General features: G+C 42.4%; 2 protein-coding genes and 2 non-coding genes across 5 annotated transcripts; 1 reads left to right on the forward strand and 3 right to left on the reverse strand.

The window, feature by feature from the left end:
- Positions 1 to 23,704: 23,704 nt before the first annotated feature.
- Positions 23,705 to 23,842, reverse strand: LOC119924984. The gene has a single exon (XR_005449657.1). It is a non-coding gene; the product is annotated as a small nucleolar RNA SNORA7 (small nucleolar RNA).
- A 16,022-nt stretch (positions 23,843 to 39,864) lies between these two features.
- IPCEF1 (interaction protein for cytohesin exchange factors 1) lies at positions 39,865 to 180,154 on the forward strand. 2 transcript variants are annotated; one of them, XM_038769087.1, is made up of 11 exons: positions 39,865 to 39,929; positions 100,244 to 100,296; positions 110,577 to 110,613; positions 111,273 to 111,442; positions 136,757 to 136,830; positions 138,859 to 138,930; positions 145,780 to 145,838; positions 147,027 to 147,115; positions 151,019 to 151,382; positions 169,028 to 169,218; positions 177,419 to 180,154. In XM_038769087.1, the coding sequence occupies exons 2-11, from the start codon at positions 100,273 to 100,275 to the stop codon at positions 177,584 to 177,586; spliced, it is 1,248 nt and encodes a 415-aa protein (XP_038625015.1). In that variant the 5' UTR covers positions 39,865 to 39,929; positions 100,244 to 100,272; the 3' UTR covers positions 177,587 to 180,154. The 2 variants fall into 2 exon arrangements, with proteins under 2 accessions (XP_038625015.1, XP_038625018.1); XM_038769090.1 differs by lacking the exons at positions 39,865 to 39,929; positions 100,244 to 100,296 and adding an exon at positions 109,690 to 109,730.
- Positions 180,155 to 219,571: 39,417 nt separating this feature from the next.
- On the reverse strand, positions 219,572 to 275,717 carry OPRM1 (opioid receptor mu 1). The gene is made up of 4 exons (XM_038768412.1): positions 275,443 to 275,717; positions 232,105 to 232,457; positions 230,029 to 230,549; positions 219,572 to 219,820 (listed from the first exon to the last, which is right to left on the reverse strand). Exons 1-4 carry the CDS (start codon positions 275,715 to 275,717, stop codon positions 219,719 to 219,721), a joined length of 1,251 nt encoding a protein of 416 aa, XP_038624340.1. The 3' UTR covers positions 219,572 to 219,718.
- Positions 275,718 to 283,514: 7,797 nt separating this feature from the next.
- On the reverse strand, positions 283,515 to 283,655 carry LOC119924190. Its single transcript, XR_005449067.1, has one exon. It is a non-coding gene; the product is annotated as a small nucleolar RNA SNORA7 (small nucleolar RNA).
- Positions 283,656 to 288,358: the final 4,703 nt, after the last annotated feature.

Below are 288,358 nucleotides of genomic sequence, written 5' to 3' on the forward strand. Positions count from 1 at the left end.
CCCATCTCCAAAATCTTTGACTTGCAGCTTGCTCACTCCGTATTAAAACTACTCACCATAGGCTTTAGTAAAGTCCCTAAAAAATAATTGTGATATTTCTTCAACACTTACCATGGTTCAAACCCTGAACTAAGCACTAGAGGAGATACAGTGTATGCAGAATGGACACAGTGCCATCCCACACAGGGCTCACAATCTACAAATGGGAAGGAGAGGAGTATTCAATCCCCATTTGCAGGTAAGGAAAAACGGACACCCGGAGAAGATAAAAGGCTTACCTGAGGTAACAAGCAGGTAAGTGGCAGAGCCGGGATTAGAACCCCGGTCTTCTGACCCCCAGGCCCATGGTCTCTCCACTAGGCCACGCTGTTTCTCTAACGGCTTAATCTCCTGCTACAACACTGATGCAACCCTCCTCTAAATCCTAATAGTACGCAGTTCTCCACTTCCAGTTCACAACTCACATCGTGCTCTATGCACTAAGCAGCCTGACTTAGTGCATAGAGCACGAACCTGGAAGTCAGAAGAACCTGGGTTCTAATCCCAGCTCCTCCACTCTTCTGCTGTGTGATCTTGGGCATGTCACTTAACTTCTCTGGGCCTCAGTTAGCTCATCTATAAAACAGGGATTAAGCCTGTGAGCCCATGTGGGACAGGGGCTGTGTCCAACCTGATTAACTTGTATCTACCCCAGCACTTAGAACCGTGCTTGGGATAGTAAGCGATCGACAAGTACCATAGTTATTATTATTGGGCACGATAATCTAATGGAGGATGGAATAACTCTTCTGTGCAGCATGCAGCGCTATTTTCGGTCAGGTCAAGACTGGGCTACAGGTATCGAGATGGCAGCTCCGTTCATTCATTCAATCGTATTTATTAAGCGCTTACTGTGTGCAGAGCACTGCACTAAGCTCTTGGGAAGTACAAGTTGGCAACATATTGAGACAGTCCCTACCCAACAACGGGCACACAGTCTAGAAGGGGAAGACAGACAACAAAACAAAACACATGGGCAGGTGTCAAGTCATCAGAACAAATAAAGCTAGATGCACATCATTAACAAAATAAATAGAATAGTAAATATGTACAAGTAAAATAGAGTAATAAATCTGTACAAACATATATACAGGTGCCGTGGGGGGTGGGGGGGGGGTGGGGGGGAGGTAGGGCAGGGGGTATGGGGAGGAGGAGAGGAAAAGGGGGGCTCAGTCTGGGAAGGCCTCTTGGAGGAGGTGAGCTCTCAGGGCTTTGAATGGAGGAAGAGATCTAGTTTGGCGGATGTGTGGAGGGAGGGCATTCCAGGCCAGGGGAAGGACATGGGCCGGGGGTCGACGGACAGGCGAGAACGAGGCACAGTGAGGAGGTTAGTGGCAGAGGAGCAGAGGGTACGGGCTGGGTTGTAGGAGAGAAGGGAGGTGAGGTAGGAGGGGGCGAGGTGATGGAGAGCCTTGAAGCTGAGACTGAGGAGTTTTTGCTTGATGCGTAGGTTGACTGGCAGCCACTGGAGATTTTTGAAGAGGGGAGTAACATGCCCAGAGCATTTCTGCACAAAGATGATCCAGGCAGCAGCATGAAGTATAGATTGAAGTGGGGAGAGACAGAAGGATGGGAGATCAGAGAGGAGGCTGATGCAGTAATCCAATCGGGATAGGATGAGAGATTGAACCAGCAAGGTAGTGGTTTGGATGGAGAGGAAAGGGCGGATCTTGGCGATGTTGGGGAGGTGAGACCGGCAGGTTTTGGTGACGGACTGGATGTGAGGGGTGAACAAGAGAGCAGAGTTGATGATGACACCAAGGTTGTGGGCTTGTGAGATGGGAATTGAGCCCAATATGCTCTCCCACACAGTGTAAAAAAGATGCTAGCTATAAGGAGCTCTGTGATGATTGTCCTCCTGACACTGATCATCATCAATGGTATTTACTGAGCACTTATTGTGTGTAGAGCACTGTACTAAGCAGTTTGGAAAGTACAATAGAACAGAATTGGTAGACACATTTGTGGCCCATACCAAGCTTATTATCGGAATGATCCTAATGTTTGGGTAGCTACCATCTAATATCCCTATTTTCCCCTTGACATCCCTATCTTTCTCTGTCATCCAAGAACTTATTCACACCCCGCTTGACTTTACTAACTGCTGTGTGAAGAAGTGTTACCTTTGGTTTGATCCTACTACCCTCAAGCTTCAGTGGGTATTTCCTCTTCCAGAAGCATGAAATTTGGTGAAGAACAACTCTGTGCTTCTCCTGTGAATTGCCTTTGTGATTTGATCAACATCAATCATGTCCCCTCTTCAGCTTGCAGCTTTCCAGGCTGAAGTCTTTATCTTTTCCATCTATCCACATACACAGAGAAATGTCTCCATCCCCCGATCACCCTGGGAGCCCTACTCCAGTTCTAGTGCCCTTTCTGTGGCTCGTATTTCAATCAATCAGTCAGTGGTATTTATTGAGTGCTTACTATGTGCAGGACACCGTACTATGCTCCTGGAAGAGTATAACAGAATAAGCAGAATCGTTCCCTGCACATAACGAGCTTATGGATTTGATGAATGAGGCACAAAAAATATGAATGGGGGCCTCTTTAATCCTGGGCAATTCTGTGCTTTCAGGAGGAATTTCCTTCTTCCTCTTATCATTGCTCCTTGTCTCTGTTTTTTCTTAATGACATTTTTATGTGCTTATTACATGTGAAGCACAATACTAAGCACTGTGGTAGATATAAGCAAATCAGGTTGGACACAATCCCTGTCCCCCAGGAGCTCACAGTTGTAATCCCCAATTTACAGGTGAGGTAACTGAAGCACAGAGAATTTAAGTGACTTGCCCAAGGTCACAAAGTAGACAAATCGTGGAGCTGGGATTAGAACAAGGTCCTTCTGACTCCCAGGCCCATGCTCTATCCAGAAGGCAATACTGCTCTATCCTGCCAACTTGAGTGCTTCATCTTTCCTTATTATTGTGATATTTGTAGCGTATTTACTATGTGCTAAGCACAGTACAAAAGTGCTGGAATAGGTACAAGTTAATCAGGTCAGACACAAACTACGTGTTTGGATCTGTACCCTTTAAACACTTGATATTCACTCCACCCTCAACCTCACTGTACTTGTGAACATTGCTGTAATTTATTTTAATGTCTGTCTCCCACACTAGACTGTACACTCCTTGTGGGCAGGGAATGGGTCTACCACCTTGACTAAGCACTAATACAGTGCTCTTCACACAGTAAGCACTCTAAATACCATTGATTGACATATTGATTAATTGATGGGGCTCAATTATTAGTATTAGTAGGAGGGAAGACAGGTATTGAATCCCCATTTTACCAATGAGAAAACTGAGGTATAGAGAAGTTAAGTGCCTTGGCTAAAGTCATACCACAGCCAAGTAGCAGAGCTGGGTTTAGATTCTGTGTCCTCTGACTTCTCTTCTTCCCACCTCTTTTTTCTTCTGGCCTTTTATAAGCTGGTCAACTGTCTACAGGAGGTCAGGGACATTGGGTCTTCAAGAAATGCAAATGAATATGAAAGGGTCAATGTCAGTGGTTGGTCTCAGAGGCTGTCCTGAACCCAGTAACCTGCAATCAACTACCAGCCTTGATTACCAGCTGAATCCTTGTATGCTGTTTCCAAGGCCCCCTTTTAAGTTAAACCTGAGGCTTTATTGATCACTTATTCGTATTTGAGCACTTACTCTGAGCAACGCATGATACTAAGTACTTGAGAGCACACAACAGAGCTGACACAATCCTTGCTCTCAAGGAGCTTATAGTTTCGTGGGGAAGACAGACACTAAAATAAATCACAGAGGGAAGCAAATTACATGTTACTGGCAGGAAAAGATATGTACCCAAATGCTTAGGTGGGAAACAGGAGGAGAGGTTAATCGACTTAGACCTTCTGGAGCATATGTATTTCAGAACGGTCTTGAAGATGGGACTGTGGACTACAATGGGCTGCTGTATATGCACGGGGAGGGGGTCTGGGCCAGTGGGGATCTAATGGGATACCTTACAATGACCTCTTCCTCTGGGGGGAAGGGCAGCAGATGGTGGGAATTGCACCCAGAACCATCTTGGTCTCCTGGGAGAAGTGGGTCAGAACTGGTCCTGGAATCACGGGTCATCCCAGGCCCTTTGGAGCACCTTCGCTGCCTCTCCCCACTCCCCCACCCTTCAAATATGGGACAGGTTCAGCTGGGCCAGATCCTCCATCATGTTGTCTGGGAGCCTCCTGAAGTCATCCCAAAACCTGGACATGTTGGGGTCACAGGATTCCCCTAGACAGTCCTGCATTTTGTGGGGCCCAGTCTGTCCAGCAGCCTGGTCGTTAGGTCTGCCTTGTGACAGAGAACGTTCTGCTTGTTCACTGAATCAGGGAGGGGTTCTGAAGTGCCCTCCAAGAAAAGCATTCTCAAAATCAGCCCTCTACAAAGATGACTTCCTGACTAAGCTGTCATTTTTTTTTTTAATGGTGCTTTTTAAGGCCTTACTATGTGCCAAGAACTGTACTAAGTTGTGGTGTAGATACAAGGACACAGTCCCTGTCACACGTGGCTCACAATATAAGAGGGAGAAGGTTTAATTTCCATTGTGTAGATGAGGTAACTGAGGCACAGAGAAGTGAAGTGATACCCAAATCACATAGCAGACAAGTGGTCGAGCTGGGATTAGAAGCCAGGTTCTCTGAATCCAGGTCATCATCATCAATCGTATTTATTAAGTGCTTACTGTGTGCAGAGCACTGTACTAAGTGGTTGGGAAGTACAAGTTGGCAACGTATAGAGACAGTGATACAGTCCCTACCCAACAGTGGGCTCACAGTCTAAAAGGGGGAGACAGAGAACAAAACCAAACATACTAATAAAATAAATAGAATAGATATGTACAAGTAAAATAAATAGAGTAACAAATATGTACAAACATATATACATATATACAGGTGCTGTGGGGAAGGGAAGGAGGTAAGATGGGTGGAGAGGGATAAGGGGGAGAGGAAGGAAGGGGCTCAGTCTGGGAAGGCCTCCTGGAGTAGGTGAGCTTTCAGTAGGGCCTTGAAGGGAGGAAGAGAGCTAGGTTGGTGGATGGGCAGAGGGAGGGCATTCCAGGCCCGGGGGATTACGTGGGCCAGGGGTCGATGGCGGGACAGGCGAGAACGAGGTACGGTGAGGAGATTAGCGGCAGAGGAGCGGAGGGTGCGAGGTGGGCTGTAGAAGGAGAGAAAGGAGGTGAGGTAGGAGGGGGCGAGGTGATGGAGAGCCTTGAAGCCCAGGGTGAGGAGTTTCTGCCTGATGCGCAGATTGATTGGTAGCCACTAGGGATTTTTGAGGAGCGGAGTAACATGCCCAGAGCGTTTCTGGACAAAGACAGTCCGGGCACCAGCATGAAGTATGGACTGAAGTGGGGAGAGACACAAGGATGGGAGATCAGAGAGAAGGCTGATTCAGTAGTCCAGACGGGATAGGATGAGAGCTTGAACGAGAAGAGTAGTGGTGTGGATGGAGAGGAAAGGGCGGATCTTGGTCTGTGCTCTTTCCCTGCCACTTCCTATTTCTGGCCTCTTTGTGTCATCTCTGAATTTGGATCTGTACCTTTTAAGCACTTAATATTCACCCCACCCACTCTCCCAAAGCCCTAATATACAGTCAGACTGTAGACTGTAAGTTCTCTATATACACTCAGACTGTAGATTGTAAGCTCCTCATTCAGGGGACAGGTCTACGAATTCTGTTGTATTCTCCCAAGTGTTTGGTAGAGTATTCTGCACAGACACAGCACTCAATGAAACCCATTGATTGATTAATGGGTGGAGGTAATACCCAGCTGATCATCCTGCAGAGAATTGGTTCAACCTTTCTAAACTGACCCAATGCCTGGGAACATTGGAGTAGGTTATGTAACCCAGGAGCAGGGCTACTTAAGTCTGGGAGAGTCAGCTGAAATGATAGCCTGTGTTTCCTTCTCTCTGTTTTAGTAGGCCCTCAGAGCCCAGCTTTCTTAGCTATTCATGGTTGATTATCTTAAAAGCTCACTTCTATTCATGTATGTTTGCTTCCAGGATATGCAGCTAGAGACACACAATATCCTGAGCTTCAAATCTGGTCTGTAATGTTGATCAACCGCCTTTTTGAATGGGAAATTTATGGCAAGTTTTCTCATAAAGGGAATCCTTAACTGTGCCAACATCTTCATTATTAGTGTCATATAAAATGAGATTGTTACAGTTTGTCTGTGACAACCTGAGTACCTCTCCAAGTATATTTAATTCTGTTTTAGAATTCTTAGTAGACCTGTGTAAGTGAGGAGTCTATGTGGCCCTTTATATACACAGTGTATTTTTATTAATGTCTGTCTCCTCCTCCTCTAGATTGTGAGTTTGTTGTGGGCAGGGACCTGTCCGCTAACTCTGTTGTATTGTGCTCTCCCAAGTACTTAATCCAGTGGCTATCTCACAGCCCAGAGATTCTTCTGGGAGGAGGAAGAGGAGATGTCATCTCCCTGCCTAAACTGTAAGTCCTTCTAGACTGTAAACTCATTATGGGCAGAGAACATGTCTGCTACTTCTGCTGTATTGTACTCTCCCAAGCACTTAGTACAGTGTTCTGAACATAGTAAGCACTAAACAAATAGTAGTAATAATAATTGTGATATTTGTTAAGGCACTGTTCTAAGCTCTGGGGTGGATACAAGCAAATTAGGTTGGACACAGGCCCTGTACCACATGGGGCTCAAAATCTTAATCCTCATTTTACAGATGAGGAAACTGAAGCAGGGAGCAGTGAAGTGACTTGTCCAAGGTCACACAGCAGATGAGTGGTAGAGTGGGGATTAGAACCTAGATCCTTCAGACTCCCAGGCCATGTTCTATCCACTAGGCTATGTGACTTCTCTGATTGATTGAAAGTAACAGTGCATAGTGTTTCCCAAGGCAATGGGCTAGTGATACATTAATCATAAGTCAAGGGAGGAACAGAGGAGAAAGACCTAGGCTGGAAAGACTCAGCTTATAGGGGCCATTGACTTTTGTGACTTTAATATAAAATTGGGTTCTTACACCCACACCTGAGCCAGTCACATTTTCCACCTGCTCCTCTTAGGCAGATGCTCTCACGTGATTTAAATAAGAAGCATGTGGTTGGATGATGATTTGTCTGGGCATCCTTTCAGTGAAATTTGTTAAGCACTTATGACGTGCCATGCATTGTTCTAAGTGCTCTGGTGGATATAAGTAAATTAGTTTGTACAGAGTCCCTATCCCATATGGGGCTCCTGGTCTTAATCCCCATTTTATAGATGCTATAACTGAGGCCCAGAGGAGTGAAGTGACTTGTTCAAGGTCACACAGCTGACAAGTGGGATGGGGAAGACCTAGGTATGTTTGAAGGCAGAGGGGAAGAAGCCATTGGAGAGTGAGCAGTTGAATATGGAAGTTGAGGGGAGGAAGGATGGGGTGAGAGTTTTTGTGAGAGGGAATGGGGTCTGAAGCACAGGTGGAGGGGGGGCACTCGAGAGGAGGGAGATTTCTTCTGAAGATGCTGCTGGGAAGGATGGGAAAGTAGAGGAGAGGGTTGAGAGCAGGGGGATGTAGAAGGGGGAGGGGTGATTTTGGGGAGCTCAGACCTGATGGTGTTAATTTTTCCTAATGAAGTAGGTGGCCAGATCTTTGGGGGTGAGGGATGGAGGAGGGAGAGGAAAAGGGGGCCTGAAGAGGGAGTTAAATGTCCGGAACAGCTGATGGGGGGTGATTGGCATGGATGTCAATAGGGGAAGAAAAATAGTTTTGCCTGGCAGAGGAGAGGGCAGAGTTAAGGCAGGAAAGGATAAATTTAAAGTGAACAAGGTTGGCTTGGTGTTTAAACTTTCACCAACAACTCGAGCATAACAGCCAAAGAGGCAGACAGTGGCAGTGATCCGAAGCTGTGGGTTAGTGGTGCAAGAGCGGCAAAGGGAAAGGGGAGCGAGCAAGCTGAGTTGAGTAGAGAGGGTGGAGTTGTGAGCAGTAGACTGGTCATCAAGAGTGGGTAGAGAGGATGGGGAGGCAAGGTGGGGTGTGATGTGCTGAGAGAGATGGATGGGTTTGAGAGAGTGGAGATCTCTGTGGGGGAGTAATATAGACTTATGGGGGGAGGAGTGTGAGGAGGCAGGTGAGAGGATTACGATCAGAGAGAGGGATTTCAGAGTTGGTGACGGAGATAGTGCAGCAGTAAGAGATGATGAGATCTAGGGTGTGATCAAGTTGGTGAGTGGGTGAGGTTGGGTGAAGCAGGTGGTTGGCAGAGTCAAGGAGTGATAGAAGGCAGGCGGCAGAGGAGTCACTGGGGACATCCTTGTGGATGTTGAAGTCTCTGAGGATCAGAGTGGGCATGGAAAAAGACAGAAGGAAGGTGAGAAAGGAGTCCAAATGGTTAAAGAAGTTGGAGGTGGGACCAGAGGTGTGGTAGATGATAGCTACAAGAATCTGGAGGGGGTAGAAGAAGCAAATAATAAGGGCTTCAAAGGAGGGAAAGGAAAGGGAAGGCAGAGGACGGATAGTGTGAAAGTGGCATTGGGGTGATAGAAGGAAGCTGACAGCTCCTCCTTTTCCAGTGAGTCGGGGGAAGTGGGAGAAGAAGAGCCCTCCGCTGGATAGAGCAGCAGAAGAGACCATGTCATCTGGGGCAAGCCAGGTCTCGGTGAGGGAAAAGAGGTGAGAGCGGGAAAGGAACAGGTCATGGATGAAAGGGAGCTTACCTATAATGGAGCGGGGGTTCCATAGGCCACACTTTGTAGTAGCTGTGGAGAGAGGGGGAAGAGTGTGGGGGATGGGAGGGTTTGGATGGGAATGAATTGGCGGGGACCTGGGCAGGGAGAGGGGGATGAGGGGTGTCGATGAGACAGGAGAACTGGGATGGGACAGAGAAGGGGATAGAAAAGGGTGGGGTTTGGTGAGGAACTGTGCGAGGGGAGGGGATGAGGGTTGGCGCTGGTACAGAGGGATTCTAGGGAGGGGGTGTGGGGGCAGAGCAAAGAGAGGGAAAGCTGGGTGGGAGAGGGGAAGGGCAAGGTGAGGACTGGGAAGGGCAGATGGGAGCAGGGGAATTGATAGGTCACGATGAGGTCGGTGAGGTAAATGACAGCATCGAGAGCAGTTAACAATTAGCATGCAATAGAAACAATAAGTGGGTGATACCCAGAATAGAAGGTTGAATTGTCCATGGGTCAATCAAATCAAAAAGGCTAATGGCAAGGAGAGTCCAGGGGCTCTTGGCTGAATTGTCTCTGAGGCAGTAGAGGGAGTCCTGTGGATGGCAGTTCTGGACATGGGTGAAACTGTTATATGAGACATGGGAGAGGAAACTCATGGGGAGAGGAGAGAACAACCAAATTAAATGGGTGGGCTTAGTAGGTAGGAATGCACCTAAAACTTGCAACAGTTGTAGAAGATGAGGAGGCGTCCATGGGCAAAGTGCAGGACCAGCCTGGGCACTGGGTCCTTACAGTCTTCTCTCTTGTTGGGGCCCTTGGCTCTGGCAAACTCATAGGCCAGGGCAGTGCCAAAGAGCCAAAAATAGAAATGGAGCTACTTCTAGCCGTCCTCCCCCCCGACACCCCATGCTCCAGGGGCCTCACAATCTCTGCCTGCCTCCGCCACTGGCACCTAGATTCCCGGAGCCTCGCCACCCTCCGGGGAATGGGTTCTTGACTGGGAAGGCCACCTGGAGGAGGTAAGATCTGAGTAGGGCTTTGAACAGGGGAAAAGAGCTAGTTTGTCGGATGTGAGGAGGAAGGGCATTCCAGGCCAGAGGTATGAAGTGGGGAAAAGATAATCCAGGCAGGCAGTTCTTGATGATGTTGTGAAAGTGAGACCGCCAGCGTTTGGTGACAGATTGTATGCATGGGATGAATGAGAGAGCAGGTTCAAGGATGACACCAGGGTTGCGGGCTTGTGAGACGGAAAGGGTGGTAGTGCTGTCCGCAGTGACAGGAATGTCAGGGAGAGGAGAGGATTTGGGAGGAAAGATAAGGAGCTGAGTCTTGGACAGGTTGAGTTTTAGGCAGCGGGCGTACATCCAGGTGGAGATGCCCTGAAGGCAGGAGGAGATACAAGCCTGGAGGGAGGGAGATAGAACAGAGGAGGAGATGTAGATTTGGGTGTCATCTGCGTAGAGATGATAGTTGAAGCGGGGGGAGCAAATGAGTTCACCAAGGGAGTGAGTGTAGATGGAGAACAGAAGGGGACTGAGAACTGACCCTTGAGGAACCCCTACAGTTAGGGGACTTTAAGGGGGAGGAGGAGCCTGCGAAGGAGAGTGAGAATGAATGGCCAGAGAGATGAGGAGAACCAGGAGAGGACTGAGTCCGTGAAGCCAAGATTGGGTAACGTATTTGTTGAGGAGAAGGGGATGGTCAACAGTGTCAAAGGCAGCTGAGAGGTTGAGGAGGATTAGGATGGAGTAGGAGCCATTGGATTTGGCAAGAAGAAGGACATTGGTGACCTTCAAGAGGACAGTTTGGGTGGAGGGGGGGGATGGAAGCCAGATTGGAGGGGGTCCAGGACAGACTTGAGGAATTCAAGGCAGGGAGTGTAGATTACTTGCTCTAGGAATTGGGAAAGGAAGGGTCGGAGGGAGGTAGGGCAATAATCATAAGGGTCAGTTGGGTCGAGGGATTTTTTTTTGGGTGGGGGTGACGTGGGCTTTTTTGAGGCAGAGGGGAAGAAGCCATTGGACATAGAGGGCATTAGAGAGGGAACGCTTTGGGAGAGGAGTAAACTACCAAATTACATTGGTGAGCTTAGTAGGTGTGAATGCACCTACAATTTACAAAAATTGTAAAAGACCAGGAACCCCCCGTAGGCAAAGTGCAGGACCAGCCTGGGCACTGAGTCCTTCCAGTCTCCTCTCTTGTTGGGGCCCTTGGCTCTGGAGTACTCATTGGTCCGGAGAGTGCCAAAGAGCCAAAAGTAGAAGCAGAACTACTTCTTGCTGTCCTCCAACCCTGACACCCCTGCTCCCGGGGCCTCACCATCTCTGCCCACCTCTGCTACCAGCCCCTTGGGTCCCGGGGCCTTGCCACCCTCCGGGGACTGGGGCTTGACTGGGCAGGTGTCCTAGAGGAGGTGAGGTCTGAGTAGGGCTTTGAAGAGGGGAAGAGAGCTAGTTTGACGGATGTGAGGAGGGAGGGCATTCCAGGCCAGAGGTAGGGCGTGGGCCAAAGAATAATCCAGGCAGCATAGTGAAGTATAGACTGAAGTGGGGAGAGACAGGAGGATGGGAGATCAGAAAGGAGGCTGATGCAGTAACCCAATCTGCATAGGATGAGAGATTGCACCAACAAGGAGGCAGTTTTGATGGAGAAGAAAAGGCGGTTCCTGACTGTATTGTGAAGGTTATACCGGCGGATTTTGGTGACGGATTTGATATGTGGGGTGAATGAGAAAGGGGGGTCAAAGATGACACCAGGTTTGCGGGCTTGATACGGGAAGGATGGTAGTGCTGTACACAGTGACAGAGAGGACAGGGTTTGTGAGAGAAGACAAGGAGCTGAGTCTTGGACATATTGAGTTTTAGGTGGTGGGCAGATATCCAGTTGGGGATGACCTGAAGGCAGGTGGAAATATGAGCCTGGAGGGAGAGAGAACAGGGGAGGAGATGTAGATTTGGGGTCACCTGCTGAGAGATGCTAGATAAAGCCGTGGGAGTGAATGAGTTTCCTAAGGGGGTGATTATAGATGGAGAACAGAAGGGGTTAGAGAACTGACCCCTGAGGAGTCCCTACAGTTAAGGGATTTTAAGGGGGAGGAGGAGCCCCCAAAGGAGAGTGAGAATGAACGGACAGAGAGATGAGGAGAAGCAGGAGAGGATGGAGTCCGTGAAGCCAAGGTTGGGTAACGTGTTGAGAAGAAGGGGATGTTCGACAGTGTCAAAGGCAGCTGAGAGGTCGAGGAGGATTAGGGTGGAGCAGGAGCCATTGGATTTGGCAAGAAGGAGGTCATTGGTGACCTTTGAGAGGGCCGTTTGGGTGGAGCGGAGGGGACGGAAGCCAGATTGGAGGGGGTCCAGGAGGGAGTTGGAGTTGAGGAATTTGAGGCAGCGAGTGCACATGACATGCTCTAGGAGTTTGTAAAGGAGGGGTTGGAGGGAGATAGGGCAATAACCATAAGGGTCAGTTGGGTGGAGGGATTTTTTTTGGGTGGGGGAGACGTGGGCTTTTTTGAGGCAGGGGGAAGAAGCCGTTGGACATGGGGGCATCGGAGAGGGAATGCTTTGGAAGAGGAGTAAACTACCAAGTTACATTGATGAGCTGAGTAGGTGCCAATGCATCTACAACTTACAACAATTATAAAAGACCAGGAAGCCCCCGTGGGCAAAGTGTTGGACCAGCCTGGGCACTGGGTCCTTTGAGTCTCCTCTCTTGTTGGGGCCCATTGCTCTGGAGTACTCATTGGCCCAGAGAGTGCCAGAGCCAAAAATAGAAATGGAGCTACTTCTTGCCATTCTCCACCCCTGACACCCCTTGCTCCCAGGGCCTCGTCATCTCTGCCTGCCTCCGCCACTGGCACCTAGCCTCCTGGGGCCTTGCCACCCTCCGGGGACTGGGTTCTTGACTGGGAAGGCCACCTGGAGGAGGTGAGCTCTGAGTAGGGCTTTGAAGAAGGGAAGAGAGCTAGTTTGTCGGATGTGAAGAGGGAGGGCATTCCAGGCCAGAGGAGGACATGGGCCAATGAATAATCCAAGCAAGTGGTCTTAATAATGTTGTGAAGGTGAGACCAGCAGGTTTTGGTGACGGATTGGATGTGTGGGGTGAATGAGAGAGCTGGGTCAAGGATGACACCAAGTTTGCGGGCTTGTGAGATGGGAAGGATGGTAATGCCCTCTGCACTGATAGGAAAGTCAGGGAGAGGACAGGGTTTGGGAGGGAAGATAAGGAGCTGAGTCTTGGACACGTTGAGTTTTAAGTGTAGTGAGGACATCCAAGTGGAGATTTCCTGAAGGCAGGAGGAGATAAGAGCCTGGAGGGAGGGAGGGAGAGAGAACGTGGGAGGAAATGTAGACTTGGGTCTCATCTCCGTAGAGATGATAGTTGAAGCCATGGGAGCGAATGAGTTTGCCATGGGAGTGACTATAGATGGAGAATAAAAGGGGACCAAGAACTGACACCTGAGGAGCCCCTACAGTTAGGGGATGGGAAGGGGAAGGAGGATCCCACGAAGGAGAGTGAGCTCGGAGTAGGGCTTTTAACATGGGAAGAGAGCTAGTTTTCATTCATTCATTCAATCGTATTTATTGAGCGCTTACTGTGTGCAGGGCACTGTACTAAGTGCTTGGGAAGTACAAGTTGGCAACATATAGAGACGGTCCCTACCCAACAGCGGGCTTACAGTCCAGAGGGCAGGGACAGACAAGAAAACAAATTAACAAAATAAAATAAATAGAACAGTAAATATGTACAAGTAAAATAGAGTAATAAATATGTACAAACATATATACACGTGCTGTGGGGAGGGGAAGGAGGTAAGGTGGGGGGAGGGGGAGAGGAAAGAGGGCGCTCAGTCCGGGAAGGCCTCCTGGAGGAGGTGAGCTCTCAGTAGGGCTTTGAAGGGAGGAAGAGAGCTAGCTTGGTGGATGTGCTGAGGGAGTGCATTCCAGGCCAGGGGGAGGACGTGGGCCGGGAGTCGACGGTGGGACAGGCGAGAACGAGGCACAGTGAGGAGGTTAGCGGCAGAGGAGTGTAGGGTGCGGGCTGGGCTGTAGAAGGAGAGAAGGGAGGTGAGGTAGGAGGGGGCAAGGTGATGGAGAGCCTGAAGCCGAGAGTGAGGGGTTTTTGCCTGATGCGTAGGTTGATTGGTAGCCACTGGAGATTTTTGAGGAGGGGAGTGACATGCCCAGAGTGTTTCTGCACAAAGATGATCCGGGCAGCAGTGTGAAGTATAGATTGAAGTGGGGAGAGACAGGAGGATGGGAGATCTAAGAGGAGGCTGATGCAGTAATCCAGTCGGGATAGGATGAGAGATTGAACGAGCAGGGTAGCTGTTTGGAGAGGAAAGGGCGGATCTTGGCGATGTTGCAGAGGTAAGACCAGCAGGTTTTGGTGATGAATTGGATGTGAGGGATGAACGAGAGCAGAGTCGAGGATGACACCAAGGTTGCAGGCTTGTGAGATGGGAAGGATGGTAGTGTTGTCAACAGTGATGGGAAAGTCAGGGAGAGGGCAGGGTTTGGGAGGGAAGATAAGCAGTTCAGTCTTGGACATATTGAGTTTTAGATGGCGGGCAGACATCCAGATGGAGATGTCTTGAATGCATAAGGAGACACGAGCCTAAAGGGAGGGAGAGAGAGCAGGGGCAGACATGTAGATTTGGGTGTCATCAGCATAGAGATGATAGTTGAAGTCGTGGGTGCGAATGAGTTCAACAAGGAAGTGAGTGTAGATAGAGAACAGAAGGGGACCAAGAACTGAACCTTGAGGAACCCCTACAGTAAGGGGATGGGAGGGGGAGGAGGAGCCCGCAAAAGAGACTGAGAATGAACGGTCGGAGAGATGAGGGGAACCAGGAGAGGACAGAGTCTGTGAAGCCAAGGTTGGATAGCGTGTTGAGGAGAAGGGGGTGGTCCACAGTGTCGAAGGCAGTTGAGAGGTCGAGGAGGATTAGGATAGAGTAGGAGCCATTGGATTTGGCAAGCAGGAGGTCATTGGTGACCTTTGAGAGAGCAGTTTCCGTGGAATGTAGGGGACGGAAGCCAGATTGGAGGGGGTCGAGGAGAGAGTTGGTGTTGAGGAATTCAAGGCAGTGCATGTAGATGACTCGTTCAAGGAGTTTGGAAAGAAATGGTAGGAGGGAGATAGGGTGATAACTAGAATTTGAGGGGGTCAAGAGAGGGTTTTTTTTAGGATGGGAGAGACGTGGGCATGTTTGAAGGCAGAGGGGAAGGAACCAGTGCAGAGTGAGCGGTTGAAGATGGAAGTTAAGGAGGGGAGGAAGGATGGAGCAAGGGATTTCATAAGATGAGAGGGAATGGGGTCAGAAGCACAGGTGGCCGGAGTAGCACTTGAGAGGAGGGAAGAGATCTCATCTGAGGATACTGCTGGGAAGGATGGGAGAGTAGCGGAGAGGGTTGAGAGCCGGGGGTGGGGGGGTGGGGGTTGGAGAAGGGGGAGGAGTGACTTTGGGAAGCTCAGACCTGATGGATTTAATTTTATTAATGAAGTAGGAGGCCAGATCGTTGGGGTTGAGGGAAGGAGGAGGGGGAGGAACAGGGGGCCTGAGAAGGGAGTTAAATGTACAGAAGAGCTGATGGGGATGATGGGCATGGGTGTCAATAAGGGGGGAAAAATAGTTTTGTCTGGCAGAGGAGAGGGCAGAGTTAAGGCAGGAAAGGATAAACTTGAAGTGAACGAGGTTGGCATGATGTTTAGACTTTTGCCAGCAGCGTTCAGCGGCTCGAGCATAAGAACAAAGGAGGCAGACAGTGGCAGTGATCCAGGGCTGTGGGTTAGTGGTATGAGAGCGGTGAAGGGTAAGGGGATCGAGGGAGTCGAGCTGAGTAGAGGGTAGAGTTGAGAGCAGTAATCTGATCACCAAGATTGGGTAGAGAGGAAAGGGAGGCGAGGTGGGGTGTGAGGCGCTTAGAAAGATGGATGGGGTCGAGAGAGTGAAGGTCTCTGTGAGGTAGTAATATAGATTTACAGGGGAGAAGGTTATGATCAGAGAGAGGGATTTCAGAGTTGGTGAGGGTGGAGATAGTGCAGTGGTAGGAGATGATGAGGTCGAGAGTGTGACCAAGTTGGTGAGTGGGTGAGGTGGGGTGGAGCAAGAGGTTGGCAGTGTCAAGAAGAGATAGAAGGCAGGCGACAGAGGAGTCACCAGGTATCCATGTGGATTTTGAAGTCTCCGAGGATCAGAGTGGGCATAGAAAAGGACAGAAGGAAGGTGAGGAAGGAGTCAAAATCGTTAAAGAAGTTGGAGGTGGGGCCAGGGGGGTGGTAGATGATGGCTACAAGAATCTGGAGGGGGTGGTAGAGGCAAATAATGTGGGCTTCAAAGGAAGGAAAGGGAAGGGGGAGGAGGGATAGTGCGAAAGAGACATTGCGGGGCAAGGAGGAAACTGACACCTCCTCCTTTTCTAGTGAGTCTGGGGGAGTGGGAGAAGAAGAGGCCATGTCGTACGGAGACAGCCATGTTTCAGTTAGGGCGAGGAGGAGTAGAGAGCTGGAAAGGAATAGGTCCAGGATGAAAGGGAGCTTACCTATAACGGAGTGGGGGTTCCAGAGGCCATACTTGGCAGCAGCTGGGGAGGGAGGGGGAAGGGTGCAAGGGGTGGGGATGGTTTGGATTGGGATGAGTTGGTGGGGGCCTAGGCGGGGAGAGTGGGAAGAGGGGTGGTGATGAGAAAGGAGAACTGGGATGGGAGGAAGGAGTTGAGGGTTGGCGCTGATACAGAGGGATCCTGGGTGGGGGAAGGGGGGGTGGGGGGGGGAAGGGGGGGGTGGGGGGGGGGAAGGGGGGGTGGGGGGGGAAGGGGGGGGAAAAAGCTGGGCAGGAGAAGGGAAGGGGAAGGTGAGGAATGGGAATGGCAGTTGGGAGCAAGGGAATTGATAGTTCATAGTGAGGTCAGCAAGGTAAATGACAGCACAGAGGGAGGTTAACAATTGAAATGCAGAAGCAGTAACACAGTAGGAATGATAAGTAAGTGATGGCATCACAGAGGGTAGTTAACAATTAACATGCTATGGCAATAATAAAATAGGCAGGTGATGATGTCACAGAGAGCAGATAACTACTATGTGATGGCAAAAAATAAGCAGATGACATTGCAGACAGCAGTTAACGTGATGGCAGTAAAAGAAGCAGGTGATGACATCATCGAGAGACTTTAGCAATTAACTTTCGATGGGAATAATAAAATAAGATGACATCACAGAGAGCAGTTAACAATTAACATGCAGAAGCAACCATGAATTGTCCATAGGTCAGTCAAATCAGGTCAAAGAGGTTAATGGCAAGCAGAATCCAGGGGCTCTTGGCAAGCTTGCCTCGGAGGTGGAGGAGGATGGAACCCTATGGATGGCAGCTCTGGAGTAGGGTGGAATTGTTAAGGGGGGGTCAGAGATTGGGGATGCCTAGGGAGAGGAGTGAACAGCCAAATAGCATGGGAGGGCTGATTAGGTGTGAATGAGGTTGTGGTTAAAGTAACTTGGTGATAACAAGGGCATTTTTCCCGGGGGGGGGGGGGGGGGCGGGGGGGGGGCAGAATCAGTCAGGTCCGGACCGGGAAGGGGGGAGTGGGGGGCTCCTCAAAGATGGTCAATTAACTGGTGGGGGGGGGGGATGGAAGCAGGGGGACACAATGACTCACGGACGAGCAAGGGGATACAATGACCCGTGAACAAGCAGGGGGACACAATGTCCCACGATCTAGCAGCGGGACACAATGTCTGGAATGCCCTCCCTCTGCCCATCGGCCAAGCTAGCTCTCTTCCTCCCTTCAAGGCCCTACTGAGAGCTCACCTCCTCCAGGAGGCCTTCCCAGACTGAGCCCCTTCCTTCCTCTCCCCCTCGCCTCCCTCTCCATCCCCCATCTTACCTCCTTCCCTTCCCCACACCACCTGTATATATGTATATATGTTTGTACATATTTATTACTCTATTTTACTTGTACATATCTATTCTATTTATTTTATTTTGTTAGTATGTTTGGTTTTGTTCTCTGTCTCCCCCTTTTAGACTGTGAGCCCACTGTTGGGTAGGGATTGTCTCCGTGTGTTGCCAACTTGTACTTCCCAAGCGCTTAGTACAGTGCTCTGCACACAGTAAGCGCTCAATAAATACGGTTGATGATGATGAAGATGATGTCCCGCGATCCTAGTTGGCTACTTGGACAGAGTGGAAGTGGCTTCGAGGGGTGAGTGTAGGGATGATGTGGCGGGGGGGGGGGGAGCCCAAGGGCCTCGGTGTGGTCGGGCGGGGATGCAGATGCCCGGGTTGGGGGCCGCCAGGAGCCCGGCCGCGGGGCATAAGCGCCCGATAGCAGGCTGCTCGGGGGCGGACGGACGGGCGAACGGACGGAGGGTGGGGGAGCCCCTGCCCTCGAGGCGGCATCGGAGGAGAGGATCCTTCCGCGAGCAGCGGGGCCACGCAATGTGATGGCGGGGAGGCCTCTCGGGAACGGAGTCACGGGCTTCTATGGACGCGCTCTGCGGAGAGGATCACCGGGAGCAGTGGGGCCACGCGGTGTGCTTCATTCAGTCGTATTTATTGAGCGCTTACTGTGTGCAGAGCACTGTACTAAGAGCTTGGGAAGTACAAGTTGGCAACATTCATTCATTCAGTCGTATTTATTGAGTGCCTACTGTGTGCAGAGCGCTGTACTAAGCGCTTGGGAAGTACAAGTTGGCAACATATAGAGACGGTCCCTACCCAACAGCGGGCTCACAGTCTAGAAGGGGGAGACAGAAAACAAAGCATATTAACAAAATAAAATAAATAGAATAAATATGTACAAGTAAAATAAATAAATGGAGTACTAAATATGTACAAACATATATACATATATGGTATTGAGCGTTTCCTGTGTGCAGGGCACTGTACTAAACGCTCGGGAGGGTACAGCACGACAGAGTTGGTAGATACGTTCCCTGCCCACAACGGGTTTACGGGATGCCACCAAGTGGGGGTGAGGGGGCATGGAGAAAGTCAGCTGAAGCTCACCAGCACTGAGGTAATGCTCACATTAACGCAGCTTCGCTGAGCAGGACATGTGAGGAGAACGAATGATAGATTAGAAACTTCTCGAAGACAGGTATCCTGTCAGCTAATTCTACAATAATAATAATAATAACATTTATTAAGCATTACTATGTGTCAATATGTTACTATGTGTACTACGTGTTGCTCTGAATCAGAAACGACTCAGCGGCACTTAATGCGTGTCAAACACTCTTCTAAGGTATATACAAGTTGATCAGGTTGGACACAGTCCCTGTTCCACACGGAACTTATGATCTAAGTAGGAAGGAGGAAAGGTATTGAATTCATATTTTAAGGATGAAGAAACAGAGGCACGGAGAAAGTCAAGTGACTTGTCCAAGGTCACAAAGGGAACAATTTGCAGAACCGGGACTTTCTTTCCCAAGCACTTTTAGCGCAGGACTCTCCATAGAGGAAGTGCCTCAGAAATACTGCGGATGAATTGGTTGATGGTGGGATGCCCAGGGCTGATGTCAAACACTTGGCTGCCTGAGGTCGGGAAAAAATTGCTCTTCTCTCCCTAGGTGGCCAATACTGTACACACGATCAGGTGATGTGGCGGGACAGTGATGTCACACAGGATGTCTCTGCTAGTCTGTGTGAAAAGCACCTTGGCCTAGTGGATAGAGCACGGGCATCTGAAGGATGTGGGTTCTAATCCTGGCTCTGCCACGTGTCTGTTGTGCGACCTTGGGTAAATCACTTAACTTCTCTGGGCTCAGTTCCCTCATCTGTAAAATGGGGATTAAGACTGAGCCCCATGTAGGACACTCATTCATTTAGTCATTGAACACTTGCCGTGTGTGCAAAACACTTTACTAAGTGCTTGAGAGAGTACACTATAACAATAAACATAGTGTCCACCCTGATCAACTAGTATCTACCCCAGTGCATAGTACAGTGCATGGCACATAATAAGCTCTTAACCAATACCATAAAAAACACACAAAAAACCTCCATTCTATTGAACTCTCCCAATGCTTAGTTCAGTGCTCTGCACACAGGAAGCACTCAGTAAATATAATTAATCGATTGACTACCCACCCTGCTTCAACTCCTCATTGATTGACATCATCAGCAGGGAGCCTCGGGACAGCCCAAGCAACTGCAACACGGTGAATGGAAAAAGGGCACACGCAAGCAGGAAGAGCAGAATAAATATTGGTATAATGGCTAGAGAAAAGCCTGGGAGTCAGAAGGTCATGGGTTCTAATCCTGGATCTGCCACTTATCGGCTGTGTGACCTAGGGCAAGTCATTTCACTTCTCTGTGCCTGTTACCTCATCTGTAAAATGGGGATTGAGACTGAGAGTCCCTTGTGGGACAGGGACCTTGTCCAAACTGATTAGCTTGAATCCACCCCTGCGCTTAGTACAGTGCCTGGTATTCATTCATTCATTCATTCATTCAATCGTATTTATTGAGCACTTACTGTGTGCAGAGCACTGTACTAAGCACTTGGGAAGTACAAGTTTGCAACCTATAGAGACGGTCCCTACCCAACAGCGGGCTCACAGTCTAGAAGGGGGAGACAGACAACAAAACAAAACATATAAACCAAGTAAAATAAATAGAATAAATATGTACAAGTAAAATAAATAAATAAGTACAAACATATATACATATATACAGGTGCTGTGGGGAAGGGAAGGAGGTAAGGCAGAGGGGATGGGGAGGGGGAGTATGGGGAAAGGAAGGAGGGGGCTCAGTCTGGGAAGGCCTCCTGGAGGAGGTGAGCTCTCAGTAGGGTTTTGAAGGGAGGAAGAGAGCTAGCTTGACAGATGTGCGGAGGGAGGGCATTCCAGGCTAGGGGGAGGACATGGGCCGGGGGTCAACATCGGGACAGGCGAGAATGAGGCACAGTGAGGAGATTAGTGGGAGAGGAGCGGATGGTGCGGGCTGGGCTTTAGAAGGAGAGAAGGGAGGTGTATGTATATATGTTTGTACATATTTATTACTCTATTTTACTTGTACATATCTATTCTATTTATTTTATTTTGTTAATATGTTTGGTTTTGTTCTCTGTCTCCCCCTTCTAGACTGTGAGCCCACTGTTGGGTAGGGACTGTCTCTATATGTTGCCAACTTGTACTTCCCAAGCGCTTAGTACAGTGCTCTGCACACAGTAAGCGCTCAATAAATACGATTGATTGATTAGGAGGGGGCGAGGTGATGGAGAAACTTGAATCCGAGGGTGAGGAGTTTTTGTCTGATGCGTAGGTTGATTGGTAGCCACTGGAGATTTTTGAGGAGGGGAGTAACATGCCCAGAGCATTTTTGCACAAAGACGATCTGGGCAGCGGCGTGAAGTATGGATTGAAGTGGGGAGAGACAGGAGGATGGGAGATCGGAGAGGAGGCTGATGCAGTAATGCAGTGATGGTGGGCGGGCCTCTCGGGAACGGAGTCCCAGACTTCTATGGTGGCTGTTTGGACAATGTAAGGAGAGAGGGCATTCCAGGACAGAGGTAAGACTAGGGCCAAATGATAATTTGGGCAGCAGAGTGAAGAATTAAGTGAAGCAGGGAGAGACAGGAGGATGGGAGATCAAGGAGGCTGATGCAGTAATCCAGTCGGGATAGGATGAGAGATTGTACCGACAAGGTAGCGGTTTCGTTGGAGAGGTGAAGGTGGTTCTTGATGATGTGAATGTGAGACCGGCAAGTTTTGGTGATGGATTGGATGTGTGGGGTGAAGGAGTGAGCGGGGTCAAGGATGACACCAAGATTGCGGGCTTGTGAGACAGGAGGGATGGTAGTGCCTTCCACATTGAGGGGGAAAGTCAGAGAGAGGACAGGTTTGAGAGGGAAGATAAGGATCTGAGTCTTGGATGTGTTGTGTTTTAGGTGGCAGGCAGACAACCAGGTGGAGATGTCCTGTAGCCTGGAGGATATACGAGCCTGGAGGGAGAGAGAACAGGGGAAAAGATAGATTTGGGAGTCATCTGCTTAGATCAATCAATCATATTTATTGAGCGCTTACTGTGTGCAGAGCACTGTACTAAGCGCTTGGGAAGTACAAGTCAGCAACATATAGAGGCAGTCCCTACCCAACAGTGGGCTCACAGTCTAGAAGGGAGAGACAGAGAATAAAACCAAACATACTAACAAAATAAAATAAATAGAATAGATATGTGCAAGTAAGATAAATAGAGTAATAAATATGTACAAACATACATACACATATGCAGGTGCTCTGGGGAAGGGAAGGAGGTAAGGTGGGGGGGGATGGAGAGGGGGACGGGGAGAGGAAGGAAGGGGCTCAGTCTGGGAAGGCCTCCTGGAGTGCTTTGGGCCCCGTGGGACACTCAGCTAAGAGCATCGAGGGGGCTCCAAGAGGGCAGGGGCGGGGACAGGCGGTGGCTCGCCTCGTGGCGGACCGCCAGCTCGATATTAGAGATACTAGTCGAAGCCGTGGGAGCAAATGAGTTCCCCAAGGGAGTGAGTATAGATGGAGAACAGAAGGGGACCGATAACTGACCCCTGAGGAACCCCTACAGTTAGGGGATTTTAAGGGGGAGGAGGAGACCCTGAAGGAGAGTGAGAATGAAAGGCCAGAGAGATGAGGAGAACCAGCAGAGGACAGTCTGTGAAGCCAAGGTTGGGTAATGTGTCGAGGAGAAGGGGATGGTCGACAGTGTCAAAGGCAGCTGAGAGGTCGAGGAGGATTAAGATGGAGTAGGAGCCATTGGATTTGACAAGAAGGAGGTCATTGGTGACCTTTGAGAGGGCAGTTTGGGTGGAGTTGAGGGGATGGAACCCAGATTGGAGGGGGTCCAGGAGAGAGTTGAGGAATTCAAGGCAGGGAGTGTAGGTGACTTGCTCTAGGAGTTGGGAAAGGAAGGGTCGGAAGGAGATAGGGCAATAACCATAAGGGTCATTTGGGTCGAGGGATTTTTTTGGGTGGGGGAGACATGGGCTTTTGTGAGGCGGAGGGGAAGTAGCCACTGGACATAGGGGGCATCAGAGAGGGAACGCTTTGGGAGAGGAGTAATCTACCAAATTACATTGGTGAGCTGAGTAGGTGCAAATGCACCTACAACTTACAGCAATTATAAAAGACCAGGAAGCCCCCGTGGCAAAGTGCAGGAGCAGCCTGGGCACTGGGTCCTTCCAGTCTCCTCTCTTGTTGGGGCCCTTGGCTCTGGAGTACTCATTGACCCAGAGAGTGCTAAAGAGCCAAAAATAGAAATGGAGCTACTTCTACCCATCCTCCCAGGAGGTGGGGCAGGGGGCGATGGGGAGAAGGAGAGGGAAAAGGGGGCTCAGTTTCAGAAGGCCTCCTGGAGGAGGTAAGTTCTCAGTAGGGCTTTGAAGGGAAGAAGAGAACTAGTTTGCGGATGTGCGGAGGGAGGACATTTCAGGACGTGGGCCGGGGGTCGACAGTGGGATAGGCAAGAATGAGGCAGTCTTAATCCCCATTTTACAGATGAGATAACTGAGGCACAGAGAAGCTAAGTGACTTGTCCAAAGAACATATAGGAGGAGACCGTGGTGGCAGCCCTGAAGCCAATGCTAAGGAGCTTCTGTATGTGGTCACAAGGAAGAGGAACTGGGAAATGGGAATTCAGGAAAGTGGTGTAGAATTGAAACTAATGTTAATATTCTTGTGGCATCAAAGGATTTATCTAAGTTTGTGGATGGTATTTAATTCAAGCTCTTTACCACAATCTTTAAAGCACACAATTACCATGCCCCCTCCTACCTTACCTCCCTGCACACTTGGCTCCTCTATTGCCACAGTGCTCTTGTCTTGTCTTATGCTGTCGAGTCGTCATGACCCATAGTGATGCCATACACATTTCTCTTATAGAAAGCCCCACTTCCTCCTGCAATCATTCTGGTAATATATCCATAGAGTTTCCTTGGTCAAACTACAGAAGTGGTTTGCCATTACCTGCTTCCACACAGTAAACTTGAGAGTCTCTGCTCACCTCTCCCATGTCACTGCTGCCCAGCATAGATGAGTTTTGACTTGTAGCAGATTGCCTTCTACTTGCTAGCTACTGGCTAACCTAGGAATGGAAGGGGCATGCCTCTGCTTGACTCTCCCTCCTATAGCTGAGACTGGTAGAGTACTGGAAACTCTCCAGATGCAACCCTGAGAGGGGCCACACTGCTCACTGTAACTCGATCTCATCTATCTCGCCCCCAACTACTTGCCCATGCTCTGCCTCTGACTTGGAACAAACTCCCTCTTCATATCCAATAGATGATCACTCTTCCTGCCTTCAAAGCCTTAATGAGAGCATACCTCCTCAAAGAGGCCTTCCCCAACTAACTCTCATTTCCTCTCTACTGACTACCTTCTGTGTTCCTTTGCACTTGGATTTGCACCTTTTATTCACCCCTCCCTCTGCTCCACAGCACTTATGTATTTATGTACATATCCAAAATTTATTCATTTATATTAATGTCCGTCTCCCCCTCTAGACTGTATGCTCACTGTGGACAGGGAACACGTCTACTAACTCTGTTATATAGTACTCTTCCAAGCACTTAGTTCAGTGTGCTGTGCAAAATAGGAGCTTGACATGAGTTACAGCATTTAGTTCATTGCAAACTGAGAACTGGCTGTAGTCCGCTAGAGTATCCAAATCCTGCCTTTCCTTTCTCCTCAGGATTTCTAGGAGCTGGAAGACACATGGCAACAACATCATACTTTCTGGGCTCTCCAGGGAAGGAACATTCATTCATTCATTCATTTATCGAGTGCTTACTGTGTGCAATAAACCGCACTAAGTACTTGGGAGAGTACAATGCAACAATAAACAGACACATTCGCTGCCCACAACGAGCTTACAGTCTAGAGGGGTAGTGTGGACAACCTCAGGGACTACTAATGAGTTTTAAGAAGCTATTGAGGGTTACTTGCATAATATATTTGGGGTTTAACATACCTATCAATACAACTGTGGCATTTTTGGGATAAAGAACTTCATAGAGTCAAATGTGCAAATTTATAGCACTTATAAACATGTCGAACTGGAATCGTGTATTTTTGTGTGCAATAACAAGTTTTTTTTCTTTAGCTGAACTTAGAAAAGAGTCAGATAAATTCATCTGGCAGTTTGGATACTCCCTTTCCAGGGACTTGCAATGTGAAATTATAACTAACTCAGGCCTTTTGTTTCCATAACACTTATGTTAAGAATTGATTTTGTTGTGCATTTTTAATGGAATTTTTTAAGTGCTTATTGTGTGTCTGGCATTGTACTAAGCATCAGCGTAGATATAAGATAATCAAGCACTTACTACAGAGCTTTGCATGCTGTAAGTGCTCAATAAATAAGATTGAATGAATGAATGGACACAGTCTCTGTCCCATATATGGCTCACAGTCTTAATCCCCATTTTACTGATGAGGTAACTGAGGCACAGAGAAGTTGTGACTTGCCCAAGGTCTCACAGCAGACAAATGGTGAAGCTTGGATTAGAACCCAGGTCTGTTAACTCCCAGGCCCATGCTCTTTCCACTAGACCACACTGCTTCTCATGTACATGTTAGACTTTTGCGTGGCTGCATTTTCCAAGGATTGTATTAGTGCAAGCAAACACCCACATCAGAACAGACACCAGGCTTTATCTGAAAGCTGCCTTTAAAAACAGGAAACTGGGATATGGGTTACTTCTTTCAGTAAGAGGATATGAAATATGTCTTCCTACAAATTTCCCACCACAAAGATCTGAAGCTTGGGATCATGGTTTTCTTTAGATCTCCAACATCCTCCTTAATCCTCTTTACTCCTGTACAATTTAATTTTGCTTTTAGCTTGTTTTAGAAATGCATCTAGAAGGGTAGAGATGAAGAGACTTGAGGTGGTTTTTCAAGCTTGTACCCAATCCCAACAGCCTTATGAGCAAGTTGCAATTCAATTTCCACTTTTGATTCTGTCATTATTTCTTGTAACTAGTTTTCCATGCCATTTGGCGTTTTTGTACCTTTATTAATATGTGAGCTAAAAAAATTAGCCTGACAAATTTGCTGCTCGGAGCACCGTGACTGCAGACACAGACCAGATAGCTCAAAGTATTTCCATGTGGACTGGATGTTTAAAGTGCTGCTGTCTTGCAATCTTCTGCCAGTTTAACTAAAAGTCAACAGACATCAGGCCCTGCCTGTAATGCCAGATGTTGCAAGGGTATCATTTTTTTAGGAATACTTCGGGTTAATTGAGTTTCTGTTATCTCACCACAAAATTATCCTTCTTCTCCCACTAAACTGACCATCTCCAGCAGAGAAGACTCATTTGTGGACTATCTAAACACAAGAAGAAGAAGCTCCGTGGTTTTTCTGGTCGAGAGGTTGGAGCTTACGACAGTGAGAGATCATTCCCAGGTAAATGAGGACTCCTAACCCACATTCCATATTTTACACAGGCAGAGATGGAAAGAATGAAAAAGCAAAGAGAATGAAGGTTGGGTCTGATGGATGTTGTTCAGAGGAGCCTGCATACTTATTCTGAAAATAGATGGTAGAAATTCAGGGAAAGAATAGAGGTTAAGCAGTGCTCTGAGGCCAAGTTTGTCCCTTATCCTTTTAGTAAAGCTTGCTAGCTTTTCTCGGTATTTGAGAAGTGGATCAGTGGCAAAAGTATTCCAGGCTAGGCCAGTGAGTGTGAAAGCAGTCAGTGTTGGAGGGGGGCTTTTGTCAGAATCTACCTCACCCTTCTCTGGAATTTGCTGTCTGAAAATTTGTTTCTAATACCTAACAATAACAATTGTGCTATTTAACAAACATTTATTGTCTGCCATGTGCCATACTAAGTGCTAAAGTAGGTCCAATAGAAGCTGATCAGACACTGTCTCTGTCTCACATGATGCTCACTTCTTCAGTGAAGTAAAATTTTGAGTAGTTAGTTGCAAATGGCAACTTAGGTTGGCAGATTTGTGTTAACTCAGTTTTTTGAGCATTTGAATACTTCAGATCAGCAGTCTTTTACTTTCAAATTTAATAGCTTTAATTACCTTTCTTTGAACTGAGGGCATACACATCCTGACCTTTGGGTAGATGTGCTTTCTTTTGCACCAAAGTTTCAAGCAATGAAATGGAAGGATGAGGCCAGTAGACTAGAGTTTGAAATGGGCTAGGAAGACTTTGGAGAGTGGAGGAGGAAGGAAGATTCAGAGGCCTTTGACTTTTATTCTGTTGTTTCTTTTACTTTGAGGTAGAAGAACGAGTTCAGAAAGAGAATGAACTGTGATTGTTAAATTCAGCAGGAAGGGAAAATAGGGCAAGAGAATGAGAGCTTAGTCTAGGAAGTCTTTCTAGAGGTGATATGGCTTCAGTAGGGATTTGAAGTAAGTGCTGGGCTAGATGGGAGAAGGGAAATGAGTGAAATGGTATGAAGAAGGGAGGTATAGGCCTAGCTTTAAAATTGGCCATTCAAGCTCTGGGGACAGAGGAGAGCCTAGTAAGTTAATAAAAATAATCATAATTATGGTATTAGTTAAGTGCTTACTATGTGCTAGGCACTGTTCTAAGTGCTGGGGTGGATACAAGCAAATCAGTCCCTTTCCTACCTGGGCTCCACAGTCTCAATCTCCATTTTACAGATGAGGCACAAAGAAGTGAAATGACTTGTCCAAGGTCACACAGCAGACAAGTGGTAGAGCCTGGGATTAGAACCCAAAACCTTCTGACTCCCAGGCCTGTGCTCTATTCACTACACGATGCTGCTTCTCTATTATCACAATGTGGGCAGGGAATGTATGTTAAATTGTTTTATCCTACTCTCCCAAGTGCTTAGTAGAGTGCTCTGCTCTGCATACAGTAAGCACTCAATCAATTCAATTGATTGAAGTAGCTCTGTCTCCTTCTTGGCAAATAAAAAGGCTTTTGCTTTCATGCAGGAAACTGAACACAGGCTGGCATGTTCCTCATGAATCCTGGAAATGAATACAATTTTTAATGCCTAGAAAATGAATGGAATGGGATAGGCAGCCTCACTCTCCCTGAATAAATGATGCCTTGGGTACTGGAACAGAAGCAGGGCTTAATGGTAATGCAGAGTAATGAAATTAAGGAAGTAAAATGACACTTCCTCTTCTTTAGAAAGCACTCCATTCTCTGGTTAGTTTGACAGCTCACCCATTTGGGATTGAATCCCCCGTGGAGCTGCTGTGCAAATAGAACATAAAGACTGCTCCTGCCTTATAGCGACTTGGATTTCCCCAACTCAGGGATTCAGTGACATCTTTTGGATTTCTTCTATTTTCATTCTACGTAAGTAACATTACTCCCTGTTTTTTGTGTAGGGAGCAGTTGTTTGTCCTGTGATGGCTCTGAGCAGTTGACATCATGGGCATGCTCTTATGTTATGTCCTTGAATGTTTTATAAAATGAGACTCTTCATAAACCAGATCCCAGCTCTGATATTATGACTTAATTGAGTACAAGAAAGACATTTCTAGTACTGGAGATATCCTTCTGTGAGGCTGTGGCCAGTCAGTGCTTTGAGCCCACTGTTGGGTAGGGACCATCTCTATATGTTGCCAACTTGTACCTCCCAAGCGCTTAGTACAGTGCTCTGCACACAGTAAGCGCTCAATAAATACAATGGAATGAATGAAAGGGTGGTGCTGTGTATCCAAAGTGTCTTTTCCATTTTTTTAAATGGATTGGTATAGAGAGATGCTTGAACCATTGACTATGGATCTGATTCACAGAAGCACAGTATTGCATTTGTGTATTCTGTAAAGTTCATTTGGGACAAAAGTGACATGGATCTTCCTTGTTTGAATAAGTGCGTGTTTGTGGTGTTCCCTAGGACAGCTGGTGGAGTTTTAATCATAATAATAGTGATACTTGTTCAGCGCTTACTCTGTGCCAAGCACTGAAGTAAGTTATGTTTTGGGGTAGATACAAGATAATCAGGTCATATACAGATAAAGCCCGATGTGGGTCGTACAGTCTAAGTTGGAGGGAGACTGGATATTTCCTCAGTCATTCCCAATCCCTCCAAAAGGAAATTTTGCAGGTGTTAAAAAGAGGCAGAGGCATGGTAAAAGCAAACTACTTATTCGGAGGCAGGCACCTCTTGGGTTACACTGACCTGCTGCTGCACTTTTAGAGTCATAGCTACTAATAACTTATTAATTTTACAAAGAATTTATCGAACACATTTTTATTAAGTAAAACAAAAGTAAAAAGTAAAACAAAAGGAAATTGATAGGTTTAATTTTCTGGTGTTTTCTTCCATTCTAAGGGCATGAGGGTACCCAGGTATCTGCCGTCTCCCCTCAGGGCACAGTTGTACTGGTCATCGGTGGATGGGTATGGGGGAGGGAGGGGTTAGGGTGTGGGCTTGCAGGGGGGTGAGGGGGAGTGGGAAGGGGTCAGGGCAGCTGAAATTTGGTCCAGTCATGCTTACTGCCTAACACACCATGGTGGTGACTGCTGTCACTCTTTCAACAGTAATAATCAATAATCTGCATCTTGATTTAGTTACCTGACCTAACCAGCAGTTTAAGTACGGATGGGTTCTGTTAAAAAATCAACTTGCAGATCTTTAATTAGGTCTATGCAGAGGCTTCTTGGCAGTGTTTTGGCCTTAAATTTTCATTTGAGCTGTTAGAACAAATTAATTAATTTCTAATAATTGCATTTCATCCACCACTTTATACAGATGAGCACACCTTTTATCTTTCTCCCTCTTGGCCTTTCTTTTTGACTATAAGCTCATTGTGGGCAGGGAATGTCACTGTTTATTGTTATATTGTACTTTACCAAATGCTTAGTACAGTGCTCTGCACACACTAAACACTTAATAAATATGATTGAATCAATGAATGAATTTTTCTCTCCCCTCAGGGATGTCTCCTTGTCTCTGTCCATATCACACAGTTTTTCAATTGAGGACTCAGTGGTATTTATTGACCACTTACTGTATAAAGAGAGCATTGTACTCAGTTTGCAATAAAATAGTGTTGGTAGACACAATCCCTGCTCTCAAGGGCCTTGCAGGGGGAGGCAGGCATGTAAATGAGTTACAGGTGAGAGAAGCAACTGAGATTAAGGATATTTTACAATAAATGTGATGAGGGTTGGTGGGAATGTATAAGAGTTTACTGAGTGGGATATGGCACGATACATGGATATTTCACACCCTCCCTCTCTTTACTCTAGAGAAGCTACACATTCCACTCTAAGAATAATAAAAATTATGGTACTTGTTAAGCACTTACTATGTGCCAAGCATTGTTCTAAGTGCTGGGGTAGATACAAGTTTAGCAGGTTGAGCGCAATTCCTGTTCCACATGGGTCTGACACTCCTAATCCCCATTTTACAGATGAGGTAGCTGAAGCCCAGGGAAGTTAAGTAACTTGCCCAACGTCACACAGCAGACATGTGGCGGATCAGAATTAGGACTCATGTCCTTCTGATGCCCCAAACCATGCTATATCCACTAAACCACACTGCTTCATCTATCTAATAGACTATCCATAAGGTAAATGCCTCATAATGTGCTTAGTACAGTGCTCTGCAAACAGTAAGTGCTCAATAAATACGATTGAATGAATGAATAAAGAATGGAAATAGGAAGTACTTTTCTGTGGTCATTTGCTGTGGCAATAAGAGATATGAGGTTGCTTCATGCCTCTGTTGCTTCTGACTTTCCTTTTGACTCCTATCTCCTGTTTGGGTAATCCACTTCTGTTTTTCAGTATAAATTGAAGGAGACAGTACTTGGTAGAATTTTATGAGGCTAGAGGGGTGAAAGGAAACTTTGATTTTGCTTTTGGGTGCTCTGCTCCTTGTTACAAAAGAAAAGTCTTCTGTAGGGTAAAGCTATGATCAGGACTAGCACAATTTAAGTGTGGTAGTTCATGTCTCATCCAAAGCTTGACTATATAACCTGGTGGAGCTGTGAGTCCTGTATTTCAATAGGTTAGAGCATGCTCAATTTCATGCACACAGCATTATGGAATGTGTAGAATGGACACTCCAGAATGACGAGGGATTTTAATATCTCACTTTCTCCCCCTTCCCAAGTTTGTCAATTCCTGATAGGGAAGGGGAAGGCATGCAAATGAGGAATGAGGTTTCAATACCCCATTTTCAACAAAAACAAGATAGTCTGTTCATGCATTCACCAACCTACCCAGCCCCACCCCTGGACTCCTCCTGGCATGGTTAACAGTAGCAGAGGAGAAGAAACACCAGGAGAACAGATAGTTGTTGGGGTAAGGGATGAAGGGGATGTTCTATAAACCACCGAATTCTCTCAATCTCTGGGGTTTATTTTGGAAAATGGGCATATGCCCTGAATCCAAAGATTCAGGTTTCTAGGATCTGTAATAGACCTGCTTTTTTGTACAAGCGGGGAGTGAGGGACATGGAGGAGGGTATGAAGGATGAAGCCTTGGGATGACATTAGCGGGTAGTTAACTGGTGAAGAAAGATGGGTGAGGACAGGGTTGTCTGGAGGCCTGGGCAGGATCTGTTGACATTAGTAGTTTAAGGAAGTGACAGTGACAAATTTGGCCAGTTGCTGGCCCTTCCGAAGTTAAGGAGTGGGAGTAATAATATCTTCTTCAGTAGATGGGCTGATAAGCCCTTTCAGCAGCTGGAAGTGTTTTGAGTGATCTATTAATGGCATGATTCAAATGTGCTCTTCTGAGTTAGAGGTCAGACATTTGATTGCCAATCCTGAAGATCTTCTGTCTTCCACAGTGGTGATGAGATAGTTTTGTAACAGTTCTGTTGAGCCCCTCTAGACTGTGAGTTCATTGTGGTCAGGAAGCATGTCTACCAACTCTGTTATATTGTGCTCTCCCAAGCACCTAGTACAGTGTTCTCCACGATAAGTGCTCATCTTTAGACTGTAAGCTCAACTCTAGACTGTAGGCTCACAGTGGGCAGTGAATGTGTCTGTTTATTGTTGTATTCTCCCAAGCACTTAGTAGAGTGTTCTGTACACAGTAAGTGCTCAATAAATGATTGAATGGATAAATATGATTGAAGGCCTGATAGTGCACATAGTGAGAAGCCTGGGCCAGACCTTTGCCCCATTAAAAAGATGTTATCTCCTCTCTGTAATCAATTGTTTATATAAAGCACAGGCCTGGGAGTCAGAAGGACATAGATTCTGATCCTGACTCCATCACTCATCTGCTGTGTGACTTGGACAGGTCACTTCACTTCTCTGTGCCTCAGTTACCTCATCTGTAAAAGGGGGATTAAGAGTGTGAGCCCCATGTGGGACAGGGACTGTGTTCATCCTGATTAACTTGTATCTATCCCAGCCCTTAGAACAGGGCTTGGAACATAGTAAGCTCTTAAGAACTACCACGATTATTATTATCATTATTATTATGTGAGTGGTTTAGTGTATTTTAACAGTGGTGTGATGGATTCAATCCATTCTGCTGTCCGTCTCCTTCCCTTTAGTGAGTGTGTACTAGAATATGCCTCAAAACCAGCAAAAGTACCAAAGGCTATTTGTGGAACAGCTCTTCGGTCAGCCCAGAATGTAGTTGGCAGCCTAGATGACAGCAGCAGTGTCATCTGGGCATGTCACTCCCCTCCTCAAAAATCTTCAGTGGTTGCCTATCAACCTTCAAATGAAGCAAAAACTCCTCTCTCAGCTTCAAAGCTCTCCATCACCTTGCCCCCTCCTACTCACCTCCCTTCTCTTCTTCTACAGTCCATACCACACACTCCAATCCTCTGCCGCTAACCTCCTCAAGGTGCCTCGTTCTGTCCTGTCCTGCCATAGACCTCTGGACCACATCCTACCTCTGGCCTGGAATGCCCTCCCTTCTCACATCCGCCAAACTAGCTCTCTTCCCCTCTTCAAAGCCCTACTGAGAGATCACCTCCTCCAGGAGGCCTTCTCTGACTGAGCCCCCCTTTTCCTCTGCTTCTCCTTCCATCCCCATCACCCCTACCCACTCCTTCTGCTCTACCCCCTTCCCCTCCCCACAGCACTTGTGTATATTTGTACATATTTATTACTCTATTTTATTAAGGATGTGTGCATATCTATAATTCTATTTATCTATTTTGGTGGTATTGGCACCTGTCTATTTGTTTTGTTGTCTGTCTCCCCCTTCTAGACTGTGAGCCCATTGTTGGGTAGGGATTGTCTCTGTTGCTAAATCATACTTTCCAAGCACTTAGTACAGTGCTGTGCACACAGTGAGCGCTCAATAAATATGATTGAATGGAGGCTCTTTTGGATGCTGCATATTGCGGTGCGACATGGAATGGGGATTGAGTTTTTATTTAAAAAATGGAATAAAAAGGTTTTCCTAAAAAATATAATAAATATTTGATGTGGGTCTGGCAAGGTGATTCATAGAAAGTGGATTATAACATTTTTAAAGGCACTGGGTTAAGACCATTTTTTTTAAGGAAACAAAAAGCTAGTGACATAGGTTTGGAAGTGTAATAAAATAGTTCCACCATCACCCTTTTAATCTTTCCTTACACTGCATTCGCTGACCAACCCACTAAGAGAATCATTTATGTATACAAGAAGCCTGTATGTCTAGATGTCTAGAGAAGCAGCATGGCCTAGTGGATAGAATGTGGGCCTGGGAGTCAAAAGGACCTGGGTTCTAATCTTTGCCCCACCACTTGTCTTCTGTGTGACCTTGGGCAAGTCACTTCACATTTCTGTGCTTCAGTTATCTCATCTGCAAAAGGGGGATTGAGTGTGAGCCCCATGTTTGAAAGGGACTGTGTCCAACCCAATTATCCCGTATCTACCCCAGTGCTTAGTTCAGTGCATGGCACATAGTAAGCGCTTAATAAATGCCACAGTTATTATTATTATTATTATCATTATTATTATGCATTCATAATAAGAGGATGGATGTTATAGGCAATCCATTTGTGGCATCCTGATAAAAAAAAATTGGGGAAATAAACAAGTTGGATTTTTTTCCAATGGTATATGTTATCACTTACTATGTTCCAGGAAATGTACTAAATGCAAGAGTAGATACAAGATATCTAGATAGCCCACACAGACTTACAGTCTTAACCCCCACTTTATAGGTGAGGTAACTGAGGCACAAAGTCACACAGCAGATAACTGACGGAGCCAGTATTTAAAATCCAGGTCCTAACTTCCAGGCCAGTTCTCTTCCCACTAGGCCATGCTGCTTCCTTAGAGGAACTTCTAGGAAACAGAACCAGCATGATTCATTTCAATGACTTTAAGCTATGGCATCAGCCGTGAATGGGGGAGAATCCCTTCTTCATCGGATGGAAATGAAGAGCAGTTTTCAACAATGGAACCCATTTTAGCAAATGAAAATCAGCTTATTGTGAACTCTATTAAAAGCTAAACTTTCATGACCTTGTTCAATCATTATGGAACTGTGGTCAGTTGCCAAATCTGGACCCTAAACTTCATGACCTGGGGAAAGTTTAAATGCTGTATTCTAAACTGGAAATGAGGTGCCAAGATAATACATGTATCTAGCAGCAGATGAACTTAGATTTGCCTTAAATGAAGAAGAAACTCCTTTATGGATCCTCCAAAATCTATTCCTGTATTTCATTCAATCATTCAATTGTATTTATTGAACGTTTACTGCTTGTAGGACAATGTACTAAGCACTTGGGAGAGTACAATATACCAATAAACACATTTGCTGCAACACATTGCCCTATTTTTTAATGATTTTTGAAATTTTAAAATGGGTAGGGTTATTGTCTGTCTTATGCTGTCCAGTCATCTCTGACCCATAGTGACACCACGGACACATCTCGCCTAGCACGCCCCACCTCCACCTGCAATGGTTCTGGTTTAGGAATATTTTACAATATTTATCATCTTTTCCCAAAATTTTTTTTAAAAAGCCCACAATTTCTAATTCTCATTATTTTAAATATCCTCCAGAAAAGTGACATTCCTTAAAAGGAAACATCAACGGTAAGGATTTTAACTTTTTCTCATCAATTGCATTTATTGAGCACTTACTGTGTGCAGAACACTGTACTAAGCATTTGGGAGAGTACAGTTATAACAATATAATACAATGTAACATAAGTACAATATAAACAATATATATATATTCCCTGCCAACAGTGAACTTACAGTCTAGAGGTCTGGATACTGTTTAAAAATCTCAGTAGGTTTAACTCAGTCTCAGTCTGTCTCAGTCTCCTTTGCGGATTACTCCTCCCCCTCCCATCCCCTTACTGTAGGGGTTTCTCAAGGGTCAGTTCTTGGTCCCCTTCTGTTCTCTATCAACACTCACTCCCTTGGTGAACTCATTCACTCCCACGGCTTCAACTATCATCTCTATGCTGATGACACCCAAATCTACATCTCTGCCCCTGCTCTCTCTCCCTCCCTTCAGGCTCGGGTCTCCTCCTGCCTTCAGGGACATTTCCATCTGGATGTCTGCCCGCTATCTAAAACTCAGTATGTCCAAGACTGAACTCCTTATCTTCCCTCCCAAACCCTGCCCTCTCCCTGACTTTCCCATCACTGTTGATGGCACTACCATCTTTCCCGTCTCACAAGCCCACAACCTTGGTGTCATCCTCGACTCTGCTCTCTCGTTCACCCCTCACATCCAATCCATCACCAAAACCTGCCGGTTTCACCTCCGCGACATCGCCAAGATCTGCCCTTTCCTCTCCATCCAAACGGCTACCCTGCTGGTTCAATCTCTTATCCTATCCCGACTGGATTACTACATCTCAGCCTCCTCTCTAATCTGTCATCCTCCTGTCTTTTCCCACTTCAGTCTATACTTCATGCCACTACCTGGATCATCTTTGTGCAGAAACGCTCTGGGCATGTTACTCCCCTCCTCAAAAATCTCCAGTGGCTACCAGTCAACCTACGCATCAGGCAAAAGCTCCTCACTCTCGGCTTCAAGGCTCTCCATCACCTCACCGCCTCCTACCTCACCTCCCTTCTCCCCTTCTACAGTCCAGCCCACACCCTCCGCTCCTCTGCCGCTAATCTCCTCACTGTGCCTCGTTCTCACCTGTCCCGTCGTCGACCCCCGGCCCATGTCCTCCCCCTGTCCTGGAATGCCCTTCCTCTGCACATCCCCCAAGCTAGCTCTCTTCCTCCCTTCAAAGCCCTACTGAGAACTCACCTCCTCCAGGAGGCCTTCCCGGACTGAGCCCCCTTTTTTCTCTCCTCCTCCCCATCCCCCCCCACCCTACCTCCTTCCCGTCACCACAGCACCTGTATATATGTTTGTACAGATTTATTACTCTATTTATTTTACTTGTACATATTTACTATGCTATTTGTTTTGTTAATAACGTGCATCTAGCTTTATTTTTATTTTTCCTGATGACCTGACACCTTTCCACATGTTTTGTTTTGTTGTCTGTCTCCCCCTTCTAGACTGTGAGCCTGTTGTTGGGTAGGGACCATTTCTATATGTTGCCAACTTGTACTTCCCAAGCGCTTAGTACAGTGCTCTGCACACAGTAAGCACTCAATAAATACGATTGAATGAATGAATGAACTAGTGTGTTTTAAGATTTGAATTTCTGTTCCCCAAGATGTCCTTTTCCTTAGAATTTGTGCCTGTGTGAGGCAGAGCAGGAAGATTCCTGAAAGACCATTGGTGCGGGTGGAGGATACTATGTCTCCCAAAGCCTAAAAAGGGATGGGTCTTTTCAGGGCAAACATACCCTTTGGAGGTATGTAGCAACAAGATATTTGTACAGTACTCATGAAATGGAAAAATGCATAGCCTAAGTCAAATCGGCAAATGGTGTTGGGAAAACAATGAGAGCTGGGCTCTAGGGACCGGCCGCGGGCCCTGTGCCTGGGAGATGCGGAGTCTGCGGGGGTGGGATCCAGCGGGCTGGACACTCTGGGGACAGGACTGGGGAGGGGATGGGACTGATGTGGTGGGACCAGAGTGCTGGACACTGCTGGGACTTATGTATACGTATATTCTATTTATATTGATGCCTGCTTACTTTTTTTTTATGTCTGTCTCCCCCTTCTAGGCTGTAAGTCCGTTGTGGGTGGGGACTGTCTCTCTCTTTATTGCTGTATTGTACTTTCCAAGTGATTAGTACAGTGCTCTGCATACAGTGAGTGCTCAGTAAGTACTATTCAATTGAATGAAATATGCAAAGGCCATGGTAGATTTTATACACCCACCACACCCACCTTCCTGCCGTCCCCACCCCCCAAAAATATAATTTTAATTGCTTTGCCCCTTCTTGCCTTTCATTTATTTGTATGTATGTATAAACCCACAGTTCTATTTGTTAACTTACAGCTTAAAAAAACTGGGTTGACTGACTTGAAAGAGATAGACTGGATCTAAAATGCATTAAGCTGAAAAATGAATTTTTTTGTAGATCTTGAGAAAAGATGGCATAAATATTCTAAAATATTCATAAAATATTGCTTATGAGCTGCTGATGTTCAAAGCCATCTAATTGACTATCACTATGGTTCTAATTCTGGCTGTACCACTTATCTCATGTTTGACCTTGGGCAAATTATGTGACTTCTCTGTGCCTTAATTTCCTCATATCTAAAATGGTTATTAGTCACTTAACTTCTCTGTGGCTCAGTTTTCTCTCCTGAAAAGGGGGATTAAGACTGTGAGCCCTACGTGGGACAGGAGCTGTGTCCAAATCTATTATCTTGTATCTACCCCAGCACGTAGTACAGTGCCTGGAGTGTAGTGAGCGCTTAACAAATACCATAAGAAAATAACTCTTCTCCCTTCCCCTTAGACTGTGAGCTCCATGTGGGACAGGACCTAATTATCTCTTATCTACCCCAGTGCTTAATATGGTGCTTGGACTATAGTTAGTTTTTAACAAATACCATAATAATGATTATTAATAAGTACAGGAAATTTAGGAAACAAATTGTACTTTAAAAAGGCTTAAATTATATTAAAAGAAAGAAAGTGTGAGTGCTTTGCCCTGAATGGTGAAAAATCAAAGCATTCTATTGTTTGAATTAAAGTTACAGGTCAGGATTATACTTATTTCACCCCTGAGAAAACTGAGATGATTGAAAGAGATTGAGCATCTTGATTGCAAAAGATTTCTATCAGTAACTCAACTTAAAAATCACATGCTTGGTCTTGAAGTCCAGGTTAACTGGGCAAGTTATTAATTAGTAAATCTGAAAAGTTTTTAGATAACATCATTAAAGTGGGATGGGAGAGGCAGATTTTGAGGCAGTCTGTTACATTACACTCTCCTCAGTGCTCAGTATGGTGTTGTGCACACAGTCAGAACTCTCTCAGGATCACAGTTGGAGAATTTCCAGGACTCTACCAGTCTCGGCTACAGGAGGGAGAATCAAGCAGCAGCATACACATTCCATTCCTAGCTTGGGCAGTGGCTAGAGAGTGGTGAGGCAACTGTAAATCAGAACTCACCTGTGCTGGGCAGCAGTGGCATGGGAGAGAGTCGAGGGCACAGACTCAAGTTTACTGCACAGAAGAAGGCAATGGAAAACTCTCTGGATCCACTACGAGAATGATTGCAGATGGAGGTGGGGTGTTCTGGGAGGGATATGTCCATGGAGTATCTATGGGTTGGAGACAACTCGACAGCATAAGACAAGACACAGTCAGAGCTCAATAAATACCACTGATTGATTGAAATCATGGCTGAACACAGGGGAATAGGCTAGAACAGAGGTTGTCACAAGGTTCAAGAGCCTTCTGTAGTAATATCATTAACAAGGCCTTACTATGTGCTTAGTACATTGTACTAAGCCCTATGAAAGAAATAAATAGATGAGGTATAGACACCTCCTGGACCCTAAGGGGTTTGCAATCTAAGAATGAGGGGCATGGGGTGAGGAGGATTCGTGATTTCAAAGCTTTGCCAACACCTTTCTGGCCAACATAGGGACAAATAATATGAAACTTGTTTGTGATTCAATACCTGCTCTTCCTCCTAGTTAGACTGTGAGCCCCATGTAGGACAGGAACTGTTTCCAACCTCATAAACCTGTATCTACCCCAGTGCTTAGAACAGTGGTTGACACATAGTAAGCACCTAGCAGATATCACAACCCACCCCTCAAAACAAACAAACAAACAAAAAACCTCTTTTTTAAGACTAGAAAGCGGAGATTCTAAACAAGGGCACAGACTGCAGTTCTGGGACACCACAGAGGGTAGATACGTGGAGAGCTTCATTTCCTCTTCTCCCCCTCCCTTCTGCTTTGCCTTTGCACCTTTATTCACCCCCTCCCTCAGCCCCACAGCACTTAGGTACATATCCATAATTTATTTATTTATATTATTGTCTGTCTTTCCTTCTAGACTGTAAGTTCACTGTGGGCAAGGAACATGTTTATCAACTCTGTTATACTGACCTCTCCCAAATGATTAATAAAGTGCTCTGCACATAGTAAGCACTCAACAAATAAGATTGATTGACTGATTTTGGGGAGAGTAGGGGTGTTAGAGTGTGGGGAATGGGAGAAGAGAGTTTGTGTAAGAGGATATGTTAATTTGGAGAGGTACGTAGGGTGAAACCTGTACACCGTAAGAGTACAATTTCTAAAAAAAGTTGGAAGCTCTTTCTCAAAACTATTTCCAGCCCTATGATTCTAACTCTCTTCTAAGTATGCTTTAAATTAACATCAGATCTTCGTCCTTTCTGTTAAAGTTAGTCCTGGAGAATAAGTGATGGAACCTGGATTGACCTGTCTCATCTTTATTATCAATAATAATAATAACGGCATAAAGTGTTTACTGTGTGCCAGACACTGTACAAATTAAGGGGTAGATACAAGATAATTGGGTCAGACACAGTCCCTGTTCTCCAGGGGACTCACAATCTAAACAGGAGGAGAACAGGTATTGAATAATGGATACCTCTTTTCTCTTTCTGACTTCCTCTTTTTGTTTATAGTTCAATGTCTTATGCCTCCCTTCCTTCTTTCTGGAATGCCAGAATGTCTAGCACCATCCCTGGTTGGCTGTCACTCTATAAGACAGTGTTTTCTGTGGTTGGATATTAACTCACAGAACTAACCTAGATCATCTTTGGCGAAGGAAATGGGAGAGGCTAGAGAGAGAGGTTGTTCCATTTGGTTGAAGTCTAGGTATTACAGTGTAGATTTTTCACTTAAAAACCAAGCTCCTCAAATGGAACACCAAGTACTTACTCTTTTGAAGTGAGAAATCAGTGCAGGAGAAAGACTGGATCTAGAATAAGGAGACCAGGAAATCAAACCTCCATATAGAAGCTGAATGATTCCACAGTGGTGAGTCGTTGCCCCAAATACTTTCATATCCACTTGGAGAGGGGCATTCTGGGAGTAGGAACTGCCACTCCATCTAGCATGGATTCAGTGTGACTGGCTCTAACCAAGAATCTGTATCACCTGAGATTAACTGGGCCTTGTGGAGAGGTTAGATTTAAGGGACTACAAGAGATTTTGGGAGATCATCTCAACCACTACCCTCCCCTTGGCAGAGAAATGTTTTTCCTGCCCTCTTGGCTAAGTTCTAAATCTCTGGAACTTCTGTGTCCATCAATAAGCCAGGTTAGGAATTGGTAGGAGGCTTGTCACTGTTTCAGATGCAGTGCCTAGGGAAGCAGCATGGTCTAGTGGATAGAGCATGGACCTGGGAGTCAGAAAGAGCTGGGTTCTAATCCCACCTCTACCACTTTTCTGTTATATGACCTTGGGTAAGTCACTTCACTTCTCTGGACCTCAGTTACCTCATCTATAAAATGGGGATTAAGAGTGAGAGCCACCTGTGGGACAGGGACTTTATCCAACCCAATTTGCTTGTATCTACCCCAGCACTTAGAATAGTGCTTTCACATAGTAAGTGTTCAACAAATACCATCATTAAACTGCACATCAGCTTCAGAATCTTGTTCAGCTTTATGCAACTGTGTTCTTTCATTACCTCATTAAATTTTATTTGAGTGATTACTGTGTGCAGAGCATTGTACTAAATGCTTGAGAGAGTATAATACAATAATAGACACATTCCCTGCCCACAGCAGCCTTACAGTCTAGAGGCAGGGAGACAGACATCAATACAAATAAATAAATTACATATATGCACATAAATGCTTTGGGGCTGGGGTGGAGGGAGAACAAAGGGAGTGTGTCAGGGAGAAGCAGAAGGGAGTAGAAGAAGAGGAAAATGTGTGTGTGGCTTAATCTGGGAAGACCTCTTGGAAGAGATTTGTCTTCAATAAGACTTTGAAGGGAAGGAGAGTAATTGTCAGATTTGTGGAAGGAGGGCATTCTAGCCCAGAGGCAGGATGTGAGCTAGGGGTCGGCAGTGAAATCAGTGAGATCAAGACAGAGTGAGAAGGTTAGCATTAGAGGAGCAAAGCATGTGGGCTGGGCTGCAGTAGAAGGGTAGTGAGGTGAGGTAGGAGGGGGCAAGGTGGTGGAGTGCTTTAAAGCCAATGATGAGTTTTTGTTTGATGTGGAGGTGGATGGGCAACCACTGGAGTTTTTTTGAGGAGTGGGTGACGTTCTGAATATTTTTGTAAAAAAATGGTCTGAGCAGCAGAGTGAAGTATGGACTGGAGTGGGGAGAGAGAGGAGGCTGGGAGGTCAGCAAGGAGTCTGATGTAGTAATCCAGGCAAGATTGGATGAGTGATTATATTAACATGGTAGCAATATGGATGGAGAGGAAAGGGCAGATTTTAGCAATGTTGTAAAGTTAGGACTGGCAAGATTTTGTGATAGATTGAATATGTGGGCTGAGTGAGAGAGAGAAGTCAAGGATAATGCCAAGGTTACAGGCTTGTGAGACTGGGAGGATGGTAGTGCTGTCTACAGTGATGGGAAAGTCAGTGGGAAGGCAGGGTTTGGGTGGGAAGATAAGGAGTTCTGCTTTGGATATGTTAAGCTTGAGGTGACAGGGGACATTCATTCATTTATTCATTCAATTGTATTGAGCACTTACTGTGTGCAGAACAGTGTACTAAGCACTTGGAAAGTACGAGTTGGCAACATATAGAGAAGGTCCCTACCCAACAGCGGGCTCACAGTCTAGAATGGGGAGACAGACAACAAAACAGAACATATTAACAAAATAAAATAAATAGAATAAATATGTACAAGTAAAATAAATAGAGTAATAAATATGTACAAACATATATTCATATATACAGGTGCTGTGGGGAAGGGAAGGAGTAAGGTGGGGGGATGGGGAGGAGGAGGGGGGAGAGGAAAGAGGGGCCTCAGTCTGGGAAGGCCTCCTGGAGGAAGTGAGCTCTCAGTAGGGCTTTGAAGGGAGGAAGAGAGCTAGCTAGGTGGATGTGTGGAGGGAGGGCATTCCAGGCCAGGGGGAGGATGTGGGCCAGGGAGTCGATGGTGGGACAGGCGAGAACGAGGCACAGTGAGGAGGTTAGAGGCAGAGGAGCAGAGGGTGTGGGCTGGGCTGTAGAAGGAAAGAAGGGAGGTGAGGCAGGAGGGGGCGAAGTGATGTAGAGCCTTGAAGCTATGAGTGAGGAGTTTTTGCCTGATGCTTAGGTTATTGGTAGCCACTGGAGATTTTTGAGGAGGGGAGTAACATGCTCAGAGCGTTTCTGCACAAAGACGATCCGGGCAGCAGCGTGAAGTATAGATTGAAGTGGGAGAGACAGGAGGATGGGAGATCGGAGAGGAGGCTGATGCAGTAATCCAGTCGGGATAGGATGAGAGATTGAACGAGCAGGGTAGCAGTTTGGATGGAGAGGAAAGGGCGGATCTTGGCGGTGTTGCAGAGGTGAGACCAGCAGGTTTTGGTGACGGATTGGATGTGAGGGGTGAACGAGAGAGTGGAGTCGAGGATGACACCAAGGTTGTGGGCTTGTGAGACGGGAAGGATGGTAGTGCCGTCAACGGTGATGGGAAAGTCAGGGATAGGGCAGGGTTTGGGAGGGAAGATAAGGAGTTCAGTCTTGGACATATTGAGTTTTAGATGGTGGGCAGACATCTTGATGGAGATGTCCAAGTAGAGATGTCTTGAAGGGAAGGGGAAATGTGAGGTTGCAGAGAGGAAGAGAGATCAGGGCTGGAGATGTAGATTTGGGTATCATCCACATAAAAGTGGTAGTTGAAGCCATGGGAGCGAATGAGTTCTCCAAGAGAGTGGGTGTAGATGGACAATGGATGAGAACCCAGAAGTGAACCTTGAGAGACCTCCACAGTTAGGAGGTGGGAGGCAGAGGAGGAGCCCATGAAGGAGACTGAGAATGAATGGCCAGGGATAAGAGGAGAACTAGGAGAGGACAGTCAGTGAAGCCAAGGTTGGATAATGTTTCCAAGAGAAGGGGGTGGTCCACAGTGTTCGAGGCAGCTGAGAGGTTGAGGAGGATTAGGATGGAGTAGAGGCCATTGGATTTGGCAAACAGGAGATCATTGGTGACCTTTAAGAGGGCAGTTTGGGTGGAGTGGAGGGGATGGAAGCCCAATTGGAGGGGGTCCAGGAGAGAGTTGGAGTTGAAGGATTAGAGGCAGTGAGTGTAGACAACCTGCTCTAGGAGTTTGGAAGGGAAGGATGGGAGGGAGATGGGGCGATAATGGGAAGAAGTCGCGGGATCAAGCTAGGGTCCTCCTAGGCAGATAGAGGATTGAAGCTGGAAGCCAATGGAATTGAGCTTTACACTTGATTAGTCCCCTTATCTGTAATTTATTTTAATATCTATCTCCCTCACCAAATTATAAGCTTCTTGAGGGCAAGGAGTAGATCTATTTACTCTATCGTACTCTTCCAATTGCCTTTTATAGTGCTATGCATGGAATAAGTACACGAGAAATACCACAGATTGCCTTGCTTATGAGCAGTTCACAGGAAGTGAATGCCATACACCTGCTGGAAAACAATAAATTAAATTCATTATAGCACTTGGCTATGGTCATTATGGGCAGGGAATGTGCCTGCTAATTATGTTGTATTGTATTCTTCCCAAGTGCTCTGTACATAGTAAGCACTCAATATCTTCTAGACTGTGAGCCCGTTGTTGGGTAGGGACCGTCTCTATATGTTTCTGACTTGTACTTCCCAAGTGCTTAGTACAGTGCTCTGCACACAGTAAGTGCTCAATAAATATGATTGAATGAATGAATTGGTTGATTGAGGAAGATAAAAAAAGTACATAGCTTTATGGTACTCTCTGCACACTGTAAGCACTCAATAAATGTGATTGATGTTAAAGAAGGCCTCAGCTCCTCCTTCCACTCTTTGGACATGGATTACTTCTCATTTAGCTCTAAAAAAATCTAAAAGACTGAGGGACCTGGATTACCGAGAAATTAATTCTCTTTTCCCATAATTCCTCAAACATGCAAATTTTGCCCTCCACTTTGCAGTGCCACAACTAACAGTAATGACAGGTTTGACTTACTGGATGTTTAGACAACATATGTCAGCTTATTCCTTTTCATTAAAAATAATAATAATAATAATTAATGTGATATTTATATTGTGCTCTTCCTGGTGCTTAAAACAGTATTCCATTTCCTCCATCAGAGTGCAAGCTTCCTAAGGGCATAGATCACATCAAATAAAACTATTTTTATATGCTTTCCAAGTATTCTCTACAGGGTGCTCAATGAATACTATTGACACTGCAAATTGATATGACAAAAACATTTTAATATCTTTCATATTATTTTGATAACCCTAAAGATTTCTGACTCTTTTCTTCCTTTTCCTTTCTCTCCAATTCACTCACTGAAAGCTCACTAATTTCTTTCCAGCCCTCATCATTCTCACCTCCTCCAGAAATATCTCATACTTGAATGTCGCCTGACCTGAAGCTTCGATGACCTATGTTCACTCACTGTTCTATCATAAGTTCTTTTAATTCATTTGTTCATTCAATCATGTTTATTGAGCACTTACTGTGTGCAGACCACTGTACTAAGCACTTGAGAGAGTACAGTATAACAATAAACAGACACATTCTATCTTGGCTCACTAACTTCCATTTGAGGTACATTTTTATATAGTGAGAGCTGGTATGTTGCAGATGTCTTTAGGTAGCCTTGGTTTGCTGTTTTCCTGTCTGTTTTATTTATGTGTCTTAGGTTGTATTATTATTATTATTACAGTTTCATTCATTCAATAGTATTTACTTAGCACTTACTGTGTGCAGAGCACTGTACTAAGCACTTAAGTGCTTACTGTCTTCCAAGCAGTGTTCTAAGAGCTGGGGTAGATGCATGCTTTTCAGATTAGACATAGTCCCTGCCCCACATGGGGCTCATAGTAGAAATAAGAAGGGGAATAGGTATTGAGTCTTCATTTTACCATTGAGGAAACTGAGGCTCAGAGAAGTTGAACTATTTGCCCAAGGTCACACAGCAAGCAACTGGCTGAGCTGGGGTTAGAATTAGAATCCAGGTCCTCTAACTCTGGGTCCGTGCTCTGCTCTTTCCACTAAGCAACTCTGCTACAAGATAGGGACTTGGTTGAAATGATTAGTCTTGTCTTATGTTGTCGAGTCATCTCTAACCCATAGCAGCATCATGGACAAATCTCTCCCAGAACACCCCATTTCCATCTGCAGCCATTCTGGCAGTGTATCCATAGAGTTTTCTTGGTAAAAATGTGGAAGTGGTTTACCACTGCCTTCTTCTGTGCAGTAAACTTGAATCTCCACCCTCATCTCTCTCCCATCTTGCTGCTTCCCAGCACAGGTGAGATTTGACTTGTAGCAGTTTGCCTGCCAAGCTAGGAATAGAATGGGTATGCCTCTGCTCAACTCTCCCTCCCATAGTTGAGACTGATAGAGTACTGGAAACTTTCCAGTTGCGACCTTGAGAGGGTAACAGTATTCCACAAAGAGTACTAAATAAATACATTTGTTTGGGGGTGTGTGTGTGTGTGTGTGGTGGGGGTGCTGTTAAGCCAACTCCCTAGTGGTAGTAATAATAGTAAAATGATAATAGTATTTGTTAAGTGCTTACTCTTTGCCACTCTCCTACACTCTCCAAAGCATAGGGGTAGATACAAAATAATGGCTTTAGATCATCTAGAAAGTAACCTTTCCTCTCCATCCAAACTGCTGTCACACTGGACCAAGCACTTTCATATCCTGACTTGACAGTTGCATTGGGCTTCTTTCTGACCTCCCTGCCTCCAGCCTTTGCCCTCTCCAGTCGTTACTTCACTCTGCCATCCAGATCATTTTTCTAAAAAAAATCACTCTGTGCACATCTGCCCACTCCTCAAAAACCTCCAGTGGTTGCCCATCCAACTCCTCATCAAGCTGAAACTTGTCAACATTGATTGAATTTATGGCACTCAATCAGCTCTCTCCTTAACTATCCTTGCTTTTCTACTACTAAAACCTAGCCCACACACTTCACTCCTATCACAACAACCTGTGCTTCGATCACATCTCCCTCATAGCTTATTGTGGGCATGGAATATTTCTGTTTATTCTTATATTGTACTCTCCCAAGCACTTAATACAGTGCTTTGCACACAGTAAATGGTCCATAAATGTGATTGAATGACTGAATGACCCCTTGCTCACACCCTCCTTCATACCCAGCACTCTCTGACCCATTTTATCTGGCAGAACACCTCTCTCCCCGTTTAAAACCTTACTAAAATGACATCTCCTTCAGGAATCCTACCTGTAATTTTAGTGCCTTTCACCCCTGACTAGACTATAGGCTCCTTGAGGTCAGGTATCATGTCCACCAACTTTTTTTATTGAACTCCCCCATTCCCTTTGTATTCTGCATTCAAGAAGCACTCAATAAATATCACTGATTGATTGATTGATTGATGAACTCCAACATCCTTTAAAATACAGGATCCAGGGCCCTTGTTGCTTCTTGACCTGTACTAACCATGGCCCTAATTCAGTAGATAAATTATTTTTATTGTTTATCCTCTGCGATTATTTGTAATTTAGTTTCTGCTCTCGTTTATTGGCACCTCCACAGCAAGCGATTACCACCTCTCCCTGCAATAGAATATATATATATATATATATATATATATATATATATATATATATATATTTTTTTTTTTTTTTTTCTGAAGAGGAACTTGATCTGTTGTACTTGTGGTTGGCAAGTCTCGGTGAATTGGAAATTTAAAGGCCCCTGATGGGAAATGGCACTTAATTTGCATAAGAGATGTGGGAATTCAGGCAAAACATTTCAGTTCCCAGCTTCAGATTGCCAGGGGAGGAAAGTCAGGGAAATCTCTCAAGGCTCTCAAAGCTCCGTTTCTTTAAAAAAAAAGATAAAGAAAGAAAAGAAAGAAAGGGGTGTTTGGAACTCCTTTAGTGTTTTTTTTTTTTAATTAAAGCCAGAATTGAGAGAAACATAATTTTTTCCTTTATCAGGTTTATGGGAAGAATCAGACTCATCCCTATTTTCTTTCATAGGGAAGTTGTTAGGACTATGTAAACTCTGGAGGATGATCACATTTGTCAGGTGCTTCAGTGCATGAAACTACGTAAGGTTTCGGTCTGGGTTCCACCTCAGGAATGTACTGCGATGGCATTCTTCCTACATCAGTATCCCCCTTAGCTCTCCACTGTGTTCTCAGCATCGCAAATCGTGGCTGGGTAGCTGCTGACAGGAGGAGCTCAAGAGGTACCTTTGATTCCATCTTAACAAAAGAGAGCAATAGACACCAAGTTATTTTTTGTCTTTTATGTGCTTGCAGGGAAGAAGGGGGTAATAATGGTTTATGAGAGAACTCTAATTTGTGAAAGTCCCGGGAAGGTAGCTGAGGAAACACCAGTCTGAAGTACTATATAATATCTGGGGAAGCAGCATGGCTAAGTGGAAAGAGCATGGGCTTTGGAGTCAAGGGTCATGAGTTCAAATCCCAGCTCCACCAATTGTCATCTGTGTGACTTTGGGCAAGTCACTTAACTTCTCTGTGCCTCAGTTACCTCATCTGTAAAATGGGGATTAATTTAAGACTGTGAGCCCCCCGTGGGACAACCTGATTTCCTTGTAACCTCCCCAGTGCTTAGAACTGTGCTTTGCACATAGTAAGTGCTTAATAAATGCCAGTATTATTATTATTATTATTATCTCATTTAGTTCAATATAGTTTCATGAAATTCAATACTTCTCTGCTACTAATAAGAATACTATATAGCAGACAGGAGAAAAACTTGTGTATCCTGTTGATGGAAATATTTTGAGCCAAGGTTAAAGTCTCTAGATGAGATTTTATGTTCTTCCTCTCTCTCAGGAGTTGTAGTAGTAGTAATACTACCAGTATTATTTATTAAGTGGCCAATGTATGCAAATAACTGCACTGAGTGTTAGGGAAAAAGTACTAGGATGTGATATAGACACAGTCTCTGTCTGCCTGTCTCTCTCATTCTCTCTTTCTATCTTCCTCTTTCAAAGTCAGAGTTTTGATTCTGCTATGTCACTGATTTACTCTGTAGAACCCAGGTAGTTTTCTCTATTCGTGAAAAGTAGGCTTCCTTCATAAACATTCCTCTGCCTTTTCTCTTATTTCTACTGAGAAGAGACTCTTTTCACTCCCTGTCACAAAGGTACAAAAGGTTAAATATTGTTCAGCAGGTTTTTGAAATTATGCTCATGAGTATCAGTCTCATAAGAGCTGTGAGAGGGATTTTCAGTTTGAAGAAAACCGTGTCTTATTCACAGAGGTAAATATAAGGCGGTTATAGTGAAGATCTGAGACTTGTTCTGACGTGCTCAGATTATAATCTTTCCCTCTTACCAAAGAACTATTCTGTTCATCACGTGCTGCTTCACCCCTTGGTGGCATGAGAGTTTTCACAGAACAAGGCTGTTATTGTTTTTGGTAATCAAGTGAGTGTCAGTCTACGTAAAAATAATCTTCTTATTTTCCTTCCATACTGGGCTGAAAAAGTTGGCGAGAATTACCTGAGAAGCTGGTTCTGATGAGTTCCTGATGTGTGAAAAGGGTGCTTTTAGTTGCTTATGAAAATACAATGTTCTTTTAGTGCTTAAAAAGTTGCACTTCAAGTAATCTGATTGAATAAAATTGGCATTTGTTTGAGACAAAATAACAGTGGCATTTATTAAGAGCTCATGCATTAAGCAAGCTGTTACATGCTCGGGTAGTTACAGAATAAATAAATTGGACAAAATTCCTGTCTCACCAGGGGTTAACTAGCTAATCAATCAATCAATTGATAGCATTTATTGAACACTTACTATGTACAGACCATTGTACTAAGCACTGTGGAGAATACAATATAGTAGAGTTGGTAGACATGATCCCTGCCTTCAAGGAGTTTACAATCTAGAAGATGAGCAAGAGAGAGTTGGTATCTTATCCCCATTTTACAGATGAGGAAACTGAGGCCTAGAAGATTGTCCAAGGTCACAGAGCAGGCCAATGGCAGAGCTGGAACTAAAAGCTGTGCTTTTGTTACCCAGGCCCATGCTCTTTCCACTACACCAGGCTGCTTTCATAGCCTAGAAATATGTAATCATTTCTGTCACCATAATACTAGTAATGCTTTTAGGCCTTGAGAAATGCCTTATTTCTCCCTCTATTCTATGAAGTAGGTCTGGCTGTTACCTTCATTTTACACAGTGTGAAGTGAAATGCAGACTGGCCCTAAGTCACCAGGTCAGTCACTATTAAGACCTTAGACCATCATCATCATCTTGCACTCATCTGTGTCTGAAACCAGAAAGAACATTGTTTTTTATTTAATGGTGATGATGATGATTATGATTCTTGTTATTGTTGCTACACTTGCTAAGCACATACTAGACTTCAAGCACTGTTCTAAGCACTGGGGTAGATACAAGTTTTTCAGGTTGGGCACAGTTTCTGTCCCATATGGAGCTCACTGTCAAAGTAAGAGGGAATAGGATTTCATCCCCATTTTAAAGATGAGGTAACTGAGGCATAAAGGTTAAGTGACTTGCCGAAGATCACACAGCAGACATGTGGTGGAACTGGGATTTAGAATCCAGGGCCTCTGACTCCCAGGCCCATGCTCTTTCCATTAGACAGTACTGTTTTAAGTAAAATGATTTTCTGTTCACTTTTCCCAACTCTCAGTGTTATTTTAATGGTACAAAGAGAAACTGGTGAAAGGAATGTGCCAATGTTACTCTAGTTTCTTTGCTTCTGAGGTCTCTAAGTTATCTTAAGGATCTGAGAAGGAGGCATAAGAGGTCAAATGTTTCTTTCATTTGTTCTTAGAATGCCCATCAAAAGGATTCTCTGTAAATGTAAAATCTGGTGGTTTTGGCCCGAGAAAATTATCTAGCTACCTAATTCTCTTCTTCTGGGTCATCATCGAGAAGAGATGAAAACTTAAGACCCTCCTGTGGGTGGCTCAAGTGGACACTGTGGCCAAGGTACCAAAATGTCAGTGTGTAACCCTAAATTAGCTAGAAATTGTGATGAAAGTCATTCTGGGAGAGATAGTGGGATGCTACTTACACTCAAAAGATAAATCATTAGAAATCTAAAGTCAGTGAAGCAGCATGGTCTAGTGGAAAGAGCCTGGACCTGGGAGTCAGAGGACCTAGGTTCTAATCGCAGCTCCACCACTTGTCTACTAAGTAACCTTGAGCAAGTCACTTCACTTCTCTGTACCTCAATTTCCTCATCTGTAGAATGGAGATTAAGACTGTGAGCTCCAAGTGAGGCATGGATTATGTCCAACCTGATGAGCTTGTCTCTACCCCAGCACTTTGTACAGTGTCTGACACAGTATGTGTTTTTAAAAAATAATATAATTGAGCAAAGACAGGAAAGATTTTTTCTTAGTTTGGGCAGACAAAAGTCCCTAAAACAGAACTCACTCTGAAGGAATTTAAACAGTCTATCCAGGTTTTGATTCAGATTATTTTTGCAGCAACTTTCAAAGAATGCACTTTTTTACTATAATAGTAATTAAAAAATGGTATTGGTTCAGTGTTTCTGTTATGTTGTACTCTCTCACAAACTTAGTATAGAGCTCTTCACACAGTAAACACTCAGCAAATACCATCGATTGATTGCTTTGGCAAGCCCTGAGTAGATACAATATAAGCAGATCAGACATGGTTCCTTGTCCCGCATCGGGCTCACAGTTTAAGGGGAAGGGAGAACTCCATTTTACAGAGGAGGAAACTGAGGCACAAATAATTTCACTGACATACCTCAGATTACACAGTGGGCAAGTAGTAGAGAAGAATTAGAACCTAGGTTCTCAGATTCCCAGTCCTGTGCTATATCCATTAGGCTCCACTGCTTATCTGGTGGTTTCTCCTCTAGAGTGATCAAAGTCCTTAGTGTGACCAAAGTGTGATCAAAGCCTTTGCAGATTTGTAACAAATCACACTGGCCCAGTAGCAGAGTATAAAGGTTCATCAAAACCTGGTGAAACAAAACTCTGGCTGAGTGGATTTATATTGGGTAAAGATCGTGTGAGCCAAACCACACTCTCTCAAGCATCAGGGCCATTTCTGCCAGATGATAGTCCATTGTCAGGAGAGGTATTGATGCTGGCAGATTTTCGGACAGGATCTACTCTGTGAGCACTAGATTTCGCTGAAAGACTGTGAGGCTATTAAACCCATAATGAGAATGAGATTGATGTTTTTGTCCAAAGCTGTGGCCCATTCCAAGAAAGGGAAAAATATGAATAGTTGTAAGTGCTTACTATGTGTCAAGCATTGGTGTAGATAAAAAATCTGCAACAGGTCAGATACAGTGTCTGTCCCGCATCTCTCTCCCTCCCTCCAGGCCTATATCTCCTCCTGCCTTCAGAACATCTCCATCTGGATGTCTGCCTGCAATCTGAAACTCAATATGTCCAAGACTGAGCTCCTTATCTTCCCTTCCGAACCCTGTCATCTCCCTGACTTTCCCATCACTGTAGATGGTACTACCATCCTTCCCATCTCACAAGCCTGCAACCTTGGTGTCATCCTCGACTCCACTCTCTCATTCACCCCACACATCCAATCTGTCACCAAAACCTGCCGGTCTCACCTCCATGACATCGCCAAGATCTACCCTTTCCTCTCCATCCAAACCGCTACCTTACTGGTTCAATCTCTAATCCTATCCCGACTGGATTACTGCATCAGCCTCCTCTCTGACCTCCCATCCTCCTGTCTCTCCCTGCTTCAGTCTAAACTTCACTCTGCTGCCCGGATTATCTTTGTACAGAAACGCTCTGAGTATGTCACTCCCCTTCTCAAAAATCTCCAGTGGTTGCCTGTCAACCTATGAATCAAGCAAAAACTCCTCAGTCTTGGCTTCAAGGCTCTCCATCACCTCACCCCCTCCTACCTCACCTCCCTTCTCTCCTTCTACAGCCCAGCCCTCACCCTCCGCTCCTCTGCCACTAACCTCCTCACTTTGCCTCGTTCTCACCTGTCCTGCCATTGGTCCCTGGCCCATGTCCTTCCCCTGGCCTGGAATGCCCTCCCTCCCCACATCCGCCAAGCTAGCTCTCCTCCTCCCTTGAAAGCCCTACTGAGAGCTCACCTCCTCCAGGAGACCTTCCCAGACTGAACCCCCTTTTTCCTCTCCTCCTCCCCATCCCCCCTCTTCCCTACCTCCTTTCCCTCCCCACAGCCCTTGTATATATTTGTACAGATTTATTACTCTATTTATTTTACTTGTACATATTTACTACTCTATTTATTTTGTTAATTCATTCATTCAATCGTATTTATTGAGCACTTACTGTGTGCAGAGCACTGTACTAAGCACTTGGGACGTACAAGTTGGCAACGATGTGCATATAGCTACAATATTATTTATTCTGACAGTTTTGACACCTGTCTACATGTTTTGTTTTGTTGTCTGTCTCCCCCTTCTAGACTGTGAGCCTGTTGTTGGGTAGGGATCATCTCTATATGTTGCCAACTTGTACTTCCCAAGCGCTTAGTACAATGCTCTGCACACAGTAAGTGCTCAATAAATACGATTGAATGAATGAACGAATGGAACTCATGGTCTAAGTATAGCAGAGAACAGGTAATAAATCCCCATTTTACAGATGAGGAAACAGAGGCACCGACAAGTTAAGTGACTTGCCCAAGACCACTAAGCAGGCACAGGGCAGAGCCAGGATTAGACTCCATGTCTCTTGACTCCCAGGCCCATACTCTTTCCACTAAGCCACATTCACCCTAAAGGAGCTCCTCCTATCAAGAGAAATTGGTATATTTAAGGTATGTCAATTAAATTAATTGGGTTCTATAGATGAATGCTAAAAATACATTTTTGAAAAAGACAGTTGGGTGCATTTGAATGCCCAAAGGAAAGATCCATTAACAGCAGAGACAGGAGGTAGCAGCCTAAACTTTGTTCAATGAGATCCCTATGGGGTATCATTTTGATGTGGGGATTTATAAGGTTGTCTGGGTGTTAACAGTCTACAGAATTAGGAGGGAGCACAAAGACTCAGAATCTGATGCCTTGATCAGAGGGATTCAGATTCCCCATGTTTTTCAGTAAAAATTGATGCCTACGATATCCCCTGGCTCCATTGTACTTCCTTTTCCTGTTTTCAACCATTCCCAACTGTCCCCTTTATTGGACTCATGAGTGTTCTTTTGAGTCATGAGTGATCCAGAGTTCTACCATCTATTAGCCCTGGGCAAGGAGCAGACTTCAAGACTAGGTGAATAGAGCACGGTTCCTGGCTCCCCTTACACAGCTTTGGGCAGCAGCAGCTGGTATTCAATTAATTTGTCAATCAATCAATCAGTGCTGTCTATTGAGCACTTACTGTGTGCAAACAATCCATCGTATTTATTTTACTTAGTGCAGAGTACTTTCGGAGAGTACAATGTAACAGAGATGGTAGACATGCTCCCTGCCCGCAATGAGTTTACAGTCTTGAGGGGGAGACAGATGATAATATAGATGAATAAATTAAGGATATGTACATAAGTGTTGTGGGGCTGTGGGAGGGGTGAATAAAAGGAGCACAACAGGAAGTTGCAGAAGGGAATGAGAGAAGAGAAAATGAGGGCCTACTTGGGGAAGGCCTCTTGGAGATGTGCCTTCAAAAAAGCTTTGAAGGTGGGGAGAGTGATCATCTGTCAGCTGTGGATATGGTATTTGTTAGGCACTTACTAGATGCCAGGCACTGTACTAAGCACTAGGGTAGATACAAGTTAATCAAGTTGGACACAGTCCCTGTTCCACATGGGGCCAACAGAATTAATCCCCATTTTACGGGTGAGGTAACTGCAGCACAGAAAAGTAAAATGACTTGCCCAAGGTCACACAGCATACAAGTGGCAGAGCCAAGATTAGAATCCTTGTCCTCTGACTCCCAGTTCTGTGACACTAGCCACTAGACCTGGCTGCTTCTCAATGTGAAAAGGGAGGGTGTTACAGGCCAGAGGCAGAACAATCAAACAATCAATCATATATAGTGTACGTTTAGTATGTGTGAAATACTGTGCTTTCCCCTGGGGAGAGTTGGTAGAAACATTCCCTGCCCACAGCAAGCTCACACTCTAAAGAGGGAGGCAGGTGTTAATATAAATAAATTACAAATGTGTATATAAATGCTGTGGTTCTGAGAGAGGGGTAAATGAAATGTTCAAATCCAAGTGCAAGGGAGTCTCAGAAGGGAGTTGGAGAAGAGGAAATGAGGACCTAATCAGAGAAGGCCTTTTAGAGGAGATGTGCATTCAATAAAGCTTTGAAGTTGGAGAGAGTGATTGTCTGTTGGAAAGGAAGAGGGAGGGCTTTCAAGGAGGGCAGGATGTGGGAGAGAGGTCTGCAGCAAGATAGACAAGACTGATGTACAGTGAGTATGTTTGCATCAGAGGAGTGAAGTGTGTGGGCTGGTTTGTAGTAGGAAATCAGGGAGATAAGGTGGGGGAGCAAAGTGATTGAGTGCATTAAAGCTGATGGTAAGGAGTTTCTGTTTGTGGAGGCAGATGGGCAACCACTGGAGGTTCTTGATGAGTGGGGAAACATGTACTGAACATTTTTGTAGAAGAATGATCTGGGCAGCAGTGAGAAATATGGATTGGAATGGGGAGAGAAAGGAAGCAGGGAGAGGAGGCTGATGCAGTAATCAAGGTGGGTTAGGATAAGTGCTTGGAATAATGTGGTAGCAATTTAGATGGAGAGGAAGGGATGGATTTTGGCAGTATTGTGAAGGACTTGGTGACAGATTGACTGTGAGTTGAATGAGAGAGATGAGTCAAAGATAATGTCAAGTTTACATGCTTGGAGGATGGTTAGAGAAGCAGCGTGGCTCAGTGGAAAAAGCATGGGCTTGGGAGTCAGAGGTCATGGGTTCAAATCCCGGCTCCGCCACTGTCTGCTGTGTGACCTTGGGCAAGCCGCTTAACTTCTCTGTGCCTCAGTTACCTCATCTGTAAAATGGGGATTAAGACTATGAGCCCCACATGGGACAACCTGATTACCGTGTATCCTCCCCAGCACTTAGAACAGTGCTTTGCACATAGTAAGCACTTAACAAATGCCATTATTATTATTATTATTATTGTGCTGTCTACATTCATTCATTCAATCGTATTTACTGAGATCTTACTGTGTGCAGAGCACTGTACTAAGTGCTTGGGAAGTACAAATCAGCAACATATAGAGACGGTCCCTACCCAACAGCGGGCTCACAGTCTAGAAGGGGGAGACAGACAACAAAATGAAACAAGTAGACAGGTGTCAATATCATCAGAATAAATAGAATTATAGCTATATACACACCATTAATAAAATAGAGTAATAAATATGTACAAATATACACAAGTGTTGGGAGGGGAAGGGGGCAGGGCAGAGGGAGGGAGTGGAGGCGATGGGGAGGGAAGGAGGAGGAGAGGAAAAGGGGCTCAATCTGGGAATGCCTCCTGGAGGAGGTCTAGTGATGGGAAAGTCAGGGGGTGGACAGAGTTTGGGTGGGAAAATAAGGAGTTCTGTTTTTGAACATGTTAAGTTTGAGGTAGAAGTAGAGATGTCCTGAAGGCAGGAGGAAATGTGGAAGAGCAAAGTGCAGAGGAGGAGAGGGATCAGGACTGGAGATGTAGATTTGGGAATCATCTGCATAGAGATGGTCATTGAAGCCACACAAAGCACATACTAAGTGAGTAGGAGAGTACAATATAGGCAGGGCACCATGTCACTCTATATACTCTAATGCCACTTTTTTTTCTGTCTCCTGTTTCCCAGAAGTTCCTCCAGAGGTGGTCTCTGCCTCCTCTTAAAATTCACCTCAGGTTCTACTTTTTCACACTTCCTAGAATCACTTGCTCCTTTTCTCCTCATATTCCCTGCTGCTATTTGGACTGGAAACTCCTCAAGGGCAGGGATAGTGTCTCCCCACCTGTACTTCAGACCCCGTTCCCTCTCATCTTATGAAATTTCTTGCCCCTTCCCTCAACTTCCATCTTCAACCACTCACTCTCCACTGGTTCCTTCCCCTCTGCCTTCAAACATGCCCGCGTCTCCCCATCCTAAAAAAACCCTCTCTTGACCCCACCTCCCCTTCTAGTTATTGCCCTATCTCCCTCCTACCATTCCTTTCCAAAGTTCTAGAATGAGTCATCTAGACCCGCTGCCTCGAATTCTTCAATGCCAACTCTCTCCTTGACCCCCTCCAATCTGGCTTCCATCCCCTACACTCCACCAAAACTTCCCTCTCAAAGGTCACCAATGACCTCCTTGCTAAATCCAACGGCTCCTACTCTATCCTAATCCTCCTCGACCTCTCAGTTGCCTTCGACACTGTGGACCACCCCCTTCTCCTCAACATGCTATCCAACCTTGGCTTCACAGACTCCATCCTCTCCTGGTTCCCCTCTTATCTCTCCGGCCATTCATTCTCAGTCTCCTTTGCAGGCTCCTCCTCCCCATCCCATCCCCTTATTGTAGGGGTTCCTCAAGGGTCAGTTCTTGGTCCCCTTCTGTTCTCTACACTCACTCCCTTGTGAACTCATTTGCTCCCATGGCTTCAACTATCATCTCTACACTGATGACACCCAAATCTACATCTCTACCCCTGCTCTCTCTCCCACCCTTCAGGCTCGTGTCTCCTCCTGCCTTCAGAACATCTCCATCTGGATGTCTGCCCACCATCTAAAACTCAATATGTCCAATACTGAACTCCCTATCTTCCCTCCCAAACCCTGCCCTCTCCCTGACTTTCCTGTCACTGTAGATGGCACTACCATCCTTCCTGTCTCACAAGCCTGCAACCTTGGTGTCATCCTTGACTCTGCTCTCTCATTCACCCCTCACATCCAGTCCATCACCAAAACCTGCCGGTCTCACCTCCCCAACATCGCCAAGATCTGCCCTTTACTCTCCATCCAAACCACTACTTTGCTGGTTCAATTGCTCATCCTATCCCAACTGGATTACTACATCAGCCTTCCCTCTGATCTCCCATCCTCCTGTCTCTCCCCACTTCAGTCTATACTTCATGTTGCTGCCCGGATCATTTTTGTGCAGAAATGCTATGGGCATGTTACTCCCTTCCTCAAAAATCTCCAGTGGCTGCCAGTCAACCTATGCATCAAACAAAAACTCCTCACTCTTGGCTTCAAGGCTCTCCATTACCTTGCCCCCTCCTACCTCGCCTCCCTTCTCTCCTTCTACAGCCCAGTCTGCACCCCCCACTCTTCTGCTGCTAACCTTCTCACTATACCTTGTTCTCCCCTGTCCCACCATCGACCCCCAGCCCACGTCCTCCCCCTAGCCTGGAATGCCCTCCCTCCACACATCCACCAAGCTAGCTCTCTTCCTCCCTTCAAAGCCCTACTGAAAGCTCACCTCCTCCGAGATGCCTTCCCAGACTGAGCCCTCTTTTTCCTCTCCTCCTCCCCATCCCCCCACCCTACCTCCTTCCCCTCCCCACAGCACTTGTATATATGTTTGTACAGATCTATTACTCTATTTATTTTACTTGTACATATTTACTATTCTATTTATTTTGTTAATGATGTGCATCTAGCTTTATTTCTGTTTGTTCTGATGACTTGACACCTGTCTACATGTTTTGTTGTCTGTCTCCCCCTTCTAAACTGTGAGCCCGTTTTTGGGTAGGGACCGTCTCTATATGTTGCCAACTTGTACTTCCCAAGCTTTTAGTACAGTGCTCTGCACACAGTAAGCGCTCAATAAATATGATTGAATGAATGAATATTGTCCTCTACAGTGCTTAGTTCAGTGCTCTGTACACAGTATGCTCTCAGTAAATACCATTGGTTGGTTCATTTGTTCAACCTCTCACTCTGGTCTGGCTGCACCCTCTACCTTCGCATACACCCCAGTTTTCTACCACATTAAAATAAATTTTTGTGACCCCACGGTACCTCCCAGGTAATGCCTCATCTCCCTACTCCCAAACTTAGGCAAAGTCTTAGATCCTCTCCATCAACTTTCTTTCTGACCCACAGAAATCAGTCTTTTAGCCCTTTCACTCCACTGAGATGGTTTTCTCCCAGCTTACCAATGACCTCCTTATTGCCAAGTCCCAAGGGTTTCAGTACATCTGATCCTTCTCATACACTTTTGACACTGAGTACCACTCCCTACTCCTTGAAGTACTATCAGACTTGATGCTCTTCTTATCTCTCTTGAGAAGCAGCATGGCTTAGTGGATAAAGTATGGGCCTGGGAGTCAGAAGTTCATGGGTTCTAATTCTGACTCCGCCACATGTCTGCTGTGTGACCATGAGCAAGTTACTTCACTTATCTCTGCCTCAGTTACCTCATCTGTAAAATGGGGATGGAGACTGTGAGCTCCATGTGGGACAGGGACTGTCCAATCCAATTTGCTTGTATCCAGCCCAGCATTTAGTACAGTGCTTGGCCTATAGTAAGTGCTTCACAAATACCACAATTTTTTTTTTCCTCTTTACTCACCTGGTTACTCAGTGTAACTCTGTGCCTTACCAACTCCTTGCCTCAGGGAATATACCTCATAGGGACAAAAGGAGCTTGAGGTTTCTGGCAAAAAGCCAAAAAAAAATCTCAGTCATTGTGGAATAAAATGGTGTGGTAAGTGTGACTTGGTGTGAGACCCAGCTCTAAAGAGGAATCAATGAAATGTGTGCTAAGTGTTCTCTCCCAGTGGCCTGAAAGAATTAATGTTGTGATTTGGAAACTAGGGAAATGAGAACCAATATCTCCAAATTACTTCGGAAGAAACTGAAATGACTTTCCTCAAAGTTTGCAGAGAATCTCTGTGAGACACCTGGAATGAAATCTTGGAACTGCAACTGAGGACATAGGTTTTGTTGCTCCATTTTCAAAGCTTGTTGTGGGCTGGGAATTTGTCATTATTGTTAAATTGTACCCTCCCAAGTGCTTAGTATAGTATACTGCATACCGTAAGCACTCAATAAGCACTTGAATGAATGAATAAGTGCTTCTCATCTCAGTCAGTGGTAATTATCAAGTGTCTGCTGTGTGCAGAACCACCACACCTGATTTGGCAAGGATGGAGAATGTTGGAGTGGAAAAGCAAACTGGCAAGGAAAACTCAACAACTAGACTGCTTCATGAAGAGCCAAAATTAGTTTGGTTCAATCTTTTTCAACCAGTGGTATTTACTGAGCATTTACTGTGTACAGAGCACTGTACTACGAGCTTGGGAGAGTGCAGTGTAACAGAGACATGATTCCTGCCCACTAGTAGCTTACAGTCTAGAGCGGGAGACAGATATTAACATAAATAAATCATTTATGAAAATATATATAACTGATGTGGGTCTGAGGTGGGCGTGAACAAAGGTTGCAAATGCAAATGAAAAATGAAAGTACTTTAATATAGAAATTCCATTTGTTTTTGAAATGTTGCGAAGTGATGTGACACTTTGGTTGTAGGGGAAAGCGAAGTGGCCATTTTGTGGTGGGTGCCATTATCCACAGTGACTCCAAGGTTTCAGGTTCCCACATAGCCTCTGAACCTTGCGGATCCAGCCTAATTCCTCTCCTTTCTTTTTCCCTCTAATAAATTGGCAAAATACCCACCTTGCCCATTACATCAAGGTGCCCCTGAGAGTTTTAGTACAACTATTTCAAGGAACTCTTTAACTATTAACAATAATAATGATAATAATCAGCACCCTGGTACTTAAGTACTTTCTATGTACCAGGCACTGTACTAAGATACAAGCAAATTGGGTTGGATACAGTCCCTGTCCCACATAGGGCTCATAGTCTCAATCCCCATTTTACAGATGAGGTAACAAGCACAGAGAAGTGAAGCGGCTTGTCCATGGTCACACAGCAGGAAAAATGGCAGAGTCTGGATTAGAACCTTCTGACTTCCAGGCCCATGCTCTATCATTCTCCTTTTAGACTGTGAGCCCGCTGTTGCGTAGGGACTGTCTCTATATGTTGCCAACTTGTACTTCCCAAGTGCTTAGTACAGTGCTCTGCACACAGTAAGCGCTCAGTAAATACAATTGATTGATTGATTGATTCTCCTGGCCAGGATTTATTTTTTCCCTCTCCTAGGTCACCTATGCTCTTGGGACTTAAGCACTTTGATAATCACCCTATCCCCACAGCACTTATGTACATATAATAGTAATAATAATAATAATAATAATGGCATTTGTTAAGCGCTTACTATGTGCCAAGCACTGTTTATCCTTACATACTGTCTCTTGACCTACCTGTAATTCATTTTAACATCTGTCTCCACCACTGGACTGTAAACTCCTTGAGGGCAGGGACCGTGTCTACCAACGCTGTTTTGTTGAACTCTTCCAAGCATGTGGTACCTTGCTCTGCATCCAATAAGCGCTCAATAAATACCAATGATTGATGGATTGATCTCATTCTTTCCATTGGACCAATTACAAGACTGTCAAGGGCTGATTATTGGTCCTGAAATAATGAGAATTAATAGGACATGTTTCCATGGGTCAAAAGGACACAGTTCTACAGGGCAGCCAAAATAAAATTTACCCTCTGACATCACAGGTCTTATTTTTTTTTTTTAAAAAAGGGGGATTAATTGACAATTTAAAAAGAAATGCCAACTTAGATTACCAAGGTGATTAGAAAAATATGTGAGTTGAAGTTTGATACGTTGTGTTCTGTTAAGTTGGTTAACAAAAGGTAATTCGGGTCAAGTTTCCCGCAGGTCTAAAGTCCTTAATCCTGCTGCTTGTGAATACCACTCTAGTCTAAAATGGGATTCATACCCTTACCCAGAATGTTGAAAAGTGTAGGATGACTATTTGTGAGGTGCTTTGAGATCATAAAATAAAATGCTCCAAAATGCTATTGTTGGCGAGCATTCTTTAGTAAAAATATAAACCAAGGATTTTTCTTAATTTGAGGAGAATGTTGTCCATAGCGCTATCTCCTCCTCCTCAGACATAATTACAGAGATCTCTGAAGAAACATACCAGGAGTTGGGAGTTTTATTTGGAAGCTCTTTTATTTTAAAATAACATTTTTCTGATGTCCTCTGTTTAGTCATGCATTTTTCCAACACTGTTAAAATAAGGCCATGTACAAGAAACAGCCCATGTTCACTGGAAAAGGATGATTGATATAGTAAGAGTAGATCCTGAAGAAAGAGAACTGAGGCGAAGAGGAAAAGGGCATGAGAAGAGGCAATCCTATCTTTTGTTTTTCTAACTAGAAAGCAGCTCTGGAATGAGTGCAGAAACATGTTGTGTATAAATGTATTTGAAAATGTTTAGTAGGCAAATATCTTCACCATGTTGTCATGATGGGAAACACATGCAGGTCTCTTAAATCCTGTGAAATATGCTGAACACTTGCTCATGCACTCTGTGTATATGTAAATATTTAACTGGAATAATGGCCTTAGGAGAATTAGTCCAGAGCAGTCAAGGAGATGGGAAGCCACAAATTATAGGTCTGAAGTTTAACATGCATGGCTTGCATGTCCAGATAAATACAACCAAATGTAAAGACTCAGAAAGTCTATAAATAGCAGCAGATTAGAGAGGAAAGATTAGAAAGGATTTTATTATGCATTTCTCTCTAATGGAGTCGAAACCCTTGGTATGCAACCAGAACATTGAAAACCATGTTGAAAAATCTTAGCCAGTTTTGTGTTTGAGATTTGATGCATTGGTGCTAGCAGAATTATCAACAGCAATGGTTTGTTAGAGTACTGCGTGGGTAGTTGCATAACTACAAGGGAATACATGAATATATATTTTATATTTATTTGTACATATAGTTCAGAGATAATATTGGTCAGGGGGGTGGCTTGGGGAGCCCTTAATTCCATACCTACTCTGGGGAGATATTGAATTTAGGGTGATCAGTTATTTTAGGCCCAGTTCAGTGACATTCAGTAGGAAGCAGTATGGGCTAGTGCAAAGTGCCAAATTGTACTTTCCACGCACTTAGTACAATGCTCTGCACACAGTAAGCAGTCAATATGATTGAATGAATGAATGAAAAAGCATGGGCCTGGGAGTCAGAAGGGCCTGGGTTCTAATCCCGGCTCTGCTGCTTGTCTGCTGTGTATCCTTGAGAGAGTCACTTCATTTCTCTGTGCCTCAATTCCCTTCTCTGTAATATGGGAATTAAGATTGTGAGCCTGGCACATAGTAAGTGCTTAATAAATACCCTAAAAATCACACACACACACACACACACACACACACACACACACACACACGCGCGCGCGCACGCGCGCAGAAAAACACACACACAGAGGGGTCAGAGGACTTGGGTTCTAACTTTCCTCTGCCACTTGTCTTCTTGTGTGACCTTAGGCAAGTCACTTATTTTATCTGGGCCTCAGTTACCTCATCTGTAAAATCGGGATTAAAAGTGTGAGCCCCACATGGGATAACCTGTTTACCCTGAATCTACCCCAGTGCTTAGAACAGTGCTTGGCACATAGTAAGCGCTTAACAAATACCATAATTATTATTATTACTTCTCTGTGCCTCAGTTCCCTAATCTGTAAAATGGGGATTAAATCCTACTCCCTTCTATCTAAACTGTGAGTCCTGTGTAGGACAGGGACTTTGCCCTTTGTGATAATCTTGCATCTACAGTGCTACGTACAGTGCTTGGCACATGGTAAGCACTTAACAAGTACCATAATAATAATAATAATAATAATAATAGTAATAATAATAATAATAATACAGCAGTGTAGTCCCAAATGCAACCTGAAGAGGTGAAAACTTCCCTGGATTCTAACACTTCTCAACTCCAACTACTAGTCACAGGCATCCACCACCACTTCTAGATTCATCTCCACTATTTGAAGCAATATTGACACCTTTCTCTCCTTCCTTCTATCCTTCTATCTTAATCCTCAGGGTCTTCAATATCCAAGTGGATGTTGCCTGGGACAACCCACTACCTAATTCTTCTCCCTGCTCCACTCCACAGACCTCCCGGTCTATATGACCTTGCCTACACACTGCATCTCATCATTTCTACCCTCACCGACTAGGAAATACCACTCTCTAACCACAGCCCCCTTAACCTGCCATTTTACCCACACTCATCTCACCCATACATAGCATAACTGTTCTCTTTCCCCCGCAGACCCTACCAAACTTTAGACCCCTTGAATTTATCCCAAGCCATCAGACCACAACTTGTTTCCTTACCTATCCTCCCATCTCTTGATATAAAAATTCATAACCCATTTCCACTGAACTCAATTCCTTCACCCCCAATCCCTCCTTAATTTGGCCCTCCAGCCCTGGAAACTCTCTAGAGTGTGCGTCATGTGATCCAGAACTTATGCTGCAGAGTGCCATTACAGGAAATACATGCTCCAAACCGATTTCTATCACTTTTCATAGGCTCTTGCTTGCTGTAATGGTGCTCCCTAATAATAATGATAATAGTAATAGTAACAATAATAATAATAATTATAGTATTTTTTAAGTGCTTACTAGGCACCTGGCATGGTACTAAGCAATGGGGTGGATACCAGCAAACTGGGTTGGGCACAGTCCCTGTCCTACATGGGGCTCACAGTCTCGATCCCCATTTTACAGATGAGGGAACTGAGGCACAAAAAATGAAGCAACTTGCTCAAGGTCACACAGCAGAAAACTGGTGGAGCAGGGATTAGAAACCATGACCTTCTGACTCCCAGACCTGTGCTGTATCCACTATGCCATGCTGCTGCTGCTCTCTAGACTGTAAGCTCATTGTGGGCAGGGAATGTTTCAGTTTATTGTGGTACTATACTGTCCCAAGAGCTTAGTACAGTGCTCTGCACACAATAAGCAGTCAATAAATACAATTGACTGACTGCTCACCCACTTTATTTCTCAATCATTGGTATTTATTCAGCACTTAATGTGTGCAGAGCACTGTACTAAGTGCTTAGGAGAGTATAATGCAACAGAGCTTGTAGCCATGTTCCCTGCCCACAAACAGCTTACAATCTATATTTCCCCTCTTTCATTAACTCCCATGCCCGATGCCCCCATCAAATATTCCAGACTAGCAACTTCCTTCCGAATCAGTCAACAAATGTTATTTACTGAGTGCTTACTGAATACAGGGCACTGTACTAAACACTTGGGAGAGTATAATACAACAGAGCTGGTAGGCAAGTTCCCTGTCCACAGGGAATTTGCAGTCTAGAAGGGGAGACTGGACGGCCTCTAGGAGGAGATGTGATTTTAATAAGGCATTGAAGGTGGGGAGGGTGATAGTCTGTGGGAAATGATGAGGGACATAGTTTAAGGCCAGAGGCAGGACTTGGGTGAAGTCTGAAGCCTTTGGAATCCCTTGCTCTCTCCTTTCTTGCTTCTGATGATCTCACAAACTACTTTTTGGACAAAATTAAAACCATTCCATGTGAATTCCCCAAAGCTCCACTTCACCAACCAAACTCCTTCCTGCTCCTCCAACCACTCTCTCATTTTTCCCACGTGTTCCTCAAGAAGAGAGCTCCTCCCTGCTTTCAAAATATTTCCCCTCTATTCGGGCTTTTTACCCCCTCTCCTGTCACCTTTTAAATACAGTTTCTGCCACCTCTTTTTCCTTCCTGACCACCATCCTCAACTGATCATTCCCTGTTGGCTTCTTTCCCATTGCTTTCAGAAATGCTTACACCTCCATCACACTAAAAATGCTTTCTCTCGATCTCACTGCATGCTTCAGCTGTCACTTCATTTAGAGAAGCAGTATGGCATAGTGAGAGTCAGAAAGTCAAGGGTTCTAATCCTACTTCAGCCACCTGTCTGCTCTGTGACCTTGGGGAAGTCACTTCACTTCTCTTTGCCTCAATTAACTCGTCTGTAAAATGAGGACTGAGACTGTGAGCCCCACGTGGGACAGGGACTGTACCCATCCTATTTTGCTTCTATCCACTCCAGTACTTACTGCAGCTCCTTGCATATAATAAGCCCTTAACAAATACCATAATTATTATTATTATTCCCCATTCCTATTACCCTCCAAATTCCTGAAACCAACTGCACACCCCTTCACTCCACCAAGACTGCACTCTCCAAGATCACCAGCGACCTGCTCCTCACCAAATTTAGTGATCTCCAATTCATCCCCACCCTCCTTGACCTCTCAGCCAACTTTGACACTATGGGACATCCCCTTCTTCCGGTGGTGTAATCCAATCTTGGTTTCACAGACACAATTCTCTCCTGGCTTTCCTCCAACCTCTCTTAGCCATTCTTTCTCTGTCTCTTTCACGGGTCCCTCTTCAACCTGAAACCCCAGAACTGTGGGTGTTTCTCAAGACTTAGTACTAGGTCCCCTTTTCTGCTTAATCTACATTCACTACTTTGGGCAGCTTGTAAGCTTTCACAGCTTCAACTACTACAACTTCTATGTAAATTACTCCCAATTCTACCTCACTAGTTCTGACCTGTCCCCTTCTCTGCAAGCTCACATTTCATGCTGCCTCTGGGACATCTCTGTCTTTTTAAAAAATGGTATCTATTAAGCTCTTACTATGCACCAGACACTGTACTAAGCACTGAGGTAGAAACAAAGTAATCAGGTTGGACACAATCCATGTTCCACATGGGTCTCACAGTCTTAATCACCATTTTACAGATGAGGTAACTGAGGGGCAGAAAAATTGTGAGTTGCTCAAGGTTGCCAACCAGTTGTCAACCAGCAGACAGGTTGGCAGAGCTGGGATTAGAATCTATCCTTTTGACTTGAAGACTCATGCTCTATTCACTAGGTATAGGCTTCTCTGTTTGGATGACCCACTGACAACTCAAGCTCAATATCTCCCAAACTGAATTCCTCACCTTCCTTTCAAAATCTTCCCTTTCACCTGTCTCCCCCATCACAGAAGACAACATCACCATCTTCCCTGTCTCTCAAGCCCATAACCTTGGCATTATCTTTGACGACTCCCTCTCAATTCCCACAGTGTCTGAAGCCAATTCATTCATTCATTCAATTGTATTTATTGAGCACTTACTGTGTGCAGAGCACTGTACTAAGCACTTGGGAAGTACAAGTCGGCAAATGGGCTTACGGTCTAGAAGGGGGAGATAGACAACAGGTGTCAAAATTGTTGGAACAAATAGAATTAAAGCTATATGCACATCATTAATAAAATAAATAGAATAGTAAATATGTACAAGTAAAATATATAGAGTAATAAATCTGTACAAATATGTACAAGTGCTGTGGGGAGGGGAAGCAGGTAGGGTGGGGGGATGGGGAGGAAGAGAGGAAAAAGGGGGCTCAGTCTGGGAAGGCCTCCTGGAGGAGGTGAGCTCTCAGGAGGACTTTCAAGCGAGGAAGAGAGTTAGCTTGGCAGATGTGTGGAGGGAGGGCATTCCAGGCCAGGGGAAGGACGTGGGACAGGGATTGACAGCGGGACAGGCTAGAACGAAGCACAGTGAGGAGGTTAGTGGCAGAGGAGCGGAGGGTGCAGGCTGGGCTGTAGAAGGAGAGAAGGAAGGTGAGGTAGGAGGGTTTGAGGTGATGGAGAGCCTTGAAGCCGAGAGTGAGGAGTTTTTGCTTGATTTGTAGGTTGACTGGCAGCCACTGGAGATTATTGAGGAGGGGAGTAACATGCCCAGAGTGTTTCTGTACAAAGATAATCCAGGCAGCAGAGTGAAGTATAGATTGAAGTGGGGAGAGACAGGAGGATGGGAGATCAGAAAGGAGGCTGATGCAGTAATCCAGCCGGGATAGAATGAGAGATTGAACCAGCAAGGTAGCCATTTGGATGGAGAGAAAAGGGTAGGTCTTGGCAATGTTGTGGAGGAGAGACCAGCAAGTTTTGGTGACAGATTGGATGTGTGGGGTGAACGAGAGAGTGGAGTCGAGGATGACATCAAGGTTGTGGGCTTGTGAGACGGGAAGGATGGTAGTGCCGTCTACAGTGACGGGAAAGTCAGGGAGAAGACAGGGTTTGGGAGGGAAGATAAGGAGTTCTGTCTTGGACATATTGAGTTTGAGATGGCAGGCAGACATCCAGATGGAGATGTCCTGAAAGCAGGAGGAGATACGAGCCTGGAGGGAGGGAGAGAGACCAGGGACAAAGATGTAGATTTGGGTGTCATCAGTATAGAGATGATAGTTGAAGCCGTGGGAGCGAATGAGTTCACCAAGGGAGTGAGTGTAGGTAGAGAACAGAAGGGGACCAAGAACTGACCTTTGAGGAACCCCTACAGTAAGGGGATGGGAGGGGCATGAGGAGCATGCAAAGGAGACTGAGAATGAATGACTGGAGAGATAAGAGGAGAACCAGGAGAGGACAAAGTCTGTGAAGCCAAGGTTGGATAGCGTGTTGAGGAGAAGGGGGTGATCCACAGTGTGGACGGCAGCTGAAATTACTTACAAGTAGTGGAAAGCAATAGTTTGAAAATATACAAGCAAGTGCTGTTGGTGAAGGTGTAGGGGGGAATGGGGTGAGTTATCAAAGTACTTAGCAATTCAGAACTCATATACATAGGTGACACAGTTTGGGGGAGGGGGAAATAAGGTGGGGCAAGGAGATATTATTCAGAGAAGGCTTCCTGGAGGAGGTATGATTTTAGTAGAGCTTTAAAGATGGGGAGGTACACTAACTAGATGAAAGAAAAGGACGGGTATAATTAACTTTTTGAGCAATATTGACCTTCAGTAGTGGCCAGTGGCAGATGGATTAATTGTGCTGGTGATGGAAAGAAAGCTGTCAGCTTTTCAATTTGGGTTGACAAGCCTTCAAGACAGGCAAAATTGTTATTTGTTCAGTAATATTAAGCCACGTCATGGATTCCATGGGAGAATGTCAGTTTTAATAAGTTCAAAGTCAAATACTGGGAAAATATATTCGGAATTGTTGCAGGTGTCTTCAGATCAAATTATAGTTCTCTGAAAAATGGTATAAGATCTTCAACTAATGAAACCACTGACTTGAAAGGACAGTACAGTGGTTGTTCAACTTGACTTAAAAAGAACAATAGAAGGATCTAGATAACTTGATGCATTAATTTATAGTTAAAGATTTTGTTAAATGCAAGTTAGGCAGTTGAGAACTTTTCCCCACTCTATCCCTTCTCTCCCATCTACTAGACTTCCATCCAGAAAATGATGTTGAGTGTCATAGCAGTAGACTGTAAGCTCCTTGTGGGCAGGGATTGTATCTATCAACTGTCATACTGTGCTCCCCCAAGGACTCAGTACAGTGCTTTGCACATAGTAAGCACTTAATACATAACATTGATTTGCCAGGAAGAATAGTCAATCTTGGCCCCAGTCATGGTTTTATTGGTGGAGAAGTATGCAGGACCCAATTTATAACCAATCAGTGGTGTCTTTTGAGTGCCTATTATGTGCAGAGCACTTTATAATTCGATCAATCATATATTGAGCTCTTACTGTGTGCAGAGCACTGTACCAAGCACTTGGGAGAGTACAAAATAGCAGAATTGGTAGACACATTCCCTGCCCATTATAAATATTTCCATTTACAGTGCTTGTTTGCTTGGACAGCTCAGTAGAGGAAGGGATGTTCTTTCATATGACTTTACAACCAGTGGATGCCCTAGGCAAGCAGAGAAAGCTGAGGCTAGGAAGGGCTCTGGTACAAAATGGGAATAAAATGCAGGCTTCTGCTTTTGGGGTTTTAGTCGATTGATTCCTCGGATTCCTTGGTATTTACCGTTATGGGCAGGGAATGTGTCTGCCAACTCCCTTGTACTGAACCCTCTCAAGTGTTTGCACAGTCTCTGTACATAGTAAAGCGCATAATAGAAAGCACTGAGGGTGATGATAGATTTAGCATAACTGCTCCCCAAGCACCTATTTGTTCTTAAAATAAGGTTTTATGTAAACCTCCAGTGTATTGTCATGAATGTCTTAGGCACATTTTTCAGCACACCCTCTTTTGAAGGGACTTTGTATTTTTTTTTTAATTTTAGCAAACATTAGCCATGTTTTCATTCTGTCCTTTAGGAAAGTTTTCCAAATTGAGGGTAGTGAGATGAGATCCGAAACCAGTTTCCTTTTTCGTGTCTGCAGGCCATCCTATTTATGGTTTTCAAACATAAGGAAGGAGTTACTGCGTATCCCATTTTTGGCGTGTTGTCCCTCTGCTGCCGAATATGATAGCTGACCTTTAATTGAAAAGAATGCATCCCGTGAAAAACAATTATTCAGAAAACCCAGCAGGAACTTTTTTTTATAGCAGCGCCACCCTGTGGATAATTTAGGAATGACAAATGCTTCCTGCCCATGGAAAGCTTCCTCCTTAACCACCATCCAGTTTAATATCTTTAATGAACCCATTTAAAATCATGTCTCTTCTAACTTGGTTGAAAAGGCCATTAAAAATCCTCAGACCACAGGGAAAAGTGATGAGATGATTTCTCTCTAAGGAAGGCAGAGTGGTGAAGTTGAAGGAACTCACCGTGGAAATTAAGCCTGGCCAGGACTGAAAGGTAGTGTAAGAGCTAACTAACCATCTTGGGAAGAAATGCCGGCTCCTAGGAGGACTTCGGAAGGGAGGAGCATGGGAAGCAGTTTTGCCTAGTGCAAAGAGCACAGGCTGGGAGTCAGAGGAGCTGAGTTCTAATCCCCTTTCTGCCACTTCTTTGCTGTCTGAGTGCCTTTTAGACTGTGAGCCCACTGTTGGGTAGGGACTGTCTCTATATGTTGCCAATTTGTACTTCCCTAGTGCTTAGTACAGTGCTCTTCACATAGTAAGCTCTCAATAAATACGATTGATGATGATGTCTGACCAAGGGCAAGTTACATCATTCAATTATATAATCATGTTTATTGAGTGCTTACTGTATGCAGAACACTGTACTAAGCGCTTGGGAGAGTACAATATAACAATAAGAAGATACATTCACTGCTCACAGCGAGTTTAGAGTCTGGAGAGGAAGACAGACATTAATACAAATTAACTTGTCTGTGCCTCAGTTTCCTCATCAGTAAAATGGGGATTAAATCTTTCTCCCTCCTACTTAGACTGTGAGCCCCATGTGAGACTGGGCCTGTGTTCAACCTGATTTTTGTATCTACCCCAGGATTTAGTACAGAGCTGGCACATAGTAAGCAATTAACGAGTACCTTTGAAAAAGAAAAAAGAGGTGGCAGGATTGAGTGGGATCTCTACCCCTCACTTTGGTTTTGGCACGTTTTTAGTGAGGGGCAAGGCACACTTCTGAAGAAAGGAGATGCACAGGTTCTATAAGGAGCCTGGATTCAGCCCCTGTTAAGGGTTTTTTTTCTCAGAAAGCTCTGAATGTGTTGACAGTGGCTTTTATATTATCTCTGTGTAATTTAGAGGGGTAGCTGGGCTTTTAGTATTTCCAGTTTGGACATACATATAACCCGGAAAGAGAAATACCACATCCTTCCTTATTTCAAGCCTCTCCTGGCAAAGTCACTGGGCCCAGGAGTAGGGAGACCTGGGTTCTTATCCCAGCTTTGCCATTTACCTGTTGTGTGACCTTCAGGAAGACTCAACTTCACCGGGCCTCAGTTTCCTCATATGTAAAATGGAAATTAAACAAAGAGATTAGTCTTTTTGACACTAAAAAGACCCATGTAAGACAGGGGCTGTGTCTGATCCAATGTATCTACTTCAGCTCTTAGAACTGTGCTTGGTACATAAAATAAGTAAATGATGGCATTTGTTAAGTGCTTACTAAGTGCAAAGCACTGCTTTAAGCGCTGGGAAGGATACAAGGTGATCAGGTTGTCCCACATGGGGCTCACAGTCTTAATCCCCATTTTACAGATGAGGTAACTGAGGCACAGAGAAGTTAAGTGACTTGCTCAAAGTCACACAGCTGACAATTGGAGAGCTGGGATTAGAACCCATGACCTCTGGCTCCCAAGCCCATGCTCTTTCCACTGAGCCACATTGCTTTTTTTGCATATAAGCAAGTCAATTAGTCTCCCTCCTCCTCAACTCCTAGGAAATAAATATTTTGGTTGAATCAAAGGATACACTGATCTCTCTCAAATGACTGGGACTTCAGAGGCATTAAGAGGATATTTTTACACCTTTCAGGGGAGGTATTATGTCAATTCTCATGGTATAATTCAGGATATATCTGGGAAAGGGACAACGGTGTTTGAGCTATCCTGGTAGGAGCAGGTAAAGGTACATTTCAGTTAATCCCTTATGTGATGCTTGGATGCATCTGGCTTAGTGGCAGGAGCATGGGCTTGGGAGTCAGAGCTTGTGGGTTCTAATTCTGACTCCGCCACTTCCCAGCTGTGTGACTTTGGGCAACTCAAGTTCTCTGTGCCTCTGTTTCCTCATCTGTAAAATGGAGATTAAGACTGTGAGTCCCACATGGGACAACCTGATTACCTTGTACCTACCCCTGTGCTTAGAACAGTGCTTGGTACATAGTAAGTGCTTAACAAATACCATCATTATTATTGTTATTATTATTACTTCCTCCTAATGTTAATAGGAATAGTGACAGGACAAGGAATCCTTAGCTGTTCTCTCCATGTTCAAGATGTTTGCTTTCCCATTTACTTGTCTTACTTTGAGTGCCACTTAGCCAATTCAGAAACACAGTTCTAGAAAATCTCTTCAAAAATAATGTTGCTCTATAAATGAATATGGGAAGCTGCATGGCCTAGTGGAAAGAGCATGGGACTGGGTTATAATCCTGGCTTCACCATTTGCCTGCTATCTGCCCTTTGGCAAGTCTCTTAACTTCTCCATGCCTCAGTTTCCTCATCTGCAAAATGACAATTAAATGCCTCTTCTCCCTCCTACTTAAACTGTGCGTCCTATCTGGGACAAGGACTGTATTCCATCTGATTATCTTGTATGCCTAGTACATGGCTTGGCACAGAGTAAGTGCTAGACAAATACCACAATTAATATTAATAAATAAAATATCTTCTGAAATGATTAATACAGTTGCCTAAAATGGTAACTTAAGTACTCAGAGACTATGGTCGATGCCTTATACTTCAGTAAATAGTTGATCAGATACATTATAATCTCCTTGGGGTACCAACTTTCACGCATTGAACTCTCACAAGAGCTTAGTACAGTGCTCTGCACACAGTAAGTGCTCAATAAATGCAATTGGTTGATTGACTATTGAGTGTTCACTTGGCACAGTGCACTGTACATAGAGCTAAGGAAGTACAAAAAAGAAGCGACACATTCCCTGGACTACCCACCCTCCACTCCCTTGATGCAAAGATTGATGCCAACAGCTTTCTCCATCAACCTTGACTCCCTCGCTCTCTTGTCACCCTCCTCTCGATTGACTGTCCCCTTCCTCCACTCCTGCACCAGTGCCACTGCCCGCAGTTGGTGGAGATTGTTGGGATGTCTACCTGGTACCACAGAAATTTAGTACAACCTCTTCCTCCATTCCTCTGCTTCCCAGTTGTTGTTCCAGTGCCCAGTTCAATGCTCTGTGTACAGTAGGCTCTTGTTAAATGCTATGGGTTGGTGCTCAGGAGGAGCTACCTTAGGTAGAGAGTACTTCCCACCACTCAGCTGAGAGCAGGTGGAAGAGAAAGGCCCGGGGAGTGGGTAGTTCTGGGACCACTGTCCTATTGGCTGCTGTTCACGCCCACCTTTTCCCAGATGGGCTGAAAATTCCCTAAATGGCCAGTTTATCCACAGTGGTAGTGATAGTGGTGCAGGCAGTGGCTACTGCTACTGTTGCCCCCGGCCACCATTGCTGCTGTGCTTGAGGGGATCTACCCAGTCCCCAGTCTAAATGGAGACCCTAACGGTGCCTGCCTTGGGGCTTTTAAGTGGTGTAAGCTTGCCCTCTAAGCTTGTTATGGGCAGGGAATGTGTCTGTTTATTGCTATGTTGTACTCTCCCAAGCACTTAGTACAGTGCTCTGAACACAGCAAGTGCTCAATAAATAAATAAGGACAGTACTGGCCTAAAGTGGATCATCTTATTCCTTTCCTAAGGCCCAGTGGAGATGAGCCACACTAAGCCCCGTGGGCTTCCTTCATTTCTTTTTCCTTTCTTCCTCCTTTCCTCTTCCCCCATTTTTCTTTACCTCTTTCCCATTCTCCCATTTCTCGTTTTCCTCCCTCCTCCCTTCCCCTTTCCTCCTCCATCTCCATTTCCCTCCACTCTCTCTGTCCCTTGTGGCCCCACCCTTTTTTGGACCTAATTATGTCTCTCTGAAGGGGACCAAATTTCTGTGTTTATACACGCTTCTCTTTTATATTTTTCCTTGCAGCAAAAATCACCTTCATTTGGCTGTGTTGCTGTTATATGTGCCTCTTGTACTTTAAATGGTCATTTCAATGGTAGTTGGTAGGTAGCCAGGAGGAATTTTACCAAACCCCAAACTACCCACTTACAACTGAAAATATGTGTGGTCTTGATGAACATTATCATTCCATTTGAAAGAACTCACAGCATGAAATGGCTGATTATCATTAGTGAATTTTAATGAATTTTAATAGAAGGATCCACTCCAGAAAGACTATACAGGCTATATCTTTTCTAGTTTTTAAATACATCCTTATAAATTTCACACACACACACACACACACACACACATATACATGCACACAGAGTACGTAACATTTTAAGTGTAAAATCCTTTAATTCTTTAAAATTGTCATATTCTCGGGAACAATGATAATTCATTACATATTTCTCAGGTAAGTGATCCTATGTATGTAAGCTTGTGAAATCAGTGCAAATGAGGCAGAAATTATAGTTTAAGTGGGTTAACATTTTGAAACAATTTTTCTGATGGCAGTCGTGACTTCTTAAACCAAGTTATTACCATGCCAACAATTTTTTTTAACATTTTAAAAAAACACAGTTCTACCTTTTCTTTTACTTTTGGACAACGTTAAGAATTAATCTCAACTACCTTGACAAAAAAAGTTAATTCAATGTCAGTAAGTTTTACAAGTTTTGAATAAATGTTCACAGGCTGAGTAAAAAAAAAAATCTTAACCAACAGACTTCACAGCCTTTAGTTTCATTACTTGGGAAATCATGGTTTTAAATTTAGTGGCAGGCAGGCTCTTTCATTGTTCCTTGAGTGTGATGTGCCTCTAGTGAGAATTACCAGGAAAAAAATGAATAAAACATGCACAGTTAAAAGCTTTCCAATGCAAATAGACCCGCTGCTCAGTGTTCCTTGCCAAGATCTATGTATGTAAAAGCAATGCAAATTCAGATGAAGAATGAGAACAATAAATTCCCCAGTATTTAGGCATATAAAAAATTCAGAAAGGATGCATTATTCTGAACTGGACATTTTCAGCCTCTCACTCAATTCCTTCACCTTCTACTTGATTAAAAAAAAACACTGCGGATTCAGGAAAGTGTTGTGGACTGTTCCTTTCTCCCCACTTCCCTCCCCACATCATCATCAATCGTATTTATTGAGCGCTTATTATGTGCAGAGCACTGTACTAAGCACTTGGGAAGTACAAATTGGCAACATATAGAGACAGTTCCTACCCAACAGTGGGCTCACAGTCTAAAAGATCAAAAGTCCCCACACGCTTTCATTCTTTGAGATTAGATGTTGTGTTTTTTTGCATATCAGTTCTAGAAACAGGCAGGATCAGATAGTCTAGGTACCATGTAGATAACCCTTCAGACAAAACTGCAGAACAATACCTTCTTACTCTAGTTTTTCTTCACTCTCTTGTATGCTTCCTAAATATTCTCTTCCTTGCTAATTAACCCTGTCATGAGTTCCCTTAAATTCTTACACTGATTTAAGAGGATTATTCCTAAGGTAACAAAAGGGGCATTCCTGTTTGTCTTTTTTTTTTTTTTTACTGTATTTGTTAATCACTTACTATGTGCTGGCACAGTACTAAGCTCTGGGGTAGATACAAGGCAATCAGGTTGGACACAGTAACTATCCTACACAGGCTCCCAGTTTTAATTCCCATTTTAAAGATGAGGTAACTGAGGCACAGAGAAGTTCATTGAATACCCAAAGTCACACAGCATACAAGTGGATTAGAGCCCAGGTCCTCTAACTCCCAGGCTTGTGCTCTTTCCACTAGACCATGCCATTTAGACCATGCCTTTTAGACTGTGAGCACGTTGTTGGGTAGGGACCGTCTCTATATGTTGCCAACTTGTACTTCCCAAGCACTTAGTACAGTGCTCTGCACACAGTAAGCGCTCAATAAATACAACTGAATGAATGAATGAATGAATTTCTCATGTGTTGCTGTGGGAAATCAAGCAATCAATTGATCAGTGGTACTGAGGGTTACCATGTGCAGAACACTGTAAAGCACTTGGAAGAGTACAGTACAACAGCATTGGTAGACACCGTCCCTGCCTATAGAGAATTTGTACTGTAGGGTTGAGAGTAGAGTGAATATCAAGTTGCCCAAAGGATACAGATCCAAGTGCATGGGCAACACAGAAGGGAGAGGGAGTAGGGGAAATGAGGGCTTTGTCAAGGAAGGCCTCTTGGAGTAGATGTGATTTTAATAAGGCCTTGAAGGTGGAGAGAGTGATGGCCTGTCAGATTTGAAGGGGGAGGGAGCTCCACACCAGAGGAGGATATGAGTAAAGGGTTGGCTCCGAGACAGATGAGATTGAGGTACAGTAAGTAGTTTGGCCTTAGAGGAACAAAGTGTGTGGGCTGGTTGTAATAGGAAATCTGTGAGTTTCTGTAGGAGGGTGTAAGCCGATTGTTTTAAAACAGAACAGGCGTTTGTGTTTGATGCAGAGATGGTTGGGCAACCACTAGAGTTTCTCAAAGAGAGGGGAGACATGGACAAAGAACCTTCTTATTTGAGGTTTTCAAGTGAAAACTAAGGAGAGATAGAAAATAAAATGACATGGAATCTGTGTTACTTTTGTTAGAATTTTAAGCACAAGCAATTTTATTGAGGAAGAGTGTGGGCCAAGGGGAATGGTGTTGTTATTAGAATGGTGAGCTCCACCTGAGCCCTTTTCCATTTGCCTGCAGTTAGGGACAGAAGTCACCCAGCCCCCACATTCTCTGAAACTCCCATCAGCCACTGCTCCAGTCTGTCCCTGTGTAGCCTGAACCCCAAATGTACCATTATTGTTCAGTTTGTAGCCAGAGAGAGAGGCCAGTGTTTGATGGGTAAGCAAGGTAAGTGGTTACCTCAGTGGCCCAGAGCAGGGGTGGCTGTCTCCTGATACTCACAACATGGTGGCCATGTAGGATGGCCCCAGGATGGCTGCCAAACCAGATCAATCAATCGATCCTCCCATGATGGCAGTGGACTTAATGGAAAGAGCCTGGGCCTGGAAACCAGAGGTTCTGGGTTCTAATTCTGGCTCTACCACTTGCCTGCTGTGTGACTTTAGGCAAGTCATTTAACATCTCTGAGTCTCGGTTTCTTCATCTGCAAAATGGGAATTCAATACCTGTTCCTACCTCTTACTTAGATTGGAAGCCACATGTGGGACCTGATTATCCTGTATCTACAATAGTGCTTACGGTACAGTGCCTAGCACATAGTAAGTGCTGAACAAATACTTCTATTATCATTACAGAAGCAGCATGGCTCAGTGGCAAGAGCACGGGCTTGGGAGTCAGAGGTCATGGTTTCTAATTCTGATCACTGCTTGTCAGCTTTGTGACTTTGGGCAAGTCACTTAACTTCTCTGTGCCTCAGTTACCTCATCTGTAAAATGGGGATTAAGATTGTGAGCCCCACGTGGGACAACCTGATCACCTTGTATCCCCCTGTGCTTTGAACAGTGCTTTGCACATAGTAAGTGCTTAACAAATACCATTGTTATTATTATTATTATCATTATTATTTTTGGGAAGTTTTAGTTCTCCAGCTCTCCTCCCCGAACATCCTCCCCTCCACTATCTCCCCAAATAACAATAATAATAATAATGATAGTTCATTCATTCAGTCATATTTATTGAGTGCTTACTGCGTGCAGAGCACTGTACTAAGCAGTTGGGAGAGTACAATAAAGCAATAAACAGACACATTTCCTGCCCACAATGAACTTACAGTCTCTGTGGGGAGATAGACATCAAATAAATAAATTATAGATATGTTCATAAATGATAGTGTTTGTTAAGTGCTTTCTGTGTGCCAACAAGCACTGGGGTAGGTGCAAGATAATCAGGTTGGATAGTGTCACTGTCCCACAGCAGGCACACAATCTAAGCAGTCATAAACATTAAACAGCTATTTTATTAAGTGATAAGTTTTTTTATTTGACAAGTGCTGGAGGCTTGGAGCCAGCCAGTCTGCCTCTCTGAGGCCAGGAGCCAGGGGTGTGTTGGCCCATGAAGCAGGGTAAGTGACTCCTGTCAGTAGATCAATCAGTCAGTCATTGGTATTTATTGAGCACTTACTAGGTAAAGAGCACTGTACTAAGCACTTGGGAGATTACAGTATAGCAGAATTAGCAGACATGTTCCCTGCCCATAATGAGCTTACCGTCTAGTGGGACTTAGAGTCTAGGCAGGGAGATACCGCCTCCTCTGCCTCCTCCTCAACCACCCTCACATGGCCTATTGATCTCAGGTTTTCAGCTTCTTCCCCAGCTTCCTCTCCCAGTAGATGACCCAGCCAGCAGACTCTCCGCACCTGGGTCTCCCCAACCTGGATCTCTGTCACTTTTTCTTTTCTCTTCAGCTGGCTTCAGCCCTGCCCCCAACCAACTCTGGGTGTCCCTCAAGATTCAGTCTCCCTCTCATCCCTCCAACACCCTCCCACACTCATCCTTCTCGGATGTTCTGTAAGAGATTTCCTGCCTACCTATGAAGCCTATCCCCTCCATCTGTGACTTCAGTCCGACTCTTTCTTACCTTCTAAAATACTTGCACCCCTTTTTCTTCCCTCCAGGAAGCCCTCCTTCAACCACTCACTCTGCCTTCAAACATGGTCACATCTCCCCTAGAGCTAAAAAAAATCCTTCTCTATATCCCACTACTTGTCATTAGCACACTATCTCCCTCTTCCCATTCCTGTTCAAATTCCACAAATGAATTGTATACCCTCCCACCTCTATTTCCTCTCTCTCAGTTCCCATCTTGATCCCCTACAATCTGATTTCTGCCCTCATTATTCATTCTTCTTGAAGGAACTTTGATCTCTTGGGCTTACCAAGCCACAGATAGCACAGCAGTGAGTTCTTCTCTCATCATACCCGTCCTTTATTGTTTATTGCTATATTGTACTCTCCCAAGTGCTTAGTACAGTGCTCTGCACCTATTAAGCATTCAAAAAATACAACTGACTGCCCAACTGACTTCCTTTAGGCAAAGGCTCCCATAGTTCTAACTGCTACCCAACATGAAATTTCATACACTAGTTAAAGCCCTCCATGGTACCATGACTCAGAGGCTGACAACAAGGCTTTCATTTGAAATGCAAATAGCTGTTGGACACCTGCCTCCTTATTCTTCACAGCATGGCCTAGTGGAAAGAGCACTGGTCTTGGAGTCAGAGGGACTTGGGTTCAAATCCCAGAATCACTGCTTGTGTCTGATGTGTGAACTCAAACAAGTCATTTAACTTATCTGTGCCTTAGTTACCTCATTCATTCAATCATATTTATTGAGCACTTACTGTATGCAGAGCACTGTACTAAGCGCTTGGGAAGTACAAATCAGCAACATATAGAGACGGTCCTTACCCAACAATGGGTTCAGAGTCTAGAAGGGGGAGACAGACAACAAAACAAAACAAGTAGATGGGTGTCAATACTATCAGAATAAATAGAATTATAGCTATATACACATCATTAATAAATAAATATAGTAAATATGGTCAAATAAAATAGAGGAATAAATATGTAGAAATATATACAAGTGCTGTTGGGAGGGGAAGGGGTTGGGGCAGAGGGAGGGAGGGGGGTGAGGGGGGGAGAAGGAGGGAGGGAGGAAAAAAGGGGGATCTGGGATCTGTAAAGTGGGGGTTAAAACTGTGAACCCCATGTGGGACATGGACTGTACCAAACTTGATTATCTTGTTTCTACTGCAGCACTTAGTGCAATGCTTGGCATGTAATAGACACTTCATAAATACCATTAACAAATAAACAAAATCCTTATCTCTGTTAAACATTGCTTCTGCATTCCACTCAACCATAACTCTCCCTGTATACTGCAACCATCTCTCCCACCTGCATGCAGGTCTGTGTAAATAGTAAAAATTATTATTATTGTTATTTTAGCCATAATAGATTAAATGCTTACTGTTTTCCAGCACTGTATTAAGCACAGGGGTTGGTTCGCTATCCTGGTAGATTGTAAACTCCTTGAAGGCAAGGATCGGGGCAACTAACTTTTTTTATTCTCCCAAGTGTTTAGTATAGTGCCCTGAATAGAGTAAACCTTTAATAATTGCTATTGATTGATTTAGGACAGTCAGGTCTGGCACAGTCCTGCCCCACATGGAACTCATAGTCTAAGAGGTCTGGAGAGCAGGTCTCATCTCCCTTTCACAGATGAGGAAACCATGGCACAGAGAGGTTAAATGGCTAGCCCAGGGTCACACAGCAATCCAGAAGCAGGAGTAGGATTAGACCATGGGATCTCCTATCTCCAGTGCCATACTCTATCCACCAGGTCATAGTGCTTACCATGCCATTCATGCTGCCTCTCCTTGACCAAACTATACTCCTCCATTCCTCCTTCATTAGAAAACCCATCTCCTTCATAGCTCCTTCTTGAATGAACTCCACCTGTGCCCAGGAAATCCCCCTATTCCATACTGGATAATTTTGAAAGATATTCACATTTTCCTTATGTTTAACTTTCAGTCTGTGGTCTTGTGATTGTCTTGTCGTTCTTATTATGTTGTAAGTTTATTCAGTGGTGACGGGATCACATTCTAGCTTCAAAAAATTCCCATACTGATACAGTACTATACTCTGCCAGGACTGGGTTTTCAGATCACTTAGGTGACTGATGGACTGACTAACAGGCAGCTGTGATGTCTAGCTTACCTCCATCTGCCCCTTCTGATTACTGAGCAGTTGAAGAGATGCTGGTTTCCTCTTGGGCAATGGAACACAGGCAGATGACTTGGGTAAGAATTTCCTGTCTCTTTGAAATGTATAGACAAGACGCTGCAGAGCTGAAGTGTTGCCATCCCTGAAAGTCTTGACTTTTGGTAGATAATTAATGCTTTTAAACCTAATTCATATGTTTCTGATCTTAAGTGAACTGAAGAAGGCAAACACTCCTAACTCCTCAGAAAATGCATTTTTAAGCAAGGGTATTGGCAATTAGCAAAGGAAATATTTTTTATTATGGAAATATTGCCCTAATTTCAATAAATACAGTTGGGAAATATGTGATATTTTTGCAGTTTTTGCAGTAAAAATTAACTCAGCAAAGTAGTTTTAAATTTGTGTTGGAATGTATATGATGTGAGGGTGCAGAGTAAAAATGTATTGAATGATTGATCTCATTTCAGTGATTACAGGACACTCTACATGCGACAGGCACTCAATAAACACATATGAGGAGGACAGGGAAATAAAACTCTGTTAAGTTCCCCTGTTGGAGAATTTCCTGTATGTTACCATATGTTTCCTTAGTTTAAAAGCTCTTCCCTTGGAAAATTCTTCCAGAAGGTTTTAATGCATTGGTATATTAGAGCTGTTAAGGAAATGAGGAGCAACCACTGTCTAGGCTGCTCAACTAGCTCATGTGGTGAATTTTTATTTGTGGACAAAGGAAGTTGGGTGTGTTATCCCACTCTGGAGACCTTAGTGACTTGGTAGGGTCTTGGAAAAGGAAGAAATGGGTGAGGTGGGGAATATTTGTAGGGGAAGATTTGAGGGGATGCAGGAAGGACGGCACATGGAAGCTGAAGGGAAATGGGGAAAGAAGGTTTAAAAGAGCTTTGGTGAAGCAGGGTTGATGTGTAGGAAAGATGGGAGGAGATGTGATTTTAGATGAGTTTTGAAGATGGGGAGAGCAGTGAACTGTCAGATGTCAAGAGGGAAGGAGTTATAGCTGGTAGGATAGGTCAGCGGTGAGAGAAAAGAGAAATAGGTCAGTGGTGAGAGAAACAAGAATGAGGCATTGTGATTAAATTGGCTTGGAGGGAGAAAAACATACAAGCTTGGGTGTGGTGGCATAGGAGCAAGGATAATTGGAGAAGCAGTGGGACCTAGTGGAAAGAGCCTGGACCTGGTAGTCAGAGGACCTGGGTTCTAATCCTGACTCCGCCACTTGCTTGCTGGGTGACCTTGGGCAAGTCACTCCTCTTCTCCTGGCCTCAGTTTCCTCATCTGTAAAACAGGATTCATTACCTATTCTCCCTCTCGCTTGGGCTGTGATCCTTATGTAGGACAGGGATTGCATCAGATCTGATTGCTCTGAATCTATGCCTGCATTTAGCACAATGGTTGGCACAAAGTAATCACTTAACAAATACCACCATTAAGTAGATGGGGGAGAGCTGATTGAGTGCCCTAAAGCCGGTGGTCAGACTTTCTGCTTAAAGTGCAGAGGAATGAAGAACAATTGGAGGATTTCGAGGTGTGGGTTACATAGGACTCATAACCTCAAGGGGACAGACAGCAGGTATCTTAGCTCCTTTTTTTTACTTATCAGGAAAGTGGGACAGAAAAATTACAGCGGGCAAGTGTTAAAAAGAAGAAATGTATTTTTAGTCCAGTGCTCTTCATATTTGAAACAATTTTCTGTCCATCAATAAATGGTCCTTTTTTTTATAATGGTATTTGCTAAGTACTTACTATGTGCCAGGCACTGTATTAAGTGCTGAGATGGAGAAAAGGTAATCAGTTTTGGCACAGTCCATTTCCCGCATGGGGCTCACAGTCTGAATCCCCATTTTATGGATGAGGTAATTGAGGCCCAGGGAAGTTAAGTGACTTGCCCAAGGTCACACAGCAGACAAGTGGCTGAGCTGTGATTAGGACCCAGGTCCTTCTGACTTCCAGGCCCATACTCTTTCCACTAGGCGACACTGCTTCTCTACTGAGCACTTAATGTGTGTGGAACACTGCACTAAGCATTTGGGGAGTACAATACAGCTGAGTTGGTAGGCATGATCCCTATCCTCAAGGATTTTGCACATTTGACAACATATTATAGGAAGATGACACCTCTGGTGTGAGCATAATGAGGGGGAAATCAGGAGATAAAAGTAGGCTTGATATAGTTTTTACTCTTGGGAACACACATTTTGGGGGCCCTGATAATTTTAAGTGCACAGAACCTGAGAGCAGGATTCTTGGTCAATTGTAGGTTTGTGTTATTTTACTAGAATAGAAGGTAGTGTTAAATCTTTCAGTGAGAGCATTCTGAGTCATTAACAAAAACAAAAGGAACACAGAAGTATTTTTTTCTCCTTTGAAGCATTGCTTATTATCTAGAGCAAGGCCAGTACAAGAGGTCTTTGAAATCCATACAGAGACAAAAACCCTTATATACCCATGAGCTAAACCATTATGGATGGGCAGAGAGGAGAGCATGGTGGTAGCTCTCTGGGACCCTCCTCTCTAGCGACTTTTTAAAAAATGGCATTTGTTAAGCACTTACCATGTTCCATGCATTGCACTAAGTGCTGGGGTAGGAACAAGCTAATCATCTTGGACACAGTCCATGTCCTACATGGGGCTCACAGTCTTAATCCCCATTTTACAGATGAGGTAATGGAGGCACCGAGAAGTGAAGCGACTTGTCCACGGCCACACAGCGGACAAGAGGCAGAGCCAAAATTAGAACCCAGGTCCTTCTGACTCCCAGGCCCATGCTCCAACCATGCTCCACCCACTAGGCTACACTGCTTCACTAAAACCTAAATGAACCAATCTGTGACTTGCATACTTTGCCACAATGATCATGTAGATTTGCAACCTGACTACAGACCACTCCTAGTTTTGTGACAGTTTATAGTTCTGGACTTTTACTTCCCAGGTAGGGTAATAATAACAACATTAATAATAATAGTAATATTTATTAAGCACTTACTATGTGCCCAGCACTGTACCAAGACCTGGGATAATTACAAGATAATCAGGTCCCTTATGGTGCTCACAGTCTAAGTAGGAGGGAAAACAGGTTTGAAATACCCATTTTGTAGATGAGAGAATTGAGGCCCAGAGAAGTGAAGTGACTTGTACAAGGTCACACAGCAGGGACATGGCAGAGCTGAGATTAGACCTCAGATCCTCTGAATCCCAGCTCCATGTTCTTTCCACTAGGCCACACTGCTTCTCTGTTTGGGTTCTAGTTTTGTTCAATCCGCAGCACTCTGGGAGCAAGCAGGAAGCACTACATGCTCCATTCATGACAGTAATGTCCCAGCTGTTCATGCTCAAGGTCAATCAATCAATCCATCATATTTGTTGAGCACTTACTATATGGAGACCACTGAACTAAGCATTTTGGAGAGTACAATATAACAGAGTTGGTAGACACAATCCCTGAATATGTGGAGCAAGCTTCTTGGTTAGGTTTCAGGATGTATGTGATCTCCTTTGTCTTCCCACTCCAGCAAGATGTGTTCTCTTTAGGAGTAATTGAGGTAGTTGTATTGAGCACCCATTTAATATAATGAACTATACTAAGCACTTGGGAAATGCAAAACAAAGAAGGGACATACTCCCTGCCCACAAGTAGCTTTCAGTCTAAAGGGGGAGACTGACAAAATAGATACTAAAAAACAGAGTAATCAGTTAGTCAACTGAATTTATCGAGTGCTTACAGTATGATGAGCACTGTACCAAGTACTTGGGAGTGTACAATATAATGGACACATTCCCTTATCCAAATGAAGAACTGAATGTTCAACTGAATAAATGCATATGCAAAATGGCTGCATGGGTATGAATAAGAATAATAAATAAGTAGGTAAATAAATAAGAAGCAGCATGGTCTAGTGGATAGAGCATGGTCCTGGGAGTCAGAAGGCCATGGGTTCTAATCCCAGTTCTTCCACTTGTCTGCCATGTGACCTTGGACAAATCACTTCACTTCTCTGTGCCTGTTATCTTGTCTGTAAAATGGGGATTAATACTGTGAGCCCCCTGTGGGACATGGACTGTGTCCAACCTAATTACTTTGTACCTATCCCATTTCTTAGTACAGTGCCTGGAACATAGTAAGCACTGAATAAATACCACAAAAAATAAAGATAAATATGTTCATAAGTGCTACAGAAGTCTGAGAGGTTAGTACTTTGGGACTTTAATCAGGGAAGGCTTGTTGGAGGAGGTGGATTTTAAGAAGGCTTTGAATGTGTGAAAAAATTTGGTTTAGTCTGCTATTATTCATTTTGATGATTGAGGTTTCAAATCATAAAAGCTGATGGTGGTCTTAATTATGAACTGGCCCCTGGATACTTTTGCATGTGATGTTAAGTGTTGTGGAAATTTTCCCAAAAATAAATGTTCTGGTGATACCAGATCCAGATTTACATTTTACCACAGAAAATTATATTAAAATTTAGTGGATTTCTTGGATTATTTAAATGCCTAGTATTGATAACATTCTTTCATGTTGGTAGGGAAGGAAGAATTAATGATTTATGAATGCTTTTGTCTTGTGATTTCCAGAAAAAACAACAACAAACTATCACATTGAAAGATTTGCTTTAGAAGAATAATTTTACATTATTGAAGTGCTTATAAGGGATTATTATTCAAACTGGATTTAATAGGTTTTCATGTTGTCTAGAGAGCAAGTTCACCTCTGAGCTATGACTTCTGCTAAAAAGATTTAAGTTTATTCTCTTGGTGTCTGGCACAAAGCCTTTGGCTAGCTTTCCATGGCACAGAACTCTGCTCCAAGTTTGATGAGGTGTTTGGAGAGCAAAAATGTCCTCAAAGGGTTGGTTTTTTTTGTTTTTCTTTGTTTTTGTGGCACTGCTGACTTGGAATTCTTCCCCAGATTGTCACCTGCATTTTTGAATTTATATAGTTGGGGATTCAAAGAGGAAAAACCTAAACAGAAAGAGCAAATCAAGTTTGCTTCCAGAGTTTTCATTTCCTGCTACTTTATTGTCTGTACTATTTGTTTCCTCATTAATCCCCTTACTCTCACTTCTAGCTAAGGTCAGGGAAAGAGTGACTGATTGGTAATGAGGGAAAATCAATTCACATTCTAGAATGTCTTTTAAAATAAGACTATTAAAAAAGGAGCTTGTGGATGTTGAGCATGATCAAGTTGGTAATTACTGAGTTACTTTACTCTGGAGAAAGTTGTTTGTTGATCACCACGGTGGGTTTCACTATGTGTGTTTCTGTGGTTGGGATTATCCCAGCTCCTCTTGAGTTTAGATTAGGACAAGATCAAGGCTACTCAGGTAGGGTAAGAGAGAAAGGGCTGGTACCCAAATCCACTGACACAACCTGCATCTGCAGGAGTGAATTTATGTAAGCTCATTTTAGCCCAAGAACATGTCCTCTGTATCCCAAGCACCTCGCACAGTGCTCTGCACATAATAAGCACTCTTTATTGAGTACTTACTGTACTGTGCTGAGCACTGTACTAAGCACTTAGAGAGTACAATGCAACAGAGTTAGCAGTGAAGAGGGAGGTTGATCCAGGCCAGACGTAAAATGTGGAGAGAGGCTGATGGCAAGATAGATGAGTTTGAGGTACCATGAGTAGGTTGGCATTAGAGGAGCAAAGTTTGTGGGCTGGGTTGTAGTAGGAGAGCAATGAATTAAGGTAGGAGGGGGCAAGATGATTAAGTGTTTTAGAGCCGATGGTAAGGAGTTTCTGTTTGATGTGTCGGTGGCTAGGAAGCCACTGGAATTTCTTTGAGGAGTGAGGAATCAGAGAAGACTGGAGATGGAAGGGACTTGAAGATACTATTTGGCTCAGCTCTGCCTGCAGACTAGTTACTGAACGGTCCCACACACAAAGCAGTGACTACTTCCCAGAGCCTACATAACAAGCTTCTGTTGACCCACCTCCGTACCATGTTGGCTTACCATCCTCTTTTGACAACTATCCTCCTCTCAGCCCCTCCCATCCTTTTCTGTTGTGGCTGGTATGGCCCACCTTTCTCCAGACTCTCTTTATGGTATTCAGTTAGCATCCCTAGGTGATCATCCCTTGATCCCAGGTTTCTTTCAGTTATTGCCCTGTCTCCCTCCTACAATTCTTCTCCAGATTCCTTAAGCGAGTTGTCTATACCTGCAGCCTCTACTTCCTCTCTTCCAATTCTCCCCTTGACCCCATCCAATCTGGCTTCCATCCCGCTTCAATCTATGGAAAATGCCCTCTCTAAAGTTACCAATAATCTCCTCGCCAAATCCAGTGGCTTCTACACCATCCTAATCCTCCTTGACAACTCAGCTGCCTTCTGCACTTTGGCTACACTTTTCTCCTGGAAACATTATTTAAATTTGGCTTCACCGTCACTATTCATTCAGTCATATTTATTGAGCACTTACTGTGTGCAGAGCACACTATTCTCTCCTGCTTCTTCTTCCTATCTCTCTGGCCACTTAATCTCAGGCTCTTTCACAGGCTTCTGCTCTGCCTCCCACCCTCAAACTGGGGCAGTGCCTCAGGGCTCAGTTCTGGGTTCCCTTCTGTTCTCCATCTACACACGCCCTTGGAGAACTCATTTGCTTCCAAGGTTTCAGCTACCACCTCCATGCAGATGATTCACATATCAACCTCTCCAGCTCTGACCTCTCTCCTTCTCTGCAGTCTTACATCTCCTTCTGCCTTCAGAACATCTCTTCCTGGATATCCCACCAACACCTCAAACTTAACATGTCCACAGCAGGATTCCTCATCTTCCCACCTGTCCTCACCATGTCTTTACCATCTCTGTAGACAACACCAACCAGTCAGTTGTATTTATTGAGCACTTACTGCGTGCAGAGCACTGTACTCACCACTTGGGAAAGTACAATAGAATGATAAACAGATACATTCCCTGCCCACAACGATCTTACAGTATACTCTTCTCCCCAGGTTATAAGCCCTTCATTTTGGCATTACCCTTGACTCCTCACTTTCATTAAATCCACATATTCAATCTGTCAACAGAATAGCCAAAATCTGTTCTTTCCTCTCCAATCCAAACTGCTCCTACCCTGATCCAAGCACTTATCATATCCTACCTTCTGTCTCTCCCCACTCCAGTCCTTAGTTTATTCTGTTGCCTGTATCATTTTTCTTAAAAATAAAAGTTCATTCCAAGTCTCCCCACTCCACAAGAACTTCCAGTGGTTGACCGCCCACCCACCACCATATCAAACAGAAACTCCTTCACATCACCCTTAGAACACTCATCAGCTCGTTCTCTCCTAACTTACCTTGCTGATTTTCTACTAGGACCTAGCCCTCTCACTTCACTCCTGTATCACCAATTTACTCAATGTCCCTCAATCTCACGGTCAACATCTTGCCCACGTCCTCCCTTCCCCTTCAGACCACAACTTTCCCCACCTTCAAGGCCTTATTAAAAATCACATCTTCTCCAAGATGCCTTCCTTGACTGAACCTGTATATATGTATGTATGTTTGTACATATTTATTACTCTATTTATTTATTTTTTTATCTTACTTGTACATATCTATTCTATTTATTTTATTTTGTTAGTATGTTTGGTTTTGTTCTCTGGTCTCCCCCTTCTAGACTGTGAGCCTGCTGTTGGGTAGGGACTGTCTCTATGTGTTGCCGACTTGTACTTCCCAAGCGCTTAGTACAGTGCTCTGCACACAGTAAGCGCTCAATAAATATGATTGATTGAACCCTCATTTCCCCTACTCCCTCTCCTTTCTGTGTCAGCTATGCACAGGGATCTGTACCCTTTAAGCACCCCACTCTCAGCCCCACAGCACTTATGTACATATTTGTAATTTATTTTAATGTCTGACTTGCCCTCTAGACTATAAGCTCCTTATAGGCAAGGAACACATTTGCCAACTCTATTATATTGTATTCTCCCAAGCACTTATTTAGTTCAGTGCTCTGCATGCAGTAAGTGCTCAATAAATGCCATTGACTGATCAATCATCATCACTAGGCACTTACCTCTACATTTCACCCTCTTTCTGAGGTTTCATTTTTGTCCAGGTCACTTTGAAGTCTCTTTCTGCCTTTTGAAAAGTTAGCTCCCTACCCAATTTAGCTTCATGCACATACTGAATGAGCATGCCCTAGTTTCCTTGGACAAGGTCCAATCCAATATACTCTCCAAAATGTCTGGGCTTGTGCAGTTTCTTAAGCAGCAGAAGGGTGCATTTACTAGTTGTTACCAGCCAGCCCTATAGAAATCCCTGGCTGCCTCTCAGATAAATGCTTAGAACAGTGCTTTGCACATAGTAAGTGCTTAATAAATGCCATTATTATTATTATTATTATAAACGATAACATTTTTCTCCCTAACTCACCGTACTCTTCTTTAAGCCTGTGTCCTTTCAGTTCCTTTTCCCCCATCTACAACTCAGCCTTGCCAGTTTCCCCAAATCCCAACCTCGTCATCACCCTGACTCTTCACCTTGAAATGCCAAACTCACCCATTACCCTTTTAAAAAAACTTGCTTTTTCCTATCACATGAAAAGCAGCATGGCTTAGTGGATAGAGTACAGGCCTGGGAGTCAGAAGGTCATGGGTTCTAATCCTGCCTCCACCACTTGTCTGCTGTGTGGCCTTGGGCAAGTCACTTCACTTCTCTGTGCCTCAGTGACCTCATCCATAAAATGGGCACTAAGGCCATCAGCCCCATGAAGCACAGGGACTGTGTCCAACCCAATTTGCTTGTAAGCACCACAACACTTAGCACAGTGCCTCGCACATTGAAAGTGCTTAACAAATACCGTTATTGTTGTTATTATTGTTATTATTATTATTATTATTGTTACTATTATTATTATTATTATTGTTCTCTTACAGCCCACACACTGCCAGGGCCCTGCAAAGCCAGGAGGCTGCAGAGGGCAGGATTAGGGCAAGACAAGTTCAGAAAGGGAAAAAAAAGGCAGGGTGATTAGGTGTTTCTAGGTATCAACCAGGCAAGGGAGATGAAAGGGAAATGGAAGGCTACAAGCTGAAAAGAGGGAGTTGGAGAGGGGAATAGGGTAAAGGGCAGAGCAACTAAAGTATAAAAAATTTGAGAAAATAGCTTACCTGAGCAGTCGCAAGCAACACCAGGGAGATTTCATTTGTGAAAGCCATAAGTGACCCTGTAAAGGTAGAGACACGCAGGCCTGATGGTTAAGCGCTTAGTACAGTGCACATAGTAACTGCTCAATAAATACATTGATTAAATGATTAATTGGAGGATTGAACTCTTCTACCCCTTTCAGTGGAGACATAAAATGGATATTGCACTACAAATAATTCTTTACCTCCAGATAAAGGAAATGTTCCAGGCAATAATGCTTTCCTGGCCTTTCATCTTTGCTGTCCCCTTCTAGATTGTGAGCCCGTTGTTGGATAGGGACCATCTCTATATGTTGCCGACTTGTACTTCCCAAGCGCTTAGTACAGTGTTCTGCACACAGTAAGCGCTCAATCAATCAATCAATCAATCAATCATATTTATTGAATAATGATAAATACAATTGAATGAATGAATGCTGACATCTACTCATTTACAGGCTGCGTTCCTCACAAAATTAGATAAAGATTTTTGGACTAATCTCAGAGATTTGAGAAACTGCATGACAGTTTCTACAGAAGATTGCTTCTTAATAGAAAGAAAGTAGTGGTTTGTTCTTCTTCAAACATAGGGTCTGAGTGGGGAGGAAGGACCAGTGGATACACATGGAGGGAGAGAGGTGTAGTAACAAACTAATTCTTCTCTTTGCTCAGGTTGTAGGGGTGAGAATCCTTCACTGCACAAATGAGCACTGTTGGGTGAAGGATCACAGAAGGGGAGGAAGGAAAGGGTAGGACCTATAGCTGCTTTCACCTGGACCACAGCAGTCCCTGACATTAGACAGGAGCATCCTTGAAAGTGAGTCCTGGGGTCCTTCCAGTTCATATTGCCTTGGCCCAGCTGCTATGCCACAGTCTCTAACCAAAACTGAGAACCAAAGGGAGCTGAAGGCCAATGACCCGCCTTTGGGGCCTAGGTCTTATAGCAGATCTGAGCCAGACCTGGTCTAGGCAGGGCTGCAGTGGGAAGACAGGAACTGGAGTGAAGGCCAAAAGTTAGAAGAGGATCCTGGAGAATGGAACCCTGTCAGGCCTGGGGTTGTTTGGGAAGGGAAGGAAAGGGTTAGGAGGAGAAAAAGAAGGACAAAGTAAGTGGAGATGGGGAGAGGTATAGGATGAAAAAAGTAGAAATCTATTTCTACTAAAATATAGATTTTTAGTAGAAATCTATTTCCTTCTCAATCTCTTTCTCAGACTCCCCCTCTGCTTTCCCACTCCAATAGTGAGAGTCCCTCAAGGTCAAAGTTCTAAGTCTCCTTCTATTCTCTACATATTCTCGGTCCCTTGGAGAACTCTTTTGCTCCAAAGGCTTCTAATACCTGTCCAAACCCAGCCATCTCTCTTATCTGCAATCTCATGTTTCCTCCTGCCTTCGGGGCACCTCTACTTGGGTGTCCCACCGACACTTCAAACTTAACATATGCAAAATAGAATTCCTCACCTTCTCACCCAAAGCCTATCCCTGCACGACTTTCCCATCAATGTAGGTGTCACCATTATCCTCTATATCTCACAAGCCCATAACTTTGGCATTATTCTTAACTCTTCTCCTTCATTTAACCCACATATTCAGTGTCATCAATCAATCAATCAATCATATTTATTGAGTGCTTACTGTTTGCAGAGCACTGTACTAAGCGCTTGGGAAGTACAAGTTGGCAACATATAGAGACAGTCCCTACCCAACAGTGGGCTCACAGTCTAGAAGGGGGAGACAGAGAACTAAACCAAACATTAACAAAATAAAAAAAATAGAATAGATATGTACAAGTAAAATAAATAAATAGAGTAATAAATATGTACAAACATATATACATATATACAGGTGCTGTGGGGAAGGGAAGGAGGTAAGATGGGGGGGATGGAGAGGGGGACGAGGGGGAGAGGAAGGAGGGGGCTCAGTCTGGGAAGGCCTCCTGGAGGCCATCAAATCTTGTAGGTTCTACCTTAACGATATAGCTAAAACCTGCCCTTTCCTCCCCATCCAAACTGCTACTGTGATGATACAAGCACTTTACCTATCCTGCCTTGACTACAGCATCTGCCTCCTCCCTGACCTCCCTGCCTCTTGCCTCTCCCCACTCTGGTCTATACTTCACTCTGCTGCATGGTTCAGTTCTCTAACAAAAGTGTTCAGTCCGTGTTTTCCCACTCCTCAAGAACTTCCAGTGGTTGCCCTTCCACCTCTGCATCAAACAGAAACTCCTTACCTTTAACTTTAAAGCACTCAGTCATCTTGACCCTTCCTACCCTACCTCAGTAATAGCCTACTACAGCCCCACTCACACACTCTGCTCCACTAACACCAATCTACTCTCTGTATCTTGATCTCATGTATCCCACCACCAACTCTTTGCCCTTGTTCTCTCTCTGACTGTATCATCATCATCATCATCATCAATGGTATTTATTGAGCATTTACTGGATGCATGGCACTGTACTAAGTGCTTGGGAGAGTACAATACAGCAGAGATGGTAGACACATTCCCTGTCCACAGTGAGCTATAACTCCTTCCCCTTCATATCTGACAGTCTACCACTATCCCACCTTTGAATACCATTAATAGATTCAGAACCTTCCTAAAATCACATTGATTCCAAGAGTTCTTCCCAGACTTAGCCCCTTTTATTTTCTCTGTCCTCCCCTCTGCTTTGACTATGCATTTGGCTGTGTATCTCTTCAGCACTTTGATGCTCACCCCTACTCCATAATACCTCTGTAAATATTCTTATACCCAACTAAGTCCTCTATTCCTAATCTATTTTAGCATCTGTCTCCCCAGGAGAACATAAACTTCTTGTGGGCTGGGATTGTGTTATCAACTCTGTTGGACTGTACCTTTCCAAGTGCCTTGAATATAGTAAGCACTCGTTAAATACCATCGATTGATGGACAGAAATATTAAAAAATTTGTAATTTTCTTGTCCTAACTGAAATAATATTCTACCATGAAGTCTAAATGGCTGATCACAGGACGTTTTTTTTTGAAATTAAAGTGCAATGTAATTTCTTATTTAAATTTGTGAGGCTCAGTGGCTGTAGTTTTCTGGAGGATGCTTCAACTGAACTAGAAACAGTTTTCATCAAAGACACTGCACTTATTGGAAATAATTGAGTATGAAATTAAATGCTAATTTGTCCCCACTAGATGGCTCTATGGATATAATGTTCCACAAATGCTTTCATGAAGATGTTTATTTAAATTTCAAAGCACCAGAGTTCCTAGAGTTTTCAGGACATTTAACTATGTGTTGGACTCTAAATTATTCTAAGTAATCAATCAGTGGTATTTACTGAGCACTAACTGTGAGGAGAGCACCATACTAAGTGCTCAGGAAAGTACAATAAAATACCATAATTATTATTACTAAATAAAAATACAGTACTATAAAGTTGGTCAATGTGATCCTTGCTGACAAGAAGCTTACAGTCTACAAAAGTGAAAGGGTTTTGTATTGGAAGAATTCTTCTTTTGTCTTCTCTTGTGGCTAGGAGAATGACTGCAAAATTCTGTAATAATAACTGTTGCATTTTGTTTAGTGATTACTATGTGCCAAGCTTTGGGATAGATAAAAGATGATCAGGTCATATACACTCTCTATCCCATGTAGGGCTCCCAGTATAAAGGAAAGGGAAACAAATATGTGATCCCTACATTGCAGATGAGGAAACTGAGGCCCAGAGAAATTAATTAATTTGCCAAAGTCACACAGCAGGCAAGTGGCAGAGTCGGGATTAAAATACAGGTAATTCTGACTCTCAGTCCTCTGTTCTTTCCCTCTAGACTGTAAACTCCTTTGGGCAGGGAACATGTGTTCCAGTTTGGGAAGCAACATGGCCTAGTAGATGGAGCATAAACCTGGAAGCCAGAGGACCTGGGTTCTAATCCCGGTGCTGCCACTTGTCTGCTCTGTGACTTTGGGTAAATCACTTAATTTATCTGTCCTCCAGTTACCTCAGCGCTTAGAACAGTACTTGGCGCATAGTAAGCACTTAACAAATACCATCATCATCAACGTTATCACCATCATCATCATCATCATCTGTAAAATGGGAATTAACCCCCGCACCCCAATAGACTATGAGCCCCATACAGGACGGGGGCTGTGTCCAATCTGATTACCTTGTATCTACCCAAGAGATTGGAACATTGCTTAACACATAGTAAGCACTTACTAAATACCTTAAAAAAACAAAAAAAAATCCAAATTCTGTTGTATGGTGCTTCCCAAGCACTCAGTAGGTGTGACCACCTTTTGTCAATTTTGAACAGTACCATTGACTGATTGTTTCCTGGGGCACATGATACATTGGCACCTTGTTAAGTTACAATTCCAGAACAAATAATAGCCTGCCTGTTGACCTTTGCCCTTCAAATGCTTAATACAGTGCTCTACACATTCATTCATTCAATCGTATTTATTGAGCGCTTACTGTTTGCAGAGCACTGTACTAAGTGCTTGGGAAGTACAAGTTGGCAACATATAGAGATGGTCCCTTCCCAACAGCGGGCTCACAGTCTAGAAGGGGGAGACAGACAACAAAACAAAACATATTAACAAGATAAAATAAATAGAATAAATATGTACGAATAAAATAGAGTAATAAATATGTACAAACATATATACATATATATAGGTGCTGTGGGGAGGGGAAGGAGGTAAGGCGGGGGGGATAGGGAGGGGGAGGAGGGGGAGAGGAAGAAGGGGGCTTGGTCTGGGAAGGCCTTCTGAAGGAGGTGAGCTCTCAGTAGGGCTTTGAAGGGAACAACTGCGGTTTATTTATTTAGTCACATCGTCTGTCACCCCGTGGCCATATATTGTCCACTGCCCAAAGTACAGTGCTTTGCACACAATAAGCACTCAATGAACACGACTGAATTGAATTACATTATTCCCAGCTAGAAGGTAAACTCTTTGTCCATGTTACTTGCTAATTATGTGTCAAGCACCGTCCTGAGCACTGGGATCCATACACATAGTAGGTGCTCAATAAATACCACTGATTGATTGATTCAATTTTCCAAATAGGAGGATCATTGTCCATCAAGTCTCAATGGCTTCGTGATTCCATCTGATGAACTTCCCCCAGCCGAGTTGAGTTTTTCAAATGCTCTGACCACCTTGATTGATTCTGAAGAATTGTTATTTTACAGGGAGAGTTGATAATCAGTTGATCAGTGGTATTTATTAAGTGCTTACTTTGTGCAGAGCACTGGAAGTGCTTGGGAGAGCTCAATACAAAACTTGGTAGACATGATCCCTGCCTGACTCACAGGCTCAGTAGAATTCAATCCAGTGAGGGTTTAGGCTGGGTTTGGATGTCCTGCCTCCTGAAGATGGGTTACTGAGGCTCAAGGGAAACTGAACATTCCCTCCCAACTCCACTGCCCTTGTATCTATAGCTCTGAGGCACGTGAGCTCCTTCCTCCTTCAGCCCAGACCCACCCTTGTTACTGCTCCTGTTCCAACCCTTTCCTCTCCACCAGCCCCAATCTTGTCTCCAGCCCTTGCTTAGCCTCAGTCCCTATCTCAGCCCCTTGCTCCTGCTTCAGGCTCAGGCCAACCTGTCTCTTGCTCCTCTCCATCACCCTGACCTCCCTGGAAGCTCCTCTCTGCGTCTCCCCCAACCTCCTCCAGATCCTCTGCCTTCCCATCTGGCTTAGGGAATTTTTTTTATCTGCTGCTGTAAGCCATATCATGTTTTTGGTTGGTGATACTTCAGTTCATGAGGCTTGATGACAGTTGGCTAAGACTTTGAGTAATTCCCCTGTTCAGTCAATATCTTGTGCTTGAGTTTTCTGGGGCTCAGCCCTGGGATTCACAGCAGAGTCCTGGGTCCCTCCAGAGCCCCAGAACCTTTGGGAAGAGTCCTGGCACCTTTGGACAGAGCCATAGTTGGTGACCAGAGTAGGACGATGTGGTGGATGGAAGCAAGAGAGTTTCTGCTCCAGGGTATCCCCACTGCTTCCAAGGGTTGGGACTCAGTTACTCCGCAAGGAGAGAAATGCTGCTTTTCCTTAGTCCATATTAAGTGCTCAATCCACCTGAAAGGGTCACATTCTCCAGAGATGCCTGAGGCACACCGATCACCACCCCCCTGACCCCCAACCCCATCACTTCCTATACCTGCTTCCTCTTGCTCCCTTTACCAGAATCCTCCTGGTGAAGGCCTTGCCCTGGATAAGTAAGAATTGACTGCAGAGTGTCAAAGCAGTCTGACTCCTGGAGCTTTCTTTATAGAACTGAGGCCTTTAACTTTTTGCAGCAAGATTAAGATCAGATGACTGAGACTCTCTATTGAGACTGGGCAACTTCCATAGGGAATTTTTTTCCTGCCTCTCCAGGTCATCAGCTACAATAATAATAATAATAATAATAATAATAATAATAATAATAATAATAGTGGCATTTATTAAGCGCTTACTCTGTGCAAGCACTGTTCTAAGCGCTGGGGAGGTTACAAGGTGATCAGGTTGTCCCACGGGGGCTCACAGTCTTCATCCCCATTTTACAGATGTCACTGAGGCACAGAGAAGTGAAGTGACTTGCCCAAAGTCACGCAGCTGACAATTGGTGGAGCTGCGATTTGAATTCCTGACCTCTGACTCCAAAGCCCGGGCTCTTTCCACTGAGCCATGCAGCTACAACCATACATAGCTTCTATTTAGAACGTCCTTAAAAACAAGTCTCTTGTTAGTTCCATTTCCACATTCGTTGCCACATATATATTACGATACATGCTTTTGGGTTGCTAAAATTAGTGTTGTAAGAATGATTCATACTTTTTTTTCTGTTTCCTCTTTCTCATTCATTGGACAAAGAATTGTATACCTTGCCATTTCCAGCACTTTAGATAAGTGACTTCTGATGATGCTCAGCAGTCTCTTTTCAAACAGTTGTGTCATAAACATATCTGTATTTAAAATGATTTGGAAGCAGGACTTAGGAATGACTTTACTACATCCCACCATAAATTTTCTAAACTATAATCAGCATTTCTGAGCGGTAACTCTGAAGTCCAGTGAAAATTTAACAACTCTGTGTCAGGAAATTATTTGTAAAATTGTGAGATTATTTTCTGTTTTACCTCTATCTCCTTAAATTTCTTCTTTCCATGAACATTTTCAGGCAGCAATAGCAGGAATTTATGGAACACCCAAGGACGTGGGGAAGCAATTCCTGATGCTGCCTGGTCTTTTCACATCCTTTGCAGATGTCTGATCCACAACTTGAAATTTTGAACTGGAGCATAAGAAGCATTGATCAGATCTCCTGGCACTAGACAGTGCCAAAAAAGGTTGAATATTCCTTAGGTCATTGCTCAGTATTATTTAGTCGTCATTAACTCAAAAACATGTGCTTTCATACACAGTAGTTTCATCTGGGGACCAGAGTATGGGCTGCCTACTTGATTAAATGCTTGAAGGGATGAAATGTGGTTTGAAATTGGCCAGTGTAGATTGATTGATTACAGATGAGGTAAACTGAGGCACAGAGAAATGAAGTGACTTGCCCAATGTCACACAACAGGCAAGTGGTGGAATCAGGATTGGAACACAGGCCCACTGACTCCCAAGCTCATGCCTTTTTTTTCCGCTAGGTCATGCTGCTTCTCTTCCTGTGGAGGGGAGGATGTGGCAGTTGTGGGGTGGTGAGAGGGAGATAGAGATAGCTGGGGAGCAGCGGCTGTTCAGAGTGGAGCTGGATGTTGCCACCCTCCCAGGCCCAAGCCCACTTGGGCAGGGGTACCACCGTTGCTGCTACCAAAACAGCTGGAGCAGTGGCCGTGGCACACTGCAGCAGGGCGTGGGGCAAGGTGGGAGTTCAAAGTTCCACCTCACCTGTGACACATGAAGTATCACGCCATGACCAACACAGGGAGCAGTGTGATTTGATCACTCAGCAAGTTGTGTGACGTCATTCAACTGTGCCGTTTTGAGACATCATGAAATAACACCATTTTGTCTATTGGTAATAAGGGGATTTTATCCCCTTATACCGCCCAAGCGCTTGATCCAGTGCTCTGCGCATAGTAAGCGCCCAGCTGTGTGACCTTGGGCCAGTCACTTCACTGCTCTGGGCCTCAGTTCCCTCATCTGTAAAATGGGGATGAAGACTGGGAGCCCCACGTGGGACAACCCCATTACCTTGGCCCTCCCCCAGCGCTTAGAACAGTGCTCAGTACCTCGAGAAGCATTGAACAAATACCGTCGTGATTATTAATCGGCGCTTAGAACAGTGCTCAGCACGCAGTAAGCGCTTACCAAATGCCCTCACCATCACTATTATTATGATTGACTGAATGAATGAACCTCCCGTCCTGGCCCGGGCCCTGCCCGAGGCTGTCAGCCATCAATAGATACCTTTGATAGTACATATTTATTACTGTATTTATTTATTTATGTATTTATTTATTTTACTTGTACATATCTATTCTATTTATTTTATTTTGTTAGTATGTTTGGTTTTGTCTCCCCCTTTTAGACTGTGAGCCCACTGTTGGGTAGGGACTGTCTCTATATGTTGCCAATTTGTACTTCCCAAGCGCTTAGTACAGTGCTCTGCACACTGTAAGCGCTCAATAAATACGATTGATGATGATGATGATGATTTTTTTTCATACTTCATCTTCTATAGTGTCCACCTTGCCCTGCTATGGGCCACAGAGCCACCTGTCACCAGCCTTGAACGGTGGGGTTAGCGGTGTGTTCGGCTTAGTCTTCCAGGTCCAGTCCTGAAGCAGAAGGTCCCCCCAATCTGGCCAGGTCACCCCCGGTTTGGCCCTTTCACCCGTGCCCTTTTGTCAGCCCTACCCTCTCCTGGCCCACAGGGTCCTCAGCCTGAGGCAAGTAAAACCATCCACCCTCTTCCAATCCTTCAGGCCTGAATGACTTTTCCACCACCCTGTGCATCTTGGGAAGTGTCCCGATGGGGCAACTGACTTTCTGCTCCCTTTTCTCCACCCCAGCCAAGGGTGCTCTGACGGCCCAGCCTCAGACAAAGGGAAGCACTTGAGTGCCCCCCAAATCCAGGGAAGTAGGAGAGGGTAATGGAGTATGGAAAAAAATCTCCCTGACTCTCAGACAAATCAAGCCTTTTATTTCTGAGGGTGGGGAAGCAGAGAATCCATGTCAAAGTAAAACTAAATATGTCTATTGTGCATGAGAAGAGGGTGGAAGGGAGGCAGTGACTGCATTTGGAGAGGACATCTAGATAAGGTCGTTCAATATGGGTGCTATCTTGAATGCACTGAGCACTGGCTGTCTGGGTGGAGTCGGCGGCCTTATTAAAATCACATCACCTCCAAGAGGCCTTCTCCAACCAAGCTCTCAGTTCCCATACCCCTCTCCCTTCCATGTCATCTTTACAATTGGAATTATATCCTTTATTTAACCCACTCTCAGCCTCACAGCACTTACATGCATATCCATAATTTATTTTCATCTTTCTCCCCCTCCAGACTGTGAGCTCCTTGTGCGTAGGGAATATGCCTGCCACTCTGTTATATTATCCTCTCCCAAGTGGTTTTTACAGTGCTCTGCACACAGTAAGCGCTCAATAAATGCAATTGATTGATTCATTGATTAAGCCATCCATGCCACTCTGAGGTGACTGCTTACCTGTCTTTGCATCTGAAGCAAGCCCTGCCTGCAGTCCACCACCTCAGTGAATATAAATAATAAACTGAGTTGCAGAGTACATAGAGGTGAGTTCTGTGGCACTCATGAGCCCATTTTGCTCCCCTTCCCTCAAGTGGAAGATGTTCCTTCTGGAAGTAGCTCTGGGGTAACATGGAGGAGAGGAAAGAGCAAGAGAGGGTCACAGAGAAGAGAAACATTTGGAAATGTTCCCTTTCATGATAGCCAAACATGCTAATTCCCAGAGGGCAAGGGGATGGGTATGATGCCATTGTTTTCATCTGTCAGCTTTTGGGGCAGGATTCTGAAACATGCCCTTCCCAGGTCTTCGAACCTATTCCTCCCAGGTCTCTGAAAGGGCCCGAAATATTCTGAATATTCTTATGAAGAACTAATTTCCTAAACCCCATCTACCTGCTCCCTCTCTCCCCAAATACAGCACCCCTTCCCCCATCCCCAAAAAGGATGGCATCTGTAGATATGAGTTTTTTGAGAAGCAGTGTGGCTCAGTGGAAAGAGCACAGGCTTGGGAGCTCCACCACTTGTGGATCATGGGTTCTAATCCCAGCTCCACCACTTGTCAGCTGTGTGACTTTGGGCAAGTCACTTAACTTCTCTGTGCCTCAGTTACCTCATATGTAAGGTGGGGATTAAGACTATGAGCCCCACGTGGGACAACCTGATCACCTTGTATCCCCGCCAGCGTTTAGAACAGTGCTTCACACATAGTAAGTGCTTAACAAATTCCATTATTGTTATTATTATTATTCGTATGAGTTAATCATGTCATTCATTTTGAAATGTTCAGCTGGATACACGAATGAACTGGGTCTGTGCTACTTCTAATGTGAATTTGTAGGTCAATTAAGTAGGTGGAACGAAGCAGAGTGATAGTAGCACCTCTTTTAATGCTGTTACTGGAAAAAATAAAGGTGGAGAAGATGGAGGGAATTCCCCAAACTCAGATCAGTTAGGTAACTTCTAACCAAGTCAGGCAGCATCCTATGCTGACATCCATCTCCTGTCCAAGTGGCTGAAGAGAGGAGGCCAATTTTCCTTACTTTTTCTTTCCTCTCTTCTTCCTCCACCCTCATCATCTGTATGGACTGGGCACCTGCTGTATGGAGACCACTCAATTAGGTCCTTGAGTACATTCAGCGAAAGGGGAAGATGGATCCCTGCCCATGAGGAACTTGCTATCTAGTGGATGTTTTGCATAACTCTAAAACAAGAAATGAAATATCAAATACATGCATCTTAAAAATGTCTTGTCTGCAGATGTAAAGGGACTCAGAACAAATCCGCCTTAAAAATAGCTTGTGCTTTTATTCATTTGCTTGAATAGTACCCAACCTTCTGGTCAATTTCGGCATTTCGTGAAATTCCTTTTCTTGTAATAATGAATCAGTTCACAATTTGAGAAACCTTCATCCTTTACTGAAATACTGTCAGTTCTCAAAATGTAAATCAACTATAACTAGATATCCCTCTTCCATTGCAGGTTGAGCTCCCTCTGCTTAATCTCACCCAATGGCTGCAGATGGCTGTACTCATGTGAGTATAGTTTAGAAATACTCTGCTCTGAGAATGTTGGTGGGTGGGTACCTATTCAAAATGATGGAGGCCCTGATTTAGAGAAGCAGCATGGCCTAATGGAAACAGCATGGGCCTGGGACCCAGAGGACCAGAGTTCTAATTCCAGATCTGTCACCTTTCTGCTGAGCAAGCCACTAAAACTATCTTTGCCTCAGTTACTTTATCTGTAGATGGAGATTAAGATTGTGAGTCCTGTGCTTTACAGGGACTGTGTTCAACCCAATTACTAGTATCCACCCCAGCATTTAGTACAGTGTCCGGCACATAGTAAGGGCTCAACAAATACCATTAAAAAATGAATGACGGATTCCTACCCCTCAGTTTATTAGGAACAACAGAACTGAATTAGAGTTTCTCAGGCCATGTTTTTTTTTACCATATCTGGTCTACCCTGCCCAGAGACCTTGAGGTGTCCCTAATCTCCACTGGACTGTGGTGTGCACTGGGTATGTTTTCTCTCCTTGTTCTGGCATCTGTGGAGCAGACTTCTCCCCTCACTCCTCTGACCTGCTGCCACCCTCAGAAGTGGAGGAGATTCCAAGATCAAGCACTGGGCAGGCACTGGATGAAGCATCAGATAGGGAGGGGGTAGCCAGTCCCATAGGGGCCCCTGGTGATGACATTTCCTACATCACCCTTCCTCCAAAAAGATCTAAAATGAAGAACATAGGGGTAGAAGTCTGTCCCATGGCTTCCAGAGTGGGCAGATAAAACATCCCCAGTTTGCTTCACAGCCTGGTGAAGATGAGGGACACCCTCAAAGTCTCTGAGTAGGGCAGACCGCTTTAGTCTGAACAAACGAGGGAACAAATGGCCTGGGAAACCATAATTTGGTTCTTTTGTTCCTAATAAGCTGAGGGGTGGGACTCCCTCAATCATTTTTTCTTTCATTTTAATGGTATTTGTTAAAGCCTTACTCTCGTCTTTAGTTGTTTCTTTCTATCTCTAAGTTCTCAAGCACCTTGGGAAGCCAAATAGAATGGAGCCATACTGTTTACAGGATTTTTATCTTAGTATGGTATATCAGTGTAACAGTAGACTGTGCTGTAGAGACATCCAAGTTTCAGATGGGAGGGAGATAAATGGTAGCTGGATTTTGCAATCAAGACCTGACTACAACAAAAAGGGGAAATTTCAGTAACTACTATTTGGAAGAAGAGGCAGACTTCCCTCTAAAAGAATTGATGTCTCATGGGTTAGGATAACAGGATACTTGGGAAATTTTTTTCTGGACTATGCAATTTTTACTTCTTTAGCATTGAGTTGTATGTCCAACAATAGGCCATATTTATCCATTTGTTTTGTTTTGAGTCAGATTTAGTGAGCATCTAATGGGTTTTTGTTTGGAGTTTATTAATAGAAAATAATAATAATAATAATAATGATAATAATTGTAGTATTTGTTAAGCTCTTACTATGTTCCAAGCACTGTACTAAGTACTGGGGTGGATATAAGCAAGTCAGGTTGGACACACCAAAGACAGTAATTAGTTATGGGCTTTATTAAGGACTTAACATGTGCTAAGATCAGTTATAATTTAATATGTTTTTATCTAACCAAGCACTGTACTTAATGCCGGGATAGATACAAACAGATCATTATTCATGCTAATGTCTGTCTCCCCTAGTAGATTGTAAACACGTTATGGGCAAGGAAGGTGTCTGCTAATTCTGTAAAATTGTACTCTACCAAGTGTTTAGTACAGCATTCTCCACATACTAAGTGCTCAAAAAATACCACTGATTGACTGATTGATCAAATCATGACTGACATTTCTCTAGAGGGCAGAAAAAATAATTACACATTTGAAAATAGTTTCCCAGAATAGAACTGAAATCATGAGCTCAGGACTGGTATTCAGGAGCTCTGGGCTGTACTCCTGATTCCTCTGCTTTTTTGCTCTGTGTCCTTGGGCAAGCCACTTAATTTCTGTGCCTCAGTTTCCTCATTTGTAAAGTGGGGATTACATACCTGTTTTCCTGCCTCAATGGACTAGGAATCCCTTTTGGGACAGGGTCTGTCTCCGATCTGGTTGTATTGTCTTGATCCCAACACAGTGTTTGGCACATAAGAAGCACATAACAAATACTATAATTGCTACTAGTGTTATCATTATTATTAGTGTAGGTTTACACTTTAAAAATTTTGTTAAAGTGAGAAACAATGTGGCCTTATGGGAAGATCATGGGCCTGAAAGTCAGAGGACCTGGGTTCCAGTCTTGCTCCACCACTTGTCTGCTGTGTGACCTTGGGCAAAACACTTAATTTATCTGTGCCTCAGTTACCTCACCTGTAAAATGGGGATCAAGATGGTGAGCCCTTTGTGGCACACCCCATGTGGAACTGAGACTGTGTTCAGCCTGATTACCTTGAAGCTACTCCAGTGCTTAGAAGAGCACCTGGCCCATGGTAAGTTCTTTTGTGGCTCAGTGGAAAGAGCACAGGCTATGGAGTCAGAGGTCATGGGTTCAAATCCCGGCTCCACTAATTGTCAGCTGTGTGACTTTGGGCAAGTCACTTAACTTCTCTATACCTCAGTTGCCTCATCCATAAAATGGGGATGAAGACTGTGAGCCCCCCGTGGGACAACCTAATCACCTTGTGACCTCCCCAGTGCTTAGAACAGTGCTTTGCACATAGTAAGCACTTAATAAATGTCATTATTATTACTAATACCATTAAAAATGGTTTTCAACATTCAGCTGATTCAAGGAATTTTTTAGCGCCTTTTAAATAGAGACCCCCAGCACTCCAGGGAGTACAGATAGAGGTGATTTGGTTGCCCTTGTGTTTTAATATAAGTAGAGCCCTAACCTCATGCTATTGCCTTACTAACAAATTAGCCTACTGAAAATGGCAAATGAGAAGCAGCATGGCCTAGTGCATAGAGCACATGCCTCAGAGTTGGAGGGACCCGGGTACTAATCCTAGCTCCATCACTTATCTGCTGTGTGAACTTGGGTGAGTTCCTTAACTTCTCTGTGCCCCAGTTACCTCATCTGTAAACCTCAGTTACCTCATCTGTAAAATGGGGATTAAGACTGTGAGCCACATGTGGGACAGAGACTCTGTCCAACATAATTAATGTGTATCTACCCCAGTGCTTAGTACAGTGCCTGGCACATAGTAAGCTCTTAATGAATACCATTAAAACAAAATACAAATCATTACACCATCTCCTTGTTATTCAGCAGTTAAACCTAGAAGAGTGGTAATTCAGGCCTGTTTCCCGGGGGGAATCTGGATGCTCAAACAAGGAGCTACCCACCATGGACCTATTGCCTGGTAACCAACCTTGAAAACTCAAGGAGAACCAGAGTCCATAGAGATTAAAGCATCCCTTATCAACCCTCCTTACACTGGAAAGGAAATGGGTCTGGGAACGCCACGAGGGTCCAGCCCCTAGCAGGGACTGTGGAAATTCATTTTCTTTTTTTCAAACTGCGGTGTAACTTCCTCTGAGTTTATAACAACACTCTTCTGTGCCTCTCTTTAAAACATAGGTCTGTAGTGGATGCCACCTGAAAACAAACAGATTCCTCTCCCTAAGGTCCTGAAAATTTGTCCTGCCCTTGTCAGGGAAGGGGGTCTATTAGAACATGGCGGGGAATGTGCCTACCAACTCTTATATTGTGTTCCCCCAAGTGCTTGATGTGACACTTTGCACACAGTAAGTGCTCAATCAATATGATTGATTGATTGACACCCAATGGCTGTGGTGAGCCACCCCAGCAGGGAAAGCTGAAGTATTGGGTTCTTTGCCTCTTCCAGTCTATTCAGTCAGTTGTATTTATTGAGTGCTCATTCATTCATTTCAATTGTATTTATTGAGCACTTTGTGCAGAGCACAAACCATCAATATAAATAAATAAATTATAGATATATACACATCATTAATAAAATGAATGGAATTATAAATATGTACATATATCAATCAATCAATCATATTGATTGAGCACTTACTGTGTGCAGAGCACTGTACTAAGCGCTTCGGAAGTACAAGTTGGCAACATATAGAGACAGTCCCTACCCAACAGTGGGCTCACAGTCTAGAAGGGGGAGACAGAGAAGAAAACCAAAAATACTAACAAAATAAAATAAATAGAATAGATATGTACAAGTAAAATAAATAAATAGAGTAATAAATGTGTACAAACATATATACATATATACAGGTGCTGTAGGGAAGGGAAGGAGGTAAGACGGGGGTATGGAGAGGGGGATGAGGGGGAGAGGAAGGAGGGGGGTCAGTCTGGGAAGGCCTTCTGGAGGAGGTGAGTTCTCAGTAGGGCCCTGAAGGGAAGAAGAGAGCTATCTTGGTGGATGTTGGGAGGGAGGGACAACTTGAACGAGTTGTCTACACGCGCTGCCTAGAATTCCTCAACAACAACTCTCTCCTCGACCCCCTCCAGTCTGGCTTCCGTCCCCTTCGTTCCACGGAAACTGCGCTCTCAAAGGTCACCAATGACCAGTGACCTCCTGCTTGCCAAATCCAACGGCTCATACTCTGTCCTAATCCTCCTCGACCTCTCAGCTGCCTTTGACACTGTGGACCACCCCCTTCTCCTCCACACGTTATCTGACCTTGGCTTCACAGACTCCGTCCTCTCCTGGTTCTCCTCTTATCTCTCCGGTCGTTCTTTCTCAGTCTCTTTTGCAGGCTCCTCCTCCCTCTCCCATCCTCTTACGGTGGGGGTTCCCCAAGGTTCAGTGCTTGGTCCCCTTCTGTTCTCAATATACACTCACTCCCTTGGTGACCTCATTCGCTCCCACGGCTTCAACTATCATCTCTACGCTGATGACACCCAGATCTACATCTCTGCCCCTGCTCTCTCCCCCTCCCTCCAGGCTCGCATCTCCTCCTGCCTTCAGGACATCTCCATCTGGATGTCCGCCCGCCACCTAAAGCTCAACATGTCGAAGACTGAGCTCCTTGTCTTCCCTCCCAAACCTTGTCCTCTCCCTGACTTTCCCATCTCTGTTGACGGCACTACCATCCTTCCCGTCTCACAAGCCCGCAACCTTGGTGTCATCCTCGACTCTGCTCTCTCATTCACCCCTCACATCCAAGCTGTCACCAAAACCTGCCGGTCTCAGCTCCGCAACATTGCCAAGATCCGCCCTTTCCTCTCCATCCAAACTGCTACCCTGCTCATTCAAGCTCTCATCCTATCCCGTCTGGACTACTGCACTAGCCTTCTCTCTGATCTCCCATCCTTGTGTCTCTCTCCACTTCAATCCATACTTCATGCTGCTGCCCGGATTATCTTTGTCCAGAAACGCTCTGGACATATTACTCCCCTCCTCAAAAACCTCCAATGCCTACCGATCAATCTGCGCATCAGGCAGAAACTCCTCACCCTGGGCTTCAAGGCTGTCCATCACCTCGCCCCCTCCTACCTCACCTCCCTTCTCTCCTTCTACTGCCCAGCCCGCACCCTCCGCTCCTCCACCACTAATCTCCTCACTGTACCTCGCTCTCGCCTGTCCCGCCATCGACCCCCGGCCCACGTCATCCCCCGGGCCTGGAATGCCCTCCCTCTGCCCATCCGCCAAGCTAGCTCTCTTCCTCCCTTCAAGGCCCTGCTGAGAGCTCACCTCCTCCAGGAGGCCTTCCCAGACTGAGCCCCTTCTTTCCTCTCCCCCTCGTCCCCCTCTCCATCCCCCCATCTTACCTCCTTCCCTTCCCCACAGCACCTGTATATATGTATATATGGTTGTACATATTTATTACTCTATTTATTTATTTATTTATTTATTTTACTTGTACATTTCTATCCTACTTATTTTATTTTGTTGGTATGTTTGGTTCTGTTCTCTGTCTCCCCCTTTTAGACTGTGAGCCCACTGTTGGGTAGGGACTGTCTCTATGTGATGCCAATTTGTACTTCCCAAGCGCTTAGTACAGTGCTCTGCACATAGTAAGCGCTCAATAAATACGATTGATTGATTGATTGATTGATTGAGGGCATTCCAGGCCGGGGGAGGACGTAGGCCGGGGGTCGATGGCGGGACAGGTGAGAATGAGGCACAGTGAGGAGATTAGTGGCAGAGGAGTGGAGGGTGTCAGCTGGGCTGTAGAAGGAGAGAAGGGAGGTGAGGTAGGAGGGGGTGAGGTGATGGAGAACCTTGAAGCCGAGGGTGAGGAGTTTCTGCCTGATGCGCAGATTGATTGGTAGCCACTGGAGATTTTTGAGGAGGGGAGTAACATGCCCAGAGTGTTTCTGGACAAAGACAATCCGGGCAGCGGCATGAAGTATGGATTGAAGTGGGGAGAGACACGAGGATGGGAGATCAGAGAGGAGGCTGATGCAGTAGTCCAGATGGGATAGGATGAGAGCTTGAACGAGCAGGGTAGCAGTTTGGATGGAGAGGAAAGGGCCGATCTTTGCAATGTTGTGGAGCTGAGACCTGCAGGTTTTGGTGATGGCTTGGATGTGAGGGGTGAATGAGAGAGCGGAGTCGAGGATGACACCAAGGTTGCGGGCTTGTGAGACGGGAAGGATGGTAGTGCCGTCAATAGTGATGGGAAAGTCAGGGAGAGGGCCGGGTTTGGGAGGGAAGACAAGGAGTTCAGTCTTGGACATGTTGAGTTTTAGGTGGTGGGCAGACACCCAGATGGAGATGTCCAGAAGGCAGGAGGAGATGTGAGTCTGGTGGGAGGGGGAGAAAGCAGGGGCAGAGATGTAGATTTGGGTGTCATCAGCGTAGAGATGATAGTTGAAGCTGTGGGAGCGAATGAGGTCACCAAGGGAGTGAGTGTAGATCGAGAACAGAAGGAGACCGAGAACTGAACCTTGGGGAACCCCCACAGTAAGGGGATGGGAGGGGGAGGAGGAGCCTTCAAAAGAGACTGAGAATGAATGATCGGAGAGATAAGAGGAGAACCAGGAGAGGACGGAGTCTGTGAAGCCAAGGTTGGATAGTGTGTTGAGGAGAAGGGGGTGGTCCACAGTGTCGAAGGCAGCTGAGAGGTCGAGGAGGATTAGAATAGAGTATGAGCTGTTGGATTTGGCAAGCAGGAGGTCATTGGTGACCTTTGAGAGGGCAGTTTCCGTGGAATGTAGGGGATGGAAGCCGGACTGGAGGGGGTCGAGGAGAGAGTTGGTGTTGAGGATTTCGAGGCAGCGTGTGTAGACAACTCGTTCAAGAAGTTTGGAAAGGAATGGTAGGAGGGAGATGGTTATGGTGATAACTAGAAGGTGAGGTGGGGTCAAGAGAGGGTTCTTTTTTAGGATGGGAGAGACATGGGCATGTTTGAAGGCAGAGGGGAAGGAACCAGTGGAGAGTGAGCGGTTGAAGATGGAAGTTAAAGAGGGGAGAAGGGATGGAGCAAGAGATTTCATGAGATGAGAGGGAATGGGGTTAGAAGCACAGGTGGCCAGAGTAGCACTTGAGAGGAGGGAGGAGAGCTCCTCTGAGGATACTGCTGGGAAGGATGGGAGAGTAGCAGAGAGTGTTGATAGCAGGGGGGTTGGAGAAGTGGGGGGAGTGACTTTGGGGAGGTCTTACTACACAAGTACTGCAGGGAGGGGGGTAGGGCAGAGGGAGTGAGTGGGGGTGATGAAGAAGAGGAGCAGAGGAAAAGGGGGGCTTAGTCCGGGAAGGCCTCCTGGACGAGATAAGCTTTCAGTAAATAATAATAATAATAATAATAATAATAATAATAATGATACTTGCCAAGTGCCCACCATGTGCCAAGCACTGTTCCAAGCACTAGGGTAGATACAAGGTAAGCAAGTTGTCCCACACGGGGCCCACGGTCTTAATCCCCATCCTTCAGATGAGGTAACTGAGGCACAAAAAAGTGAAGTGACCTGCCCAAAGTCACACAGCCAACAAGCAGCAGAGCCGGGATCAGAACCCACAACCTCCAATTCCTAAGCCTGTGCTCTTTCCACTGAGGCATGCTGCCTCTCTTGTATATGTTAAGCATTATGTGCCAGGCACTGTACTAAGCACTCTGGTGGATACAAGCAAATCTCGTGGCAAGAAAAAAAAACAATGAACCATCAATAAATCGAAACATAAGTAAGGAGACCGGCACAAGGGCCTCTCTGCTTGACTGAACTGCAAACTCGTTGGCGAGAACTGTGGTCACAGTTCTGCACACAGTAAGCGCTCAATAAATTGAGAAACTATTAGAGAAGCTAATAGGGCTATTCGAGCTATAGAGAACAGCGTGGCTTAGTGGAAAGAGCAGGAGCTTGGGAGTCAGAGGTTGTGGGTTCCAGTCCTGGCTCCACCACATATCAGCTGTGTGACCCTGGGCAAGTCACTTCTCTGTGCCTCAGTTCCCCCATCTGCAAAACGGGGATCAAGACTGTGAGCCCCATGTGGGACAACCAGCCCCATTTGGAAGAATTAACATTTGGCCACCTCCTTGGATCAGGGTGGACGGCTCAGTAGAAAGAGCACAGGCTTGGGAGTCAGAGGACATGAGCTCCAACCCTGGCTCTCCCACTCGCCAGCCGTGTGACCCTGGGCAAGTCACTTAACCTCTCTGTGCCTCAGTTATCTAATTTGCAAAATGGGGACCAAGTCTTGTAACCTCCCCAGTGCTTAGAACAGTGCTTTGCACATAGTAAGCGCTTAATAAATACCAGTATTATTATTATTACTATCACTGTACTAAACACTTGGGAAATGGGTACCAAGCCTGTGAGCCCCACGTTGGACAACCTGATCACCTTGTATTCCCCCAACCCCCACCCCACCAGCACCTAGAACAGTGCTTGGCACACAGCAAGTGCCCAACAAATACCATCATTATTATTATTATTACCTCATCTGTAAAATGGGGACCAAGACTGTGAGTCCCACATGGGGCAACCCGACTACCTTGTAAACACCCCAGTGCTGAGAACAGTGCCCAGCACACAGAGCACTGTACTAAACACTTGGGAAAGTAATCCATCAATCAGTGGTAGTTAATGAGCATTTACTCTGTGCAGAGTGTTGTACTAAACCCTTGGGAAAGTAGTCCATCAGTAAATGGTATTTGAGTACTTACTGTGTACAGAGCACTTGGGAGAGTACAATTCAAGAGAGCTGGTAGATGCATTCCCTGCCCACAAGGAGCCTGCAGCCTACAATCCAGGACCATTTTTCTAAGTGGATGAGGCTCCACTCTACCAGAATCTCATTTACTTGGCAGCAGTTATTTCAGGAATACCTCCCCCAGATTCTGGCATCTCACACAAGGCGTCGGGCTCTCCGCCTTCAGGAGGGGCGCTGTAGCTGCTGAAAGGTGTTCTGTAAATGATCCTTGGCTTTGCAGCAGCAGAGGGCTCGGGTCTAAGGGAAACCAAGCCCCCAGTTCTTCAGCTCTTTGACTGCCTCTGCTTCTGCCTCGGACTCTTCCTACATGTGCATTTAGTGGAGGTAAAGGGTAAGATGGATCTGCAGCTGCTGGGTAATCTCTAGGGGCATCCAATATGTCCTTCTTTGCTGAAGAAAGGGAAGAATTCCACCAGGCAAGGAGTGGGGCAGAAGGGACTAGAACGCATTGCCCACTATTTTTTACCTTCGGTTAGAGCATTAACAATGGGTTCCGATGTGGGAGAAGTGAAAGGTGGGCAGGTCATGCTTCCATGACAGCTACATCTGATGTTTGGGGGGGCATAATGTTGCTGCAATGTCATTTCCTTTAATGCTTATAGAATAGAAAACTGAAAGGATAAAAGCTACCTCATGAATAATGTCTGCTTATAATTATGATGTTTTGAAATCTTCATTTCCACATTGTCTTGGAATAGAGGAAATACTTATTGGAGTTTTGCAAGTTTAATTAACTTCTAATCGATATTTAGAGATAAACAAGCACCGATAAGTCACACTTTATATGGATTTTCCTCTTTCCTGTGAAGTAGTTCTTACCATTAACTTTAAGAACACATTATCCAACATGACACTACACTAACCTAAAAAGTCGTAGAGAGAGAGAGAGAGAGACAGACAGGGACAGAGAGCTGCCTGTGGGTGGAAACAGGAAGCCCTAGTGATAACTGTGTACCTAGTGTTGCAGTTTTTCTCTTTCAGCTATATGTACATCAGTTCTAATTAACACATATTATGCTCCGACTAGTCGCTCCCCTTTAGCTGTGACTGGGGCTTTTTTTAGATTCCATCCTGCACATAAACACCACCTCCCCCTTCCGCTCTCCGTTCTCCCCTTTACGAATGTTCAACACAATCAGAAATTTCCTCTTTTCTTTCCTTCCTGCATTTTTGGCAGGTTCCCTTGCGTCAGAAACCGAGGAAGAAAACTCAAGGTAATGATATCTTTTTCACTGGTTTCTTTCGTCTCTCTCTGCATGTTTTTGGGGGGATATGATTTTTTTCCCCTTTCTTTCTGCTGTTAGCTGGAGGTGAAAGGCAGTTTAACTCTTGGTGATATCCATATTGATTTGAGAAACGACGACATGCTGTTCATTTGGATTAAATCCCTGTGGTATGTCAATAAAGCTTAGGGATACTAGAATGTGAGACCAAGAAGTGGCTTTGTATTTAGGAGGACATTAGATTGCCCTACTTCTAAGGCATAACTACAGCTTTTTTTACTGACTGCAGCTATGTAGGCATGACAAAATGCATTTTGCTCAAAATTCATTTTATTTTTCACTTCACAGTTCCCGATTGTGAAGATTTTCTTGAAATAGTTTCATTTAGGCTAATCTGCACTACATTTTCTTAACTGTTTCACTTCTTGTTCCTTTTAAATTCAAACAGCATGTTTAAGATGTAGATATGTATTTTTTTTAAACCCACCACCTGAATGGCAATTTGCTCTGCTCCACCTTATTTTGCATGAAACTCTGGTGTGGGTGATGGTGTGCTTCCATTCAAATAGAGCAGGCAATTGGAATATTTCATCTTCTTGTTCCACCTGATACAATGGAGTCATCCGATCGTTTTTGTTGAAATGGTACAGGTTTTTTCACGATGAGTCGTCGGAGAATATCATGTAAAGATCTTGGACATGCTGATTGTCAAGGATGGCTGTTCAAGAAGAAGGAGAAAGGATCCTTTTTGGGAAACAAATGGAAAAAGTTCTGGGTCGTACTGAAGGAGGCTTCGTTATATTGGTACACCAGCCAAATGGTGAGTAGGCTTTCTTTCTGAGGATGTTTTTCCTAGGCTTCAGGGAGTGCTGATCAGGGAGCCTCAGTTAGAAGGTCAGATGCCCCTCTCTGTTCTTAGCAAGGGCATTTATTTTCAAATGAATAACTTTCATTTTGCTCGGAAGGCTTTTTGAAAGAATGAGGATGTGGGAAATTCAGTCTTCTGTTCACTCGTAAGCTCCATGTTGTCAGGGAACAAGTCTGTCAACTCTGTAATACTGCACCCTCCCAAGCACTTAGTAGAGTGCTCTGCACACAGTAAGCACTCAGTAAATACCACTGATTGATTGTGTGACCAAAAAAACCATCATCCAGCTGGGACACTCTTTGGCTGAGTGGAACTAGATGGAACTTTCCCACTCTATTCCTTTGAATTTTAGAGAGTGATATTCAAGTTTGGAAAGATTTCTTTCAAGATTTACTTCCAGGATTTAAGAATGGAAATTTCCCTTCATTCCTCTAAGGAAATTAGCACCTGGGTGTTAGTTTGAATAAGGGAAATCCACCTCCTCCTCACGATCTCCTGTCTGTTGCTCTCTCTTTCCAATCTAGATTATTTTCTGTGTCCGGAAAATTGGTATCAAGAGTGAAAGCTATGGTGCTAAGTGAGGATTTTACTCTGATGTTATGCTTCTTTTTATTGGACCATTCAGTTCCGTCATTATTCCATTAACATTTGGTGGGATGCTTAGTACAGTCCTTAGCACTGTGCTATGCACACAGTAAGTGGCTCCTAAGTGTTGTGGATTGATTGATGCTTACTTATCTCTGTGTTTGGTGGGATTCAAATACCCCAATCTAGCTCACAAACTATCTCTCTGTAGATGCAGGGCAGAAAATGAGTTGATGTTAGTGGAAACAAGGCAAGCCTTCTTTGTTTGAACCATCTGAGAGTGTAGATTGTCTCCATCAGCCATTGAAAACCTAGATGACATGCAAATCCCTAGGAAAGTCTGAGATGGAAATTATTTCTTGTAGAGATAAAGGGCAACACCTGGACTCCTTTTATTAGAGGAAACTTCACTTGAAATAGCCCACAAAAGAATATTTTAAAGTTGGACAGCCACTGTGAGTATCCCTCAAAGTCTTTGTTCTGGGTCCTCCTTTCTTCTCACCTTACACCCATTCCTTTAAGGAGTTCTTTTTCTTCCATGGCTTCAACTCCCACCTCTACAGGGATGACTCCAGACTTTCTGGCTAGTCCCAACCCCCTGTGTCTCCTGTAATCTCACCTCCAGGCTATTTCCACATAGATGTCCCATCAACCCCTTAGGCTAAATATGTCTAAAGCTGACCTCCTCATCTTCCCTCCCAAATCCTCTCCCCTGCCAAACTTTCCCATCACAGTTGAGCACACGGTCATCCTCCCTGCCTCAAAAACCTACAACCCTTGAATTATAAACACCCTCTGCCTTTCCTTTACCTAGCCAATTCAGTCTATTGAAAAATTATGTCTCTTTTTCCCCACAGAATTTCCTAGATCCACCCTTTCCTTTCCATCCAGTCACCACTCTCCCAAGCACTTAGTTCAGTGTCTGAACATAGTAAGTGTTCAATAAATACCATCGATTGATGGATTGATTGATTTCAGGCACTTGTCCCTTCCTGGTTTAATTGCTGTAACAGATTTCTCACTGGTCTCCCTGCCTTTAATCCCTCGTCTGTTCAGACTGTGCTTCATGCCATGAGCTTGACAGGTTTTCTGAAATACTATTTTGAGCTGGTCTTCCCACTTCTCAAAAATCTTCAATTGCTGCCATTCCTTTTTCTTTTTTTTTTCCCACTGGTATTTGTTAAACACTTACTATGTGCCAGGCAGTGTACTAAACCCTGGGTAGATACAACCTTAACAAGTTGAACACATTCCATTTCCCACATGAGGCTCATAGTATAAATCCTCATTTTAAACATGATGTTGCCGAGGCACAGAAAAGTTAATTGACTTGCCCAAGATCACACAGCAGACAAGTGATGGAGCTGGAATTCAAACTCAGCTCCTTCTGACTCCCAGGCCTGTGCTCGATCCACTAGGCCATTTGGCTTCATTCCTCTGCGAATCAAGAAGGAACTCTTGACATTTGGTTTCAAGGCACTCATTCAGCTCTCTTTCCTCCTACTTAACTGCTCTCTTCTAGCACTGCATGCCAGTTTATGCTCTTCATTCCTTTTAAACCAATCCGCACATCGTGCCTTGATCTACTTTCCGTATCTTCCATCCCTTTCTCACACTTTTCTCCTGCTTGGAACTCCCTCCACCTTCAAATGGCAGACTACAGCTCTCTCTGTCTTCAAAGCCCTTCTGAAACCAAATCTCCTCGAGGAGTTCTTCAGAGATTAATTATTCTTCTCCCTGGGTAATATCTCCCACTATCATGGCAGCACTCTGTCAGCTACATATTTATGCTTGTTTGTTGATTTGTTTACTGTATTTGTTAAGCACTTACTATGTACCAGGCACTGTTTTAAGTACTGGAGTAGATGCAAAGTAATCAGTAATCAGTACATAGTCCCCATTTTGCAGATGAGGTAACTGAGGCCCAGGGAAGTGAAGTGACTTCCCCAAGGTTACATAGCAGACAAGTGGTGGAGCTTGGATTAGAACCCAGGCCCTTCTGACTCCCAAGCCCGCACTCGATCCATTAGACCATGATGCTTCTCCATTTATGCATCTATAACCACCCGTAACACATAACACATGTAATTAGGCTTTTATTTAAGCACTTTTTTTCATATCATTTTCCCTATCATTCCGTCTAGATGTAAATTATTTTGTGTCTTTCTACAGTATTACCCTTGAAGGGAAGTATTTTGTCTGCCACTCTATTATACTCTTCCAAGCATTTATCATAGTGATCTGCACATAGTAAACACTCAGTAGATGTGATTAATTGATTGATTGGTCAGTGATTAGCATGGCCTAGTGGAAAAAGAGAAGGACTGGGAGTTAGGAGAATTGGATTCTAGTCCTGATGCTGCACTTTCTTAATACATAACTTTGGGCAAGTTACTTAACTTTTATGTGACTCAGTTTTCATACCTGTAAAACGAAGATTAGAATACTCATTCTCCAATGCACTTGGACCCTAAGTTCTATGTGCCACAGGGACTGAGTCCAATTTGAATATCTTGTATCGACCCCATTCATTCTTTCATTCATTCAATCATATTTATTTAGCACTTACTGTGTGCTGAGTGCTGAACTAAGTGCTTGGGAGAGTACAATACAACAATAAACAGACACATTCCCTACCCACAGCGAGCTTACAGTCTAGAGGTGGGGAGACAGACATTAATACAAATAAATAAATTTCAGGTATGTACATAAGTGCTGTGGGGCTGGGAGGGGGAAGAGCAAAGGGAGCAACTCAAGGTGACGCAGAAGGGAATGGGAGAAGAGGAAAGGGAGGCCTAATCTGGGAAGGCCTCTTGGAGGAGATGTACCTTCAATAAGGCTTTGAAATTGGGGAGAGTAATTGTCTGCCAGATTTGAGGAGGGAGGGCGTTCCAGTTCAGAGGCAGGATGCAGGCTTAGGGTTGGCAACATAGGGCAATGATCCATAGTAAGTGGTCAATAAATACCATCATGATTATTATTCTTATTACCTCTCTCTGCTCATTGATCAACTCAGGAACAGAGCTTTTGAGCAGATGATTGGATTGGATTTTTAATGAAGTGTTATGGTTTGATCATGTGCAAAATTCTGGATGACAGCTTCACATTTATCTGATACAGTCATTGTGCCATGTTGGGAATTATTTGGCCTCTCTTTCATAAACTAAGAATAATGAGGATTTATTGATTTGTCTTTCACTTACTTGCATTAACTCATCTTCAGTAACTGTCCCTCAACAAAATCTTTACAAATTCTTTTGAGGTTGATGTGATGCTTCACATGGATATGGCATGGCTGTGTGTTCATCTGTCAGTGCTAAACTAAAAAAACACAGATTTTGTTTATGGACTTTGACCTCTCAGATGTCACTAGCTTATATTGCTTCTCTTTTTCCTCCCAAAGAAGAATGTAAAGATGGTGTGATCAGTTACCCATTTTATGCTTCTTTTGTTCATCTTCTGCAAAGGTTGTTACTAGGGACAGAAGCATTGAAAGAGTGTAAGAAAGGGAACACACACACACACACACACACACACACACAAGCAGGTATGCATATGCACACACACACATGCACACACACACGCACACACAACTGACACATCAGAAACCAAAAAATTTGACTGGATTAATGACACTGATTTGCAATTAACAGAATAAAGTGGATTCGTAATGTTAAATAAAGAGTAAATAACTTGGCATTGGACTAGGGACACCTGTTTAAAGTAAAAATCTATCACAGATGTTGCTTAAGAGTCCGTTCTCCTTCCCTACCCTAATTATATTGATGTTGGGGAGGGAAGGATCCTTGGACGAATCCTTGGGTGACATTCACATATATCCTCTAGACTGTAAGCTTCTAGTGGGCAGGGAACATGTCTACCAACTCTGTTATATTGTACTCTCCCAAGCATTTAATACAGTTTTCTGCACATAGTAAACACGCAAAAAATATGACTGATCGATCGCTCGTAAGTGTACTTCTGTGGTGCAAAACAAGAAGCAGCAGAAGCAGAAGCAGCATTTCCAACTGTTGAAAAATTCAGTTTCAACTGTGTGGTCCACTTGCTGCTCATACTCCTCAGATGGAGTGTCAAGCAGGTCTTCCTTCATTCTCTGCAGAGTCACGATCTCGGTTCCATGTCGGTGTGGAACAGCAGGGGTATGCAGCTAGCTCCGTTCAAGCCTAAGTGAAAGGATTAAGTCACCCTGTTTCCTTAGCAATAGATGGTCAACACAGGGGCTTGGAAATAAGACTTAAGGAATTGTTCTGTGACTGCCAGATTGTACTACAATAATGTGGAGGACATAGCAAGATTTTAGTATTAGGCTGAGCCTGAAACCTATCATCAACTTTAATTTGCTTTTTGGTTTTGATTAATATTCCATTAAGCAGAGCCTAAAACAGATGTTACCGTGAAATATTTCAGATCCCATTCATGTTTTTGTTCTAATAAACTGGAAAGGAACATAGAGCTGGAATGCAGGGAATTCTTTGGAAAGGGAGAACTGGTACCTTTTGTTGAAGCATGTCACGCCTGTCAGTGGACATCATCATTTTTGCTAAAACCAGAGAGGATGAAAGCTTAATGGGTGACAGTTTTAAGACTTCACAGACCAGTGAGTGCAAACCAAAGAGGAAACATCTGAAGGTTATCCCCCAAATTGGTGTTCTTTCTGGACTGCTGCAGTGGGAAGAGGCTATTAGGGTTGACTGTGGAATAGCTGTGTCTGAGCCCAGCCCTCACTGCAAGGCACCGGAAAAGAGGTGCTTGAGGCACAAGAGTCAACTTATTCTGCACCTCCATCAATCAGTTAATCAGTGGTATTTATTAAGCATGTACTCTGTGCAGAGCACTGCACTAAATGCTTGGGAGAGTGCTGTAAAATTAGCAGACAAAATTTCTGCTTTCAAGGATCTTATAGTGTAGTGGGGGAGATAGTCACTAAAATAAATTACAGGGAGAGGAGGCAGGAAAATATATAGATTCCTAATGTAATGTGTTCAAGTTAATACAAATAATGTAATGTGCTGTATGTATCCAATTGCTTAGGTGATGTGGAAGTGCTGAAGTAGTAGTTGTGGGAGATATAAGCAGCGGGAGATGTGTATGTGTAATAAGGTAAAACCACTGGGTGATTTCAGAATAGCCTTGAAGACAGAGAGAACAGTAGGAGAACAGTAGTCTGCTGGATCCATAATGGAGGGGAGTTCCACACAGAAGCAAAGGTGTTAGCAAGAAGTTAATGGCAAGAAAGATGAAACAAGATACAGCAAGTAGGTTGGCTGGAGAGAAGCTAAGTGGGTGGGCTAGGCCATGGAGGGGGAGGAATGAAGATGAGTAGGAGGGAGAGAGTTTATAGAATGTCTTTAAGTCAAAGGCTAGGTGTTTTAGCTCCATCTAGTCTCTTATCACTGTACAATCTCTACCATTTTTGAAATTTCACTCTCCAACCACAATTGCTTCACCTGCCTTCTTTCTTTCACATCCACTACATATACAAAACTGATGTGTTCCCCAACAGAGATCTCCTATCTCCTAACTCCTCCAGTTTTCAAAGTCATCATGTCTTTTTATTCTTTTAAACAGGTATTTGTTAATGCTTACTTCATGCCAGGCACTGTACTAAGTTCTGGGGTAGATACAAGCTAATCAGGTTGGACACAGTCCGTATCCCACGTGTGGCTCACAATCATCCTCCCCTTTTTACAGATGAGGTAACTGAGGCACAGAGAAGTGAAGTGACTTGCCCAATGTCTCACAGCAGACACATGGAAGAGATGGAATTAGTACCCAGGTCCTCTGACTACTGGGCCTGTGCTCCTACCACTAGATCACAGTTTTTTCGTTTTCAAAGAAAATATCTATTCTGGGCATAACCAACCAGATTTAATTTTCTTTTCTTTTCTTTCTATCCCATTTTGTCTCCATACCCAACCTACCTTCTCTTGACACCCAAATCCCTGCCTTCTCCATTGAAGCCAACCTCCTCCCTCCCCTATCCCTCCACCAATCTTTATTCATCTCATCCGCCCTTGCTCTATCTTTTCCCTCTCTTCTCCATCCTTATTGACCCTCCCCCAAGATCATTGCCCACACCAGCTCTTTCAGATTTCTAATTTCCTTCTCTAATTCCCTGGCTCCCCACCACCCCCATCTCCTACCCCTAATGACCTTGTCACCTATTCCATCATAAAGATAGGAACAATCAGGAGTGATCTTCCTAAAATCTCTCCTGCATCTCTTCAGTCTCACCCTTCTCCTTCTTTGTCTTCCCAGTAATATCTCAAGAAGAGACTGGCTTTAAATCACTCAATCATCTCTTCTCCTCCTACCTTTACATCTTTAGTCTCCTACTACAACCCAATCCAGACACTTTGCTCCTCTCCCACCAACCTTCTTTCAGTACCATGATCTCATCTTTTTTGCCACCAACCCCTAGCCTGCCTTCTTCCTTGGGCCTGGAACTCTTTCCACCTTCATATCTGGCTGTTCATTACTCTCCTTAAGTTCAAAACCTTCCTAAAATCACCACCTCCTCCAAGAGGCCTTCCCTGACTAAGCCCTCATTTCCTCTAGTCTCTTTCTCTCCCTTCTGTGTCACCTATGTACTTGGGTGCTTAAACACTTTGATATTCATATCTCTCCCAGCCCCACAACATATGCACATCTTTGGCTGTAATATATTTTAATGTTGGTCCATCATCTAGTCTTTAATCTTCTTGGGGACAGGGTTTGTTCATGCCTACTCTTACATACTCTGCCTCTAGGCACTTAGTACAGTCCACACACAGTTAGTGCTCAATAAATACCAAGATGGTCACTGATTAGGGACTGCAATAATAGCAGGGCAGAAGTAATTGTGGGGGTAGGGCAGTGCATAGGGAAGTTGAAAGTCGGAAACATACCCAGATTTCAGTTCAGTTACTTCTAAATTAAGTTTCTCATATATATTCCACAACTACCCAGGAAAGCCTGAACTTTCAGTCAGTAAAATAATGACTATTTTATTTTTCCCCTTAGTGACTTGTAAAATGAAAGAGGAAAAATAATTGAGGTGTGTTTTGAATGTTTGTGAACTGAGACTTGCTGCCTATGAGAGATAAATATGGCACCTATTGATTTCCAACCAGATAAGTTTGTCTATGGGATTCAGGAAGGGGATGTTTGAAAACATATGAAGGGTTAATGAAAGGTTTTGGAGAAGAGAAATCTGAGAGTACTCCTGAAGCAACTTAACTTGGAAGGAGATTTAACCCAAATTGTTCAAGTTTTCTCAAGACTCCTTCCTAGTTGCCACTTCTCATTTCTCTTCCATCTTATCCCTCTAAGGGACATTTCTTAGAGCAAAGCAGCAAGTCAAATGAGTACGGTTTTCTTCTGAGCTCTGCTGCTCATTCATTTTGATTCTTGTCTGAAGTATTCAACCTGAAACTTTTCTTGGCCTATATTACTTCTGCATAATGTGAGGAACAACTGCACACACACATACCCAACACAATTTAATAATTCTTCTTTAATTTTACTAGTTATCAAGGGGAAAACACAGTAGTCATTTTTCTGCCTGAAAGTTCAGCCTTTCCTGGGTAGTTGTGGAATATATATGAGAAACTTGATTTAGAAATAATTATACCAAAATTGGGGTCTGTTGCAGACATTCATTTGCACTCTGCATTGCCCCACCCCCATAGTTACTTCTGCCTTTCTATCATTGCAGTCCTGAATCAGTGGCCATCTTGGGACAGCTGGAAGCTGCAGCCATCTTGGGAGGTCCCTAGAGTGTGGCTATTTTTTCTTATGGTACTCGTTAAGCACTTATGACAGACACTGTACTAAATGCTGGGATAGATGCGAGCTAATCAGGGTGGACACAGTCTATGTCCCACATGGGGCTAACCATCTTAATCCTCATTTTACTGATGAGGTAGCAGACACTTTAAGTGACTTGTCCAAGTTCACACAGCAGACAAGTGGTGGATAGGACCATCTTGGGAGGTCCCTAGGTGGTGGCTATTTTTAAGAAGGGCAGTGCTCCCTATATCTCCTTAAAGAGGCCTGGGGGTTTCCCCACCATGTGATGATCTGGAGATAACAGCTTACGTCACTTATTTCCTGTAGCCCACCCTAACTGAAATTTACTTCTGAATCAGTCTTCATTCTGGCCAGGTAGGGTTTTTTCTTGTACAGAGAATGACTGTTTATTTTGCTTGAGTCCTTGATTTGGAGAAAGGACAGGGTAACTTTCCCCACTAGACTGTAAGCTCCTTCAGGGTGGGGATTGTGTGTACCAAATCTATTAAATTGTCTCCCAAGTTGTTAGAGGCAAAAACTCCTCACCCTCTGCTTCAAGGCTCTCCATCACCTCGCTACCTCCTACCTCACCTCCCTTTTCTCCTTCTCCAGCCCAGCCTGCACCCTCTGCTCCTCTGCCTCTAATCTCCTCACTGTGCCTCATTCTCACCTGTCCCGTCGTCGACCCCCGGCCCATGTCCTCCCCCTGGCCTGGAATGCCCTCCCTCCACACATCCGCCAAGCTAGCTCTCTTCTTCCCTTCAAAGCCCTACTGAGAGCTCACCTCCTCCAGGTGGCCTTCCCAGGCTGAGCACCCTCCTTCCTCTCCCCCTTCTCCCCCTCCCCTGCCTTACCTCCTTCCCTTCTCCACGGCACCTGTATATATGTATATATGTTTGTACATATTTATTACTCTATTTTATTTGTACATATTTATTCTATTTTATTTTGTTAATATGTTTTGTTTTGTTGTCTGTCTCTCCCTTCTAGACTGTGAGCCCGCTGTTGGGTAGGGACCGTCTCTATATATTGCCAACTTGTACTTCCCAAGTGCTTAGTACAGTGCTCTGCACACAGTAAGAGCTCAATAAATACGATTGAATGAATGAATGAATGCAATTTTCTGCATACAATAAACACTCCAATACCACTGATCAACTGATTGGAAGAGAAAAATGTCATTTAACACATCCATCTAATGCTTCTAGCTATTCATCAGGAAGCTGAGCTGTAATGGATACTTGATATAAAAGTTAGCTATTTACATTTCATTCTACTAAGAATTAATAATAATTATGGTTCTTGTTAAGCACTTACTTTGTGCCAAGCACTGTTCTAAGTGCTGGGGTAGATACAAGATAATCAGGTTGAACACAGTCCCTGTCTCACATTGGGCTTGCACTCTTAATCCCCATTTTTTGCAGATGAGTTAACTAAGGCACAGAGAAAGGCCAAGTTCTATCATATTTACCCCACAATTTTTTTCTCCTCATCTCATTCACACTTTTTTTTTCTGAGAAGCAGTTGTTATTGGTGTGGTACATCACTGCAAAACACAGTTAAGTGTTTTCTTCCTTTAGTAAGAACATCATTGCTTGAACATAATTTTTGTCCCTTTTAATAGCGATGCAGAGTTGCCAATCAATATCTGAGGGGTGAACAATAATATCCTGCCCTCTCTCTCACTGTCTCTCTCACACACACACTATAAAATATACATTTGCTGACATATCAGTCTTTTGCTTCTAGGAAGCACAGAGCATGCAAGCTACTCACCAAGGTATAAAGGACATTTTTTTTCAAATTGTGGTGGCATATCACAATAATTCTTCTTTAGTAAAAATTTCTAGTAGTAGTAATAACAGTAATTTCTTTAGTAATTTAATAATAATGATGGTATTTGTTAAGTGCTTACTATGTGCCAGGTACTGTACTAAGCGCTGGGGTGGATACAAACAAATCGGGTTGGACACAAGCCCTGTCCCACTTGGGGCTCACAGTCTCAATCCACATTTTACAGATGAAGTAACTGAGGCTCAGAAAAGTGAAATGACTTTCCCAAGGTCACACAGCAGACAAGTGGCAGAGCTGGGATTAGAACCCATGACGTTCTGACTCCTGGGCCCATGATCTATCCACTACACCATGATGCTTGAGAGTCCTCAAAGGGGTCGATGTGAATTTCAGAACTGGGTCAGTGGAGTAGGGGACCCACTGCCTCCTGCTAGCCAGTGTCTAGTGTGACCTGGGTCTGGTCTCGGGAATCACAAACTCCTCACAAAGGGGAATACTAACAGGTGTCCAATCACATTTTGAACATTTCTGTGAAACGCTCTTCAAGCACCAAATCTTGGAAGTTCTGTAACCAGGGGCTGTTTCTGGTCCTTTTTAATTTTTGGAATTCAAGCATTTGTCTGAAAGGGAACAGCTATTGCATGGTAGTTCGAACCCTCTGGACTTAACATGTTTTTGGACCTTAGCTGCCATGTACTCTTCCCACATATTGCTCTCACAGATTGCTTTTTAGAAAATATCTGTAGTTAGCAGGGATATAATTAGCCTTTGAATTATTCAACATTTGCTTTGCAGGAAATGTGATTTGAATGAAAGTCAGTGAGTTCAACTACAGGTCCATTTTTAAGTCCCCCATCCAGGGCCAGATTGATTGAGGGGGCTTTAGGAGCAGCAGATCATGGCCTTAGGCTAAGAAGGTGTTCTCTGAACACCAAAGAATAGAAATACTGATGATGATGATAATAATAGTAATAATAATACTTATGGTATTTGTTAAGCACTTACTGTGCACCAAGCACTGTCCTAAGCCCTGGGGTAGTGCACATGGGGCTCACAGCCTAAACAGGAGGAAGAACAGGGGCTGTGCCTACTAACTGTTATATTGTACTCTACCAAGCACATAGTACAATGTTCTTCACACAGCAAACACTATGTAAATACAACGAATTGAGAACAGGTATTGAATCCCTAGTTTACCCTGAGGAAACTGAGGCACAGAGAAGTTAACTGACCATCCCAAGGTCACACAGCAGCTACATGCTGGAGCCAGGATTAGAACCCCCCAAAAAGCAACGAATCTAATCTTCATTCTCTGAAATAGGCTTTGACAGCCTTTCAACTATGGAGATAACCAGAAGAAATATGGACGTTTCTTTTTCACTAGGGACAAATTTCACCAACTGCTCCCCTGTCCTCTCTAAGTAGTGGAAGATACTGGGCTCCCTTCACATCTTTGGCTGAATGTGTAGCCTGTGTTTGTTTTGTTTTTATTTGTTGTTGTTGTTATTTAATCAATCAATCAATCATATTTATTGATTTTAATGGTATTCGGTAAGCATTTACTATGTGCCAGCCAGTGAGCTAAGCTCTGGGGTACATACAAGCTACTCAGGTTGGACACAAGCTCACAGTATTAATCCCCATTTTACAGATGACAATTTTTTTATGGCAATTGTTAAGCACTTACTATGTGCCAGGCACTGTACTAGGTGGTGGGATAGATACAAGATGATCCAGGTTGGGGGACTCAGTCCACCTGATTAGCTTGCATCTACCCCAGTGCTTAGTACAGTGCCTGGCACATAGTAAGCACTTAACAAATACTATTAAAAATACCACGACCAATCAATCAATAGTATTTATTGAATGTGTACTCTGTGCAGAGTGCTGTAGTAAGTGCTTGGGACAGTACAATACAACAGAGTTGGTAGTCACGTTCCCTGCCCATAACAAACTTACAGTCAGACGGACATTGATATGAATCAATAATTTATGGATCTGTACATAGTGTTGTAGTGCTGAGGGTGGGGTGGAGGTGATCTGATTTTATGAATAGTGATACTCATTTTGGGCAAATTCCCAAGCATTTGATTGTTTTTACAAGTGATTATTCCCTTTCTCAACTCCATTAAGAATTGATTTCCATTCTCCTAATGAAGAAGGGGCAAGGTGGGAACAATGTCCCATCTCCTATGCCTCCAAGGACACCCATTTACAGATGGTTAACTCTCAGCCCAGTAAAGAAGAAGACTGCAGCCGGGCCAGCGACAGTCAGATGTCACAGCCTCTCTGGAAGGAATACATATGCTCTCAATTGCTTCTCTACTAGAAGCAGCATGGTCAAGTTGTTAGAGCATGGGCCTGGGAGTCCAAAGGTCATGGGTTCTAATCCCAGATCTGCCACTTGTCTACTGTGTGACCTTGGGCAAGTCACTTCACTTGTCTGTGCCTCAGTTACCTCATCTGTAAAATGGGGATTAAGACTGTGAGCCCCACTTGGGACAGGGACTGTGTCCAACCTGATTTGCTTGTATCTCCCCTAGTGCTTAGTATAGTGCTTGGCACAGAGTAAGTGCTTAAATAATACCATTATTATTATTATTAATTATTATTAATGTGGATGATTCAGACTCTGGACGGCCATTGGGGAAGACTGCAACTAGGCCAAAATCAGGAGAACAACAAGTGAAAATGTTATGACTCTCTTTTGAGGGGAAAGATAATAATAGTAATAATAATAATACTTCTCAACTGCTTACTATGTGCCAAGCACTGTTATATGCACTGGGGTAGATACAAGATAATCAGGTTGGACACATCTCTGTCCCACATGGGGCTGGGGCTACCACTCTTATTCCCATTTTACAGATGCGGTAACTGAGGCACAGAGAAGTGAAGTGACTTGCCCAACGTCACAAAACAGACTTATGGCAGAGATGGGATTAGAACCCAGGTCCTTCTGACTCCCAGGCCCATGTTCTATCCACTAAGCTACTCTACTCCTCCTTTGATGCCCAAAGAGAAGGGAGCATCGACAGTGGAGGAGAAACAGGAGAACTGCGGACGTTATCATTTGGAAAAAAAGACTGATAAAGCAGTTTTGGACCCTGCTGTTGTAATATGTGTTAACGATGCCAGAGACACTTTGAGTTTGGCTGCTTAAAGCCTTCTTTTATGCCCTGTGGAGTCTTGGGATTGGCATAATAAAAAGAGAAATTATTTCCTTGGATGGGAAGGGTGGAGGGTAGGAATGATCAAATTGAACATTTTTAAAGGTTTAATTCACATGCATTTGAACATTCCGGAGGCAGCTGTGGAAGCTGGGGTAGTCTTTCGGGAAAAAGTGGTAGGAAATTTCTTCCCTGCTTACTGAAAAGGAACCTGGGGGCTGAAGGGAGCCCAGGCAGCTGCTGGAGGGAATTGCCAAAAGAATAATGAAAAGGGAAATGGGAAGGACAGATCTAAAGGAGGAAGGATTTTTATATAAATAATTTTTAAAGAAACAGCCAGGTTGAGCCCAGGAGGAAAGTGTGTTGTGAAGAAGAAACCTAAGAAACTTTTACTTCACATTAGATGAATCTGGAAGGGAAAAATTTGGATAGTTCATGGATTGTGAAGCCTAGGAAACAAAGAGAAAATATGGTTGTCAGAATCAATAAAGAAAAAAATGTGCAAGAGAAGGTAGTGAGGAGAAGGAAACCCAAAATTTTGGATAATGTGGACAAAAGAGTTGGGAGTAAAGAAAATGATTTTTCATTCACTAGGAATATTTGTTCGTGATGAAGTGACAGCTTTAAAAGTATGTCAAACAGGTCTGTCTAAAAGGCTGCCAAGGAAAAGACCAGAAGAACTGCAAAACCTAGGTTGTTTTACTGAGCACTTACTCTCTTCTGCTCTTGACTAAGCACTTGGGAGAATACAATATAGTAGAAGTGATTCTTGTCCCCAAGAAGTTTACATTCTAAAAAGGTTTTTAGAATCAAGAAGCAGCATGACCTAGTAGATAGAGCACTGGCCTGGGAGTCAGAAGGACCTGGGTTCTAATGCCACTCTGCCACTTGTCTGCTGTGTGAACTTGGGTAAATCACTTCATTTCTCTGTGACTCAGTTACCTCATCTGTAACATGGAGATTAAAACTGTGAGCCCCATGCTAGTTGTTTGATTGATGTGGGACAGAGACATCCATACTTCAATCCATACTTCACACCGCTGCCTGGATCGTCTTTGTGCAGAAACACTCTGGGCATGTTACTCCCCTCCTAAAAAATCTCCAGTGGCTACCAATCAACCTACGCATCAGGCAAAAACTCCTCATCCTTGGCTTCAAGGCTCTCCATCACCTCGCCCCCTCCTACCTCACTTCCCTTCTCTCCTTCTTCTCCTTCTGTAGCCCAGCCCGCACCCTCCACTCCTCTGCTGCTAATCTCCTCACTGTGCCTCATTCTCACCTGTCCCGCCATCGACCCTTGGCCCACGTCCTCCCCCTGGCCTGGAATGCCCTCCCTCCGCACATCCACCAAGCTAGCTCTCCTCCTCCCTTCAAAGCCCTACTGAGAGCTCACGTCCTCCAGGAGGCCTTCCCAAACTGAGCCCCCTCCTTCCTCTCAATCAATCAATCAATCAATCATATTTATTGAGCACTTACTGTGTGCAGAGCACTGTACTAAGCGCTTAGGAAGTACAAGTTGGCAACATATAGAGACAGTCCCTACCCAACAGTGGGCTCACAGTCTAGAAGGGTCTCCCCCTACTCCCCCTCCCCATCCCCCCGCCTTATCTCCTTCCCCTCCCCACAGTACCTGTATATATGTTTGTACATATTTATTACTCTATTTATTTTACTTGTACATATTTATTCGATTTATTTTATTTGGTTTATATGTTTTGTTTTGTTGTCTGTCTCCCGCTTCTGGACTGTGAGCCCGCTGTTGGGTAGGGACCGTTTCTATATGTTGCCAACTTGTACTTCCCAAGCGCTTAGTACAGTACTCTGCACACAGTAAGTGCTCAATAAATACGATTGAATGAATGAGACTGTGTTCAATCTGATTAATTTGTATCTACCCCAGAGCTTAATAGTGCCTGGCACATAGTAAGTGCTTAACAAAAAGAATAAAAAAAAATAGCAAAAAAAAAAAAAAGAAAACTACCCTTACCTCTCAGAATCATGTGGGAGTTTGGCTCCCCTGAAAATAGTGGGAAAGGTGCACACTCCAGAGGGAGAGACAGACCTTTCTTTAGAGGGAACTCTGGGAAAAAAAGCCTCCATTTGTGATATACTGCTTTAGCTCCTGGTTTTCTGTTTCTGCCATCTGGAAAGTGGCTGAAGTCATCCATGTAGTGAGGTATTTCTCTCTTTTTAAAGTATACTTCTGGTAAAAAAAAGCAGTATGACCTAAGGGAAAGAGCATGGGCCTAGGAGTCAGAAGACCTCAGTTTCAATCCCAGTTGTGCTACTTGTCTGCTATGTGACCTTGGGCAAGTAAGTCACTTCTCTGTGCCTAGGTTACCTCTTCTGTAAATGGGGATTAAATCCTTCTCCCTCTAATTTAGACTCTGAGCCCTTTGTGGGACAAGCACTGTGTCCAACCTGATTATCTTGTGCCTATTCTAGTGCCTAGAATAGTGCTCGACATATAGTAAGTGCCCAACAAATGCCATTTCAAAAATCAGGCTAATTTGGGATTATTTTCATTCCCTTTGTCAAAGAAAAGCCCTAGGTTGCCCATTTGATCCAATCAATCAATCAGTCAATCAATGTCATATTTATTGAGCGCTTACTGTGTGCAGAGCACTGTACTAAGCGCTTGGGAAGTACAAGTTGGCAACATATAGAGACGGTCTCTACCCAACAGTGGGCTCACAGTCTTCAGGCAATCAAACTTTGCATTTCCAGCTTTAAACTTCAGTAGTTGTAAATTCATCCTCTCTCAGGATCGCATCTGAAGAGTTTCCAGTACTCTACTAGTCTCAACTATGGGAGGGAGAGTCAAGCAGAGGCATACCCATTCCATTCCTAGCTTGGGCAGTGGCTAACGACTAGAAGGCAATATGCTACAAGTCAAAACTCCCCTGTGGTGGGCAGCAGTGCCATGGGAGAGAGTTGAGGGCAGAAACTCAAGTTTACTGTGTGGAAGGAGGCAATGGTAAACCATTTCCATATTTTTACCAAGAAAACTCTGGATATATTAACAGAATGATTGCAGATGGAGGTGGGGCATTCTGGGAGAGATGTGTCCATGGATTCACTATGTGTTGGAGATGATTTGACAGCATAAGGCAAGACAGGTTGTAAATATAATTTTGTAAACTTCAGTCTTTGCGCACACAGTGCCCCAACCCAGCAATGATATTCTTTCCAATTTCCAATATTGGAAAGATTATTTCCAATATTTCCAATATTGATTCTGTCTTGACTCAGGCCATTCTTCTGTCCGGGAAGCTAATTGAGTCATAATTACTTTGCAGTTAGCAGATAGATCTTGGCCAATACTTCTCAGTGGCACTGGATATTTAGCAGTCCCTGTGTTTGTTATTTTTGTTGTTTTTAGTCCAAGCTCAGTATCATAAAGCTAAATAGCACAATCTCCATCTCCTGTAGGAAAATTTTCCTAGTTCGGTGATTTTCAAAAGTTGTAGGTATCAATCAATCATTCCATTGTATTTATGGAAGGCAAGGGACACTAGTTGTTAATGTGTATCTTATGAGAAAGTGAGACTACAGAGTTGTTCAGGGGAAAGTGAAGGACGGGGCTGGGACAATCAACATAAGGGATAAAGAAGCAATGGTGGCAAAACCAGGCAGAGTAAGGAGAAAGGGTATACAGTATTTGGAGAAGCGGCATGGTCTCGTGGCAACAGCACAGGCCTGGGAGGCAACAGCACAGGCCTGGGAGCCAGGAAACCTGGGTTTTAATCCTAGTTTCATCCCTTGCTTCCTATATGATCTGGGACATGTCACTTAAATGCTTTGTGTTTCAGTTTCCTCATCTGTAAAATAGAGATTGAAATCTATTCTCCGTCTCTTATATTATGAGTCCCATTTTGGGCAGGTACTGTATCCTATCTGATATTACTGTATTTACCTTGGTGCTTAGCACGGTGTTTAGCTTATAGTAAGCTCTTAACAAACAACACTACCATTATTATTATTAATATTATTTAGAATACATGTAACTGTAACATTGATTTCAAAGATGACGTCAAGCTTCAGTAGGGTCCTTAAAGGATTCATTTTTAGCACTCAAGACAGATGATTTTTTGCATTCAAGCCCAGAGGTTCTGACTTTATTGATAGTGCCCCCACAGCAGCTCATTGGACAGTAGTAAGATGGGAATACTGCCATAATCCTACCCAGTAAAGGTGTGCTGCAATCAGTCTTGCTTTGATGCTGATGCATTAAAACAAAAACCATAAGAAATGTCATATTTGGTTATAATGACAGTCTCATTATAATAACAATAATGATAATTGTGGTAATTATTAAATGCTTACTAAATACCAAGCAATGTGCTAAATTCTGGGCAGATTCAAAATCATCAGGCTGGACATAGTCCCTGCCTCAAATAGGGCTCATATTCTAAGGGGGAAGGAGAACAAGTGTTTCACCCACCATTTTACAGATGAGGAAGCAAACACAGAGAAGTTAAATGATTTTCCCAAGGTCACACAGCAGGTGAGTGTAGCAGAGGCGGGATTGGAACACAGATTCCCTGACTTCCAGATTTGTGCTCTTTCCACTAGACTATGCTGCTTCCCCATTTATCTAACCTGACTTTTTGTCTCCAAAAGTGGTATCAAAGGATACATCCTGAGCCTCTCACCTACAAATTTATCTGCCTTGAATCTATTGACCTGTTCTCCCTTTGATAATTAATTTTATGTTTTACTACCTGCTCTGTAAAGAAATATAGAGCACATCACCTTCAACCTTCAATGGGAGCCCTTTTGTCTTGCAGTGTGTGGACAAAGGACAGTGGTCCACCCTGACCACCCCTTTCCTGAATTTATAAACTTCAAGGTCTCTCATGTCCTTTCTCTGCATTTATCTTTCCAGACTGAACAATCCTGATCTCTTCAGTCATTCCTCAAATGCAATCTGCCTCCATAAATCTCTTCAGGAAAAGGGCACTCCTCAAATAATTTTTTTTGTCAATCAGTAATATTTATTGAGTGATTACTGTGTGCAGAGCACTGTACTAAGCACTTGGGAGAGTGCAGTACAGCAAAGTTGGTAGCCAGATTCCCTGCCCCATACTCCCAGGTCAGAAAGTAATGCTTCCCACAGGCATTACAGTATAGCTTAGAACCAAAAAGTTTAAAAAGGTGTTAACGATAATGGTGACAATAACTGTGGCATTTAATTCATTCATTCAGTCGCATTTATTGAGCACTTACTTTATGCACAGCACTGTACTAAGCGCTTGGGAAGTACAAGTTGACAACATATACAGACAGTCCCTACCCAACAGCAGGCTCACAGTCTGGAAGGGGGAGACAGACAACAAAACAAAGCATATTAACAAAATAAAATAAATTGAATTGTAAATATGTGCAAGTAAAATAAATAGAGTAATAAATCTGTACAAACATATATACAGGTGCTGTGGGGAGGGGAAGGAGGTAGGGTGGGGGGATGGAGAGGGGGAGAGGAAGGAGGGGGCTCAGTCTGGGAAGGCCTCCTGGACGATGTGAGCTCTCAGTAGGGCTTTGAAGGGAGGAAAAGAGCTAGCTTCACGGATGTGCGGAGGGAGGGCATTCCAGGTCAGGGGGAGGATGTGGGCCGGGGGTCGACGGCGGGACAGGTGAGAATGAGGCACAGTGAGGAGGTTAGTGGCAGAGGAGCAGAGGTTGTGGGCTGGGCTGTAGAAGGAAAGAAGGGAGGTGAGGTAGGAGGGGGCGAGGTGATGGAGAGCCTTGAAGCCAAGAGTGAGGAGTTTTTGTCTGATGCTTAGGTTGATTGGTAGCCACTGGAGATTTTTGAGGAGGGGAGTAACATGTCCAGAGTGTTTCTGCACAAAGATGATCCGGGCAGCAGCGTGAAGTATAGATTGAAGTGGGGAGAGACAGGAGGATGGGAGATCAGAGAGGAGGCTGATGCAGTAATCCAGTCGGGATAGGATGAGAGATTGAACCAGCAGGGTAGCGGTTTGCTAAGGACTTACTATGTGGCAAAGACCGTGCTAGATGGTGGGGTAAAGTCAAGATAATCAGTTCCTGTCCTACACAGGGCTCTCAGTCTAAGGAGGAGGAAGAACAGATATTGAATCCATTTTACAGATGAGGAAGCTATGGTCCAGAGAAGTAAAGTGACTTACCCAAGGTCACACCGCAAGTGAATGGCAGAGCTGGAATTAGAACCCAGGGCCTCAGACTCCTGGGCCCTTTCTTTTTCCACTAGGCCACATGGCTTCAGGACTGCCTGGAGGCTGAGAAATGAACTTAATCTCATGAGGTCAATTCCAGACTTTATACTACGCTTATTCTGAAGGGTAGGGTTAAAAGGCAATCTTTCAGCATGAGGTCTTCCAGGGATCCAGCAATCAATAGTATTTACTGAGCACCCACTGTGTGCAGAGCACAATACTAAGAAGTACTTGGGAAAGTACTGTAGGATTAATGGACATGATCCCTGTCCTGGAGGAGCTTACAGCCTAGTGGGGGACATCCCTGCTGGGAATAATTTGGCCTAACCTTTTATAAATAACCTGAAATTTCTAAGTTGGCTAATAACCCCAAGCCCTCTGGAATGAGGCAATGCCAGGAAGATGGGGACCAATTGCAGGAAGACCTGCGAAAAGCTGAGTCGGGGGGGCAGAAGCCCAGCAGATGATCACTGGGAGCAAGTGCGGGGAAAAATAACGCCCATCATGGAGGCTTGACGAGACATAGGTTTAAAGTTGTGGAGAGCTGTTGGATGGAACCACCTGTGTGAGGTGTGGCCATTGCCCAAGAAACCAGCTGAGTGCCCCCCAACACTGGGAAAGGGGCTGGAATACAAAAGGTGCACCATTCTGAGGCCCTGCCTGGAACACTCTGTGTGGTTTCAAATGTATTCCCCTAGAAAAGGCCAAGCAGACCTGGAGCAGACCCTGTGCAGGGCAACTGTCGTGATCAGTGGAGAAGCAGTGTGGTCTAGTGGAAAGATCACAGTCTTGGAAATCAGAGGAGCTGGGTTTTAATCTCAGCTCTGTCATGTACCTGCTATGTGACCTTGGGCCAGTCATTTCATTTCTCTGTGCCTCAGTTCCCACATTGGCAAAATGGGGATTCAATACCTCATCTCCTTCCTACTTAGAGGCCTCCACAGGACCTGATTGTTTTGTGTCTACCCAATTGTTTAGTACACTGCTTACCACATATTAAGTGCTTAATAAATATTATTATTATCAGAGACCGTAGACTGGAAGCTCACTGTGGGCAGGGAATGAGTCTACATACTCTTGTATTTTTTTTCTGTTGGATTGTTTTTATTTACCCTCTCGCTCCTGTAGTTGCAAGATATGTATTCAGCATTGAAGGATACAATTTATGCTGTTAAAATATGGTTTAATCCAATTTGCTCCCACTCATTTTTAAAAATGTCTTTCCTATTTAATCCTTCATTTGCCAGTCTTTCTTTAGCTCTTTCTCACTTGCATCAATCTGTTGATCATCTCTGTGTAAGTTCATATGCACTCACATTTTCTTAAAGGAGGATTTGGAGTACGTGCAGAACTTGAGAAATTCTTCCATATCTATGCAAATAAAATTTTTTTAAGAGGAACCATAATTTAGAGTAAAAGGCAACAATACCTAAAAGCACCAGAAATCTCTTCTGACCAAGGGTTAATGTGATCTGTGGAGACTGTACTCTTGTGTTTCCCCAAAGAAATCCCCCTGTCCTCCCTCCTGACTTATAGAAGAAGAATAAAATTGATAACATAATAATAATGATGATAATAATTGTGGTACTTATAAAGTGCTTACTTTATCAAGCACTGTATTAAGCGCTGGGGTAGATGTATGATAATTAGGTCCTACATGGGGCTCACTGTCCACATAGCAAGGAGAACAGATATTGAATCCACATTTTGCAGATGACAGAGCTGTGGCACAGAGAAGTTAATTCATTTCATTCATTCAATCGTATTTATTGAGCACTTACTGTGTGCAGAGCACTGTACTAAGTGCTTGGAAAGTACAATTCGGCAACAAATAGAGGCAATCCCTACCTAACAACGGGCTCACAGTCTAAGTGAATTGCCTAAAATCACATAGTAGACCAGTGGCAGAGCCAACTTTAGATCTTAGGTCCTCTGACTCTCTGGCCTGTTCTCTTTCCACTAGGTCCTGCTGCTTCAAAAACAGGAAAACTGAAACTTGAAGACAGTAATAATGTGGCTTGTATTTATATAGTTCCTTCCTACAAAGAGTTTCAGACACAATCTAATTCATCTTCTCAATTTCCCTATGAGGAAGGATACTGATCCCATTTCATTTATGAGGGAAGAGGTGGAATTATTAGATGAAATCTAAAGGAATCACACAGTGCCCACATATTGTTAAATTTGGAAATGATCATGTAGCCTTCTCTCTTTCCTTCTAACCCTGAAGTTTGTGATATTTGGAGAATACTTTTTACTGAACATTGTCATACCAATCATTAGCCCTTCCCAATATACCAGACCTTTAACCCCTCCTGAAACTCCTAGTGCTCCACCGCCCTTACCTGCCCCCCTCTCATCCCTGAAGAAGTTGACTACTACACAGTTGAACAAATTCAAAACCATCAGTCAATCACTTGTGTTTACTAAGCACATACTGGGTGCAGAACACTATAGTAAGTGCTTAGGATATTACAATATAATAGACTTGGTTTTGAGCTTCCTCAAATCTACCTTTTGCCCACCCATGCTCCCTCCCACTCAGCATTCACCCTCTCATCCTCGGTTATATTTCAAGAGGGGATTCCTCATTTCTCTCCTAAATCCTCACTAACTTTGACAGTACTATAATCCTCCCCATTTTTCAAGCCTATAACCTTGGCATTAGCTTCATCTTTGTCCTCTCTTTTAACCCCCCAATTCAGTCAATTGCTAAGTTTCTGTTGGTTCTTCATTCACAAAAATTTCCAGAATCTTCCTCTTCCTCACCATCCAAACTGTCACCTCGATAGTCCAGGCACTGGTAATATTTTGGCTAAACTAGTGCATCAGCCTCCTCGCTGCCCCGCAGCCTACATTCTCTCCCCTCTCTATTCCATACTTCACTCTGCTGCTTGGATCATTTGATTTAAACATCACTCTGGGCAAGACACCCCACTCCTCAGAAACCTCCAGTGGTGGCCTCTTCCTCTCTGCATCAAATAAAAACTCTCTGACTTCAAGGTACTTTGACTTCTCTGCCCATTTATCATCTTTATCACATCTTGCACTCTTCATTTCTTTCACAACAGCGTACTTGCTATGCCTCACTCTCATCATTCCCACTGCTAACTCTGGCTCACATTCTCCCTACTGCTTGAAACACTCCTTCTTATATAACAGACTACAGATCTCCCCATCTTCAAATTCCTTCTGAACTCATATCTCCTCCAGGAGACCTTCTCTTCATTAATCTCTCATCTCTCCACCCTATATTCCCCACAACTGACACTTCCAAACTATCTAAGCACTTGGGTACTCACATGCCCCCATAGCAGTTAGGTACATTCTTTGCAATCTGTTAGTTCCTCCTCCTTCTAAATTATATTTAGTGTCTGCTCACCCTCCCTAGATTGTAAACTCCTCCAGGGGAGGGATTTGATCTACTAAGTCTCCTGTACTTTTTCAAGCACTTAGTACAGTGCTTTTCATATGATAGATCAGTAAATACTGTTAATTGATAAATTGACAATGATTGTACCTTGATCTTGGGAAAAGATGCAGTGAAAATTCAAGGAAAGAGGAACTTAAACCCAGATATTCAGAACTGAACTTTCACTTGGACAAAGGGCTCACTTCCAGAGTTAGTGACCTGATTCTTTGGTACATTCCATAATTACCTTTAAATACCTAATACTATATTTTTAGAATTAATTGACAGAGGAGGGGCCTGCTTTTTTTTCAATTAATTCAATTCCTTGAGGATAAGCTATGAGACTGAGCATTTTAATGGGAGAAAGAGACCAGGTTTTGACTAACAAACCTTTGTTTCCTCAGATTGCTTTGGTTCTCCAAGAAATGCATGACATTTTCTCTTTCAGGGATTAGAAAAGTAGGGGAAAAATGAAAACTCGTTTCTTGCTTCCCCTTTCATTGTGGACAAGGAATGTGTCTATGAAGTTTGTTATATTGCACACTCTCAAGAGTTTGGTACAGTGCTGTGCCACAGTAAGCACTCAATAAATATAATTGATTGATTGAGCCAAGTACAATATTGTGAGGCTTAGAGATTATATAGAGAGTATAGATTGCCTTTGGATAGCAGACTCTGTGTTCTTATTTCTAGACAGGAGTGAGAATAATTGACAATAACAGACTAATATGAGGAAGAAAAGCCAGTCATTGGATGAGAGGGGTGAAAGGAAAATACAAAAACAACATATTGAAATAGCTTCTGTGGAGTTAGCATGAGGTTAAATGTCTGAAATTTAAAGAGAAGACATGCAAATATTAATAACATCAGTTGAGGGCTTCCATTCATGAATGATTCATTCACCCTGAATTATAATAGAATTCATGTAAAATAACATTCAAAAGGTAATTGTGAATAACCACCACATTCAATGGGATTAGGGCAAGAGCAGCACAGGTGCAAAAAAAAATTTGATTTTAGTTCAAGGTACTGTTGTGTAAAGAAAAATTGTTTCTTGCCCTAAATTAATGTATGCTGGCCTCCAATTATTTCAAGAGCCTTAAATATTCACTGCAAAGTCTTTGTTCTTTCTTTTCAAATTGCCCAGCCAAGTATGCCTTTTGCGTCACACTCAAAACTTTGTAGGGGAATTTTGTGTTCATAAAAACCAAGGATTGAATTTTAAAAACCATACATGTGGAAATAAGCATGTGGAATATTGTGAGCCCTGCGTGGGACAGGGAATGTGTCCAAACTGATTATCTTGTATATACTCCAGTGCTTAGAACAGTGGCTGGCACATAGTAAGCATTTAAGAAATACCACAATTCTGTGTTTCCTTTCCACTTCTCAGTTCTACTAGTGCATCTAACCACTTCAGTTTCTGTTCAAGCCAGACTGTCTCTCCTGAATCATTCTTTTTTCACTCAGAAAAAAGTGGTCTGGGTGGGCTTTCCATATCAGGCTTCCTTCTATTCCTGCACTGTAATTTAATGTGGTTTAACCAAATAGTGACTAGATCCATCCTGTCTCCATCTGTCTGTAGAGTTGTAACAAAGTCTTCCCTATTTGGTAAGGCCACAGTGAATCCACTTAAGTTGTCAGGAGAAAGCAATGGTCTGCTTCAAAGAAAATGCTAGTTTCTCTTTTCCAAAATTTTAAGAACCGTGCAATCTTCTGCCAAAAGCTATAACTCAGTAGCATTTTTCAATAAATAAATAAATGAAGCTTGATTCTATGGAGCATTCAGATCTTCTGCATGGAAATGGATTTTCCAGTGGCTTTTCTAGTAAGTGAAGTCACTGAAAATTAAAAGAAAGTAAATGGAGAGAATCCTTGGGCCAGGCTATACTGGAAAGTCCCTGAGGGTGGACAGAGAAGATAGCATTCAATCAATCATATTTGTTGAGCACTTATTGTGTGCAGACTATTGTATTAAGTGCTTGAGAGAGTACAATATAATACAGTTGGTTGATGAGTTCCCTGCCCATAATGACCTTACAGTCTAGAGGTAGTAACTGTATTGTTTTCTCTCAAGTGCTTAGTACAGTGCCCTGCATACAATAAGGGCCAATAAATACCACTGGTTGATGGATTATAAATGAAAAGTTATAGACTTTTTCATTGATTTTTTCCTATAATTTGACTGTTTTTTGTGATGCATTTTGAAAATTTTGCTGTTTTTTTGAACTGATGGTCTAGTTTCAGTATCTGTTCTTTTCAGTTCACTTGTAGTTATGATTTTATATTTAGAAGCTGTAAAATGTACTTCTTATAGGCAGAGAAAGCTGATGGATTCATCAACCTACCTGAATTCATTGTGGACAGAGCAACGGAGTCCAAAAAAAAGCAGTGAGTTGTCATTCTATCTAGAATTTGAATGATCTAAAGTGGTGTTTCTCAGACTGGGGGTCATGGGAGAGAGTTCATTTGTAGTGAGGAACCTGAAGCTGCAGAACTCTGCAGATTATCAGTCGTGGAATGATGGAAACTGTGGGCTCTGTACCAACAAAGCAAGCTTCAGTAACCCATGGTCCCCTTCATAGATTCACTCGCTTTTGGTCTTGGAAATCTATTCTAGGACCAAGAGAGAACCAATGAACTGAGAACTTCTACATAATTGTTAGGGGTTGGAACTCCAAATGAATCACATGCTTGAACTTTGTGTATGGCATGTGCATATATATATATATATATATATATATATAGTATTATATATATATGGAGTGGCAAAGTGAGTGAGGAATTTTGTGGGAGGAATGCTATAAGAATTAGTGAACTAAAATATGTCTAATATCTGTATTAGGGAAAAGATATTTGAAATAAATGATGTATGGAAAGGTTACAAATGTGAACCATCTTAAACTGTATGAATGTTACACATATATGAATATCAGGATTCATAGCATCAGTAAACTTTTGAAACTCACATTTTGTAAAAAAGAATAAAGAATTAATTTAAAAATTCCCCCACCAAGTGCAGTATATCTATTTTCTGTGATTCTGTGGATCTGCAAATTAACCAACCCTTCTTGAGTCAGAGGAGACCCAGGGTTCATATAATAAAGTCTTAACCTATATATAGGAACAAAATAAAAATCAGAAAGTCTTGGCAAATAAGGTCTCTTGTTTCTCTGGTCACCCTGCCATAGAGCTACTGTTTCATTGTTCATGTCTTAGCAAGGAGGTCACTGAGCCCCTTTAGCTATCTGGATCAAACATGTTTTTGATCACAGATTTGATAGGATTAATTTCCAGTAGAAATTTTCAAAGACTGGGTTGAATTGTCTCCTGCTGAAATTTAGGTCCATTTCTCCTAGCATGGACAAGTGGGTAGACCTTGGGCCTAGGAGTCAAAAGGACCTGGGTTCTAATCCCAGCTGCACCACTTGTGTGCTGTGTGGCCTTGGGAAAATCACTTAACATCTCTGTGCCTCAGTTACCTTGTGTAAAATGGAGATTAAGGCTTTGAGCCCCATGTTGGACATGGACTGTGTCCAACCCAGCCCTTGAGAAGCAGCATGGCTCAGTGGAAAGAGCACGGGCTTGTGAGTCAGAGGTCATGGGTTCAAATTCTGGCTCCACCACTTCTCAGCTGTGTGACCTTGGGCAAGTCACTTAACTTCTCTGTGCTTCTGTTACCTCATCTGTAAAATGGGGATTAAGATTGTGAGCCCCAAATGGGACAACCTGATCACCTTGTGTCCTCCCCAGCACTTAGAACAGTGCTTTGCACATACTAAGCACTTAACAAATGCCAAAATTATTTATTTAACCCAATTTCCTTGTGGTCGCCTCAGGACTTAGTACAGTGCCTGGCACAAAATAAGCACGTAACAAATTCCACAATTATAATTATTCCACTTGTTCCATTTTGGGGGTGGTCATGGAGGAAGACAAGTCAACAACCACCTCTTAAAAACCCCCACAGGCTTTAAGGTTGAAGACAACTAATGATGCTGCCTTATGCTTATGCCTTGCTCTTGTGCAAAAAGAACAACTCCAATTCCTTTATGCTTTCTCTGTAGGACCTAATGTCCTTCATTTTAGTCACTTTTGTTGTTCTCTTCTAGGCTGTCTCCAATTTTTTCACAATCATTTTAAAATTAGATGGTCAGAGCTGCACTTAACATTTGAATATGGTTCTGATCAGTGGAGGATAGTGTATTTTCCGGTGCAGTTAATATAATCCAGACCTAACTTCCATATGCCCTTGAGAGTCAGGACATTGAAGTATGTATTTATAATTTCACTGAGTTAATAAAAAAATATAGAGTAGGATTAAGGAATGGGGCTTCATTTGACATAGAAAATCATAAATTGACTAACTTCTTATTTATGTAACCTTCTCCATATGTGTGTTTAATTTTATCCTTTAAGTGCCTTTAAGATCAGCCATCCACAGATCAAGACTTTCTATTTTGCAGCGGAAAATGTTCAGGAAATGAATGTGTAAGTATGCATTTAAATTCTAATTATAGGCTAATATTGGACCTAAAATACCTAAAATTTTTCCTTATGAGTATTTTTTTTTCTGATGCTTCTAATGCTTCTGATGACTCATTCCCCAGTGTTGTCTTCACTTTGAAAAAGGCATTGGATCAAAGAAAAAATGCACATGAACAAAATGAGTTATTTAAAAATAACTTAGGGGATTCTACCACAGAGACATTCGATTTGATGGGTGGAAACCAAGGTCATTTTAATGGTTCAGCACCTTAAGGGCTGTTACATTTCAGTAGAATCCAAACACGAGGGGGTCATCTAATCCACCGTTCTGTTTCCAAGCAAGCTGCAGAAACCACTTCCAAGGGTACCCAGGTGGGCACTTCACAAAGAGAGGAGGGTACTGATGAAATACTCTGCCATGAATGTAAAGATTAGCGGAGTAGAAATGGAATTTTCACATTTAATTTTTACCATTGGAAAGTTCTTCCTTACCTCTAACTTCAATTCAACTTGCTGTATTTAAACCCAGTTCTCTTTGCTATGTTTTTCTAAGTGTGCATGATATCCCAGAGTGGCTTTGCTCTTTCTTTCCTGCAGATGTTATATCTATATTAAAATATTCAACTGTGACTACTATTTAAATTCTTATTTACAGAGGGTTTTCAGGAGTCAGTAGATAACAACAACAGCAACAATAATAATACCAATAATAATAACAATTATGGCACTTATTAAGCACTTTCTATGTGCCAGACACTGAAGCATCCTGGCATAGTGGAAGGAGCATGGGCTTGGAAGTCAGAAGATTATAAGTTCTTATCCTGGCTCTGCTACTTGTCTGCTGTGTGACTTTGGGCAAGTTGCTTAACTTCTCTGTGTCTCAGTTCCTCATCTGTAAAATGGGGATTAAGACTGGGAGCCCCATGCAGGAGAGGGACTGTGTCCAGCCCAGGTTCCTTGTATCCACCCCTGTGCTTAGTACAGTGCCTGGCACATAGAAATCACTTAACAAATGCCATAATTATTATTACTATTATTATTATTGGACTGTATGCTGGGATAGATACAAAGGTTAGACACAATCTCTGTCTCACATGGAGCTCATATTCTAAGTAGGAGGGGGACACAGAGAAAGAGTAAATATTAAAGTAGACTCAAAGGAATGTAATTTTTAATGATATTTCTTAAGTGTTTTCTATGTGCCAGACACTATTCTAAGCACTGGGGTAGAAACGAGCTAATCAAGTTGGACATTGTCCATATCCCACATGGGGCTCCCAGTCTTAATCCCAATTTTATAGATAAGGTAACTGAGGTATAGAGAAGTTAAGTGACTTGCCCAAAGTCACACAGCAGACAAGTGGCAGAGCCAGGATTAGAACACTGGTCCTTCTGACTCCCAGGCCCGTGTTCTGTCTGCTAGGCTGTGCTGCTGCTCCATATTGACATGCAGTGTGATCCTAGTTAGAATGGTTCTTCTTCATTAAATCCAGCTTTGTTTTTATATTTTTTCCTGCCTTCTGGGGTAAATCTAGTGAGGGTGGCGTTGAGGGCAGTGATGGGGGAGTGAAGGTAGTCTGAGTCATTCTTTGGTCTATGGTCTTTCGATGGTGAACCCAACACTGGTTTGATTCTCTGACCCTTTAGGAGGACTCCGGAAATCAATCAATCAGGATGTTTATTGAGTGCTTGCTGTATGCAGAGTACTGTACTAAGTGCTTGGGAAAGTATGATATAATCGAGCTGGTAGATGCAACCCCTGCTCACAGGGAGCTTACAGTCTACAGTGAACTGCAGTGAACTGTAGACTGTCTCCCTATGACTCCCTGTAAAGCTTCTCTGAGGAGCATAAGCTCCTTAGAAGCAGCATGGTCCAGTGGATAGTGCATGGGCCAGGGAGTAAGAAGGCTCTAGGTTCTATGTTCTATGTCCATGTTTCCCCATTCTTCATGAATCTCCAGTAGTTGCCCATCCACCTCCGCATCAGATGAAAACTCCTTACCATAGGCTATACGGCACTAAATCACCTTGCCCCCTCCTACCTCACCTCGCTACTCTCCTACTATTACCCAGCCTGCACACTTCGCTCCTCTAATGCCAATCTACTCACTCTCCATCTTGACTATCTCACCACCAGTCTAGCGCCCACATCCTGCCTCTGTCCTGGAACGCCCTCCCTCTTCATATCTGACAGACGATCATTCTCCCCAACTTCAAAGTCATATTGAAGGCACATCTCCTCCAATTGGAATTCCCTGACCAAGCCTTAGTTTCTTTTTCTCCCACTCCCTCCCACTCCCACTCTCCACTGCATCACCCTGACTTGTTCCCTTTATTCATCCCCTGATCCAGCCCCACAGCACTTATGAATGTAGCCATAATTTATTTATTTATTGTAATGTCCATCTCCCACTCTAGACAGCTCTTTGTGGAAAGGGAATGTGTCTGTTATATTGTTGTACTCTTCCAAGTGCTTAGTACAGTGCTCTGCACACAGTGAGGGCTCAGTAAATACTACTGAGAAGCAGCCTGGCTTAGTGGAAAGAGCACGGGCTTGATAGTCAAGGTCGTGGGTTCTAATACCACCCCTGCCACTTGTCAGCTGTGTGACTTTGGGCAAGTCACTTCTCTGTGCCTCAGTTTCCTCATATGTAAAATAGGGATGAAGACTGTGAGCCCCACATGGGACAATTTGATTACCTTGCATCTACTCCAGTGATTAGAACAAACAATGCTTGGCACATAGTAAGTGCTTAACAAATACCATTATTATTATTATTATTATTCTAATCCAGGCTCTGCTACTTGTCTGCTATATGGCCTTAGGCAAGTCACTTAACTTTTCTGTGCCTCAGTTACCTCTTCTATAAAATGGGGATTAAGACTGTGAGCCCCATGTGGGACGTGGACTCTTTCTAACCTGATTAGTATCTACCCCAGCACCTTAATACAGTGTCTGGTACATAATTAGTCCTTAACAAATAACTTAAAAAAGAGACAAATTTAAAAATAGATTATAGATAGTGGAAATAATATAGTATAAGAACATTCACATAAGTGCTGCGGGAATGGAATGAGTATGTGAATACCTAATGGTACCCAGCCAAGTGCATAGCTGATTCAGAAGTATGGAAATAATGGCTTATCAATCAATCAGTAGTATTTGTTGAGCACTTACTGGACGGGAATGTTGCATTTTATTCTCCCAAATGCTAAGAACAGTGTTCTGCACATAGTAAGCACTCAATAAATATGATTGATTGGTTGACTGCAGAGCAATGTACCAAGTACTTGGAAGAGTATAAGACAACAGAGTTGGGAGACAAGTTCCCTGCCCACAGTGAGCTTACAGTCTTGAGGGGGAGACAGACATTACTATAAAAATAATGTATAATAATGTATAGTAAATAATTTATAGATAGATACATAAGTGTTGTGGGACTGAGGCTGGGGCAAATACCAAATACCCAAGGGCCATAAATACAGTCAGCAAAGACCTCATGGGAAATGACTTTGCTGGTACACTTTCAGGGGTCTACCTAGGAAGTCTGAGAATCCCTAGTTTGATCACTCTGGAGGGATTCCTAAAGACTTTCTTTGCAGCTACACTTCCTGTCCTTTTCTTTCCTTGACTCTGTAGGGTAGATGCCTCGTGCATCTGTTTCTATGCTACTGACGGTACAGTTGACCACTGGTAAATGATACAGTTATGAAAGTGATTGAGGCTGAAAGGGAACCAGCTCACTTTCCTTCAGCTCTGAGTGTTGACCTTTGGTTAATATACTCCAATATCAATCTACAATCAGTAGTATTTATTGAGTGCTTTCTGTGTGCAAAGCAATGGATTGAATTTATTAAGCTCCTACTATGAGTAGAGCACTGTATCAATGCTTGGAAGAGTACAATATTAAAGAGTTGGAAGGCACATTCCCTGCCCATAGTGAGCTTACAGTCTACAGGGAAGACAGGCATTAATATAAGCAGATAAATTTTGGATATGTACATAAGGGCTGTAGGGCTGAGGGAGGGATAAATAAAGTGGGCAAACAAAAGTCTTAGTACAGAGCACTGCACCCCCCTCAGGATTCATTAATTCATTCAATCAATCATATTTATCGAGTGCTTACTGTGTGCAGAGCACTGTACTAAGTGCTTGGGTAAGTACCATACAATAATAAGCAGTGACATTCCCTGCCCACAATGAGCTCACCATCTAGAGGATTGCACCTTGTGAGTTTCTAGTTCTCTACCAGTCTCGGTTATGGGAGGGAGAGTCAAGCAGAGGCATGTCTATTCCATTCCTAGCTTGGGCAGTGGCTAGTGAGTGGAAGGCAATCTGCTACAAGTCAAAATTCACCTTTGCTGGGCAGCAGTCACATGGGAGAGAGTCGAGGGCAGAGACTCAAGTTTACTGCGTTGAAGAAGGCAATGGTAAACCACTTCTGCATTTCTATCAAGAAAATTCTGTGGATACACTATCAGAAGGATTGCAGATGGAGGTGGGGTGTTCTGGGAGAAATGTGTCCATGGAGTCGCCATGGATTGAAGATGACTCGACAGCATAAAGACAAGACAGAGCACTGTACTAAGTGCTTGGGAAAGTACATTATGACTCAGAGAGACTCAGAAAAGATACACTGAGAAGAAGTGGAGATTTTTATGTTATTTCCCATTTTAGAATTTTCCCGTGGATAATTGCTTTAGTTGTTACATTTCTACCCTTTAGACTGGAGAGGAAAAGTAATTAAGTTTAATAGAAACCCCTTGTGTTTTGCAGCTACCCTCAATTTAAAGCTACAGGGGAAGTAATTAGATGTAATAGAAGAGTCAGTTTCTAAACAAAGATTCGTGGTTGCTACTGTTCTACCACAGTGTTTTAAAAAAGAATGTTCTTGTTTTGTACATTGATGTCTCAATCCTCGCGTTCCTCTGGCACACACATTCATGGCAAGTTAATGAGCAACAAACACCCAGGAAACATCTGTCATCTGCCTTCAAGTAACTGTGTTGTTTTGTGCCTTTATCCACTTCACCACAAACAGGTGCTTTTTTGTAGCTATAATTTTATGTATTTCTCAGAACAAGAAATATTCCAAGTTGGTGGTGGACAGAAACTAAATAGCTTTATAGAGAACTCCAAGGTTCCCAGAGTATCAGTTCTAATTTTGGTAAAATCCGGCATGGGATAGAAGAGGATCAGTATGATAGTTTAATATTTTTCCTATTGGAACAATGTGAAGTGGCTGTGGCCTAGTAGAAAGAGCACTGGCCTGGGAGTCAGGAGACCTGAGTTCAAATTATGATGCCACCACTTGCCTGGTGCCTCACTTTCCTCATATGTAAAATACAGATGAAATACCTGTTCTTCCTCCCTCTTAGACTAAGGCTCCATGTGGGTCAGGGGTGGTGTATGATCTGATTATCATTTAACTATTTAATGCTTAGCACAGTGTATGGCATGTAGTAAGTGCTCATTTAATCAATCATTCAATGGTGTTTATTGAGCACTTACTATGAACAGAGCACTGTACTAAGCACTTGGGAGAGTACAATATAACAAAATTAGCAGGCATGCTCCCTGATCACAGTGAGTTTACAGACAAGAGCAGGAGTTTACAGTCTAGAGGGCTTAGTAGATACCACAATAATTTATTGTTATTATTATTAGTAGTAGTAATAGTAGTAGTATATGGTGAGCACTAAATTCCCAAGGCTAAAAATCCCATTTTAGCGATAATTTTTCTAATTTCTGGGAGATCTGTGATTCACCACTGGCTTTTCTATTTGTCTGTTTTAATTTTTATTAAATATTCCCATTTGGGTGGATATTGAATAATTATGAAGCAGTAGACAGTGTTATGTCTAATGGTACATATATCCCAATTCTACCTGTACAGAGAAGGAAGGAGGAGCAGTATGGCTAGGGGATAGAGCATAGGCTTGGGAGTCAAAAGGACCTGGACTCTAATCCCAGTTCTGCCACTTGTCTGCTGTGTGACCTTGGGCAAATTACTAAACATCTCTGGAAAGTAGGGATTAAGACTGTGAGTCCCATGTGGGACAGAGACTGTATCTAATTTGATTACCTTGTGTCTACAACAGAGTTTAATGAATACCATTTAAAAAAAGGCTATGTCAGCTGACCTAATAGCTTAGCTCTAGCTTCCAAAGCCTTTATCCCTTTCCAGCAGAGGGTGAGGGGGTACATAGTCATTTTGAGCAGACAGTGGATAAGTAAGTCTTATTTTATGGAGCTCCTTAAAATATCCTAGGGAAGTTTGCCTTCAGACCATCATTTGGATATTCAACCCCAGCAAAATACATGGATTGTCTACTCTGCTCAGAGCATTAAACACGTGACATGGAGACATATAACAGAAGGAAGATCACAGAACTCTTGGCCTCAAAGATCTTAGGATCTAATGGTCCAGACAAGCTGACATAATTGCCAGGCACTGATGTTCAACTTGGGATGACTCAGCAGACAAAGAGTGAGAGGAAACTTGTTTCAAAGCAAGAGGAATGAGCTTCCAGTCTCAATGGGCTGGATCAATGACCCTAAATGTCTGTGGCCCAAGTCTGCTTGTAGATAACTATCCTACCAGATCCCAGAAACAATCTTCTTAAAGGTTGCCTTCCCTGACTGTAGGCATGAAAATTGTAAGAACTGAAGTTCAGGGCTGGCATAACCCCTTTGCCCACATATTGGATCAGTAGGGGAAGGATCTTGGAAATGGTGTTGAAAGTTATGGGAAACTGGGGAAGAAAGTATGGATGGACACTAACAGTGACTTCTCAATGTTGTGCCACACATGACTTAGTAAATATACTTTTTTTTCATTTTTCATTTAGGTGGCTAAATAAATTAGGATTAGCTGTTACCCACCTTGAATCCACAGAAAAGACAGAAGGTATGGTATTTTGAAACACAAACTCTGGGCAATTTGTCAGGATTGGGGGTGCAAAAATGAGGTGAAAAAATGACTTTTTGCTACATTCCACATTCAGTTTTTTGAGCTTGCACTCAAACAGCCATCTTTTAGAAATTACATCCCAAGTTGTCTGTAAATAAGTTACACACATTTTGATGGTTGTACGGTCTCACTGATACCTAAGCCAAATGCCAGTGTGACTGTTTAATTTTCACAACTATGAAGTTCTGACAGTTTTGACTCAGATATTGCCCACATGAATTCTGCTGTTTCACGAGTCTATGTGATTCAGCCAGGCAACATTTTGGCCTTCTTTTCCACCTTGGTGAATCCATAGATGGTCTTCCTGCTTAATTCACTTGTTCAAAAAGCTCAACCTTTTAGTAGTGGCTAAAAGAAGCCATGGCAGTGAGTCATCTCTCACAGTGATGCACACTTCATTTTGGGGCCCAGCCTGCGATTTTCAGTGATCAGGAAAAAAAATGACCATTCAAACATTGTATTGGGTGGAACACATCTTTAAGACCATAATGGTATGGTTTAGAATCATATCTAATTAGAACTTAATTTTTATAAGTAGTAGTAGTAGTAATAATAATGGTATTTAGTAAGTGGTTACTATATGCAGAGCACTGTACTTAGAGCTGGAAAAGAATACACAAGTGGGAATTAGACATGACTCCCCAATCTCTAAGGGCTCATGATCTAATTTGAAATTGAAATTTATTTTTTTTCTTCTGCTACCCTCCTTCAGTCTGCTACTCTTTTTGAGGGAATTACAAATAATGGGAGCAGAAGGAAGACAGAAGTTACAACAGGAAGAACAAGGATATAAGAATAAGTCAGGAAGAAATAGCTGTTTAAATGAATGAATATACATCTGTGCATACATGCTGAGGATGAGTATAAAGTATGTAAGTGCTCTGAGTCCCTGCTGGAGTGAAATAATAAGCCCGCAGCAATGGAATCTGCACCTTCCTCTGGTCCCATCCTGTTCTCCTTTCCCTAAAGCAGAGATCAACAATTGTGATGAATTTTTGTGCGGAAAATTAAGTGGCATATAGTTTTACAAGAAAAATATTCAGAAGTAAAAAAAAATCCCAGTCGATACTTTCTGGACTAAGCGGTGACAAGTTTAACAATTTCAAGTTTCCATTTATGCTGCAGAATGCTACAGTGAGAGTGAGCATGAAGAAACTGAAATAGCAGTGCAGACAACACCCCCTCTGCATTCAGCTGAACCTCCACCTCACTTGGTGCGTGTAGTGGTAATTAGCCTGTTTTTTTATTTCTAAAATGGCACTAACATCACCCCATTCTCTCCAGAAGATACATCTATGACTAATAACTTTGAAGAGTTATTTCACTTCAGTTTCCTACCCACTGGGTGGGTGTTTACTTGGTTCTTGACAACCTTCTGGTGATCCTGGTTGCTGATTTTAAGGCTTCTCCATGGCAACCAGATATGACACATATTCTGCATCCATACATCCAAATGAAGACCTGGAAACTGTCATCACTTAGAGAAGAGCAAACCAGTAATGGGGTGTGATGGTTACTGCTAGGTTAAGGCTTCAAATCTAAATCTGATTAATGAACGGCTAGAGAAAAAATCACCCACTGTTTGCTTCTCCCTTCCATCACCAATTGTAAACACTGCCCAGACTAACAGATAAGTGGAATGGGTATTGAATCCCTGTCCTTCTTTCTACTTAGACTGTGAGCCCCAAGAGGGACATGGTCTGTGTCCAGTCAGATTATCTTTACCTCAGGGCTTAGTACAGTGCTTGACACATAATGAATGCTTAGCAAATACAATTGTTATGATTATTAGAAGTTAAAATAAAATACAGGCACAACTAACTCAGTTGCCCCAGTCCTTTTCTTCTGTAATTCCTTGACCAATATCAGCTAGAGGAATAGCCTGTCATCACTGATCTCTGTTTAAAACAGAATGAATATCACAAGCAGGACTTTACTAAAATATCCTGTAGTAGTGCAACATGTCATAGCTTTGCCCAGAATAATCATTTAGTTTATTAGATTAATACTATTTGCTGGCCAGATTCTGTCAGTGATGTTAGTATCTCTCTGAGAACCATTTGAGGGTTTTGGAAGTAATAGTAGCTAATAATGGTATTTATTGAATGCCTACAGAGTGTAACTAAGTTCCTTATGGACAGGGATGATGTCTACCAACTCTCATGTACTCTCCCAAGGACTTAGTACAGTACTCTGAACACAGTATGCACTTAATACATACTATTGATTGACTGACCCTGATCAACTGCACTCAGCTTGGAGATGCAGTGTGGTCTAATGGAAAGAACAACAGACCAGGAGAAAGGAAGCGTAGATTCTAATTCCTTCCCTATCATTTATCTGTTGAATTGTATCTACCCTAGCGCTTAACACCATGCCTATACATAGCAAGGATCTAAAAAATACTGCTGTTATTTTTATATAAAATTATTATATTAATAATAATAACAAAATAAGGTCTTGGCCCATTCAACAGAATCAAATTGCATATTCTCTCTCTACCAGAAGCTTGCAATCTAATTAGATAGATATTTGCAATTATTTACAAATAATGGGAGTAGTAGGAAGAACAGTGAAAAGATAGGTAGTAGAATGAATACACCAAGATAAAAATCTGAATAAATAGTTGAAGGTATAGTTAGTTATGTATATATTTGTTAAGTGCTGAATTGTACTTCCCAAATGCTTAGCGAATTCTGTTACATTCAGTACCCACTCAGTTAAATACCACTGCTACTATTGATAAGGATGGGTATAAAGGCAAATCCCAGCTCCACGACATATCTGCTGTGTGCCCTTGGGCAAGTCACTTCACTTCTCTGTGCCTCAGTTACCTCGTCTGTAAAATGGGGATTAAGACTTTGAGCCCCACATGGGGCATGGACTGTGTCCAATCTGATGAGCTTCATTCATTCATTCATTCAATTGTATTTATTGAATACTTCCTGTGTGCAGAGCACTGTACTAAGTGCTTGGGAGAGTACAATCCAACAATAAAAAGACACATTCCTTGCCCACAATGAGCTTACAGTCTAGAGAGCTTGTATCTACCCCAGCGATTAGATGAGTGCCTGGCACATAGCAAGCCCTAAACAAATACCATTGAAAAAAGTATCATTAAGCAGGCAACTACTCTGGGGAAGTAAGGGATGTGTCACAAAGAATTAAATGTGGCAAACTGGACAACTGTGAAACTCACTGCATTGCTGAACTCAGTCTGGTTCATATTGAGCCCTGAGGTTTGGGACAAACCAGGCTTTTTTCTTTTTTTAATGGTATTTGTTAAGCACGTGTATGTGCCAGATAGTGTTCTAGGCACTGGAGTAGATACAAGGTAACTTGGTTGGACACAGTCCCTGTCCCACGTGGGACTTACAGTCTTAATCCCCATTTTATAGATGAGGTTACTGAGGCACGGAGAAGTGAAGTGACTTGCCCAAGGTCACACAGCAGACAAGTGGCAGAACCATGATTGATTGGAACCCAGGCCTTGCTGATTCCCAGTTCCGTGCTCTGTCCACTAGAGTACCCTGCTTCTCCATTCTGTCCCCTGGCTGCTTAGTCAGGCACTGGGTAGACATCAGGAAGGGCACATGTTGGGAGAGTATACGAATCTGAATTTGGCCCTAACACACCTGGGCTCAGCCTCGAGCCAGCTTCAGAGGTTTTGGTCTTGTTGCAACTGTGTGGGATGTTATTCCCAGGGCTCCTAACAAACTGGGCTGGCTTCCCATACTGTAAAATTAAACATTTGTTTTGTACAACCCAAGCTTTTTGATAAAATGGAAACCAAAATTAAAGATGCCAGGCTGCTGGCATATCAGGCATTCCCCTGGCCTGCAGTCCTGAGATCGCAGGCAGTTCTTGGGTCTCCAAACACACTAGAAAACTTGGGCAAGTCCACTTGACTTCCCTGTGACTTGGCTACCTCGTCTGTAAAATGGGGATTAAGACTGTGAGTCCCATGTGGGACATGGACTGTGGTCAAACTGATTAGCTTGTATCAACCCCAGCCATTAGAACAGTGCCTGGCACATAGTAAACACTTAAATACCATAAAAAGAAAGATTGATCTGGTTCTTGCAGACCCAAAGCAGAAATATCTGTGGTTCAGCCATTTATCCTTCAATCCTGTGATTCCCAGTTTGATCTCATGCCTTTTCTTCCCCAAATATTTCAGGAATGCCAAGGAACTGACTTACCCACTATTTTCTTGATACGGCAAAAATGTTGGTGCCAAATTGTAATATTGTGGCTACTCTGGTTTCATCAGTCAGTCAATCAGTGGTATTTACTGAGTGATTACTGTGTGCAGAGCACTATACAAGAGCTTTGGCATTATAGTATCACATAGTTGGCAGACACGTTCCCTACCCACAACGAGCTTACATCGAGCTTACAATGAGCATCAACCACCTCCCTCCATCCACTCCTGTCCCAGCTCCAGCTAATTCTCTTGATCTTTTCTTATGTTTTCCCAAACCCTTTTCCTCTATGTGGCCTACATCATACAAAGGATTGAAAGTGACCACTTAAAAAGGCTCTTTTTTTTTGTTGTAGCTACTGTAAAAAATATTGAATATAAATGAGATCTTGAAGGACTCTGAAAGATTAAGCAGTTTTTTTATGTTCTGCGTGTCAGAGGATAGTGCAGAAGTAAATCTGCTTCAGTCACATTTGGAGATCAGGAGCCTGGGAGTCAGAGGACCTGGGTTCTAATTCCTACTCTGTCACTGTCTGCTGTATGCTCTTGGGAAAATCATTTAACTTCTCTGTGCCTCCAATTCCTCATCTGGAAAATGGGGACTCAATATCTGTTCTCCCTCCTATTTAGATTGTGAGCCCTTTGGGGGATAAGGGCTGTGTCCAACCTGATTGTCTTGTACCTACCTCAGTGCCTTATATAGTGCTTGGCACATAGTACTTAACAAATGTCATTTTTATTATTATAATCAGTAGTAGTAGTAATAGTCATAGTAGTAGTATTGTTATCATTACAATATAATTTAAAAACTTAAACGGAGTGTGACATGTAAAAATGCATACTACTGTACAAAAGTCCATTTACTGATGAATTTTTTAAAAATCTTTTTCATGAAACATCAACTTCACCGCAGACCGTCACATCTTCACCTTTGAATAAAGCATCCCATGCTTCCTCTCCAGAAACCAGAGCAAAACCATTAGCCAGTTCTTGCTCTTACTCATCTAAAGGAGCCTATCCTGAAAGGCAGTCTTGCCTCTACACTTCCAACAGTTCTACTTCCGAAGAGCCAAGACACACTATAACCTTTGCAATTCAGGTTCATGTAGATGGAGCCGCCCATGCAGAGAGTATGAAGATCACAGACAGCAGCCTTGTTCAGTCGGAAAGTGGATTTCTGAGCTCTTTGTCAAGTGAGGACACCTCTTCGTTGACCAGTAGTACAGACCTTCTCTCTCTCCCAGATGAACCTATTGAAACAAGGATACTAGAAAGGGGTAAGTGAATTTTGGCCTCCTTAAATAACCCGTCATTCTGTATCTGCTGGGGAACTGTAGTGATGTAGACTGAACCGACTCTGGAACCAATTCTGTGCCTCAGTTTCCTCATCTGTAAAATAGACATTCAATCTCTGTTTATCCTCATTCTTTCTTTCATTCACTCATCATATTTATTGAGTGCTTGCAGTGTGCAAATCACTCAATTTAGCACTTGGAAGAATACAATATAACAATAAACAGACACATTTCCTGCCCACAACAAGTTACACTTTTGAGTTCATATGGGAACAGGGACCTCATTCATTGCACTGAACTTACACCAGTGTTTAGTGCAGTAATTTGCACATACTACATGCTTAACAAATATTATTATTATGAATAACAATAATAACAATCATAATTTTACTTTATTCATAGAAGGATTATTTTCCTAACTTCTTTGGGTTGGCTCCTTATGGTAAAAAACAGCCATATTGACTCTATAAGAATCGCAGCACTGACCTTTGTTATGATGGAGGTCATCAGGGTTAAACTACTTTATCATCAATGGTACTTACTGAATGCTTGCTATGTGCAGAAAATTGTACTAAGCACTTGGGAGAGTACAGTACAGTAGAATTGGGAGACACATTCCGTGTCCATGACAAGCTTACAGTCGAGAGAGAGAGCGAGAGAGAGAGAATAATATAGATAATTCATTTATAGTACATAATTTAAAGATATATATGTCAGCATTGTGGGGTTGAGGGAGGGATGAATCTCAAATGCCCAGTGGTCACTGATCCAAGGGCATAAGCAATGCAGAAGGGAGAGGGAGCTGGGGAAAAGAGGGTTTAATCAGGGAAGGCCTCTTGGAGGAGATGTGAACTTAATAAGGTTTGAAGGTGGGGAGTGTGGTGGTCTGGTGTATATGGAGGGGGAGGGAGTTCCAGGCTAGGGGTGGATGTGGAAAATGGGCCAGGAGCAAGATAGACGAGATTGGAGTATAGTAGGTAAGCTGGCACTAGACGAGCAAAGTATACAGGCTGATCTGCAGTAGGAGATCAGCAAGTTAAGGTAGGAGGAGCTGAGCTGATTGAATACTTTATAGCCAATGATAAATTTCTGCTTGTGAGTCGGATGAGCAACCATTGAAGATTCTTGAGAAGTTGGAAGACATGAATAGAAAGTTTTTGTTGAAGGCCCCTTTGTGATAAAGAAGAAAAGGAGAATGTGGTCATTGCATCTTTTGGTGAAAACAGGTGGTTTCCAAATTTGGTGGTTTTAAAGGACAGTTCAGAAGATTTTATGTAAGATTTGTCCTCTGCTGTTTCATGATGACTTCTTCAAACAATATTATTTAATTATGGTATTTGTTAAATGCTTACTATGTGCCAAGAACTGTTCCAAGTGCTAGGGTAGATACAAAGTTATCAGGTTGGACACAGACCCTGTCCCACATGGGGCCCACAGTCTAGTTAGGAGGGAGTAGGATTTAATCCCTACTTTACAGATGAGGGAACTGAGGCACAGAGAGGTTAAGTGACTTCCCCAAGGTCACACAGCCAACATGTGTCAGAGTTGTGATTAGAACCTAGGTCCTCTGACTCTCAGGCCCGTGTTCTTTCTACTAGGCCACGCTGCTTCTCTTCATCCTAATGGAGGTCAATATCGCTTCCACATTGTCAGCTTCTCACTGGGGACATTATGGCTGCTTCCTTCTAGCAGTGGAGGCCTTATCCTTCTGCATTAATTCATTCAATTCATTCATTCAATCGTATTTATTGAGTGCTTACTGTGTGCAGAGCACTGTACTAAGTGCTTGGGAAGTACAAGTTGACAACATATAGAGACGGGCCCTACCCAACAACGGGCTCACAGTCACAGTCTATTACTACTACTACTCGTATCTATTACTACTCCTACTCCTACTATTAATCCTGGCTCTGGCACTTGCCTCTTTGTGACCTTGGACAAGTCACTTAACTTGTCTGTGCTTCAATTTCCTCATCTGTAAAACTGGAATTAAATACCTGTTAAATTAATTAATGATGGCATTTGTTAAGCATTTACTATGTGCAAAGCACTGTTCTAAGTGCTGGGGAGGATACAAGGTGATCAGGTTGTCCTACGTAGGGCTCACAGTCTTAATCCCCATTTTACAGATGAGGTAACTGAGGCACAGATAAGTTAAATGACTTGACCAAAGTCACACAGCTGACAATTGGCGGAGCCGGAATTTGAACCCATGACCTCTGACTCCCAAGCCCATGCTCTTTCCACTGAGCCACGCTGCTTCTCTAAAGTCACATATCAGGTAAATGGTGGAGCCAAGGGTCAGAATCCAGATCTCCTGATTCCCAGGCCACCCATACTCTTTCCTCTACGCAGTGCACTCAACAAATACCACTATTATTATAAGTAGTGGTATTATTCAAGAAGATCTCCACATAAATGCAGCATAACATGCTAATTTTTTTTTATTCTTTCAACCCTAATAGGTTCAGCATAGGACAGGCCTTCACTGTTAATCATAGCTGTGAGCTCAGATTCACCATCAGTATATCTGAAGTGATTTTACTGGATTAAGAAGGGGGCCATTCATCACTCTTGATGACAGAACCATCTGTATGGATCTGAGAGAGTTGATGCACCAGTGAAGGGGACCAAAATCTTGCAAGGTGATGCTCTGTAATGTAGAGATCTGCTGAATAATAAAACCACCTTGCCTTGTTTTCCATTCAGTAACCTTTCAAGTGGATGAAGTAATCATTTAGAATGCTCTTTTGGGAAAGTATGTCTTGTTGTGTAGCCCAATGTAGAACTTAGGAGACAACTCATTATATCCATTATATCCCCTTTCCAGGCAGGCACCTTTTCCAGAGCTGTATGTGGTCAGGTAGGAGCCTAATGAAGGTATTTATCATTGGTCTGGAAAAATGAGGCACATGAAGATTTAAAAAAATATAACAAAACACACATACAGAAAAGTACAAAGAACAGCCAAATGACTCAGGTGCATTTGTTTAGATTGTTTGATATTATTGTGAAGACAGAGAAAACAACATTTTTCTACGCTATTGTTGAGTGGACAGTTGCCATAGGTAGGAGAATTTTTGCTGAGGGTCCCCTGCTGTTGATGGACTTTGGTTGAATTCCCAGAATAGCTGAACCAAATGCAACTATCACTATGGAAACCGAAGCCCAAGCTTTCGCTAGTGTGCATTGTGACAACGCTGAAGAATTCAATTACTGTATATTTTTGTTGTTACTTAGGGGATGGGAACGTGTACATGTGGCTAGAGTGGGATGGAAAATGTAGTGGTGAGGGAGGGTGAGTAGGAATTCCTTTAGCATTTCAAATGTAATTTATGCTGGAAAAAATTGTCATTCTAGTGAAAAAGAAACTGTTTCACTTTTTTCAAGATGGTTAAAGTACAGCTGTCTAAAGTCAAGTATTTAGCTAACATTGGAACACTGCAGAAAGACTGAATTACTGATAATAGCTATCTATCAAAATAATGATCTTTTCAGCTAACAGGAAGAGAGATTGATGTCTTTAGCCTGAGAAGGATATTAGAGAGAAGATAATTTTTCTTGAAAAAAGGTAGTACAGAGTAAATGAATATTAGATATCAAAATTATCTTTGATTTGTAAAACCAATAGATGACTGTAGTATCTACAGAATAGTGTATAAATCATTCTAAAGATATGTGAATTTTCAGTGAACTGTATTATAATTATTATTGCTATAATTCTATAATTAATAATAATTATGGAATTAAACACTAACTCTGTGCTAAGCACTGGGGTAGAAACAACATATTCATATTGGACCCAACTGTGTTCTACTAAACTAATCTAAATTCCACCTGTGAGATTTACCTAAAACATTGTGGAATTCATCATTTGCCATGATATGTTTCCTGTTATTAGGAATGGAATTGTAGTGATTTTTTTCTCCACTTAATTTCCAACTTCGCCATTATCCCCAAGCAAAATAGTTCTTTTTGGTACCTCTGTACATCCACCAGGGGGAATAAGCCACTAAAAGTCTTTCCAAAGACACCTGACTATACCTCTCCCTATCTTCAAAGCCCTTCTAAAATCCCACCTCTTCCAGGAAACCTTCCTCAGTTTATTCCCAATACTAGTGTTCAACCTAACAGACTTTCTTAGCACATGCATATCTATATCCACCCTCAGCACTTAGGTACATAGTTATCTCACCCTGACATTCCTGTGGCTAGCTACTTTATTTTCTTTCTCTTGCTTCCATGATATGTAAATCATTTGTACTGGACTGTCTACCCCATTAAAAGCAGGGAACATGTTTTGTTTCTGTTATATTATCCCAACTCTGCACACGATAGGCCTATGGGGATTCACACACCTCACCAAATTATTTGGTAACTGAATACAGGGTGGTGCTTTCTCCTTATTGAATACTGTATCTAAATGTATCTTACAGGGTTCCACAAAGTAACCACACATTTATGGACCCTGAGGCTACTCTCTTATATGTATGTACATTAGTGCTGTAGGATATCAAAGTACTTAAGGGGATACAGACCCTGTTGCATGGGTGATAAAGAAGAGAGGGCAAATCTCATAAGGAAATGAGGGCTTAGGGAAGGGCCCCTGGAAGAAGTGTGATTTTCAGTCGGATTTTGAAGGTGGGGAGAATGGTGGCCCATCCGATATGTTCCAGACCAGTGGGAGAACGTGGGCAAGGATCAGCAGTGAGGCAGGCAAGATTGAGGTGGACAGCTGAGATTGAGGTAGAATTGTGGCAGAAATCGCAGTTTCTTATGACCCAGAAGTGTCTCATGTAGATTATGATGAAGAATAGGATTTTTTTTTTTGATAGTGTTGTTTTTGGACCTCCTGGAGGGGAACAAATGAAGAAGAACCCTGATACATCACTGCCCAAAGTGTGGTCACTCAGTTACCCCCGAACACTGGCAAGCTCGGTGGGGTGGCCGTTCGCCGTTTTTCCCCCCATGATTTTAAAGTACATTCTCAGGGTTATTTCTGCAGAACTATCATCCCATAGGAAAAATTCCTTGGGAGAAACTCATCCTATTGGGGGGAAACATGCAGCAAATTCACTTTACGGTTAGGAAAGAAACACATCCATTGTCTTCCCTGCTTTTCCACAGTTTGGGGTGCTTAGGAACCCCGAAAGACTGCCAGGTGCCCATGCTTGGATTTGAGGTTGGAGAGGGAGATTTGGAGGCAGAAGTTTTAGAGCTGTTGATGCAGTTGATTAGAAATCCAGAGAAGATAGTAATAATAATAGTTATTATTATGGTATTCATTAAGCGCTTACTTTGTACCAGGCACTGTTCTAAGTGCTGAGGTAGATACAAGACATTTGGGTTGCACATAGTACCTATCCCACATGAGGCTCACAGATGAATGTCAGAGTGGCTACACAGGCAAGAATAGCATGTTTTAACAAAAGTCTAGGATGAGATAGGGAAAATTAGAACCTTGGAAGGCTAAAAATTCCATCCTCAATGAAATAATAGCTCTTTGGAACATGAAAATAATATTTTTATTGTTGTTGCATTGATCCTTGGGATTTTTCACTACCATTTTTGGGGCATGATCAACGGATGAAAGAATCATGAAAGTGTAAAGCAGTTTGGGTGTTCCATTTTGTTTCTAGGATTCCATCTCAGTGAAACAAAAATTGTCGTAAGACAGTTGGTTTTAACCTGATACAATTCATTGAACTGTGTGGCTGCCTCACTGGTTTTATTTGAAGGTTTCTAGCATTTCATCATGAATTTTCCTGAAATAGATTAACGATTTTTTTCTACACTACTATCCCCTTTTTTCTTTTGACCTTTTAGATTGCTAAACAATACATTGGACAGCCATGATGATAGAACAAATCCTCCTTTTACAGACAACTCTCTTTCCCATTCAGCTAATAATCACCTTTTACACAGTTTTCAAATGTCCTTTTTGAGATGTTATTAATAGTACTGATAAAGTAAAAATGATGACAACTTGATTAGCACTTAGAGATTTGAAGATTGATTGCTAAAGTTATTTCTGAAATGAAAATTCTCCCATCTGATGTTAATTTTCCTCTTTATAGTTTACTTGTTTATGAAAATATTAGTACTGTGTTTCACATTCGGAGTTGTCTTTTCAAGTTACTTGTGTAGGGAAAATGGCTTCTGATTCCTTAGTAAAAAAAATGCCTTCCTATTTGATTATCAGCTTTAGTAACATGTACTAGGTCCACAATAGGTATTAAATTAAGCCACAAAGTTTTTTCATACTCTCAGTATAGTAGTCAAATTGTTGAAAAATCTAAGCCAGTGGGGGTCAGAAACGATGCTGGTTTATTTTGACTTAAATGTGTGTGTCTGCATGCTTTGTAGATGTAGATGCTTTCTAAAGCAACTTCCCTCCACAAATTGAATGAATGCCTCCTGAATACTTTGGGGACAGTAACCAACCCCTTTATCTGTGGTAAATTAGTCTGGTATTATCACAGATCAGTGAAGGGTGAATTCTTTCTCTGGGGGGAGTTCATTGTGCATGAGAGGAGATGGGAGTCCAGCAAGCTGAGGTGGCAGTGGAAGGGGCAGATGGAGGCCCAAGCTTAGATCTGATGGTGGAGTGACCCTATTTGTAATTAGTGATTTTCAGCCTCGGGGTTGCACCAGGAGTTGTGCAAAAGAATGTCTTCTTGGGATGCGGTGGCAAGAGGGCAGGGTCAAAGAAAATAGGTGGGTGGAAGGGTGAGTCACAGTGTGGCAACTGGCAAAGTACAATCCTGGAGCTAAGAGAACAGCAGGAGAGTAGGGCTGGAGCTTGCTACCACAGGGAGATCAAAGCTGAGTGTACAGCATGTGATCAATCAATCGGTGGTACTTATTGAGCACTTACTGTGTGAAGAACACTACTAGGCACTTGGGAGAGTACAATTCAACCGAGTTGGTAGATAACATTGCCTGCCCAGAAGAATCTTAGGAGACCAAGAAGTATGGGGTGAGTGGTAGTGGGTCATGGGAATACTATCCACATAAGCATACCTACGTGTTAGCTTACCCACCTACACAATCAATCAATCGTATTTATTGAGCGCTTACTGTGTGCAGAGCACTGTACTAAGCGCTTGGGAAGTACAAGTTGGCAACATATAGAGACAGTCCCTACCCAACAGTGGGCTCACAGTCTATAAGGGGGAGACAGAGAACAAAACCAAACATACTAACAAAATAAAATAAATACCCCACACGCACACCGGACACGCAACCAGCGGCCCGAAGGGCTAGGAAGGTGGGGTGCGGTGGGGCCGGGGAGGGGGAAGGCCGGGGGGGTGGGAGGCGGAAGGGCGGGAGGAGGAGGGGAGAAGGTAGAGAAGTTGGGGGGGGGGGGGGGGAGAGAGATCGGGGGGAGAGAGAGCGGGGGGTAACCGGGTTGGTTTTGGTCTTATAAATGCACGCATCCCCCCACCGCCGACCACCGCCGCCCCGAGGGACGGGGAGGGACGGAGGGGGGAAGGGGTCAGCGCTCGTCACCCAAATCCTCAGATGGTATCAGGTTTCAGCTAAAGCACAGACATTTCCCTAAACTCATATTTAGCAAACAGCTCTATCTTCCTCCTCTACCAAATTTAGCAAATATGACAGAAGTTAGTTCCACCCTTTTTCCCTTCCCTGCCTACAGTCCATTACGCTGATGGGTAATGGACTGGTCCAATCAGTAGACATCTGGAGGAAAAACCTGTAAATAACCAACCCTCCATTATAAGTGGGATTTGCTCCACATCAAACATCTCGCCATTACTTGCTTTAAGATTATCTGCTTGGTAAGAAACTGATCAAGAAAAGGATCTGTCAAAATGATTCCGCTACTTACTGCATTCAGAAATTATCTTAATTCACAAGTCTATGTGATGATCAGTGCCCTGGTGAATTGCTCTTTCCACAGATACCTCTTATGTACATATCCATAATTTATATTAGTGTCTGTCTCCCCCTCTAGACTGTAAACTCCTTGTGGGTAGGGAATGTAACTGCTGACTCTGTTGTGCTGTAGAGAAGCAGCGTGGCTCAGTGGAAAGAGCCCGGGCTTTGGAGTCAGAGGTCATGGGTTCAAATTCTGTCTCTGCCACTTGTCAGCTGTGTGACTTTGGGCAAGTCACTTAACTTCTCTGTGCCTCAGTTACCTCATCTGTAAAATGGGATTAAGATTGTGAGCTCCCCGTGGGGCAACCTGATCACCTTGTAACCTCCCCAGCTCTTAGAACAGTACTTTGCACATAGTAAGTGCTTAATAAATGCCATTATTATTATTATTATTGAGAATACTTAAAATATGGGTGGCAATGAAACCAGTGTAGCAGCCTAATCCAATGTTTTTCAAGTCCTTTAAGCATCATGTTTTCCAGTACTAGCAAAGAAGGGATGTAGTGGTACTGGAAAGAGCCTGGGGCAGGGAATCAAAGGACCTGGGTGCTAATCCTGGCTGTGACTCTTTGCTGTGTGGCCTTGGGCAAGCCATTTCACTTCCCTGTGCCTCAGCTATCACACCTATAAAATGGGGTATTGAATCCACCTCCCTCCTACTTAGACTGTGAGCTCCATGTGGGACCTGATGATCTTGTAATAATAATAATAGTAATTGTGGTATTTGTTAAGCACTCACTGTGTGCCACACACTGTTCTAAGTGCTGGGGTGGATACTAGCAAATCAGGTTGGACACAATGGGGCTCACAGTCTCGACCCCCATTTTACAGATAACTGAAGCTCAGAGAAGTGAAGTGACTTGCCCAAGGTCACACAGCAGACAAGTGGTGGAGTTGGAATTAGAACCCATAGCCTTTTGTCTCCCAGGCCCATGCTCTAGCCACTGTACCATGCAGTACAGGGCTTGGCACATAGTAAGCACTTAACAAATATTGCAAATATTATTATTATTAGTGGTAGAAGCAAGCAGAATTGGATGTTTTTCTTCCCTTCCCCGTGTCCTGTTATTTCTCCATGCCTCCCCTCATCTTCCTCTTCTCCCACTGCTTTTCAACACAACCTCCAACTTCTTACCACATCCCTTCCTATGCCTTGTTGTGTCTCCTGGCCTCTGCTTGTTCCATGGCCTGTCCTGCTGACTTCCACCGAGTCTCCCCAATTACCCCATCTTCCCCTATGTTTTGTCATTCCCCATGTCCCCTCATACCCCCTCCGTGTTCATTGGATCCATACCCAGACCAGGTGAACTGCAACGTTTTCACTCTGCACATTTTAAAACAAAAAAACCTGTCTTGTTTTATTCAGGGATTCTAGGAAATTTTAAATGTTAAAACATGAACCCCCTGCCAAATGTTACAGACACTTCAGTCGCTACCACGGCCATTTCATTTCCCCTGTGCAAATCCCAATATGTCTGGAGAAACCAGTCAGAGGAAGCAGCATCTCAACAGCTAGGCAGATAATAATAATAATAATGATAATTATGGTATTCATTAAGCATTTACTATTTGCCAGGCACTGTACTAAGCATTGGGGTGGATACAAGCAAATCGGTTTGGACATAATCCCTTGTCCCACGTGAGGCTCAAGGTCTCACTCTCTGGAACTGAGGTAACTGAGGCACAGAGAAGTTAAGTGACTTGCCTAAAGTCACAAAACAGACAAGTGGTGGAGCCGGGATTAGAAACCATGTCCTTTGACTCCCAGGCCCACACTCTATCCACTACGCCATACTTCTTCTCTTGATGTGTCCACTAATCAGAGGAAGTGGCCCATAAATGCAATGTTTTTAACTGGTGGAATGTGATCAAAGGTCATGCAGAACCATTTCTTATGGTGGGTTTTAGTTTAGTAAGGAGAAAACTCTGGTATACCCTCCAACAGTACTGGCAGTTTACAGAAACTGTTCCTGCTACAAATGTCTGTACTTTATCAACCACATGGTGTGGCGACAACTGTATATTGTACTCATTTAGAGGAAAAAAAAGGGACAGTGTGCTCATAGTAAGACATTTTGGCTCTATACCTTATCATGGTCTGAAGACTTTAAGCCCCTTGAAATGAAGTATTTGCCTATCATAGTTCGAGCTCTGTGGCTGCCTAAGGAGACTGTCCCTTTGTTCTTTATCCCTCCACCATCTCAGAGATGGAAAGTGAGCCTCCAGTGTGAGACTCCATAGATGTACAGTCAATTCTCCTTTAACTCAGGGGCATACATTATTGAAGAGCAGCGCATTAAGAAAAATTCACACTAGAACAGGAAGCCTTGTCCTCTACTCTGTTATATTGCACTTTTTCTAGCACATAGTACTGTGCTCTGTAGACAGTAAGCTCTTCAGAAATATGATCGATTGATTGAGAAGCACAACCCTTGCTGGTAATATTGCATCAGGTTTTACCCAGACAGAGGGGTGCTGCCAGAAGAATTGCCCATGTGAAAGCACATGTCACGGGAGAACTGGGCTTATTTAGTTAGGGTGACTTTTGCTGTGAAATGGAGTTATGAGCCTCGTAGTTCTTCAGAACTCTTCCAGAATCTGCTAGCCAGGTTATTTTGTCCAAAACGCAGTACCTACTCTGTGGCATAGACTCATATGTCTCATCAGGGATGGGAAGGAAAATTTTACGTATATAATATAATGCAGCATCAATGTGGAAAGCAGTTTGGCTTAGTGGAAAGTTTGCAGGACTCTGAGCCAGGTGACCTGGGGTCTAGTCTGAGCTCTGCCACTTGTTTTTAATGGTATTTGTTTAGCATTTACTATGTGTCAAGCACTGTACTAAGCACAGGGAGATACAAGATAACCAAATTGGACACAGTCCCTGGCCCACATGGGGCTCACACTCTTAAGTAGGAGGGAGAACAGGTATTTACTCTTAATTATATAGTTCAGGAAACTGAGGAACAAAGAAGTTTAGTGACTTTCCCAAGGTCACACAGCATTCAACTGGAAGAGCCAGAATTTAAATTCAGCTCTTTTGACTCATTGGTCTGTGCTCTTCCCACTAGGCTTCTCTGCTTCTCACTTTCCTGTGTGACCACTGTCGTGTCACTTGTCTGTGCCTCGGTTCCTTCATCTGTAAAATGGGAACAAATGCCTTTTTTTCCTCCCTCAGATTGAGAAGCCCATGTGACATAGGAACAGTGTCTGTTAGATGAACTTGTACCCAGACCAATGCTTAGTACAGTTCTTGACGTATAGTATGCACTTAATAAATGTTATAATAATGATATTATAGATGTATTTAGACATGTATCATGCCTTCAGAGTCATGGAAGACATGGGAGAGAAGCTGAGTTTAGAGAAAGAAGTTGGTATCTTGTAGATGCAAAATGAAGGAACAAGGTGTAGTTTCAGGACCTGTTGATTGCTCAGTTGGAGCACAGTAAGGTACATCATTCAATCAATCGTATTTATTGATCTCTTACTATGGACAGGGCAGTCTACTGAGTGGGAGTGGTTGGGAAAGTACAATATTAACAAAGTTACTAGGCACATTCCCTGCCCATAAGTCATTTACAATCTGGAGGAAGAGATAGCCAGTAATATAAATGACTAAATTATGGATATAATGATGATGGCATTTGTTAAGTGCTTACTATGTGCAAAGCACTGTTCTAAGTGCTGGGGAGGTTACAAGGTGATCAGGTTATCCCTCGTGGGGCTCACAGTCTTCATCCCCATTTTACAGATGAGGGAACTGAGGCGTAGAGAAGTGAAGTGACTTGCCCAAAGTCACACAGCTGACAAGTGGCAGAGCCGGGATTTGAACCCATGACCTCTGACTCCAAAGCCCATGCTTTTTCCACTGAGCCACGCTGCTTCTCCAATATAATATATAATAATTGTGGTATTTAAGTGCATACTATGTGCCAAGCACTGTTCTAAGCACTGGGGTAGATTCAGGGTAATCAGGTCAGACACAGTCCCTGTCCTACAAGGGGCTCACAGTCTTAATCCCCATTTTACAGGTGAGGTAAATGAAGCACAGAGATGTTAAGTGACTTGCCCAAGGTCAGCCAGCAGACATATGGTGGATCTGGGATTAGAACCCAGATGCTTGTAACTCCCAGGTCCATGCTTTACCCACTAGTTTATGCTGATGAACATAAATTCTGTGGGACTGATGATGGGGTGAATGCAAGGGCAACGCAGAAGGGAGTGGGAGAAGAGGAAATGAGGGCTTAGGGAAAACCTCATGTAGGAGATGTGCTCTTCATAAGACACTGAAGGTGGAGAAAGTGATGGTCTGTCAGATATCAAGGAGGAGGGTGTTTCAGGCCAGAGGCAGGATGTGAGCAAGGGGTCGGCAGTGAGACGGATGAGATTAAGGTACAGTGTGTAGGTTAGCACTAGAGGAGTGAAGTGTGTGGGATGGTCTGTAGTAGGAAATCAGGGAGGTGAGTTAGGAGGGAAAAGGTGATTGAGTATTTTAAAGTTGATGGTAAGGAGTTTCTGTTGAGAACAAAGATTTACCTTGCAATAAGCAGAATCTTGACTACCAAATTGGAATAACTCCTAATTTAATCCAATGGATTCAGAAAGGCACAAAGAGATTATAGACATGTTTTGACATTCAAATACCTTGGTGAATTACCTTGGATCTATCCCGGCACATAGTACTGTGCCTGGCACATAATAAGCGCTTAACAAATACCATTTAAAAAAAAGACGGTAGAAGCAGCATTCAGATCCTGCAAGTGCTTCACCATCATCTCACGGGATGTTTTATTCCAGGTAGCTAGTAGCCACTTCTCTCATCTCTGAATCTAAATCCCCATTGGGGAAGGGAAAAAACAAAGACCAACCCAGATTTTCCTCTATTTGTTCAGCCCTTTTCATATCACTGTTAGGATCATAGACTAATGGGGCATAAAATGAAGATATGAGTTGATGAGAAGAAATGATACTTAATCCAGCCACTTGCTGATTGGCAAACTCACTCAATTTCTCCCAGACTGATAGTCCTTGGTTTTAGACTTTACCACCCTTAGTAACCTCTTCCAGCATTTGACCACTCTGATTTATGAAATGTTTTGCTTTTTGTTCTCATCTTAGAGGAAATGGAGACTTTCTAATGAGCCTGAATGGTCTCCTTATTTGTAGGCTTCCATGAGATCTCATCAGGTGAAATCTCTGTTCTTTTTCCCTATGCTCAAATTTCTTATTTTCCTACCTTTTAATCATTTCCATTGCCTTTTCATGGTGGATTCTCTCCCTCTTCTCCACATTTCCTGCAAAAATTAGGAATATTAATTCTTGATTCCTGCATGCTATTTTCCTTTTACTGCATATTAAGATCATAGCTTTTTTATGTTGACACTAAACTCTGTTTTCCTGCCCTAGCTTGTTATCCAAGAACACTCACTTTCTAGCATTTTTTATGGTATTTGTAAAGTGCTTACTGTGTGCCAAGCACTATATTAAACACTGGGGTAGATACAAGCTAATCAGGTTGGGCACAGTACCTATCCCACATGAGGCTCATAGTCTAAGTGGGAGGGAGGTGGATTTAATCACCATTTTACAGGTGAAATAACAGGCACAGGGAAGTTAGGTGACCTCCCTAAGGTCACACAGCAGTCAAGTGGCAAACCCAGAGTTAGAACCCAGGTCCCCTGACTCCCAGGCCCATGCTCTCTTGATGATGATGGCATTTATTAAGCACTTACTATGTGCAAAGCACTGTTCTAAGTGCTTTTCACTGGACTAAGTGGATTCTGTAGCATTACCTGGATTGCATGACCAATGCTTTGGCATATCATCCTAACTTCTGGAAGGCAGCTGCTCCCTGCTTTCAAACCCAGTTTTAGATTTTCCTGCAGCCATAGTGTGACATATCTCTACATGCAACAGAAGGGAGAAGGAAACTGTGGATAGTTTTCTTTTAAAAAAGAACTCTCATTATCCTAACAACTATATTAATGTGGCAGAATGTTCAGATCAAAAGTGGAAATTTGTTAGGCTCAAGTGCCAGAGATAAAAATCAAAAATGAAAAGAACAGCCAAATAAATGAAATTAATCTGCTACTGAGGTGCAGACTATAGGGAGACAATAAGACAAAAAAAGGTTCTTTCTGGTTGATGCCATACCACACTTCCTCAACATTCGGTCTTTCACTTGGATCTGTTCCATTTTTTTCACCTCTCCTAAGTCCCACAGCACTTATGTACCTGGATGTAATTTATTTACTTATGTATATTTAATGTCTGCCTTCCCCCTATAGACTTTAAGCTAGTTGTGGGCAAGGAACTTATCTACCAACTCTGTTATATTATACTCTCCCAAGTGCTTAGTATAGTGCTCTGCACATGGTAAATGCTCAATAAATACAATTGATTGATTGATCAAATATATTTAAAACCCCTTCAAGACTCCTCTATGATCCAAGAGCCTGGCTAGATCTGAAATTCTGAAGTCTGTTGGGGACAGAAAATGTCAGAAATGCTGAGGTAAATTTCAGAGCTGAGACTGCCTGGGAGAGACTTTTGGAGAATTACTGGAAGGAAGCAGCATGGCTTAGAGGATAGAGCAGAGGCCTGGGAGTCAGGAGGTCATGGGTTCTAATCCCTCTCTGCCACTTGTCTGCTCTATGATCTCGGGCAAATCACTTCATTTCTCTGTGCCTCAGTTCCCTCATCTGTAAAATGGGGATTGAGACTGAGTCCCACGTGGGACAGTGACTGTGTCCAATCTGATTTGCTTGCATCTCCTCCCCAGAGGATGCCAGGTACAATGCCTGGCACATAGTAAGCACTTAACACATACCACAATTATAATTATAATTATTATTATTATTAAATTAATGGAGTTTAGGTAGCATTAATGTCATGAGGACTGATGTCAGAGAGAGTCAGCAGTAGAACTGTTTATGTTTTTAGGATTTCAAGATAACTTTGTTTTTGGTTGCTAAAAAGGGAGACCTTCCTCTCCCCTTCTTATCTTGGTTTCAGAGAAATAGGATATAAAACAAAAGAAAACAAGACCCCACCTTCCTCAAAGAAATGATGTAAACAGGCTGAAAAGTATGAAAAAAATTAGCCTTCACCCTATTCTCTACCTCAGCATGTCCATAAGGTTTTCTTTACAGGGAAGCAGTATGGCTTAGTACAGTGCTTTATACACAGTAAGTGCCCAATATATATGATTAAATGAATGAATGGCCTAGTGGAAAGAGCATGGTCCTGAGAGTGAAAGTACCTGGGTTCTAAACCTGGACCCGGCACTTGTCTGCTGTATGATCTCGGGCAAGTCACTTAACTTCTCTGTGCCTCAGTTGCTTCATCTGCAAAATGGGGATTCAATACCTGTTGTCCCTCCTATTTAGACTGTGAGCCCCATGTGGTACCTGATTAGCTTATATCTACGCCAGAACTTGGTACCTTGCTTGGCACATAGTAAGCACTAACAAATGCTACCATTATTATTATTTATTATTAAATTACTTAACTAATGTAGCCAGATCCAAGCAACACGAGGCATGTATAGTTCATCCCCCAAATGGTAGGGTAACATGGGAATAGGATATTTTGGTAACCATTTGGAAACCTTTATTCATATTGAGGGTATGTTTCTTCCACAGTGAACTTTACCAACAATAACATCCTTAGTTCCCAAACATTTCTCAGGGTAGTTTGTGCTAACATAGATATACATCCTTTAGTCCAAAAGGAAACACTGTTTGAAGGCCTGTTTATCCCAGTAATAATTCTGCTCTCCCTATTTGCATTTGAGTCTGAGAATGCCCTGCACGATTTTCTGCAGTGTAATCAATCAGTCAATCATTAGTATTATTGAGGTTTTATATATGAACATAAGTCCTGTTGGGGCTAAGGGTGGGGCAAGTACCAAATGCCCATGGATCACAGATCCAAATTCATAGTCCTTCATTTCCTCTCCATTTTTTTCTCCTTTTCCTTATCCTCCTACATTTCTACTTCTTTCTCGTGTTCCACCTGGATGCCCCGTAGGAAAACATGAGGATGGAATGAGCTGGAATGTATGGGGTAGGACAAGGTTCTTGGTATACCTCACCTCCCATACCACTTGAAATATCCTTCCCCATCTTTCCTGGAGGGTTTGGTCATCTTCAGGTCTCCTTCTATCTCCCATTAAACTCCTTTCCCAACCACTAAAGTAGAATTGCTTTTAAAAAATAATTGGCAAAAATCTTTATGTGTTTGGCTCATTTTTTTTTAGAATGGGAGCTGGGATAGAAGTTTTCTAAGTGTACCATTTGCAACGTCTACCATGTTAGAAACTACTTGCTGGCTCAATACTTCTTCTCTTCCTCCTCCTGTTTTCCACCTCCTCCTCCTTTTCCCCCTCATCTTTTCCCTCCTCCTCCTCCTCTCCCTCCTCTTCCTTCTTCTCCTCCTGCTCCTACTCTAGTAATGCTAATACCAATAATAATAATATGTATTTTTTAAAAATAAAGGTTTTTACTACCTGGATAGCTAAGGAAAGACAATCTGTTAAGTGTTATGTGCCTCTTAGAATGAGATTCTATATTTGTTCAAAGTGACCGGCTGGGCGATGTGTTAACAAACAACATTGAAAATGTTGGGCCAGTTTAAAATCGACCTCCTGCCAGACTCAAGCTGTTGATTACAGAAGGGGCCTGAAAGGCCTGCATGCTTACTTTCAAAGACTCTTTGGCCATCCCACCACAAACCCCAGCAGGAACTGCAGTATCACAATCAGTGAGGGCCAAGCTGCTTGAAAGCTGCAGTTCAATAAAGAAGAAAGTGGTAGTTGGACTGCAGATGAATTCCTTTTGAAGAACACTTTTTTCACTTCTAAACTGCCGTCTCTGTTTCTGTTGGTACTACACACATAGAATCAGTGGTGGAAAGAACCTTGCAAAATAACAAATCCGCCCCTCTGTCTTCAGGCAAGGCCTTCCCTAAATCTTCCCAAAAAGAGGATACAAAGGACTCCAGGAAGGAGGATTCCAGGACCTCCTTCAATCAATCAGTCTTTGGATTTTACTGAGTGCGTATGTGTGCAGAGCACTGTACAAAGCACTTGGGAGAGTACAGGACAACAGTTGGTAGACATGTTTAGAACCTCACACTGTAGGATGTTTTCCTTCTTTCTCACATAAATCCCAGGCTAGAGTTTTTAGCCAATTTTGTGCTCTTTTGTCCTTAATTATGAGGGGAACATAGGTCAGTCAACATTAAGAATACAGGATGCCTAGTAGTGTTTCGGCCACCTTTATCTTTTAGATAATCTTTCATATACTTGAAGAGGTAACAGAAGTTTGTTCTCAATTTTGAATAATTCCTTTAACCTTCTTTCCTCTGCTTCCTTTGTTGCACTAGGAGAGATATAGGCTAATGAGTTCATGTGAATAGCAGATTAAGATTACTGGGATTTAAAACCAGTCAAACTACTTTTGTTGATGACTGTTCTGTTTCTCAGCTCTATTTTCTGTGTGTTCCTTGTGCATAGAGGAAGTGGGAATTTTGAAAATAAGCAAAAGGCATAGCTAAAATGAAAAAGAAAGACAGTATATGAAGTACCCTATATCCTGGACAAGAAATCTGAGAACTCTTTCTAAAATAGTCTTTGCCTTTCATGCCAAGAACCCAACAACATGAAAGCTGCCAGCCTCTCATGTTTTAACAACTCTTTTCATTATGGCTTTTCTTTATAGAACAGAACAAAGGCTCGGATGATGAAATGGAGAAGATGTACAAATCCATAGAACAAGCTAGTTTGTCTCCCATTGGGGATCGTCGACCTTCCACCAAAAATGAGTTGAGAAAGTCCTTTGTCAAGCGAAGCAAAAACCCATCCATCAACGAGAAACTCCACAAAATCCGAACATTGACTAGCACATTAAAGGTGAGATGGGTGGCCGGAGAGGTGGGATTTGATACCTCCTTGCTGCAACAAGGAAACAATGAGTTTAATAGTGTAGGCCCCATGTTTAAGAGTGACAGCCCCATGTTTAAAAGCATGAGCCCCATGTGGGACAGGGATTGTGTCCAACCTGATTAACTTGTATCTATCCCAGCATTTAGAACAGTGCTTGGCATATATTAAACACTCAGCATGTACCATAATTATTATTTTTGTTCTATGGTCCCATGGAGAGATCTCCACCATTTCCTCAGCAGTGGAGCACAACCCAAATTCCATTCTCCAAAGAGTTCAACAGCAGTGGGGACACCAATGGGAATCTTGGGCTAAATAGTCATCTTGTAATATAAAAAAATATATAAAGCCCTTAGACCAGTGCTTGACACATAGTAAGCTCTAAACAAATACCATCATTCTTGTCACAATTATTATTATAAATAATCTACAACTTATTTCATCAGCAGTCAAATGTTCTGGCAGCTAAATCTCTGGTGAGTAACATAGTGACATTAGTTTCTTCATGTTAAAAGAACCCAATACGTTTAGCAAATGGAATAAAATATGCAATGTACAGTAGCTCATTAAGAGAACTTACATTAATGCAGTTCGGTGTAGCTTAAGAGAAGCAGTGTTTCATAGTGGAAAGAGCACAGGCCTGGGAGTCAGAGGATCTGGGTTTTAATCACACCTCTGATATTTGCCTGCTTTGTGACCTTGGGAAAATCACTTAACTTCTCTGAGCCTCAGCTTCCTTGTCTGCAAAATGTGGATTCAATACCTGTTCATTCATTTATTCATTAATCATATTTATTGAGTGCTTACTGTGTGCAGGGCACTGTAGTAAGCACTTGGGAAGAACAAGTTGGCAACATATAGAGATGGTCCTTACCCAACAACGGGCTCACAGTCTAGAAGTGGGAGACAGACAACAAAACAAAACATGTAGACAGGTGTCAAAACCATCAGAATAAATAGAATTATAGTTATATGCACATCATTAACAAAATAGAGTAGTAAATATGTACAAGTAAAATAAATAGAGTAATAAATCTGTACAAATATATACAAGTGCTGTGGGGAGGGGAAGAAGGTGGGGCTGGGGGGGGATGGGGAGGAGGAGAGGAAAAAGGGGGCTCAGTCTTGGAAGGCCTCCTGGAGAAGGTGAGCTCTCAGTAAGGCTTTCAAGGGAGGAAGAGAGCTAGCTTGGTGGATGTGTGGAGGGAGGGCATTCCAGGCCAGGGGAAGGATGTGGGCCGGCGTTCAAAGGGAGGACAAGCGAGAAAGAGGTACAGTGAGGAGGTTAGCAGCAGAGGAGTTGAGGGTGCAGCCTGGGCTGTAGAAGGAGAGAAGGGAGATGAGGTAGGTGGGGGCGAGGTGATGAAGAGCCTTGAAGCCGAGAGTGAGGAGTTTTTGTTTGATTCGTAGGTTGATAGGCAACCACTGGAGATTTTTGAGGAGGGGAGTGACATGCCCAGAGCATTTCTGTACAAAGATAATCTGGGCAGCAGAGTGAAGTATAGACTGAAGCGGGGAGAGACAGGAGAATGGGAGATCAGAGAGGAGGCTAATGCAGTAATCCAGTTGGGATAGGATGAGAGACTGAACTAGCAAGGTAGCGGTTTGGATGGAGAGGAAAGGGTGGATCTTGGCAATGTTGTGGAGGTAAGACTGGCAGGTTTTGGTGACGAATTGGTTGTGTGGCGTGAATGAGATAGGGGAATTGAGGATGACTCCAAGGTTGCAGGCTTGTGAGATGGGAAAGATGGTAGTGCCGTCTACAGTGATGGGAAAGTCAGGGAGAGGACAGGGTTTGGGAGGGAAGATAAGAAGCTCTGCCTTCTGTCTCCTACTTAAACTGTGAGCACCATGTGGGACTTGACTATCTTGTATTTACCCCAGTGTTTAGTACAGTACTTGGCACATAATAAGCACTTAACTATGATAATAATGATTATGATGATGAGACAAAAACTGGCAGCTGGCCAACTTGACCAGAGTCTTATATTAAAACCTGCTGGACTCTGGAGAAGCCAGTTTGGTCCAACTAGACTTTCCACAACCCAGGTGGAAAATTTTCTGATTTAGTGGGTTTGATTGAAGTCTCTACCTGCAAGGCCCCTGATGAAAACAGAAAACAAGCATGTGTGGTAGGAGACTAGTATTTTCATAAAATGGCTCTGGCAGTGTGCACAGGATGTGCTGAAGCTATTTTGAGGACCTCCTGTAACTAAAATGTTTTTCATAACAAAGACATCCTGCTTCCACATTCATGATATTGTGGACAAGAGACCAGGAGAGTTTAGAAATGCCGCTGTGTGAAAAAAAGATTGTGGGAGGTTGTGATATGTCAGGGTGTTTATTTCTGTTGGTCCACCTGACTTAGGATAATGCATCCCTAGTCTCCTTTCAGGAAGAATCTCAGGAAAAGCCACAAAACAGCAGAGTGATAGGCTTAGGGAAAATGTTAAACTGTCTCCACCTTTAGGCCACAGAAGAATTAAGCATCCAGAAATGTTTACACTAGATTTTCTGCACTTCTGGTGAGATAAGAACTCTATTTCCCTCTTCCACTCAGCCACTCCCTTTCCAATTTATGCTTCAGACCCTTTGCCTTTGTCATCCCATGCTCTGTTTGATTTATTGGAGCCTATCAATCAATCAGTGGTATTTGTTGAACACTTACTATTTGCAGAGCACTGGTCTAAGCCTTTGGAAAAGTACAATACAAGAGAATTGGTAGACATAATAATAATAATAATCATAATGGTGTATGTTAAGCCTTTGCTCTGTGTCAGGCACTGTACTAAGTGCTGGGGAGGATACAAGCAAATCGGGTTGGAAACAGTCCCTGTCCCATGTGGGGCTCACAGTGTCAATCCCATTTTACAGATGAAGTAACGGAGGCCCAGAGAAGTGAACTGACTTGCCCAAGGTCACACAGCAGCCAAATGGTGGAGCTGGGATTAAAACCCATGATCTTCTGACTCCCAGCCCTGAGCTCTAACCACTGACTAAGGCTCAGGGACTTTTTTGAAAGCCAAATTATAGTTGGCCAGGGAAAGGTAACTGACATGAATGACAATTCACCAATACTACTAATAATAATTGTGGTATTTGTTAAGTGCTTACTATATGTCAGGCACTGTACTAAGTGCTGAAGGAGATACAACATATACAGGTTGGACACAGTCCCTGTCTCACATAAGGCACACAATCTTAATCCCATGAGGAACAGGGACTGTGTCCCATCTGATTTGCTTGTACCCACCCCAGCACTTAGTACAGTGCCTGGCACATAGTAAGCCCTTAACAAATACCCTTATTATTATTACTACTATTATTATTAATAATATCCATTTTACAGATGAGGTAACCGAGGCACAGAGAAGTGAAGTGATTTGCCTGAGGTCATATAGCAGGCAAGTGTCAGAGCCAGTATTAGAACCCAGGTCCTTCTGACTCCCAGGGCCATGCTCTATCCATTAAACCATGCTGCTTCTCAATGGGAGCTGTATTATGAATGGACAGCAATTTCTAGTTTAAGTCCAGTATATCTATTCTAAGGTCTTAGCTGATAGTAAGAGTGGCATCATATCATTAAGAGTGGTATCATATCTGTTCATCAGACTCCACCCTCCCGAGTTAATAGAATTAGCTAACAGATGGGTAAGGTAAGCTGGTCTAAGTTAATTTTGGCTTTCCCAGAGGGGGAAGATTGCTTATCCTTGAATATCCTCAAACTGTGAACTGAAATTCATTTAATCATTCATTCATTCAATCCTATTTGTTGAGCTCTTACAGTGTGCAGAGCACTGTGCTAAGAGCTTGGGATAGTACATTACAACAATAAACAGACACATTCCCTGCCCACAATAAGCTTACAATCTAGAGGGGGCGAGAGAGACATCAGTACAAATAAATAAGCTACAGATATCTACCTAAGTAATGTGGGGCTGGGGGGTAGGGGGGAAAGCAAAGGAAGCAAGTCAGGGAGGCACAGAAGGGAGTGGGAGATGAGGAAAGCTGGGGCTTAGTCAGGGAAGGCCTCTTGGAGGAGATGCTACTTCAATAAAGCTTTGAAGTGGAGGAGAGTAATTGTCAGATTTGAGGAGGGAGAGCTTTTCAGACCAGAGGCAGGTTGCGGGCTAGGGGTCGACGGTGAGATAGGAGAGATCCAGGCACAATGAGGAGGTTAGTACTAGAGGAGCCAAATGTGTGGGCTGGGTTGTAGCAGGAGAGAAGCAAGGTGAGGAAGGAGGGGGCAAGATGGTGGAGTGCTTTAAAGCTAATGGTGAGGAGTTTTTGTTTGATGTGGAGGTGGATGAGTAACTCCTGGAGTTTTTTGAGGACTGGGATGACATGTTCTAGGTTATTACCCAACCTTGGCTTCACTGACACTGTCCTCTCCTGGGTCTCCTATCTCTCTGGCCGTTCATTCTCAGTCTCTTGTGGGATCCTTCTCTGCCTCCCGTCCCCTAACTTTGGGGGTCCCTCAAAGTTCAGTACTGGGTCCTTTTTTTTCACCACCTACACCCATTCCCTTGGAAAACTCATTCACTCACAAGGCTTCAACTATCACCTCTATGCTGATGACACCCAAATCTATATCTCCAGCCCTGATGTCTCTCCCTCTCTGCAGTCTCACATTTCCTCCTGTCTTCAAGGCAGCTCTACTTGGATGTCCTCCCTTTACCTCAAACTTAATACAGCTAAAATTGAACTTCTTATCTTCCCACCCAAACCCTGTCCTCCCATCGCTGTAGATGGCACTTGTCTGCCTACTTGTTTTGTTTTATTATTTGGCTCCACCTTTCTACACTGTGAGCCCGTTGTTGGGTAGGGATTGTCTCTATCTGTTGCCGAATTGTACTTTGCAAGCACTTAGTACAGTGCTCTGCACACAGTAAGAGCTCAATAAATGTGATTGAATGAATGAATGAAGTGAATGAATGAATAAACAGCACCACCATCCTTCCAGTCTCACAAGCCCGTAACCTTGGCATTATCCTTGAACCTTCTCTCTAGTTCCAACAACATATTCAAGCCATCACTAAATCCTGTCAGTTCTACCTTCACATCACCAAAATCTACCCCTTCCTCTCCATCCAAACTGCTACCATATTAATGCAAGCACTTATCCTATCCCGCCTTGACTACTGTATCAGTATGTCTCCTTGCTGAACTCACTGCCTCCTGTCTCTCCCTACCCCAGTCCATACTTCACTCTGCTGCCCGAATCATTTCCTTTCAAAAACATTCAGACCATGTTTCACCACTCCTCAAGAAACTCCAGTGGCTGCCCATCCACCTCCGCATCAAACAGAAACTCCTCACTATTGGCTTTAAAGCACTCCATCACCTTGCCTCCTCCTACCTCACCTTGCTTCTCTCCTTCTGCAACGCAGCCTGCATACTTGAGTCCTCTAGTTCTAACCTTCTCCCTGTGCCTGTATCTCACCTTTCTTGCCGCTGACTTCTCGCCCACATCCTGCCCCTGGCCTGGAATGTCCCCCATCCCATATCAGTCAGATAATTGCTCTCCCCAACTTCAAAACCTTATTGAAGGCAGATCTCCTCCAAGAATCCTTCCCTGAATAAACCCTCCTCTCCTCTTCTCCCACTCCCTTCTGCACCACTCTTACTTGCTCCTTCATTCATCCTCTCTCCCATCCCCACAGCACATAGGTATATATCTGTTATTTATTTATTTATTTGTTTACTTATTTATTTATATTAATGTCTGTCTCCCCTCTAGACTGTGAGCTCGTTGTAGGCAGGAATGTGTCCATTTGTTTTTATATTATTCTTGGTCCCCTTCTGTTTTCTATCTACACTCACTCCCTTGGTGAACTCATTCACTCCCAAGGCTTCAACTATCATCTCTACGCTGATGACACCCAAATCTACATCTCTGCCCCTGCCCTCTCTCCCTCCCTTCAGGATCGTGTCTCCTCCTGCCTTCAAGACATCTCCATCTGGATGTCTGCCCGCCATCTAAAACTCAATATGTCCAAGACTGAACTCCTTATCTTCCCTCCCAACCCTGCCCTCTCCCTGACTTTCCCATCACTGTTGATGTCACTACCATCCTTCCCGTCTCACAAGCCCGCAACCTTGGAGTCATACTTGACTCTACTCCATCGTTCACCCCTCACACCCAATCTGTCACCAAAAACTGCCAGTCTCATCTCCCCAACATTGCCAAGATCCGCCCTTTCCTCTCCATCCAAACCGCTACCTTGCTGGTTCAATCTCTCATCCTATCCCGACTGGATTACTGCATCAGCCTCCTCTCTGATCTCCCATCCTCCTGTCTCTCCCCACTTCAATCTATACTTCACACTGCTGCCTGGATCGTCTTTGTGCAGAAACGCTTTGGGCATGTTACTCCCCTCCTAAAAAATCTCCAGTGGCTACCAATCAACCTATGCATCAGGCAAAAACTCCTCAGTCTCAGCTTCAAGGCTCTCCATCACCTCGCCCCCTCCTACCTCACCTCCTTTCTTTCCTTCTACAGCCCAGCCTGCACCTTCTGCTCCTCTGCTGCTAACCTCCTCACTGTGCCTCATTCTTGCCTGTCCCGCCATCGACCCACGGCCCACATCCTCCCCCTGACATGGAATGCCCTCCCTCCGCACATCAGCCAAGCTAGCTCTCTTCCTCCTTTCAAAGCCCTACTGAGAGCTCACCTCCTCCAGAAGGCCTTCCCAGACTGAGCCCCCTCCTTCCTCTCCCCCTCCCCATTCCCCCCGACCTACCTCCTTCCCCTCCCCACGGCACCTATGTATATGTTTGTACAGATTTATTACTCTATTTTACTTGCACATATTTACTATTCTATTTATTTTATTTTGTTAATATGTTTTGTTTTGCTGTCTGTCTCCCCCTTCTAGACTGTGAGCCTGCTGTTGGGTAGGGACCATCTCTGTATGTTGCCAACTTGTACTTCTGAAGCGCTTAGTACAGTGCTCTGCACACAGTAAGCACTCGATAAATACAGTTGAATGAATGAATGAATATTGTACTCCCTCAAGCACTTAGTAAAGTACTTTGCACTCAGTAAGTGCTCAATAAATATGATTGAATAAATGAATGAATGAATGAATGAATAGGTGACTTTCTCCCCAGTTTGTTACCATCAATCAAGCCTTTTAAATCAAGTATAAGATATTGTTTTCTCACAAAACCTTGCATTCTGGAAAACTTGTGCTGTTGCTGTTGTTTTTTCTGACACCATGATATCCTGTTACCAAATAGGTGCATTGTGTCAGACGAGTGCTCCCTAATCTCACTAGCACATTTCTAACCAAAACTTAGAGTGAAAACACACATTCTTGTAGAACTAAGTGTGAAAAGTAGGAGCTTCATAGGGGCCATATCGTTGGAACAGGGATAGTGTACTGCACCAAAAGAAAAAAAATGACTCTTCTGAATTTCAATAACCTGATTGCTTTTCAAAATTTTTTTCTGTTTTAGTGAAACAATTTTTTAATCTGAGAAATATATCACCATTTTTATGGTTTTTTTAAACAAAAATTAAATTTGTTATTGTCAAATGACAGCAGAAAAATTGTTGGGAAATATCTGGAACACTTCAGTTATCAAAGTGTGAACAACACAGTGGGATTCGTGTGGGAGAAAATAATCCTTTCATTTTTCAAATGGAATGCAAAAATTCCTAATGGGGGAGAAGAATAGTTTTCTTCACCAGCTCTCTGTGAAGCATTAGATTCAGACTCCTCTGGGTTTCTGCTGTTTTTTTCACTACACTCTACCTTCACTACCCCTACCATCAGCCTTTACACTACTCCCAACCTATTTGGTTTCAATCTTCTGCTCCAGAGTTTGTGCTTTTCCCCTTATTTTCATAATAGCCTCCTAACTTCCTTTAACAAATCCACCCATGGGCTTTCTCAATCAAAACCCTCTTCAAATCTTTTGTTATTCAGAAAAGTCTGGCTTAGTTGGGTGAACCAGTTTTGCTGATTTCTACATCAAATAAGAAAAATAAAAATGAAAAAGAAAGCAAGGGCTAGTATGATTACCAAGACAAAGTACTTTGAAATCCTGTGAGGCTAAGCTCAAATATTAGAAATTCTGTTATAAAGACAAGTTGGTTTATGAATTGCTTTGAAAATACACCTCATTTTCTAATTTTTCCTTTGTGTTTTCCCTCTTCCAGTGTAAGGAGCATGACTTAGCTATGATTAACCAGCTGCTGGAGGATCCAGAGCTTACAGCAAGGAAGTATAGAAAGTGGAAGGACACCAACACCATGTTGATTCAAGATCTCTATCAGAAGCATCGTGCACCCCAGGAAAATTCAGAAGGGAAACCCCTGGAGCTATGAAGCCCTCAATTACCCCAGTTCAAAGTTCCATTTAAGAACTAACTGCCTCTCCTTCCTTACCTTCATCCAATCAACTGTTGAAGCTGCTCCACGTTTGAGTTTCACTTTTCCCGGAGTAAACATTCTCCCTTAAAAGGAAATTTGAAACCCACTCTTCAAAGGCAATTCATCATCTCTGAACACTTGTTTAAAGATGATGTGAATTGGAAATTAGATTGGACCTCAGAAATTGAATCAAGTTGCATGCATGGGTGAAGAAGAGACATACAATTTACACCCAAGAATGTTCCACTTCTCATATAAGTGGACTGATTTTTTTGATAACAGGGCCTCCAAGAAAATGTGCATGCTGTACCTAATTAGTAATCACCTTCACCATATCATTTATCAGGAGAAATGTTTTAGAAAACAGAAACTGTAGTAGGATAGTTTTTATTTTTCATAGAACCATTTAACTTCAAGATGACTTCAGAAAAGTAGTTTCATTTCTACTTCTACTTGTTTGGAGCACATTTGCATTTTAGAGGGAGAAGCTGCTAAGAGAGATATACACCGGTAGTGATGTTTATAGTTTACCTTCTCCTAAGCTTGTCGAAGAACTATTGACATTTACCACACTATTTTGGAGGCATTTTTTTTTCTTCTTCAACAAGGCCTGAAGAAAAGTTCCTTATGCATTTACTCTTTTCTGCTTTTCCTTATCAAGGACAGAGCTTAGTGATGCATCCAGAAAGGGGTGTTTACTGCATACATTTTGGACTGGTGCTTAGACAGGGTCTGAAATTTCTTCAAAGGGCCCTATGATCAATATTGTGAAGGTGTTTTGACATTCTACGTCCTTTCCATTTCTTTAGGCAGAAGAACAACAACAAAATGTTTAACTATAATTGCTTTTATTTTTGTAAGAATAGATATTACTTAATAGACTATGTGAATATATAGCCATATATATGTATATATGTTTGTTATTTAAGTATATTTATAGACGTTCTGACTACCACTGTTTATAAGATCATATGCTATTCTCAAAACTGCTCCATCTTCTTGCTCTATTTTCTTTGTTACTGCAAAAAGCGTTGGTGGTGGTGGTGAAGAAAGTGGGGTGGGTGGGTGAAGAAAATTGATTGTACTGGAAACCAATAGGGCATTCAAGTTATCTTGTAAATTTAATGATGCTACTTAAGGAATTGTCAGGAATTGTGATACAAGTGAAATTCAAGTGCCTGAAAATTATGTCTTGATTTCCTTGGCTATTATATATTCCTATATGTGCATTTGTCTATGTATAGACAAGAAGATAAGGAGATAGCCTACATAGATACCGAGAAGCATAATGCAGTATAAAATTTCTGACCAAATGTTAAAGACCTCATTTTTTTAACATTACTACATCTTCAAAACTCACATGTTTTGGCACCTCTGCAAGGAAGACTTGACCCCTCATGTTGAATTTTATCAGACTTGTTCAATATCCTAGGTTTCCTTAAATAAGATTATGTTCGCTAAAGAAACAAGATGAAAAAGCCACATTTCCACTTATGAATCATGATAAATATTGCTCACCAGCGGAACAACCACAAGCCACCATGCATCCTCTTCGGATCTACAGAAGGCAGATGGTTGACATAACCCGTTTCATTTCACGATAGAGAAATGTGGCCTGACATTCAAAATGAAAATGATCTCCCTCAACAGTATCTTTGAAGAACCTGCAGAGAAGCAAATGACACCAGTTTAATGATTCATGGCACCTTGAGCAGGGAAATAAGGACTGTGAAAATTATCAAATAAAATAAACGCTATATAAAAAGCCCTGGGGAAGCAATAGAATGGTCCCATTTTCTGCTAACCTGAAGCACACTTGCAGATAAATTATAAGATCTCATCCTCTGGCTTTTCCATTTACAGGTTTTCTCCTTCAACTCCAGTTTTTGGGTAAATATGTATTTCAAGGCTGATAATAATGATAATATTTATTAAGCTATGAGTGTTGGGGCACAGACAAGATAATTAGATTGGACACCATCCGTGTCCCACAGTCTGAGGAAGGGCAGATATCTCAGTCTTATTTTACAGATGAGGAAACTAAAGCCCCAAGAGGGTTACACAACTTGCTCAATATTACCCAGCAGGCACAGGGTGGTGCCAGAACTAGAACTGAGGTCTTCTCACTCCCAACCCTATGATTTGTCCACTATGCCACTTGACTGTCCGCTAGATCCTCACAGAAGCTACCACTCCTCAAACTACAGAAGGCCTTTCGAATATCTTTCAAAACTCATCAAATCACAATTGCTGAGGGGAAGCTTTCACATTATTAACCCGTGGTGGAAATGATCCCATTGACTAGCTAACTGAAATGGAAGTCCAGTACTAAAATGAAGCAATCAGTAAATCTCTCTGTGACCCTCTCCCAATCTTCAAATGCAAATCCAGCTCTGACTCAGTCAAGTTTAAGCATGGGCCTGGAAATACCCAGCTGACCCAACCCCCTCACCCCAGTCCTGGATTATGTCTGAACCTGTCACTTGTATCCACGAGAAGCAGCATGGGTTAGTGGATAGAGTATGGACCTAGGAGTCAGAAGGACCTGAGTTCTAATCCCAGCTCCCTGACTTGTCTGCTGTATGACTTTGGAAAAATCACTTCACTTCTCTGGGCCTCAGTTACATCATCTGTAAAATGGGGATTGAGTGTGCGCCCCTTGAGGGACAGGGACTGTGTCCAACTCAATTAACTTGTATCTACCTCAGTGCTTAGAGCAGTGCTTGGCAATTATTAAGTGCTTACCCAGTACCATAATTATTATTATTAATTATCCAGGAGCAGCTCTGTGTTTGTTGGGTGTCGAGTGAAGTTGCAAAGGAGCCAATTAGAGACAGATTGGTCCTTTCAGTTCTGCTGTGGGCTGCAGTGGTCCTCCTATGTCTGCTTGGTTTAAACTCGTCGCTTTAGGATTAACAAGTTCTAGACCTCTGAGGTTAGGGAAGTGAGACACTAGGCCAATCCTCTTCACCTTGTTATGTGCTTTACCTGGCCACTGCGCAATCCAAATAGTGCCTAGTGGCTGAGCTCTCCCATGCCAAAAAAAAATTGTTTATTTTATATTTAATGCAGCATTTGGCTTCAGCTGCAGTTATGGCTTCTTATTTCTCTTAAAGGGACTAAAACAATAGTAAGTGATGACTACAGGATAAAACAAAAGGAAAAAAACCCAAAAATGTCTCTGAACCTATTTGGAAGTCTCAGAGTTGAATCACGTTCAGGTTGGAATTTTCATTAAAAATCAAGAGGAGAAACAGAAAGGCCAACAGTTCAGGAGTGCTGTAAATGATGTTAGTTGCACTACTTATATGAATGGACACCAATGTGTGGGAGAGCGGCAGGACATTTTGTTTCCTTCCTATGGTAGAAGAAGGTAGCAGATTGAGCACAATGGGATTGACTTCACTGTTTTGCTTCATTCCCTGGCTGACTGTAGTAGTTGAGTGCAAGGTATGAGCTACCTTTGATGTTTCCCCTTCTGCAAAGCAAGGATTATACAGGATTAAAATCCTGTAAAGGATTTTAAGGTCGGGAAAAGAAGGTGGTTACCTAAGGCAAACTGGTAGATTGCCATTCTGTTTACCTTTTCTTTCCTCCAGAAGGAGTCTAGGCAAACTGGCAGGAACTGTCACTAATTCAATCAATAAGTAGTACTTATTGAATGCTTACTGTGTGCAGAGTACTGTACTAAGCGCTAATGGAGGTAGAAGATATGATTCCTTCCCAATCAGTCAGTGGTATTTACTGATCCCTTACGGTGTGCAAAGCTTGGGGGAATACAATGGAATAAGTAGGCACCATCTATGCCCACGAGGAACTTGGTGGAGTTAACCAACTCACTGTGACAACGGGCAAAGATGCAATCCTTCTGCAACTTAGTTTCTCAATTGATAACAAGGAACTAGGAATCCTAGTTGCCACTTTTCTACCAGAGATTATTTGTATATATTATCCATCCTTAGAAAATTCTATAAATACTCATATGAGATGTAATATATGTCTATCGGGAGTGTTTAAGCTTTAAGGGTTTTTTTAAATCAAAGGGAAAAATCCTATCTGAAATAACTCATTAAGATCTTTTCACATATATGCTCATCGATGTGAATGATTTAGTGTACTAGAGTAGATAAATTCAAAATAACACTGCCCTGAGTAACAGGTGCAAAGTGAACTAAACTGCTAGAAAGCACAATGAAAGTGGGACAGTGCTCTGCATTCTATTTCTCACAGAAATTATTTGAGATGGTACGATCCATGGTACTTAGATGAGAAAACCTGGGTCCAGGGAGGGTAAGTGACGTTTGGTCAGGATTGGTCAGCTATCTGTCTACAGTCTAAACAATGTCATTTCTATCTGGCAGTAGCACAGATATAACTTATTTGAAGAAGGCCTTTTGGAAAGAGTGGTAAACACCACTTCTCTCTAAGAGGAAGATACTACCACAGGCCATCTTAAGAGCTGTGGGTTTCCTTCTGTTGTTAGGCAGGAAGTGGTTCTCTCTTCCCCAGTTGCAGCTCCTATTTGGATCATTGGCACTTTCTCACAAGCACACACACATATTCCCCCCCGCCCCGCCCCCCCCCCCATACATTTAAGCTTTAAATACAACAACAGGGTGGGGTTTTTTTTTTACTGTTGTACAACATTATCTAGGGCAAAAAAGAAACTAACCTGATCAGTTAAGATTTAAATGTGATTGCAGGGCTATTTTTTCCCCCCAATGTTGCACAGCATTATCTAGGGTGAAAAGGAAACTAACCTGATTAGGTAACTTTCTTTTTCACCGGCTTAGTTTCCTTTTCACTCTAGATATAGTTACTTATTAAACACTTGCTATGGACTAAGCACTGTTCTAAGCACTGGGGTAGATATAAGTTAATCAGGTTGGACACAGACCCTGTCCTATGTGAGGCTCACAGTCAGAGTAGGCAGAAGTAGAATTTAATCCCTGTTTTACAGTGAGGTTACTGAAGCACAGACAAGTTAAGTGATTTTCCCAAAGTCACACAGCAGACAGGTGGCAAAATGGGATTAGAACCCATATCCCATGTCCTCTGACTCCCAGACCAGAGCTCTTTCCACTAGGCTATGCTGCTTCTCTGTAATGAGTGCATTTTTACCCTAAGACACAACCTATCTGAAGACCAATATTTGTTAGACAATTTATGACAGAGCCCCAAACTAACTGAAAGAGCATAGGCAACACAGTATTTTCCACTTCATATTTCTTAGATAAAATTGTCAGTAAACTCATTCGTTTAAAAGCAGTGGTGACGTATATTTTTTGTTTTAAAAAAGCAGAATAGGAAAGTGCCCAGGACGTTACCCTAGGCTAACCGCTTAATTTCATGTGCTTTCCTGTTACTTTGCTGTAAATACTTAGATTTCTCCAGTGCAAATCTTTCCTTCTTTTTCTAAAGTTGGGGCGACCCCTTGTGTATGTGATGTACACTGCCCTATTTTCTTAATGTGGAAAGACAGAAAAATATGATTAATGTATTCTATTTGGTGCATGTTAATTTCCATGGTTCTGTAAATAAATTAAAAAAGGTACTTATGTTGGAAAATGCAGTTTCTAAAATCAGCCACATTAACTTTTCAGATTATAAATATGCTTGGATTTGAAAGATGCTCAAATGGTTTTAGCACCTTTAGGTACCCAAAATTGTATCTGGCCTGGGAAATCTGGTTTAGTCCCAGTCACATTTGTAAATGTGTTTCCTTCCCCCACCCAACCCCTCTCTCAGTGATTGAGAGACGAGAAGCAGCTATCTGCTACAAATATGCACACGTTTCCTACAAACCCAAATTCCCTTGAAAATCTTACCAGAAATGCATGTAGAGTATTCATATTCAGTTTGATTTAGACCAACTATGATTTTTAATCCTACCAATATTTTATCTATGTCCCTGGATTTCAGTTTATTTTATGTTCATGGGTGTAGCATCAAAATCTTAGATTCTTATTCTTTGTGCTCCTTATGCAGTATTAAATAGTCCAAATTCCAGAGAAATTGTAGTTATTCAGATTAGGGAATACAATAGGACTCCTAATTATCCATAGACCTCACAGTGGGGTAACCATTCATTCATTCATTTATTCAGTCATATTTATTGAGCACTTACTGTGTGCAAAGTGCTGTACTAAGTGCTTGGGAGAGTGCAATATAACAACAGACACACTCCTGCCCACAGTGAGCTTACAGTCTAGAGGGGGAGACAGACATTAATATAAATAAATAGATCAAGAAATAAATAAATTACAGATATATACATTTGTGCTGTGGGGATGGGGGAGGATGAATGAAGGAGCAAGTAAGCAGCACAGAAGGGAGTGAGAGAGGAGGAGAGGAAGGCTTAAGACTGGGAAGTCTTCTTGGAGGAGATGTGCCTTCAATGAGGTTTTGAAGTGAAGGAGAGCAATTATCTGTCTGATATGAGGAGGGAAGTTGTTCCAGGACAGAGATAGGATGTGGGTGAGAGGTCAGAGGTGAGATAGAAGAGGTCAAGATACAGTGAGAAGGTTAGCTCTTAATGCAGGACTTTTTGATCTGTTGTTGTTGGGTGAAACAGAGGGTTCTCCACGTTTACATTTCTCATGAGCCTTGTTTCCTTCCTATGGTAGAAGAAAGTAGTGGATTGAGCACAGTGGGATTGACTTGTCTGTCTTGCTTCAATCCATGGCTGATTGTAGGAGTTGGGTTCAAGGAATGAGCTATCTTTGATGTTTCCCATTCTGCAAAGCAAGATTATACACCTTGTAAAGGATTTTAAGGTCTGGAAAGGAAAGTGGTTACTTAAGGCAAACTAGTAATAATAATAATAATGGTATTTGTTAAGCATTTACTATGTGCAAAGCACTGTTCTAAGCGCTGGGGGGATACAAGGTGATAAGGTTGTCCCACATGGGGCTCACAGTCTTAATCCCCATTTTACAGATGAGGGAACTGAGGCCCAGATAAGTTAAGTGACTTGCCCAAAGTCACACAGCTGACAATTGGCAGAGCTGGGATTTGAACCCATGACCTCTAACTCCAAAGCCTGTGCTCTTTCCACTGAGCCACGCTGAATAGAATTTTATTCTCTTTATACTCTTTCCACAAGAGGGAGCCTGTGATAAATATGATTGATTGATTGATTGATTACAATACAACACAAGCTTGGGAACAACAGCATCACTAAGTTGGAAGGACTACAATTTTCTCTCTGCTTTTTTACTTTTAAAGTCACTTTGTTCTGTCTCCCCTTCATCCAACAGTGACATGACAGAAGAGAGAAGAGACATATAGCTGCTGAAAGCCTGAGAGATGTCCATATCTGGTGTGTATTTGGTACAGAGGATAAGTACTTGTTCTCAAAAAAAAAAGGAACTGAAATGTGCACCTCTATTTCTCAGTGAAAATGAGATAATTCATTAATGGTACTTACTGGGTATGTGCAGAGCATTGTACTAAGAATCTGGGGGAGTATACAGATGTGATCCCTGCCCTTAAAGACTCTTACTGTCTAGTGGAGTGAGGCAGATATTAAAATAAATTACAGCTGGGGAAGTACTCGAGTTCTAGGATATGTACATAAATGCTATGAGTGAGGGTGAAGTGAATACCTACAGACTCAAACTGGGATTATGTTTACTAACAATACTATATTGTACTTTCCCAAGTGCTTAGTGCAATGCTCTGTACACAGTAAATTGTCAATAAATACCACTGACTGAGTGATTGATTGAGGGGCAGAGATGATGCAGTAGGGAGGGAAAATAGGAAAGGGAGATGAGAGGTTAGTTGGGGAAGGCTTCTTGAAGGAGATATGATTTTAGCAGGGCTTAGAAGATGGGGTGGTATATCAGATATGAAAGCAGGGTGGGAGGGTGTTCCAGGCAGGAGGGAGGAGTTGAGACAGGGGTGGATGATGAGATAGATGAGAACAAGGCACAGTGAATAGGTTGGTTTATTACTTATTAGAAAAGCAAAATCAAATGAAAACCATTTGAGGGACAAAGATCACTTTTGCCAGTGAATTAGTACAGTGCTCTGCACATAGAACTCAATGAAGAGCTGAGTTCAATAACAGCTCAGTCCTCTGGACTGTTAGCTTTTTGCAGGCAGCAAAGGACTACAGCCTGAATTTCAAAGCTCAAATTGGCTCAGCTTCTCCCAGAATATCGGACGAATGAAGACGGCGGTGAGAGAAGACCTTCGCTCCTGCTCATGCGGCAAGGGATGGATAAAGGCAAAACCCTTTGAGGCTCTGAACTGATCCCCAGCCCTGTAAGCTAAGTCTTTGTGGCCAGGAAGACAGAGGTAAAATGCAAATAGTTTTCATTACGCAAACAATCTCCTGCTTGGATTTATCTTTCCAAGGTCTTCATGACCTGAAAAGATACTGTGGGGTTAAAAAAAGGAGGATTTTGCTCCATGCAAAACCTCTCCTACTTATTTGTCTATGTAAGGATTCAAAGGTCTTCAAAGAAAATAGATGAGGAGGGAAAGGAGAGATTTGCTGGATGGCGAGACATCTCCTGTGCTTGAGCCCCCACCTTGTGTCTCCGAGGACTAATATTGCAGAACAGATAGAGAGTAGTTGAGGTGTCAGAGGAGAAATATGATCCATGTGAAAATTCTCCAGATTTCATTTTCATACCAAACGTCGTCTTCAAGACCTTCAAGAAGATGTTTGAGGTGGAAAGGGAGAAATTGGTTTCATGCAAACAGCCTCCAGGTTTAATTTCTCTAATGAATGTCTTCTATGCCTTGAGAGAACAGTAGCTGTGCCAAAGGAGAAATTTGCTTTAAGGAAATAATCTCCAGTTTTATTTCTCTATCTAAGGGGTCTTCAAGACCACCAAAGATAATATTGGAGGTGAAAAAGAGGAAATTTGCTTTATACAAAAAAACTCCTGCTATATTTTCTCTTCCTAAAGTCTCAAAGCCTGAGAAGACAGTTTATGGGTTGAAAATAAGGAGAATTTTGCTTCATGCAAAACCTCTCATGCATATTTAAGGTCTGCAAGATTTCAAAAGAGAACACTTGAGTGTCCTAAAGGAGAAATTGGCTTCTTGCAGATATATCGCCTGTTCATAACTCCACCTCAGGCCTCCAAGGCCTTCGAACTGAGCATGAATGAGGGAACATTTGAGGTGTAAAAGGGGAAATTTGCTCCATGCAAACATCTCCAGCTAGGATTTCTCTACCTAAGGTAGTCAAGGTCAGAAAAGAGAATATTTAAGGTCAGAAAGGAGAAAATTGCTTCCTGGAAACCATCTCCAGATTTTCTTTCTCTACCTAAGGTCTTGGAGGCCTTGAAAGAGGGTACTTGAGGTGAAAAAAGAGAAAGTTAGTTTCATGGACGCAATCTCCAGTTTAGGTTTCTTGGAGGTCTTCAAGGCCTCCAAGGAGACTGTTTCAAGTGAAAAAGAAAAAATTTGCTTTATGCAAACCATTTCCTGTGTTCAGTTTCCTAACTAAAAGTCTTCAAGGCCTGAAAATATATGGCATCTGAAAAGGAGAATTTTGCTCCCTGCCCAACCTGCCCAGCTTATTTGTCCACCTTAAGGTTAAAAGGCCTACAGAGGTAACCTAGGAGGTGAAAAATGATGTTTGCTTCATGCCACCCAGTATCCGCTTTTATTTCTAGAAGGTCTTCAAGGCCTTGCAAAAGAATGATTTAGGTGAAAAGGGAGACATTTGCTTCATGTAGTAAGTACATCTCCCGTTTGTTTCTCCACTTGAGGCCTTCAAGGCTTTTAAAATGGAGAATGAATAGAGAATAGTTGAGGGTCATAAGGAGAAATTTGCTTCATGCAAACCATCTCCCACTTGTATTTCTCTGGCTATGGTCTTCAAGGCCACAAAAGAGAATATTTGCGGTGTAAAAGGGGGCAATTTGCTTCATGTGAACAAACTCCAGTTTTTGTGTCCCTAAGGCCTTCAAGGCCTCAAAAGAGAATATTTGAGGTGTAAAGGGAGAGATCTGCTTGATACAAACAGTCTCCTGCTTTCTTTCTCTAATGAAGGCCTTCAAGGCCTGAGAAGATAGTTTATGGCATTAAAAAAGGAGAATTTTGCTTCATGCAAAAACTGTCCTGCTCATTGTTCAACCCAAGGTCTTCAAGGTCATCAAAGGGAATATATGAGATAAAAAAGGGAATATCTGAATCAAAAAAGTACAAGTTTTCTTCCTGCAAGCCATCTCCTGCTTTTGTTTCTCTACTTAAAGGTTAAAGAAGGAAAAATTTGCCTCCTAGAAAAATTCACCTCATCATTTTTATTCCTAAGGCCTTCAAGACCTGAAGAGAAAATATTTGAAGTGGAAAAGAAGTCTGCTTCATGCAGAAGCATCTCCTGTGCATTACTCCACTTAGGCCTTCAAGGCCTTTTACAAGACAATTCATCGAGAATGTTGGTAGGAGAAATTTGCTTCATGCAAAAAAAATCTCCTTTTATTTCTCTACCTAAGGTCTTCAGGGCCTGAAAAGAGAAGATTTGGAGTGGGAAAGGAGAAGTATGCTTCACGCAGACATATCTCCTGTGCTTACTCCACTTGAGGCCTTCAAGACCTCTATTTCAAGAGTATCTGAGGTGAAAAAAGGAACAATTTGCTTCATGCAAACAATCTTCTGCCTTTGTATTTCTCCCTATGGTCTTCAAGGCCTGTCAAGAAAATGCTTACGTTGAAAAAGGAGTTTTCTGGATGCCATCTCCTGCTATTGTTTCTCTCCCTAAGGTCTTCGAGACCTTAGAAGAGACTATTTCCAGTAGTCAAAAGGAAAAATTTCCTTCATGCAGATACTACTTCCCACATTCAGGCCTTCAAGGCCTTTTAATTGAGAATGAATAGAGAATCTCTGAGGTGCAAAAGGAGGAATTCGCTTCATGCAAGCCGTGTCCAGGTTTTCCTTCTCTCTCTGAGGTCTTCAAGGCCTCAGAAGAGACTATTTGAGGTGAAGGAGAAATTTACTTCATGCATGCAATCTCCAGCTCTTACTTCTCTAATGGTCTTCAAGGTCTCAAAAAAGAATAGTTGAGTTGAAAATGGTGAAATTTACTTCCTGCACACCATCTCCTACTTTAATTTCTCCTACTGAAGGTCTTCAAGAACTGGAAAGAGAATATGTGTGTTGAGAAAGGACAAGTTTTCCTCATGCAAGCAATCTCCTGCTTTTGTTCTTCTGCTTAAGGGTCAGAGATGGTGATATATGGGGTTCAAAATGGAGAAATTTGCTTCAGAAAAAACTCACCTCATCATTTCTCCACGTAAGGTCTTCAAGGCCTGATGGGAAAATATACGTACTGGAAAAGGAGAAATTTGCTTCATGCAGAAACCTCTTCCTGTGTATTAGTTAATTTCAGGCTTTCAAGGCCTCTGAAATGAGAATGAATAGAGCATATTGGTCGTGAAAGGGAGAAATTTGTTTCATGCAAAAAAAAATCTGCTTTGATTTCTGTCCCTACGTTCTTCAGGGCCTATAAAGAAAATATCTGGGGTGAGAAAGGAGAGGTTTGCTTCATGTAGGTACATCTCCTGTTCATTACATCATCATCATCATCATCAATCGTATTTATTGAGCGCTTACTATGTGCAGAGCACTGTACTAAGCGTTTGGGAAGTACAAATTGGCAACACATAGAGACAGTCCCTACCCAACAGTGGGCTCACAGTCTAAAAGGGGGAGACAGAGAACAAAACCAAACATACCAACAAAATAAAATAAATAGGATAGATATGTACAAGTAAAATAAATAAATAAATAAAGAGTAATAAATATGTACAACCATATATACATATATACAGGTGCTGTGGGGAAGGGAAGGAGGTAAGATGGGGGGATGGAGAGGGGGACGAGGGGGAGAGGAAGGAAGGGGCTCAGTCTGGGAAGGCCTCCTGGAGGAGGTGAGCTCTCAGCAGGGCCTTTAAGGGAGGAAGAGAGCTAGCTTGGCGGATGGGCAGAGGGAGGGCATTCCAGGCCCGGAGGATGACGTGGGCCGGGGGTTGCTGGCGGGACAGGCGAGAACTAGGTACGGTGAGGAGGTTAGCGGCGAAGGAGCGGAGGGTGCGGGCTGGGCAGTAGAAGGAGAGAAGGGAGGTGAGGTAGGAAGGGGCGAGGTGATGGAGAGCCTTGAAGCCCAGGGTGAGGAGTTTCTGCCTGATGCGCAGAAACACCACTTGAGGCTTTCAATGCCTTACAATGGAGATTATTTGAGGTGAAAAATGAGAAATTTGCTTCATGCAAAGAATGTTCTGCTTTTGTATCTCTCCCTAAGGTCTTCAAGGCCTGAAAAGCAAATGTTTATGTGGAGAAGGGAGTTTTCTGGATGTAATCTCCTTCTCTTGTTTCTCTCCCTAAAGTCTTCAGGGCCTGAAAAGAGAATATAGGAGGTTAAAGAAGGAGAAAGGGACTTAATGCAAACAAACAGTCTCCTGGTGTTCTGTCTGAGGTCTTCAAGGCCTGAAGAGAAACTATATGAGCTGGAAAAGGAGGCATCTGCTTCATGTAGAAACATCTCCTGTGCATTAGTCCACTTGGGGTCTTCAAGGCCTTTTACTAGAGGATGGACAGAGAATATTTGATTTGTAAAGGGAGAAATTTGCTTCATATAAACTATCTCCTACCTTTATTTCTTTAACCTAAGGTCTTTCAGACCAGAAAAGAGAATACATGTGAGCTGCAGAAGGAGAAGTTTTGCTTCATTCAGGAAATGTTACTGTTTGCTCCTCAAGGTCTTTTATGGAGAATTTAGAGAGCCTATCCAAGATGGAGAAAGAGAAAATTGCTCCATGAGCACAATCCCCTGCTTGAATTTGTCTATCTAATGTTTTCAAGGCATGAAAAGCAAATATATGAGATGGAAAAAGGAGAAATTTGCTTCACAGAAAACCTCACCTAATGATTTTTCTACTGAAGGAAGGTCTTCAAGGTCTGAAAACAGCACAGATTTGGTGAAAAAAGGAGAAACTGGCTTCATGCAAACACTCTTCCAGTAATCTGTCCAAGGTCTTCAAGGTCTGAAGAAAAAATGGATGAGCTGGTAAAGGAGAAATTGGTGTCCTGCGGACATGTCTCCTGTGCATTATTAGTCTACCTCAGGCCTTCAGGGCTTTTTAATTGAGAGTGAATCACAATTCTCTGAGGCGAAGAAGGTGAAGTTTGATTCATGCAAACAACCTTCTGCTTTGATTTCTCAATGGCAGGTCTTCTAGGCCCAAGAAGAGACTATTTGTGGTGGGAAATCTTTCCCATCAACATGTCCACCTCAGACCTGATGAGAAAAACCATGAGCTGGACAAGGAGAAATTTTCTTCATCCAGAAATGTCTCCTGAACATAAGTCCACGTGCAGCCTTCAAGGCCTTTTAATTGAGAGTGAATAAAGGATATATGAAATGGGAAAGGAGCAATTTGCTTCATGCAAAAAATCTGCTGTGATTTCTCTCCCTAAGGTCTTCAAGGAGTCAAAAGAGAATATTTGAGATTGAAAAGGGAGAAATTTGCTTCATAAAAACTATCTCTGACTTTTATTTCTCCACTTCAGGCCTTCAAGACTTTTTAATTGAGAGTGAATCGGGATTATGTGAGGTGGAAAAGGAGAAATTGGCTTCCTGCAAAAAACCTCCTGCACTGATTTCACTACCCCAGGTCTTCAGTGCCTGAAAAAAGGAATATTTGAAGTGCAAAAGGAGAAACTTGCTTCTTGCGGAAATTATCCCATTAATTTGTCCACTACAGGTCTTCAAGACCTGAAGACAAAATATAGGAGCTGGAAAGGGAGAAATTGGCTTGAAGCAAAAAAAATCTCCTGCTTGTATTTTTCTACCGAAGATCATCCAGGCCTCCAAATAGAATATTTCAGGTGGAAAAGGAGAAATTTGCCTCATGCAAATAATCTCTAGACTTTAAGTACTCTTAGCTAAACTTTTCAAGACCTGCAGAGTCAGTGTATTCAGTGTATGAGAGGGACAAGGAGTAATATGGTTCAAGCCAAAAAACCCCCCCCAGAAACCCTTCTCATTTGTTTCTCTACCTCTGGCCTTTAAGACCTGCAAAGAGAACATTTGAGGAGTTAAAGGAAATATGACCCACATGCAGATTTCCTCTTTTTTTTTTTTAGCCACCTTATCCTTACCATCCTTGTGTTTTATTCTAAGACTATGAGCCCCTGGATGGCCAGGAATCATGTCTAACTCTCACTTGTGTATTTCTTCCCCAGTGCTTAGTACAGAGCTCTACACATAGTAGTTGTTTAATAAATACTATTGCTATTACTACTACTATTAGTCCTCCTACTTCTGTGTTGCCAACTTGTACTTCCCAAGTGCTTAGTACAGTACTCTTCACACAGTAAGAGCTCAATAAATATGATTGAATGACTGACTGAATGAATGAATATTGTACTTTCCCAAGTGCTTAATACAGTGCTCTGCATACAGTAAGTGCTCAATACATACAACTGACTGACTGACTGACTAAAGGACATTGATTTGATTGACTGACATGAGCCATCCTAACTCTTGTATGAGATGTCATTCCCTCAATAAACAGCCTGACTCCTGGTATGCTCTGCAGTGAACCCAGGAGCTTCCACTCCTTCCATCCTCTGGCAGCTTCATTCTTCACCCACATCGTTTGCTTTTTAAAGAAGACCAAATTTCATTTCACTCAAAATTTAAGCCTCTCAGACTAAACCTTTATTAATTATTTATTATTTGTTTTTGGTGAGGGACAATGCTTGATTCATACAGAGAGTGGCACCTCTACCTCTACTCCTATACCTGGCACCTTTCCCTATGCCCAAAGTGGTACCTGGTCCCAAGCACAGATGCTCACTGATCCCAACACATATTATGCCCTGGAGAACAGGGAAGGAAGGAAAAGGGAATAATCTCAACAGGATAAGAAACCAGCAATATTCTTTTAATTCTCTTTGGGGGTGAGGAAAGAATGGTTGAAGAGGAGTTGACCATTCACTGGCCTTCTCTTAAAGTTGGCAAACTGCACCTTTCAAGCCCCCTACAACAATCTACCTCCAGTATCTAAACTGATACTGTGATGACTTTTACTTTAATAATATACTCCAAAGGGCCCAGTACAGTGCTCTTCCCCCAGGGGAGCTCAAAATGCCACTGATCAGAACAGCTCAACAACTAAGCCTTAGTACAGCACTCTACACACAGTCAGAACTCAATAAATACAAATGAATGAATAAAGTGAGCAATAGAGTCCACAAGGTGCAGGGCGGTGTCTGGAACTAGCTATATGCTTCTGCCCCCTAGGTGAGACCCTTTTTCTAATTGAGGAGTAGCAACAATCAGGATGGGGTTGGGTAGAGTGATAAGGGAAAATAGTAAAACTGGATTTTAGTGTTGCCTTCATTTTTCACCATATTGGAAATCCATTTTTAATTTAGTTAAGTCACTTGAATGAGATCAAGCAATTCATCAGTGGTATTTATTGAGTGCTTACTATGTGCAGATCACTGTACTTAGCACTTGGGAGAATACAACAGAATTGTCAGACGGTCTCTGCCCATGATGAGCTTACAGCCTAGAGGGTAGAGGCAGACATTAATATGAATAAATAAGAATTTTTTAATACATCACTTAAAGATATGTTCACAAGTTCTGTGGGGTTGGGACTGGGGCAAATATCAAATGTCCAAAGGTCACATATCCAAGTGCATAAATGACATAGAAGGGCGAGTGAGCTGGGGAAAAGAGGGATTCATCAGGGAAGGCCTTTTGGAAGTGATGTGACTTCAACAATGCTTTGAAGGCGGAGAGAGCGGTGGTCTGGTGTATATGGAGGAGGAGGGAGTTCCAGGCCAGCGGGAGGACATGGGAAAGGGGTTGGTGCTGAGATAGAGGAGATTGGGACACAGTGAGTAAACTGACACTAGAGTGGAGTGTGCAGGCTGGACTGTAAAAGGAGATTATAATTTTGGTATTTGTTAAGCGCTTACTATGTGCCAAACACTGTTCTAAGATTAGTGAGGTGAGGTGAGGTAGGATGGGGAAAGCTGCCACTAAGGGGCTTGCTAAATAGTTTATAGAAAAGAAAATTAATTATTTCTTATTGTGTTTTTTTCTTTTAATTTTACTACTCCCATAAATTGATATTGCAGCTTCTGTTTGGATGAAAAGGGTTGAAACAGCCACATGGTTGAGGAACATTGATACTTCTCCCTCTTAACATTTTTCATTTCTCAATTTTGCCCTGTAATCTTTTATTCTTGAATGCTCCCATTGTCTGTAATTTATTTTATCTTTTGTGTATATCTGTCCTTACCCACCTAGACTGTGAGCCCCATTTGAGGCAGGGACTGTGTCCAAACTGTTTATGTTGTATGTATCCCAGCACTTAGCACAGTGGCTGGCATGAGTAAGCCCTTAATAAATACTATAACTAACCAATGGCAAAGAGGACGATTGCCCATTTCCTCCCCCATCCACCCACATTCCCCTGCTGTGAACCTTGACTCTGCAGCTAGGAGAGGGACAACTTGGGGTGATTTCCTCTGGCAAATAACACAGCTCACAGCCATGGTCTAGCCCTGTTTCAACCTCCAGAAATGGTAGAGATAGAAAAAGGGGCCATGAATTTGAAAATAAATTTTGGGAAATCACAGGGCTGGAAAGGACCTAAGGATGTCATCTACTCCATCCCTTTTCCTTCAAGTTGAACCCCTCCAGAGAGATAGGAGCTAAATTATTTTTCCAGAACTTCAGAGGTGATAACCCTGACCTCTCTGATGCTCTATCCTAATTTATATCTCTCCTCACCTCTTAACCCTGTTTTTTCCTCTCTTTTTAAAAAATGATATTTAAGTGCTAACTACGAGACAGGCACTGTTCTAAGTGCTGGGGTAGATACAAGTTAATCAGTTTGGATACAATCCTTGTCCTGCATGAGGCTCTCAGTCTTAATTCCCATTTTACAGATGAGGTAACTGAGACACAGAGAAGTGAAGTGACTTGACTAGGGCCACACAGCAGATAAGTGGCAGAGCCTGGGTTTAGAACCCAGGTCCTTCTGACAACCAGGCCTGTTCTCTATCCACTAGGGCAACTGCCTTTGCCAACCTAAACCCCTCATACTGCCATGTAGATCCATTTCTTCTTTTGGTCCTCAGAGGAATAGGTCACAAAATAATAGTGATCAAACTGCAAGTAACAGGAAAATTCCTTTCCACTGTCCCAACTCTGTTGCATCATACTGGACAATTCTGGAGTTCCAGAATGGGTAGATGATAGTTTATTTTATTGTTCCTATTCTTCTGCCATGTTCCTTCTCCATTCTATAATACAGAAAGACATTTGGGTCACCTTAAAAAGGCTCAAGATGGAGAGAGAAGTTCAAGTGTGGAGTAGTGTTTTGGAAGGCAACAGCAAAACTGATGTCAGGGCTCTTCTTAGAGGCAGGCAGGGGGGTGTTGGAAAGACAAAAATTAGGAATGTCAGGGAATACTGAAGTGTTGCCTAAGTGGGTGATATAGGTAGGATTAATGCCCTGCCTCAGGCTCCACCAAAGAGAAGCTATAGTGACTTTGCCAGAGACTTTTCTGGAAAAGTAATTTTAGGAAACTAAGTAGCTAAAGCCTAGACATATAACTGAGCAACATATGACTTTTATTATGTGTATGGAAATTATGGATCTGTGAAGAGCGTGTGTCTAAAACTTCTACCAACTCTTAAAAATCTGAATTCCTCTGAAGACAGTAGGAAGCACTGGTGCTTTTGTGTCATAATCATAGTCTTAAATCTTAAATTACTTTCTGTTCATTTCATTTGACATTTTCACAGAATAAATGCAAGCAATTGCAAATTTCTTTCAGAAGAAAACTGACTCATTGACTCAGTAGTGACTTGCATATCAATTTTGGAGATAATTTTCAGAACATTTCTCTTTTCTTTAGTCCTTAGGCAGTCTGATATCACCCTCATCCTGCTTATGGCCTGGAGCACTCTTCCTCTTCATATCCCACTGGTGATCAGTCTCCCCACCTTCAAAGCCTTACTGAAGATGCAACTCCTCCAAGAGGCCTTCCCTGACTAAGGCCTCATTTCTTCTTCTCCCACTCACTTCTGCATTGCCCTCACACTGAGATTTGCACCTCTTATTCACCCTTCCCACAACCCCACAGCACTTATGTACATACCCATAATTTATTTATTCATATAAATAATGTCTGTCTCCCCACTAGGCTCTAATCTTGTGGGCAGGGAATGTGCTTATCAACTCTGTTGTACTCTCCAAAGAGCTTAGTACAGTGCTCTGCACAGAATATGCTCTCATTAAAAATGATTGATTGATTGATTTGGATATGTTGCAGACCAAGAGGGATCAAATGAGGTTTGTGCAGAGGCACTCTCCCTTGCGAATGACTGGTGCGAACAATGGATTTGGTAGCTTTAACTATATTTGGCCCCAGGGAGAGGAATGGGTTTCAGAAGCATCTTCCTTAGGGCCAGATTTCCTGACATCCTAAATGTCTTTTGCCAGATGGGGAAGCAACTGAGAAGTATTGAACCTTTTACTGTTCTTCTTGGAAGGTGCCTCTCTTCAGAAGTCTGAAGAGCAGTTGTAAATAAATAATATTTCTTTCATCACTATTCTGAAGAGAGAAGCAGCATGGCTTAGTGGAAAGAGCACGGGCTTGGGATTCAGAGGTCGTGGGTTCTAATCCCAGGTCTGCCACTTGTCAGCTGTGTGATCTCAGGCAAGTCACTTAACTTCTCTGGGCCTCAGTTACCTCATCTTTCAAATGGGGATTAAGACTGTGAGCCCCACATGGGACAACCTGATTACTTTATATCTTCCCCAGCGCTTAGCATAGTGCTTGGCACATAGTAAGTGCTTAACAAATTCCAACATAATTATTATTATTATTATTATTATTAAAACACCGTAGTTGATTAGCCATTCACGGTATTCTGACTCACTGCTGTATTCATTTTCAGGGCTGCCCTTCAGATATGGTGCAGTGATTGAAGTGATCTTTCCCTGTGGGCAGATGGGTCTGCAGAGGCCTAAATGTGATGAGCAGAACCTTCCACATGGTGAAAATGTGATGGCTGTCGGGAATTCATGTTTCCAGTCAAAGGTTGGAGCCATTGTCTTGAAGGACCTTGGGTCCCTTAATGATTGATATGGACAGCCCCCTGTACTAGGCGCATGAGGGCTTAGAACATCAAGGCTCCACAAAAGCAGCATAGTCTAGTGGAAAGGGCTTGGGAGTCAGAGGACCTGTGTTCCAATCCCTGCTTGGCCAAGGTCACAGAGCAGACAAGTGGCAAAGTCTACTCTTATTCACCCTTCCCACAACCCCACAGCATTTATGTACATGCCCATAATTTATTTATTCATATTAATGTCTGTCTTCCCCCTAGGCTCTAATCTTGTGGGCAGGGAATGTGTCTATCAACTCTATTATACTCTCCAAAGAGCTTAATAGTTCTCTGTGCCTTAGTTTTCTCATCTGTAAAATGGGGATTAAATCCTAATCCCTCTCAGTGAATAATAATTATTACTCTGGTATTTGTTAAGCACTTACTATGTATCAGGCACTGTACTAAGTGCAGGGATGGAGACAATCAATCTGGTTGGACACAGTCCCTCTCCCACATGGGGCTCACAGTCTCAATCCCCATTTTACAGATGTGGTAACTGAGTCCCAGGGAAGTGAAGTGACTTGCCCGAGGTCACACAGCAGAAAAGTGGCAGAGCCAAGATTAGAACTCTTGTCCTTCTGACTCCCTGGCCCGTGCTCGAGCCAATATTCATTCATTCATTCTATCATATTTATTGAGCGCTTACTGTGTGCAGACCACTGTACTAAGCGCTTGGGAAGTACAAGTTGGCAACATATAGAAAGGATCCTTACCCAACAACGGGCTCACAGTCTAGAACTATGCCATGCTGCGTCCATGCTGTTACATGCTGTGAGCCCCATGTGGGGCAGGGACTGTGCCCAACCTGATTAGTTTGTATCTACCCTAGCTCTGAGTACAATGACTGGAACATAATAAGTGTTTAGCTCAATTAATGGCAGTAGCCTTTGGGCCTGCATCCTTCTCAATCTTCCAATGCAATTTTTAATCTATTTAGTTTAATATTTACTTTGAGCCAAGAGAAATTCAGAGAGTTAAGAGGTTCTGCAGGTGATCTAATTGAACTATATTTAAATGGAATTGAAGACTCCAAAAAGGAAGGAAAAGTTCTTATTCTGACTGCTGTATGAGGAAAGGTTTTAAAACTGAAATGTAGAATCAGTTAGGATTGGTATACACATTTTCCCTTTTTTTAACCTTAAAGCTATTAATTGAACTTTACTCAAATATTTTCCACAAAAGAGAAATAGTTCAGGGCTAAGATTTTGGCAGGGAATTATTCTTATCCACTTCCTTTTTCTTAATTTCATTCCCTAATGCATAAACCCGCCTCAATCTCATTTATTATCTCCCTCCACATACGCTTCCTGTGAATTAATTTACAAGCACCAATCTTGTATGCTTTTTTCAGATCCTCCTCTTCTCTCCTTCCATAAATTCATCTTCCCCAAACCAAATGCTCACATACATTTCACCTGTTCATAGCTCTTTATCATAGGAATTTTATCTCAAAGCTAATGGGGGAAAGGAGCAAACCAGCCCTGACCACCAGTTAAATAGGGCAACCCCTGTTACAATTCTCTCGTTCTTTTGAATAACAAGAAAGTAAGCCATTTTCAGGAGCTTATAATCAAAATTAGCTTAGTCTTGCACACAGCTCATGAGACAGATGGGAAATTCACTTGGCTTCAGACCTCAGGCTCTGTGCCAATGGAAAGGGAGAGTTCCTATGGGATTTTAAGGAGCACCTGGGGGATCACGGAGATTTCAAGTTGATCTATCAGCATTAGCACTCACTCTCCCAGTAGCAATTAGTGCATATCTTGCTCCAGTCCAGATAATGATAATATCTTGTTTTTTATATAGTGCTTTCATTGTTTCCAAATGCTTTCACATAATGGTCTCGGGTTTTTTTGTCCACATCATCCCTTTAAGGTAGAGTGAGACATATTATTACTCCCATTTTGAAGATGAGGACACTAAGGCCCATGGAGTTTAGGTGACTTGCCCGGGGTCACATAGCAGGTCATGGGCAGAGCCAGGAATTTAATCAATCAGTCAATCAGTGGTATTTATTGAGTACTTACTATGTGCAAAGTACTGTATGAAGCAGTTGCTACAGTACAACAGAGTTAGCAGACACATCCTCCCTGCCCACAACAAGCTTACAACCTAGAAGGGCAGATAGACCACAAGGTTCCTAACTCCCAGTTCTATGCTCTTTCCAGTAAGACATGCTACCTTCTTAAGGATAATACCAACTATGAAAAAGACCTGCTCTCCACTCACTGATCTAAGACAGAGTTTGGAGGCAAAGGCGTGTCAAGCTCCACACCAAGCTGAAGGAAAACAAGGCTGCTGTGGTGTCTAGCCTTCTATCTGACTGTGAGACCTGGAACAACCACCAACAAAACATCCAGCATGACTTGAAAGAGCATGGGCCTGGGAGTCAGAGGACCTGGGTTTGGATTCCGGCTCTGCCACTTAATCGTACTTGTTAATTATCATACTTGTTAAGCACTTACTATGTGTCAAGCTCTGTTTTAGACACTAGAGTAGATACAAGTTAATCGGGTTGGGCAGTCCCTGTCCCCCATGGGGGATAAAAATCCCCATTTTACAGATGAGGTGACTGAGGACCAGAGAAGTGAAGTAACTTGCCCAAGGTCACACAGCAGACATGTGGCAGAGTGGGAATTAGAACCCATGACTTTCTGACTTTCTTTTAGACTGTGAGCCCACTGTTGGGTGGGGACTGTCTCTATATGTTGCCAACTTGTACTTCCCAAGTGCTTAGTACAGTGCTCTGCACACAGTAAGCGCTCAATAAATATGATTGATTGATTGACTGATTGACTCCCAGGCCTGCGCTCTGTCCACTAAGCCATGCTGAGAACTCACTTGTCTGCAGTGTGATTTTGGACAAGTCACTTAACTTATCTGTGCCTCAGTTTCCTTATCTGTGAGATGGGGATTAAACCCTTCTCCCTCCCATTTAGACTGTGAGCCCCATGCGGGACAGGGACTGTGTTCAACATGGTAACACTAAATCTATGCCAGTACTTAGAACAATCCTTGGCGTGCAGTAAGTGCTTAACAAATATAATAGTGATAATAATAGTTGTGGTCTTTATCAAGTGCTTATTATGTGCTAGGCACTGTATTAAGTGCTGGGGTGGATACAGGCAAATCAGGTTGGACACAGTCGTTATCCCTCATGGGGCTCACAGTCTTAATCCCCATTTTACAGATGAGGTAACTGAATCAGACAGTCAATCATATTTATTGAACATTTACTGTGTGCAGAGCACTATACTAGGCACTTGGGAGAGTACAATACAACAATAGAACAGACAGATTTCCTGCCTACAGTAACCTTACAGTCTAGAGGGGGGAGACAAACATTACTATGTTTCTAGACTGTAAATCCATTGTGGGCAGGGATTGTCTTTCTTTATTGCTGAATTGTACTTTTCAAAGGCTTAATACAGTGCTCTGCACACAGTAAGTGATCAATAAATATGATTGAATGAAATTAAATTATAGCCATGTACACAAGTACTCTAGGGCTGGAAGGGAAGGATGATTAAAGGGAGCAAGTCAAGGTGACACAGAATGGCATGGGTGAAGAGGAATGGAGGTCTTAGTCAGAGAAGGCCTCTGGGAGATGTGCCTTCAGTAAGGCTTTGAAGGAGTGGGGACTAATTTTCTGCTGGTAATGAGGAGGGAGAGCAACCAAGTGAGGTAGGAGGGGAAAGGTGATTGAGTGTTTTAAAGAGGATGGTAAGGAGTTTCTGTTTGATGAAGAGGTGAATAGGTAACCTCTGGAGGTTTTTGAGGAGTGGGGAAATGTGGCTTGAACATTTCTGAAGAAAAATGATCCGGTCAGCAGAATGAAGTATTGACTGGAGTGAGGAGATACAGGAGGCAGGGAGGTCTGTAAGGAGGGTGATAGAGTAATCAAGGAGGGATAGGCTAAGTGCTTGAATTAACGTGGTAGCAGTTTGGGTAGATGAAAGGGAGGATTTTAGCAATACTGTGGAGGCCAAACCTACAGAATTTAGTGATGGATTGAATATGTAGGTTGAATGAAAGAAAGGAGTCAAGGATAATGTCAAGGTTAGGGGCTTGTGACACAGGAAGGATGGTGGTGCTGTCAACAGTAATGGAAAGTTAGGGGAAGCACAGGGTTTGGGTGGAAAGATAAGGAGTTCTGGTTTACATGTTAAGTTTGAGGTGACAGTGGGACATCCAGGTAGAGATGTCTGAGGCCCATAGAAGTGAAGTCATTTGTCCATAGTCACACAGTACACAAGTGACAGAACTAGGAATAGAACCCAAGTCCTTCTGACTCCCAGGCCCATGGTCTGTCCATTAGGCCATGGTGCTTCTCTAGTGATAGTAATAATAGTAATCATAATCCAGTTCTTGAGGCAGTTTCACCAATGTCACCCCTGACCCTTGTTCCAAATCAAATGGAGGAGTCCTTGAATGCAGTCAGCTCAATAGCATCAGAGCAATGTTCACAGCAACACTGTTCCACTGGTTGGGTCATAAGAAGAGAAGGATGTCTAAGAAACTGTAGTATGGCAACTGGAAGGGTACACATACAGACCCAGAGGATGGAAAAAATGGATTTAAAGGCATGATAAAACACAGATTCAAACACGCCACCTAGCAGTGGACCTCAGATACCACTAGAGCAGATGAACCAGCCTGGTAAGCAGAATTGGAAGAGGGATTGCTCTCTTAATAATGGTGCTATTTGTTAAGTACTTGCTATGTGCCAAGCAATGTTCTAAGCGCTTTGGTAGATACAAGCTGGTCAGGTGGACACAGTCCTTGTCCCACACGGGGCTCACAGTCTTAATCCCTATTTTACAGATGAGGTAACTGAGGCCAAGAGAAGTGAGGTGTCTTCCCAAGTTCACACAGCAGATAAGTGGCAGAGCCGGGTTTTGAGCAAAAGCTTCATAAAGAGCGAAAGGCAAGGAGGCAGAATAAAAAATAGAGTCAGGCTCCATGTAGAGCAAACTCATCAGCACAGTAAGGATTTATTCTTACTTTTAAAAGTATGGAAAGGTGCATCAGTTGCATATCAATATTTTCAGTCACATTCAAATTCATGGAGAGAACCTCAACCTCAGTAGTGTCAGCTTCAAATTCAAAGGACAACTGCATATACCCTCTATATATGTTTGTGTATATTTACACATATGCATTTGTATACATATGTGTATGTATACCCTTCCATGTCACTCTGACTTGCTGCCTTTGCTCTTCCCCCTTCACCTCACCTGACAACACTTATGTATATAGCTGTAATTTTATTTATTACTTGTAATTTTATTTATACTTGTCTGTTTACTTGTATTGATGTCTGTCTCCACCAATTCTAGACTGTGAACTCATTTTGGGCAGGGATTGTCTCTCTTTATTGCTGTATTGTACTTTCCCAAGCACTTAGTACAGTGCCCTGCACAGAGTAAGTGATCAATTAATATGATTGAATGCATGAATGAATGCATGGAGGGAAGTCAGAGAGTTGGAACTTCCTGTGTTGCTCTTTTGTGTATTTGAGGATCAGCTTCTGGTTGAAATCACACCTTAAAAAGAATTACACATGTTAAAGTATGTATCTAACTGATTATCTTGTTTCTGCCCACACAGCGTAGCATTTGTCACATTGTGAGTGCTTATCATAGTACCATTACTGTTTATTATTATTATCAATATTATTATTTCTCTTTTTCTAAACTATTCCGAGGTAGGAGTGAAGCAAGGGTGAACTAATTTGGAGTGTTTTTAGGCTAAAATCCTTTCCCAGCCATTTCCCTAAGCAAAGTCTTCAGTCAGCAAGTGATGGAACACATGAAATCTGGCTTTGGGTAATGAGATTCCATTTCATTGTAACACTCTGGTTTTAACTATCATTTTGGAACTCTTGTCTTTGGTATTATCTGTTAATATTCTTTCCAATTTGTTGTACAGATTTTATGCCAACTTTGGGCCATATCTTTCTTGGGAATTTGATTGGGTGATGATGGCTTGGCCCAGATAGAGTGCTTAATTCCAAATCTTTTTTAGATAGCTCTAAACACAGGATTGCTCATGTTTGTCCTAATTTTGATTTAGGCAGTAAGGCAACTCCAATTTTGATCTCTTGAAGTAAAGTTTCTGAATCTAATAATTTTCAATAGGTTTTCAAAATGTTTACGTACTTGAAGGTAATGCTAATAACATACTTGAAAATTTTACCATTTAAAGACGTTCATTTCATCATCATTCTTTCCATATTTACCATTTTATTCCATTGGTATGTCATCTTATATAATTTTGTACCAGTGAAAGCTTTAATTTCTAAATGCTTCCCAATTAAGATTCATAAATTGCATACTTTCTCTGTTGGCAAATATGTTTTTACAAAAACAAATGGATAAGGTTAATTTGAAATGAGTAAAGTATAATGTCTTGAGGCTATTCATATTCATCAAAGTTAATATGAGTAGATCATCTTTTTACACAAAGAATTGACTTTTGCAGAAGAGATCGATAGCAGAGAGAATTCTAATCTGAAGGGTTGTTAGTAGTATTTTTGCTTTGGTTTACACAGCCTTTGATTTTGATATTGAATAATTTTTCGAGGAAAAATGAAAATTATTCTTCCATTTCCTTTTAAGGGTTCATTTGAAGGATACATGTGGATGCTAATTCACATATTTTTCCAAACTTTACTTGAATCTAAATTTCACCAATCTGGATCCCATCATTTGAAAACCCCCCATGTTAATAAATGGACAATAGGTATCTTGCACAGGACAGAAGAGATATGATGAGAAGGAAAAACCAGAATGATTTTTGATTGGGTTTATTTTGTTTATTCATGTACATCACCATCATACATTGCATGCAAGAGAATAGTGACACAGACCTTGTATATATATCCTGGCACATAAAGAGTAACACAATACAAAAGTTTCAGAGATTTATAAACAACTGACTTGAACAGTCAAATAAGAATAGTAGAAAATTATCTTAGAGCTACACTGACACAGATGAAGCTCTGTTGAACATCATAAACTGCGCTAAGAGCACTGCACATTTAAATTACCTTCTGGACATTGGTAATAATTGTAATTCTGGGTAACTGTAATTGAAATTTTACAGTGTACAATTAATTGTACATTAGAGTTATTGTAACTGTAATTGTAATTCTGGACGATTGTAATTTCCAAAAGCAGCATATCATTATTTTACCCTACCTGGAAACAGTTCTTTCCATGATAAAAGACCAAGTAGAAGTGATAGTCAGTATAGGGCAATCATCCATTTCCCCATTATGCAGGAGCTGTATTGGAGTCTTTTGATTGACAGCATAGTGAAATAGAAGGAGGGGAAGGAAACAATTTAATTTTGAAAATCCCATATTTTGACATATATTCCAAATGCTGCAGCATTATATTAGGAAAATGCATACAGATCCAATCCTAGGACTAGCATTTTCCTTTTTCTTTTTTCCAGTGTTTTTTTCTTTATTTATAAAGTAAAATTTCCCACGTATGTCAAACAAGTTTCTTCCAGCATCTCTAGCTTTGAGTTTTCAGCGTATTTTAAATGGGCTTATTTTATTTTCATTGAAATAATTATTGGAATTCACAAAAATGTATGAAGTGTATGAATTTTAAAATGCTTCTGGTTTGGTAAGAAACTATATAAATATGGTCGTTGATTTATCCACAAATTCTGTTTAAACCAATACAGTTGCTCTAAATTATTTTCAGGGATTCTGAATCAGATTATGAATCATTTGAAATTCAATACCATTGAAAAAGCACTACTTTTATTTATTTTCTGAGGAAATCAACATTAATATAACAGGAATATTTCTACGAGAAGAGACAGAGAGATCTTATGTTTAGAGCCAATTGCTCTATGTTCTATACGTATTTGCTGCATTCATTGCAACAGTTCCCAACCCTTAAAAAGCAACTTAAATGACTGAATTTCTCTCCATGCTAAAAAGTGAATTTAGCAAAGCATATTTCTCATTTCATTTTCCGAAAACATGTAGCAGCATGAAAATTTCATAAAATGCACTGTCAAGGCAAGAGTGATAGTCTTTGTTTTTGACTGACAATTATTCTGAAAGAAATAATTGCAATCTTTTAGTGAAAAGAATTTTTAGTGTTCCTATGTATCATTTACTATGTGATGCTCTACCCACCCTGATGGTGATTGCAGCAAGACAATATCAACTTATTAATTGTACTATGCCACTATTAAAAGGGCAGTGAGAAGACTTAAATCCCTATGCATTTAATGGCCTTGGCCAAAATGCCTCATCAAATGATGAGGTAGGGGAAGGGATATGAGGTGGTGGGAAGGACTAGGGAGACAGCAGAGAAGAAATTGGAGAAGGAGTAGGGGTACTTGGACTCTAGCACTCTTGAGGAAGCTCCCTAGTGAGTCCTGTTTGACAGTGTTGCTTGGTCAGAAACTCCAGGTGCTTTGAGCAGAAGTCCCTGACAAACAACCAGAATTCTTGCTGTACTAAACAGTGGAAGACTGGTCCGGGAGGGAGACCAAAGATAAGTGTCCACTTAATTGGTCTTTCACAGTACTTTATGCTCTAAATCCAGCTTTGTAAATTTGTCTGGGAATAAAAAGACATGGATTAAAGCTATGATTTTCATTTTGACAGTTCCTCACCCAATATTTTAGTCCAACTTTGAAAGTGCTATACAGACCCTATGCTGGAAGAAATGTTCCTTCTCCATTTGAGATGACAAAGAAAAAACAAAACAACTTCTGTTTGGGTGAAGATATGAAGACTTTTTAACTTTACACTGATACTTCATAAAGCAAGAAGAATTGGGTCTTTCCAGGCATTTGAATCATTCTTGGCCTTTCCATTCCATTGGAAGGTCTCTTTGTTGCTTCCAAAATGTACAGCAAATGGTACAGTGCAAGCTCAGTAACAGCTTTTGGAAAAGGGAATTGAAAGGCAAGTGAAATCACACCATCAATGTCAGTATTGTTCTAAAAGCTAATTCTGTCAAGTTGGAAATAATAATAATAATAATAATAATGGCATTTGTTAAGCGCTTACTATGTGCAAAGCACTGTTCTAAGCACTGGGGGATACAAGGCAATCAGGTTGTCCCACGCGGGGCGCACAATCTTAATCCCCATTTTACAAATGAGGTAACTGAGGCTCAGAGAAGTGAAGTGACTTGCCCAAGGTCACACAGCAGGCATGTGGCGGAGCGGGATTTGAACCCACAACCTCTGACTCCAAAGCCCGTGCTCTTTCCACTGAGCCACCCTGCTTCAGATTGTGTATATATATTATATATGTGTTTATATATTTATTTCTCTCTCTAACCCAGTGGAGAGTTGCCTGCTATGTGCCACATGTAAAAAACAAGCCTGCAAGAAAAGAGAGAAAACCCTAATATATTCTGTTATTTATAATTAATTTCTAAATCCCTGAAAATGACACATGTTTTTTTTTCAATACATAATTTAGGTAAATACAATACCAGAAATATGAAGCAGTGCTGGCTGTTGGCTGACAAAGTTCTGGATAATCAAAAGGCAAATCAATTTCCATAAAAGCAAATCTATTTTACATTATCATCCCAAAGGCCACTGCTTACTGTTATATCAGAACACTGGCTGGGTCCCAAGGCCCATTTGAATAGCACACACTTAAGTCCAAGGAAAGAACCAGAGGGTGTTTGTATTTTGTGTTACATGAATTGTCTCCTGCACAAAACCATGATGAGACAAGTGGAATGTGTTTTTAAATCTGTTCCACCATCTGGTTGGGATACAGAAAAACAGAAAATCACCCACTGAATTTAGCATCTCTCTTGTATGGTTCAGCTTGTAAAAGGTTTTCATCTTTTCTTGGCTCAGTGGAAAGGGCACAGGCTTTGAAGTCAGAGGTCATGGGTTCAAATCCCGGCTCCGCCAGGTGTCAGCTGTGTGACTTTGGGCAAGTCAGTTAAATTCTCTGTGCCTCAGTTACCTCATCTGTAAAATGAGGATTAAAACTGTGAGCCCCCCTGTGGGACAACCTGATCGCCTTGTAACCTCCCCAGCACTTAGAACAGTGCTTTGCACATAGTAAGCGCTTAACAAATACCATCATTATTATTATTATTATTATTATTATTATTTTGGGTCAGTATCTAGAGCCAAAGTCATGTGGAGGGTGAAACAATTATCTGGTCAGTTTCTGAAGCTTAAACCATTAGAAGAAATCATTCCGGAGCCCAAGCAGGGGGATAATAATAATTATAATGGCATTTATTAAGCACTTACTATGTGAAAGCACTGTTCTAAGCACTGGGGAGGTTACAAAGTGACCAGGTTGTCCCACGTGGGGCTCACAGTCTTAATCCCCATTTTACAGATGAGGTAACTGAGGCCCAGAGAAGTGAAGTGACTTGCCCAAAGTCACACATCTGACAAGTGGCGGAGCTGAGATTTGAACCCATGACCTCTGACTCCAAAGCCCGGGCTCTTTCCACTGAGCCACGTTGCTTCTCTGACTGATTGCCCTGGCTTGCAGTCCTAGGAAAGCAGGGTTCTAATGAAATTACTTCTTGGTAGGTGAAGGAAGGGATTGTCTATATTCACCCAGATGGCTTTATCAATGCTGGCAAAGGTAACTTTCCAGAAAATTCAACCTCAAAATGCTTGTTATTGTGGGAGAAATCTTCTCTAGCCTGAATTATCCAGATTTACCAAATTCACTGAGAGATAATGTCCAATTTCCTGGGTAGACACAGACATAGGAATCCCTTTAATGTGGAATATCTTTCGATCAATCAATAATCTATAACCAATTTAGAAAGATGGGATCAAGAGATTGTCTGCCAGCAAAACCCTGAGTATAAATACTCCTAAATTAGCCTAAATAACACAAATTTAAAGTGAAGAACATCTTTACAACTATTTAAAGAAAAAGGCATTTCCAATTCAAAATCCAAGCAAGGCACCCAAATTGAGATCTGAGACTAAAGATCCTGGTTTGAGCTGGGAGGAAAGGTGGTTCAGGGAAGAATCCTGGCCTCCCTCCCTAGATCTGCCCGGATGTCTTTGAGGAGCATAGTCTGACTTAACAAGAGAAGCCACGTGACTTAATGGATAGAGCACGGGCTTGGGTGTCATAGAACCTGCGTTCTAATCCCAGCTCTGTCACTCATCTGCCATGGTCACAATTTCTCCTTGTCTGTTTCCTCATCTGTAAAGTGGAGATAAAGACCGTGAGCCCCATGTGGTACATGGACTGTGTCCATCCTGATCAACCTTTATCTACCCCAGGGCTTATTACAGTGCCTAGAACGTAGGAAGCACCTAACAAAAACCATAAAACAAACAATCAAAAAATAACAATATATGTGTTACGGGTGTCCTGGCTGTGTAAGTTTTGACTGTCCTGAGGTTACAACGATGGTGAAGTAAATACTGCCACGTGTTAGCAGGACAGGAAGAAGAAACTTGAACCCTGGGAGTCCAAACCCAGAATGCATCCAGGACAAGGGAAGGCTGAGTTGGGGTTTGGGTTCTGCTGAAAAACACTTAGCATCCTGATGTACAATGAAACCTGACCTCTTAGGATTTCCAGAGCTTTCCCACTGTTTTTATCTTCTAACCTATCACAGAAGCTGACCCCTACAGATCTCATTCACTCACAGCTTTCCTTTGTGAAATTCAGTCCTCACAAACACAGATAGCACTGCAGAGGCCCTGAGAATATTCCTAGAAAAATGCATTATTGAGCCAGGGGCAGGGTGAGAGTTTGAGGAGCAGAAGCAACTCCTCTTAGCTGTCTCCCCATAACCTCCAAGCAACTCTGGCTCTTTACTTGCTTTGAGTTCCTGTTTCTGGCACTCTGTCTGGCCCAGATTGGACTGCCTGAGTACCAGCCTGTTAGGGTTTTCCCAATTCCCCATGGAAAATTCAAAACCTGAATGCAAAAAAGTACTGTTGTGCATATACACACATGCACAAGCATGCACAAACACACATACACTCACAGACAATCCTTTTTCTCAGAGACTTTTGGCTCATCGTTTTTAGCTCTACCAAAAAATGGATTAAAGCCACAGTCTATTAGAACCAGTTTTAGGTGTTACTCCAGAATCCATGATTCTCACTACCTCTTTTTCCTATTCACTCGATTCTCAACCTGACATTGAGTAGGACTGCTACATTTCATTTGTTCACTGCTTTACTGCTTTAAATCATTTTGGGAAATAGGGAGCCTGGAGGAGATTCTGATTGAAGGAATTTGAAGCATCCATTCTCTTACACTATGGTCTATTGATAAACTATCACAAAGACAGAAACATTAGTTGTCTCTCAAGACTGTTGGAATGGGGTGGAGAGCTGCTAAATTAATAACATATTTTCAAATGTGATGCAATGCAAGGTTAAAGTTATTTACAGGAAATGAAAAGAAATGCCTTTGCCTGATAGGAGATCCCTTAATCTGACTCTAAACCTTCATAGTAAATTAAGGAAGATTAAGGAATAAAATCATATGTTCAAGAAAGGTATCTAGAATCATGAATTTCTCACTGAAATGCAAAACACTCCTTTAATAAATGCCTGGATACCCCAGGAAAGGATTCAAATATATTTTTTTCAGAATTAGCTCTGCAAGTTTTCTGAGTCTCACTGCTTTTATAGGTTCAATAAATGTGTGCTTTAAAGTGGGACTTCATTGAGGACTATGCAGAGTTCTAATGATCTCTCTAAGTCCATTATCATATAACCAAGACACTTAGATTACACTGAACAATGTTAGTATTGGCTTTGGCTTTAAGCTCTGATAGAATTTAGCAGCCAAAATGTTTTTCAATTGCCAGTATCTTCTTTTCCTGCCAAGTACCTCAGGTAAGAGAAACGGAATACACTTAACCCATGAAAGCTACGTTTAAATGTGGACTTCTCAAGTGACTTAAAAGGCTCAGGCATGTGGTACAGCTGGACAGTGAGGCAGACTTGGAAAGTTCATTCATCAGCCAATCAATCAGTGCACTGATTGAGCACTTATGTGTGCAGAGTACTGTACTTCGTGCTTGGGAGAGTACAGTAGCGGAGTTGGTAGACTTCAGAATTGGGGACGCAGTTTGTCACAGTGGCAAAGCTGCAGCCCTAGAAGTCAGAGGTCCTGGGTTCTAGACCCAGCTCTTCCACCTCTCTACTTTGGGCAAGTCTTTTAACCTCCCCATGTCTCAGTTTCCTCATCAGTAAAATGGGGATAACAATACCTGAACTGCACCTTGCAGAGGTGTTGTGGGGAACAAACTGAAGTAACTAATGTAAGATGCTTTGGTAATAGAAATACCAAATATAAATAGAAACTTCATTAGTGTGAATGTAGTCATATCTTTTTGTCTTTTGAGTATAATATATATGCCATAGAAGGAGGCAAGGAAAAGTCTTTCACCAGAAGTACTAAATTTTTCAAATGCTTGGTGGATACATCTTTTAAATATTTAACCCATTAGCTGACTTGGCTTGAATATGGTTTCAGGTACTTTCCATTTTTAAAATAATAATAGATCATATCCTCTTTTAAAAGGCTTTTGTATGCTGTCAAAAAATTCCTAGCCTTTATTTCAATTTGCTTTCTTGGACCATGCAAGCTGTGGTAGCCCATTCATTAAACTGTACCCTCTAGCCTGTATTGTCACTGGAACTTCTCTTGTGTGCTCTCAGGCACATACTTAAAATGCTCGGCACTGTATCGGTGCTACTAATGATGATGATTACAACATTTCAGAGTCAACCTACTGAGTTAAAGTGATATTTTACCCTGTGAATATAGTATATAAAATCCTACTGAAACCTCTGTAAGAATCAATTAAGCAGGCTTCACAGGATCTCAGGTCCAGTATTGAACACTTAGTACAGTGCTTTGCACACAGTAAGCACTCAATAAATACGACTGAACAAATTAACCTGTCTTTTGTAGCAGAAAACACTCTCTTGGCTGGGTAGGGTGCATGGTTTTTTGGTCATTCAAGGAAGCAACATATCCTAGTTGGAAGAGCATGGGCCTGGGAGTCATAGCACTTGGATTCTAATTCCCACTCTTTCATTTGTCTGCAGGGTAACTTTAGGCAAATTTGTTAATTTCACTGTGCCTCAGTTTCCTTATCTATAAAATGGGGATTAAATATCTGTCTCCCTTCCCCTTAGAAGGTAATCGGGTTGGACACACTCCCTGTCCCATGCGGAGCTCATAATCCATTTACCCCAGTGTTTAGAATGGAACTAGGCCCATAAAAAGCACTTAACAAATGCCACTGTTATAATTATTATTATTATGATCTGATCTTTTAGGGTTTTATCATTTTTATTTAGGAGTGGCCTTTGGCAGAGGAGGAGTAAATCGATTAGGACATTAACACTCATCAGGAGGTTTACCAGGGCTTTATGTTTCTTGCTCCTAGTACAGTGAAGAGGAAATGCTTTGACGATCCCTCCTTCCATTTTACATAGTTAAGGTGCAATTCCAAATTCAGATTCTATTGAAGTTCATACTTATTAGGAGCCTAAGGAACAAGCAATTGGAGAAACAAGCAACGAGTATGGATGGTTGTATTAGGAGAAAGTAAATGATGAGAGGAGTCCTTGAGATATGATACTCTCAGATCATGAGGGCAGTGCTTTTAAGACATTAAAACTGGAACCATCTTTTCATGCGTTTGGAGGAAAATGTTTACAGTGATTGTAAAATGCATTTTTTGTAACTGCTTGGCTTTATAAATAGACAAAAACTCTTTGATCAAATTGGTAAATTTCAGCTTTTAAGGCCCACTTTCTGAAGTGTTTTAAAATACTCTGCACTTGCTATTATGAAGTGGAATTTCGTAATTTAGCAGGGAGACCCTTTAAACAATCAACTCTAATTACAAAAACAACAAAACACATTGTTGTATTAGTTATATAGCTGTCCTTATTGAGTTGGTGGTATCCTATCTAAGGTGCAAAGTGGTTGAAGAGACCGATCTTTAGTGGACATGGTCTTTGTTATTGTTTGCATGCAAGAATAGTTCCTTGCTGCACTAATAGTTTTGAACAACTCGGATCCATCCCTGTTTTCTATCTAGACTTCTAGTATTCCAGATCATAGAGAGGCCTTTATCCCTCTCCTGATTGGTACCAGCTGGGTGGTCTGTGTAACTTGGGTGTGTGCTGTGAAACAATGAACCCACTTTCTCTACTAAAGAATAGGTTCTTCTAAATCCCTGGGCAGGTGAGCTGGGAATCCAAGGTAAGGTTTTGATCTTCACAGAGTGGAAATATTGTGTAGCCTTCAGGTGAGCTTGAGGCTGGGCAGTGATCATTCTGCTCTGCCTGTTCAATTGCTCTTCTCTCTCTCAAACCAACCTCACACTGCTGAGGGAGGGAGAGAGAATAATGCTTTGGTGTGGCAGGTGTAAACCAGTTTCTCATGGAGATAAGAGGAGAGGCAGAACCTTATTTCTTCATAGCATCCTTGGGAGCTCAAATGGAAGAACGGGGACTGCTCTGACTATAAACCAGAATCTCACCCAATGCAATTCCATAAGAATCCTCCCAGATCATTACTTTGGAGAGAATTCCCACTGGGAAATTATCACAGAAGAATTGTTAAAAAGCAACATACATTAAGTACTTGCCTACTTCTGTTTTGCCCAAACATTCCCTGTCTGAGATTTTCTGTACAAGTTAGATGATTGGACCTTCCCTATTCTTGAATGAATGGCATTGTAGAATATACCTTGTGAACATGTATAGTTGCCAGGGGAGCTGAGATTTGCAACCTCAGATAACAGGAAATTTCAGAATGATTACTGGAAAAGATCCAGGGCATGACACTCTTAGAGACTACCTGACTCAGTTTCAGTGTTATTCCTAATACCCCAGCCCAGCGTGATGTTTGGAGAACATCGGAAGGGTGTGCCCCTGTGGAAAGGGCACAGGTCTGGGAGTCAGAGAGCCCTGGGTTCTAATCTCAGCCCTGGTACTTGTCTGCTTTGTGACCTAGGGCAAGTCATTTCACTTGTTTGTGCTTCAGTTACCTCATCTGTAAAATGTGGATTAATACTGTGAACCTCATGTGGGACATGGATTGTGTCATGTGAGCTCCAAGTCAGTCATGGAACTTATTGGCTTGTATCTATCTACCCCAGTGCTTAATATACCTGTCACATAGTAAGCACATAACAAATACCATACACACAAAAAAAAAATAGATTGGGGATAAATGGCAGCAGTGACCGCAGGATGGTGCCTAAATATTTTAGAGAACTGCTGAATTGGATATTTTATTTAGGGCTCCCTTCAATTTTCATGGTGGCATGCACACACAATGCAAGGGTGTGTCTCAAAACATTACCCTGTACTAGTGGGCCCTGGGACCCTGGGATTTGGAGGGGGAAGAAGATTTTGGTCATAATATTCCATGGATGATCAGGCCCAATGACAAAGCCTTGAAAATCTATGGTTGCAAGGATATATAAAAATAGATTCTTCCACATTGGCCAAACCATTAGACATAATTCAGATTCTGGAAATACCTCTGTTAGGACTGCCTAGGTTAGTCTATCTTGGAAAATTTGCAACACCCAATCTCATGGGAATGGCCACTCAGAAGTGGACAAGCCCTTCAGGGGCTTGGTCAACACTTTTAAACAGTCCCCAGCACATGCAGAAAAGGTATGTACAGAGGAATACAATACAGCACAAGCTGGCAACTTGAGTGACCAAAATAGCCTCAGTACTTACAATGGTCTAATCTTTCCACCATCAGATTTATTTAAATACAAATGATTTTTTAAAAATGTAAATGTTTCAGAAATCTTGTGATGAGGCCCTGGAGAATATTCTTACACACCTGACTTGGGACAAATTCTTTGAAGGCAGTAACTTCTTTAGGTAAGTTCCTGAAAACTTTTTCTCCTGTAGACTGTGACGTTGTCAATTGGGCTGAATCTCTATTTTGAATAAGGCAAAATGCAGTGGTTTGGTAGAGGAATATTTGTGTCTTTTAGATTGAGTTGAATTAACTAAGATGAGTGTGGCTTTTGGATTTAGAAGTCTGACAAGTGAATGATTGAGAAATTCACCAGTACTCTTTAGGCTATTAAACCAAATTAATTTACTGCTTATCCTAAAAAAACCCCCTAATTCCTATTTCTGTTTGTTCAGAAAAGTGCACTTAATTTGTAATATGGTTCAATACAAAAGGATTCCAATAGCCAAATTTAAAAGCTTTCTAACCACTAGTGCTAATGATGGCCTAGTGGAAAGAGCATAAGCCTGGCAGGCAGAGGACCTTGGATTCTAATCTCGGCTCTTCCACTTGTTTGCTATGTGACCTTGGGCAAATTGCTTCACTTTTCTGGGCCTCAGTTTTCTCAATGGTAAAATGGGTATCAAGACTGGGAGAGCCATGTGGAACAGAGACTGTGTTCAACCCAATTATCTTGTTTCTATCCCAGTGCTTAGTACAGTGGCTGACACATACCACCATTGCTATTATTATTCTAAAACCAGGAAGGATATCATAATTAAAGCAAGAGTCTTGACTTCCTACCATCTGTTAATGTCTAGATTTCCTAGGTAACAACAGAAAGCATCAGTACTTCTACAATAGGAAGACCTGTTGACATTACCATCTGTCAGTAAGAATTTCCACTACTAATGGTTCCACATTACAGTTCCAATTTCCACATTACAATTAGATGGCTGTGAGCCTGTTTCTAGACTGTGAGCCCGCTGTTGGGTAGGGGCCATCTCTATATGTTGCCAACTTGTACTTCCCAAGCGCTTAGTACAGTGCTTTGCACACAGTAAGTGCTAAATAAATATGATTGATTGATTGATCTCTATATGCCAATTTGTACTTCCCAAGCGCTTAGTCCAGTGCTCTGCACACAGTAAGTGCCCAATAAATATGATTGAATGAATGAATGAATAAAAAAAGAAAGAATAACTTTACTCTGAGGAGCTATGGTAGATAAAGACAGAAAAATAGTTTTAAGACAGCATTTGAAGATTGGGCTTTGAGTTACTCAGTTGTTCAAGAAATAAGGACAATGCCTCTCCATTCTGGAATAAGAAAAATTGGGTGCAAATATCATATTATTTACTCTTAAATAGGATATGGGGTAAGAGATGGCAACAGTTTTTGTCAAAAGGGAAAATTAGGCACTCATCTTGTTTTGATTTTTTTTCTTTCACAATCTACTTAGACTCATCCCTTTGTCCCTGACCATATTCTTCTTAAGAGGATCAGTAATTTTCTCACTTAGAAGGGAATCACTTATACAAGTTCAACTTTCAAGAAGAGGTACTTAAAAAGGCCAAAAACAAAGTGTAGAAGAAATCAAGAAAGCAATATTTTGTCAAGGTAATTTTACAGGAGATAAACAATGTAGATATTTTTGGTTTCAACTTTGTTGACTAGTTTACTTTTTGTCAAAGCATGCTACAGCTGGGCAGTTGTTTAAATATTACCTGTCTATCCAAAAAGCTGAGGGGGCACAGGACAATCTTTTTTTGAGAGGATTTTTTTTTCCCCAGTGGGAATATACAATTGGACAAAAGGCAAAACACACCTCTGGCACCTCACATACATTTGTGAAGATGGGCCTGGGTAGGTAAAGGAATGAAAACCAAGTACTGCCTGAAAGCCTGCCTAAGGGGGGAATTTTTCAGTCAACACATATATCTGATTGACATACTGCATTTCCTCCAGCTTTTCCATCCACTCTGAAATCCCCCTCCCTTTTTTTTTTTTACCTCTTCTCCACCATTTGAACTTCTGGCATTGCCAGTTCCAGTGCTAAATTACAAATCTGTGGATGTTAACCCTTATTTCATACTCCCAAGTTTTCCATTTACATTGAAATGGAAATCCTTGACTTTTAAATATCCCATTCCAGGTGATCTTTGGATACCATCTGCAGCTCTATGGAATAGCTGTCAATCTGAAAGGCTCTCAGGAAAATGGGTTTGCAGTCTGTAGGATGTAAACTGGAGGCTCAAAACCCCACCAATCCTTTCTGGGACCTCACCCAGAAGGATTACCTCTGAATGTTTAATCACAGCCATGGTGACAAAAATCTGCCAACTCAAGTCTCCCCATGTGTGATATGGAAAATAAAGCTGAGTGCATTTTTTTTATTCTTCCAAGGGTCTATTGTTTTGTCTGGTAAATAATTCATTCAGGCACTAGCTACTGGAGAAGTTTACATTTCTAACAGAGAGATTGTCATCTTCCTAATCTTGCCTAAAAAAAGTGTAAATATTTGGGGCTTAGTTAAAATGAAGAAGAAAGGTGAATGGAAAACATGCTATTAGAAGGAACAACTGAAACATGTAATGTGCATTTTAATGCTTGGTTTCACCCTCTGATGAAGTGACATCAACAGGCTATGGCACTTAATGAGAAAAGAACCACAGCACAGTAGGGATTGAGAACGAAAATTATTGAAAAAGAAAGGAGAACTGACCCATTCTGGCTCTTAAAAAGACTAGTCTGTTATCCCCACAGGGATTGACCTCTCAGGGCATTTCTCCTTTTGTGGCCTATTACTCTTCTCCACATTACAATTTATTTGAGCTAATCTCCTGCCTTAATTGCAGCCTGGCAGCAGAGCGGAAGAAGAGAGGGTGATGCATTGATCAAACAATACCTTTTTTCTAACTGTGAGAGAAAAGACCCTGAAACATTAATGAAATACACTCATTATTAAGAGACTAAAAAGATTTTGTCCCTTCCATGAAGAAGGTGCTTAATATCTCAGAGGTAGCTTTAATTTTATGGGTTACTGTGGTGGGTAATAATTGATTATTTATTTTCACTGAGGTGTTCACAAATACTCTTATGAAAACTACATACTGTCATAGGTTGGTGCAGAAGTTAAAGTCACCCTAAGAGATGGCCTTAACTCATGTACTCAGACTTTAGGGCCTCTTTTGGGCCTAAGTGGTATATTCTTCAGGAATAGGTTTACTTTGTTACACAGAAGCAAGGCCTACCACTCCCATCTACTGCTTTCCTTAGGATAAATGCCCCTCAAATATGCACTAGAGAGTTGCCATAGAGGAAAATCATTTTGATGACTCAGAAAAACAGGCACTTTCCTTGGAAACAACAGTCTTCTACACAATCTCACAGCAAACTGACCAGAAATCTGTGGTGCTTGTTTCTCACTGCTCTGAGGGCTCTACAGCGGTAGACCCTGTCATGGTAGTGGTGCAGTTTCAGCTTCCAGATGTTCTAGCTGAAAGGAAAGAAATTGCAAATGCCAAGAGCAGTTCACTAGTTTGTCTCGCCACCCCACAACACTTTATAGAACAAAGGATAGGCAGTGAAAGGCTAGGATTTGGTTTGAAAATCAAGATGTAGAAAGAAATTGCTTTTTTGTACAGAACATTATAAAGCCACAAATATCCAGAAATTGTTCTTAGAGTCTGTATGGACTACATTTTTTAAAAATCTCCAAATCACCAAACACCAATTATGATTGATCAAGTTTTCAAAACTGAAAACCTGTTTCATTTGCTCTTTCCACATCCAGAATGTATCATTTCTCTTTATATTTTCTTTATATTACCCCTATATCCCCCTATATCTACAGCTTATTAGACTCCAAGATTTAGACTCAGGCATTTCATTTCTGAATCAGAAAAGTTGGCTGCTGTGCCTCTGGCTCTTGTCTCAATCAATAGCATTTATTGTGCATTTGTGAGCAGAGAACTGTACTAAGCACATGGGAGAGTACTATAGAGTTAGTAGACATGATTCCTGCTTCTCAAGATGTTTACAAGCACCTGGGGATTTGCCCAATGCTTAGGACAGAGTTCAGCACATAGTAAGCACTTTACAAATACCATAATTATTATTATTATGTGCAAGGCCTAGTGAATAGAGCACAGGCCTGGGAGTCACAAAGACCTGGGTTCTAATCTCAGCTCTGTCATTTGTCTGCTTTATGACCTGGAGCAAGTCACTTCACTTCTCTGGGCCTCAGTTACCTGATCTGTAAAATGAGGATTAAGACTGTGAGCCCCATGTGTGAAGGACTATGTACAACTTGATTACCTTGTATCTTTTCCAGTGCTTAATATAGTGCCTGGAACACAGTAAGCACTTAACAAATTATTATTATACAGTGTGGCCTAGTGGAAAAAGCATGGGTCTGGAAGTGAGAAGACCTAGGTTCTAATCCCAATGTTTCCATGTGCTTGCCTTGGGAAAGTCATTTAATTTCTCTGTGTCTCAGTTCCCTCATTTGCAAAATGGGGATTCAATACCTGTTCTTTCCCCCTACGTATTCTGTGAGCCATATGTGGGACCTGATTATATTGTATCTGTCCCAGCACTTGGTATGGTGCTTGACACCCGCTCCCTCAAGCACTTAACAAATCCCACAATTATTATACAATCTAAACCTAATTTTCTGGGTTGATTTGCAATGGAAAGTGCCAGCTGCCCATTGAGAACTTAGTGGAAAGATCCCGTGTTTGGGAGTTAGAGGTCATGGGTTCTAATCCTGGCTCCGCCGCTTGTCAGCTGTGTGACTTTGGGCAAGTCACTTAACTTCTCTTTGCCTCAGTTACCTCATCTGTAAAATGGGAATTAAGACTGTGAGCCCCACATGGGACAAGCTGATCACCTTGTATCCAACCCAGCACTTAGAACAGTGCTTTGCACATAGTAAGTGCTTAACAAATACCAGTATTATTATTATTATTACTAAATGTGGATTCTAAAATGTTTTTCTAACTGAGCTTGTTTTGATTCACATAGACTCAACCACTTTGTCCTTGGATGCAAGTCCATAAATGCCTCTGAAGCACGTTTTGGCCAAAAAAAAAAATCACCATATTAGAACAGTGATGGGAATTTCAGTAAAACTATTGGAAGTGCAGGATTTATTTGCTTGAGGGCTGAGTTCCAAAGATTCAGTACCAAACCTGGGCATCTGGCTAACAGCAGATAGAAGAGGGAATTTTCTTTTTTATAATGGTATTTAAGTGCTTCTGTGTGCCAAGCGCTGTTCTCTCAGTCTTTAACATCATGCCTGCTAGCTGAAGATGGGTGACTCAGAAGAAACTAAAAAAGAAGTGTGTTGCTTGTAAAGGAAAGGAGAGAAGTGAGGAGGCTGAGGAAAGGGTAATTTCTGTGGTCTCTTTGAACTAGAAGGACCATCTAATTTCTGTTGATTTTGAGTGTATTTTTACTTCCAACCTCTAATGTAGGTGATTATATTTTTCCATTTCTTGTTGAACGGTACCTGTGAGATCCTGAACACTGGAAATAGACAGGTTTTGGTATTTTTTAGCTAGCACCATTCAAGTTTCATTGTTCTTGAAATGAGGTTTTTCCCCACTTGCTCATTAACTTTTTAAGTGCTATTTGAGAATAAGAGTATTTTAAATGTCTCACTTGTACATTGAGCATTGGGCAAATTCTGATACTGATGAATCCAACCCTAGTAATTTAATGTTGATGGTCATTTTAAAAATTGAATTATCAACAGCCAATTGATGATATATCTCCATTTAAATGGAGATATATTGTATTGGATAAACTTAGATAATGGCTGGCAGCATTTCTGAAGCACCAAAGAGATGGCTTAATCACTTTTAGTAGCATATGCTACTATCTGAAAATTTGCATCAGTGTGGCTATAAATATCATGGACAAAAATGGCAAGTATCCAGACTCGCTTCTCTCCCATCCCCTATTCAAAATCCCAATAGTATCTGGGAAACCTAAAATTCAATCATACAATGAGGTTGCTGACCATTATGATAATGCAAAGTGCCAAGTAACCAGTAGATAAGGAAGAGGAATAGTGATGTAATCTTGTTAAGTGTGTAATTGAATGACAAGAAAATAGTTTATGCCAATTAAGCATGTACAGTTATCACACATGATACAAAATCCACTGTTTTCATTTGACATCGTGGTTGTGTTCTTCACTAAGTTCCATTCCTTCCTGAATTTGGTCTTCAATATCCTCTTCTTCAACCTCAAGTGGCTTCAAACAGCTTTCCTAAGTATTTCAAAATAATTTACCAAATAGTTGATTAAGTCCCATTATCAATGTGTTAGTAAAAACTTCTGTAGTAATACAGGTATTACATAGATGCCACTCTTTGGGTGGATTTAAAATACCTCTTCTTTTTTCTCATCATTTCTTTCCTATTAAAACAATGCATGGTTCCCAAACTTCTTACACAGGTTACTGCATAATTGGTTAACTTTTGTAAATTGCCTACCACATGATATAGCAGAAAAAAAATAGGAACTAAGGTATTCAAAGATAAAGCTGTTCAAAATGAAAATACATATTGTAAATGTGTAAATTAATTCCAGAACATTAATATAAAACATAAAGGCTATCCATAAGCCTGGAAATAAATGTTTATGCAAATAAAAAAGAAATATTAATTTGTGTATCATAGAATCTACAAAATTTACATTCTTCTTATATTTCAAGCTTGCTAAAGTCCTGGATGTTAGAATGACCCCAACAGGAAAACATTTTGGGATAAGACTTTTGTACTTTAGTTGAGGATGGTTTTTGGCTTAGTGAATAAAGCACAGGCCTGGGAGTCAGAAGGACCTGGATTCTAATCCCGACTCTGCCACTTGCCTGCTCTATCTTGGGCAAGTCACTTCATTTCTCTATGCCTCAGTTACTTCATCTGTAAAATGGGGATTAAGACTATAAGCCCCATATGTGACAGAGACTGTTTCCAGTCTGATTAGCTCTTATCTATCCCAGCTCTTACAACAGTGCTTGACACATAATAATCACTTAGCAAGTATTGTTATTGTTATTATTATTAGCTATTTGTTTTTACATAGGAAAGCTTACAAATGGTGAATTTCTTAAATACTCTAGCCTGTTTTTGGAGACCATTTCTTTTTTTTCCAGTCTTTTGGAAATGAAGTAAGATAATTGTGTTGAACTGTAGACTGTGAGCCCACTGTTGGGTAGGGACTGTCTCTATATGTTGCCAACTTGTACTTCCCAAGCGCTTAGTACAGTGCTCTGCACACAGTAAGTGCTCAATAAATACGATTGATTGATTGATTGATTGATTGTAAAATGGAAGTCAATCAGCATTATCCTCATTTATCTTTTCAAAGGGAAAAACTCCCCCTGATATCTCAGTCAGTAGAAAGATTACAGACTAAAGAAATATCAGAGCATGAATTGGGAATGAGCCTCACTAGGGACAGATATGGTGTTTAATTCCCATTTACAGAGCACTTAAGACATTGCTCTGCACATAGTAAGTGCTTAATAAATACTCTTACCACTAGCTGAGTTTTGGGGGCGCGGGCAGAAGAAGAGTCCCAGATGACACTCTTCATAAATTTCCAGGTGAAGGGGAGAATGCTGTCAAGTCAAGCTGGGTGTGCTACCTCCCTTGATGAAAAGACTAGTGTGCCAAGGGTGTAGCTAAGAAACGTGACCTAGTGGATAGAGTATGGACCTGGGAGTCAGAAGGACCTGGGTTCTAATTATGTGTCCGCTGTGTGACCTTTGGCCAATCACTTCACTTCTCTGGGCCCCCGTTATCTCAGCTGTAAAATGGGGAATAAGACTGTGCAACCTATGTGGGACAGGGACTGTGTCCAACCTGACAATCTTCTATCCATTCCAGAACTTAGTATAGGGTTTGGCACATAATAAATGCTTAACAAATATCACTTACAAAAAAATACCCCAAACGAAACAAAACAAAAACTGTGTAGACATGGCCCTACCCAGGGGCTGCTGGGAAAGGGGCATAGGATGTTGTTTTTCCCTCAAAAACTTCTAAGGCTGCACTGAAGAGCCCTTATGTCCCATAATGAAGAGTAGGGCTCCAAATTAATCAAACTAATGCAGGCTGGGAAGCCCGTGAATACAGGAAATATGTGGGGGAAAAAAAGTTGAAACTTTTCTTCTTCCTGGAGGAAATGCTTTTCAATCATAACCTGAGTAACCAGGCTAAAAATGAAGGCTAATCCTATTTATAATTTATAATTGGCTTCAGAGCGGCAATACAATAATAGTACTGACAATCAAGTTCTTAGCACTGAAAAAGCTGGTGAGGAGTGAATATAAATGTAAAATGTATTATTTCATATTAATTTGCATTTTATTTGAAAAGACAAAACAATTTATTAAAATAGCCAGCTGTCTTAAAAATTCCATCCATGATACTGAGCCTGTTTCTAGACTGTGAGCCCGTTATTTGGTAGGACCATCTCTATAGGTTGCCGACTTGTACTTCCCCTTTTAGACTGTGAGCCCAATCAATCAATCAATCGTATTTATTGAGCACTTACTATGTGCAGAGCACTGTACTAAGTGCTTGGGAAGTACAAATTGGCAACACATAGAGACAGTCCCTACCCAACAGTGGGCTCACAGTCTAAAAGGGGGAGACAGAGAACAAAACCAAACATACCAACAAAATAAAATAAATAGGATAAAAATGTACAAGTAAAATAAATAAATAAATAAATAAATAAATGGAGTAATAAATATATACAACCATATATACATATATACAGGTGCTGTGGGGAAGGGAAGGAGGTAAGATGGGGGGATGGAGAGGGGGACGAGGGGGAGAGGAAGGAAGGGGCTCAGTCTGGGAAGGCCTCCTGGAGGAGGTGAGCTCTCAGCAGGGCCTTGAAGGGAGGAAGAGAGCTAGCTTGGCGGATGGGCAGAGGGAGGGCATTCCAGGCCCGGGGGATGACGTGGGCCGGGGGTCGATGGTGGGACAGGCGAGAACGAGGTACAGTGAGGAGATTAGCGGTGGAGGAGTGGAGGGTGTGGGCTGGGCAGTAGAAGGAGAGAAGGGAGGTGAGGTAGGAGGGGACGAGGTGATGGACAGCCTTGAAGCCCAGGGTGAGGAGTTTCTGCCTGATGCGCAGATTGATTGGTAGCCATTGGAGGTTTTTGAGGCCCACTGTTGCGTAGAGACTGTCTCTATATGTTGCCAACTTGTACTTCCCAAGCACTTAGTACAGTGCTCTGCACACAGTAAGCGCTCAATAAATACGATTGATTGATTGATTGATTCACAAGCTCTTTGTACAGTGCTGTGCACACAGTAAGCACTCAATAAATATGATTGAATGAATGAATACTGTGTTAGACAACAATAGCATGAAACTTCCATTTGTGCTTAAAATTTCAAAGCTCTGAAAACATTAGAATTGTATGAAGGCTGCCAGTACTGGAATGTTCATTTAAATGTTAATTTTTCACAAATGATAATATTAATTTTATTTTAAATCAGTTTCCTAAAAAGTGAGTCATTTACATTTTAAAAACTGTATGTATTTACCAAAACTATAAAGTGAGCACAAGAGCAACTCCTAATTCTAAAGTTGCATATATTATGCAGTCCTAATCATATATTCTGAATGCAGCTCATTGAAAGAAATGTCAATTAAAAGATATTATAGTGTCTATTGTGAAGCATTAATTTGGAGGGAAAACTTCCCTACTAGTGTGCACAAAACAAATCTACTGTCCAAAACTAAAACCATCACTTATAGACAATTTATCCTGAATGAATAAACTCTTAACCTAAAGTCAACTCAAAATCCACATTTATCCAGGCTCTAAATAAAATTAATTTAAAACAAGTTTATAGTGTTTTAGTTAACTCAGTTCAAAAGAGGGACCAACTATTTTGCATTCAATGAAGAAATTCTAAGTATTACATTTATTAAAGAATCCAAGAAAGTGTATAGTTATATGTTTATTGCTCAACTTCTAGGTATCAAATTATAAAAAATTTGTTCTTGTTCACCAAATATGCATAATTTCATTCTTCTGAAATGTGGGAGTCCTCCTCATTTTATCAAAAAATCCAAATATCTGTGTCCCCAGTTAGCTCTTGGCCAATGTCTATAAATAGTCCCAGATCCAATCTATGTGAACACTGAAAATTTGAAATTCAGCAAAGTTGTTTTTCCAAATGAATTTTAGGATAAAACATCAGAAGAGTTGCATTTTCTAAAAGGAAAGAGTTTACAGGTTACTTTAAGTTCACAGGTCTTGCTATTTAGATGAAAATCACAGGACAGTCCCTTTTCCTACAAAATCTGTATTTTATAGAATGTTGGACTTGATAAAATCCATACCATCTTCTTTTTTTTTGCTTTTACAAAACTTTGTATTCTCCTCCACAAGTTGATAAAGTCAAGATAATGTTCATAATTTTATATTGTCTTTTAATTTTCCAAAATACTTTCAGATCAACTGCTAGAAAATGCAAATGGCAGGAGAATGACATTCTCATAATTCTTATCAGTGATTCACTGACAATTTTCTTCAGTGACCTATATGGTGGAATGCAAAGCATTAAGCTTGCAAAGAACACATCTTTGCTGGGGAGGGGAATGGCAGTCTTTTAGAGAATGAGATTAGAATTCCAGTGGTGCACTGGAAGTATGTTCAGAAACCAAAAGAATAAATCAAAAAAAGACAAAGGCATAAAAAGGTAAAATAAGTGCAAAAGTATAAAATCCTGAACATATAAAAATAAGACTGAGAAAATACATATGAGTCTACATGGACAATAAGGGAATATGAGTTAATGAAACATTACTATTAAAAAGCAAGCATAATCCTGGGTTGCAGGATTAGAGGTGGAAGAGGTGAGATTCATGAGGTAACCATCCCAATGCTTGTAAAACAGCCCATATTGGAGCATTGGGTCCAGTTTCTGGTTCCTTCTGAGACATTAAGAACCTGGAGAGAGGCTCAGAGGAGATCAGCAAAGATGATTAAAACGGTTAGCATATAAAACCCATAAGGAAAGGCTCAGAAATCAGTATGCTTTACCCCAAGGATTGTCAATAAAGATCTCATGCATATGAAGGTACTAACCGAAAAAAAAGTCCTGGATGCCTTCCTTCTGTGTCCCCCTTGTATTTGGATTTGAATCCTTTATTCAAATCCCCTCCCTCAGCCCCACAGCACTTATGTACGTATTCATAATTTATTCATATTAATGTCTGTCTCACCATCTAGACTGTAAATTTGTTGTGGGCAGGGAACATGTCTACCAACTCTGCTACATTGTATTCTTCCAAGTGTTTAGTACAGTGTTCTGCACATAGTAAGTGCTCAATAAATACCATAGATTGATTAAATATGATTGATTGCCTGCTCTCAAGGTTTCATTCACGAGGGGAGCACAACCTACCATTTGCTGAACAATGCTCCACTCTTATTATCACAATGGTAAAAGCCCAAGGAATTATTTTCAGTTTGATGGGGATTCAAGAGCCTTTCCTAAACCTCAGAAAAGTTATGTTGGTTGTTCCAGATATGGTTAACAAAGTTATTTGCCTGCATACCTCAAGTTTTTTCTCCTCCCCAATTAATTATAAAATTATCTCGATTATAGATAAGCAATTACACACTTGAGAATTCATAAATTTTGGGAATGTGAAGTCTAATTAGTGATGTAGAAAATTGAGATTTTAAAAGTTCATAAGCAATTAAGATGCATTTCTTCAAAATTGTGCATATGTAAAACATCCATTAACATTTGAATTTAAGTATTCTTTTGGGATTGCTCAGATTAACATTAGCACTGGAAACAACTGTTACAGTGGCCTGTGATTTTCCTAGTTAAAACTTTGTATTAATGATATGTCTATGGAAGTTATTGAAGAAAACTTTTATTTATTTAAATTATCTCTCCCTCTAACCTCTCTTCCCCATCATTCTCCATTTCCTGCATGGTTTTATTCCAGCTAGACATTTTGGGAAAGCAGCCAAATTTTCGTGAATATATTTTTATTGCTATCTAACAGTGACACAGCTCTACAGAGGCAGTAGTGAAGATAAGCTCTATTTGGTTAGTTTTTAAAGCAAACCTTTAGTTATCTAGAACAGAACTTCTCCAATTAAGCTTATTTTCCTCTACTAGCTGTTCAGTGCAAAAGCATATCAGGATTAAAGTGCTTGATTTAGAGAAGAGCTAGAGGCAGCATCAGTGCAGCTGAAAGACATTAACAGTGGGATCCTAGATAATTAGGCTTTTGCAGTAAGGCTTCTTGCTTCAAAGTACAAATTGAGATTAGTGAGTGTGTGAGTGGAAGGAGATGCTGAGAGGATCAAAGGTATGACCACCTTAAAAAGAGACCTTAATAATTAATTCATGTAACAAAGCCCTACTCTGTAGGGGGGCAACTGGTGTTGGGAGAAGTAGGGAAAGGAAAAATCACTGAAGGATACAATGATTATTTAACTTAAAGTTATTTCTTGAAACTAGTTTATGAAAAGTAGCATTGTCTAGTGGAAAGAGAATGGGCCTGGGTTCTAACCCTTCTTCTGCCTCTGGCCTGCTGTGTGACCTAGGGCAAGTCACTTAACTTTCTGCACCTCAGTTTCTTGATCTGTAAAATGGGAATTTAAAAACCTCTACTAGTTAGGCTTTGAGCCCCATGTGGAATAGAGCTTTTGCCCAACCTGATTATCCTGCATCTACCCTAGAACATATAATAATCACAATAAGCATTATTATTATTATTGTCATCATCAGCGTTATTACTGTGGCCTAAATTACATTCTTTTCTTTTCTGACAGCTTTTAGCCATTCTAGAGATCTGAAGCTGAAAGAGAAGAGTATGCAGGCCAAGGTTTGGAGATGAGAAGGCAGGGGTCAGAATGACTGAAAAGGGACTGGTTGTATTGTTTCTGGCAATTAGTTCTGAAATTTGAAGAAATAAGTAGAAAGAAAAATCAAGCCCTTTCCTCTTCAATCAGTCAATCATATTTATTGAGCACAGAGCACTGTACTAACCACTTGGGAGAATAAAATATGTTTGTTGAAACTTCTGTTTCAATTCTTTGTCAATCGATGGTATTTAGACTATTTTAGAATATTCCAGACTAGTTCTATTTTTATTTGGTAGAGAGGACTGTAGAAAGTTCTGGCAGTCTTTCCTTTGGTTAGGTTGATGTGAAAGGGAACTTCCAATCTTTTATTAGACAAGCAATTCAAGTTGAATGTATGGTGTAGGATTGAAATTTTGGCTGGGAATTTATAAGGGCTTTCTGTATGTCTCACATAGAAATGTTTCGCATAGGATGCAAAGTTTCTGAAACTTGCTTATCCAGGCAACCAGCTATCCAAGCCAGAGATAATTGGAAAACTGAAAGAACTAGTCAAGATAGGCTATCTCAGATACCTATTCTGCTTGGGTTATTTTTTTTAATCAGAAATTTCTATTTCCCAGAACATTTCAGAAAAAAGGGCTTTGCCACTTCCTTCGTCTCAGCCTCTAAAAACTTAAGTTTGAGGATGAGATTTTTATGGTAATTATAGTTAAAAAAGCTGCTCTCCAGCAGGTTTCTGTCTTGTCTGAAGAGAATCCCTGGGCTCAGGGCAGTACTGCTTTTCCTGCTCCAAGCCCATGTCAGCCCAGGCCTCTACTTTGGCCCAGATCCGGTTTCTGCCACTGCTGACTGGTCTGCCAAGAGCAACACTGCCAGTCTGCAGTGACTTCCGGAGGGCAGGGCCACTGGCCCTATTTGAGGTCACACTACACCGTATCCCAGTCCCATGGTTCTGTTTGGACTCGAACAGTCACTTTCTCCTCATAACATGAGACTTTGACTTCCTTCTCATAGAAACAGATGCAAATAAATTATATGAATGAGTGTGTGTTCTTGCCCCATTTGATGCTCACGTTTCTCCTTGTGGAGTTCAAAAGTAGGAAAAAGGGACAAATGGAACATTTAATCTCCAGGGAGTGCTATGACTTTCTATTGCCAGACAGTCTCTGAGTTTGCAAGGGACACCACCACTGTGAATGAAATAGGGCTTTTAACTTCAATTTTTTTTTTATTTTAGATTCGTTGAAAGCTCTTATTTGGAACATGACTAGATGCAGGTTTGGACCTGAGGTGACACTGTGGGAGCCTCCGGCTTGGTCTGGAAGGAGTGCCAGCTGGATACTTTCTGCCTGAGGTTGGGAGCATCAAGGGGGCAGCAGCAAAAACAGCGAACTCCTCCTAGAACATGCTGTACCCACAAACAGCACTTTGTTGTGAGTGTTCGGGTTTGCCATCTGATGATGAAAGGCAGTATAGTTCGTTTAGCAGAATCCTCTGAAAGAATGTACCTAGCCCATGTAGGCTTGGCCAATGTTGGTGAAACCTCACATTGAGGGGAAAAAAGAGTAAAAATTTCCTCTATTTTTTTAAAGGGCTCATTATTGTGGATTGAGAGTTGACTTTCTTGCTATGGTTCATCAAACATTAAAATTTCCCAAATTGGAAGTGTATTTTTTTGCAGGGGAAATTTAGGACAAATCAGGACTCAGTTGAAATCCAAAAATAAGACCAGTTAAAAGTCCTTGGAGAATCTGCTAAAAGATGCTTTGTGGCAATCAAATATTGAAGATGGTATCTGACCAATACTTCCTGGGAATAAATTAACCTATGCCTGCAAGGCTGGGAGAATCTCACAATTTATTGAACTGGTAATTTTCTCCTCCTCCCCTCTCCCATCTCCTAAATCCCCACTCCTCACTGCAAAAGTCTCTGGGGTGGTAGTTCTTGGCTTCCTCCTCAGGAGTTGATTCCATTTAGCCTGGACAATAAAGTTTGGAGATGAGATGAAGGTTTGAAACTATCTTGGCTTGAATAATCAATGTTGAGTCAGAGGATTCTGTTGTGGTAAAACTAGTCAGAACTTCCCTTTAAAAATGTACGTGTCAAGAACACAAACCTAGGAAATATTCAAAATTTTAATTTATTCATTAGACAGTATTTGGGCCAGAAGTGTATGCCTTATTCTGATATTGTCTTTAGAGTTAAATACTACTACCCCATTTTATTGAACAGGCTAATAAACATTAAAGAAAATCCTCGAAGTCCAGAGTAGTCCTTGATGGATAGCAAAAATTTAATTTATGGCTAATGTAAGACAAATCCTTTTTTATTTGTATTTCTTAGCCTGTTTTCTTTGGGGACTTTTTATCTTTCTGAATAACAATATCAACCATATTGATTATTTCAAGCAGTTAAAATTATAATAATTCATTTTTTGATGAGCCATTTTATTACATTTAAATAACTTAGGTTACAATATCTTCTGAAGATAGGCACATTAAGGGATTTAAGTTTTAATCCAAATTCAAATGCTAGTTTTAAACATTTGAAAGATGTTGCTATTCATCATAACCCAAAGCTGCATACAATAGTTATCAAATATATATGGTCCCTAAGTGATTTCACATCTACATTTTGTTAATATTCTAATAAAACATGAATACTCACGTCAAGAGACGACAGGCATTTTTACCATTGATGATTCTACTACAATCATTAGTCAAAAATGTTTTGTTTAAACTGCACTGAGACATGACTAAAATATTTGCTGTATTGAACTGCTACAACTGGCGCTGCAGGAAATTAATCTTTAGGATCCTTGAGAATTAGGCATAAGAGTGTTGGCACCAGCTGCAGTGCTGGAGAGAGCACCAGTAGTAATGCGGATTAGACTCCTGCCATTGTGTTGGATCGAGGCTAACCAGGTAAAGCTGTCTGGGCCGTGTTTCAGCTTGGATAAAACACTACCTAATAGCTAAGCTCCAGAGTTCAGGTTTTGATGAGTGCAAATGGGTCATTGATAAAGAATGGAAGTCAAGTAACCTCATCACCCTTCTTTTCCCCCTTCTCGTTTTTCCCATTTCTGCTTTGCTGACATCACTCTTGAACTGCTAAAACAGGATTCTGGGATCCCAGAGAAAGTTTCCGTGCAAGGCAGGTTTCTTCTCTTTGAGTCAAGGAGACACTGCCTGTTCCCAACCAGGCCAAGAAGAATCAGGCTTTTGATCAAATTAATCATGAGCAAAGTGATGTTTGAAATGGTTATTCATGGAAAAAGCCCTGACACTGAAATCAGAGATGAGGCCCTTTAAAGTAGCCTGAAATCCACTTTTTCAATACCTTAGGGGCTTTGGGAATGCACTGATTTTTCTTAGAAGTCCCAGCATTTTCCAGACCCTCTTTCATTGGGACATATATGCTCATGTACAGATGCACATGGACACATATGGTGGGTGAGGAATACAAAATATAAATGAAGAAATAAAAAGTAACCCAAACCTTCCGACACTTAGAGATCAGAGCCCCGTAGTAAAGAGTATAACTTCTGAATTCATATCATCTCTAGGGGGAGCACCTGAATCCAGAGATGACATCTCCACTGCTAGTCATACCTGATGATTAGTCCGGTCCACAGTGTTGGCAGTGGAGGCGTGCTCACGCGTGTTTTGGCGGATTCGGGTGGAGTTTTGTTGCTCAATAGTTGAGGAAGTGGGGATGCAGAACTCTCTGAAGCATCTTTTGAAGTTTTCATCCAGGAACGCGTAAAGAACTGGATTAAGGCAGCTATTTGTGTACCCTAATGCGATGCAGAAGTGCCAGGAAACTGTCTGGAAAGTGGTCTCGGGGATATTGATCAAGGCTTTAATGATGACATAAATGTGAATGGGAGTCCAGCAGACTATGAACACAGCCACCACCACAAGAACCATTCTGGTGATTCTTCTCAGGTTTCTGTCCTTCTCTTTGGAGCCAGACAACATGCGGACACTCTTGAGGCGTAAGATCATCAGGCCGTAACATACAGTAATGATGAGGACTGGCATGATGAAGGCAAATATGAAAACACAAATTTTCAGCAGGTTTTCCCAGTACCAAGATGGGTGGGAAAATGTGAGCGTGCAGTCAATGGAACCTAGAACATAAGAGTATGGAGAAGAATGAGAATGAACAGCACTTAATTTGGATCTATGCAATATCCATTTCATCACTTATTCTTTGCTACATTTGTTTGAAAAGAATTTTAAATGTGGACACTTTTTAAGTGAGTTCAGTTGCTATTAGATAAATATAAATCCCATAGAAATTATTAGCTTTTTATTCACAAATGTGTTAGTTGTTAGGCGTTACCTCAAGATGAGTTTTACTACAGTGAAAGAAAAGTTTCAGAATGCCAACAAGTTGAAATTGGGTCTTTAAAAATTAAGATTGTTTGTAGCATAATCTACTGTTCATGAATATTTTAAGGTGCAGTCTGGGAACTGATGTGATGATCTGGTAAGTTCTTAGGAATCTTGGCATCTGAGAAGTTCTGTTTCCACTTCATAAATTTAAGAGTGGAAGGAACAGTTGTTTCTAAGGTGATATGGAAAACATTTCTCAAGAAACAGTTCAGACTGTTTTTGGTTTTTTTTTCAAATAAGTGTAGTGTAACTAAAAAGGTGCTTTACTTCTCCATTTTTCTGTCATATGACATCATAATTAGGGATTGGGAAAAACCAATTCAAAACTATTTTTTATGCAAGAAGAGGGTCTCTCAAAAATTCCAGTGAAATCTTCAGTTCACAACCTCTAGTGTTTCTGCTTACATTGGTCAAAACCAACTTTCTAGTTAAAGAAAAGATGATTTTCATAAATTGTTCGTTTCACTGAGCATGAGCCTGGAAGTCAGAGGATCTTCGTTCTAATTCCAATTCTGCCCCTTGTCTGCTATGTGACCTTGGGCAAGTCTCTTCATTTCCCTGGTCCTAGTTACCTCATTTGTAAAGTGTATATTAAGACTGTGAGCTCCAAGAGGTACATGAACTGTGTTCAACATGATTAGCTCATTATCTACCCCAGCACTTAGTACAGTGCTAAGTGCTTAACAAATACCATTAAAAAAACCCCACAACTCAAAGTAAACTCAGTTCTGCCAGAAAATAGGTTTTCTCACTATGTGCTTTTAGTTAGCGCATGATGGCAGAATTAGGGATCATTTGTATGAGAGTGAAAACTTGTTTGGATACAGCTCTCAATGCAGTATTTGAACAGAAATGAGCATGTGGGTCTCTGGCATTGGACACAGTGAGTGCCCCAAATTGAGCTTTTCCAACTGTGGTATACTGTAAGAATGAAACCCCCATGTTGTAAGAAAATGAGGTGTACAGTCTGACTGATTTTGCCAATGCAATTATCTCTTGAAATTCTGATAAGCCAACCTCAAGTCTTTCTGTGAACGATAGTCTAAGCCCACTATCTGGTTAAAAGATGATTTTCATAAATCGTTCTTTCCACTCCTAAGCAATATTTTGACGAGGTAGGGATAGATAACTCAGAAGCAAATTGAAATTTACAAATGATGGTGAAACATGCTTAATACTGCATACTTATCGGGTATTTCCTAAAACAAAAAAAAGTAAAATGATCTCAGCTATATTATTGAGTTCCAAATCCTATTTGACTCGACCCTATTACCAGCCAGTACTCACCATTCCTGTATTTAGTTGTTCCCATGAACATAACGGGAAGCCCAATGGTTGAAGAGAGGATCCAGTTGCAAACATTGACAATTTTGGCATTCCTGGGAGTACGGAAATCAAGGGCTTTGACAGGATGACAAACAGCAATGTAGCGATCTATGCTCATGGTGCAAAGAGTAAAGATGCTCGTGAACATGTTATAATAGTCAATGGAGATAGCAATCTTACAAAGGATGGTACCAAATGGCCACGTTCCCATCAAATAGTTGACACTTTGGAATGGCAGAGTACTTGTTGCCAGGGCATCTGCCAGGGCAAGGTTGAAAATATAGATATTGGTGGCAGTCTTCATTTTGGTGTATCTAAAAGACAAAGAAAGACTCCAATTGTAGACTTAGCAGAATGATTAATAACAGACTTAGGGAAAATTGCTAATTCCTTGTAAATAGAGTGAAGCCTATTAAGACTGCTCTTTCAATTCTTCCTTCTCAAACTATTTTAATCCTGGTCTATCAGTTGGTTTTCTCCTAGGGTCATGGCTCAACGGAAAGAGCCCTGGCTTTGGAGTCAGAGATCATGGGTTCAAATCCTGCTCCACCAATTGTCAGCTCTGTGACTTTGGGCAAGTCACTTCACTTCTCTGTGCCTCAGTTACCTCATCAGTAAAATGGGAATTAAGACTATGAGCCCACGTGGGATAACCTGATGACCTTGTAACCTCCCCAGTGCTTAGAACAGTGCTTTGCACATAGTAAGCACTTAATAAATGCCATCATTATTATTACACTAATTGCTAGCACTCATTCTGCTTTCTCTCACCCCCTAGAGAGTCATTCTGCTTGAACTTTTTCTTTTCCCATAATTTTCATTTGAAAAGTTAGGTTCCCTTTTCTAAGTACTGGTAATCAGGTTGGACACAATTCATTTCTCACATGGGGCTCACAGTCTTAATACCCATTTATCAAATGAGGTAGCTGAAGCACAGAGAAATGAAATAGTAATTGTGGTATTTGTTAAGTGTTTACTATGTGCCAAGCACTATAGTAAGAGCTGGGGTGGTTACAAGCAAATCGGGTTGGACACAGTCACCATTTCACGTGGGGCTCACACTCTTACTCCCCATTTTCCAAATGAGGTAACTGAGTCACAGAGAAGTGCAGTGACTTGCACAAGGTCACATAGCAGACAAGTTACAGAACTGGAATTAGAATCCAGGCTGACTCCAGGCCCATGCTCTATCCATTAGGCCACACTGCTTCCCCATCTTACCGACCTGAGTATTCCAACTAAAGTAAACTGGTAACTCAGCAAGGTATTACCCTTGAAGCTGGGAAACCAGTTCCTGAGATTTAAAAGACTTCCTTACCTATTTGGCCTCTTTTCTCTTAATGGTATTTGTTAAGCACTTACCCTGTGTCAGGTACCATACTAAGCACTAGGTAAACACTAGCTAATCAGGTTTGACACAGTCCATGTCCCACATGGGGCTCACAGTCTTAAACCCATTTCATAGATGAGGTAACTGAAACACAGAGCAGTTTAGTGACTTGCTCAAGGTACACAGCAGACACGTGGTGGAGCCGGAATTGGAATTTAGATCCTCTGACATTCAGGCCAGTGCCTGTGTTCTTTCCGCTAGGCCATGCTGCTTCCTATTTGCCATGCTGCTTCCTTTCACACTAAAGGGAAGTAGTATGGCATAGTGGATAGAGCATGGGCCTGGGAGTCAGAAGGTCATTGGTTCTAATCTTGACTCCACCACTTGTCTGCTTTCTGATCTCGAACAAGTCACTTCACTTTTCTGTGCCTCAGTTATCTCATCTGTAAAATGGGGATTGAGGCTGTGTGCCCCACATGGGACAAGGGACTATGTCCAAACCAATTTGCTTGTATCCACCCCAGCACTTAGTACAATGCTTGGCACATACCATCATTAACAAATACTATCATTGTTATTATTATTAAAGACCCTTGTAGGTTCTTTCGTCAACATCCCCATGCACTATATGGGGATTTTATTAAATATCCACAAGGCCCAAGCAACCAAACTGATCCAACTAATCCTGGCTCCAGCACTTGTCCGTTGTATGACCTTGTGCAAATCTTTTAACTTCTCTGTGTTTCAGTCACCTCATCTGTGAAATAGGGATTAAGACTGTGAGCCCCATTTGGGACATGGACTGTGTCTGACCTGATTAGCTTGTATCTACCCCAGCTCTTAGTACAGTGCCTGGAAAATAGTAAGAGTTTAACACATACCATAAAAATTATCAATAAATCAAAGGTATTTATTGAGCATCACTGCGTGCAGTTCCCTGTGCAGTAGAGGTAGTAAACACAAACCCTGCATTCAAGGAGTTTACAGTCTAGTGCAGGGAGACTGACACTGAAATGTAATACAAATAGGGGAAGAGCAGCAGAGAATAAATCAATCAATCAATCAATCGTATTTATTGAGCACTTACTATGTGCAGAGCACTGTACTAAGCGCTTGGGAAGTACAAATTGGCATCACATAGAGACAGTCCCTACCCAACAGTGGGCTCACAGTCTAAAAGGGGGAGACAGAGAACAGAACCAAACATACCAACAAAATAAAATAAGTAGGATAGAAATGTACAAGTAAAATAAATAAATAAATAAATAAATAGAGTAATAAATATGTACAACCATATATACATATATACAGGTGCTGTGGGGAAGGGAAGGAGGTAAGACGGGGGGATGGAGAGGGGGACGAGGGGGAGAGGAAAGAAGGGGCTCAGTCTGGGAAGGCCTCCTGGAGGAGGTGAGCTCTCAGCAGGGCCTTGAAGGGAGGAAGAGAGCTAGCTTGGCGGATGGGCAGAGGGAGGGCATTCCAGGCCCGGGGGATGACGTGGGCCGGGGGTCGAAAAAGAGTATAAAGAGTATAAAGATATACTCCTAAGTACTTTAGGGGTGGGGTTGGAGTTAGTATCAAAGTGTTTAGGAGTACAGACATGGCCTAGCAGATAGAGTATGGGCCTGGAAATCAGTAAGACCTGTGTTCTAATCCTGGCTCTGCTAGCTGGCTGCTGTGTGACTTTGGGCAAGTCACTTTACTTCTCTATGCCTCTGTTACTTCAGCAGTAAGATGGGAATTAAGACTGTGAGTACTGTGTGGGACAGGAACTCTGTCCAACCCAGTTATCTTGTATCTCCCCCATTGCTTACTTCAGTGCCTGGCATACAGTAGTAATTGCTTAACAAATACCATTATTATTGTTATTATTATTGCTTAAGTGTGTAGGTGACAGAGGGAGAGAAAATAAGGTAGGAAGAGGAGAGACATTAGTCAGAGAAGGCTTCTTGGAGGAAATATGAATTTAGTACGAATTTGAAGATTGGGCAGGAGGTGATTGTTGGATAGGAATGGGGAGGGTGTCAGCAAGGGATCTCTAGATTGTAAGATTGTTGTGGGCAGGGAATATGTCTGTTTATTGTTATATTGTACTCTCCCCAACACTTAGGACAGTGCTCTGCACACAATAAGCATTTAATAAGTACGATTGAATGAATGATGAGAGAGAAAAAGATTGAGGCAAAGTAAATAGGTTGGTTTAGTGTTAGAGGAGTGGCTGGGTTGTAATGGGGGAAGAGTGAGGATAGAGAGGCAGGAGAGATCTTATTACCTTAAAGCAGATGCGAAGTGTTTCTTTTAGATGTGAAGATGAATGGGCAACCATTGGAAGTTTATTGAGGAGTGGACAGATGTGCACTGAGCAAAAATGAGGTAACTGAGGTACAGAGAAGTTAAGTTATTTGTTCAAAGTCCCACAGCATAAAAATGACAGGGCCACTTTATCGCTCTTCTTCTTTGCCACCATGGAAAATTGTCCCCTCATCGTGCAGGAGAACTGAAGAGTCAACTGAAGCACAACTCCTCCCAACAACTCATCCCCAAGCCCCAGGGATGTGCAGACCTTATTGATTGATTGATTGATTGCCTGCAGTACTGAGGAATCTGAAGCCCATTCTCCCAAGCTGTAAAGAACTTCCATTTTTTACCCTGTTCTTTTTGCATTGTTCAATCTAGCCTACCATCATTTTCACTGATTTTCCTTTATCCTCCCCTCCTTAGATTTTGACTCCTTTGATAGACAAGCACTCCAGCTTAACTAATTCTCTCCCGGGCAATGTTGTCACGTAAAAAGAGCATGGACTTGGGAGACAGAGGACTTGAGTTCTAATCTGCTTTGTCAATTGCTTGCCATGTGATCTTGGGCAAGTCACTTAATTTATCTGTGCCTCAGTTTCCTCAAATGTAAAATGGGAATTCAATGCTTCTCCCTCCTACTTAGACTGTGAGCCCCATGTTGGACAGGGACTGTGTCCAACCTGATAAACTTGTATCTATTCCAGCTCTTAGAACAGTGCTTGACACATACTAAGTGCTTAGCAAATATCATAAAAAAGCATTTACTACATTCCTTCATCTATGATTGTGCTTAATAAATGTTTTCAATGGGTATCTTATGATGGCAAAAGTTAAGAGTCTTACATAATAGTAACAGGGACCAAATTCCCATGCCAAATTTCAAGACTCCTAAGTAGTATTTTATCCAAAACTCAATAGTATGGATCACATTGTACTCAACATAAAAATACTTTATTACAGGAAATCATTATTTGGTTATTAATCTGAATCACATGAGTATTTCCCACCTTCTTACCTTATTCTTTCTTCCTTTTCAGCCTTCATTTTTCCCATTTCCTTTGCTGACCTTTTTATACCCTTATGTAAAACTGTCACAGGAATAATGAACATTCTGTAAATAACTAGACATAGAAACAAATCAAACCTTATTCTTAATCCTAAACCCCCTTTTCTTATACTTTTCTAATCTATATCACATTTTAAGACTAGAAACAAATTATAGTTATCAGTGGTAAAATCTGTTAGTATTTTCACCAGCAGATATATTAAAGAGAAATGAGTATAATAAGTGGGGAAATTTGATAGTGTTTATAGCCGTTTTTCAAACACATCAGATTTTGCTTTAGGCTAATACATTATTTAGAAATGTGCACTATTGAACAAAATGTAGAAAAAATATAGAAACAAAGGAGAGATTATAAACCTTCTCTAGGTTTGTAATTTGATAGATTTCAGAGGATGCATAAAAATTAAATGAAAATGGCTAATCTCCCAGTCTAAATCTGATGTCTTGATATCACCTGTTACCACAAATAGGTTTAATTGATAGGGTGGCATTATGAAGCTTCATGAGTTTCCATGGGTTCTAAGACAGAAATATATTTATATTTAAAATTTTTTATCGTATTTGTTAAGTGCTTACTATGTGCCAGACACTGTCCTAAGCACTGGGGTAGATACAAGCTAATCAGGTTGGACACAATTCCAGTCCCATTTGAGGCTCACAGTCTTAATCCCCATTTTATAGACGAGGTAACTGAGGTACAAATAAGTGAAGTGACTTGCCCAAGATCACACAGCAAACAAGTGGTAGAGCTGGGATTAGAACCCAGATCCTTCTGATCCCCAAGCCCATGCTGTATTCATTAGGCCATGCTGCTTTCCCTTCCCTATTTAATAATTGTGGTATTTGTTAAGCATTTACTGTGTGCCAGGCACTGTACTTTGCACCAGAGTGGATACAAATTGGGTTGGAGGCAGCATGATCTAATGGAGGGGTTGCAGGACTAAGAGACAGGAGGCCTGGGTTCTAATCTTGCCTCTGCTACTGGTCTGCTGTGTAACCTTAACTTCTCTGACCTGTTTCCTCACTTGGAAATTGAGGCTCATGACACCTACCTCTCCTTGTCTAATTGGAATGTTGTGAAAATAAAATGAAATTATTTGGGCAAAAGTGCTTTGGAAAATGTTTTTAAAGTGCTGTACAAAAAACAAATAAGATGGGCATTCTTGAATGTAGAATATTATATATGGGAAATGGAATTCTGTAGAATTATAGAATAAGGTGACAGGAACAAGGGATAGGCAAATGGAGTTAATTGAGTCTGTTGCAAATGCACAGGATGATCTGATTAGTTCCATTAACTCTGGTGCTCAAACACTTTCCTCAGGGAATGCACCATAGTTGCTTGAGTTGGCATTTTAATCTTCTGAGTTCAGGAAAGTTTGGGTTTATTTGCTATAGCTTTGTAGGATAGTAGAAACATTAGATAACTACCTAGGAGGGTGTTCTGGCTTGTTTTTCTAGTTCTACTTCAAGTGCTATAAAAGAAAAAAAAACCCTTAAAAGTACTCTTGATTTGCACCCATAATTCCTTTTGATTTTACTGACCCTTCATCCCTGTACCCCAATTTTCTTTTAAAGAGATTCCAGCTGAAGAGTTGCTATGATTCTTCATACTGGTAAACCTATGGCACCTCCAGCCTTGATGCTAAGAATCTTCTGGTAGAGTTTCTAAACAATTACTAGCTCTCTTATAAAGCAATGCCAACGTTAAAAAAACCACAAAGGAAAGAATCTGAGCAGATTCTTTAAATATATTCTTTACTGGATCACCCCTCTTCCAAGCCTACTTTACATTTTCCATCTCATCTTCATCCTTAACACAGTGTGTTTTAAATATATATTTTATTTTCATCTTGGTGATTCATCCTAGGAATTGTTGTTTAGTCTGTCTCATCTAAACATGTAGTTTTTCATTTTCATTAATTCCTTCTCCATGACTGATTTGTATGTTAACAAAATTAAGCTTCCTGAGGCATCATCAGTCCCCCAAACCCTGTTAATGATATGAGAAAACTTACTTTTGAATTCTGGCTTTGAATATACAATGAACTTTTGAGAAATAGCATGGTCTAATGGATAGAGCGTAGGCCTGGGAATCAAAGGACCTGGGTTTTTCATCCCAGCTCAGCCGCTTGTCTGCTGTGTGACCTTAGACAAATCATTTCACTTTTCTGGGCCTCTGTTACCTGTAAAATGGGGATTGAGACTATGAGCCCCATGTCAGACAGGGATTGAATCCAACCTGGTGTATCTTGTATCTACCCTTGCACTTAGTACAGTGCCTGGCATATAATAAGGGCTTAACAAATACCATTTAAAAAAATCCAGAAATAAAAATGCCTTATGAGCAAGAAAAGGAACTGAAGATTCAGGAAATGAGGCAGGGCAGACAGTAGTGATCTTCAAACCCAGCTGGGCAGTCATACAGAAGACAAGTTCTCATGAGCTAAATTACCTTTGTTAAAAGCTTGTTGTCAAATTGCCTCCACTGAAAAGAAGTAATTGAGAAAAATACTGGACTTCCTCCTCTCCTAAAGCAGTAACTTGCAATCCAAGGCTATTTTTAATGTAGTTTGTATCTAGCACAGTTTCCCTAAATTACACTTTTGCTCTCTTTCAATCTTGTGGGAGGGGAAAAATGCCACTGCATATCTCTAGGTTTCTCATGAATGAGTAATAAACGAAACCAATTCCACAAAATGAAGGATAACATTAAAAACAAAGCTTTCTAGAGAGTCACTTGAGTAGCCATCTGATTGCTTGGGTGATTCCAATTGGTAAAATCATGCACTTCCTCCTCCTCAATTCTAGAAGATTATAAAGAAGAAAATAGCCAATTGTATAGTTTGGAGGTGAATCTTCCTGTGGTTAGCAAGTCTGACCATGGGGGAGGAGGGACAAAAGTTTGCAAATCTGTTGAGAATGGTGTTTGTCATGAAATAGCCAATATCTGTGACTTCTGGAACAGTGCAGGTGAGTGTTAACTGATATTTTGGTTCAGATGAAAGTTCCCAATCAGCAAAGACTGGACCTAAAATTATTGGATCATTTTTGAAATCAGATGAATGCATCCTTAATATTTGAAAATCTAACATTTTATGTTATGATGTGAGAAAAACATGGGATAATTGGTGCAAAATGCTTTGGAACTTTTTTTAGACGTTCTAAGCAAAAAAAAACATAAGATGGGCATTCTAGAATATGGAATACTCTATATAGAATACTTGTAGTGGAAATACTAAATCAAAATTGAAGTCTTAACATGCACAATAAAATCAGCACCTACCCTTGATTATTGTCCCTAAGTATCACATCAGGTGTTCAGATAAATTCTATTGTATTAGAGGAAAAGAACACATTATGGTATTAAGGACATTGATAAATATAGTTAATTCTCCAATTAGATGGATCATTTGTTCTCTAGCTTTATGTTTTCAGGCAAATAAATGGATTACCCATATAATTAGTTTAAATGACTTTTAAATCCATGTAAAATACCAATTTCTAAAGATTTAGATGTTAAAGCCTTTGATCACAGATGATATGCTTGCCATTACTATGATGATCTGTTCATCAGAGTATCCAGTTGTCTGTTTTACCATCTTGCATCTAGGTGTATATATGGGAAATAAAGAAACTCAACTAGGAATGTACCCACAGCAAAATAAGCCCTGAATCTTTCAGTCCAGAGCTAGAGAGGAAGATTTATATTTAAATTAAATTTAGCAGGTTCCTAGGTAGGAGAATAGATATTTTCAAAATCTTAAGGATGGTAGTAACTGCCACTGTAGATCAATCAGTTAATGGTATTTATTGAGTGCTGTGTGCAGAGCACTGTGCTAAGCACTTGGAAAGTACAATACAATGCAGTTGGTAGGCATGATCCCTGCCCACAGGGATCTTAGAGTTTACAGGATACAGCTGAATTACTGTTTCTTTGTACTGATTATATCTACAAACCCAAATTCACCCCAATACAATGCACCTGGCAGGAAAAAGGAAAGGTGGGAGGAAGGTAGGAGGACATGATATCAGAAGAAGCTGAGAAGGAAGGAGCTAGGAAGAGAAAGATGAGAAGAAGGGGGAAAGGAAAGAATGAATAAGGTTAATAGTGGGAAAATGCCTCCAAAATAAACTCTTCCTTGCTTTTTCACTTTATTCCAATTTCTGAATTCCTGTGTTTCTAAGGATGATTTGAGCTTGTTGTGGGCAGGAATGTGTCTGCTTGTTATATTGTACTCTCGCAAGTGCTTAGTACAGGGCTTTGCACACAGTAAGCACTCAATAAATACGATTATAAATGATATCATTGTAATTAACAGAATACATTAGTCACGTAAAAATCAGCATTTGTTTGGTACAAGTAAACCCTCCTATGAAATTCTGGCTTTAAAAGCTTCCCATTAAGATACATTCGATTTTTTTAACCATTTTTTTGTTTTTGTTTTCCATTTCCACAGTCCCTTGAGAAACATCTGAATTGATTTTAATTACGTTTTCTTATGTCTACAATGAGCTGTAGCTAGATAAGCAGACAAAAAGGAGAACAATCACTAACATTTTCTTGAAAAAGAAGCGATTGTTTTAATTATTAAATGGTCAGTATAGTGTAAGAATATCAGGCTCTTCATGCAAAAACGTTTCTGACATTTCCTTTGATTTTCTACAGTATTTTCATGAGGTATATTGCAGTTCAGGCCAAACTTGTTGAGAATTATATTCCCAAGTAAATGAGCTTTGAAACTAAAAATTAAACATCAGAACCAAATTGTACTTTATCTGGAGGAGAGATGATTTGACAGATGACCTCCCTGTTTCTATCAAGGAATAATTCTCGATTATGGATAACAAGATGAGGACACTGAGCAGTTGGGATAACTGGGGACTGTTTCTCCTCAAAGAGGATATTACACTCTCAATTTCACAAATTCCAGACTCATTTGCAGACAAAATGGTAGTATTTCCTTTCTTTCAGTTTGGGTCACAGTAAGTTTGAATAATAATTTTCAACTGGGAGTACTGCTCTACCCAAACTCAATATCTGTTTACTGATAAGGTGAGTTTGAATCAATTGCCTTCTTTTATTATTATTATTAGAAAATGGTCTGGTCTTTAAAAGAAGCTTCTATTCCAGTGGCTATTGCTCACTCTTAGAGAGTCAGGCTGGATACAAAATGAAGGGAAGGACTGTGAATTAGTAAAGAGGTAAATTCACTTGGACTCTTTGGAGACTCAAATTTAATCCTTTAAGGAAAAAGTCTTATCACAGTCACTCTTGGATTTGCTCATATCGAGTGTAGAAAATAATGTAGTAATTGTTGTTTGAATTGCTCCACATTGACAGATGTGGATCTAGGCTAAGAAACATCACTTTATGGACATAAATAGTTTTATTGGACCATTTGTTTGCATTAGTTCTGCTGGATAAATGTTCAATCCTCCACTTTACTTGATCTCTGCAGACACACCAGCGTTACGGTATTTTCTACCTGTTGAGAGTGCTCTGTTTCTCCTGCTGCAGTTTTCCCATAGTAGTGGATGTCCTAGGATGTTGGCAAACTCTGCTTGGGGCAAATAATGTACTTTTGTGGGAAAAAAATCCAAGGCTACATGTTTTTAATGGTGGAAGCATTTTCAGTCTCATTTAAAAAGCAGGGAATGGGCAATTTACTGTGATAATTTTATCATAGCTCTATGGGCTCTCTGACATCTGTTTTTGTGTTCATCTACTGCTTTTTCATTTTGAAAGTAAGCTCCCTGAGTCTAGTCTATACTTAGACTAGTATAGTGCTAACCACCATAGCTACCACCTGAGAAGCAGTGTGGGCTAGCAGAAGCAGCATGGGCCTGGGAGTCAGAGGACCTTGGTAAATAATCCAGTCTCTGCCATTTCCTTGCTGTGTGACTTTATACAGGTCACTTCTCTGGGACTCAGGTCCCTCAACTATAAAATAGGGATTAAATCCTACACCCTCCTACTTAGACTGTGAGCCCCATTTGTGTTGGGGACTGTGTCTCACCTGATAAACTTGTATCTATTGCAGCACTTAGAACAGTACTTGCCACATAGTAAACACTTAACAAACAGGCTTGATATCTTGATAATGATTTTGTTTTTAAGTTATACCTATTCAGTCTGTTTAAATTCTGAAATTCTAGCACTGCATTTCTAAAACTGCTTTCAATTCACCTGAAATTCTAATCATAATATACATAGTTTTTTAAAAATTTCACCTTCTCTTATTTTATTAAGTAGGAAGAGTTAATTAAGATCCATGAGAATTTAAAGAATGTCAGACTTGTTGGTAAGTATAAATACTTAATAATAATGATAATAACAATAATAATAATGGTACTTGTGTCCAACCTGATTATCAGGCATCTATCCAAGTGCTTAGTATGGTACATGGCACATAACTACTTAGCACTTACTATTATTACTCCTCTAGACAGTAACATAGTTGTGGGCAGGGAATGTTTTTCTACCAACTCTGTTGTATTGTACTCTCCCAAGCACTTAGTACAATGATCTGCACACAGAAAGCACTCAATAAATATTGACTAATTTGTTAAGCATTTACTAGGTGCTAAGCACTTTACTATGCCTGGGATAGATACTAGCGAATTTATTCTGACATAATAGTCCCTGTCCCAGATGAGGCTCAGAGACTAAGAATTAGGGGGAACAGGTACTTAAATCCCCATTTTATAGATGAGGGAAATGAGGAAACTGAAGTTATATTATTTGCGCAAGATCTAGAACCCAGATCCCCTGACTCGAAGGCTTGTGCTCTTTCCACTAGGCATCCTTTGGTGATCAGAAGCTGCTCATATCCATTTATTTTAATGCTTAATTTATTCATGATCATGCCTGTCCAAAATTTTTGACAGCAACTTGAAGTAAAAATGAAAGGCAGTGCAATTAGTCAATGTAGATTTTGGCTACCCTACAGCCTAATGTTTTCAAATATGGGTTTTCATGCACAAATTAGGCTTTTCTTCACATTCTATCAAATTGGTAGGAGATGGGGGTTTCTAGGAAATGAAAAGCAATTATTTAGTTTCTTCCCAGAATTTCCAGAAATGTATTATTTTAGGGGAAAGGTATTTTCCTTCCCCTGTGGAGAACTCAATAGCACTTTTGGGGAGAAAACATGTCACATAAATAAACCAGTCATTTTGTGGAGGAAATAACCTTCATTAATCTTTAAAGCCCATATTTTCAATTCTATGATGAAACATCTTACATTAAAAAAATACAAATAATGCCTTCTGATCTTGGGACAGGCTAATCTAATCTAGAAAAATATGTTTTTATTCAAAGAATGATTTATGACTATTATCTTCTGCAATTACTAGTGAAAATAACCAGACTTCTAAATTTACCAACACAGATATTTGAAGTAGTGTTTATTTAATCTTTTTGGCCTCAAGAAATAACTAATTCTCCTGAAATGATTAAAAATGATTTTGATCTCCTTAATCCAAATTTCACCTAAAATTTGTCCTTGTCTTAGGCATTGCATTTCTTCTCCCCACAGCAGTATCCTTCCTTCATGTTTTCCTGCAGGATACACATCACTAGGAAACAAAATATGTTTAACTTTTCACATAAATCAATGTATTTAATTTAGCATTTTGATGATTATTACTGTCAGGTTGTCCTTTGCTTCAGAGCTGAGGTTGTTGACTATGATACTTTTCCCATAAGTGTGGGTGACATTGAGACAATCTCTTGCATACTTACTTGCTCATTATGCCCAGGGAAGCATAGTAGTGCACCTCTTCTTGCCATTGCTCTTGTACCAATGGTTAAGGGGGAAGAGGTATGGTTCACCAACAGCCGGACTTGAGTTTCAATTGTTTGTTCTATAATGCAGTTGGTTTACACTTGAGCAATCCACCCTCTCTTGCCTAGCTCTCCTGTGTCCAGGGGTGAACTTTATGAGTGTGATGTCTGGGAGGGACAATGGGTGCAGTCAATGCGCCTATAGGTGGTAAGCTCATCTTCTGGACAGAAAGTTTGTTGTGGATGGGAAACATGATGATAATAATAATAATAATGATAATGGTATTAAGTGCTTTTTTGTTCTAAGCACGCACAGGGATAGATACAAGGTAATCAGGTTGTCCTACGTGGGTCTCACAGTCTTAATCCCTATTTTCCAAATGAGGTAACTGAGGAACAGAGAAGTTAAATGACTTGCATAAGGTCACACAGCAGACAGGTGGCAGAGCTGGGATTAGAATGCACATCTTCTCACTCCCAAGCCCATAATCTTTCCACTAAGCCATGCTGCTTCTCATGTCTATCAACTCTGTTGCATTGTACTCTCCCAAGCTCTTAGTACAGTGCTCTGCACACTGTAAGCACTCAATAAATATGATTGATTGATATCTTAGGATTTTGGAGCTAGGCATCATTGAACATTTGCCCATCTTGTGACCTCTCTTTGAATAGGAGGCTTTGAAAGGATCTGGAGAGTCTTTTTCACAGTGTGGAAAAGGGAAACAGAGAACAGAAACAGGAGCAAAATGAATGCTTATATAGAAGAAGTAGACCTTATGTAACTAGACAGAACAGAGCCAGAAATATCAGAAACACCAGAATAGGGTTCAAGGGCAGTAGTTCTGAAAGTAGCTGGTGTTATTAGACCTTCACTCTACCTCTAGGCAGATTTCCCAAGAGTCCTGAGTTCAGTGAGGAAAGATGACTTCCAAATGAGGTGCATCCAGCACACACCTCTGTGAGCCATCCTTTGTCATACAGCCTCAACCTATGATGCTGTGATATCGATTCCCCATTTGGCCAGGCAGTGGACTACAGGTGACATCATCCTTTTGGGAGAGCAACCTTTTTCTCATCATCACTCAGTATCCTGAACAGGAATTGGAAGTGGCAGTTGTAGATTGTATAGGAGTGAGAAAGAAATAGTTAAAACTCTCTGCACCACATCAGCTAGGGAGCCCAAGAGAAGGAGGATTCTGCTTCCCCAGAAAACCCCTTTTCTGGCTCAGGAGAGTACAAGAACACATAAAGGAGAAATGTCTTTCCTGCTTAAAGTACCCTGTTGCCTGGTAGCAGTTTGTACACTATAGTTGAGAGATTATGTGATTTCCAGTATGCAACTAGCAGGAGTTCAGTAATCAATCAATCAATTGTATTTATTGAGCACTTACTGTGTGCAGAGCACTGTACTAAGCGCTTGGGAAATACAAGTTGGCAACATATAGAGACAGTCCCTACCCAACAGTGGGCTCACAGTCTAAAAGGGGGAGACAGAGAACAAAACCAAACATACTAACAAAATAAAATAAATAGAATGGATATGTACAAGTAAAATAAATAAATAAATAAATAGAGTAATAAATATATACAAACATATATACATATATAAAGGTGCTGTGGGGAAGGGAAGGAGGTAAGATGGGAGGATGGAGAGGGGGACGAGGGGGAGAGGAAGGAAGGGGCTCAGTCTGGGAAGGCCTACTGGAGGAGGTGAGCTCTCAGTAGGACCTTGAAGGGAGGAAGAGAGCTAGCTTGGTGGATGGGCAGAGGGAGGGCATTCCAGGCCTGGGGGATGATGTGGGCCGGGGGTCGATGGCGGGATAGGCAAGAATGAGGTACGGTGAGGAGAGTAGCGGCAGAGGAGCGGAGGGTGCAGGGTGGGCTGTAGAAGGAGAGAAGGGAGGTGAGGTAGGAGGGGGCGAGGTGATGGAGAGCCTTGAAGCCCATGGTGAGGAGTTTCTGCCTGATGCGCAGATTGATTGGTAGCCACTGGAGATTTTTGAGGAGAGGAGTAACATGCCCAGAGTGTTTCTGGACAAAGACAATCCGGGCAGCAGCATTAAGTATGGATTGAAGTGGGGAGAGACACGAGATTGGGAGATCAGAGAGAAGGCTGATGCAGTAGTCCAGACGGGATAGGATGAGAGCTTGAACGAGCAGGGTAGTGGTATGGATGAAGAGGAAAGGGCAGATCTTGGCAATGTGGTAATGGTAATGCTAGTTGTATACAGTGAATGAGTGGTAAAGAAAAAAATTATATTACTCCATTATCCATGAGGTTTGGGGTAGGGGAACCATAGTTTCTCAAAAGTCCCCTTTCCTAGGTCAAACCAGTGGAAAAACATGGAAGCCAGTAGGAAGCAAAATGGCCTAATAGAAAGAGCATGAGCCTGGGAATCAGAGGACTTGGGTTCTAATCCCATCTCTGATACTAACCTTCTTTATGATCTTGGGCAAGTCATTTAACTTAGCTGTGATTCAACTTTCTCATCTGTGAAATGAGGCTTCCATACCTGTTCTTCTTCCTACTTTAAACTATTCCTGTCCTTGTGGGACAGAGACTGTGCCTGATCTGATTAATTTATACTTATCCCAGCACTTAAGACAATACTTAGCACATAGTAAGTGCTTAACAAATACCACCACTCCCTCCCCCTTCATATTTAATAGATGATCCCTATTTCCACATTTAAAGCCTTATTAAAATCACATCTCCTCCAAGAAAACTAAGACCTCGTTTTCTCTTCTTCCCCCTCCTTCTGTTTCACCCTTGCACTTGGATTAGCATTCGTTTTTCACCCCACCCTGTGCCCTGCAGTACTGATGTACATATCTGTAATTTATTTATTTATCTAAATGTCTATCTCCCCCTCTAGACTGTAAGTTCCTTGTGGGCAGGGAACATGTCTACCAACTCTATTATATTATACTCTCCCAACATTTGAAAAGCAGCATGGCCTAGTGGAAAGAGCATGGGCCTGGAAGTCAGAGGACCTGGGTTCTAATCCAGCTCTGCCACATACCTGCTGTGGGACCTTGGATAACTCACATCACTTCTCTGTGCCTTAGTTAACTCATCTATAATACGGGGATTCATTCGATCATATTTATTGAGTGTTTATTGTGTGCACAGCACTGTACTAAGCACTTATTGTGAGCCTCATTTGAGTCATGGACTGTGTCTAAACTGGTTAACTTGTATTTATCCCAGTGCTTAGTACCGTGCCTGGCACAAAGTAAGTGCTTAACAAAAATCATTAAAAAGTGCTCAGTACAGTCTCTGCACACAGTTAGCACTCGATAAATGTGATTGACTGAGGGCATTCCAAATCAGAGGCAGGACATGGGTGAGCTGACAGTGGTAAAATAGGCAATATCGAGGTAGAATGAATAGGTTGCCATTTGAGGAGTGAAGTATGTGTGTTGGATTATAATAGAAAATCAGCGAGATAAGATGAGGGGCCAAGGTGGTTGAGTGCTTTAAAGTCAATGGCGAGGAGTTTCTGTTTGAAGTGAAGGTGGATGGGCAACCACTGGAGGTTCTTGAGGAGTGGGGAAACATGATTGAATGGTTTAAGAGAGAAATTAACAAGGCAGCAGAATGAGATATAGACTAAAGGGAGAGACAGGAGGCAGGGTGGTCAGCAAGTGGCTGATTGAGTGGTCAAGGTAGGATAGGACATCAGTGTTTGGATTAGCATGGTAGCAGTTTGGAGAAGAAAGGGCAGATTAAGAGCAGATTTTAGCAATCTTGTGAAGGGTGAATTGTCAGGATTTAGTGACAGAGTGACTATGTGGGGCGAATGCGAGAGATAAAATTGAGGATAACCAAGGATACAGCCTTGTGAGATAGGAAGGTGGTGTTTCTGCCTACTTGGAAAAGTCAGAGGGAGGCCAGGGTTTGTGTGGAATATAAGTTCTGTTTTGGACATATTATTCAATCATATTTATTAGGTGCTTACTTTGTGCAGAGCACTGTATGAAGCATTTGGAAGAGTACAATTTAACAAAGTTGATATAAACAATTCCTGCCCATGGTGAGCTTACAGTCTAGAGGGGAAGGCAGACTTAATATAAATAAATAAATTATGGATATGTACATAAGTGCTGTTGGGCTGAGGAAGGGGGTGAATAAAGGGGCAAATCCAAGGAAAAGACAACACAGAAGGGAGTGGGAGAAGAGGAAGTATGGGCTTAGTTGGGGAAGACCTCTTAAAGGAGAGGTGCTTTTAATAGGGCCTTGAAGCTGGGGAGAGTGATCATCTGTTGGATTTGAGGAGAAAGGGTGTTTCAGGTCAGAGGCAGGACGTGGGTGAGATGGTGGCAAATAGAGATGTTCTGAAGTCAGGAGGAAATACAAGACTGCAGAGAAGGAGAAAGATCAGGGATGGAGATGTAGATTTGGGAATCATCTGCATAGAGATGGTAGTTGAAGCCATGGAAGCAAATGGTTCTCCAAGAGAGTGGGTGTCGATGGAGACTAGAAGGGGACCCAGAACAGAGACTTGAGGGATGCCCACAGTTAGGAGTTGAAGTCAATCAGTATATGTGTAAATGCTAAATTGCTAGGGGTGGTGGTTATATGTTGTGACAGTTCCTCCTGGCACAGATAATACAATGAAACAATGCATTACAATGTTCAGTGGGTAGTGGCAGATATCAGCAAAGATATTTAAGATTCTTCTTGGGCAACTGGAAATAAATAGCATTCATGAAATAGAATGAACCGATCTGTATGAACCTTCTTGCATGAACCTCCTTGGTTATTAAAGCATTAGGCTAAATTGCTGTGTGCCCATGAGAAATAACTTTACCCTACTTTGCTCACCTAAATTCCATATTCTTTGGAATTATTACTTCATTTACCCTCATAACTGCTCTAATTTTAAGAAGGAAGTACTATTATTCATCCTTTCTAAGAGCAGACCATAAAATACAAATCTGGTTGTCCATTTATGATGATTTTATTTTTAAAATTATTTCCTTGATTACATCCTGTGAAAAGGCAATTCAGCTTTCTTATTCCCAGAACAATGCTCCCTCTTCCAACCGTTTGTTATTAAAAAAATTCACCGAACCATTTCAATGCCTTAGGTACCTGCAACCCCTCATGGCACCTAGGTACACATCTGTAGCTAATTATATTACATTCACCCAAGTGTCTAGGACAGTGCTCTGCACCTAGTAGATGCTCAATAAATACTATAGATAGATTGACAACATAGAGGTTTGGAGGATTAGTTTGCTTCTTTATAATTTTTTATGCCTAATTTTCTACTGCTAGGGACAATTGAGAATTAACTTTAAATAATATGGTATTTCTTAATCATTTCCTATGTGATAGGCAACTGGGGTAGGTAAAATCAGATCGGATCCAGTCCCTGTCAGTAAATCAGTCAGTGATGTTTATTGTGTGCAGAACACAGTAGTAAGTGCTTGGGAGAGCAGGGTACCATAGAGCCCATATGCTGCCCACAAGAAGTGTATGTATATATATGAAATTGCTAAGAATCTGGGGGTGGGGTGCACATCAAATGTTTAAAGGCTCCAGATACAAGTGCACAGGAGACTCAGAAGGAGAGAGAGTCAGGGAAATGAGGGTTTAGTTGGAGAAGGTCTCTTGGAGAATAATAATAATAATGGCATTTATTAAGCGCTTACTATGTGCAAAGCACTGTTCTAAGCACTGGGGAGGTTACAAGGAGATCAGGTTGTCCCACGGGGGGCTCACAGTCTTAATCCCCATTTTACAGATGAGGGAACTGAGGCACAGAGAAGTTAAGTGACTTGCCCAAAGTCACACAGCTGGCAATTGGCAGAGCCGGGATTCAAACCCATGACCCCTGATTCCAAAGCCCATGCTCTTTCCACTGAGCCACATATAATAATGCTTTGACAGTGGAGAGAGTGATGGCTTCTCAGATATCAAGTGGGAGTTCCAGGCCAGAGGAAGGATGAGGTGAAGGGGTCAGTGGCAGGATAGTTGAGATCCAGGTACAGTGCTTAGGTTGGGCATTAGTAGCTGGGTCTAGAACCCGAGTAGCTTGACTCCCAAACTGATGTTATTTCCACCAGGCCATTGATTTTCTAGCTAAAGCTAATGTGTTTAACATGTACACATAGCAGAAGCTATGCGAAAGACCTTGATGAATAATACCTGAATTTCACTTGCTCACACCAAGGATTTCAGAATATCCAACACAACTAAAGTTTATTCATTTTACTTAATGGCTTTGAGGGGGCTTCCATCAGGGAATAGTTTTTAATCACTTACTATGTGTCAAGCATTGGGTTCAATACACTATAAACAGTCCCTGACCACATGGAACTCAGTCTAAGGGAGAGGGACAACAGGTACTTTATCCTCTTTTGACAGATAAGGAAACTGAGGCATAGAGAAGTTATGTGACTTGCCTAAGTTCACACCATAGGCAAGTGGCTTGAGCCAGGATTGTAATCCAGGTCTTCTGACTTCCATGCCTGTGTTTTCTTCTCTAAAAATAAATAAAAATGGTATTTGTTAAGCACTTACTATGTCCAAAGCACTGTTCTAAGCACTGGGGAGGTTACAAGATGATCAGGTTGTCCCACGGTGGGGGGGTGCTCACAGTTTTAATCCCCATTTTACAGATGAGGTAACTGAGGCACAGAGAAGTGAAGTGACTTGCCCAAAGTCACACAGCTGACAGTTGGCGGGGCCGGGATTTGAACCCATGACCTCTGACTCCAAAGCCCGGGCTCTTTCCACTGAGCCATGCTGCTTCTCTAGTCCATGCTGCTTCTCAAAGCTTGTGCAGCTCCATGCTCCATGGAGGTTTAGTAAATATATAAATTGTTATGTTGGTTATAATTCTCTTATTCAAAGAAGGGGCTGGCAATTTGGACTCTCCATGTTTGATTGCATCCAAAATTTTAAAATTAACATTGAATTCTCCCTCTGCAAATGCATGATCTCTCATTGGCACTGAATCCAATATTTCAGGGTAAACAAACTGAAAAAAAAATTGACTCCCTTTAATTCATCTCCTTATTCATCAGAGTTCTCCTTCTTGGAACAAAATTGAGTTTTAAAATTGCTAATGCACCTGCGGGCATATATTACCACCACAGGATATCTCTTTTCACTCACTCTGGAGCTTTATGTTGGTCTGTCTTAGGAAGTTGCCACACATTGTTTTGTAAGTAGACTAGAAAGTCATTAAGGAAGATAAAAAGAAAGTAAGATTAACTCTATATTCACATATATTCTGCATCTTATTAATGAGCTTTTATGCAAGAATGACACTTTTTGGTAGGCTGTCCTGTGATAAGTAAATTGGAGGAGCAATCAGACGCACCCAAGGGGTCTTGACACTGAAGAGGCCTAATGATTTCAAGATTAACTTTTCAGTAGGGTGGTGGTGGGGGGGGTGTCTTTCTACTTTTTCCAATTAATCATTCAAACAGGTAAAAAAGCATGCCTATCAGGCAGTCAGTAATGGAAACCTCAGAAAACTTCTTTACCAAGAGAAAAATCAAGTGGACTGTGCTACCATGAGATGTACTCAATTCTATGCATTACCATAGGATTTACCAAAATGGTTTTTGATTGGCACTTATTACAAGGCTAGGAGAGAGAGCTGGAGGTTATCAGGAACATTTATGTGGATAGTCAAGTCCCTGAGGATCAGGGGAAGGGAGCAGAAGGAGAAAAAGGCATCCAAATCCCACTCATGAAAGCATAACTGGGAACTTGTGAGCACGGAATGTATCTGTTACATTGTTATATTGTACTCTCCCAAGTGCTTAGTACAGGGCTCTGCATATAATAAGTGCTCAATAAATATGATTGACCTACCAGGAGGTTGTGCATGGCATAATGGTTATAGTAGAGGTAGATGAAATGGGCTACAAAGGAAAAGCAGGGTAGGGATGGGACTGTGTGTAAAGTTTGGTACAGTGCTTGTCATAAAATAAGCACTCAATAAATGTTGACTGATTGACTAGGAGGTGAGAAGTAGGCTAAGGCTTAATAAATACCCCAGTTATTATTCTTATTACTAGTGTTCCTGGTACTTGCCACCTCTCTGTTAGAATCAAATACACAAAGAAGAACAGGAGACAGAAGAGGGTTAAGCTAGAAGAAATGGAGGCCAAAGTGAAGGGGCTATTGTAAATGTATGTTATATTGTACTCTTCCAAGTGCTTAGTACAGTGCTCTGTACACAGTAAGCACTCAGTAAATACCAGTGATTGATTAACTGATTGAAGGGACCCTTAGATTGAATTTTCTATGTGCACATTCCCACCACCCAGAGGCTGGAGAAATAAGAAGCATCAGGACAACATTTTGGATTACCACCATGTTCATCTGTATTGCTGAAAATTAAAATGCCAGGAAGAATATCCTTTAAAGCAATCGGAGAGAATTGCTAATGGCTTTCAAAACTGCCAAAGACACATTTTGAGGCTAGTAAATCTCAGAGTAGGAGGTGACCAGAAGCAGTTCACTATTTGCAAAATGGAGGGAGGGGAGAGTGGTTGTGCCAGAGGATTGGGGAGCTGATAAAGGAAGCACAAGTGTCTTTGAAGAAAAAGTTTGCGCTTTCTAGAGAGCTAAGATGGATTTGCAGGTGACAGTTTGATTTGTCCTAAATGTCTCCAAATGATTGATGATGAAAGGATTGGGAGAATGTCTAGAAAATTGCATCGATTTGAGATAACTGCCCAGCACATTCAGTAAAGAAAAAAGTTCCTTCAGAAATGTTCTATCCTGTTTCTTGGACAGTTCCATTTTAACTACTGGCCAGGTAGAATAAAGCACAAGAGTCACCTGCAAAAAATGAAAGTATGTGGGATGATTTGGGGTTGATAAAATTAATGGGGGAATGGGTAGGACAGAGATGATGAAAAACATTCTTTTTTTTCTCGATTTAACGTTCCAATTTTTCATAGAACTGAGTAGCTTGTCTTTACAAGACCTACTCTAAAACCAGGCTTGGTTGAAGAAAATAGAAAAAGTACTTAGTTCTCTTTGTTTATAGGTAATATTCCATTGAACCTCTGAAATAATTTTTGCAATGTAAATACCGAATGATGACTATATAGTGCTTTGCCTCAAGACAGGTGCTTAATTTCACTTACCAGACCGAGAACAGCTAGCCAAAAATCAAATTTCTAACAGGGCCAAATGAAGAAATCGGAAAGTAAAAACAAAGAACAAAGCCCAAGAAAGAGAAATGAGATGGAAAGCTAGAAGCAAGAGAGCAATGGGACAAGAGCATTCTGGAAATGAAGGAGGCAAAATAACCATTTATTAGATTAGCAAATAGTATTTGATTTATTCCAATGTATTATGATGATACTTTCGACTGTTTCACTGTCCTATCCAAGCACTCTATGGAACTAAAGGACAATGGGTTGCTTTGGATATTAGATGTGTCTTATTATATTACACATGAATCTGGGGAAAATATTTTTTTAAATGTCATGCTACAGCAGAGAGTAATAGTCAGCATTTAATACGTAGCAAGTGTCTAATAATGCCAATAAAAAATACGTAAACCAAGCAAAAAAAGATTTGAAAATCAGCACAAGGGGAGGAGGGGGCACAAAGGCAGTCTCCAAAGCTGAAAGTTGGGTTGGTGGTTGAAAGACATTCAATCAACCAATCAATCAGTCTTATAATTATTGAGTGCTTACTGTGTGCAGAGCACTGTACTAAGCATTTGGGAGAATACAATACAACAGAATTGGTAGATACATTCCTTGCCCACAATCCTTGGCAAGATATCTAATAGCTCACCATTAGAATGCACTTTGGAAGGGAGAAATGAATAGAGAAATACAGACACTTTTATCCATCCACTCTAATAGTTTAAAGTGTCTAGAAACCATATTTTTGTGCTGAGACTCCTAGATCTTGCTAATTATTGTTATTGGTCTGAGCAGCTTCATTTTTTTTTTTACATATGACTATCCTGTGGACAGAATTGATCAAATAATAGAGTTTATTCAGTACCTGTTGTGGAACAGAACACCATACCAAGCACTTTGAAGAGTACAATATAGTTAATAGATGTTAACCAATATAGGAAATAGTAAAGTGAAGCTCCCTCAAGGAGCTTGTAACCGAGTGGAACAATAATGTAAATGCTTAGTGCTCTGCACACAGTAAATGCTCAATAAATATGATTGATTGAATGAATCTGTGCTAACCCCTGCCATAATTAGAAGATATCAAATTAAACCATGTCCTTTTTGCACATGGGGTCCACGGTGTTTTATCACCATTTTACAGATGAGAACTATGAGGCCCAAGAAGAGTGAGTGGACTGGCCCAAGGTCACACAACAGGCCAGAGACAGATCTGGGACCCCCAGATTCAGGCTCTTTACAACAGGCCACACCAACAACCTAAACCCTATATAACAGCTGTATTTTCTAGTACAAAATTATTTCCTCAGTATTAAGAAGCTTGGGGTAAGCATGTTTTGTGAAATATTCTTTTAGTAGAAAATGTTAGAATGCTCTGATTCCTGCATAAGGTAAGAGACACACTTCAGCATGTTTAATTATTATAAAGTTTGTATTAAGAGGTTCAGAATAGGATAAAAAAACCAAGGCTTGGAATTGATCCATGGATGATTTAGATATTCCTGACTGTCTAAAGAAGAATGACATGGAGAAACTGATTTTTCTGGATTGAAAACCTAAGAAAATTCACTACTGTTCATTCATACAGAGCATGCTGAGAATTCAAAAGAAGGGATCTAATAGATGATTTCTAGGAAAGAGAGGACACTATTGGAGATCAATGAGGTTGAGTGCAAAATATTTTAAGGATCATGTCTTATAACTCTATTGTAGTCTCCCAAGCTCTCAATCAATGCTATCGTTTGATTTAGAGCGGTCACCACTGGCAAAGAGTGGGCCAGGAGTCAAGATGACTGAATTGTAGTTTCACCTTTACCCTTGATTCGCCTTGTAAACTCTAGACTGTAAGCTCATTGTGGGCAGGGAACATGTCAAACAACTCTTGTTGTATTATACTTTTCTGAGCTCTTAATACAGTGCTCAGCGCACACTAAGACCTCAGTAAGTGCCACTGATTGATATTGAGCAAATACTTTCAGCATTTATCTGTCAGTTTTGCCTCCTGAAAACAAACTTGTTCCTATATAACTGTCAAGAATTTGTGAAGATAAAATGAAATAATGTTCTGTATGTCAAAGTTCTCCGAGCTCTTTGGAAGAAAGATGCTCTCTAAATCCAAGGTACCATTTGACATTTTTTTAATCTTTTAAGAGGGAGGAAGGAAGGAATTAGCATAGGTAGCTGATGTATCTCCCACTCCCTTCTGCATCACCCTGACTTGCTCCCTTTGCTCTTCCGCCCCCGCCCCCAGTCCCATAGTACTTATGTACCTATCTGTAACTTTATTTGTACTGATGTCTATTTCCTCCGGTCTAGACTGTAAAACTCCTGTGACTGTGAAACTCCTCACCCTGGGCTTCAAGGCTGTCCATCACCTCGCCCTCTCCTACCTCACCTCCCTTCTCTCCTTCTACTGCCCAGCCCGCAACCTCCGCTCCTCCACCGCTAATCTCCTCACCGTACCTCGTTCTCGCCTGTCCCGCCGTCGACCCCCGGCCCACGTCATCCCCCGGGCCTGGAATGCCCTCCCTCTGCCCCTCCGCCAAGCTAGCTCTCTTCCTCCCTTCAAGGCCCTGCTGAGAGCTCACCTCCTCCAGGAGGCCTTCCCAGACTGAGCCCCTTCCTTCCTCTCCCCCTCGTCCCCCTCTCCATCCCCCCATCTTACCTCCTTCCCTTCCCCACAGCACCTGTATATATGTATATATGGTTGTACATATTTATTACTCTATTTATTTATTTATTTATTTATTTTACTTGTACATTTCTATCCTATTTATTTTATTTTGTTGGTATGTTTGGTTCTGTTCTCTGTCTCCCCCTTTTAGACTGTGAGCCCACTGTTGGGTAGGGACTGTCTCTATGTGTTGCCAATTTGTACTTTCCAAGCGCTTAGTACAGTGCTCTGCACATAGTAAGCGCTCAATAAATACGATTGATTGATTGATTGATTGATTGTAAGATTGTTGTGGCCAGGGAGTGTCACTGTTTATTGTTATATTGTATTTTTCCAAGCTCTTAATACAGTACTCTGCACACAGCAAGTGCTCAGTAAATATGATTGAATGAATAAATGTTAGCAAAAGTTTCTGTGTTTGAGGGATGGTCTATGAGTGTCTATCCCTGGAGATCCTCCCTTGCTGCGATGTCACTCTGTTTGTCTAGCTTCCCTACCCTTCCTCATGCCCAGAACACTGGCCCAAGGCTTTCTTGCCCTGACCCCCTCAGCAGAAAACACAGTCAAAATGATAATACCATACAGGGGTGAAAATTGGGATACCAAGAGGCAGCTTTGAAAAGGGAGAATAGCCTTATAATTGTTCAAGAAAGAGTGAAGCAAGGAACTATCTAGACTGTAAGGTCACTGTGGGCTGGGAACATGTCTACCAACTCTGTTCTATTCTACTATCCCAAGGGCACAGTACAGTGCTCTGCAAACAGTAAGAGCTTGATAAATATGATTGACTGATTGATTGGCACACACCTTGTGGAATGGAAAGTTGATCAGGCATTGATGTTTTCAGTCACAACCATGCACATTGATTGGACTCCCACTATTTCTAGTGTCATATTTGAAAATCAAGAACAATGCTCTCTCTCTCTCTCTCTCTCTCTCTCAGGATAAATATTTATAAATCCACGTCCATGTGAAACAAAATATTTCAGATTGCCAGGGTCGAGGCTTGATGTTTGGTTAAGCTACCGTTCAAAAGGAAATACGAAACATATGTTTTGAGTTAACACAAATTGAGGGTAATTTCATTTTTGGAAGCATAATAACAATTTATTTGAATATTAGTTATAGAAATGACACATCCTTTTTCAGATGATCCCATAATACTTGGCCAAAGATATGTGATACTGATTTTTTAAACTGTGCAAATTCTAGTTATGGAAATGAGCTGTAAGGTTATCAGCTGCTTTTGTTTCTTGAATAGAATAGATATAGAAAAATGAAGTAATTCAGTTAACTTATGATAATTTATGAACCACCTTATTAGATCCCTCTAAGAAGATTCAGTTCACACAGTTCCTGTTCACCCAGTTGCAAACAATTTATCTTATAATAAAAGACAACACATTCTTATTTCTTCATCACAGATATAGTAAACATTTTTGGTTAGAATATTCTTGGAGGATTATTTTGCATTAAGGCCCATGAGTCCCTAGATTAAATAAGACATACAAATTAAAGGCCAAAGCTAAACTTTTGTGTTTATCACTAAGTTTTAAACCAGATTAAGAAAACATAATTTATGCTACAGAGTCAATTATTAGTGGTTTTGCATGGTGAGCAGTGGACAACCTTTCACATGATAATGATTACCACGAAGGAACAAAGTTGTTTGCCAGACTTCATAGTTTGTAATTGCAAAGAACATGCAATACATAATTACTTTTTTATTACAAACTGGAGTACAGATAACATGGTACTATAATTACTTTGAGTCTTATTAAATGCAATTACCAAGTAATTTGGATGCATATGCAATTATGAAGTAGTTACATAGTGTTTGCAGGTGAACACTTTGGGTGCACTCTAAATAAAGGAACATGTTTTCATTGTGTAATTTAAAACATCACTTAGGATGAAATTTGTACTATAAAAATGTGCACATCTGTGGTTATCCTAAATACTAAACAGCCATTTAAATCCAGGCACTTGAAAAAGTGTTAAAAGAACACAAGAATATTTTCTTTTTTAAAAATCTTATAAAATTGTGGTTTTCTATGCTAATGAGTGACCTAGTGGACTGTGAATTATCTCTGAGTTTTGTGTATTTCAGAATTTACACCCAAACCTTGACCTCCTTCTGACTTTCCCATCATTGTAAATGGCCCCACCATCCTTCCTGTCCCACAAGCACAGAAGCTTGTTATTATCCTTGACTCCTCTCTCTCATTCAACCCACATTTTCAACCCATCACGAAATCCTGTCAGTCCCACCTTCACAACATTGCTAAAATCCACCCTTTCCTCTCCATTCATATTGCTACCACATTAATGCAACCACTCATCCTGGATTACTGCATCAGCCTCCTTGCTGACCTTCCAGCCACCTGCCTCTCCCCACTCCAATCCATACTTCACTCAGCTGTCCAGGTCATTTTTCTACAAAAACGTTCTGAACACATCACCCCCTCCTAAAAAAACTGAAATGGTTGCCCATCCATCTCTGAATCAAACAAAAACTCCTCTCCATTGGCTTTAAAGCACTCCATCACCTTGCCCCTCCTACCTCACCTCGCTTCTCTCCTGCTACAACCCAGCCCACACACTTCACTCCTTTAATGCTAACCTTCTCACTGTGCCTCCATCTCTCCTGTCTTGCCATTGACCCCTAGCCCACATCCTACTTGCTTCCCTTTGCTCTTCCCCCACACCAGCCCCTGATCACTTACGTACATATATGTGATTTTATTTATCCATTTGCTCTCCCCCACTTCCAGCACATATGTACATATCTGTAATTTTACTTATTTGCATTGTATGGAAAGGGGTTGTAAGGTAAACTGCTGTTTTTTTCTTCAATAGAATAATAAATATAGAAAAATGTAGTGATTCAGTTAATTTTATGAATCACCATATTAGATCCCTCTAAGAAGATTTAGTTCAGCCCCATAGACTGAGCTCATTGTGGGCAGAGAAAGTCACTGTTTATTGTTGTATTATACTTTCTCAAGTGCTTAGTACAGTGCTCGGCAAACAGTAAGCACTCAATAAACATGATTGAATGAATGAATATATAAATTCATTGATAGAAATGGATGAATATTTTGAATAGTTGTCAAATTCTGAATTATACGATGAGAGTTGCAGTCTTATTCACACTCATTGTTTCTGCCTGCCAGCTAGTGTTCTGTATAATTAGCTTATATATTGCAGTGGAGAATCTTCCTCCAATGCATATTTGATTTTCATAAGCATTCTGTCATAATCAATCAATCAATCAATCATATTTATTGAGTGCTTACTATGGGCAGAGCACTGTACTAAGTGCTTGGGAAGTACAAATTGGCAACATATAGAGACAGTCCCTACCCAACATTGGGCTCACAGTCTAAAAGGGGGAGACAGAGAAAAAGGGGGAGACAGAGATTACAAGTCACATAATGTAAACTTTATCATTGTATATAGCTTTATAGACACTAATAGTTTCATATGTCACATAATGACCTCCCACATCTCATGTATAGATGATTCACACAGGAGGAAAGCAAGGAGAAACTTCAGTAATTATTGTAGAAATAAAATGAATTAATAACACTTGGTATTTGTATAGACCATTTCCTCCTAGCAGTTCAAAGTACTTCACCATATGCTGTCGACTCAAATAGCTCTAATGCATTTGCTGGGAAGATATTTCTTAGAAGATGCTTATGGAGAAGGCGACATTTTCAATCACGGAGCAGGTTGGATTTCCACATAGATTAGATCATAGAGGTGTTTTACAATATAGTGTCCATATTTGAATTTGAGAAAGCTATATGTAGTACATTTCCATCATCAATAATTTGGCTATTCAGTTTGTCCCCTTATTCTACTAAGCTTCTGTTCTTCAGAGCAGGGATGGTGTACCAGTTCTATGTATTGTAAACTCCCAAGTGCTCAGGATACTGCTCTGCACATTGTATGTACTCAATAAATACTACTTATTGCTTGATCCCAAAGGGCAGGTTAATACCAAACTCTTGCACCTAAACTAAGGAAACAGCAAGCAAAATGTCTTTTATGAATTAGAGAAGATGAAAATTGCAAAGCAAAAAAGGGAAAGTAATCAATCAGTCAATCAATCAGTGGCATTATTGAGCATTTACTTTGCATTGTACTTAGTAGAGTACAATACAACAGAATTAGCAGACTCATTCTCCGTTTATAACGAGTTTACAAGTCTAGAGGGGAAGACAGATATTAATATGAAATAATAATTAATGTATAATATATAATTTAAAGATATGTACACAAGTGTTGTGGGGTTGGGAGTGGGGCAAATACCAAATGTCCAAAGGTCACAGATCCAAGTGCATAGACGATGCAGAGGGGATGTCAGGGCTTAATCAGAAAGGCATCTTAGAGAAGATGTGACCTTATCAAGACTTTGAAGGTGAAGAGAGTGATGGTCTGGTGTATGTGGAGGGGGAAGGAATTCCAGGCTGGGGGAGAATGTGGGAAGGGGTTGGTGGAGATCAGGGCACAGTGAGTAAGTTGGCACTAGAGGAGCAGAGTGTGTGGCCTGGTCTGTATAGAAGATTAGTGAAGTGAGGTAGGAGGGGGCAGGGGGATTGAGGGATTTAAAGCTAATGGTAAGGTGGTTTGGTTTGATGTGGAGGTGGATGGGTAGTCATTGGAGGTTCTTGAGGCATGGGGAGACATGAACTGAACATTTTTGTTGATAAATGATCCATGCAACAGACTGAAGTCTGGATGGGAGTGGGAGAGACAGGAGGCCAGGAGGTCAGCAGGAAGGCAGATGCAATAGTAGGCAGGATAGAATAAGGGCTTGAATCAGCATAGTAGCAGTTTGGATGGAGAGAAAAGGGCAGATTTAGCAGTGTTGTGAAGGTAGAACTGCCAGGATTTGGTGAAGGATTGAATATGTGGGTGGGATGGGAGAGATGAGTTGAGGGCAATGCCAAGGTTACAGGCTTATTAGATAAGGAGGATAGTGATATTGTCTACAGTGATGGAAAGACACGGGGAGGATGGGGTTTAGGTGGAAGGATAAGGAGTTCAGTTTTGGACACGTTTAATTTGAGGTGTCGGTGGGACATCCACATAGATGTGTCTTGGAGGTAGGAGGAAATGCAAGATTACAGGGAAGAAGATAGGTCAGGGCTGGAGATGTAGTTTCGGGAATCTTCTGCACAGAGGTGGTAATTGAAGCCATGGGAGCAGATGAAGGGACTGGGTGTAGAAGGAGAATAGAAGGTAATCTAGAACTGAACCTTGAGGGACCCCTACTGTTAGAAGGTGGAAGGCAGAGAAGGAGTCAGCGAAAGAGACCTAGAAGGAGTGGTCAGAGATAGAGGAGGAGAACCAAGAATGGACAGTGTCAGTGAATCCAAGACTTGATAAATTTTCAAGGAGACAGGGATGGTTTATGGTATCAAAGGCTTAGGAGTATTAGGATGAGTAAAGGCCATTAGATTTGGTGAGACAATGCTTATTGTTTACCCCACCTTACCTTACATTGCTTACCTGTTTCTGTAGAGTAAAGGGGACAGAAGCCAGATTGGAGGGGATCTAGGAAAGAACTTGAGGACAGGAAGTGGAGACAGCAGGTGTAAACAACTCTCTCAAACAGTGCTTTGCACATAGTAAGTGCTTAATAAATGCCATCATCATAGAGTTTGGTGAGAAATGGTAGGCAGAAGATGGGGCAATAACTGCAGGGAGCTGTAAGGTCAAGGGAGGGGTTTTTTTAGGATAGGGAATACACCAGCATGTTTGAAAATAATAGGGAAGAAGCCATTGGAAAGTGAACAGTTGAAGATGGCAGTCAAGGAGGGAAGAAGGGAGAGTGCCAGTGTTTAAAAAAGTATGAAAGGATGGGGTTGGAAGCACAAGAAGAGGGAGTAGATTTAGAGAAGGTACGAGATATTTCATCTTGAGTTACTACAGGGGATATAGGGAGAGTTGAAGAGGGTGGAGCAGGATGTGGGGATTGGAGGGGAACAAGGGAGGTTTTAGGGAGATCATGCCTGATGGTTTCCATTTTGTTGATGACATATGTGGCCAGGTCTTTAGAGAAAAGAGATGGTGGGGGCAGGGAAACAGGAGCTTTGAGGAGGGAGTTAAATGTCTGGAACAGCTGGAAGGAGCAGTGGGCATGGGAGTGAATTAGGAAGGAGAAGTACTGTTGCCAGGCAGTGGAGGGGGCTGAATTGAAGCAGATAAGAATGAATTTAAAGTGGACAAGGTCAGAGGGATGTCTAGATTTCCTCCAACAGGACTCTGCAGCTCGGGCACAGGAGGAGAGGAAGCAGACTGTAGAGGTGATCCAGGGTGGGGAGTTAATGGTATGAGACAGAAGGAGGGACAGGGGAGCAAGTAAAATCATTTTACCTAGGTTTTGTGATAACGTTCAATTGAGACTCCTATTTACAGATGAGGAAACTGAGGCAAAGTGTAAGACCTCACAGGTAGCTAGTTGCTGAGATTAATCAATCAATCATCTGGGGCAAAGCTCAATATTAAGCACTTTAGAAAGTACACTAAAAGCAGAAGTCCCATTTTCTGCCCTCAATGAGCTTTCAATCAGAGGAGACAGGCCAGCATAAATTGTTTACAAAGAGTGGCACCAGTTGGGCAGGAGAAAGAACTAGGAGATATGAGATCTAGTGGGTGTCAAGAATGACATAGCTGAATAAATGTGTTCAAACACATATACATACATATGTGGGCTGACTCTTCTCTACACTTCAACCCTAGTATTCAGACTGCCTCTAAATCTTTCCTTCACAACATCTCAAGAAGTGACTCTTCCTCTGCATCCAAACTACCATCACGTTGTTCCAGGGATTGATCTTATTTCTAGTCAATTTCTACACCAACCTCCTCACTGACTTCTTTTTTCTCTTCCCTCTCATTTATTTTATTTTGTTAGTATGTTTGGTTTTGTTCTCTGTTTCCGCCTTCTAGACTGTGAGCCCGCTGTTGGGTAGGGACTGTCTCTATGTGTTGCCGACTTGTACTTCCCAAGCGCTTAGTACAGTGCTCTGCACACAGTAAGCGCTCAATAAATATGATTGATTGATTGAACTATATTTCACTCTGCTACCTGCATCATTTCTTTAAAAACATTATTTTCCCACTCCTCAAAAATCCTCAGCCATCCATTCTCCTTCATATCAAGCAAAAACTCCTGACCATTGTCTTTAAGGCACTCAAACAGCTCCTTGCTCACTACTTATTCTCACCCTTTTCCCATTACACTCCAGGTTGCATGCTTTGCTGCTCTCAGAGTCAACTGTGCCTTGTTTTCATCTCTCTTGCATCTGACCTTCTCCCCACTTTTCCTGGAACTCCCTCCCCCTTCACATCCAGCAGACCACTACTCTCTTCATTTTCTGAACCCTACTAAAATCATGCCTCCTACAGGAGGTCTTCCCTGACTAATCTTCCATTCCCCCAACCTTATTTCCCTTCTATTGCCACTTCAGCATTTCTGCATTGCCTAAACACTGAGCCCACTGTTGGGTAGGGACCGTCTCTATATGTTGTCAACTTGTACTTCCCAAGTGCTTAGTACAGTGCTCTGCACACAGTAAGTGCTCAATAAATATGATTGAATGAATGAACTTGGATAACCACATTGTTGCAATTGTGTACAGATATCTTTATGATCTATTGTTTCCTTCTTCTTATAATTCTTTTTGGTGTCTGTTTCCCTTGCTAGATTGCAAGCTTCTTGAATGCAGGAATCATATCTACTAATTCTACTGAGCTCTCCCAGCATTTAGTACAATGCTCTTAACAGACAGAGTTCAATTAATACTGTTCGATGAGTTGAAAATAAATAGCTAAGTTTTGAGACAAGATAAAATTGTCTGGCTGAATAGCAAAGATTCTTTTTCCTTTTAAAAACTACATTTGAAATTTTAGAAAAGCGTTGAATTCATACAATTTTTCAAGTATTTTTTTTACCTCCCAGCACTTAGACTTTCCTACTTCTAATGCATACACTCTCTTTTCAATTTGCTTGAATCTTAGAATTTACTCTCCTCACCTCTCATTTGTTGGTTAGTTCTGTAACTGTCCCTAAATCGTTTGATTTTTTTTAGATGTGTATTAGAAAGGTAGTTTTTTAATTTGGTTTTTCAATAAATAGTTTATCCACTATCTATCTCGAGAGAGCATCTTATCAAAATAAACCCAACAATAGCAATGGTAAAAATTTGGAGAGCGTGATATCTGAAGATGATCTATTTTTATTTGTGTTGATGTTTTATATCAGAACTAACAAAGAAAACCAAGACCCAATCTCTTAGGTATTTCTCCCAGAAATGTAAGAGGAAATTAGACCAGGCACAGTCCTTGTACTACATGGAGTTCAACATCGATGGAGAAAGTGGATATTTTATTCCTGTTTTACAGGTGAGGAAACTGAGGCACAGACAAATTAAGTGGCTCATCCAAAGTTGCACTGCAAGCAATAGGCAGATCTGGAGAATGGAACCCAGATCTTTTAACTCCTACTTTTATGCTCTTCACTAGGCCATGCTGACTGGAAATCTTTAATCTTACTCTGCAACAAGTTTCAGTGTTAACTATACATATATTTGAGATTTGGCTTTAAGGGCATGGGTTTCCAAATGTATTGTATTATTTGTCCGCAGATATTTTCCCCTGCTCCATTTTGCTTGATTTCATGGGAGTCAATAAAGAAGACGAGTGTGATACCCAACATATGTGTGAGTGGATGGGTTTGTCTAACTACCCAAGAAGCTGAGTGAATAAGTCTCTTGTGCACTCATTAATCCTGCCTTAGTTTTGGCCCCAGGATTTGTGACATCAACAAAATCCCCTCACCTGGAAAATGCATTCTGGAAAACACTATCGACAAAGTACTTTTCTCCAAATGACCAAGAGCCAAGAGTTTTTAGATTTCTCAGCAAAAGAGAAAGGAGGGGAGGTAGAAATTTGGAAAAATCTAGGGTTTTTCCATGAAACTCTCTGTTAAGTTGTGTGAAGTACTGGTGGTTGACAGCAGTCAATGAGGCAAGAATCACTTGGACTGTTAGTGTTGGCAAAACCACTCTGTGGACATTTTCCACAGAAAAGCAGCATTGCTTAGTGGAAAGAGCATGGGCTTGGGAGTTAGAGGTCATGGGTTCTAATCCCGGCTCCACTGCTTGTCAGCTGTGTGACTTGGGCTTGTCACAACTTCTCTGTGCCTCAGTTACCTCATCTGTAAAATGGGGATAAAGACTGTGCGCCCCCAATGGGACAGCCTGATTATCTTGTATCTACCCCGGTGCTTGGAATAGTGCTTGGCACATAGAAAGTGTTTAACAAATACCATCATTATTGTTATTATTATTGTTTTCACGGCTTTATTAGAGGTAGTCCTGCAATTTAAGGGAGCTGACTGACAGGAGAGTAGGAAACTAGTGTCTGCAGGTCTTTCCTTCTGGGAGCCTTGCTGAAAGAGCACTGCTATAGGTGTTAGGAGACTTGTGTTCTAGTGCCAGTTCTTCCTGGGACTGCCTAAAGGGGCTAAAGACTGTCCTGGTGCTTCACAATGTGCTGCACTTGTTAAGTGTTTACCCACTAGACCACACAGCTTCTCCATTCATTGCACTCTGTGCCCAGCGGGGTCATGACGGCAGAGATGAGAGAGTGCCAGTGGTGCTACCCAAACCATTATCCCTCTAACCAATTCCTCCACACATGTTCTGTTGATATTGATGGGAAATTGCCTCCTTGCCCATGTAGGAACTGTATTTCCCAAGATCCAGAAGAACTACATTTTTCAGGCACCTGTGGGTGAAACTGGATAATCAGGAAACTGAGCAGAGCTTTTAAATTTGGGTGAGGAAGAGATTCTCTCACTCTCTGCTTCTCCCTTGAAATATTCAAAACCTCCCCTTCCCTCCACATGGTGAAGTGTGAACATGTGGTAATGTGATAAGGTCCCCCAAAAGCTTTTCATTCATTCATTCATTCATTCATTCATTCATTCAATCGTATTTATTGAGCACTTACTGTGTGCAGACCACTGTACTAAGTGCTTGGGAAGTACAAGTTGGCAACATATAGAGACAGTCCCTACACAACAGTGGGCTCACAGTCTAGAAGCGGGAGACAGACAACAAAGCAAAACATATTAACAAAATAAAATGAATAGAATAAATATGTACAAATAAAATCAATAGAGTAATAAATAGGTACAACCATATATACATATATACAGGTGCTGTGGGGAGGGGAAGGAGGTAAGGCGGGGGGATGGGGAGGAGGAGGAGGGGGAGAGGAAGGAGGGGGCTCAGTCTGGGAAGGCCTCCTGGAGGAGGTGAGCTCTCAGTAGAGCTTTGAAGGGAGGAAGAGAGCTAGCTTGGCGGATGTGCAGAGGGAGGGCATTCCAGGCCAGGGGGATGACGTGGGCCGGGCGTCGATGGTGGGACAGGCGAGAACAAGGCACATTGAGGAGATTAGCGTCTGAGGAGCGGAGGGTGCAGGCTGGCTGTAGAAGGAGAGAAGGGAGGTGAGGTACGAGGGGGAGAGGTGATGGAGAGCCTTGAAGCCGAGGGTGAGGAGTTTTTCCCTGATGCATAGGTTGGTAGCCACTGGAGATTTTTGAGGACTTGTGTTTATGAGTTTGTTGGTTGACTAGCTTATGGAGTGTGTTTGAATGTTTATGAAGATCTGTTTATTAATTGAAGTTTGATGACTTAGGAAAGTGTAAGCATTGAAAGCTAATCTCTTTTTCCTTTTTTTTTTAACGGCATTTGCTAAGCACTAACTTTGTGCCAGGCACTGTATCAGGCGCTAGGATGGATAGAAGATTGTCAGGTTGGACACAATCCCTGTCCCACATAAGGCGCACAGTCTTATTCCCCATTTTACAGATTAGGTAACTGAAGCCCAGAGAAGTTATTGACTTGCCCAACTCTGTTCTACTGTTATACTGTACTCTTCCCAAGCACTTAGTATATTGCTCAATACATAGGATTAATCAATCATGGTTGATGTGGGACATGGACTTTGTCTAACCTAATTAGCTTGTATCTACCCCAGCACTTAGTACAGTGCTTGGCACATATAAGTGCTTAATAAATATCATAAAAAATGATTAGAGAAACAGTACAAAGATTGCATTCAATGACATCCATTCTCTTTTTCCTCTAATAACTTAATTTGTGCCTGTTGTCCACTTATTGACTTAACTTTTCTTGAGCATTCTATCACCCCTTTATTTTTCCTTAGTAAGCCATTAAAAAACATTACTTCATGTGTGTATCCATTGTCTACTGCCCAGCATCTAGTGGTAATGAATTCCATATGCTTACAATCTGCTTTGTAAAACTGCTTTTCCTTTCATTTTGCTTTCAGCATATCCCTTTTCAGCTTCAATGAGTGTCCTGTCTTCCTGATGATATATCCTGATCCCTGATCCCAAAGCAGGCATAAAAACCTTGGGAAGAATTCTGTTTCACAGACCATATTGGCTGTGTTAACTGGATGAAAATTAGATATTTTAGCTGAAACACTTCCCTTGTTACAGTAGAGTATATTTTTTTCAAGCAGATATTTTACTGGAACATTTTCATGAAGAGATCTGTTTCCAACAGGGATAAATTATGCTTCATATTTCTATATTGCTTACTGGAATATTTATTTGCTATTCTGTAAAGAGTAGCAGGAGTACTATAAAAATATATATAAAAGTTTTCCTTGTTTATACTGGAGTATCAATTCAATGCCCTGGGCAATTTACATATAGAACCTACATTGTCTTATTTTAATGTTGCAAATGGTGAAGTAATTATAAATGGTTTTGTGGTGTTAATTCATGTATTATTTGAATATGAGATGCAATATTTGAACATTATAGTCTGCAGACTGTAAGCTCCTTGCAGGCAAGAATCACACCTACCAGCTCTTGTACTGTACTTTCCTAAGGCCTTAGTACAGTGTTCTGCACACACTGAGCACTTAATAAAATAAATTCCATTCCTTGGTGGGATGATATATCAATCCATCAGTGGTATTTGTTGAGTGCTTACTGAATGCAGAACACTTTACTAAGCACTTGAGAGAACACAGTACACTAGAGTTAGAATACATGATCCCTGCCTAGAAGGAGCATAGAGTCTAGAGGGAGAGGCAGATATTGAAATGTAATACAGACAGGGAAAATGAAAGAGCTTAACGATATGTACATAAGTGTGGTGGGGATGACAGTGGGGTATCAGGTGCTTAAAGGATACAGATCTAAGTGCATTGGCAATTCAAAAGGGAGTGTGAGTAGGGGGAACTCAAGGCTTTGTTGGAAAAGGCCCCTTGGAGCAGATGTGATTTTAATAAGGCTTTGAAAGTGGGAGAGTTATGGTCTGTTGTATATGAAGGGGAAGCAAGTTCTTAGGCCAGAGGGAGGACTTGGGTGAGCGGTTGGTGACAAGATAGATGAGAACAAGGCACATTGAATAGGTTGGTATTAGAAGAGCAAAGTGTGTGGACTGGGCTATACTAGGGAATCAATGAAGTAAGGGGACAAGATGAAAATGCCATCAGCTCTCATTTATTCATTATTCTTTGTTAGCACACCTATTGCATAAGCAGCACTATATTAGACAATTAGAAAATTTAAAGCCAATGGTAAGGAGTTCCTGTTTGATGTGGAGGATGATGGGCAACAATGAGAAGTGGGGAGACATTCAGCTGAAATTTTTTTTAGGATAATACTCCAGGCAGCAGAATGAAGTAAGGACTGGAGTGGGAAGAGACAGGAGGCAAGGAGGTCAGCAAGAAGGCTGATCCAGTAGACAAGGGTATGATAAATGCATGGATTAGCACGATAGAAGTCTAGAGACGTTATGAAGGTAGGACCAATAGGATTTGGTGACAGATTGAATATGTGATTATTAATATGAGATATATTAATGTTAATAGCTATGAAGCTGATTTTATTTCATGTAGGTTTGCAGTATTGGCCTAATGAGGAATGAATCACTCTGATATGATGATATGATGCCTGCCTTTGAGGAAGTTTTGCTCAGATGAAGGAGCTAACATTAATGAAACTCTCTAAAACGCTTCTTCCTGCTCATTAGTTACATTGACACATCTTGATAGGTCTACCAAGGCAAAGCAAAGCTGGTCAGTTATCTATTCCTAGTGTATACGAACTTCTTTAAGCCCTTTCTACCTTGTGATGAATTTTATAATGTTGACTGCTCTAGTTGTAAATTATTTGTGTTTGTCTCTCCCATTGGAGTGTAAGTTCCTTGTGGACAGAGAACGTCACGATGATTTTGAACTTCCCAAGTGCCTTGTATAGTGCTTTGAATCAAGTAGGCACTCAATAAATGCTCCTCTTCTACTACCATGGCTGAATTCAGGCAGACAGCCCATATTAGGGTTGGAATTTTCTAGATTGACTTTTCACCATTTAAATTTACCTAACTCCATGTTCAACTCTCTTCTACATAGCTATTATTTTTATTCTAGGACATAATATTATTTCCAATTGAATTATCCACTAAAAACTTTCATTTCAGTCAGGAGTTTTGTAGAACAAGCCAAATGCCCCATGCCAAACTGATGCTGGCTGTCTTTTGGCTGCATAGACACAACTCTGCTACAGGACACTAACAGCTGCACAACTGAGCATGCCCTTGGATCTCTCATGTCATCACACAGCCTAGTAGATCAGGCTTTTCCACTATAAATAATAATAATTCTGGTATTTATTACGCACCTACTATGTGCCAGGCACTATACTAAGTGCTGGGGTGCATACAAGCAAATCAGGTTGGACACAGTGGGGCTCACAGTCTCAATCCCCATTTTACAAATGAGGGAAATGAGGCACAGATAAGTGAAGTGACTTGCCCAAGGTCACATAGCAGACAAATGGCAGAATCAGGATTAAAACCTATGACCTTCTGACTCTCAGGCCCATGCTCTATACACCAAGCCACACTGCTCTAATTCACTGTCTCACTAGGTAATCTCAGAGGAGGTCTCCAGAATCCAACATGGGCAGAAAGGGGAACTGAGGGAAGGGAGGGTGGCCAGCATCCCTGGACTACAGCTATATACATTATGTGGACTGCTGGCATCAATGAACATGCCCAGGGGTAAACAATGTAGACTTACTGCCTTTTTTCCAAAAGTCCACTCGAAAATTGCCTGGCAAAATTTGTTCAACTGAAACATAGACAAGCAAAACAAAAACCTTCCAGAAAGAGCTTGGGTCCATCATGTCTGTTAAGCAGAAGGCAACACTCTGTCTGCATAGATTATTTTTTATCATTTTAAACTGTTTTGCTATTTATCTGGGTTACACATGATAGCAGATGCTTTAGGAAAAAAAAAACCCACCATGTTTTCTTGGGTGAGCCTTAGTATTACAAGGGAATATTTTTTGGCCAAAAGTTTCCTCTGCCAAGAATATTTTAAGAAACATATCAGTTTTGACAGTGATTGTAGTTGTAGCAAGTGTTTATGAAGATAATTGAACAGCCACATATTTTCAAAATGCTTCTATCCATTGCCATCAATGATGAAGTACTCTCTAATGGAAGAATTTGGTTGAAAAGGAGCTGTAGAAATGATGGCTGTTAAAATGAAGTTAGGGCAGTATTATAATATTTAGCAATATTTAGCAATGTTTTGATTGCCCAGATTGATGTGGACAGTGATATGCCATGTCTGACATGGTGGATTTAGCCTATAAAGAACCTTATTAGGTATTAATAATAATAATAATAATTGAGGTTTTTTTTAAGTGCTTCCTATATGTCAGGCACTATACTAAGCTCTGGGATGAATGCAAGCAAATTGGTTTGGACACAGCCCTGTCCCACATGGGGCTCACAGTTTCAATCCCCATTTTACAGATGAGGTAATGGAGGCACAGAGAAGTTAAGTGACTTTCCCAAGGTCACCCAGTAGACAAGTGGTGGAGCTGGAATTAGAACCCAGGTCCTTCTGATACCAAGCCCCTTGCTCTAATCACTAGACCACATTGCTCCCTTATTAGAACAGTGCTTGGCACATAGTAAGTGCTAAACAAATATGGTAATTATTATTGTCATCATAACCCTCCTTTACTACCTCCACCTTCCCATCTATTGTCATCACTATTGCATTTATGTGGGCAGGGAATGTGCCTACCAACTGTGTTATATTGCATTCTCCCAAATGCTCAGTATAGTTTTCTGTAGTTGATGGATTGATTTATAAAGCACCCAATGCCTGCAAAAGCATTATGTCAACTGACTGGGCAACATATAATAAAAATCCAAGATATTTCCCATGCCCTGGAGAAGCTTGCAAATCAATGGGAAGACAAGTAGGTAAAAATAGCAAACTATTAAAGACGTAAAAGAGAGTAGACATAAATGATAAAAATTACAAGTAAACAAATATAGAGACAGATATCCAGGTGACTGTTAAATCAGATGCTGGAATGGGAATAACAGAGTGGAATGCTTCTTGAGGAGATGGCTTTTTAGGAGGTTTGGAAAGACCGAGAGGATATTGTCTGTTGGAGCTGAAGACCTTGATCTTTATGGATTAAAGGTTTAATCCTCTTTGGCATGACAGTGCAATAATTTCAAGGCTAGAACACAATAATCAGTCAATAAATGCAACTGATTGATTATTGTCTTCTAGCCTTGAAATTATATTGTATTTCTTGAGCACTTACTCTGCAACACACTGTAGTAAGCTCTCTGGAGAGGGAGAGTATAGTACAGTAGAGTCAGTAGACACATTCCCTGTGCAATAGGTCATGATTCCACATTCTATACTGTAAAGTTCTAAAATACATGAATGAAGTCTGTCTTCCTTGCACAGTGTCAGTCTAGCAGCATATGCAATAAATAATCAATCGGTCAATCAGTCAATGGTGTTTTTTTGAATGCTTCCTTTGTGCAGAGGTCTGCACTGAGCGCTTGGGAATGATGTTGGATAATGGTGAGTGGAGACATATACACAACTGGAAGAGATGCAGCATATCGCATTGAACTATGATTTTGTCTTCAGTTTAATTTTAGTTGCATTTAAATTCCCTTTCTCTTGTTTTTAAGAAGGAGCTACTTAATCATCAGAGTTTGATCCAAGCAACTTCAGCTATTCTGGTGTTCAAAAGTGTATAGGGCTAGGAATGCTTCCAGGAAATGAATGTCATCCAAAGGATGAAACCACCCAGCCATTTAATAGACTAGTCATTCTAGTCATCTGATGCTGACCTTTGAGGCATAATGATCTGAGAAAATTATTTCACTCAGTAGTCCCCTGTTTAGTTGGCCAAAGATTCTGAGCCAAATTGACTTACTGCTTTCAGGCTGCAGCCAGAATTTCCATTAACTCCACTGTCAAAGGGCTTGTAACAGCTCTGGGGCAAATAACTTCCCCCGAGTGAGATTTGGTCTTGTAACTGAGCATCGTATTGGTCACAGGCAGGAGATTTGGGTGGCCTTTTTAGTAGCCATGATCAGCATTGCCAGTAATGGGAAGAAGTTTATTATAACTTGCTAGGTAAAATGCAGTGCCACCTTCTTCCCCCAGGCTAAAACAGATCGAGGCCAAGGGCAGGGGTGAAACAAACTTACTGAATCAGATGCCCCTTTCCAACTACATATTGGAATTAAATCAAATTGGCTAGTGCAGAGTTAGGAGCTACCCTGTGGGTTATCTATTTAGGGTGTAAAGAAAAGAACAGGTGGAAAATCCAGAAAAGGGGAAGGACAAGAGAAAGGAAAAGTGTAGAAAGGAAATATTCATTATATTTCTGATGAGTGAATTTTTTCCCATGGGGAAAAAATAGCTGGTTTAGATTTTTCCTGCCCCCTCCTTATGGCCCTGTTCCCAAACCTGGGATGATTTCTTTCAGAACTATCCTTGCTAATTTGAGCCTCAGTTGGCCACTACACTATTCGAATGAGCTCGGGTCGTGACTTGAGAAGCTGCTCTTAGCCACTGGAAAGCAGAAAATGATCTTAACCAGCACCGCCGGTTGAGAAAGACTATTTCACTGGAAGCGTGAGATCATTTTGTAGACCTACAGAATGTCCATCCATCCATTTGCAAGGAATCATGTTACTGACATTTCAAGGTAGCCTTTTCACCAGTATAATACAGCCAAGAAAAATCCTCTGGAATTCTTTCAAAGTGGTATTATACAGAATTCTCTTTTTTTCCCCCTTACACCCAATATACCTGTTGTGACCAATCCTTTCAATAGATGGTGCTCTCTCAGTTCTCAAAAGCTATGGTATCGGAGCAGGAAACTAAGCTTTACTTTGATCAATCATTTAATTAAAGAAATCTCACGAGTGAGTATAAATGGCCCCTTTTGTGAAACAATGTGGGAATGACACCCCCACCCCCAACCAGGGTCTCTTTCTCTCTCTCTCTCTCTCTCCCTCTCTCTCCCTCTCTCCCTCTCTCTCCCTCTCTCTCTCTCTCTCTCTCTCTCTCTCTCTCACACACACACACACACACACACACACATACACACACACACACACTTTAGAGATGCTCTTTTTGAGAACTGCCGAGGAATGATTAAACTCTCCTTTGACACATGAAGATGATCTTAGTGAAGACTGGCGCTAAATATGAGTCATGTTATTCCATTTCAGTACCAGTGCAGGGATCCAGTAGGATCGAATGTCCAAACGGTAAATAGACGTTTCAAAATGTTCACACTTCCTGGGGAAAGGATGCGTATTCCGTGTCTCATTCTCCTCGACCGGTATTATTTTCCGGGCACCTCTTGATCTGTGGGGGGGCCAGGTGGACGTGCATCCAATTTACCAGCGTTTCTGGTTTTTAATTCACCAGAACCAACTCCGACCTATGCAGGAAGAGTCCAGAGGTCTTCCTCTTACTCTTCAGTTGGCTTTCTAGTTGTTTCCCAGGTCACCGCTGACCGCCGCCGGCCTCCCGGGGCCGTGGTTCATCTCAAAACAACCCACCCATTCCCCCCATTCCCCCACACCCTCCTCGGATGTCTAGGAAACATCTCCCCCAGACACCAGAACTCCAGGACAAAGGAGCATGGAGCAGTGGATAGAGCATGGGCCTGGGAGTGAGAAGGTCCTGGGTTCTAATCCCGACTCTGCCACGTGCCTGCTGTGTGACCTTGGGCAAGTCACTTGACTTCTCTGTGCCTCGATTCCCTCATCTGGGAAATGGGGATTGAGACGCTTGACTTCTCTGGGCCTCAGTTCCCTCATCTGGGAAATGGGGATTTGAGACCGTGAACTCCATTTGGGACAGGGACTGTGTCCAACCCGGTTTGCTTGTATCTACCCCAGCGCTCAATACGGTGCCCGGCGCTTAGTAAGCTCTTAACAAGTACGGTAGTTATTGCAGCATGGCTTAGTGGAAAGAGCCCGGGTTTAGGAGTCAGTGGTGGTGGGTTCTAATCCCGCCACCGCCACTTGCCAGCTGTGTGACTTTGGGCAATCGCTTCACTTCTCGGTGCCTCATTTCCCTCATCTGTAAAATGGGGATTGAGACCGTGAGCCCCACGTGGGACAACCTGATTACCCTGTATCTACCCCAGCGCGTAGAAAAGTGCTCGGCACATAGTAAACGCTTAACCAATACTAACGTGATGATGATGATTTCCGCCGGCCCCTGGTGCAGAGTGCCAGGATGCGGGGCGCAGAGGGACGCTGAGGCCCAGATTCCCCCCGAGCCCGCAAAACGCAGCCCCTCGCCCCCCAAATGCCTTCGGCTTGGGCAGGGCACCAGGGGGCGAGGCCAGGGGGCCAGTGGCGCCTTGGCGGGCGAGAAGGCCGGGCAGCAGTGCCCCGGGCACCGTCCGGCGCAGGGGCTGCCCCCGCCCCGGCCCCCCTCCCCGCCGCCAGCTGCGCCAGGACGAGGCCCCCAAAAGGGGTCCCGATTGGGCATCCGGCTAGACGCCCTCGCCCCGCGGCTGTACCCCCTCATCTCACGCCTCGCCCGTTCCCCACCCCACGCCCTGGGCCGGTACTCACCTGACGATGACATACATGACCAGAAAGTTTCCGAAGAGCCCCACGACGCAGACGACGGAGTAGAGGGCCATGATGGTGATGGCGGTGACCATGGAGGGGCTGCTGCCGGCGGGCAGCACTTGGGTGCGGTTGGCACAGCCGCAAGGGTCGGACAGGTTGCCGTCGGGCCGGGACAGGTTGGCCCAGGCGCCGGGCGCCGCTGGGGCGCAGCCCGAGGGCGGCGCGGGGGCACCCAAGCAGCCGGTGGCGTTGGCCGGGGGGGACACGCTGTCCATCGTGCTGGAGAGGGGGGAGGACCGGGACCAGCGGGACCAGCGGGACCGGGAGGAGTAGGAGCAGGAAGACCAGGAGGAGCAGGACCAGGAGGAGCAGGAGGAGCTGGACCAGGACCAGGAGGAGCAGGACCAGCAGGACCGGGACAGGGAGGAGCAGAAGCAGGAAGACCAGGACCAGGATCAGGAGAACCAGGACCGGGACCAAGGAGAAGCAGGACCAGCGGGACCGGGACCAGGAGGAGCAGAAGCAGGAAGATCGGGACCAGGACCAGGAGGAGCAGGAGGACCTGGACCAGGACCAGAGCCGGGAGGAGCAGAAGCAGGAAGACCAGGACCAGGAGGAGCAGGACCAGGACCAGGAGAAGCAGGACTGGGACCAGGAGGAGCAGGACCGGGACCAGGAGCACTAGGACCGGGACCAGGAGGAGCAGGAGGAGCAGGACCAGGAGGAGCAGGACCAGGAGCAGGAAAACCAGGATCAGGAGCAGGAGGAGTAGGAAGAAGCTTTCTGGAGGTAAGCTGCAGGCAGGGGCACCTTGCAGGCTCCCCGGTGGGTCCCCTCCTCCTCTTCTTCCTCCTCTTCCTCTTCCTCCCCCGTCTCCCGCTCCCTCGTCTCCGGCTCCCGCTCCCGCCGCTGCTCCTCCTGCTGCTTAGGGATGAGCCCCCGGGATACGGCCAGGCAGGAGAGCAGGCGGAGGAAAGCAGGAGGAGGAGAGGAGCCGGCCGGGAAAGGGGCGGGGGGGGGTCGGGGGGGGAAGGGGGGAGGGTGCGGGGAGGGCGCTAAGCAGCTGACATTGCCTTGGGCTGTGAGCTCCCTCCCTCCCACCCCCTGAACACATGGAAGCCGGGGAGGGGAGGGCAGGGGAGAGGAGGGGCGGGGGAGATGGGGGTGGCCATGGCCTTGGGGTTGGGGTTGGGCATGGGGATGGGGATGGGTAGGGAGGGGAGGAAGGGGCGGCGGGGGATGGGCATGGGCATGGCCCAAGCGCTTAGTACAGTGCCCTGCACACAGTAAGCGCTCAATAAATACGATTGAATGAATGAATGAATGAATGGGGATGGGGAGGGAGGGGAGGAAGGGGCGGGGAGAGATGGGCATAGGCATGGGCATGGAGAAGGGGATGGGAGGGAGGGGAGGAAGGGACGGGGGGAGATGGGGACGGGGATGGGCATGGGGAGGGAGGGGAGGAAGGGGCGGATTTTGCGCAGAGCAATGGAACGTGTCCCCGCAGGCGCCCGGGCAGGTGAGGGTGGAGAAGATGTTGCGCTGTGCGGGCGGCGCGGGGCCTGCGGCAAGGCGTCAGGGCGGGTGGAGGGGGCGCGAGGGACCCTTTCCCCCAGGAAGTCCTTTCCTCCCATTCCCACCTGAATGGCCCCGTCTCCGCTTCTGCTGCCGCCCTCCCACCCCACCTCCCACCCCCATCCCACCGCAGGATGGAGAAAGGACACACTCAAAGCCCTCGCTCCTATCTGCCCTCTCCTCCCAAATCGGCCCGAAGCCTAAAGAAGGAGGCTTGTATTTTTTTAAGCAGAGAAAGTTAAATGGCCATCATCCATTCAATCGTATTTATTGACCGCTTACTGTGTGCAGAGTACTGTACTAAGCGATCGTGAAGTTGCCCCTTTTCCTTCTCCTTCGTGACTCTTCCACGATCCCCTCCGCGGTTCCTGGGCCAGTAGCACCAGAAAGGAACTACTGCTACTACTACTACTACTACTAGTACTACTAGTAGTAGTAGTAGTAGTAGTAGTAGTAGTAGTAGTAGTAGTAGTACTAATGGCATTTGTTAAGCCCTTAACTATGTGCCGGGCACTGTACTAAGCTCTGGGGTGGATACAAGCAGATCAGGTTGGACGCGGTCCCTGTCCCGCGTGGGGCTCACAGTCTCAATTTACAGATTTTACAGATTTACATTTTACATCACATTTAAAATTTGCATTTTATAGATGAGGGAACTGAGGCTCAGAAAAGTCAAGGTCACACAGCAGACAAGTGGCGGTGGCGGGATTAGAATTCATGACCTCCTGACTCCCAGGTCCAGGACACCCCGGCAGAGAGAAGCAACCAGGGAGAGGAATAAAGCAGATCAGGTTCATATATCGCAGAGGGTTAGCGTGTTCAGAAAAGAAGATTGAGGGCCGGTAAGGACGGTCACTCTGCTTTCGTTATTTGTTTATTCATGCGTTTATTGTTACGAGCCCGTTGTTGGGTAGGGATTGTCTAAATTGGTTACTGAATTGTACTTACCAAGCGCTTAGTACGGTGCTCTGCACACAGTAAGAGCGCTCGCAACATTGCCAAGATCCGCCCTTTCCTCTCCATCCATACCGCTACCCTGCTCGTTCAAGCTCTCATCCTATCCCGTCTGGACTACTGCATCAGCCTTCTCTCTGATCTCCCATCCTCGTGTCTCTCCCCACTTCAATCCATACTTCATGCTGCTGCCCGGATTGTCTTTGTCCAGAAATGCTCTGGGCATGTTACTCCCCTCCTCAAAAATCTCCAGTGGCTACCAATCAATCTGCGCATCAGGCAGAAACTCCTCACCCTCGGCTTCAAGGCTGTCCATCACCTCGTCCCCTCCTACCTCACCTCCCTTCTCTCCTTTTACAGACCACCCCGCACCCTCCGCTCCTCTGCCGCTAATCTCCTCACCGTACCTCGTTCTCGCCTGTCCCGCCGTCGACCCCCGGCCCACGTCATACCCCGGGCCTGGAATGCCCTCCCTCTGCCCATCCGCCAAGCTAGCTCTCTACCTCCCTTCAAGGCTCTACTGAGCGCTCACCTCCTCCAGGAGGCCTTCCCAGACTGAGCCCCTTCCTTCCTCGCCCCCTCGCCCCCCCCTCCATCCCCCCATTTTACCTCCTTCCCTTCCCCACAGCACCTGTATATATGTGTATATGTTTGTACATATTTATTACTCTATTTATTTATTTATTTTACTTGTACATATCTATTCTATTTATTTTATTTTGTTAGTATGTTTGGTTTTGTTCTCCGTCTTCCCCTTTTAGACTGTGAGCCCACTGTTGGGTAGGGACTGTCTCTATCAATCAATCAATCAATCAATCAATCGTATTTATTGAGCGCTTACTATGTGCAGAGCACTGTACTAAGCGCTTGGGAAGTACAAATTGGCATCACATAGAGACAGTCCCTACCCAACAGTGGGCTCACAGTCTAAAAGGGGGAGACAGAGAACAGAACCAAACATACCAACAAAATAAAATAAGTAGGATAGAAATGTACAAGTAAAATAAATAAATAAATAAATAAATAGAGTAATAAATATGTACAACCATATATACATATATACAGGTGCTGTGGGGAAGGGAAGGAGGTAAGACGGGGGGATGGAGAGGGGGACGAGGGGGAGAGGAAAGAAGGGTCTATATGTTGCCAACTTCCCAAGTGCTTAGTACAGTGCTCTGCACACAGTAAGCGCTCAATAAATACGATTGATTGATACGATCGAATGAACGAATTTCTTTAAGACAATTGTATGAAGACAGCGGCACCAATCTCAATCCGCTCACATAAACCGTGTCCCGCCCCCTCCAGGGCCCAACTGTCGCCCTTCAGAATTCCTGCATGGTTGAATTTTAGAATCATTTGCTTCGAAAAGTTATATGTCCAAGTTCCTGAAAGTCACCGAAAAAATCAAGGCAGCAAAATCTGCTGTCTGTAGCCATAAACATAAATGAGTCCAAATCTCTATTGGTGCAGTTTCATTACTGGCTAAAACGTGCATACTCTTCAAATGGCCCAACCCGCCTGGAGGTTACTACAGTTACCAGAGAATGATCGCCAGATTAAAAAAAAAAAACAAACACGTGATCAAACTACCTTGCCGTTGTAGGATTTAAAATATGTGTATATGGGGGAATAAAATGGAAATGAGATTTACAATACTTCTAAAATATCATCTCGATTTAACTGGGATTTTTACTTTTTTGAATTCTAAAATGGTCTACATGCTATCGTTCTCTGAATTTGAGTTCCAAAATATCAGCATTTTAACAGGTTGTAGAAGATTTGTTTATATTTCAATTCAAAATAGCTGGTACGTCATTTCCATAAGGTTGTCTTTAAATAAGAACATTTGCAATGATAATTGTGTGAAGATAAATGATCATGGTTACATTTTATAACATTTGACAGATATGTGACAGGCAATCACTTAACAATTTAATTTCAAAAAGTTTAAGCTTGTTATACCAACACGTATTGACTTTCAGATGCAACCAATATCCAACTATTTCTTAATTTTCTTTTCACACCAAAATTATCCCACCAGGTTATTTCAGTTGTGTGTGTGTGGTATTTGTTAAGCATGTGCTTTGCTCCATGCACTGTACTAAGCACTGGGGTAGAAAGAAGATAATCAGGTTGGACACAGTCAACTTCCCACAGGAGGCTCATGGTTTTAATCCTCATTTTACAGTCATGGAAATAATTGAGGCAAGGAGAAGTTAAGTGACTTGCCTAAGATAGCACAGCAGCCAAGTGGTGGAACCAGGATTAGAACCCAGATGTTTTGACTCCTTGGACTGTGCTCTATCCACTATGGCACACTGCTTCAGTCTATGACAGGTAAGGTCTAGAAAACATCTATAATTAAAATGAGCCTCTTAAAGCAAATCAAAAATACTAATTTTTAAATGATTCAAAATAAAAAAATGAATGAGGAAAATGGAATGAGCTTACTTTTGAGAAACTGTTTTACTACCTTTTTATAAGAAAAGATGGTAGCTTAGCCTAATGGAATTACCTACTGGACTGGGAATCAGGAAGTCCAGCTCTAATTCCAGGCTGGTTAGTCAATCTAGATGGGGAGACAGTCATTAATATAAATAAATGATCTGTCCTTTAGATTGTAAACTCACTTTGGGCAGGGAACGTGTCTACCAACTCTGCTTTATTGTACTCTCCCAAGTGCTTAGTACAGTTCTGTGTACACAGTAAACCCTCAATAAATACGATTGATTGATTGAATGCAAGCAGGGAGTGCTCAGAAAATGCCATTCATTGATTCATTGGTTGGATGTTTAACTGGGCAAGTCATTTAACTTCTCTGTACCTCAATTTCCTCATCTGTAAAATGGGGATAAAATATTTGCTGTCCTTACCTCTTAGATTGAGTTATGTATGTTATAGGGGTGGCATCCAATCTAATCTTCGTGAATCAACCCCTAGCACTTACCACAGTGCTCTAGCATGCAATATAGCTCATAATCATTAAAACTCCTTTGTGGTAATTTTATTATTACCAGAATGTTCACTCATTCACTCGTATTTATTGAATGCTTACTGTGTGCAGAGCACTGTACTAAGCACTTGGGAGAACAATAGACAGACATATTCTCTGCCCACAATGAGTTTATGTTCTAGAGTTTGTTCATTCATTCATTCACTCATTTGTATTTATTGAGTGCTTACTGTGTCCAAAGCCCTGTACTAAGAGCTTGGGAGAGTACAATATAACAACAAATGGACCCAGTCCCTGCCCACAACGAGCTCACAGTCTAGAAGGAGAGGCAGACATTAATAAACATAAATAAATAACATATATGCATATATCTCTCTATATATGCTATGGGGATGGGAGGGAAGATGAATGAAGGAGCAAATCGGTGATGGAGAAGAGGAGAGGAGGACTTAGGGAAGGCTTCTTGAAGGAGGTGTGCCTTCAATAAGATTTTGAAGTAGGGGAGAGCAATTCCTCCTCCCTTCCGCGTCACCACAGCTTGCTCCCTTTGCTGTTCTCCCCTTAGCATCCCCCCACCACCCCAGCACTTACGTATATCAGTGCACTTCTATAATTCTATTTATTTATATTGATACCTGTTTACTTGTATTGATGTCTTTCTCCCCCGCCCTGCCTATCCCCTGTCCAGACTGTGAGCCCACTGTGGGCAGGGATTGTCTCTATTACTGTATTGTACTTTCCAAACACTTAGTGTAGTGCTCTGCACACAGTAAGTGCTCAATAAATACTATTGAATGAATCTGTCTGATACGAAGAGGGAGGGTGTTCCAGCCCAGAGGTAGGATGTGAAATAGGTAGGGTAATTTCATCTTTATTATCTGAACATGCTTTGAAATCTAAGTGAAAATCAGTTCACCAGGTATTTGTGCTGCTAGAAGAGCCTGGATAGATTCTTACAGAAACTTTCTTTCTCTTCATTGATGTCAGTCATGCATTCATTCATTCAATCATATTTATTGAGCACTTACTGTGTGCAAAGCACTGTACTAAGTGCTTCATTTGACACTGAACAATTCACTTACTAACCATGCCTTTATAGGAGATTTTTTGTTTAAAAATCCAGAGTCCACATCTTCCTTACTGATTTAACTGGAAATGGCCTTATTTTTAACTCTCCTCAAAAATCTCCAGTGGCTACCAATCAATCTGCGCATCAGGCAGAAACTCCTCACCCTCGGCTTCAAGGCTCTCCATCACCTCGCCCCCTCCTACCTCACCTCCCTACTCTCCTTCTACAGCCCACCCCGCACCCTCCGCTCTTCTGCCGCTAATCTCCTCACCGTGCCTCGTTCTCACCTGTCCCGCCATCGACCCCGGCCCACGTCATCCCCCGGGCCTGGAATGCCCTCCTTCTGCCCATCCGCCAAGCTAGCTCTCTTCCTCCCTTCAAGGCCCTACTGAGCGCTCACCTCCTCCAGGAGGTCTTCCCAGACTGAGTACCTTCCTTCCTCTCCCCCTCGTCCCCCTCTCCATCCCCCCTGATCTTCCCTCCTTCCCTTCCCCACAGCACCTGTATATATGTATATATGTTTGTACATATTTATTACTCTATTTATCTTACTTGTACATATCTATTCTATTTATTTTATTTTGTTAGTATGTTTGGTTTTGTTCTCTGTCTCCCCCTTCTAGACTGTGAGCCCACTGTTGGGTAGGGACTGTCTCTATATGTTGCCAACTTGTAATTCCCAAGTGCTTAGTACAGTGCTCTGCACACAGTAAGTGCTCAATAAATAGGATTGATTGATTGATTGATTGATTGATTTAACCAAGTGAAAGAGGAATTAGCAGACATGTTCCCTGTCTATGAAGTACTTACACCTAGAGGGATAGATGGACATTAATATGAATAATTAAGTAATTTATAAGATATAATTTAAAGATATGTACATATATGCTGTGGGGTAGGGAGTGGGGAGAATGTCAAATGTCCAAAGTTCACAGCTCCAAGTGCATAGAGACTGAAAGGAAAGGGAGCAAGGGAAAAGGGGGCTTAATCAGGGAAGACTTCTTGGAGGAGTTGTAATCATGGAAAGGAATGGACATATCACACACTTCCTTTCTCATCTTGGGAGAGGGTGCTGGCCATGGCAGCCATGAAGGTAGCAGCAGTAATTTGAACTTCTACTGGTTCCTGTTTCTACTTCTCTATGTGTTCTCTTGTGCGTACCATTTATAAAAAACCCACGGTATTTGTTAATCAATCAATTAGGGGTGTTTATTGAGTGCTTACTATATGCAGAGTACTGTACCAAGCAATTAGGAGAGTACAATACAAACAAATTAGCCAATACATTCCCTGTCTTGTCTTATGCTATTGAGTCAACTCCAACTCATAGTGACACCATAGACACATCTCTCCCAGACTGCCCCACCCCCACCTGCAATCATTCTGGTAGTGAATCCATAGCATTTTCTTGGTAAAAATATGGAAGTGGTTCAACATTGCTGCCTTCTACACAGTAAACTCAACTCTCCACCCTTGACTCTCTCCCATGCCACTGCTGCCCAGTCCAGGTGAGTTTTGACTTGTAGCACATTGCCTTCCACTCGCTAGCCACTGTCCAGACAGCTAGGAATGGAATGGATATGCCTCTGTTTGACTCTTCCTCCCAGATTTGAGACTGGTAGAGTACTGGAAACTCTCCAGGTGCAACCCTGAGAGGAGGGCACATTCCCTGCCCATAATGAATTTACAGTTTAGAGGGGGAGACAGACATTAGCATGAATAAATAAGTAATTTATACTATATAAGTTAAAGATACATACAAGGTGTTGTGGGGAGCACTTTCTATGTACCAGGCACTGTACTAAGCACTGGGGTTGGTAGAAGATAATCACATTGGACACAGTCTATGTCCCATTTGGGGCTCAAGTCTTAATGCCATTTTACAGATGAGTTAACTGAGGTAACCTTGGTGTCATCCTCGAATCTGCTCTCTCGTTCACCCCTCACATCCAATCCATCACCAAAACCTGCCAGTACATCGCGAAGATCTGCCCTTTCTTCTCCAACCAAACTGCTACCTTGCTGCTTTAATCTCTCATCTTATCCCGACTGGATCACTGCATCAGCCTCCTCTCTGATCTCCCATCCTCCTGTCTCTCCCCACTTCAGTCTATACTTCACACTGCTGCCAGGATCATCTTTGTGCAAAACTGCTCTGGGCATGTTACCCCCCTCCTCAAAAATCTCCAGTGGCTCCCTGTCAACCTACTTATCAAGCAAAAACTCCTCACTCTCGGCTTCAAGGCTCTCCATCACCTCGCCCCCTCCTACCTCACCTCCCTTCTCTCCTTCTACAGCCCAGCCGGCACCCTCTGCTCCTCTGCCACTAACCTCCTCACTGTACCTCGTTCTCCCCTGTCCCACCGTCGACCCCCGGCCCACATCCTCCCCCTGGCCTGGAATGCCCTCCTTCCACACATCTGCCAAGTTAGCTCTCTTCCTCCATTCAAAGCCCTGCTGAGAGCTCACCTCCTCCAAGAGGACTTCCCAGACTGAGCCCCCTTTTTCCTCTCCTCCTCCCCATCCCCCCTAGCCCTATCTCCTTCCCCTCCCCACAATACCTGTATATATGTACGTACAGATTTATTACTCTATTTATTTTACTTGTACATATTTACTATTCTATTTATTTTGTTAATGATGTGCATTTAGTTTTAATTCTATTTATTCTGATGACTTGACACCTTGTCCACATGTTTTGTTTTGTTGTCTGTCTCCCCATTCTAGACTGTGAGCCCGTTGTTGGGTAGGGACCGTCTGTATATGTCGCCAACTTGTACTTCCCAAGGATTTAGTATAGTGCTCTGCACACAGTAAGAGCTCAATAAATACGATTGAATGAATGAATGAATGAAAGTTACAGAGAAGTTAAGTGATTTGACAAAGATCACACAGCAGAGAAGTGGTGGAGTTGGGATTAGAACACAGATTTCTGACTTCCAGGTGATTGCTCTTCCCAGTAGGTCATGCTACCTGCTTGAAGTACAATGCTGTAGTAATAGTAATAATAACAACAATGCTATTTGTTAAACACTTACTATGTGCCAAGTACTGTTCTAAGCGCTGAGGGAGATACAAGGTAATCAGGTTGTCCCAGAGGGGCTCATGGTCTTAATCCCCATTTTGCAGATGAGGTAAATGAGGCATAGAGAAATTAAGTGACTTGCCCAAAGTCATGCAGTTGACAAGTGACAAAGCCGGGATTAGACCCCACAACCTCTGACTCCCAAGCCCCTGCTCTTTTCACTGAGCCACGCTTCTTCTCTTAATAACAAATAGTATCAGCAATCACCGATTATTGTCAATAATCATTATGGACAATTATTTAGTATTATTAACAATAATTAATAATAGTAATGTCCTTTGTTAAATGCAAAAGCCGGGGCAGATAATCAGGTAATCAGGTTGGACATAGTCCCTGCCCGACCTGGGCTCACAGTTTTAGGATCAGGGGAGAACAAATACTCAATCTCCATTTTACAGATGAGGAAACTAAGGCACACACAGGCAAGTGGCAGAATCAGGGTTAAAACCTGGGTCTCTTGACTCCACTTGTGTTATGATCTTTCCTTGTTTTTTCTCTATTTTGGATCCTTTCTACCTTCTCCAGGTAGCAAAAAAAAAAGTACTCAATTTAAGCATACTGTATAACCTTTGATCTTTATCTCTTCTACAGCCTTACTTTGAAAAACTGGATTTTCTGACGAGTTTTCATCTCTTAAAATTCATTCACTCTCTTCGTTATGAAGTTTACCTTGTAATTTCATTTTTACCTTGGACTATAAAGTCTGGAGTTGGAAAAATATCTGGTGCTATAAAAGAAAGCCTAGACTGGTGTTTCAATGCTAACACCATGGGCATAAAGTTAGGAGAAGAAAACTTTTACCACGTGTCAAACAACTTGGGACTCTATGTCTTTCCAATTTGAATAAGAAAGATGACAGTAACATCCTGCATCAAAGGATGACTAATAGTTCTCACAGGCTTGCATGTAATTTTTAATTGCAGGTAAATGTCTAAATTTAAAGCTTTTTTTGGTAGCCCAATCTCACTAAATCTCAATTTAATGGGAAAATTGACCTATACCTTTCACATTATTTAGGAAATGCAAAATGTTTTCACCACAGCCTATTTAGGAGACTTTCCTGGTGATTCCAAGCTTATGGAAACACAATCCCTTGCATTTATTTAAATTATTTCATCTGACACTTATTTTGGCAGGCACTGTTAGTTTTCCTTACATATTTATGCAGTTGGCAAAGGGCAGGTATCCCTGTTTCTGTTTCACAGGAGAGGAAATCGAGTAAAGAAAAATGAAGGGAGTACCAACTCTCCCTCCTTTAACACCCCTCCCTCAAAACAATATAGATTTGATGAAGTTTGAAGAAGTCTGTTACTCTACTTTCAGTAAGTCTCTCTGCTTCTGGTTTTAAACACACTTATGCACATCCACGGGCCTGGGCGTGAGAAGGTCCTGGGTTCTAATTCCAGCTATGCTACTTTTCTGCCTTTGTGACTTTGGGGAAGTCACTTAACATCTTTGTGCCTCAGTTACCTCATCTATAAAATGGGCATTAATACTGTGAGCCCTATGTGGCACATGGAGTGTGTCCAACTTAATTAGGTTGGACCTACCCAGTGCTTAGTATAGTGCCTGGTGCATAGTAAGCACTTAACAAAAACCGTAAAAAAATTATGTGCACATTAAAAATGCATACACCCACAATCAAATACATTATTCCTTGCTGAGTCCTATATCACAACTGCAAAAGGCAAAATATGATTTGAACTAATAGTTATGTTAACATGAGGTCAGGTCAAGGACAATACAAAACTATTTGCTCTTTAACTACTGATCTCCAGGACTAACCTAGTATCTTTCAAAAATCTTACTTAAATTTTTGCACCCAGAATCTTGAGCCAGAAAGAGATCATAATCAAAACTGATCTTTGATATCTAGAGTTTTAAAATAGATCTCATTCCTCCTTATGTTTTGTTTGCTTTTCACTTTTGATGTTTTCTCTATTTTTCTCTTTCCTCACATTTTCAAACTCTCTTTTCCATCTCTTTCTTTGGATGTCATTTTTCAGCTCCCCTTTACTACCCCATTCTGATTCCAGAAGTAGTTGCTGTTGATTTCTTACTGTCTAACCCTAAAGAAATTTTATTGGGGCAGTTATATACAAAACCACAAACTTCTAAAGATTGTTTCTGAGAAACTGATCTGCCTTCTCCTCTGCCCAGCAAAATCATTTCTCCATCCTTATCGGCTCCCGTGCCCATTACCCTCACCGGTTGTTCCAGACATTTAACTCCCTCCTTAAACCGCTGTTCTCCCCTGCCTCCCCCATCTCTTGCCCCTATTGACCTGGCTAGGTACTTTACTGAGAAAATTTAAACCATCAGGTGTGATCTCCCTAAAATCTCTCTTGCTCATCTCCAATCCCTCCCTCCTCCTGCTCCTTCCCTCCTCCTGCCCCCTCTTCAACTTTCCCACCTTTTCCAGTAGTATCTCAAAAAACCACTGCCTCTTCTCAAAATCCACCCCCTTCCACCCGTGCCTCCAATCCCATCCCTTCACACTTTATCAAATGTTTTCCCCCCTCCTTCTTCCCTTTCCTGACCTCCAACTTCAACTGTTCACTCTCCAGTAGGGCTTCTTCCCCACATTTTTCAAACATGCTCATGTCTCCCCTATCCTAAAAAAACCCTCTCTTGATCCCATGGCTCCCTCCAGTTATGGCTCCAGCTCCCTCCTACCATTCTTCTCCCAACTGCTAGAGCGAGTTGTCTACACCTGATATCTCAAGTTCCTCTCCTCCAATTCTCTCCTTGATATCCTTCAGTCTGGCTTCTGCCCCCTTCACTCCACAGAAAATACCTTCTCAAAGGTCACCAATGATTTCCTTCTTGCCAAATTCAATGGCCTCTATTTCATTCTAATCCTCTGACCTCTCAGGGACCTTCAACACTGTCAACTACCCCTTCTTCCTGGAAACACTATCCAACCTTGGCTTCACTGATACTGTTCTCCACTCATTGACCTCCAATCTTACTGGCTGCTCATCTTCATTCCCTTTAGGAGGCTCTTCCTCTGCCTCCCACCCCCTAACTGAGGAAATTCTTTAAGGTTCAATTCTAGGTCTCCTTCTATGGTCCGTCAACACCCACTCCCTTGGAGAACTCATTCACTCCCATAGATTCAACTACCATCTCTATGTAAATGATTCCCAAATCTACATCTCCAGCCCTGATCTCTCCCCTTCTCTGCAGTCTCACATTTCCTCCTCTGACTTCATGACATCTCTATTTGGATGTCCCACTGACACCTCAAACTTAACATGTCCAAAGCAGAGCTCAT

The sequence above is a fragment of the Tachyglossus aculeatus genome, chromosome 2 (genome assembly GCF_015852505.1).
Source record: "Tachyglossus aculeatus isolate mTacAcu1 chromosome 2, mTacAcu1.pri, whole genome shotgun sequence".
Taxonomy (NCBI): Eukaryota; Metazoa; Chordata; class Mammalia; order Monotremata; family Tachyglossidae; genus Tachyglossus; species Tachyglossus aculeatus.

Excerpts from the sequence above, each read along its gene's own strand:
- IPCEF1 (XM_038769087.1), top strand. The coding sequence starts at position 100,273 with ATGGCTGCAGATGGCTGTACTCAT. Across the intron at positions 136,831-138,858 it reads ACGGAGTCCAAAAAAAAGCA|TGCCTTTAAGATCAGCCATC; the intron begins GTGAGTTGTCAT and ends TTATCCTTTAAG. Across the intron at positions 147,116-151,018 it reads CTGAACCTCCACCTCACTTG|ACCGTCACATCTTCACCTTT; the intron begins GTGCGTGTAGTG and ends ACTTCACCGCAG.
- OPRM1 (XM_038768412.1), bottom strand. The coding sequence starts at position 275,717 with ATGGACAGCGTGTCCCCCCCGGCCAACGCCACCGGCTGCTTGGGTGCC. Across the intron at positions 232,458-275,442 it reads GTCATGTATGTCATCGTCAG|ATACACCAAAATGAAGACTG; the intron begins GTGAGTACCGGC and ends TTTGTCTTTTAG. Across the intron at positions 230,550-232,104 it reads AACAACTAAATACAGGAATG|GTTCCATTGACTGCACGCTC; the intron begins GTGAGTACTGGC and ends CTTATGTTCTAG.